At 41.8% G+C, this 270,496-nt stretch overlaps 2 protein-coding genes, 1 long non-coding RNA gene and 1 pseudogene across 82 annotated transcripts; 2 read left to right on the top strand and 2 right to left on the bottom strand.

The window, feature by feature from the left end:
• The first annotated feature begins 29,277 nt into the window (after positions 1-29,277).
• DHX30 (DExH-box helicase 30) lies at positions 29,278-60,890 on the top strand. Of its 29 annotated transcripts, XM_070575559.1 has the most exons (26): positions 29,729-29,960; positions 31,798-31,892; positions 32,804-32,910; positions 33,814-33,868; positions 39,297-39,392; positions 40,492-40,520; positions 42,656-42,738; positions 43,541-43,718; positions 46,420-46,550; positions 47,163-47,273; positions 52,663-52,964; positions 53,473-53,593; positions 54,350-54,499; positions 56,341-56,493; positions 56,782-57,618; positions 57,893-57,968; positions 58,055-58,159; positions 58,426-58,601; positions 58,849-59,055; positions 59,145-59,226; positions 59,304-59,497; positions 59,593-59,752; positions 59,891-60,048; positions 60,145-60,248; positions 60,327-60,466; positions 60,564-60,890. In XM_070575559.1, exons 8-26 carry the CDS (start codon positions 43,586-43,588, stop codon positions 60,815-60,817), a joined length of 3,594 nt encoding a protein of 1,197 aa, XP_070431660.1. In that variant the 5' UTR covers positions 29,729-29,960; positions 31,798-31,892; positions 32,804-32,910; positions 33,814-33,868; positions 39,297-39,392; positions 40,492-40,520; positions 42,656-42,738; positions 43,541-43,585; the 3' UTR covers positions 60,818-60,890. The 29 variants fall into 29 exon arrangements, with proteins under 29 accessions (XP_070431665.1, XP_070431666.1, XP_070431655.1 ...); XM_070575555.1 differs by lacking the exon at positions 32,804-32,910 and having other exon boundaries at positions 29,734-29,960; XM_070575575.1 differs by lacking the exon at positions 43,541-43,718 and having other exon boundaries at positions 29,739-29,960.
• An 825-nt stretch (positions 60,891-61,715) lies between these two features.
• MAP4 (microtubule associated protein 4) lies at positions 61,716-248,288 on the bottom strand. 50 transcript variants are annotated; one of them, XM_070575479.1, is made up of 21 exons: positions 247,749-247,951; positions 207,719-207,815; positions 174,019-174,261; positions 156,260-156,328; positions 124,466-124,579; positions 118,335-118,448; positions 115,637-115,771; positions 114,015-115,079; positions 113,209-113,331; positions 107,785-111,144; positions 83,634-83,740; positions 82,601-82,819; positions 79,128-79,311; positions 78,458-78,532; positions 78,043-78,335; positions 76,452-76,565; positions 74,393-74,485; positions 68,317-68,398; positions 66,411-66,523; positions 64,223-64,412; positions 61,716-64,098 (listed from the first exon to the last, which is right to left on the bottom strand). In XM_070575479.1, the coding sequence occupies exons 3-21, from the start codon at positions 174,239-174,241 to the stop codon at positions 64,091-64,093; spliced, it is 6,681 nt and encodes a 2,226-aa protein (XP_070431580.1). In that variant the 5' UTR covers positions 174,242-174,261; positions 207,719-207,815; positions 247,749-247,951; the 3' UTR covers positions 61,716-64,090. The 50 variants fall into 50 exon arrangements, with proteins under 50 accessions (XP_070431580.1, XP_070431581.1, XP_070431579.1 ...); XM_070575480.1 differs by having other exon boundaries at positions 207,707-207,815; positions 247,749-247,882; XM_070575478.1 differs by lacking the exon at positions 207,719-207,815 and having other exon boundaries at positions 247,749-248,262.
• On the top strand, positions 206,262-209,129 carry LOC103561483 (arylsulfatase K pseudogene; annotated as a pseudogene).
• A 3,571-nt stretch (positions 248,289-251,859) lies between the features above and the next one.
• LOC139075949 (uncharacterized) lies at positions 251,860-267,265 on the bottom strand. Of its 3 annotated transcripts, XR_011527003.1 has the most exons (3): positions 266,869-267,265; positions 254,658-254,944; positions 251,860-253,440 (listed from the first exon to the last, which is right to left on the bottom strand). It is a non-coding gene; the product is annotated as an uncharacterized lncRNA (long non-coding RNA). The 3 variants fall into 3 exon arrangements; XR_011527001.1 differs by having other exon boundaries at positions 251,860-254,944; XR_011527002.1 differs by lacking the exon at positions 266,869-267,265 and adding an exon at positions 260,070-260,788 and having other exon boundaries at positions 251,860-254,944.
• Between the last annotated feature and the right edge of the window lie 3,231 nt (positions 267,266-270,496).

Below are 270,496 nucleotides of genomic sequence, written 5' to 3'. Positions count from 1 at the left end.
CTTGGATATGACACCACAGGCACAGGCAACAAAAGCAAAAAATAGACAAATTGGACTTCATGAAAGTTAAAAAATTTTTGCATCAAAAGAATATTAACAGAGTAAAAAGGCAACCCAAAGAAAGGGAGAAAATATTTTCAAGTCAAGAGATTAATATCCAGAATATAGAGAGAACTTTTAAACTCGACAACAGTGGCCAGCCCCATGGTCGAATGGTTAGGTTCGTGCGCTCTGCTTCAGCAGCCCAGGGTTTGGCAGGTTCAGATCCTGGGCACAGACCTAGCACCGCTCATCAAGCCATGCTGAGGTGGCGTCCCACATGCCACAACTAGAAGGACCCACAACTAAAATATACAACTATGTACTGGGGGATTTGGGGAGAAAAAGCGAAAAAAAAGATTGGCAACAGTTGTTAGCTCAGGTGCCAATTTAAAAAAAATAATTTTAAATATATATATACAATTTGTACTGAGGGCCTTGGGGAGAAGAAGGAAAATTAAAGTCTTTAAAAAATAAAAATAAAAATAAAATAAAACTCAACAACAAAAAAACCAATTCAAAAATGGGCAAAGGACTTGAATAGACATTTCTCCAAAGAAGATACACAAATGGGTGATAAGCACATGAGAAGATGCTCAACATCACTAATAATTAGAGAAACGCAAATAAAACCTATAATGGGGTACCACCTCACACCCATTAAGATGGCTACTATTAAAAAAACAGAAAATAATAAGTATTGGCAAGGATGTGGAGAATGGAACCCTTGTGCATTGCTGGTGAGAATGTAAAATGATACAACCACTATGGAAAACAGTATGGTGATGCCTCAAAAAATTAAGACTAGAGTTACCATATGATCCAGCAATTCCATTTCTGGGTATATACCCAAAAGGATTGAAAGCAGAGTTTTAAAGAAATATTTGTACACCCATGTTCATAGCAGCACTATTCACAGTAGCCAAAGGGTGGAAACAACCCAAGTATCTGTCAATGGACGGAAGGATGAGCAGAATGTGATGTATACAAAGGAATATTATTCAGCTTCAAAACGGAAGGTGATTCTGACAGATGCTACAACATGGATGAACCTTGAGGATATTATGCTAAGTGAAATAAACTAGTTACAAAAAAAAATAGTGTATGATTCCACTTATATGATGCACTTAGAGTAGTCAAAATCATAGAGACAGACAGTAGAATGGTGGCTGTCAGGGGCTAAGGGGAGGGGAAAAGGGGAGTTATTGTTTAATGGCCATAGAGTTTCAGTTTTACAAGATGAAAAGAGATATAGAGATGGATGGTGGTAATGGTTGTACAACATGATGAATGTATTTAATACCACTGAACTGTACACTTAAAAATGGGTAAGAGGGCTAAGTGAAATAAGTCAGAGAAAGGCAAATACCATATGATCTCACTAATACTTGGAATCTAAAAAAGAAAAACAAAAATCCTGGGGCTGGTCTGGTGGCACAGTGGTTAAGTGCACATGTTGCGCTTCGGCAGCCCGGGGTTTGCCGGTTCAGATCCCAGGTATGGACATGGCAACATTTGGCAAGCCATGCTGTGGTAGGTGTCCCACATATACAGTGGAGGAAGATGGGCATGGATGTTAGCTCAGGGCCAGTCTTCCTCAGCAAAAAGAGGAGGATTGGCAGCAGCTGTTAGCTCAAGGCTAATCTTCCTCAAACAAAAACAAAAACAAAAACAAAAAACACGAAGCTTGTAGATACAGAGAAGAGATTGGTGGTTGCCAGAGATAGGTGTTGGAGAAATGGATGAAGGAGGTCAAAAGGTACAAACTTCCAGTTATGAAATAAATAAGTCACGGGGATGTAATGTACAGCATGGCGACTATAGTTAAAAATACCCTATTGCATATCTGAAAATTGCTAAGAGAGTAGATCTTAAAAGTTCTCATGACAAGAAAAAAAATTTTTGTAACTAGGTAAGGTGACAGATGTTAACTAGACTTATTGTGGTGATCATTTCACAATGTATACCAATATTGAATCATTATGTTGTACACCCAAAACTAATATAATGTTATATGTCAATTGTACCTCAATTAAAAACTAAAAAATTTTTAAAATGGTTAAGATCGTAAATTTTATGTTATGAGTATTTTACCATGATAAAGAATTTGAAAAAAAAGAGATAATAGACCAACAGGGGCTTCAATTATTGAACTTATTAGATATAAATCATAAAACTGCTATGCTTATTTTTTTCTCTTTTCCCCCCAGTTTTATTGAGATACAATTGATGTATATTTATTAGTTTAAGGTGCACTATGCTTATTTTTAAGAAGTGAAATACAAGTTTGAAAGTTTCGTCTAGAAATTGGAAAACTATTAGAAATGACAGCAGATTTGAAAAAGAGCCAAATAGAAAATATAATAATTGATATTAAAAGCTCAGTGGATGTATTGGACAGTAGGTTGGATACAGCAAAAGAATCAGTGCACTAGGGAGATAAGTCAGAAGAAATGTCTTAAAGTTTTGAGAGACAAAAAAATGGAAGGGAGGGACAAGAGGGGGAGAAAGGGTACAAAATAAGATACAGTGAGGGGCTGGCCCAGTGGTGCAGCAGTTAAGTGCGCACGTTCCACTTCTGCAGCCCAGGGTTCACTGGTTCGGATCCCAGGTACGGACATGGCACTGCTTGTCAAGCCATGCTGTGGTAGGCATCCGCATATAAAGTGGAGGAAGATGGGCACGGATGTTAGCTCAGGGCCAGTCTTCCTCAGCAAAAAAAAGAGGAGGATTGCCGGCAGACGTTAGCTCAGGGCTAATCTTCCTCAAAAGAAAAAAAGAAGATACAGTGAGAAGTGCTAGGGTACGGGTAACTGGAGTTTCAAAGGATGAGAGAGAGTAGAGGCAACAACTGAGTAATGATTGAGACTTACTGAAAAATGACTACAGATATTCAGAGATTCAAGAAGCCTAGCAAATCCCAAGCATGACAAATAAAAAGAAATTCTCTTTTAGACTCATTATATTAAAATGGCAGAAACTCTGAGGGATGTATTAGACAGAGGAAAAATGATCCCTGATTTGCAAGAAGGAATGAAGGGCAAAGAAAGTGGCAAATAGTAGGTAACTCTCAACATGAACTGTATAAAATGAGAAGAAGAATGTCTTGCGGAGTTTAAATTATAGAATTTAAATATTTAACAAGAATAGTCTGTGAGTTGTGAGTGGAGAAATGGTAGTATTTTAAGAAGGAAGGTAAAGATATTAGCATTAATATTTGACGAATTAATGATGCATGTTTACCTTCTGGTGAACCACTAGCAGAGTAGAGACACTGCATATCATCCATAATAGTAGAGTTAAAAAATTATAGGGAAAAAAGAATGGAACTGACTTTAGGGACAAATGAAAAATAGAAAATTGGATGATAGCTTCAGACCAAAATATTATCAGCAATTGCATCAAATTTATTAGAACCAAAAAACTTCACTTAAAAGACAAACACTTCAGGGGCTGGACCAGTGGCGCAGCAGTTAAGTGCGCATGTTCCCCTTTGGCAGCCCGGGGTTTGCCGGTTCAGATCCCAGGTGTGGACATGGCACCGCTTGGCATGCTCTGGTAGGCGTCCCACATATAAAGTGGGGGAAGATGGGCATGGATGTTAGCTCAGGGCCAGTCTTCCTCAGCAAAAAGAGGAGGATTGGCAGCGGATGTTAGCTCAGGGCTAATCTTCCTCAAAAAAAAAAAAAGACAAACTTCAGATTGGATTTTATTATTTTTTACTAAATGTTTTTCTCTCTCTTTTACCCCCTCCCTTCCTATCCTGAACAGTTTGTTCCAAAAACTATCAGGTGAGGCATCTGTCTGCACAGGGAAAGGGACTATGGTAGCTTGGAGTGGGGTGTCACAGTCTGAGCCTGGTGAGAATGGCATGCACATGGTGGTTGACCGGCTGTACCTCATCGGGTGTCACAGCCCAAGAACAGTTAGAAGGGCATCCATGTGGGGGCAACCCAGCCCAGGATGTCAGGTCCCAGATGTGGCGCGGAGGGTGCTCAGGGTGTAGAGGGGCAACCTGGCCTGGGGTATCAGACCCTAGGGGGAGTGAGAGGGGTTTTCTCAGGGCAGAGCTGCCTGGCGTGTTTTATCAGAGCCTGAGCAAGGTGAGGAAAGCCTCTAGACGCGTGAGAGGACAGGCTGACGTGAGCGTCGGAGCTGAGGGGCTTTTGAGCAGACCTCCAGGGGCTGTAGATAATATGACTATCAAACACAGACTGAAATTAACTATATAACTAGTTTAAAGAGATAAAAAACAAGATTTAAAATTTCGGGAAAGAACTAGAAACTGTTAAACCAAAAAAGAGCATAACAGATTTGAAAAGAAGCAAATAGAAATTCTAAAATTGAAAACACAATACTCGAAATTGATAACTCAATGGATAGGGTTTGTCTTTGTTTTTGCTGAGGAAGAATAACCCTGAGCTAATGTCTGTTGCCAGTTGTCAGCCTTCCTCTATTTTTGTGTATGTGGATGTATGTGGATCGCTGCCACAACATGGCTGCTGATGAGTGGTGTAGGTCCGCGCTTGGGACGAACCCCAGCCACCGAATTGGAGCTTGCCAAACTTAACCACTAGGCTACAGGCCAGCCCCTCAATGGAAGTTTTTGTGTGTAGGGGAAGGGGGGATTCTTTTTGGTGAGGAAGACTGGCCATGAGCTAACATCTGTCGCCAATCTTCCTCTTTTTGCTTGAGGAAGACAGTCCCTGAGCTAACATTCATGCCAATCTTCCTTTATTTTGTATGTGGTATGCCACCACAGCATGGCTGGACGAGAAGTGTGTAGGTCCGCACCTGGGATCCCAACCTGTGAAGCCCAGGCCACTGAAGCAGGGCATGTGAACTTAACCACTACACCACTGGGCCGGCCCCTCAATGGATGGTTTTAATAGCAAATTAGACACAGCTGGGTGAACGGGAAAATCAGAAGAACTATCCAGAAAGAAGCATGGAGAAATAAAAGAAAAGAAAAGATAAAGAGTACAGGGTAAGACATAGAGGATAGCTGGGTCCTAACATATGTTTAATTAGATTCCCAGAAAAAGAGAAGAAAGAGAATGTAGCAGAGGTAATATTTGAAGAAAAGATGGCTGATAATTTTCAGTCATTTTATTTCCAACAATAATTCTCAGAGTTAAGAAATAAAGAGCTCCAAAAAGAGAAAGAAAAAAAAAGCCATACCTAAATGTATCATAGTGAAACCTTTAGGTGACTCCATTTCCTCTGAGGTGATGGCCATGACATTATTTTTTATGACATTTAGGAACAGTTGTTCCTAATGTTTAGGAACAGTAATCCACGTGGAAATGACCACCCTCCAACCTTCCTGCCAACAAGCAGGGCTTTTGGCACTACACTAAACAGGAATGACATTCATGATATACTATATCCTGCTGTATACTCGTGAAATTCATGCCTCCAATAAGTGCAGGAAGTGGCTCTGACAAGTATCTTGAGGTTGCCATTCCTACATGGCTTTTTGAAAAGTGCTCTGCTTAACATAGATGGACAAAGAGGGACTAATGCACGCTGATTACGTGAGTGTTGAAGACAGCAAGTTCAAAGTTGCTCATCACTCTTAACCATAGTTTCAAATGTCTGCTTTACGGATTAGCCACAGCAAATTGGACTTTCTTCTCCTGTAACAAATTATTAACAGAATATCTAGGACCTCTTGAGGGCTTAGTATGTCCTGCACACTGTTCTAGGTGATAGGAATAAAGCAGTGAATAAAACAGATCAAAATCCCTGCCCTTTGGAGCAAGCCAGTGTGTGGTAGTGAAATACGTACACAGGTTGTTAAATGGTGATAAGTTTAAGGGAGAGAACATAGCACGGAAGATGCATAGGAGATGTTGGGGTGGGGTACAAACATTACACAAAGACTTTGAAGAAAATCTTGGAGAAGGTCGGGAAGCAAGCTGATGCTCTGGAGAAGACCAATCCACACCAACTGCAAATCAAGTGCAAAGGCAATGAGAGGAGAACACAGCTACGTGTTCAAGGAAGAGAATGGAGGCCAGTATGCCGGAGCAGCAAGCATGAGAAGGAGTGGAAGACAGCGAAGTGACAGGCCCCAATTTATGGAGGACTGGTAGATCAGGGTAACAACTAGGCTGTTCACTCTGTGTGACATGGTAAGCCACCTGCGGATTATAGAATCATAGGCTGACTGACTGCTGAACTGTGAACTGACTTCAAGTGGACTGAAGCAGGAATCCCCTTTAGGAGAGATGATAGGACCAAAATAGTGGTAGGTTGGGAAGATTGGTTGAGAAAGGGTTAAATTCAGGGAATTGTTGGTGTTGCTGACAGAGTTCCTAACAAGTTGTCTGTGAAGTTTGAAAGGGTGAGCTCTGTATGGCACCAAAATTTTTAGCTTGAGGAGTTGGAGGAGTTGCTTGTGAAGGGAGAATATCAGGAGCTGGATACAGACTACGTAAGCTTGAGATGCCTGTTAAGGATCCAAGTGTAAATGTCAATTAGTTGGATAGATGAGTCTAGAGTTGAAGAGAAGTCTAGACTTGAGAAAAATGTGGGAGTCACCAATGTTTCTGAGTGTCCTCACCATCCCAACTCTTGATACCCAAACACAGGAACTGAAGAGATTCCCATAAACGTCCTCCTACTTATTTTTCAAAACTCAGGAACCAAAATGATGTTGGATGATATGGTGCACCTCACTATCTGAAATTTCAGTATTCAAATTAGGTATTGAAGAGATTTGGATATTGAAGGATACTTATTGCTTGAGGACAAGATGTTTAAAGCCATTAGACTATATGAATGAATGCAGATAGAAAAGAAATTAAGTCCCTGGGACTCTCCAACATTTCATGGTCATGGAGATGAAGATATGCTTAAAAAAAAAAAGGATAGAGGAGGAATGGCCAGAAAAAAATCAGATTAATATGATCCTTGGATTTAGCAACATGGAGATAATTGGTGACCTTGAGAATGGCAGTTCTGGTGGTTTAGTGGAAAGAAGACATACTTGGTTAATCTCATGAAAACTACGAATCTTCTTCCCCCCAGAATGCCTGTGTATATATATATCCACAATTTCACATATAATTTCACAGGGGTTTCATGGACTCCAGAAGCCTATTCACAGCCCCATAAAGGATCCATTAATCTCAGTTTAAAAGTCCCTGGAGAGGCCGGCTGGTGGTGCAGCGGTTAAGGGCACACGTTCTGCTTTGGCAGCCTGGGGTTCGACAGTTTGGATCCCAGGTGCAGACATGGCACCACTCGTCAAGCCATGCTGTGGTAGGCATCCCACACCTAAAGTAGAGGAAGATGGGCACGGATGTTAGCTCAGGGCCAGTCTTCCTCAGCAAAAAGAGGAGGATTGGCGGCAGATGTTAGCTCGGAGTTAATCTTCCTGAAAAAAAAAAAATCCCTGGAAATAGTTGATTGTGGGGAGTGAGGGGATTAGAAAACTGAGTGGGGAGGGTAGGTCAAAGGCAGGAAAGAAATAATTTGTACCTTTTACTTTTATGTTATTCAAATATCTTGAACATCTGCATATCGTCCCTTTTCAATAAAAAAGTTAATTAGGGGCCGGCCCATGGCCGAGTGGTTAAGTTTGCACACTCCGCTTTGGCGGCCCTGGGTTTCTCCAGTACAGATCCTGGGCGGGGACATGGCACCGCTCATCAGGCCATGCTGAGGCGGCGTCCCACATGCCACAACTAGAAGGACTCACAACTAAAAGTATACAACCATGTGCTGGGGGTCTTGGGGGAGAAAAAGGAAAAATAAAATCTTTAAAAAAAACACGTTAATTAAAACTTCATTGAAGTTTCTATCAACACACCCTTTAATACTTAATTAACTCTGTGTGTGTGTATGTGTTTGTGTGAGAAAGAGAGAGAGAGAGTTTATATTTTATTTCCTCTAACACACAAAGCTCTTTAGTGCCTTAGAATCTTTGCACATTTTTTTTCTGTCTGCCTGGAATGCTTCTCTCCACTCTGCCTTTGCATTGAATGCTAATTCTTTCTCCTTTAAGTCTCAATTCAGGTGTCACCAATTTAGAAAGGTTTTCCTGTCAGACACCGTTACCCACCTCCCTGCCCCCGACAGCCATTCTCTGCTGCTTGCCCACTAACGAAACCCTAACTTTGTTGGGCAGACAGCTCAGGAAGTGCTTCTTGCTCCCCAGTTCCAGGGGATGAGCCTTCATTGTTTTAAGACTGTCATGGGATTGGGTAAGGGACAGCCACGTGACCAAGTTCTGGTTAGTGAAAAATTGGGGAAGTATGTTGGGATTTCTGGGGAAAATTCTCCCTGATAGAAAAGGAGCAGCAAGGGGAAGAGTCCCAGGTGGTTGGGTCAATGTAGGACGTCTGGAGTTGTAGCAGCCATCTGGGAACCAAGTGGGGAAAGCCAAGGGGATTGCAGAGAAGCCAAACCAGGGTTCGGACATCCTCTTGTTACTTAAATGATCCAACCCTGCTACCACCTATGTCGAGGCTTCTTTTAGGTGAGTGAATAAGTGTCTTTCCTTTTTATGCCATCTTTGGTTGGTGTTCTGTTACTTCCAGCTGAAAGTTCCTACTGATCCACTCTCCCTCACTACTTAATCTAAAGGAATAGATTGTCTTGTCCCCTGCCCTGCCTGCAGCTCGTACTCTCTCTGCTCCTTATCTGTTTCTTTCATAACCCATATCACAACTTGCAATTTATATATATAGACACATATATATTTATACACAAATGCAGTATGTACCTATTCATATATGTATAAGTGTGTGTGTGTATATATATATATATGTACATATATAGTATTTGTTATTCTCTTGTCTCTTGTCACCATTGTACTCCAGCAGCTAGCATCCTGCCTGGTACAATAAATATCTGTTGAATAAGTTGAGCAATCAGTTGAATCTGTTGAGCAATTGAGGGAATGATGGAATGGATGAGCAAACACATCAGTCTCCCTGTGCTAACCGAACACTCCTTGAGGATGGTGTACATGTTCTATATCCTCAAAATGTAAAATGCAGTACCTGGCCCTTAACCTATACATAGTAAACAGTTGTTAAATAGTTCTGTCCACCTGAGTCTCAGACTGCCAACAGTATCTCTGTGTTGTGAAGGATTCTGGTTTAACCAAAGAGTAGGAAGGAAGCTTTAAAAACAGGAAAACCAAAAATGCACAATTTCTAGACCAAGGTTTGTTCCACTGCAGCTATTTTCCTTTATTCTCTTGGGTGTACATATTTGTGAACCTGTACTAATTCATACAACTTTAGGTAATTGGAGTATAATATACTACTATGTCCAAGAAAAAAATTATTTGTACTTGTGCATAATCTCTTATTCTTCATTTCAGTACCTCCCTCATTTTATATAAGAATTTTTAGCTGTATGTATATACGCACTATATTTTTTAAAAATATAAGAAAGAGCTACAAAGGAAGTAGAAGAAACCTATATATCTCTCCCAGGATTTTAAGATTCATAAAATGGTCTGTCAGCTCTATTTGTGTGTGTGTGTGAGGAAGATTGGCCCTGAGCTAATATCTCTTGCCTCTTTTTGCTTGAGGAAGACTGTCGCTGAGCTAACGTCTGTGCCAATCTTCCTCTATTTTATGTGGGATGCCGCCACAGCATAGCTTGAGGAACAATGCTATGTCCACACCTGGGATCCAAACCTGCGAACCCCAGGCTGCCGAAGTGGAGTATGCGAACTTAAACACTAGGCCACTGGGCTGGCCCCTGTCAGCTCTATTTTTAATTTCAAACGCACAAAACCAACTCAGGTCTAATGGCAAACCATCTATTGGGTAACAGTACAAGCTTTGGGGATGGACTGACTCGATTAAAAGGCTCCACCACTAAAAATCTCAGCAGCCTTCAGCAAGTTACTTAACTCTGCATTGAGCCTCAGTTTCCTCATTTGTAAAACAGAGACACTAATAGTGGATACAACCAGAATTACAGGGAAGATACATGACATAACAAATGTACAGTACTTGGTGACAGACCCATAGTGAGAGCTCAAAAATGTGAAGTGTATTATTTTAATTCAAATGTAAATTTTTAATCTTACTCAAATTTCTCCTCAAACCTAGTATATGTTTTTCTTTATATTTACCTGGAACTCTACTTAACTAAGAAATTATTCATATTTATGAGAGAAATTATCTGTGATTAACCACAATCTAATTACATCTTTATGATATAATCACTCAAAAATATCTTCAATAGTTCACCACTTACTGACCTTGTTAAAAAAATTTCAATAAACCTTAGATGATTTTTTTCTCTTTCCCCAATATTTATGGGAGGCAGCCAGCTTCATCAGGGTCCAGCGTAGTCAAAGTTAAGGAAGAGGTCAGCATGCCTGACGACTGGTTACCAGGAGTATTGAGCAAATAAGTAAATACATTGAGCTTAATGAGAACTAGATTTCTTACTGTTAGAGAAGGAAGCTACAACCGTGGAAAGGGGAAGGCCAGAATGAGCTTTGTAGTGTTTGACAGGAATTGGAGGTACTGGTGTGAACACATTGTTTTCAATAGATAAATAAGTAGAGAAATAGAGGCGTATGTACATTTATATGTTTGTGTGTAAGTATATAGTGATAGTTCATTAGCAACGAAGACACCTAGTGTCCAGATCTTTGTTTCTAAACACCATACTGCACTAAAAGGAACCGGAGCTCCTTGGAGAAATGGCTGGTTCCAGGGGTAGGGAATGGAAAGTACAAGGTGAGTATGGTACATCTTGCTATGGTACAAAGTAAGGAAGTATTCCAAGAATCATGGGAACAGGTCAAAAGGACAGAGAACCCAGTTTGAAGGGGGTCCCACTGGATAAATCTGGGATAATTTGAGCATCAAATAAATAATGATGGTAATAGATCATTACCTATTGAATAAAATAGGAATCTATGGATGCATTATGATGTAAATAAATGAATTAATGGATAAATGGAGAGAAGAGAAAGTGCTTCCCTATGATAGAATGCCACTATAAACATAGAAAGAATGATGGGACTAGAAAAATCACCATTTGGCAACCATCAGAGCAACAATTGATTCACACAAAAATCATCAATAGATGCTAAAAATGGTGAAATTTTGTAGAGGATTGAGACATTTACCTGGTTTCATAAGACACTTACCAATTACAAAAGGAAAAATATTATAACTTCACAGTGAAGGAAACTGGCAGACACCACCTGAACCAAGTGATCAAAGTCAACAATGCCAGTAATGGGACAGATCAACAATGCATGCCACACGATAAGAACATAGTTCACTTCTGTGACATTCCTGTCAAAAACACTTGACTTAAATCTGATCATGAGGAAACATCAGACAAATCCAAACTGAGAAGCAGTCTACAAAAGAGCTGGCCTGTGCTTTCGAAACCCGTCGAGGTTGTGACAGATAAGGAAAATTTTAGGAACTGTTCTAGATTGAAGGAGACTAAAGGGACATGACAAATATATGCAACACATGATCCTGTACGTTATTGGGGCAATTGGCAAAATTTGAATAGGGTTTTTGGATTAGATGGTAGTATTATTCAATATTAAATTATTGATCTGGATGGTTATATGTAGGAGATTGTCCTTATTTTTAGGAAATACATACTAAGGTATTTAGGGGTAATTGGGCATCATGTCTGCAACTTCCTTTCAAAAGAGAAAGAGAACATACAGTACACGTGGTAAAGTGACAACAATAGGGGAAATTGGTAAAAGGTATACAGGAGTTCTTTGCACTATTCTTTAAACTTTTCTGTTAGTGAAATTATTTCAAAATTTTAAAAAACACACAGATATAGTTCACGGCCTATGACAAGTTTTTGATATAACAGTAGAGACAATATCTTTATAAAGATCAAACAGGGTTTACTAATTTATTAATGTGCTGACTAGAGATATGGCTCCATTTCCAATCTCATCTTCTGAGCCTACAAGGCCTGGGAGTCTAATAAAAGCACAGAAGACACTGACATTCAAACATAAAACATACACTACAATACATTCAGAAGAATAGTGGTAACATCACTTCTAGATCCCCTGTGAGTCTTAGTTGGAAGAAACTGGGGAAGACTCATTGCTCAGTAAGACTCCTGGAGCACAAAGGAACCAAAGTCTTAAAAAGACAGAGTGAAGACCAGAGATGCTAGAAAATTTTCATTTATCTTGGAGAATTTTAGGATACAGTTTGGATTAGGGTAAAATTCAATAAAGAACCATTTCTAAAAATTTTACTGGAGTATGATGTACTTACAGAAATGCATAGGGGCCAGCCCGGTGGCGCAGCGTTAAGTGCGCACGTTTCGCTCTAGCGGCCCGGGTTCGCTGGCCCGGATCTCGGGTGCCGACATGGCACTGCTTGGCACGCGATGCTGTGGTAGGCGTCCCACATGTAAAGTGGAGGAAGATGGGCACAGATGTTAGCTCAGGGCCAGTCTTCCTCAGCAAGAAGAGGAGGCTTGGCAGCATATGTTAGCTCAGGGCCAATCTTCCTCAAAAAAAGAAAGAAAGAAACGCATGTAAATCATGTGTAGAGCTTGACAGATTATGACAAAGTGGATACACCTGTGTAACCACCACCCAGCTCATGAACCGGAACCTTGAAAGCAGCCCAGAAGCTCTTCTCCATTCAGTCTCCAATCGCCACCATTTCCTAATCCCACAGATGACCATTCTCTTGACTTCCTGCACCAGAGCTTAGTTTTACCATTTCTTGTAATACTTTAAATTGCTCAGGGGTTTTAAGTTTTAACATTGAATTTTACTTCTAAAATTAGACTTCACTTTTTCTTTTGTTTTTCTGAATACAAATAATTCATACCCAAGGTAGAAATTCTGAGAGTTCACTACTGGTTTTAAAACTTTGACAAGTGGCATAGTCCAGTTCTGGAAAAGCCATTTAACAAATGGTGAATTTCACAGCTCAGCTTTAAAAGTTCTATCCTTTGGTTTCCATTAGCCAATTTACACTGATTCCATAAAGTTATTAAACATCTATGATGAGCCATAGCAATATGCTAATAATGTCTTAGTAGCACAATGAAATTATGTTCCCACATGACAACATCAGATAAATGAAGTTAAAATGAGCCATTGTCTACTTAAACACAAGTTAAACGTAATTACTGGTTTCAAACTCAGCCTGAGTAAGCAAATATTACTTGCAGTCAGTGACTCGAGAATTAACTTAGTAAAGATGAAAGTAAAGAGGTAGTAAAGATGAAAACGGCAACATGGGACAACTGGTCAGAGCAGAAGGGTGCTCCCATTTATGGATCTCTGCTCATTCTCTGCTTCTTCTACCGGGGGATGAGACAAAGTCCAATAAGCTTTTGAGAAAATAAAAAGGCAGAGGTCAGAAGAAGAATTCTATCTGATAGTATACCTCCAAAAGTGTGAACAAGCCATGTGATTTTCCAAGGTTAACTGTTAGCCAGAAAGAATCAGAACAGTCTTTCAACAACAGTGAAAACATTAACTTGTATAAATTTAGGTGTTCTTAGATCCCATGAAGGCTCTCTAGCTGCGTACATCCTGCTTGAATCTCCATTCTGTAGCTATAGCAGCTATATTCATGGAACATCTAACCAATTTCCATCAGTTAAGAAGTGCAATCCGTAAACAATCCAGCCTCCAAGTCGGCTTTCTAGATCTACCAGGCAGTTAAATATAACCTTGGCAACTGTTTTGAGTAGCTGAAATTCTAAGTGCCATAAACTGTTTTTTAAAATCTGGGAATGAGCGTTAGATCAAAGACTGTAAGTCAAATCTAAAAGAAACTCATTCCTTGCATAAAGATATATGCACAACTATGTTTGTTGCGGCATTATTCACAACAGCCAAGACTTGGAAACAACCTAAGTGCCCATCAAGGGATGAATGGATGAAGAAGATGTGGAATATATACACAATGGAATACTACTACGCTTTAAACAAACATGAAATCTTGCTATTTGTGACAACATAGATGGACCTTGAGGGGATTATGCTAAGCAAAATCAGTCAGAGGGAGAAAGTCAAATATCATGTGATCTCACTCATAAATAGAAGACAAAGACAACAACAACAATAACATACACATAGATACAATGATTAGATTGCTGGTTATCAGAGGCAAGAGGAAGAGGGAGGAGAGCGAAAGCGATGACTTTCACGTGTGTTTGGGGATGGATAGTAATTAGTCTCTGGGTGATGAACGTGATATAATCTACATAGAAATCGAAATATAATGATGTACACCTGAAATTTATATAATGCTATAAACCAATGTTATCTCAATGTAAAAAAAAAAAGAAAAGAAACGCATTCCTGATTCGTGAGAATCTTGACCTAAGTACAGAAAGTCCTGTAGGGAAAGGAATAAAGAAATGAATGTTGCTGACCTCTAGTGCTTCACAGGAGAACTACATTTCCCACTCAACAAACCCCAAGCAGAGAGGACCGGTACCAAAAACCACTGGCTTGCTAGTCACCTATGCCCCTGGTATGAGGAGAATAAGGAGGCAAGTTTGACTCTTTTAAATTCATTATAATCATTGGGCTGGCCCCGTGGCCGAGTGGTTAAGTCCGCGCGCTCCGCTGCAGGCGGCCCAGTGTTTCATTGGTTCGAATCCTGGGCGTGGGCATGGTACTACTCATCAAACCACGCTGAGGCAGCGTCCCACAGGCCACAACTAGAAAGACCCACAACAAAGGATATGCAACTATGTATCGGGGGGCTTTGGGGAGAAAAAGCGAAAAAAAAGAATCTTTAACTTCATTGTGATCATTGATATGTTTTGATGTATTGCTGTCATCTTATATGTTTATTTTCTGTTCACCATGATTTTTCTTTGCTTCTCTTTTCTCCTCTCCTGTCTTCTGTTCAATTAATATTATTTTCTTTATTTCCTCTTGACTGTCTTGGAAGCTATGAATTACATTTCTATTTGTTTAGTAGTTATACGTACACTGCTTTTATACATTCCAAATAAAATTTTCTAACAAAATCCTAAGCTATTTACAGTCTTAATCTTTGTCCTAAGTGAGACCTGACTCCTCCTCCTGAATTGGAGGTGGGCATGATTGCCCTGAGGGTTGATTCTTTTCCCATTGCCAGGGATAAAGTCACAAAATGGGGTCCAGTTGTGGTCAGTAAAACATGAAAAGGAATCTTTTGAGACTTTATGCGAATTGCTAAAGCCATCTTGCTAGAAACCTGGGGATAAGGCCTACTCTGAAGATGGAAAACAGGGAATTATTAAGAACCTGGGTCCTTGTTGACAGTTTTGAGCCCCTGAATCAATAAACTATGAGCTCTGCCCTACTTGAGGCCTTCCTGTTATGAGACAAAACACTTTCACATACTTTACGCCAGTTTTGAGTCATCCCAAATGACATACCTTTATATTCCCTTTTATTTTTGCCTAAAATTTTAGTTTCATCTTTTATTTCTGCACAAAAAGCTGTTTTAATAGTCAGTAGCAAGTAGCCATTGGTAAATGAAGATTTACCGATATATTTTTCTAATATTAGTGCATGTCATTGTTGATTATATTCCACTCCTTTCCACTGGGTTAATTTTTTTTTTTGGCCAAGTATATTCTTTAGTTAGTTCTTTCAGTAAGGGTCCCTGGGTGGGACCATCTCTTATTCATTACATAAATAAAAATCTCTTTATCTTTTCCTCCTTCTAGAAAGACAGTTTAGCTGGATATAGAATTCTAAGTTGACAGTTATTTCTTAGCAAATTGAACCTTACTCCATTGTCTTTTGCTATCTGTTATTGTTCAGAAGAATGTTGTCAAATTGCTTTCCATTGTAGGTTTTGTGTCTTTTCTCTCTAGTAGCTTATATAATTTCTTTATCCTTGATGTCCTACAGTTTCACTGCACTGTGTCCAAGTGACTGTTTATTTTTATTTATCCTGTATGGCATTCAGTGTGCACGTTTGTTCTAAGGATTTGCATCTTTCTTCAATTCTAGAACATGTTCAAACATCATGTTGAATGCAGTATTACTTCCTTACAGTTCCTCTGCTCTAAACGTTTGTAACTCCTATTACACACTTATGTTGAAGCCCTTCAATCTATTCTCCATGTTTTTCAATTGTTCATTTTTTCTGCTTTTCTCTTACTAATGAGTTATTCACCCAGAATACAACATAACATTCCAATTCACTAAATCTCTTTCCACTGAGACTTGCCTAGGATTCATGACATCTATGGAGTGTTTATTCAATAATTGTATTTTTAATTTCTAGGACTTCTAACTTGTTCTTTAAATACTTACCTATTACCATTTCATTTCTGACTACTTTTATTTCATAATTTCTTATTCTTTGAAAATAGATATCTTTCCTTAATGTCTTTGAATATTCTAAACATACTTATTTTTAAGTTATTATCAGGTCATCCCGTTATTTTCATTTCAGTTGCAGTGAATTCATCTCTTGATGCTGATTTTGTCAGTTGTCTTTCTTTTGGTTAGGATTTCCTGTATGTTTTGGAAGCTTAACTTACAAGTTCCTCATGGACATTTTTTCCCCACACACGTACTTCTCCCTCCCTGATGGTTTTGTGGCAGCCTCTACTCAATCCTCCAGGAACTCAAAGCAGAAACAAGTCTTGAAAGTTAACATGAGAGTCTGTTTCCACAGTTAAATTTGGGAGACAGGAAATCCAGGTGCCAACTGAAAGGGTAGCTGGATTTAGGTCTGGATTCAATGTTGTGTCTGTTCCCTAAGTATATGGCATTCATGGATGGGTGGTTGGGTTTTTTTGGTGGTTACAAACTCCAGACTGCCTCTGTCTGTTTCTGGATCCATAGCCCAGCAAGGTTACAGCTCTCTGTTTCTAGTCAACATAAATATTTATCTTATCTTGGAATGTGGATATGTAATTTTAATCTTTTCTTATTAATTCTACCAAACAAAGGGAGTGGCATCAAAGTGTGTACAATGCTATCTTGACCAGAAATCAGTTTCATTCACATTTTTTTAAAAGCCTATATATTGGTCCTTTGGCAGTAGTACCATGGTTAATAGTGATGGCTAAAAAGCAGCCTGGGAGCTATACATTCTCTTTCCAGTTTTACCAATAAATATTTTGTAAGATTGAAGATAACTGGCTTGTACAATTTGGCCAACGACATTAACTAGAGCTTCTGTCAGAAATAACTGATTGTATAACAGTGTTTAAGGCATATCAAAACACGTGATAATCCATTACCCAAATTCCCCTATTTCTGCAGTTTGAAGTAAAAAAATTAACCCATAGGGCCAGCCCGGGGCAGCGGTTAAGTTTGCACATTCTGCTTCTCAGCAGCCTGGAGTTTGCCGGTTCAGATCCCAGGTGCGGATATGGCACCGTTTGGCAAGCCATGCTCTGGTAGGCATCCCACGCATAAAAGCAGAGGAAGATAAGCATGGATGTTAGCTCAGGGCCAGTCTTCCTCAGCAAAAAGAGGAGGAGTGGCTAATCTTCCTCAAAAAAAAAAAAAATTAACCTAACGCTCTGGAAGAAATCTACATGTAAATGAAACATATTCATGTTTTGATGTTGCAATGATACCAAACTTAAAATACTGGTGCAAAAGACAGGGATAAGATTCAAATTCGCCTAAAAGAATTTATCTATAGTTAAGAATTATGAAAAAGAGATTAAAGATTTACTGGATTTTTAAGGTATAGTATTGGTTTTGTGGCTGTGCTGAATAAAAGGAATCTTACAGAGATACACCCTGATATATTTACAGACAAAATGGTATGATTTGATTTTTAAAAACTGGGGTGGTGGACATGGGGTTGGGCACCTACAGATGAAGCAAGACTGGCCTTGAGTTGAAAATTGTTGAAGCTAGGTGATGGGTACTATGGGTGTTCATTATACTGTTAGAAACTATGCAGGTGCAGGTCTGGAATTTTAGCCTACTTGCAAGCTCAACAGGTAACTAACCTGTTACTGTTTCATAGATGCTGGCAGAAGACACAAGACTCACAGGTCAGACATAAAGGAGTTTAATCACAGCAAAAGCAGTAGCCAGAGCTTCATGTTGGTTTGCAACAGTTCCCCATGCCCCATGAGTTCCCTGGGTGTGGTACAAAGGGTTTATCATAGTTATCTGCTCACACAGTGGGCTTCATTACCAGAGAGGAGCACTGAACTTGGGAGATTCAGTTTCTATAACAAGTGGAAGCTAAGTCAGCCCTTTGTCCTGGGGGAGATCATATTTCATCCCTCAAGGTTGCCTGTTGAAACACAGCCTTGAGAAATAGCCCAGGTGAAGAGCAGTAAAGGTCTTGCATTCTTGGTATTCCCAAGAAGAACTGGCAGGGAAGCTCCAGGTCCATGGAAGACTGCCTCTCCTAACATATACTATCTCTTTACTTTGTGTATGTTTGAAATTATTCACAATAAGAAAGTAAATTTTTTTTACATTTTTTTATTGAGGTCATAATAGTTTACAAAATTGTGAAATTTCAGTTGTACATTATTATTTGTCTGTCACCATTTAAGTGCACCCCTTCACCCTTTGTGCTATTCCCTAATCCCCTTCCCCCTGATAACCACTAAACTGTTCTCTTTGTCCGTGTGTTTGTTTATCTTCCACATATGAGTGAGATGATATGATGTTTGCCTTTTTCTGTCTGGCTTATTTCACTTAACATAATACCCTCAAGGTCATCCATGTTGTTGCAAATGAGATGATTTTGTCATTTTTTATGACTGAGTAGTAATCCATTGTGTGTGTGTGTGTGTGTATACCACATCTTTACTCAATCATCAGTTGTTGGGCACTTGGGTTGCTTCCACGTCTTGGCTATTGTGAATAATGCTGCAATGAACAGAGGGGTGCATAAGTCTCTTTGAATTTTTGATTTCAAGTTCTTTGGATAAATACCCAGTAGGGGGATAGCTAGGTCATATAGTACCTCTATTTTTAACTTTTTGAGAAACTTCCATACTGTTTTCCATAGTGGCTGCACCAGTTTGCATTCCCACCAGCAGTGTATGAGGGTTCCCTTTTTCTCCACACCCTCTCCAATATTTGTTATTTTTAGTCTTGGTGATTATAGCCATTCTAATAGCTGTAAGGTGATATCTTAGTGTAGCCTTTTTTTTTTTTAAAGATTTTTTTTTCTTTTTTCCTTTTTCTCCCCAAAGCCCCCTGGTACATAGTTGTATATTCTTCGTTGTGGGTCCTTCTAGTTGTGGTATGTGGGACGCTGCCTCAGCGTTGTTTGATGAGTGGTGCCATGTCCGCGCCCAGGATTCGAACCAATGAAACACTGGGCCGCCTGCAGCGGAGTGTGCAAACTTAACCACTCGGCCACGGGGCCAGCCCCCTTAGTGCAGTCTTGATTTGCATTTTTTTGGTGATTTGTGATTGAACATCTTTTCACGTGTCTATTGGCCATCTGTATATCTTCTTTGGAGAAATATCTGTTCATATTCTCTATCCATTTTTTTTATCAGGTTGTTTGTTTTTTTGTTGTTCAGTTGTGTGAGTTCTTTATATATTATGGAGATTAACTCCTTGTCGGATATATGATTTGCAAATATTTTTCCCCAAAACATCCTTGAGAATGTTCCATGTGCACTTTAGAAGAATGTGTGTTCTGCTGTTTTCGGATGGAGTGTTCTCTATGTATCTATTAAGTCCATCTGTTCTAGTTTTTCATTTAATTCTACCATTTCCTTGTTGATTTTCTGTCTGGATGATTTATCCATTGACCTAAGTGGGGTGTTGGGCTCCCCTACTATTATTGTGGTGTTGTTGATATCTCCCTTAGGTTTGTTAATAGTTTATGAACTTTGGTGCTCCTGTGTTGGGTGTATAAACATTTATAAGTGTTATGTCTTCTTGGTGGAGTGTCCCTTTGATCATTATATACTGCCCCTGTCTCTCTTTACCTGTTTTATCTTGAAGTCTGCTTTGTATGATATAAGTATGGCAACACCTGCTTTCTTTTGTTTACCATTAGCTTGGAGTGTCATCTTCCACCCCTTCACTCAGAGCCTGTGTTTGTCTTTGGGGCTGAGATGTGTTTCCTGGAGGAAGCATATTGTTGTATCATATTTTTTAATCCATCCCACCACTCTGTGTCTTTTGATTGGAGAATTCAACCTATTTACATATAGAGTGATTATTGATATATGAGAGCTTAATGCTGCCATTTTACCACTTGTTTTCCACTTCTTCTGCATTGCCTTTGTTTCTTGTCCCATGTATTTTGGATTACCAATTCAGTTAGGTAGTTTTCTATGATGGTCTTCTTAGTTTTCTCCTTACTTATCATTTGTGTCTCTAGTCTTTGTTTAGTGGTTACCAGGAATTTTGTATAAAAAATCTCATAGATGAGATAGTCCATTTTCTGATAGCCTCTTATTTCCTCAGACTAAGCCAATTCCAGTGCTTTCCACTTCCCTTTCTAAGTTGTTATTCTCACATCTTATTCCATCTTGTGTTGTGAGTTTGTGGTTAAAATGACAAGATTATAGTTATTTTTGGTGTTTTCCTTCCCTTTATCTTTAATGTTATAATTAAGTGTTTGCTAACCTGTTCTAATGGAGAGCTGCAATTTTCTGATTTTGTCTACCTATTTATATCCTTGCTTAGGGCTTTGTAACTCCTTTACTTTTTTTTTTTCCAGGTGTGAGGTCCTTCTTGAGGATTTCTTGTGGGAGGGACGCATCTTATGGCAATGAACTCCCTTAGCTTTTGTTTATCTGGGAAAGTTTTTATTTCTCCATCATATCTGAAGGATATTTTCACTGGATAGAGTATTCTTGGCTATAAGCTTTTTTCTTTCAGAACTTTGAATGTATCATTCCACTCTCTCCTAGCGAGTAAGGTTTCTGCTGAGAAATCCACTGAAAACCTGATAGGGGTTCCTTTGTAAGTTATTTTCTTCTGCCTTGCTTCCCTTACTATTTTTTCTTTGTCATTGACTTTTGCCAGCTTTACCACTATATGCCGTGGAGAAGGTCTTTTTATATTGATATAGTTAAGAGATCTATTGCCTTCTTTCACTTGTATTTCCAGCTGCTTGCCCAGGTTTGGGAAGTTCTCAGCCATTATTTCTTTGAACAAGCTTTCTGCTCCATTCTCTCTCTCTTCTTCCTCTGGAATGCCTATAATCCTTATGTTGCCTTTTCTAATTGAGTCAGATATTTCTCAGATAATTTCTTCATTTCTTTTTAGTCTTAGTTCTCTCTCCTCCTCCATCTAAAGTGTTTCTATATTTATGTCCTCAAGATTGCTGATTCATTCATCCATGATATCAGCCCTATTGTTCAGGGAATCCACATTTTTCTTAATCTCATCCATTGTGTTTTTCATCTCCAATATTTCTAATTGGTTCTTCTTTATGGTTTCAATCTCTTGTAAAGAAGTCCCTGATTTCATTGAACTCTCTATCTGTATTTTCTTGTAGCTCAAGTTCTTTTTAGTGATAGCTAGTTTATTTTATTTTATTTTATATATTTATTTCGAGGAGGATTAGCCCTGAGCTAACTACTACCAATCCTCCTCTTTTTGCTGAGGAAGAGTGGCCCTGAGCTAACATCCATGCCCATCTTCCTCCACCTCATATGTGGGATGCCTACCACAGCATGGCATGTGAAGTGGTGCCATGTCCGCACCCGGGATCCGAACCAGCAAACCCCAGGCTGCTGCACTGGGCTGGCCCTTAATGATAGCTATTTTAAATTGTCCATCACTTAGATTATAGATTTCTGTGGCTTTGGGATTGATTTCTGGCTACTTGTCATTTTTCTTCTGGTCTGGAGATTTAATATATTTTTTCTTATTGCTGTATGTCATGTGTTTGTGCCTCCGCGTAGTGGAAATATGTGGTTGCCACTTCCACCTGCTGCCACTGGGTGGGGGTCAAGAGCTGTGTATTCTGAGCCCACCACTGTCTGTGGTTCAGCTCACAGCCACTCCTTTTCTGAATGGGCTGAATTGGGGCACATGGTGGAGGGAGGGGTGCTTTCTTTTGCCTGGGTGATCCCAGGGGCTTCTCACTCTGCCCTTGCTATCTGCTATTCTGGGGTGCTAGCTTGCTGAAGACACCCCTGTGATAGCTAGTTACCTCTGTGTAGGCCTTTCCTTTGGGTTGTGGGACCCTGGAGAGCGATGGTGTTCCTGCAGAGGGCTGACCCCTCCCCCCTTTCCTTTCTGAGCCACATGCAGTCCTGGGGTCACTGCTATTCAGGATGTAGAGGAGATTTCACTACCTCCTTCCACTTTTTCTACGGGGTGCAGCACCTCCACCTTCAGATGTATGGCTGTGTGGGTCTCTCATATGTCTTTTTTGTTGTGTGGCTGTCCTTTGTTGGTCTATGAATGTCCTTTTCATTGTATCTTAGAGGGGAGTATTTAAGGGGAGATCTCACTCTGCCATGATGCTGATGTCACTCCGCCAAGAAAGTAAATTTTAAAAAGAAATATATGCAGCATTATTTACAAATAACCAAGACATGAATACAACCTCATTGTACATCAATGGCTAAGTGGATAAAGAAAATGTGATATATATCTACAGTGGGATATTATTCAGCCATAAAAGAGAAGGAAATCTTGCCATTCGTGGCAAGGGATGGACCTTGAGGGCATTATGTTAAGTGAAATAAGTCAAACAAAGAAAGACAAATACCATATGATTGCACTCAATATGTGGAATCTGAAAAACCCCAAAACTGAATTCATAGATACAGAGACAGATTGGTGGCATAGGTGGGGGGATGAGGGTGGGCAAAATGGGTGAAGGTGGTCCAAAGGTTCTAACTTCCAGTTATAGAATAAAATAAATAAGTCCTGGTGGATGTAATGTACGTCATGGTGACTATAGTTAACAATACTGTACTGTATATTTGAAAGTTGCTAAGAGAGCAGATTTTAAAAGTTCTCATCACAAGGAAAAAGAATTGTAACTATGTGTGGTGATGGATGTTAACTAGATTTATTGTGGTGATCATTTTGCAATATATACAAATTTTTTTTTTTTAAGATTTTATTTTTTCCTTTTTCTCCCCAAAGCCCCCCGGTACATAGTTGTATATTCTTAGTTGTGGGTCCTTCTAGTTGTGGCATGTGGGACGCCACCTCAGCATGGCTTGATGAGTGGTGCCATGTCCGCACCCAGGATCTGAACTGGCGAAACCCCAGGCCGCTGCAGCGGAGCGCGTGAACTCAACCACTCGGCCATGGGACTGGCCCCGCAATATATACAAATTTTATGTTGTTATGTTGTACACCTAAAACTAATATAATGTTATGTGTCAATTATTAAACATTTTTTTCTCAATTAAAAAAAAGGAATGTACATCTGAGTTTAATATATTTGAAAATGTATGCATAGTGAGGTAGCATAGGTATGTTAATGGCTACCATTATAACCAAATCTCCTTCTCAGGAGCCCTACATATTCCAAATGCTTCATTTTAATTCTTTTATTATCAAAAAAAGGAATCCATACTTTTGGTCATCCCCAATCCAACAATGTAGGAAGGCGTGAAGTGAGAATTCAGTGACTTTCACCTAGCTGCACAGCTAACAGTTGTGATGCCTTCTTTCAGAAATGTTCTGTGCTTACATAAGCATATGTATAAACATATGGTCTTTTTAAAAAAAAAAACGCAGTTGGAATAAAAAATATACTGGGTATAGAACATGCTTTTTTTACTCAACATTTCCTGGATAGTTTTCCATGTCTGCACACTAGGCAGAATTTATTCTTTTTAATTGTTGCATACCACTTCATTTGATTGACGTTGTTAGGGACTGAATTGTGTCCCCTCCAAATTCACATGTTGAAGCCTGAAGCCCCAATGTGACTGAGAGGTAATTAAGGTTAAGTGAGGTCATAAGGGTGAGGCCGTAATCTGAGAGGACTCATTCTTTAAAAGAGGAAGAGATACCTTCTACAAGCCAGGAATAGAGACCTCAACAGAAAGCAACTCTGATCGCACCTTGATCTTGGACTTCCAGCCTCCAGAACTGTGAGAAAATATCTGTTGTTTAAGCCACCCAGTCTGTGGCATTTTGTTATGACACTCCAAGCAGACCAATATAGACATATTCTATTTAATTCAATTAGTCCCCTGAGAAGAGATATGTAGGCTTTTTTTTAAACATTACAAATAATGCTGCAATGCATTTTCTCACTCATATGGGGTATGGTTGGATAAACTCCTAGAACTGAAATGAGTCAAAGGGCATGCACATCTTAAATTTGATACCACCAAACCATCCTCTAAAAAAGTACTGCCAATATATGTATAGTCCATTAATAGTGAATGAGTGCTTGTTTCCTTAAACTGGAGCCAGTCTCCCAAGTGAAAGTGTTCAGTACCTAGTATTTATTCAGTAGCTACCAAGAGACAGCACCAGGCACTGGGCAAGGTGCTTAGGATAACAAGGGATTAAGCGGTGAACAAAGGATGAACAAAGGATTAAGTCCGTCTCCTCAAGGATCTTTATTCTGGAGAGAAGCAAGTGAAAAGTAAGGATACACAACTAAATAAAGAAGATGGCCTGGGAAGCTGTTTCTGAGATGACATCTGAGCAGAGGGCCAGGTGGAGAGAGAAAACAAGTCTTACCAACACTTGAGGAAAGAATCCTAAGTGTGTTTCATAGCTTTGTCTTTCAAAAACAAGCCAAGTTGCAATTCTACTCCTAGGTATATACCCAAAAGAATTGAAAACAGGTGTCCAAACAAAAACTTGTACACCAAAGTTCACAACAGCAATATTCCTAATAGCCAAAAGTTGGAAACAACCCAAATGCAAATCAACATATGAATGGATAAAGAAAATGTGATATATGCAAAAATGGAATATTATTCAGCCATAAAAAAAATGAAGTAGATATATGCTATAACAGGGATAAATCTTGAAAACATTATAAGTGAAAAATGCCAGATTTAAAAGGCCACATTCTATATGGTTTCACTTACATGAAGTATCTGGAGTAGGAAAAGGCATGGAAAAGGAAAGCAGATTAGTAGTTGTGAGGGGCTGTTGCTGGAGGGAGGAGGGGAAGACGATGAGGAGTGACTGCTTAATGGATATCCATGGGCTTTCCTTCTGCGGCGATGGAAATGTTCTGGAACTAGATAGTAGTGATGGTTGTACTACACGTACATGTACCAAATGCCACTGAATTGTGTACTTTAAAATGGTTAAAATGGTGAATTTTATGTTGTGCATTTTGCCACAATAGAAGACAGCATGTTAAAAGAAAAAAAGCAAGTTTGAATTTCTTTTTGTTTTCTTAAACTTAATGGCCATATATAATACTTTTTTTGCCAGCTGCCTCTTCATCATGCCCAGTGCCAATGTTTCTAGTGGATTATAGATTTATTTTTTATTTTATTTATTTATTTTTGAGGAAGATTAGCCCTGAGCTAACATCTGCTGCCAATCCTCCTCTTTTTGCTGAGGAAGCCCGGCCCTGAGCTAACATCCGTGCCCATCTTCCTCTACTTTATATGTGGGATGCCTACCACAGCATGGCTTGCCAAGCCATGCCATGTCTGCACCTGGGATCTGAAACAGAGAACCCCGGGCCACCGAAGTGGAACATGTGCACTTAACTGCTGCACCACTGGGCCGGCCCTGGCTTATAGATTTAAAAAAATTAATCTGTAAACTGTCTTTGCATATTAAGGAAATTAATTCCTCATCTTAATTAAAACCAAAGAGTTGAGGGAATTTTCCATATTTATACAGAGATCCAAAAAAGCACCATTTGATTCTAAGTGGAATTCTATCTAGAGTAATGAAATTTCAGAACTGAAATGGCCTTAAAAGTCATTTGGTTCAACTTTGTTCTGATTTAAGAATCCTCCTTCTCTACAGTATCTTTTTTTAAAATTTTTAAATTGAGATTCATAATAGTTTACATCATTGTGAAATTTCAGTTGTATGTTATTTCTTGTCTGTCACCACACATGTGCTCCCCTTCACCCCCTGTGCCCACCTCCCACCCCTCTCCCCCTAGTAACCACTGAACTGTTTTCTTTGCCCATGTGTTTGTTTATATTCCACATATGAATGAAATCATACGGTGTTTGTCTTTCTCAGACTGGCTTATTTCACTTAGCATTATACCCTCCAGGTCCATGCATGTTCTTGCAAATGAGATGATTTTGTTTTTTTTATGTCTGAGTAGTATTCCATTGTATATATATACCACATCTTCTTTATCCAATCATCGGTTGATGGGTACTTGGATTGTTTCCACGTCTTGGCTATTGTCAAAAGTGCTGCAATGAACATAGGGGTGCATATGTTACTTTGGATTGTTGATACAGCATCTCTTGCCAAGTGGTCCACTTTGATTTCAAGAAAGCACAGAAAGGGAGTATTTAACCTTTTTTTGAAAACTTACTTTGAAGCATCCACAAAATCTCCTTAGTCTGGGATAGTAAACATAAGGGTAAAAAAATGACATACTCACACTAGGCAAGTGAATTGAGTTCACTAATGGGACTATTTACAGAAAGTATGGGCAGGTTTACTGGAATCCGAGAAATACTGTGGGGCCAGCAATAGTGGGGGTCAGAATCTCCTCCAGGCACACGGAGACAGTAGCTTGGAAGTGTAAGAGAGGTCCTAGATCCCAATTCTCATGCCTGTAGATGCCATGACAGAAAATTATGTTCTCTTCTGCCCTATTTTCTGTGGCTTGATGGCCTTGGTGATGAGTTCTACTATAATATGGGAAATAAAATTGGTTCCACCAACACTTCAACCCTAAGAAATTGAAGAAAAATAACCTAAGTGGCATGAGTCCACAGGACAAGTATCTGATGGAGGGAAGGCAGTATCCACGCACCCCCTGGAGCACTCACATGGCACTGGGGACACACATATAACTCCAAGAGGCTGGGGTTCTGGGTGGGGGAGACAGATCAAAGAAGATACCTTAAGCACTACCACACAGGGAAGAATAAACTGCTAGAGAAGCTCAAAGTAGGGCCCTGAAGAATGAGTAGGAAAGTGTTTGAAGAAGTTTCTAGACAGAGATGTTTGCAAAGAATGAAGTCTAGGGACTGGACAAAGGAAAATATGGCAGTGATAAAGAAAGAACCAGGAAACAAGAGGTGAGATATATGGGAGGGAAGGAAAAAGATACACTAACTAGCACTCACCTTAATACAAAATGGATCATCTTATCAGCTCCACCAGATACAACCATTCACTAAAAACAGCTCAAGGCTCAAGAATAAGGAAAATTATACAGTGATGTATGTCAACTATTTCTCAATAAAACTGGAAAAAAAAATAAGGAAAAGACCTTCGGAGAGAAAACTAGAAACATTAAATGCGCAACAAGGAAAAGTATTTAGAATGCTTCACTTGCGCCTCTTTTGCACTGCTTACTTGAGGTTTTAAGACTTACTTGCATGCCTTTCTCATCCTCTCTACCAGATCAAAATTTTCTTTGGAGCAGGGACCATGTCTTTACCACTTAACATTCACAACGGTATTTCAAACATAATCTGTATGAAGCTGAATCCATCATCTCCAACTCCTGTGTCCCTTTATTTTGTTAACAGTGCAGGATCCTCCTAGTCACTGGTACAAAATATCAGTCCTCTCTCCACACACCAGTGGCCAGGGATCAGCCTGGTGCTCTGCAATCACTGTCACCGCTGATTGTAGCTCAATCCCTCATTACCTTTCATCAAAGTAGTATCCTGGCTTTTATTTTTTTGTTTTTTGGTTTTTTTTGAGGAAGATTAGCCCTGAGCTAACATCTGCTGCCAATCCTCCTCTTTTTTTTGCTGAGGAAGACGGGCCCTGAGCTAACATCCATGCCCATCTTCTTCTACTTTAGATGTGGGATGCCTACCACAGCATGGCGTGCCAAGCGGTGCCATGTCCACACCCATGATCCGAACCGGCAAACCCCGGCCGCCGAAGCGGAACGTGGAAACTTAACTGCTGTGCCATCGGGCCGGCCCCCCCTAGCTTCTATTTTTCTGGCCAATTCTACCCTCACACTTGCAAAATAACCTTCCTAAAATACAGTAATTTTACTCTCCTTAGAACTGTAAAAATAATGTCTTACAAAAAACAACTGCTTACAAATAATGTCAAAATCCCTTAGTGTAGCATTCCCACCTCTACTTTTTCTGCTCTGTCTCCTCTAAAGCCCCTACACATATCCAGCTCTCTGGCCATACCCAACTACTGTATATTCTTAGGATTTGCCCCTTGTTCCACCTGGATGTCTTTCTCACATGGTTCTTTCTCCTTGATGTTGCCATTCTGGAGTAACTACTGCTTTCTCTGAACCCCCGGAAACACTTCCTCTCCAGCATTTACCACTTTCTCTTTACTTGGGACAACGTTTTCACCTTCTCTACCAGGCCCTAAGCCCCTTGAGGGCAGGGTCTTTGTATCCTCCACACCTGCTTAGCAACTGCTACACAGCTCACTCAAATGTCTGTGCGGGGGGGATCACCCCCCACGAAAGGACCACGCCCTGTTAAGAATAGGTGATGATTATTTGAATGAATGATGTATGTTCCACACCCACCTCCCCTACCCTTCTGTCCAATGCAGAAATACTTGTTGAGGGGCCCGCCTGAGGCCCAGTGGTTAAGTTGTGAGCTCCAATTCCGTGCCCTGGGGTTAGCTGGTTCGCATCCTGGGCAGGCCATGCTGCGGCGGCATGCCACGTAGAACTAGAAGGACTTACAACTAGGATATACAGCTATGTACTAGGGCTTCCAGGAGGAAAACAAAGGGTAAGATTGGGAACACATGTTAGCTCAGGGCCAATCTTCCTCCAAAAAAAAAAAAAAAAAAAAAGGAAAAAAATACTTGTTGAATTTGTTTGGACAAAAATGACGGGATATTGAACGGATTATTCATATATTCTGAATGACCACATTTTAAAAGCATACTCCAGGTCTTTCCAACTGTAAAATCCTGAGCCAGCTTCAGAGCTACCCATACTGAGGTCTCTCCTTTTTAAGTTGGATCCCACTGAACTCACACAGGAGTCTCATCTAGACGACTGCAGGTCACAGGGACAATGTCTTTTCTCGCTTCTGAGGGCATGGGGCGGGACCTCCAGACCCACCTAGCAGCACTCTGACCTGCGGTCTCCCCGCAACCCGCAAGTGCCACCTTGTTCTCTCCCTAGCATTGTACAGTTCACAAGGCACCATCACATTGATTTCATCTTCCTAACATTCTCGTAAGGCAGAAATTCTCACCTCCCTAAAGAAACAGAAGATCGAGGGGAGATGGAGAAGAGAAGAGGCGTGGCAAGGAGCTCTGGCGGGGAAGGCGCGTGGGAGCCGGGAGCCCGAGCTGGAATTCGTTCCCTGCTCAGCCCTGACCCGCCTGTGTCCCAACTCGCGCTCGGAGGCACGGGGGAGGGGGCGCGCAGAAGACACCAAAGCTCTCCCGCTCGCACACTCCGGACGCTAAGGCACTGCGAGAGGGGCAGCGTGCGCCGCTCCGACCGAGCCCGCCTTGGCCAGCTCCCTCCGCGACCCCAGAGCCGCCCGCGCGCCCACTCCCTTCGCGACTCTGCCGGAAGTCCCGCCTGCGCCCTCCGCGGCCGCCCCACATTGGGCCAGGTGCCGGGGTCTCGCCGCGGGTTGGCGGCCCGGCGGCCCGAGCCCTGGGTGGGGGGGGGGGGGGGCACTGCGAGCCGTGGTGGGGGGGGGGGTGGGCACTGCGAGCCGTAGCTGGGGGCCCGCTGGAGACCAGCTGAGACGCGGGGTCCACACGGCAGGCGGGGCTGGGGGCTTGAGGCGGGGAGCCCCGGGGCGGACGGGGGGACTTCCGCCACGGAACCCGGAAGGGGCCGCGCCGCCGCTGGTGGGAGTTGTAGTCCCGCCGTGGTGGGGGGGGGCCGCGGCTCATGCGCGGTGCACCGAGGCTTGTTTCACATCTGTAACAACAGGTGAATTGGGCTTTTTATTCTCCCCTTTCGTGCCCCCTCGAGGAGCTTCCCGCGGCCGGGGGTGGTCGGCGCAAGGAGGGGCTCGGGTCCGACCGCCGGCTTGGCGGAGAGTCGGGCGGAGAAGCGGGCGGGCCCGAGGAGCAGGCCGGGCATCCTAGGCCTGCCCGGGAAGCCGGCCGGGCCGAGCCTTGAGCAGCCAGGCCTCGGCCTGCCGTTGCCATGGAGCCAGGGCGGGGGCGGGGGCCAGACTGGTCCGCCGGGGCGGGCCTGGTAGCCAGGGGCTCCGCGGGTCCGCGGGAGAGGCCGCTTCATTGGCGCAACAACGCCTCCGCCTCAGGGGATGCTCCGTTTCCCGAAGCAGGGCCTGGAGGAAGCCTCCGGAGTGCCCTGGGACCTTTGTTTGCCCCCCTGCCGTCTGGACCGTTTGTCCAAAGGGAGGCCTGGTGCATTCTGGCCCCCCTGGTTTGTCCCCTTTCGCACCGACCTTGTCACTGGGGGAGGCCAAGGGGTGAGGTGTTCTTTGTTTCCTGGTGGTGACTTGCCCCATTTCGCAGGGGAAGACCTAATGCATGTTGGGTCCTTTGTTTGCGGTGAACTGGAGTCCCAGGGGTCCTCAGAATCCCCAAGCCGGGAGTATCGCGTCAGCATGCTGTCTAGCTAGTCCTCGTGTAGCAACATTGGTCACCTTAATTGTGATTTTGCAAGGCAAAGGTTGTCCCACTTTGCAGCCCCAATCCACAGGGGATTGCCATACACTGTAGCAGGTGGACTGCAGATGGCCAGTTGCAGACTCTTTGGTTGCAACTTACTGGCCAGAGGGAAATGAGACATTGTCTGGTGGTTTCCCTCACAGTTTCTTTGGAGGCAGTAATCCCACTGTCATTGTGGGTCTTGACTACATCTTATAATTTACACTTAAATCTTGGAATATTGGAGTTTCCAGAAGAGAGAACTCTTTTCCTAATATAGCATTTGGGATTTGTGATAGTGCTCTTTATTTGTGTATCTGTTTTAAGTGCAGTAAATACATCCTTTGCTGCATTTTCTACCTGTGTAGGTTGTCCCTTTACCTCCAAAAGATATTTACTTTCCAAGTGTTTTAATTTATGTAGCTGTAGTCCCAGGTTTATCAGTTGGACCCTTCTTGCCCCTTTCAACCTTTGAAGATGTCAGTATAAAGTGTTCTTTTGAAGACTGAACCATGGGACATCTAGGCAATAGCATGATATCATGGAAATAAAAAAGTAATGTAGTACAAGCATGCAAAGCTTTGGAGCCCAATACCTAACTGCAGATTTCCATTCTACCCTGAGGCAGCTATGGGATCTTGGGCAAGTTGTGTAGCCTTTTCTGGGAAAGATAATTCCTACCTCGATGGGTAGCTGCATAGATTAAGTGAGATAAAGTCTGTGGAAGTACTTTGTAGACTCCAAAAATGGTATTCAACATTTAGTTGTTATTTTCCCAATCTGGAAGAGCTTCTTTATCTACCGTAGGTTCATATTATAGTCTTGAGAGTAGAACTCAAAACTGAAGCAGCTTTTGCTGAGTCCTTGGAGAAGGTGCTTTTGGGATTACAAGTCCCTCTTTAACATGAACGACATCTCTTTCTTGGTATCTTACAGGTGCTGATGTAGGGGCAGCTCACAATTTGATGGGTCTAGAGTGGGTCTAGAGCAGGTCCTGAAGTGAGGCCAATGTGTCCAGTGTGTGTGTTTCATGCCACTAACAAAACTTGTCCTTGTTGTTAGAGTAGTAAATGAATTTCAATGATTCGGAGCAACTTTCTTTCTCTGCGGGGGCCATCATTTTAGTGACCCAGCATTGTACTTCCCAGGAGGAGGCCCAGCCTCGTGATGAGGAATAGCAAGGAGAGAATTCAGCTGCAGTTCAGAAGTCTTCAAGATCTGAGACTGTCACTGCTCTCGTAAGGTAAGTTGATGTAGCCGTGCACACAAAGCAGTGGTGGATCTCATGCTCAGCCACACTGTAAAGGAAAAGGCATGTAGTAAATCCATTTGTGACTATGTTGGAAGAAGGGTGTCATTTTTAATTAGCTGTTATAGAATCTCTCTGTCCTTGAATCATCCCATAGTGACTCTTCCTGGAATTAAGTGGTCTTTCATTATGCAAGAAATCTTGATACAATATTATTTTACTTACCTCTAAGTTATTTAAGAGACTCTGAACCATAAACGTTTCCAACATTATACTGTTTTACAATGAAGACAGCTTTCTTTTAGATCTCTAGGAAATGTTCTAGAGCTCTAAAATATCTCTGAAACATCTTCTCTTGAACCTCATACTATATTTTTTAGGCTGATACAGGAAAATATAGTGTTATATGAGCCTTGGTTGATATGAAGAGGATCGGGACTTTTTTTTAAAGATTTTGTTTTTCCTTTTTCTCCCCAAAGCCCCCCGGTACATAGTTGTGTATCTTTAGTTGTGGGTCCTTCTAGTTGTGGCATGTGGGATGCCGCCTCAGCATGGCTTGTTGAGCGGTGCCATGTCTGCGCCCAGGATTCGAACCAGTGAAACCCTGGGCCGCTGAAGCAGAGCACGCAAACTTAACCACTCGGCCACGGGGCCAGCCCCTCATCAGGACTTTTTATAAGCTAAACCAAGACTCTGTTTACAAGCAAATTAACTTACAATTTCTTAGCAAGAAAGTATTGTTTCTTACATAATAATCACTTAGATGTTTTAGATTTTGTAATATTCAGGTTTTCTTTAAAATTAGAATCTCAAATTACACCCTTTTTCCTTTAATTGGGATAGAAGGAGTCTATAGAATGTAACTTCTTAAAGTAAATTGTATCATTGTTGATATTGTATTGAAGTTTTCTCTCTGAGCTACCATATCCTATCGGCTGAAATTTCCGGCATCTCTGGGGGAGAGGAGGCCATCAGGGCAGACCTGCTATGGACCTGAAAGATTCGGCCCCAGGTCAGCCCTCCACCCCCCGCCGCCCCACAATTTGAGAATGAGAGGGAATAGCAGTCAGGAGCAGGAGTGTAGGCCCCATTAGACTCCTAGTAATGAGGGACATTATCCTGATTTGCTAAAGCATTATGTAGATGTTTTTAAACTAAGGCCACACAAGGTTGTTGCACCAACCAGGGAGTAGTACATTATTTAAAACATCTCTAAGTCTAAGTTTGAGTGTTTTTTAAAACAAAATTGTTAAACCAGAGGTATCACTTATTTGTGTATGTGTGATACAAAGTCTCTAGGTAGATCCCTCCGTTAAGGATGCTAATGAGCTAAATGAACCAAATTTTTGGCCAATAGTTGAACTTTAACTTAATATTTATTATTTCATAGAGACTCCTCTATGAAAATCTTGTTATTTTGAATCACTGTATAGTTATTCTTTGGTACTATCAGTCAAACCCCATTCCTAGGGGCTTGGCTAGGTTTTGTGAAAGCCCAGTAAACTTGTCCATAAGGCAGTCATCAGTCCCATTTCCTGATGCCACATGAGAAAAGGAGTCTATGTAGAATTTCATTTCTCCCTAGAAGTCCCAGGAAAATTGCAAGTATTGTGATGAGGTGGAAATATACATCTCTCATGGTGAAATGCATGCCCTTCTGTTTAGCAGCGTTCAGGGAGTTTAGGACAGAGAAAAGAAGAAAGCTCTCACTTAGAAACAAAGACATGTAATTACTTTAGAGTGGAGATGGCCCTTCCATTCTTGAGACTGGGAGCAGCAGTTGGGGCTCATTAGTGAAGAGCTTCATTTTTCTCATCTTCTGGACAGTGCTCTTTATTGAAGTTATTGAAGTCTTCTCTGTGGGTTCCTGGACCAGGAATATTAACCATTGTCTCTTGGCCCTCCTTCTTCTTAGGATTCCAGCTTTTCCTCCTGGCCAGAAATGTTCAGCCTGGACTCATTCAGAAAAGGTAAGAATGTAACTGTGCTTGTGACCTCATGCCCCTTCTCCCTGTGGTGGAGAGCTGTGAAGCCTGTGAAAATCTTTTTCCCTCACCAATGTGTAGTGCTTAGATTCCTTCTTTGAGTGACTTTCAAAAGTCCTTTCTTAGCCTTCCTCTTGCATGGTGCTTATAACCTGTGCCTTCCCTTGTCTGGGTCTTTATATACATTTGCCACCCCTCCCCAAGTGCCCTCTCACACGTATGCCCTGCTTGTTGAAATCCTACCTATTTTTCTAGGCCAGCGTTTTACACCATTTCCTCCATAAACCTTTCTTAACTCTATCAACCAAATGGAATCTTTGCTCTCTTGGATTTTCCTTTGCACCGTATCTGTACTTTCTTGTGCTGAGTCTATTCTGAATTAATCATTGTATCACTAGATTAGAAGCTCCCTGCAGCCAGGGCCTGTTGTGCTCTTTTATCATCCGTAGTACCTGGCATAGCATTTTGCCCATGGTAGGCCTCAGTAAACACTGGTGGAAGTGGATTGAGTCATTGTTATATTCATGGTCATAGAAATTGTGGCAGGTCTTGAAATCATGCTCTAGCAGATGGGGTGAGAGGATCGCATAAGCAATGGCAGAATTGAGCCATGGCAGGGCCATAGGGTAGCATTCCAGGGCTGCTTAGAGGAAGTGATATAGCTGGTGAAGACTTCAAGGGTCAGATCCTGGAGGGCTTTGTGACTTCTCCTTTAAGAGAATGACTTCTCCTTTAAGAGAATAAAGAGTAAAAGGCCTGTCACCTGTATCAAACTGACCATGAGGCTCCTGTCTGAGAATATTTTACAAGTAAATGAGAAGCATAACAGGCCTTCCATAACTGCTGATTAAGAAGAATCTTCCAATTGTGTCTCCTCTACAACTTGTGTTCCTAGAGGCTTGAAAAGCCTTGGCCAAGTGGTGCCCTGTGTAATCCATTGAATGGGACCAGAAGGACGGCTGGGTGTACAATGGCTCAGAGCAGCCTCTTCCTGCCTCCTTGTTTGTCTTGAGCCACTCCATCTGTTTTCATATTGCATGAAAAAATTAATCTGTCTCATCCTGGTTTTGTTGGTTAACTGTGTCTGAAAAGGGAAATGTTGAACTTGAGATTAGTGTGGACAGTACATTTTGAGCTGAAAATCAAGTACACTTAATTGCTTTGTGTTTACCTACTAATCAGTGGGCTTTGTGCCCACCTGCTTGTAAAAAGTTGGATGAAAATAGGTTCTCTTATGATGGGAGTGTCTCTGAATTAACAGCACTGATTTCCTAAAGAGATGGAGAGCCCAATAAAATCACAATCCGCCTTTTTCCTGTGTTATTTAACTCTGACGTGATAGGGAGATCGTGCCAAGTGAGAGTTTTGGGGCAAAATTCCTTTATAGCATTTTTGAATTTGCTTTCTAGGCTGAGGTTGATCTGAGAGGCTTTCCATCAGGGGTGACATCGTTAGCACTCGGTTAGGGGGAGGCAGTATAGCCTCACTGAGCAGAAACTCTGGACCCAGATGCTTGGTTCGCATCATACTTCTGCACCTCGCTGGCCAAAGAGGCTTGAGTGGGTGACTGAGCCTCTCTGTGCGTCCATGCCTTCATGATTTAAGTGGGACAGATCATAGTACCTGCCTCATAAGGTTTTTCAAGGATCAGATGAGTTAATATGTGTAAAGAGCTTAATATAGGGCCTGACACCTGGTAAACTCACAATCCACAGTATTAAGTAACTTCAGGACTTAATAATCAGACATAGTCTGATTTTGAGCCTTGCTTTCGACACAGGTAAAGGTTGTATTTTTACTAACAACCGTTTTATGCTTGAAGGTCTCAGGGAAAGCCATTAATCAGAAAGAGTCACTGCATTGAATAATTTCCTTCAGGCAAACCTGTCTTTTCACAGTTTCCTGACTATAAGGGTGAATGCCCTCTCCTGTCTTCTGAATGCTGGTATCACTTGTGGTTTGCATCATGACCTTGGCAATTGGTCATGTGTGGCTTTGCAATACTTTTATTGTTGATTAGGACTGTTCTTTATCTCTTATGGAGTTTTTATATGTTTCTTTGTTCTTTTTTTTTTTTGAGGAAGATTAGCCCTGAGCTAACTACTGCCAATCCTCCTCATTTTGCTGAGGAAGACTGGCCCTGAGCTAACATCGTGCCCGTCTTCCTCTACTTTATATGTGGGACGCCTGCCACAGCATGGCTTTTGCCAGCGGTGCCATGTCGGCACCTGTGATCCGAACTGGAGAACACTGGGCCGCAGAAGCGGACGTGTGCACTTAACCACTGCGCCACTGGGCTGGCCCCTGTTTCTTTGTTCTTCATGATGAGATTATGAGCTCCCTAGGGTGTCATGAATCTTGAGAGGAAGTGTAACACGGTATAAAGCTTGAGTCAGCTGGCTGAGGTTCAAATCTGGTCCCCACTAACACTAGCAAGATGTTAACTTACTTGATCCTGTTTCCCAGCCCCTATCCTCAGGCGTATAGTGAAGATGAGGGACGATGTAGGGAGAGTGCTTGGCTGTGATCTCTCCCCGGCCCTTAGTCTTTGGTTGGCAGGCCCTTGATAAATGTGAGCAGGTTGACCTATTTGGAGTGCATCGCTGTAGCCAATGTTTTGCTGGAGAGTGGCAGGCTGGCCTCAGCATGTGGTGTGCCGGGTGGCTGCATGGTTGAGCACCTGTTGTGTATGAGATATGAGGGTGGAGACAGCTATGTTTCAGAGATGCTTTCTGGTGCTCAGGGGCTTATAATCAAATGGGATGGGCCATTTGATGGTTCTGAAGGTAATGGCCACAGCAGTTCCCTGCAGCATTGTGGATGGTGGCTCACTGGGTATTGTGGCTACCATCTTTCCTTTTATTTAATTTAACAGAGTTGCCAACACCTCCCAATTAGAATGCTTCTGTGCCTGGTAAGTGACCAGTTATTGCCTTTGCCAGCATCTTAACAGAGGTTTCTTGTCTCTGAGCTGTAATGCCATCACAATCAGGTGACAATGAGCAAGCTGAGTCTTTTACAGTCAGCACAAAACTTTGAAAAATGCTAGATTGGGGCTGGCCCTATGACCAAGTGGTTAAGTTCGCACGCTCTGCTTTGGCGGCCCAGGGTTTCGCCGGTTCAAATCCTCGGCAAGGACATGGCACCACTTGTCAAGCCATGCTGAGGTGGCATCCCACATGCCACAACTAGAAGGACCCACAACTAAAAAATACACAACTATGTACCGGGGGGCTTGGGAGAAAAAGGAAAAATAATATCTTAAGACAAAAACAAAAACAAAAAAACACTAGATCAACAGCAAGAATGTGCAGTTTTTCTCCAGCTCCATGGTCACAAGAGGGCTCAGTGATATTTTGTGGGATTGTAACAGCTTTCCCCCAATTACTGAAATGCTTAATGAAATAATGAATAATTGTCAAATCATTTATTCTTTTTTTTTCACTCCAGCATTCCTGGATATGAATGAGGACCCTCCTCAAACAAGAACAGAGAGATTGAGCTGATCATTTCCAACCTTAGCTTCAAGGCATAGCTGGAATTAGTTCCAAGATAAATCTTGATCCTAGGCACTTTGTTCCGGAAGACCCTACAGGCGTTTCTGCTGTAACACTATATATGTTTTCTGCAAAATTACACACCTATAATATTACAAGAAGGCTTATGGGAAAAGTAGCGTTGAGGCATTACAACTGCAACTTTATGACCAGAGTAGGACAAAAACAGTCATTGGTGCCTGGGAAGATGCTTTGGACCACCAAGGCAGGCAGCACAGTGTGATGCTAAGACTGTACAAAGAGTGTTCTGATGAGAACAGAGTTGGCGGTTGCTGAGGCAATACAGGTGGAAGTGGAGCTCTGAGCCACTGGGGCTGCCATTAAGCAGTGTGTGCAGCTAGGAGTGTCGGGGAGGAGGACCTAAGTACAAGTACTTGCTCCGCCCCCCCAACATTTTATTATGAAAATTATCAAAAATACTGAAATGTGAAGAAATTATATAGTGAACACTCATGTATCCACCACCTTGATTCTTATAGTCAATTTTAGTTTTTTAAAAATATAACTGAAAGGGCTTTTCCTTTTCCTGCTGAAAATTACAATTCTACTTTTTAAAAAAAGTTTTTTTAATGTTTTCTTTTTCTCCCAAAGCCCCCCAGTACATAGTTGTATATTTTTAGTTGTGGGTCCTTCTAGCTGTGGCATGTGGGATGCCGCCTCAGCATGGCTTGATGAGCAGTGCCATGTCCGTGCCCAGGATCCGAACCTGTGAAACCCTGGGCCACTGAAGCGGGGCGCACAAACTGCACCACTCGGCCACGGGTCCAGCCCCTATAATTCCACTCTTGCTTTTTCAATTTCCTTGTCTTAGAAAAATTACATTTGAACCAAGGGTGCTTTCTTTTTACTGATATCATTACCCTGTTTACCAAATCTATATGAGCTCATTTGCATTATAGAAATGGGCAGCACTGTAGCAGAGCAGGCTGTTTCTCAAGTGTGTAGTGTGTGTGGTTGTCTCTCCCTGCTCCTCTCCTGCCCCATTTATTATACCAAAACCAGTGGGGCAGAGAGAGAGAAGAGCTTATGCACCTTTTTCTCCAGACAGTGAGTCTCTGACATTTTCACCATTTAGGTGGTTTTAAAGATTTTGAACATCCCTTATCCATAGATTTCCACCTTTCCATGGAATAATCAGTGAGTGTCTTAATTTTAGTTAATGTCTATCAAAGTTTTGGAACTTAATAAAAATGTATTTTATGGGTCACTGATAAGTAGTATTTAGTCTCCAAATGAGTGGAAATATTTGGGATGGCAAATCATTAAGCTTTAGAAAGATGGAGAAGGCTGGTAGTGTGGATCTGGTCTTGGTTCTCAGGGAGGACCCTGACTGTTAATTAGTCCCTCTCTTGCCCAGTTCTTAGAGGGAAAGAATAATTTGAGATCTGGTGGCTGAAGTGGCTGTCTGGGGAACCCATAGCAGAGATAGAGATAGCTACCATAAGTGGAAAACAGAGAAGTGGAAGAACCCAGGGTCTTTACATGATGTCTTGACTTTTCAGTTTTCAACTGTTGCACTGTCTCATCCTCACAACTCCAGTCTCTGGTGAAGCACGTGGGATGGGTGTTCAACCCATAGAGGGTGGCCAAGGGAACGAGGAGAGTTTGAGGACTTTTTTGAGAGCCAAGAAAAGTTCTCTACAAGGCTACCATGTATCACACCTATATAAGACAACTGCCTTCTTTCTGTGTGGCATTATCAGCACTGTTTCTTAGAACTGTGTCTGGCTCCAGATGCCATCCATCAGCCCTGCTGCTCAGGGTCCTTCACGGATCCTCTGGGGCGAGCCATTCCAGGGGTCTGTAACTATGAGGGGTGAAAACACGTCACCTTGATGCCCTCTCTCTTTCCCCAGATCGGACCCAGCACAGGCAGCGTCAGTGCAAACTTCCCCCGCCCCGCCTTCCACCCATGTGTGTCAACCCTGCCCCTGGAGGGACCATCTCTCGAGGTAAGGGAGGAGCCTTGCCTCCAGCACCAGCTTGGTCTAGGGTCTGTGGGAAGGTGGGTGGCAGCAGGAGCCCGGGTGCCAGGGCCATGGGCCTCTGGAAAGTGAGTGAGGAGGAGTGGGGTAACAGAGTTGTTGGAGCTCTCAGGGAGAGATCATTGGGAAAGGTCTGGGTTATTTTATGATCCTTGGCCACATGGCTGAGACCCTCTGATCTCCTTGTGTGACCAGGAATAAAGCCTAGGCTCAGTCTGGGTGTTTGGCACTAGCATGGAGAATCTGCAGGATCTTCTAGGCAGTCCCTGGCCCAATGTGGCTTAGAAAGTGCAGGGCACTTGTAGTAGAGTAACAATAGAGAGCCTCGACTCAGCCCACTGCCCTCCCTCTTGGAGGCTTTGGGGATGTCTGGCAAATCACTTCCCTATCTCCCCCTGGCACCTCAAAGCACTTTACTGACATTAAAATGTGCCTCTCAGTTCATTTGGCAAGGTAGGCTCTCCTTTTGATTGGAGAAAATGTCAGAGCACCCAGATAGGTAGGAGCTCACCTTAGGTCCCTCTGGTACTCAGGGACAGGGCCAGTAATAGGACCTAGGGAAGCACCTCTGTCCTAACTCCTCTCTTCCCTCCGAGTTAGGTCTTTTCCAGGTCTGCTAAGACCAGTGCTCTTGGTGGCCTCTTCCTTATCCTGACAGCTGCCCTTCTCCACCCCACTGGCTGCCTGTTCACACCCCTCCCCCAGTTGCCTGGCACAAGAACACTATTTTAGGTCATAGAGTCTTTGCCTCAAGTAGAGACAGCATGTCCACTTTAGGCTCTGTCTGTAAAGTGCTTTGAAGGTCGAGAGCTCAGGAAGGGTGCGGGGAGCACAGAGCACCTCAGTTTCTGCAGCACATGCTGCTGCCATATGTCCATGCAGTTTCCACATACACCACCCTGCTACAGTGGCCCTGACTACGGACAGCAGCATAGAAATAAGTACTTTTGGCCCCTCTGACCATTTGACTTAGGTATTAAAGAAATGCCACCCCCCTCCCGTTGCCAAAACAAGAGTTGATTGCCCTTTTTTTTTTCTTTCTTAAAATGCCCTGTAACTCGAAAAGGCTGAACGTTAACATTTCCAACATGGCAGGTGAGTGGCTCTGAGAGTGTCAGATGTGCTTTGGCTAAGCTTGAAGATGGTTAGTTGGGATTAACCAGGCAGCACGGCTAGGCAGTGCCTCCTTGAGCACATGCAGAGGAGAAGGCTGCTGCACTTGGGAGGGGCAGCTGGTCCCTGTGGGGCAGCCCAACAGGCCCCGCCCTGTCTTCCCCAGGAGCACAGACTCCTTGAGCCTGATTGTTGCCTTATAGCTGCGCCTGCAAAAGGCATCCATGGGTTTATGTGTCTTTGCCTTCTCTCTCTCTCTCTTTTTTTTAGCTAGAAAGTGTTCTTGTCTCCATTTCTTCATCACAGAAGCAACAGACCTCTTAGTCCACATATGACTGTTGGACCTTTCTGCCATGCTTTCTGATTCCCTCGAGGCTTTGCTGGTGCCTCTGCCCTTAAGAAGAAAGCGTCTGGCAGAAACAGTCTTTCTGGTGTTCAGATAGGAAAACAGGGCTCAGAAAATGGTGGCCACTTGAATAGGTTATAGCACCCATCAAAGTCAGATTTGGGATTGGAAGAAACTATCACCTCCTTTCCCAATCTACCCCAAATTCTACTGCCAACCTCTTACCAAGGCCTCCTTCCAAGGTAAAGGGTGAATAAATTAAGAAACTCACCTCTAAGCCTCACCTGCAAATCTTTCCCACCCACGCAGATCTGAGATGTAGAGCACTGGAAAGCAACATGGGATAACACTCCTTCTCTCAGGATCCTGGGGGCCACAGGACTGGTCTTTCCTGTCCATCCCCTCATGCAGATGTGTTCCCTCTTCTTGATGCGGTGATTTACCTCATGGGACCTTGTGACTTCACATGTGTGGACAGGAAGGCCATGAGGATGGGTAGGGTGGGCAGGGTGGCCACTCGGCCCCTGTCGTTCTCCTTACCTTTCTCATTGCAACCAAGTGGACTATTTCTTGCCATTTTGACCATCCATACAATATCTAACTATGGTTGAATTGACAGAAAGTTGGCCAAGACCACTGGTTTCTTCAGGTATCGGTGGTCCCTCTCATTTTCCCTCCAGAAGTTCTGTGGTCTGCCCAAAGTCTGGACTATCTTAGGCTTCCTCCTATTTCTTTTTCCCATGGCCTTCAAAGTTTAGAATCCTAAAATCCTCCGGTGTATTCAGCAGATCCTTTACACTTTGATTCCGTGCTGCTAGGTGTCATTTAGTACCGGATGTCGTGCTTGAGCTAGAAGTGAATGGAGAGATCTCTGAGCCAGTAAACCCTTTCTTTTTTCAGAATTTTCCTCCTTTTTCACAGGCAAAGGAGTCAACTTTCTCTCTCCAAAGGATGGAGAGTGGAGGAGAAGGCTTAATGCTGGAGGAAAGGAAGGGGAGCATGCCTGAGCCCCCTGACTTCCCTCAAGGTCCTCTACGGCAGGAGTCAGCAAACTTTCTTTAAGGCCGGAGAGTGAATATTCTAGGCTATGCAGGCCATATGGTTTCTCTGCCATTATAGTGTGAAAATAGATAATACATAAACAAATGAGCATGGCTATGTTCCAATAAAAGTTTATTTATAAAAATAGGCAGTGGGCGGATTTGGTCTGCAGGCTATAGTTTGGCAACCCCTGCTCTAGACCAGTGGGGAGACGATTACAGAACCAGAAGGGTTTCAAGAGCTGCTATAGGAACTGCCCTCATTTTAAAGAGGCAATGAGGTTTGCAGAGGTGAAATATTTGCTCAAGGTGATACCAGCTGTTAGAGCCCAGATGAAGTAAATGAAATAGGAAAAGGGGATAGGCTCCCTGAGAACCAACTAGTTTGTTGACATTAGCTGATGGGTTTTTTTTACATAAAATTTTAAACATCTGTTCCAAATATGTTTTCTAAAACAGAGAAAATAGTACAATGAACCTGCAAATATCTGTCACCCAGCTTGAACAGTTAACAACTCATGGCTAATCTTGCTTTGTGTATATCACTCCGCTTTGGCCTTTCTGGAAGCAGATCCATGAAATGATAGCTTTTCAACCTTAGCTTGACTAAGTAGCTAAAACTAAGTAGCTGTCAGAGCAGAGTGCTATACTGAGGGCTTCCTGATGCACCATGACAGGCGCAGGCTGTTTTCCAGGCAGGGTCTTTTCATCTAGGCTGTTGTCTCCTTCAGCTTTCGGACACCACAATTTTCAAAACTTGGCCTCAGCCAGTGCTGCCACTACCAGGCTTGATAAGCTTCTGGATTCTTTTGAGGTAATTTGGGCTGCTAACAATCCTTGAGAACTACTGAAGCTGAATGTATTCCTCAGCTTTTGGCAAATTAAAGTGCTACTTGGCCAAATTCAAAGCCCTTGGAGATTCACGTTCTGCCCCATGGGTCTTGCCATACCAATATGGATGATCTGGGTTGGGGTGTTTGATATAGATGGTGGTATCCCCTTGTGTGAGGTCAGTTCATTGCTGCCAAGGACACCTTCCATTTTGCCCCTTTCCTGGTAAAAACCCACTGAGGAGAAAATCGAGGAGCAGGAGTTGAAGCTGCCCTGCCCTGCCCTGGGTCTTTCTCCCAGTGACCTGTCCCCTGTTGTCTGAGACCTTAGAGGACAGTGGCTTCTCTAACAGAGCACTTTGCAAAGCTGCCTTCCAAACATCCCAGTTTATGCTGACCACAGCCATAACAAATTGGAGGAGCAAGTTTGTCCTGATTTTCCCAATTGATGAAATTGCCCAAGGTTCACAGCTGGCAAGTGGTAGAATTGGGAATAAGCCTAAGTATTAGGACTCAAATCCTGTGTTCTTGCCATAGGCCTGCAGTTCTCAGATGTGGTCCCAGACCAGCAACCTCAGTATCATTTGGGCACTTGTTAAAAATGCAGGTTCTTGAGCCCCACTCCAGACCTAATAAATAAACTCGGGGGTGGCTCCCAGCAATGTTTTCACAAGCTCTCCAAGGGATCATTGGAGTCGGATCTAGAATTATAAAACACACAAAACCCTCCCTCCCAGCTTACCCTCAACTGCACTGCCAACCTCTGACCAAGGCCTCCTTTCAAAGGACTGAGACCTTGAGGCCCCTTGCTGTCGTTGTCACTGCCCCAGCATGCAGATTCATCCTGATTCCCAGCTTACCCAAAGCCGCGCTTCTCAGTGCCATAACAGGCAGAAGAGGAATGGGCCTGGCAAGAATCCAAGCATGGTAGTTTGGAAACAGAATCTACCTGCCTTTCAAACAAGTAAGGAGCATTAGCTTCAGACTCTCACTGCTGGACCAGCACAGTTCTTGGGCACAGTGTCCAAGTCGGGTATTTTTCACCTGTGACTCCAGCCCCGGGGATTAAATCTGGTCTGCTTGTGTTCAAGAAGTCTTCCCTGTCCTGGCTCCAGATTCTTCACTATGTTTACTTTGTAAGCCATTAAATGCGATGGGGGTGCCCCAGTTTAGCAATTATCTTACAACTGTGGGGGCTGGAGTCCAGGCCACTCTGTCAGGGTATGTGACAGGTATTTACCAGCAATCGGTAGGACCTAGAGGGAACTTTATTTCCTTGAATGGATGTTGAGCTAAGGCCTGCACTATTTCCCAAGAAATCCCATTCCCTTTTCCTGCCTCAGATTCAGATGAGGAGTCTGTGGGTTTAGTTTTACTGGGGGAGTGATTTCAGCAGGGTCCCAGCCCGGGGCCCGGCCTGCCCACCGGTTGACTGGAGCCTGGGGTTGCTGGAGGCCTTGGTCTGTGCGAGGCTGGAGCCAGGCAGCCCCGGCCATCTCAGGTCGCCCCCACCCCGGGTCCGCCCATCCGGCAGGGGGCGCGCAGCGCTCGGGCCGCCCGCTCCGCCCTTCTACCATGTGCCTGCCGGCTCCGGGGCTGCTGGGGCCGGCGGGAGCGCGATGGCGGCCGCCAGGAGGCTCATGGCCCTGGCCGCCGGCGTTTCTCCGCGCCTGCGGCCGCCGGGTCCCCACACCACCGGGCGACAGGGACGCTCGCGCGGCCTCTCATTAGGCTGCGCCCGCCCCGACTGCACCAAGGAGGCCGCTGAGACCGAGGCGGGGGCGGCCCCCGGCGGGCCCGGGGAAGGCGACGGAAGCATGGTAAACGGTGAGGGCTGTGGCAGGCGCGGCCAAGCCGCGACGCCCTTGACTCCTGGGGATGGCAGAGCCACGGGCGTGGGCCGGGGCCCTCTCCCCGATAGTGGCCGAGACCGCCGTCCGCTGGCGGGCCGCAGCCCTGCTGTTGTAAAACTGAGTGTGGTACGGGCCCAAATGGACCCCGAGCGTGGAGGTTCTGGGGCTGGAGCGCCTGCACTTGGCAAGAATAGGTGAGAGGTGTGGCACCTCGAGAGAGTGGGGGAAAACAGGTAAAAGTCCAACTCCTGCCAGGATGGGTGGTCAATGGTTAGAGGGTCAAGGGTAAGCACAGCCTCACCAGTGTGGGAAAGAGCCCAAAATACACCTGGGACTTGAGGATCTCAAATAAAGATGGAATGATTGCTCTAGTGGACCCCAGAGCTGTGCGTCTTGAAGGTTGCAGCGAATGAAACTGAGGAGTGCATCCCTGCCCATCAAGGTTGCATAGAACCGGCGCTCCCTGTGCTATAGAGCTGGAGGGAGTACTAGTTCACATTTGTAGTTTTATCTATAGGTCTAATTACTTAAACTTGGGTCGCTCAGTGGGATAAAACCCCTTTGAGTCTACTTAGATACTGTTTCTTAACTGCTTGGTTCTTAGTTGCATTATAAGTTATCATTTAGAGGGAGACAGAGGCAGGCAGAATCCTCCCTCCTAGCCAGTTGATGTAGGAGTCTGCCCCCAAGGAAGCAGTCTCAACCCAGACAGCAGGGTTACATCAGAATTCCTGGAGGAGCTTTTTCAAAATACAGAGCCTTCCCCAACATCACCACCATTCTCAAGTGCCCTGTGATGAACAGTGTGTCCAGTGCTGTGCAAAAGCTCCCTAGGTGATTTATGATTGATGCATGCAGGTTCACGTGTGCATATATGTACTCCCTACAGATTCCTTTTGGGAGCTGGTTTAAAGTTGAGTATAATGCCAGAGAGTGTGAGTGGAGAATGAAAAGGCTTCCCATCTCTTTCTCTAGTCTCTGACCCTGCATCTCTTGAAGGGCCACTCTGGTGCTGTGGGACCCTTCCTTCTGTTTTTAGCTGCTCCCAGCAGGCTTCTTCATGGTCTGGCTAAGCCCTGTGTCTGGCACAAGCTGCCTCTGGGTGGACATTTCACCCATTTCTGCTCTAGGATTGATCCAAAGCACAAGTGAAAAAAAGTGAGATGCCTCTCATGGTGTCTGATGCATCCTGCCTCCACTTGACTCCAGCAGACTTGGGTGAGGAATAGCTCATGCCTGTGTCTCAGCTGTGGAGGTCTCCATTCAGTGTTCCTACACATAACCAGGCTCTCGGGAGGCCTTTTGCAGGGTGCTGAGGTACACCTGAGAACTGGGGCCTGGTGTTCAGACTCTGGAACCAGTCCTCCCTTTTGTGTGTCTTTTATTTTAGAGAGACCTTGCGTTGTCTTGATCTCCAGTTTGTGTGTGTGGTAGATTTTTGGTGTTTTTTGTTGTTGTTGTTGTTAGTGCCTTCTTTCAGACATCAAACTGGGGGAGTTTGTTGTCATCTGGGCTTCTGTAGCTGATGTATTAAATTAGGTGCTCGGGTGGGGGAGAGGATGCTGTCTGGTTCCTTCTGTGGTGTGTAGGTCATTGGCCCTTCTTCAGGAGATGGTCGTGCAGGTGGGTCTACCTCACTGTCCCCTGTAAGCCCTGAAGCCATTCCTCTATCCTTTGCTAAGATGCTCCTGGGTTGTTTGGGGTCATGAGCCAACATCCTCAGTATCTAGTCCAGGGTTGCCTTGATTCATACCCCATGGAGTTTTTAAAAGAAAGAGAACAACTATAATGCTTTTCTTCTTATTTTCTTAGCTTCTAGGGACCTATTAAAAGAGTTTCCACAGCCCAAAAACCTTCTCAACAGTGTGATTGGAAGGGCCCTTGGCATCTCACATGCAAAAGACAAACTGGTCTACGTACACACAAATGGGCCGAAGAAAAAGGTAACTGCTGGTGGCAGGGAGCCGTGTTTGTCTGACTCTCAGGAAGGAAACTGGGTGCCCTTTTCTCCTTCAGATTTCTTTGTCAAAGAGGCCATAGAGTGGATTTTCTGAACTGAAAATGGTCAACAGAGAATCTCAGAGCAAGGCTAGGTTTGAAGGAGAGCCTGGGTTAAGGAAAGGGAACACAGGGCAGGTGAAATGAGGAGTTGTCATCTTGTGTAAGACAGGTCTCTGCACTGATCCCTAGTTTTGGTCCCGTGTTGACTAACTGGAACTGCGGAAGGTTAGAATTGACAATGTGAATTCCTGCTCCTAGAGTCTTGTAGGTCCTGGGACTCACAGAAGCTTGCAGGCAAACCATTTCGAAGGAAGATTTTTAACTTTAAAGATGGGTCCCACCTTGCCCTCTGGCTAGAACATGGCACTCTGAAGAAGCAAAATGACTTGAGTTGGGACAAATGGCTGAGTTAGAGCCTTACACGTTGTTAACGATGGGGTTGGGGTTCTGTCCTGCAGTCAGCTCCACAGCTTTGCTGTTGATTGTCCATGTGATTTGCAACAACTTTGCAGTCTGGAGAGGCAAGGGCCCTGATTCTCTCTTCTCCTCCCCAGAAAGTCACCCTCCACATAAAGTGGCCCAAGAGCGTGGAGGTAGAAGGCTATGGCAGCAAGAAGATCGACGCTGAGCGGCAGGCTGCAGCTGCGGCCTGCCAGCTGTTCAAGGTGACCCTCCCCTGCCCTTCTGCGTAGTGGAAGCCGTACAGACCTCCCTCTTGGGAAACTCCTTGCCTCTTGCACTGATGGTCTCTCTGGTGCTAGGTGCATCTAGGTAGAGGTTGACAGGGTGTTCAACCCCCACCTGTCCTGAGCCCTTCCCACCTTGTGGTTTCTTTCTTGTTTTTCAGCCAGTGAGGGAATAGATTTTTTTTTCCTACTGTAGTTATCTACTTTCTGCAGTTTAAAAACCACAGAGAAGAACCCCTTTATGAAAAATACTCTCTCTGTATAGCACCAAAGATATACTTCTGTTTTGATTTTTGTTTTTCTTTCCTCATTGTTTCATGTGAGTTTTTCTCTATAGCCACATGGTCATTTTACTTGTGATGGAAGCATGATACTCATTTCTCTCACTTCCCAGTGGTTAGGCATGAGTTGCCTTCAAGTTTTTGTTTACCCAGCGTTTACTAGACCTTCAGTGTTGCTCCTTGACCTTTCTCTCTATCCCTAATTGACTCCCTTCGTGGCTGTGCCAACCTTGAATTTTCCTCAGGTCCCTAGGTCTTCATCTCTGCTCTGATAAGGACAAAGCTATAAGAAGTATATTCGTTCAGCTTCTCTCCCACTCATGGTCTCCAGGCCTTCACTGCCCCTGCCTCCTTCCTGCGTCTGAGGAGGAAGGTCCTTCCTATCTTGGGCCCCTGCACCGCTCTTCTCTTTTCTCTGTCCCTTTTCTGTGTCTTTTCTCTATCCCCTCTTCCACACTTTAATTTAATTTTCAGATCCTTCCTCTTCTGATTCTTTTCTGTAGGCTTCAGAAATAGTTCAGGGCCTCGCCTGGTGGCGTGGTGGTTAAGTTTGCACACTCTGCTTTGGCAGCCTGGGGTTTGTGGTTTTGGATCCCAGGTGTGGACCTACACACCGCTTGTCAAGCTGTGCTGTGGTGGCATCCCACATACAAAATAGAGGAGGATTAGTACGGATCTTAGTTCAGAGCCAATCTTCCTCATAAAAAATAAGTAAATAAATAAAAATTTTAAAGAAATTAAGAAAAAACCTTCAGTGTTCTGATCCCTCCCCTCATTTCTTCTGCAAACAGCTCTCTGTGCTTTGGGTTTGCATTTTCTCTACCCCAGTGTCGTGGCTGCTGCCTTGATTACTGGTTAATTTCACATTGTGCAGTGCCTGACAGGTAGCTGTGGTCCCCAGATGATTGTTGACTGAATGGAGCAATGCTTTGCCAGGCTTATCAGCCTCTTCTTGGGCCTTGTTCTGCTCAGATGTTCTGTGGCTTTGGCACTGCCAGGTATCTCTTCCTCAGCCCCTGGGTTACCTCTCCTTCTCCTTCTCTTTGGGTCACTCCAAGCTTCTCTTCCTCTCCCAACATCTAAAAACATCTCTTTTTTCTCTACCCTTTCCCTCTGGGGAAATCTCTCTTAAAGTTCAACCATCCTTTCTGTGTGTGTTTTTTTTTTTTTTTGATGAAGATTAACCCTGAGCTAATTACTGCCAGTCCTCCTCTTTTTGCTGAGGAAGCCTGGCCCTGAGCTAACATCGTGCCCATCTTCCTCTACTTTTTATGTGGAACGCCTACCACAGCATGGCATGCCAGGCGGTGCCATGTCTGTACCCAGGATCCAAACCGGCAAACCCCAGGCCGCCGAGAAGCAGAATGTGCAAACTTAACCACTGTGCCACTGGGCCCGCCCTCCTTTCTGTGTTTAATGCCTTTAGAAATCTCCATCTCCCATTGAGTAGCTCTACTTCAGGGGTTCTCTACTGGGGGGGATTTTGCCCCCTCCCCCCCCCCCGGGAATATTTGGCAATGCCTAGAGACATTTTTGGTGGCCACAGCTGGAGGAGTGCTGCTGGCATGAAGCCAAGGATGCTTATAAACATCCTACAACGCACAGGACAGCCCCCCCACAACAAAGAATTACCTGGCTCCAAATGTCAGTAGTGCCGAGGGTGAGAAATTCTCCTCCACTTGGGAATTTGAAGGCACTTTAAACCCAGCCTGTGTGCAGTGCATCAGGATCATATTCCTGTCTAGCCATTTCTCTGTTTCCTGTCTATGCTCAGCCTTTTTTGTTTTTTGTGGTTAATTGTAAAATACACAAAATATAAAATTTACCATATTAACCTTTTTTTTTTAAGATTTTTAAATTTTTCCCTTTTCTCCCCAAAGCCCCCCCGGTACACAGTTGTATATTTTTAGTTGTGGGTCCTTCTCGCTGTGGCAAGTGGGACGCCACCTCCGCATGGCTCGATGAGCGGTGCCGTGTCCGTGCCCAGGATCTGAACTGACGAAATCCTAGGCCGCCAAAGTAGAGTGTATGATCTTAACCATTCAGCCATGGGGCCGGCCCCTTAACCATTTTTAGGTGTCTAGTTCAGTAGTATTAAGCATGGTCACATTATTGTACACCTGATTTCCAGAACTTTTCCATATTGCAAACTGAAACTGTAACCAACTCCCCATTTTCTTCCCTTCCCTTGGTAACCATGGTTCTACTTTCTGTCTCTGATTTTGGCTACTCTAAGTACTTCGTATGAGTGGAATCATACAGTATTTGTCTTTTTGTGACTGGCTTATTTCACTTAGCATAATGTCATCAAAGTTCATCCATATTGTAGCACATGTCAGAATTTATCTCCTTTTTAAAGGCTGAATAATATTCCATTGTATGTGTATACCACATTTTGCCTATCCATTTGTCCATCGATGGATGCTTGGATTGCTTCCACCTTTTAGTTGTTGTAGATAATGCTGCTGTGAACATGGGTTTACAGATATGTCTTTGAGACCCTGCTTTCAATTCCCAGAAGTAGAATTGCTGGATCATATGGTAATTTCTATTCTTAATTTTTTGAGGAACTGCCCTACTGTTTTCCACAGTGGCTGCACCATTTTATATTCCTACCAACAGTGCACAAGGGTTCCACTTTCTCCATATCCTCACCAACACTTGTTTTCTGGGTTTTTTTCCTTTTTTTTGATAGTAACTATCCTAATGGGTATGAGGTGGCATCTCATTGTAATTTTGATTTGCATTTTCTTAATGACTAGTGGTGTTTAGCATCTTTTCATCTGTTTATTGACCACATATCTTCTTTGGAAAAATGTCTATTCAAGTTCTTTGTCCATTGTTTAATCAGGTCTTTTTGTTGTTGAGTTATAAGAGTTCTTTATATATTCTGGAGCTGATAGCCTTTTCATTCCCCAATATCTGTACACATGGTTCTTCAGCTCTTCCCTTTCCCCCTAAAACCAGATGTGGTTCTTAAGCATTGCCCTCGTGCTTACAAAGGTAACTGGAAGTGCTCTTAGAGCAGCCACAGCCTAGGGGGAGGCGCCCACATGTGGAAGCTTCCTTCTTCTTGAGGAATGAGTAGAAGTTTACCAGGGCCCAGGGATGGAGCAGGGCGCTCCAGACACAGGGCACAGAGGCATGGAACCCGGCTGTATGTGAGCAACTGCAAGGAGTGTGAGCATGGGTCTGAGTGCTTGGTGATGGTAGGGACAGGTAGGGAGGGGCCAGCACACCAAGGCCTTAGATGTCACAGGGAGGAATTTTTATTTGATCCGGTGGATGCTGGGTCTACTGACTGGTGGTAATTGTTAGAATGACACAGCCAAATTTTCTTTTAAGAGTAGTCACCAACAGGAGTGGGATTGGGCAAGATCAGAGATGGGGACACTGGATAGGTGAGAACGCCAGTATCGGCAGTGGAGGAGGTGACTTCAGGATGTATTAAAGAGATTTTGAAAAGACAGTGACTGGTCAGATGGAGGAGGAGAGAGGAAGAGTGGGTTAGTGGAGAAGCATGAGCCAGCACGGGGGGCTCTGAAGGGAAGTGGGTTAGGGTGGGCTTTGTATGGAGGGAACAGTAGTAGCCAGCAGGTCAGGTATTCAGGGGTATTCGTCAGGAACAGCATGAGCCGGGGGGGTGAGTGAGTGTAAGGCAGGAGGGAAAATCATGCTGTCCTGCTGGGACAGGGGAAAGATGCTGTGTTTGTTTTCTATATAATCACATACATCCTTGTAAACAGTGAGGCAGTGATGGCAGAAGCACCAGGCACCCGTTCTGCCCTGTCCTGAGTGGCTGTGGCTCTGTGTGTGTGGATGTTTGTGGGTGTGCCCTCCTCCCCTCTCTCTGTCACAGAATCCTGCTGTTCTCATGCATCTGTTCTTCCACGTGAACTTTAGAATCAGTTTGTCAAATGCCCAAGAAGCCTATCCAGACTTTAGAATTATGTTAATTCATGGATTAATTTAGGACTCTTTTGTCTTCTCACACATAAAAGTTTTATCATTTAGGAACATATGTCTCTCTGAATTTATCTCCTTTGCCAAGTTTTGTATTAAAAAAAATTACAAATCTGTACCTTTCTTAAGTTCATGTTAGGTAGGTTATGATTTCTGTTGCTGTTGTGAATAGAATTTTTTTAAATTACGTTTTTAAATTATAGTTGGTTATTTCAGAAACCTGAGAAGAGAGTTGTAAGAAGGAAGGGCATGGTCGCTCCTCAGCTTGTCACAAGTCAGGTGGGGCTCAAGCCTCACTAGAGAGGTGCCTGGACTCTAGCACCTGTCGTCCGCTGTCATGTGGCCATAACGTCAGAAACCCAGTTAACGCGTCCGTGTCTTTCCTGTGTCACTTTTACCTCTCCCAACTTGAATTCCAGTAGCGTGTGCCTTATTCATACTCTGCTCCTTGTTCTAGCTTTTCACTTACTTTCTTGGTCCTTAGACCCTAGTCGTCTGCGTTTCTGTTCTGCCTCTTGGATTCGGAGCTTCTTGAGGGCAGGGACCAGGTCTCATCTCTAAAGATGGTGCTCAGGGTGGTCAGCTTGTGGTTTTGTATGTGCTAGAGACTCAGCATATGTTTGGATATTTTCTCTAGAAAAGAATGAAGTTATAACACATCTTAAAATAACATTTTTGTATAAATGGCTTTAAAAGTGTTTTAAGTTACTTCTAGAACGTGTTCCCAGCGTAAGATTCTTAGGTCAGAAGGTATATCTGTTTTATGGTGTAGGCTTCATATTTTCTAATTGCTGTATTCACTGAAGCTTCCTAGATCGTTTTGTAAATGTATCTGCTTCCCTCTTACTCTGGGGTGGGTTTGTGTGTGTGTGTGTGTGTGTGTGTGTGTGTGTGTGTTTTGTCTAATAGGTGTAAGAATTTACCTTGTCATTTTCATCTGTCAAAGCTAGACATGTGAAGTGCTGTCTCTGTGCCCAGTCCCTGCCTAGTGGCTGAGGTGGGTAGACAGGTGAAAAAGTGTGGCTCCTGCATATGAGGGACTTATGGTGTAACTGAGCAGGTTCCAGGCAAACTGAGATGTGAGGATGTTATGGACCCTCACAATGGCCCTTTCCTCCCCCCAGGGTTGGGGGCTCCTGGGCCCCCGGAACGAGCTATTTGATGCAGCCAAATATCGTGTGCTAGCCGATCGCTTTGGCTCTCCGGCTGATAGCTGGTGGCGTCCAGAACCCACCATGCCACCCACTTCCTGGAGGCAGCTGAATCCTGAGAGCATCCGGCCAGGGGGACCTGGGGGCCTCTCCCGCTCCTTGGGCCGGGAGGAAGAGGAGGATGAGGAAGAAGAGCTAGAAGAGGGGACCATTGATGTCACTGACTTCCTGTCCATGACCCAGCAGGACTCCCACACCCCACTCAGGGACTCGAGGTACAGCTGGAGGCAGAGGATGCAGGAGAAGCTGCTTGCATCTTTACATGGGGATGGGGGGATGTTCCCTGGGAGCCGTCTCTGAGAGGGGAAGGCCCTGCCCCACATCTCATCCTGCAGGTCCCATTGTTTATTGGTATATCTGCCTATTCTTGGGGAGAGCCAGCTGTGGTCTTGTACTGTGTAGCTGGGCTTTTGCAAAACAGCAGCATGGACCCTCCCTCCAGCTCACACTCAGGTCCCTCAGAGGCCCAGCAACTGCTTTGCCAGCCCCCTGCCCCTGCCCTCTGCTCTCTTGTCTGTTGGGGGAACTGAGGGAGCATTAGCTATGCTGTGTGTCTGTGACAGGATCACAGACAAGCAAAGATGCCCAGCCTGCTGTCTCTTTTATGCTTCCTGGCTGCCTGCTGCAACAACGCAGCGTCCTAGCCCCTGGGTCTCAGAGCCTGAGGTGGAATTGTCCCAGGAAGAAATAGAGCTTTTTCACCTAAGCTTTTGGTCCTCCCAGGGGGGGTTCCTTTGAAATGACAGACGACGACAGTGCTATTAGGGCTCTGACCCAGTTTCCGCTTCCTAAGAACCTTCTGGCCAAGGTGATTCAGATAGCGACATCATCCTCCACAGCTAAGGTGAGTTGGGTCTCCTAGAAGTGTGTGGGTGGGGAGCTGGCTTGGTCATGTCTGGTTTTCCCCAAGACCAGCTGGAAGGGAAACTACAGGTGTGTGGAGGGGCTGAGGATACCTGTTCCCCCCGCCCACACCTAGGCCAGTTGGGGGAGCTCAGGGTCCTTGGAAGGTGAAGAGGGTGAAGCAGCAGGGACAGAATGGAAATCAAAACACAGGAGGACAGGGAGCGGGCTGGGGACTGTAGGAGTGGAAGACCCATATCTGTTCAAGGATGGTGGGCAGGAATGGAGGGGGTCGGGATGTGGGCAGCTGTCTTGCTGGGCTGTGAGTTCATCTTTGCTGCCAGGCTGAGGGGCTTTGGTTAGGCAGGGCTTCTCTCCAGGTGCAAGCCTTTTTGCTCCCCCAGGATGTACCTGGTTTTTAGCTCATGCTGACAGCTTCAGCCCACAGCTGCTACCACACCTGTTTGCCTTGAAGGTGCTGAGAGGACAGTGGGCTAAGAGGGGAGGTAGTGGCATTGCCCACCGGCTGTCTTCTGCTGTGAAATTGTAGTAGAGCAAAAGCCAGCCCAGGACTGAGGAGCTGCAGTCCCATAGGGGCTTGCTTCTGCCTCTACAGGGCTACTTCTTGTGTGGCTGTTGTTTGGCACCTGCTGAGATGGGGGTTAATGCCATCTCTGGGTTCCTTGGCATTCTGAGAATGCCACAGATGTTTTCAATCCCAGCAATTTTATAGCTGTCTCTCTTGCCTTCTTTGTAGAACCTCATGCAGTTCCATACTGTGGGTACCAAGACCAAGCTGTCTACTCTCACCCTGCTCTGGCCTTGTCCCATGACCTTTGTTGCCAAAGGGCGCCGCAAAGCAGAGGCTGAGAATAAGGCAGCAGCCTTGGCCTGCAAGAAACTAAAGGTGAGTCCAGGAAGGTCCCTGGTATGATACGTTAGATCTAGTCTTGGAGCTCCCTGCTACCTTTGGCAAATTGATCCACTTTTCCAGGAAATGAAATCCACCACACCAGGCCCTGGCCTGGACGCAAAAGTAACTGGTGCCAACCCTTGCTCGTGAGGCTGTGTGGCTGCTGTTTCCAGGACTTCCTCACGGTCCCTCTGGCGGTGCTTTGCCTGTGAGGTCAGCCTTTTCAGCACTGTTGGCCAGAACCTGGGTGAGGCCGGGAGGAGACTTGTTCATCACTCTGAATGGCATAAAGCTGGAGGAATGGTGCCCGTGTTGAGTGGCAGACTCAGTGTGTCTGGAAAAATCTTCATAACCTGGGCTTTGTGGCCAAAACTAATAATACGATGTTTATCTGGGATGAAGGTTGAAGAAGCACTCAACCCCAGGGTGAAAGCAATCTGGCCTACAGCTGACAGCTCCCTCAGAGAGGCTTGGCGGTCACCTGATTCCCCAGCGGTGGGAGTCAGCATTGTGGTGAGACTCTCTGAGAAGTTAGTAATCTCAACCCATGTCAGTAGAGGTTTAGTTTGCAGAACAAGAGAAGAGAGAGGCCCTGCTTTACTCTGAACAGTCAAGTATACCTTTGGTGTGTGTGGCTCTGGGAACTGCATTTTAGATACAGCTGATGGTGAGAGGTGACGAGAGCCTGGAGAGTAGACAAGGGCTGGGGACAGGTAAGTGGCGAGATACAAGAGGGAGTGGATGTGTTACCTGGGGCTCAAGAGGGCAGAGCTAGCGCTAATTGGGAGAACTTTGAGGAAGTTTGAGTTTTAGCTTGATAGACACAAGCACTGATGATCACAAGCCCCTCAGCATGGCAGAGGCCTATCTCAGGAAAGAGCGAGCATCTGGTTGGTGGCAGTGTTCAGAGAACAGCTGGCTGGCCACTTGTCAGAGAGACTGCAGGTGCATTCTCACAGTCCTGCGAAAGGGTGGAAGCTTCTGCTGCAGCAAGGTGGCTGTGTCAGCACCTCCTGTGCTCCAGGGACTAACTTGAGGTCTGCCAGGAAGCCAGAGGAAGGGGAGGCTGGTCCCTGCAGCAGTCGACTTCTTGAAGGAGGGAATGTTTGATCTGGGTGTGTAGAGAGAGCGGAATCCAGACATTATAGGTGACGGGAACCCAAGAAGGGAAGAATGACTGGTTTTACACACCTGTCTGAGGTGTGTAAAAAAACAAAACATTGTTTTCTTGCCTTGTTTTCTCTCTGGTGAGGTGGCTTTGGGCACGTGGGGAAATAAGATGCAGCGTTTCCCTTCCAGTGGCTTATTTTATCAAGTTGCAGAAATGGATACTTAGAGGAATTCCGTGCATATGTGTATGGTGGGGTCACCGATAGAATGGTTGCCGGGATGGGCTTTGGTGAGGCAGTGAAGGCAGAGGGAGCCTGTGAGGCATATTCTGGGGTCGTTAAGGGCCTGGCCCACCTATCTTAGAGGTCCATGCTGGGAATTCGTGGAGATCAGATTAGGCTGTTGTGGGGGCTGCAGCTGCTCAGGGAGCGGTTTCTCAGGTACACCCCCCACCCCCGACCCCCCAGGCAGGTATGGTGCTGTTCTACTTGAACATGTCGGGTCTTGCTTTTCTTTAATTAAACTACTATATTTTTTTTCTTTTTGGTGGAGATTTACATTTTCCTGGTTCCTAATTTCTCCCTCATGTGCCATGTCAGTCAAAAACCAAAATCTCTTAGAACAGAGCTTGCCCTGCAGGACTTCTCTCTGGAGCTCCTGAGCCTGTCTGGGCCAGTTCTGGGGAAGCGGAGCTATAGACTGAGCTGTACGTGTTCCCTCTGCAGAGCCTGGGCCTGGTGGACCGGAACAACGAGCCGCTTACCCACGCCATGTATAACCTGGCCTCCTTGCGCGAACTGGGTGAGACCCAGCGCCGGCCATGTACCATCCAGGTGCCCGAGCCCATCCTCCGCAAGATAGAGACCTTCCTGAACCATGTAAGAGAATCCCCCCACCTGCTTCCCTCTTCTCCAGACTGAAAGCCTCCCCCTGTAACAGTCAGCAGTAACTCCCCTTTTTCCCCACTGAGGATGGAGCCTGGGTGCACCCTTGCCCTGAGCAGCCCAGTCTTGCCCGCAGAGGTCCCAGGGCAGTCATAGACTGAGTCCTGCCCAGCGGCTTGGCCCATAGCACCTGGCCCAAGTGATCATGTGGCAGGGCTGGTTGTGAGTTAATGAGAAGGTTATTTCTCTTTCACTATTTTGCTTGCCTCTCCTGTCTTTTAGTACCCTGTGGACAGTTCGTGGATCTCCCCAGAGCTGCGGCTGCAGAGTGATGACATCTTGCCCTTGGGCAAGGACTCAGGGCCCTTGAGTGACCCTATCACAGGCAAGCCCTACATGCCCCTATCAGAAGCAGAGGAGGTGCGTCTGAGCCAGAGCCTGCTGGAGCTGTGGCGGCGGCGAGGGCCAGTCTGGCAGGAGGCCCCCCAGCTCCCTGTTGACCCACATCGGGACACCATCCTCAATGCCATTGAGCAGCACCCGGTGGTGGTCATCTCTGGGGACACAGGCTGTGGGAAGACCACACGGATCCCCCAGCTACTGCTGGAGCGCTATGTGACAGAGGGCCGCGGGGCCCGCTGCAATGTGATCATCACCCAGCCACGCCGCATCTCGGCTGTGTCCGTGGCACAGCGGGTCAGCCATGAACTGGGACCCTCCCTGCGCCGGAACGTGGGCTTCCAGGTGCGGTTGGAAAGCAAGCCCCCAGCCCGAGGCGGGGCTCTGCTTTTCTGCACTGTGGGGATCTTGCTGCGGAAGCTGCAAAGCAACCCTAGCCTGGAGGGCGTGAGCCACGTCATTGTGGACGAGGTACATGAGCGGGACGTGAACACAGACTTCCTGCTGATTCTGCTCAAGGGCCTGCAGCGGCTCAACCCAGCCCTGCGGCTGGTGCTTATGAGTGCCACAGGCGATAATGAGCGTTTCTCCCGCTACTTTGGTGGGTGCCCTGTCATCAAGGTGCCAGGCTTCATGTATCCTGTCAAGGAGCACTACCTGGAGGACATCCTGGCCAAGCTAGGCAAGCACCAGTATCCGCACCGGCACCGGCACCATGAGGTGAGGGGACGCGCCTGCCCCCTCCTGCCCAGGGCTCCTGGCCTTTCCTCCATGGATTCCCATCCTCCCTATACTTGTGGCTTGGTGCCTTCCCCAAGCCTCAGTTTCCTTGATAGAAATGGGAACGATCAGGTTGGCTTGACAAGGGTGTGGTGAGGGTTGGAGGTGACGTGATGTGCTGAGTACCTCGGTCTCACTGAGTCATGGTGGCTGTGTCTTGTGCACGACCCTTTGCCCTGGGGCTGTGACTGTGGCCTCTCTTCCCCCACCCCAGTCTGAGGATGAATGCGCACTTGACTTGGACCTCGTGACTGATCTGGTTCTGCACATTGATGCCCGTGGGGAACCAGGTGGGTGCTTTCCCCTCTGCCCTGTGCCCACCCTGACTTCCATCTGCCGGGAGCGAGCAGCTCATGTCTGCAGGGCCCCTTTACAGGTGGGATCCTCTGCTTCCTGCCCGGCTGGCAGGAGATCAAAGGAGTGCAGCAACGCCTCCAGGAGGCCCTGGGCATGCACGAGAGCAAGTACCTAATCCTGCCAGGTGAGAGTGTATATGCAAGGGTGGTGGCCCCCCCAGACACCAGTCTTGTCCTCTGTTCAGGGGACTCACCCAACTGGGACTCAAGGGACCTGGGTTTCTGATCAGACTGCACTGCTTTTTGTTGGCTTTGCGAGCTTTACTGTGCATATTACTGATCTGGGCCTCATTTTCATCAAAATAGGGTCAAAATCTTTGCCCTGCCCTCATCACAGGGAGGTTTTGACAGGAGCAGTGCCCATAACCAGTGTGTTCTTGCTGCCCACCAGTACACTCCAACATCCCCATGATGGACCAGAAGGCCATATTCCAGCAGCCTCCAGTTGGGGTGCGCAAGATTGTCTTGGCCACCAATATTGCTGAGACCTCCATCACAGTCAACGACATTGTGCACGTGGTGGACAGCGGTCTGCACAAGGAGGAACGCTATGACCTGAAGACCAAGGTGGCACCCATCTCCTGGGCCCAGGCAGCCCCCAGGGGAAGAGCTCCAAGTTCCGAGGTGGCCCCCAGCCCAGATGTGCCTTGGACCTGCCCTGTGTGTCTGGAGAAGGCCACACTTGTTGGGTCTCAGAGTCCCTGTTGGGGGAGGAGGGGTTGTTGAGGGGTTAAATGAGGTGAAGGCCAGGTGTGGGGAGCACTGAGGAAGGCCTGTGGCATCTGTGTTGCTACTCACCTGCCCCCTCCCCCAGGTGTCCTGCCTGGAGACTGTGTGGGTGTCACGAGCCAATGTGATCCAGCGCCGGGGCCGGGCGGGCCGCTGCCAGTCAGGCTTTGCCTACCACCTATTCCCACGGAGCCGGCTAGAGAAAATGGTCCCTTTCCAAGTGCCGGAGATCCTGCGCACGCCCCTTGAGAACCTGGTGCTGCAAGCCAAAATCCACATGCCTGAGAAGACGGTGAGGCAGGGGCGGGGCAGGGCAGGGCTGGCCTTGGGAATGGGCAGGCAGGATGCAGGCTCATGGGCTGTGGCTTGTTCTTGCTGCAGGCAGTGGAGTTCCTCTCCAAGGCTGTGGACAGTCCAAACATTAAGGCGGTAGATGAGGCTGTGATCTTGCTCCAAGAGATCGGTGAGTGGGGCAGGGCCAGGCCGGGTTGGGCTGTGGAGTGGCTCTCAAGGGCGGGACTGACAGCTGAGCTGTTGCAGGGGTGCTGGACCAGCGGGAGTACCTGACCACCCTAGGGCAGCGCCTGGCCCACATCTCCACTGACCCCCGGCTGGCCAAGGCCATAGTGCTGGCCGCCATCTTCCGTTGCCTGCACCCACTGCTAGTGGTCGTTTCCTGCCTCACCCGGGACCCCTTCAGCAGCAGCCTGCAGAACCGGGCGGAGGTGGACAAGGTCAGACCAGTCCCTTCCTGTGGCCCTCTCGCTCTCCCTTCCAGCCCTCCTCCACCCCTTGCCCTGTGACTCGGGTACCCTCCTCGCCCTCCCAGGTGAAGGCACTGTTGAGCCACGACAGCGGCAGTGACCACCTGGCCTTCGTGCGGGCTGTGGCCGGCTGGGAGGAGGTGCTGCGATGGCAGGACCGCAGTTCCCGTGAGAACTACCTAGAGGAAAACCTGCTCTACGCACCCAGCCTGCGCTTCATCCACGGTCAGCGGGGTCCCACCCCTAGTCTCTCAAGTCCTTCACCCCCTTCCCACTCGCACTGGACAGTGTGCATGATGAGCTTGTCATTGCCCAGCCTTGTGGCGGGGGGGCGCTGGGTTCACCCTGACTTTGTCTCCCCAGGACTCATCAAGCAGTTCTCAGAGAACATTTATGAGGCTTTCCTAGTGGGGAAGCCCTCGGACTGCACCCTGGCCTCTGCCCAGTGCAACGAGTACAGTGAAGAGGAGGAGCTGGTGAAGGGTGTGCTGATGGCGGGTCTCTACCCCAACCTCATCCAGGTGCTGCTTCGGGCAGGGGCGGTGACCGGGCCCCAGTCTCCTTTCCCATCCCCTGCTCCTTGCTCAGCCCATTCATCTTTTCCTTCATCCCTACAGGTGAGGCAGGGCAAGGTGACCCGGCAGGGCAAGTTCAAGCCCAACAGCGTCACATACAGGACCAAATCAGGCAACATCTTGCTGCACAAGTCGACCATTAACAGGTTGGGGGGCCATCAGGGTGGAGCAGGACAGCTGGGATGGTCCAGAAGGGTAGTTTCACCCAGCCCTATATTCCCTAGGGAGGCCACACGGCTACGGAGCCGATGGCTGACGTATTTCATGGCTGTCAAGTCCAACGGCAGCGTCTTCGTCCGGGACTCCTCCCAGGTGCACCCACTAGCTGTGCTGCTACTGACCGACGGGGATGTCCACATCCGTGGTGGGTACCTGCAGACCTCCCACTCCACTCCTCAGGCTGGTCTGTCTCCTCAGGGGCCTGGCCTCACCTTGGGTTCCCATCTTTTCCATTCCCCCAGATGATGGGCGTCGGGCCACCATCTCACTGAGTGACAGTGACCTGTTAAGGCTGGAGGGTGACTCACGCACCGTGCGGCTGCTGAGGGAGCTGCGCCGGGCCCTGGGCCGCATGGTGGAGCGGAGCCTACGCAGCGAGCTGGCTGCACTACCCCCTGTTGTGCAGCAGGAGCACGGGCAGCTGCTTGCACTGCTGGCCGAGCTGCTGCGTGGGCCCTGTGGCAGCTTTGACGTGCGCAAGACAGCTGATGACTGAGCCCCATGTCTGCTGGGGCTGTGTACAGAGTGCAAATGTTTATTTAAAATAAAGTTCTATTTATCCCTTGTGAGCATTGCTAGCCGATGGAGGCTCCTCTCTCAGGGCCTCAGCACCCCGGCCACAGTTCCCCAAACCAAGAGAAGACTGAAGGTGGAGAGGAGGGGCTGATGCTTGTGTTGCTGTGGAAGGGGCTGTGGGCTGAAGTCTTAAGGGATGGAGGAGCTTAGAACCATCAGTGCTGCTGACTGACTGGGCCAGGCCAGTCTTTGTCACAGCTGTTCCTATAGTGCCCACACCATGGGTAGCCTGTCACAACTGTCTCTGTCCTTGCAGGTTTGGACAGGAAGTACTGAGCACCCTCTTCCCCAGGTTCTCCTCCCTGGGGCAGTGGTCCACAGTGTGTCTGCTCATTCAGGCTGGCTGCCACCTAGCCCCAGGCACTATTGGGGAGAAGTTCCATAGGCAGCCAAGGCCCACTTGGACCTTAAGCCTCAAGGGGCCTTGGGTTGTGTGGCAGCCCTACTGTGAGCTGTGACTTTCCTTTGGTCATATCCACAAATTCACAGATGAGGGGCTGAGGTCAAGGCTGCACAGTGGGGTCAGCCCTGGTGGCCTAGTGCTTAAGTTCGGTGTGCTCCACTTTGGCTGCCTGGGTTTGTTCCCAGGCAGGGACCTACACCAGTTGTCTGAGAGTGGCCATGTTGTGGTGGCAGATCACGTACAAAAAAGGAAGACTGGCAGCAGACGTTAGCTCAGGGCAAATCTTCCTCAGCAAAACCCCCCAAAAACAAAAAACTGCACACCAGTCCCTTGATGCAAGGGGATAAGCTAGGGGTGGGGTCACAGGTGCTGGAGGTAGACAAACCAGGACATACAGAAGACAGGGACTGCATGGTGGGACATCACAACCTTTATTTACTTTTGAAATCGTTACAACAGAACCACAGATTGACAAAGGTAATGGCTGAGCCAAAAGCAAATCAGGAAGTACAGAAATGTCCCACCCCCGAATGGCTGCAGAGGTACACGGCACACAGGGGCCACTGGTCCTCACCTGTCAGAGCAGCCTTCTCAGCTTCTCTGGCTTGTGAGGCCCTTCAAGGGAACTGCAACCAGACCACCTCTCAGAACACTGACCACTCCAGCCCACCTAGAGAGTGCTCTACTTGGGTCGCCTCTCCCACCCTTACCCTTAGCCAAAGGACTGAAAGGACCCAAGCCTGTTGTCATCTTCAGCATCCTTGTGGCCCCAGGATCAACAAAGGGAGGGTGCAGGGACCCATAGGCCCTGCACTGTCACCTCTACCTTGTTTCCTCATGCTCCCCACCCCCCTACTTCCTTCTCCCAGCTTCATCTTGCTGACAAAACATGGATGCCCTGATATCCCTGGCATAGTTGAAGCGTTCTGTAGTCTCAGGCTCTGGGAGCACTTTTTCCACAAGACCCCTGCAATTTCTTGGTAGGTACTTGGGGAGCTGTGGATATGGTGTCAAACCTCCCCAGGAAAACACTACCTCAGAAATGGGGAGAACCTGCCCAGCCCAGATGCTGCTCCCCCTGCCTACAGGGAGATCTGATCTGAACCTATGTCAAGAGACCCTCCCTTCTCCAAGGGACACTAGGAGTGGAGGGAGAGCGAAGGGCCACGTCTGCGGCAGCCTCCTCAGGGGCAAGTCTGCATGGCAGAAAATGCTCTTCCAGAAGGAAAGCCCTTGGAGACCCCGAGGCCATTCCACTACAAACTGTTATGTTTTAATCCTTTATTAGAAACCATGCAAACTTTAATACAAAAAAATACAAGTGCAATAAGAATCTTCGTGTCAATACAATTCCCGGGATTTCTCATCATTGCAGACATCCGAAGACTGGGCCTAGCTGGGACACCCCTCTGCAGGCCAGCCTCAACTCACTTCTCTTCCCTCTTGTCTCCTCTCCAGTCAGGCCATAAGGGAAGCCTGTCTCATGCCTTTATTTTTAAATTTCCAGACCTGATTCCCCACTATCCACACGAATTCTGGACATCTCAGGCTCCCCACTAACTGAGGGCTTGAGTGTCCTAGGCCTGCAGGCCTGGAGGAATTTTACCTCCACAGCCCTTCCCTGTTTCTCCAGCCCTGACCTTGATCTCCTACTAGATCCCAGGAAATGAGACAGACAGAGATGCCAAAACCAGCCTCTTGGTTAGAAAAGCAGCATACACACAAAATGTCAGAACAACCAGTCCACACTCTGACCAGCCCCTAGTGTGCCCTAGGTGCTCACCAGGCACAGCCCCCCGCACCTCACCTGCCCTGCCCACATCATCTCTAGGGCCCGAGCTGCCCAGCCCAGGGCAGCTCCCAATGCCTGACCTCCTGGCTGGAGGCTTAAGGATCTCCTCTCCCTGTTTCCTTTAACACCTACTGAGGACTTTCATTTAGACATGGCTTCAACCTGCAAAACTACTCCACCAGTTTTTAGGTTATTTAAAAAAAAAAAGATACAACAAGAAAAAGACAAGTGTGACAGGAGCTAGGCAGGTATGGGAAGCAGGGGGGACAGGCAGCACCGTCCCCTAGCTAACTTGGGGCAGGGCAGCAAGAGGCACCTGGCACCACCTGTGTGGTGGGCGGCACTGCAGGGTCAAAGGGAGAGGCAGTGGCTTAGCAGGCTCCAGGGGGCGCAGGTAGCGCCCAGCCATCATGTGGATATCCACTTCTACTCCTCCCTCCGGCGGACTCAGGAAGGAGGGAGGGTATGTCAGTTTCTCTTGGGTTTGGTCCAAAAAACCCAAACAAAGAGGAGGTTGGAATCAGGTTCCCCCCGCTCCCAGCTCCCACAAGGTCACGAGTTAGCCGTCCCCACCCCACTCCCCTCCCAACCTTCTCCATGGAGCAGTGGCGCAATGATGGGACAGGAGCAAAGGAAGGAGCTGGGCCTGGGCCTGGAGTGGAAGGAGGTCTGGGGGCAGGACTGCTGCTGCCCTGGGCAAGCGGGGCAGGAGGGGGAAAGGGGCCTAGAGGGCTGCCCAGCACCGAAGCGGTCATGGGTCTAGAGGGCAGCCTGGGAGAGGAAGCCAAGGGCCCGGGTGCCTGAACCAGGGCCACCAGGGAAGTGGGGGGGGCGGGAGACAATGTCGGCCCCGTGGTCGGTGCGGGCCCTGGCGTTTGCCCGGAACGTCAGCCTGTAGGTCTCAATCTGCAGTGACACGGGAGGAGGGAAAGGAGAGGGTAACAAGGGAGACAAGAAGGGGAACAAAGGGGACGGAAGACGAGACCAGAATGTCATCATTAGATGCCTGGAAAATAAAAGGTTGCTTCGTTAAAATTTAGGCCACACACTAGTCAAAACACAAAGGAGTTTCAATTTGCAGCCAGTGGCAGGGCCCCTGGCTGGCCCTCAGGCCAAGCCCAGCCACTTACTTGTCTCCTGGATCTGGCTGTCCAAGGTCTGGGCCTCCCTTTGGTCACCACCCCCTGACAGGATGGTGTGGCCACTGAGGCCACTGGCTGAAGTTGGGGCGCCAGCTTCGGGCGCTGCCTCAGGGATGGCCAGCTCCTCCCCAGCCGGGGGGCCCGGACACGGAGGGGCCTCGCTGCCACCGCCCTCAGTCTACAATGAAACAGTGAGGGAGACAGTGCAGGGTCAGTTGGGGAGGGAGTGGGATGGGGTGAAGGCGGGTTTACACACAGCCCCCACTCCCGCCGCCCCGACTCCCAGTGGATTAAGGTACAATCATGTGGCACCTAGACCAGGCACTCTCCACCCCTACCCCCGCCCGTGAGACCGACTCCTGGCTCGGAGGGCCTGATGCAGAGCAAGAACACAGGCTCTGGAGCAGGAGACTGCAGCCCCAGGCCCTGGGGGGCAGCCTGGCTAGTGACACACTCTGAGGACTCCTCTGTGAAATGCAAGGCTTCCTGAAGCCTCTCTGAGGTGACAGGTGCCAGGCTTCTCACAAGGCTGAAACCAAATAAAAACAGCTATGACAGCAGATCATTAGCAACGAGCCTGAGGAACCATCTCAAGACAGTAGGTCTGGACTTGGCTGGGAAGCAGGGGTGCTGCAGACTGGTTAGGGAGCTCCGGAGCTTGAAGTCAGTTCCCCAGGGGTGCAGCCTGCCTCCTCTGACCCAGCGTGTCCCAGAGCACCCCCACGCTGTGTGCTCCAAGAGGGTTCTCAGTAGCTCACGGGGCAGCCCTGCCTGCTCATCTATCTGTCCACGTACCCCAGGCACTGAGGCCTCTTCTGTGCTGGGCACCCTTCTGGGGCCTGGGGGCACAGGAGAGGGAGGAAGGTGTCCAAGGAGGTGTGATCCAGGCAGACTTTGGGGGCCTGGAGGGCTTCACGGGAGAAGGACATGTTGGGGACAGTGAACATCCTGTAAAGCAGAAGAGGGAAGGCCAGCAGGAGGCCACTGGTGACGTAGAATGCCTGTACCATGGAATGCCCAAAAGGTGAAAATGGAAGATTCCACATGGTTTTCAGTCAGAACAGTGAAAGAAACAGGCCTCTGTATTAGAAAAATAATTCCAGAAATAATAAAGAAAGGGAGATAATGTAAATAAAGAAAAGAACACAAGACTTGGGGTCAGAAAGGCCTAGCTGAGCCCTGGTCTACCAACACTTGCTGCGTGGCCGCGGGCAAGTGACTCCACCCAAATTAGCACCCCAGGAGACAAATTCCAGAGTGCTCCTCATAAGGTGTTGGGCACAAACTGAGAGCCTGTGACAGAGCAGGACCACAAAATGTTCACCGAAGCCAGTGAGGGTTTGGATCAGAGCACTGAGGGAGGACAGGACAAAGGATGGGCTGGGAGGGCCCAGCGCGGGGCAGTCACGTCGGAGGGAAGGCCCAGAGCAGCGGTTCCTGCCCTTCTCCCTCGCTCACCTTTCCCTGAGCAGCTGCAGCTATCCTCCTCACGCTCAGAAGATGCCGCCCCATGAGTCCCCTCTACCCGCCAACAACACGGAACAAAGAATAGACAGTATCTTGGCACACAAAGGGTCTCACAGTACTGTGGAAGGAGGGTGGGAGGGAAGAAGAGAGGGAGGGAAGGGAGAGGCCCAGCCAGACCCGAGGATGGGAAGCCCAGCCACTCAAGCGCTCTCCCAGAGCCCTGGGCGGTCCCTCCAGAGGCAGGCAGATGCCAGGCCTGACGTCACTGGCAGTGGAAAATGTGCTCTCCTTCTCCCAGGCCTGGAATAGAGCCTGACATGGAGTGCGTACACATACTCCCCTCTTTCTTGAGGAAGCTGGGGGAGAACTGTGCCGTGCAGACCACCCCGTCGTGGTAATCTGTGCCTCAGGCCACAGTCCCTCTGAAAATGGCTGAGATGGGCTCAGAAAGTAAGGAAGGTCATGGCTCTTAGGAGAAGGTTCTGTCTCCAGCCGGACAGGTGAGAGGTGGCTGGCCAGGGGCCTCTTCACTTCTCCTGCCTGCTCAGGGCTGATGATGGACGATGGGAAAACAGCAATGGTGTGGGGGAAACACGACGCCTGAAGAGACTGAGGGGCGGTGACAAGCGCACATCTACTGGGAACCCAGACTCCAGCCGCACAGCCCCACCCCTCCCCAGCTGTGTCCCCTTGGTGGCCCATTCACTACCTTCACGGCACCTCCTGCAGGCAGGTGGCCCACATTATCAAGGGATCCCACCTTCGCCTGGGCCTTCTCCTTGAAGTTCAACTTCTGACTTTCAATCTTGACATCTCCTCCCCCTGGAACCACAAAGAAACTGGTCACTAATGGGGAGCAGAGAAACACCCCTGCAGGCAAAGCCAGGAGGCTGGGACAGAAGACTGGCTATGCGCCAACACAAAAATGGGGAAAACGTGACCAGCTCCAGTTTGGTGGCTCTGAGGACAAAGAGGTACAGTGAACACACTTTGTCAAACAACGGTATTCTTCTCAAAGTCAGGTTGACAATCTCTCCCCCGAGTCGGTGGGAGTCCCTCCACAGACAAGAGTCATCCTCACCGCCACCCCAGCCCGCAGCCTGCGCAGCTGTGATCAGACTTGGGCAGGCCCAGGTGAGCCTCCAGGGCGAGCCTCCAAAGCTGCCAACATGCACTCGGGCTTTGGTTTTCTCAGCAGCATGCGACTCCCTCTAAGCCCGGTCTCCTCCCATGAACACCCTGTCCATCGGGGCTGTGATCCTTGTTTTACAGCTGCTAGAACTGATGCTGGAAGAGAAGTGACTTGCCTGAAGTCACCACCAACCTAGTGATGGATAGAGACAGGACAGAAGTGTGCTGTCTGAGCTGTTTAACTGAATCACCCTGTAGTGAAAAGATGGCAGGCAGGAGGCAGCAGCAGCTCTGACTGTGAGCTGAGCCAGGGCAGACACGGACTGGGCTGGCCATGCACTCAGGCCCATGGGCAGGAGTGTGGAGGAAAGGCAGCTCATACACAGGGCAAAGTTCAGAGCTCACAGGCAAGAGTGTGGCTGTGGGATCAAGGACCAGCCGGCCACCCCTGGCCACCAGCCCCTCATGAGGCCCAGGCGCTTGGCTTCCCTGTGAGCCCTTCTCTCACGCTTCTATCTCCTCTCAGCTTACATCACAAACCTCAAAGCCCAGCTTCCTGCCAAATTCTGCAGGTGTCCTACACACTAGAGTTCTGGCCTCCTTGCTAAAACTGGACTTCAAATCACCGGGTCTTCCTACGGAAGGAGGTATCTCACAAGAGTGGATTTTCCAGATAAAAGCGGGAAAATGAAGGTTAGTTAGGGCTAAACTGTTCTGATCCTTTTAAAGGGAACACATTCTGAAAGGGATGACACCTTTTGCTGTGAAGCAAAGGAGTTTGCTTAGCCTTCATCTTGCGTGGCCCCTGAGGACTGAGACACCAGTGTCCCTGTTGCTGCAGAGCTGGTTCCCCACCCCAGATCTGCTAGAGACCTGGAACCGCGACACATGAGGCTGTCAGGGTGATTGCTGAGGCAAGAGCGCAGGCTCTGCCCAGAGGCCTCTGGGGAGCACCGGGCCAACTGCACTGTGGAAGTCAACCCTGCGCCGCTGCAGTCACAAGACCCACGCCTGCGGGCAGAGGCGGCATTACTGATGGCCCACTATCTCCTGCCAGAGCTGGTGGGTGATGCTTCACTGCTTGAGAACATCCTTTGCTCCTGAATCTGCCAGGTGAGTCCTGGCCACTGCTCTCTAGAGCTCCTTCAGCATTACCTCCTGATTCGAAAGCTCCCTGGGAGGCCCAGCCAGGTTCTCAGCCCAGAGCGCACCTCCCTCGGGGCCCCAGGCCAACAGGTCCTCCAGATGATGCCTGTGCACATGGCAGCCTTGACAAACCCTTCCTCCTCCAGCTAAGAGATTAGCTCCCCAACGCCCCCTCCCTAACAGGGACTGAGGACTGTGTTGTTTCCACTGCTGTGTCCTGGGTGAGGGTGGCTCCAGGAATCTCTACAGAATGACAAAGGCATAAGGGATGACACCTAGCCGGCCTACGGCAGGACGACCCACCCCAGGCGTCCCGGGACAAGGGAGGCCCTACTCACCAGGCTTGTGCTTGATGTTAGTCTTGGACCCACACTTGGAGGAGACCTTAGAGATATCGACCTTCTTATTCTGAATCTGAACCTGAGGAGAAAACACACAAAAAATTGCCTCAGAGAGAGGGTATACTGTCAGGGTCAAAGGTATGCTCCCTCTATGATCTTCTCTGTGTTTAAGTTTTCTCTCTCCCACTGTAAGCCCCTGTGTCAGTCTGCTCAAGGTCAGGGTCACCTCCCAAAGTGCTTAAAAGAGCCCTGGCCCTGCTTGTAGCTTCTGACCCCACCACCAGCTGGACCAAACCAATGTGTCCACACGTGCCAAGCCCTTTCCATCCTGACTCTATCCATGCATCCACCAAACAGCTCTTCTTTCTGGAACCAAATGTCTTGAAATGTCCCTTTCGTTCCACCCACCTCAAATCTTACGCATCAACTCCCTGCCCAGAGATAATCTGGAATAACATTTAATCTTATTCCCTTCCAATTCTTTTCAATGCATTTTTCCCTCGTGGCTGACAACACACATATACATATATCTATACCTGTATCTATATATATGATTTTGTATTGCTGCTTAATTCATGTTACAAGCATTTTCCCATGAAAGTTGGGAAATGCAAAGAAAGGACCACATAATAATCTATCCTATGCAATCCAATATAAGCTTAAGTATATTCCTGATATTGAACATTTAGAGGTTTTTTCCTATTTTAAACTATTATCACCATGGCAGCAATGAATATCTTTGTGAACAGAAGTGTTGGCAGCTCTGATGACCCTTTAAGCAAGATGCCCAGAATTCACTCAGTCAAAGGCTCAGATTGTTTTAAGGTTCTTTCTTTTTTTTTCTTTTTTAAGATTTTTTCCCCCCTTTTTCTCCCCAAAGCCCCCCGGAACACAGCTGTATATTCTTAGTTGTGGGTCCTTCTGGTTGTGGCATGTGGGACGCCACTTCAGCATGGTTTGATGAGCAGTGCCATGTCCGCGCCCAGGATCCGAACCGGCGAAACCCTGGGCCACCAAAGCAGAGCGCGCAAACTTAACCACTTGGCCACAGGGCCAGCCCCTGTTTCAAGGTTCTTGAAGCATGATGCCTAACTGTTTTCCAGAAATGCAACGACAAGTGACACCTCCACTACAGAGATTATATGTTTCTGTCTCGCTGTATCCTCCCAGCACTGGATACTCTCATTAAAAAGAAAAAACAAAACTTTGCTAATTTACAGATGGAAAATGCTTCACTTTGGTTGCTCTACTTATTATTAAGGTCACTATCCATTTGCATGCTGTGCCACCTCACGCTCCTGTGGAGCACTCCCCCTCCTGCATCAGCCAAGGGAATGCTGCCTGGCCCTGCTGTGCGCGGCCGCAGGTGCACTCCAGCACGCTGAAGTTCTACATCTGCAGGGACTGAGCACCGACTGAGGCGTCGCTACCTACAGGCTCCCCAAGGTCTTTCCCTAAGCTCAGACTCTGTCCATGTTTGGTGGGTAATCAGAAGGATGAATGGCCTTGCAAGACTATTTATCCAAAATGGATCACGATACAGCTACGCCTTGCGGTTGGAGACTGGTTTGGGTGTCCTCTATACTTGGTCTGGCTTTCAAGATGGCCAACAGACTTTCATCAATGTCTTGCAGGAGCTTTGGCAAAACATCTTGGTACCAGGACTGACGGCATGTCTTTAAATCAGCAAGGACATCTGAGACAGGGGTTCCCAGTGGGTTCTTGGATAGTGGCTCCAGGGTTCCTGTGAGCGGTCCAGCTGTTCCCTGATACTGTGGAAGAGCCTGGCCTCCCACTATTATCAACCCCTTCATGCAGGGCCCACAGAGCCCTGCCAGCAGGTGTCACACTCTTCTGGTGGGGTTTCATCACAAGGCCATTAAATGGCTACCTTCTTAGGATTCTGTTTTCCTTTCTTCAGTGTCAGGAAATATGGCCTCCACCACATTTCAAGAGAACAGATGTGGTATCCACTGTATTTTTAATTCCCACCCACAGCCCAGCGCCTGGCACAGAGTAACTTTCCATGGCTGTCAGCTTGCCTGAGCCATCATTCTTGCTTCTAGAACTCTACTCATGCTGTTCCCCAGCAAGCTCATTGCAGTCTCCTTCTCATCCTTCAAAAGCCTAGCTCAAAGGCCACATTCTCCAAAGCCTTACTTGGCTCCAGCTTCACTTCATCTCTTCTTCCCAACACCTCTTAAAGGAACGTCAGCATCAGCAGGACACTACCTGTTTCACGCGTTCAATAATCACTTACCGAGTACCTATCACCATCAAAACAACAGCCTCAACATAACCTCACCTTCCCAACAATGCTGGAATTCTTCCTAAACAGGAATATAGGGAAGGCTCACCACAGTGCACCCCTACCAAACTCATAGCTCCAGGCACAGGGCATCACAGCTGCCAGCATCACAAAGAGGGAGACGACCAGAAGAGTGGAACACAATGTGCTTCCTGATAGAAATCAACAGAATCCAGATTCCAGGACAAACTACTTGGTTTACTCATGCACAAAATTACTACCCTCAAAAAAAAGTGGACAGGGGCAGGCCTAGTGGCGTAGCAGTTAAATTCACACATTCTGCTCCAGCGGTCTGGGGTTCACCAGTTCAGATCCCGGGTGTAGACATGGCACAGCCTGGCAAGCCATGCTGTGGTAGGCGTCCCACATATAAAGTAGAGGAAGATGGGCACGGATGTTAGCTCAGGGCCAGTCTTCCTCAGTAAAAAGAGGAGGATTGGCGGCAGATGCTAGCTCAGGGCTAATCTTCCTCAAGAAAAAAAATTGGACAAGGAACTTGTAGAGTAAAAGAAAGTAAGACTTTAAGAGACAAGAGACATATCAACTAATCACAATTTATGGACCTTACTTGTATCCTGATTCAAATAAGCAAATCTGTTTAACATATTTTTGGGATTTTTAAATATATATACACATGTATATTAAAGAGTTCTTATCTTTTAAAATTTTATACTAGAATATTTACAGATGAATGACATATCTAGGATTTGCTTTAAAATAATTAGGGTGGGCATATATAGAGAAGACTGGCCATAGAGGTAAAAGAAGCTCGGTAGAGGGTACATCTGGTTCATTTTACTATGTTTTCCTACTTTTGCATATGTTTGAAAATTTCTATAATTAAATGTTTTAAAAGCTTAACTGCGCCACTCACTTAACAAGGCCCAATACCTCTGAGACGCAGCTCTGCCTCCTCAGGCTGGGATGCAGAGGGTCCATAATCCCCTTCCAAGCGATCCCCCTCTTCTTTCCTCCCCTGGCCACTCGCCTCCACTCAATGCTCTCTCTCTTTATGGAGCCACGTGCTGCTTCTCTGGCGTAGAGCGTGTGTTTCTCATGCTTCGAGGACCGGCCCAAGTGTCCCCTGCCCAGTGAAGCCTGACAGCCAGCAGAAGCCATACCCCTCCCTCTCTGTGGTCCTCCTGGTACACAATCAACCCCAGCACCCACCATACGTCGCTCTAGTTGTATGTTTACATGATCTGCCCCACTGGTCTGGGATGACCCTCAGGCCTACTCCAGATATCAACATATGCTATTGAAACGACACTGCCAACAGGTCTCAGAACCCATCACACATACATATCTCCCCCACTGAGGAGGTGAAATGGAACTAAAACTGCCACAGAATGTTAAATTGGGACTAGCCATGAAATCAGCTACTGTGTTCCCTTCCCTGATATCTTCCTGGCTCTCCACAAGGGGGATGTCTGTGTGTACATGGGGGTGTTTTGAGTGTGTGTGTGTGTGTGAGGAAGATTCACCCTGAGCTAATGTCCATTGCCAATCCTCCTCTTTTTCTGCTTGAGGCAGATTAGCTCTGAGCTAACATCTGTGCCAGTCTTCCTCTACTTTGTATGTGGGATGCCTCCACAGCATGGCTGACGAGTAGAGTAAGTCTACAACATGGGGGCATTTTTGGAGCACCAGTAATTGAGATCCTGCTCCAAGCCTCTCATCCCAGTGGTATGTCCAGAATTTCCACATTGGGGGCGGGGGGGCACCCTGGGGTTCAGATGTGTAACGCACAGTGGGCCCACTCTTTCTAAACTTCATGTTTGTTTGTGGTGGCTTTATGGTGGGGCTGACGCAACCACACTGCCTCAGTCCAGGCTATCTACCCTCATCTTCCCACCTGGAAACACTGCTCTCAGGTGGTTTCCTAATGCTCTGATGTTTAAGGAAGCCTCCAAAAATTAAAATGCTTTAAAAAAGTACATTCCCCTACAAAAAAAATCTTGTTTGAAGTCATGTGTAGGCAGCGTAGGAAGACCATAGTAGGTGATAGATAAATGATGACTATTTTCAGAGCTCTTACCAACACCACACAACATATTTAAACGCATTTCTGTGTGTCTCTCTCTCACACACACATAAGCAACCCAATTCCCTCAGAATCCCTGTTTACCTTCTGTTTTCATCCAGGCCAAATGCCTGAGAGGAAATGCTAGGGCTAGTGCCTACTTGGGCCCCTCATAGGCTAGATCTTTATCACCTTAACCAGATGCTGCCTTTAAAAGCTTCACCCACTTTGGCTAATCCCACACCAGGTGGACAACTACCAAGCTGGCCAAGCACACTTCACCCGAGTGCAAAGGATGCAGTTTCTGCCCACGCCAGGAAGAGCGACTGGTGGGAAAATGACTGGGAAGGAGGTGCAGTGAGGGAGTGTGGGGCAAGAAAGGGATGACCTGTGGTTGCACTTTTCACAATGGAACTGCTCGGTCGGGGGTGTTGGTAGGCCATGGGCAGGATGGCATGACCAAGGGGGTAGGGGGGACAGAGCCTGAAAATGACAAGGGTGAGCAGAGCAGGACTTAGTACAGTTCAAGACGGTAAGGAGAAGGAACTGAATGAAACCAAGAGAGACCAAGATAGGACAGGCTCTCTGACACTGGGGGTGGGAGAGAAGCAGGTGGAGAAGCAGTGAAGGGCAGGGGGTGCATGTGGATGGCTCCATGACACGCCCCTGGCACACACTGCAGAGTCCTGCTTGCTGGGCAGTGTCACAGGAACACGTGGAAAATATACAGGGTGTTCTTTACATGCTCAGTGACAACGATACTTTGCCTTGTCTCTCCCTAGGCCAGGACCTCCCTGCGAGCTGGAGTCACTTGTGACCCCAACACAGATCTTAGGGCTGGCACAGAATAGCATGATAAAAAGTATGTATGTTTGGGGGCCGGCCCGGTGGCATAGCAGTTAAGTTCGCACGTTCCGCTTCGCCAGCCCGGGGTTCACCAGTTCGGATCCCGGGTGTGCACATGGCACTGCTTGGAACGCCATGCTCTGGCAGCCATCCCATATATAAAGTAGAGGAAGATGGGCACGGATGTTAGCTCAGGGCTGATCTTCCTCAAACAACAAAAAAAAATGTTGGGATTGAAGAGGGAAGGGGGCAAAAGGAAAAGGAGGGAAAAGCGGATAGGAGGAATGGATTAGAAAAGGGAAAAAGTGGGAGAAAGAGAAAAGAAAGGAAAGAGGGAGAAGGTAGGGAGAGAAGAGGAGAAGGAGCAGAAGAGGAAAAGAGAGCAGGAGAGTAACAAAGATGAAGGGCAAGGCAGAGGAACGATAGGAGGAAGTGTTCATGAATCCCCTGGTTCTACAATACAAGGGTTCAAGGATGGGCTTTAGAGAAATCCAGACACCTGTCTCAGAGTCACGACCACTGCCATGCTAAGTGGGACAGCAGACAGAGGTGTGTATCCCCAGGAGCAGACTCAAGACAGGCAACGGGCCTGCTACTGACAACTGCCCTCAGACCAGGTCTCTGACACAGCGGGAGGAAGACCTAAGGCCTCTCACCCATAAGGGTGAAAAGATGCCAAGTGGGCATCCCTGGGTTGTTGTTCAGGGGTTTGCCAGAAACACTCGGGCTAAGCACATTTGAGCATCGGGGCTTCCCCTCACTTCACTAGCCTGCTTCTTGAGGAAAGCCCTGGGCCAGCCTGCCATGGTCCTTTCAGCATGGGCAGGTGGTCCTCTCCCCAGTGTGCCCACAGTGGGCTATGCCTTAGATGCCAGCCATCCAGAGCTCATACTTACATTACCACCTCCAGGGACATGCTTAATATTGTCCTTGGAACCACACTTGGACTGAATATGGCTGTAGCTCACTTTTTTGGAGACTATCTGGACCTGGATTTTTAGAGAACAGAAAAAACAACACAAAGGGAGAGGGCTGGTTAGAACCGACAGAGGGCAGGCAGTGAGTCCACATGTGATGACACTGACCAACAGGGTGTTGTTAAAACTCCGCCCCCACCTTCAGCAGAACAGCTGTGGAAAAGCACAAGGGAAGGAATTTGGAGGAGCAGGAAAAGGAGTGAAAATACGAACAAACAACACAAGGTCAGAAGTTGCAAAAGTGATACATGGCCGTCATCACCGCTCCTTGGGGGCTAGGCTGTGGTACACAGGCCCAGACAGCAGCAGGTCCTGGATGCCCACGAAGGCATGGCTCTGCCCCCTTGCTCCTCTCTCCACAAGAGCTGGGGCACAGTGTCCTATGGCAACTCTCTGCAGGTGGCCTGCACAGAGCGGCCCTCACCCAAGGATGGCACTCCCGTTAAATCTGAGGCCTAGAACTACTACAGTCAGACCCACTCTGGGAGGCAAAGGCTGCTTAGCAAAGCATCAGGCGGCTGGTGCACAGGGCACAGATCTGATACTAACAGGAAGGAAGGGACATTGTTCAGCTATAAATGCAAATGGACCAGAGGCTACTAGATTTGTTGTGCAGAATCTTGGACTGCAGAGGGAGCGCAGGCCACAGGCTCAGCAGCCTCCACACTTCCACAGATAGCCCATTTCTCTCAGGGCTTGAGAGAGCAGGGTACAAGTGAGGTTTAGGTCTAGACTTCCTTTTGACTCAAGGGTAAAACACCTTCTTCAATCCTCCAAATGCCCGATCCTGTGCCCTGTGAGTTTCCTGTGCAAAGAGAACAGGCTCTCCACAGGGCTGCAACGATGCACAATCTGAGGGGCACAGCACACCGTGCTGTGTATGAATGGCTTCCCCAGGAATGGAGCCACACAAAGGCCCAGGCTCTAAGGGCTGAACAAAGAATTCTTTTTGAGCCCTCTCAAGAGGGAACAGTTAGTTGCCAGCTTCCTTCTTTCCTTTACTTCAGAGCCCTTTGCAAATGATGCAGCCCCCAAACTGCAGATTTCTTCAGAGTAGAGAATTCCACCCTGAGACACGTTAACCCAAACACCTCACCGTTTCTTGCCTTCTTTAAAACTTCAATGAGGAATAACTGGTTAGCCAAGCACTTCCTAATGAACCCTGGTCTGAACCAGAGACTGCAGGACCTCTAGGCATCACCCAGGAGCCACGGTGCAGCCTTCTTCACCCTGCCGGACTGTACACAATCCTTGGCCTGAGACCTCCCATTCTGGTCCCTAGGGACTGGAGCTCAGGCTTCCCTGGCAGCCCTGGTCAGAGAGACCACCTACCTGCCACAGCTAAGGGAAAGTTCCCACAGCAAGCAGGAGGGGCCTGGTTCCAGGGTGCGGAGGCAAGGGGCAAGAACCTAGAGTTTTAGTTACCTCTGCCCTTCAGCCAATGTTATGATCCCTATGCCGCGTGGGTTTCCATTGGGAATGAGCACCCTAACTTTTGTTAAGAGGTGACTTGGGGAACCAGGACAAATGAAGCTATCTCCATACCCAGCAGTGTTATGAGACGGGCTTTCTAGTTCAACTTAAAGCACAGGTCTCCAGGGTTCCAGATGTGGGAAGGTTACCAATGCCACGTCTGACTGAGGAAGAACCTGGGTGCTCTGTGTGTTGGTGTGCATAACTGGTAGGTTTCAGATGAAGGTCAGTGTGAAGGAAGTGACTGAATGTTTTCGGATACATTTTATCCAGCTGAATAAATATTCCCCAAAGGGCTAATAGGCTCCCAACTCTGTTAATTTTCAGGGTTAATAAAAAAAATTTTGGATTGGCTGAGTCATCAAACACAAAGGAGGAAGATGGGGAGAAGTAGAAACTAGTTGAGGACAGGAAAAAAGTGCAATAGAAGGGAAAGTGACTCAGGCTAGAGGAGACAGTTTATCATCTTTTACCTTCAAGAGGTAATAGTCTAAAGAAAACTCACTTTCCCAGCAGGCGGTTTCTGTGCACTCGCAATTGGGCCGGCTGTTTTAGTGACTGCGTTAGGTTCAGGCTTTCGAGCTGTAGCAACTGCCTCTGTTTTTTTCTCTACTTTGGCCTGGATGGAGATAAAGGGAGGGCAAATTTCAAACCAAGAGGATAAGAGCCCAAATGCCAACAAGGAAGAAGACTGTAAGGGACTCGACTTCAGGCCAGGCCACCAGGCAGAAGCAGGTCATCCTTGCTCCTAGGAAAAAATACCCATTTCCCAGGGTACACCAAGCCAGAGCGAGGAGCTACAGACCAAAGTCTTGCAACATGAGGAAGAGATCGAGACGACATTCACGGAGAAAAGGTAGGAAGAAGGGCAAAATTCATGATTCTCTTCTGAGTGTGTGGTGGGGTTATCAATTTTCAAATCACAATGCCCTCCCACTCAAATGCTCTGATATGCCCCAAGCAACCTGCCATCGTCACAGAGAGCCACTACTGATCATGGGAAGTGTTACACCCTTCAGTACAGTGAAACAGAAAATAATTTAATCAAGTTACTCAACTCCCCACCAAGACCCCCAGCAACTTTTGCACCATGAAAGAATAAGAGCATAGAAAGGGGGAGATGGGCCATCAGCACCACAGCCCCAGAGGCCTGGTTGGGTACACCTGAGCCACAATCTCTTAGCAAAAGCAACTTTCAGGCCCTTATCCTAGACTAATCCAGTTTGCCATCAGTGTTTTCCAACAGTACCAGGATTCTGCCTCATTTTGGATCCTCTTCAATTTTTTAACAGCTCTGGATTGCAGCAATTTAAGTATCCTATCCTGAGGAGGGGGTGGGGAGTGGCGGTTTAAGTGCTAGAGAAAGATGTAGGAAATGAGAAGGTTACTGCTCCAGGGACTTGAACTTGGATTTCTGCCATTGCCTTTTTCACATACCAAGTGCCCACAGTTGCTAAGAGTTAACAAATAATTCCAGGATGGATGCAACCAGAAAATCCTTAAAGGGCAGCACTGTGGCCTGCCATGCCTTTCTCCATTACTACACTCTGTCAAGTCCTTTTATTTAGAAAAGCTGGAGGCTCACAGCAAGTCATCTTGGCCAGAAGAGGACACCCTGGTCCTCTTTCAGACAGAATCTCCACCCAAGTCATGGCTCGGGGACGGAAAACGCATTCTGCCTTCTGCCTATCCTGACGCCTACAGTGCAGGGGTAAGAAACATGAAAAACCAGGTTCATGTCCAGTCTCTCTCACCTCTGCAGAGTCTCAGAGGTTCCCCTCTATTTGTCTTGTAAAGTAGAAGAACCCTTTTGCCTCCAGACAAAAATGTATGCCTAAACTCCAGAACACAGAACACAAGCCCCTCTGACTGAGATGGGAGGAAAAAGCCCAGAGCTCTGTCCACCCCTTCCCTGCTGCTGGGACACAGAGCCCAGGCTGAAATTCCGTGACACCGAATTCAATGTCCTGACTGCCCTTCTTCTTTGGTGGGCCTCTTGGGTTGATGTGAGGACATGCCTGGGGAAAAATAGTTCGATGCGGCAGCGGAAGAAGCAGGGGCCAGCATGCCAAGGACCTCAAGCTCCCTGGACTCACCCGGCCTCCTCCGGGCTGATGCTTGATGTTTTCCGTGGAGCCAACCTTGGAGCGGACATTCTTCAGATCAGGGGCAGAAGCATTGGTAGCCGGGCGGCTCAGCCTGGGGGCAGAGGAGCTGGGCTTGGCTGATGTGGGCTTCTTGTCCAATGAAGGAGTCCCAGAGGGCCGGGAAGGCGTAGGTGTGGGCTTGACTCTACTGGGAGCCACCCCTGCTGGGGGTGCTGCCCCAGGGACAGTGGTGTTTTTCTTCATGGAACTGGTGGAGGTGCTCTTTGAGCGACTCAAGTCAGCTGCAAAGGCAGGAGTGAGAGATAACAAGGGTTCATGGGGAGAGAGCAAAAGGGAGCCTTACAGCCACAGAAGAGGTAGGGGTTTAAATCAGGGTTCCTCAATGTGGGGGATGGGGTATTACCTGGTGCAGACTTTGTAGCCATCTTCTTGATGTCTGCAGGTTTTCCCTCAGTCTTGATGGCTGCACATACATACGCTTTTTAACATTTAACATAATGTTTAACAAATTAATCTACTGAACAGCTCATATAATACTGAGATTAATTCATTCACTCAACAACTACCGAATGTCCCTTTTGAACCAGAGGCTGTGCTAGTCTCTGAGAATAGAGTAGTTAGACAGCCACGTAAAGACCGTGCCCTATGGAACGTACAAGGCCAGGCACTGCATCTAATTCTTTTCTACATCTTGATGCTGCCTTCCAAATGACCTTAGAAGTAAGTTATAAATACATGCCTATGGAATCGAATGGCCTATTTCTTATCACGTAAGCCCATAACCACAATATGCTAGGGGCTGTGGAGTTACTAAGAAAGGAATAGTAAAATTCTACCTGGGAATTCATGAGAGTCTCCTTCAATCAAGATTTTCCTGAATATATACACACTTGCTAACCTCACACAGAGAGAGAACAAGGCTGCCGCTTTTCAACATACTCCATTAAGGACTGGTGCACAAGCAGGTCTACACAGCTCTCTGCGATGCTGCCTGGAGCTACAGCTGGGGCAAAGCCCAGGCCTCACCCTTCTCCCCACTGGTTCCCATGGGAAGGAAGGGTGACAATACTCACCAGTGGGCTTCTTGGGCAGGGGTGCCGGGGGACTCCTACTGCTTGGCCCAGCTGAGGCAACAGTGGCAGCTGCTGTGGCTTTTGGAACAGTTTGGGTGCTCTTAGAGCCAGGCCTGGAAGCTGGGGCAGAGGCTGGCTTGGACGGTGAGGCTCGCTTCTCAGGAATCTTTGCCTCTGCAACAGGCTGGTGACAGGGAAGTGGGAACAGAGCTGCAGGTCAGCAATAGCCCCAGGAAGTCATGCCAAAGGATGGTTCTACATAAGCCTACGGCAGGAAACAGGGGTACTGTGTGTTTGGCAGCTACTGACAAGAAAATATATACGGCTGAAAGATCAAAGTCCTCCAGACAACATGAGAAACGGGCCATATAGAGTGCTGTGTGATCTGGGGTCAGGAAACAGGGAGTCAAACTACCTCAATCCAACCTAAACCAGTGAGAATGAACAGCCCTGAAAAGTATTCCACACCACAAACTATGTTTGCTTCAGGATCTACTGCATTAAACACTGAGGAATTTAATGTATTAAATACTTGGCCAAAGATTAAATATATAAAACAAAAAATTAAAAATTATGATGTTCAGTCAAATTCAGCTATTCTTTTGGCTAAGATGCACCCAGTGAATGCTGAACAGAATAGGGCTGCACATGGAGAGAACACTGGCTGAATCAGTCAGGTCAGAAGCCTGAGCTCCAGCCCCAGTTGAGTCTTCCACTCACAATGTGTTCTTGGGAGATCACTGAGCCTCTCTGGCCTTTATTTTTTCATTTGGATAAAGGAGGGTGGAACAGAGGATCTCTAAGTACCAGCTTTGATAATACACGACGTTAGGGACTAGAGAATGGGAAGTCTCTGAGAGGCAGAGATGATGAAAAGGGGCAGGCGGAGGGTGCAGGCCTGACCAACAGAAGGAATGAAAAGCACTGATATCACAGCTATGGCTGAAAGCCAAAGGGAGAAGTTTCTCATGTAGATGCACAGCATCCGGGCTGCTCTAGTTCCCCTCCCATGGAGGCTGGGCACATCGTCACTAGTGAGGAAGGGAAGGAATCAATTTGGCCTGGTTTCTACAGGAACAGGGGATGAACACTATTTTGATAAGCAAACGTACCATGTTACTCAAGAGAATAAGCCAAACCACAGTCACAGTGCACGCAGCCCTTTTAGTCCAAAAGAAACAGCAACATGGAGGGCAGTGTGTTGGTGGAGATAAGTAAGACATTGCTTAAATGGAAAATCAGCTGAGGAGATGCTCAGAAATTAAGGGCTGACATCCAATTAAATAAACTCTAACCCTGCAAACGCAGGGAATGAACATTTCTACAAATGAAGTCCCTAAGTATGGTATGAAGCAGCCTAAGGTTGGAATCAGAGGAACTGGTTCAGTTGGCAGTTCTCTGGAACATGTTGTAGGATTTTGTGCAAAAGAATTCTCTTTCTGTCTGCTCTAAAATTTGAGGACTAAGGGCCGGCCTAGTGGTGCAGCAGTTAAGTACACGTTCTGCTTCGGCAGCCCGGGGTTCGCTGGTTTGGATCCCGGGTACGGGCATGGCACCGCTTGGCACACCATGCTATGGCAGGCGTCCCACATATCAAGTAGAGGACAATGGGCATGGATATTAGCTCAGGGCCAGTCTTCCTCAGCAAAAAGAGGAGGATTGGCAGCAGATGTTAGCTCAGCGCTAAACTTCCTCAAAAAAGAAAAGAAGAGAAAAAATAAAATTTGAGGGCTAACTCAGATACCCTGTGGAGTCTCCTCCAGATTTTCAATGCTATGACTATGATTCAGAATAATCTACTGGGATCTTATTATTTTGCCAGTAAGACCAATAATGAAAAAATAAGTTAGAAAAAAGTCACTTGGAATAGAAATCTCTAAAGGATGTGACATTCTTCACACATCAGGCTCTTGGCCTCAGCAAGGTGCAAAACCAGCCTGTTTTCATAACTGGAGTTACCCTGTTTTTGAATTAATATTTTCTCTTCTGCCAGAATCATAGATCTACTTATTTTTCTGATAAGCTTTTTTCCCTTTGTTTTGCTTCTATAAATCTTTCTATCAAAATAAAGATAAAAAGAAATTTCATTAGACTTTAGTTTCTCTCTCAAAATGTTTCCATCTGTTTCTTATCTAAAGGACAAACGACAGTAGTAACTGTAATGCAGATCATCTCTTCAGCTCAGCTGTATCTTGAAACGCTGTCTAAAAGGAGCATGGCAAAGAGCCATGGAAGAACAGTGTTGACAGAGGCCATGGGCACCAGCACTGGAGTTAGACGCAAGTTCAAATACTGGCTCTGCCACTTACTGGCACTGGAGCTTATGAAGATTATTTAAAAGGAGGATATTAATACACATCATGGATCATTGACAGAAAATTAAAGGAGTTAACGTACATAAAGAAACTGCTACAGTACATGTCACTTTTATTATTATTACAGAGTGAAATTTCACTAGACAAGCCCCTCCTCCCTACACCCTCCTCTGTCTCCCCCAGGATTTGCTGCTGAATAAGTGTGAAGTAGGAGCTGAGCTATCACTCCAGTCATCTTCTCTCTGGCCTCTTATTCAGATAAATTGTTGTCTAACAATCAGGAAAAATAGTCAACTGGGTAAATAAGGATCAGAAAGCTTTATGAGATTTCATCACTCCTTGTCTATGACAGGATTTCTCAGTTTCTTGGCCAGGGTTTCAACCTGGACTACAATTCCTAGATTCCACCAGTTTTCTTCACAAGATTAGATTAAAACACTGATATTCTAACATAGGAAACTATTTCCCACCATAAATTTAAAGAATGACATCAGGCTGACCTAAAGGCTCTTCTTAAATAAAACAAAATGTTAAGGAAGGCAGCCACAGACTCCACCTACCCTCTCATAGAACCCTGTGAAGCTAATCCTGCTCCAAATTGACCAGTTTCTAGGCAATAATGTGTGGGTGACCTGGAAAACTGAAAAGTTCAGAAGGAGCCCAGTGAGAGGTGGCCTAATGCCAAAAGCAAAGTAAGTTACCACATGATGCTGGAACCTGCTGAGTTCAGCTCGAAGAACTTACCACAAAAGTAATGGGTAAAATTCACTTCTGCAGGATGATTAAAGAGAAAGACAAAGAACTGAATTTGACTGAGAATTCAATGTGGGAATCATACTAGAAATAGATATCTGATTAGTAGGTGGAGTAGAGGAAACTGGTTAACAAGTATTTACACAGATGAAGCGTAAGGAGGAACCAAAGTAGATGCCATACTGTCTCCAACCAGTGCAGGGAAAGGGACAAAGCATAAAAGGCCTTCAAATGTTATGGCTGCAACATGGGCCCCCAAATTGATTTCCAAGTCGCCCTTCTCACTTTTCCCTTGTCTTTCCCCCATTCTACCAGCCCAATTCCACTGTCTGGCAGCAACAAGAGTCTATCTGACCCTCAGAGGGGAAAACTTTTCCCTGACACAGTGGTTAGATGACAACTTACCTTGGGCTTCGCGTCTTTTGAAGGTAAGATGGAAGAAGGCCTGGTAGTGGCGGCAGCAGGGCGTTTGGGTGGGGCAGCTGCTACTAAGCCTGAAGCAAGGCTCATGGGTTTTTTATTCGACCCACCAAAAGTGGTGGGAGCTGGCTGCTTAGGGAGAGAAGTGGGCTGTGTTTTGGCTTTCGATGTTGAAGTCTTTGCAGGTTGAGTGGTGGCCAAAGGCTTTTAAGTTGATTTGTTGTTTTTTGGGGTTTTTTTTAAAGGCCAACATCAAACACACAGACAAGAATACAAACAAATGAAAAAAAAGTATAAATTGCACAATTCAAAGTAAAATTATAAGCAGTGAGGATATACGCAACTTAAAATTAGCATTCCTTTCTTCTGAGCTCAGTGAAGAGTGGAAAGACACCAGATTAGAGAGAAAGAAAACTGAGAATTGTTTCTTAATGACAGTGGCACAAATTCTAGCAGTTTGGCACCTGAAGACTTAAATTCAGGAATAGCTTTAAACAATTAACTAACTTTTGGTGGCAGCAATAAATCTATGAAGAAAGCCACCAGCAGATGATTAAGCTATTACTATCTGGACCTTGATAAGGCAACATCAGCATCCTCTTTTAAAACCACACTAATGTGTGGCATTTGTAAGTTTCAGTAAATACCAATAAGTTTCTGAAGCTACGATCCACCTTAAAAATCTGTGTTCTCTTTTCATGAATGTAGATTTCAGAATCTATTTCTGAGTAGCTCTGTAATTCCGTTTATTGTTGTTAGGGGAAGCAGAAACAACCTCTACAGGACATTTCTACAGATATTGAAGATCATAAGGTCCATGGCACAGATTTTAAGGTTTGAATTAGGCCACTATGGTAAAATGGGAATATAAAATCTTTTCCAAGCATATTCAAACTTAAGGAAGGACTCATAATAGCTCAGCAAAAAGAAATTTCATTCATTATTCAAGCAACAATACCAGAAGCTACTGTTTAAAAAACTACAGCAGGAGAAGATAACCCACCATTCTGGCACCTACCTTTGTTTTCTTCTCTGGGCTTGGTGGGAGCTCCTTGTTTGGAGGGGCGGTGATGTCATTTCCGGTCACACTCACAGTGGGCCTTACTTCTTCTGGCTTGGCTATTCCTACAGGCCAGAAAGTTATGCTAAGCAAATGTTTTTCATACCCATTCTGAAAATGCAAGTCTTAGGAGAGACAGACTACTAACTAGCCCTTCATTCTGAAAAAAATCCAGAGCTTTGCTGCTGAAATGTGGACTAGACTCCCAAGTTCTCCTTATTGTGATGGAGGACAGTTTTAGATTCCAGAGATTCAGGCAGCCTGTCCCTGTGGAGAAGTAACCTAAGTGGGATCAATGGAAGGAAATGGCCCTTAAAGTTTGGTTTCCCTTCCCTAGAGACCGGCGAAGGGGTTCTGTCACCCAACCACTAACTCCCGGAGCACACTGGGGACAAAAACCTCTTCTACTAGAGTTTATCTCTTGGAATAAAGGTTGCTGGGAGATGGGATAAGAGCCAGAAGATCATCTAATGTCCTCCCCTTACTTCCTTTCCCTCTAAAGCACCACTTTATGGAGGATGTGAGATTAACTTGATCTAGTTTTAGCAGTGACCCAGATTTCCAACAAGGGTGAGGACACCCATGAAATCAGACCCAGGGCCAGAAATAGTCTACTCCTAAAGCTATGCCCAGCAACATCACTGTGGGGCAGTTACTCCGGATTTCAATAGGGCTACACCTGAAAGCATTAAAATACCATAAAGTTTATAACCTGGGTGTGGGGAAGAACTTTCTAACTGACACAAAATCCACAAGTCACCAAAGAGAAGTTTGGCTAAAGAAAAATAAAAAATTTCAACGTGGCCAAAAGAACAATAATAAAAGTCAAGAGACAAGTGATAAACAGGAAAAAAATATTGAACCTCACATCAAAGACAAAGAGCTTATTATGTAAATTACTCCTTCAAATCAGTAACTCCTATAAAGGCCAATAATCCACTAGAAAAATGGCCAAAAGAACAGTTTACAGAAATACAAATCACTTCTGAAAATATGAAAAGATGTCCAATCCTTCAGAGAAATGAAAATTAAAACTATATTGAAACGCCCTTTTTAACCTAACACACTGTCAAAAGTCCTAAAATTTGAAAATAGCTGTTGTGGACAACATGAAGATATACACTGCTGGTAAGTGTGTGAAACAGTACAATTCATGCGGGGTAGTCTAGTGGCTGAAAATTACAAGTGTAGATATATTCTAATCCAGAAATCCAATTTCTAGAAATTTCTCTTAGAGACAGTTACACACTTGCAAAATAGCAAATGCGTAAGGTCTTTCACCAGAGCATCATTTCTAAAAGCAAGACTTAAACAACCTGGAAGACTGCTAATAGGAAAGCGGTTAAAGCATCATGGCAGAATATCAATGCAATCTCTGAATCTGAAAAGTAAAGCACGACTGATATGGAATAAGCTCTACTAAGTGAAAAAAAAAAGCAAGGGGCACAATAGTATGTAGAACATGAAACCATTTGTCTACAAAAGGGATGGGTGAAAATACGTTACTATTGAAAATACTCTTGTATGTGCATTTTAAAAAAGTCTCTGGATGTATCATGATGAAACAAAACAAGACTAACAATTTTGATAGGGGAAAATGGGGCACAAAACTAGGGAGGATAGGAGGCTTTATTTTAAAACTTTTCGTTTTGAAACAAGTATAGATTTACAGGAAATTGCAATGAAATGTACAGAGAGGTCCCATGTAACCTTTCAGCCAGCCTCCCCAGTGTCAATATCTTGCATAACTATAGTACGCCATCAAAACCAGGGTACCAATATTGGTAAAATCCACAGAGCTTGTTTAGATAGTTCCAGTTTTACAGGCACTCATTTGTGTGTGTGTGTGCAAGTACGCAAATACGCAGTTCTGTGCAATTTTATCATGTGTAGCTTTATGTAACCACTACTAATAATCAAAGCACAAAAATGTTCCATCACCACAGGGCTCTCTCATGTTACCCTTTTATAGCCACTCCACCTCCCTTCCCTTTCCAATCCCTAAATCTCTGGCAACTACTAATCTGCTCTCCATCTCTATAATATTATTTCAAGAATATTACATAAACAGAAGCATACAGTATGTTACCTTTTGAGCCTGGCTTCTTTCACCTAGCATCACGCTTTTGAGAGGCATCGTGTTGCTGCATGTATCATTAGTTAGTTCCTTTTAGTTGTGGAGAAGTATTCCATGGTTTGGCTGTGCCAGTTTAATCTTTCACCTACTGTAGGACATTTTGGTTGTTTCCAGTTGTTCACTACTATGAATAAAGGTGATATGAACATGTATTTACAGGATTTTGAGTAAAATAGTTTCACTGTTAGCATATGGAAATGCAATTGATTCTTATTTGTTGATAGTATATCCTATGACCTTGCTGACCTCACTTATTCTAGGATTTTTTGGGGGTAGATTCCTTGGAATTTTCTATATAGACAATCACGTCACCTACAAACAACAGATTTATTTCTTCCTAAGCTGTATTCCTTTCTTTTCCTTTTCTTGCTTTATTTTGTCAACTAGAACTTTCAGTACTACGTTAAATAAGAGCAATGGCAGCAGGCATAATTCCTTGTTCCTGATTTAGGGTGAAAGCATTTAGTCTTTCACTATTAACTATGATTTTAGCTGTAAGATTTTTTGTAGATGCTCGTTATCCAGCTGAGGAAATTCTCTCTATTCTTTGATGAGAGTTTTATCATGAATGGGTGGTGGATTTTGTTAAATGCGTTTTCTGTGTTTATGATTCTTCTTCTTTAGACTGTTCATACGGATTACACTGATTTTTGATTACTGAACCAGCCTTGCATATCTGGAATAAATTTCACTTGGCTGTTGTGTAGAATTATTTTCATATATTGCTGGATGTGATTTGTTAATATTTTGTTAAGAATTTTTGCATCTAAGTTCATGAGAGAGATTAGTCTGTAGTTTGTTTTGTACTGTCTGTCTGGTTTTGGTATCAGAATAATACTGACTTTCTAAAATGAGCAAGGAAGTGTTCCCTCCTCGTTTCCGAAAAAGAATGTGTAAAATTGATGTTATTCTTTAAATGTATGGTAAAATTCTCCAGTGAAACCATCAGAAGCTTTTTAATTAAAAATTCAATTTTGTTAATGGTTATTCAGGTTTGTTATTTCATCTTGGCTGAGTTTCGGTAATCTGTGGTTTTTAAGGAATTGGTCCATTTCTTCCAAATTGTCGAATTTGTGAGTGAAAAGGTGCTCCTAGTATTACCTTATTTTTGTTTTAATGGCTGTAGTGATAGCCCCTGTTCCTGCATTGGTGGTTTGTGTCTTGTCTCTTTTTATCTTTTTCAGTTTTGTTAAAGGTTTATCAATCCTATCTTTTTTTTTAAGAACGCGCTTTTGGTTTAGTACATTTTCTTTGTTGTTTTCCTGTTCATAACTTAACTGATTTCTGCTTGCTTTGGATTTATCTCGTTGTTCTTTTTCTAGCTTCTTGATGTAGCAACTTCGATTATTAATTTGAGACATTTTCTCTTTTCTAATATAAGCACTCAATGCCATAAATCTAAGAATGTCATTATTTTCCCTTTATTTCTGAAGGAATATTTACCAGACAAAGCATTTGTAGTTGACTGTTTTCTTTTCTTTTTTTTTTTTGAGGAAGATTAGTCCATCTGCCACTAATCCTCCTCTTTTTGCTGAGGAAGACTGGCCCTGAGCTAACATCCATGTCCATTTTCCTCTACTTTACATGTGGGACACCTGCCACAGCATGGCTTGACAAGGGGTGTGTAGGTCTGCACCCAGGATCCAAATCGGTGAACCTTGGGCCACTGAAGTGGACCATGCACACTTAACTACTGCACGACTGGGCTGGTCCTGTTCTTATTTTTTAGCCCACAAAAAAAAATGTGCCACTTCCTTCTGCCCTCCCTGGTTTCTGATAAGAATCACACTATCATTTGAATTGCTGTTCCCCAATAGATAATGCATAATTTCTCCCCGGCTGTTTTTAAGATTTTTTGTCTTTAGTTTACAGAAGTTTAATTATGATATATCTTAGCATAGATTTCCTTGGGTTTTCCTATTTGAAGTTCGTTCAGTTCATGAATCTGTAGGTTTATGTCTTTTGATAAATTTGGGAAGTTTTCAGTTATTATTTCTTCAAATAGTTTTTCAGTCTCACATTCTTTCTCATCTTCTGGGATTCCAATATATAAATCTTTTGTAATTGACACAGAAGCCTCTGAGGAGCTGTAATTTTTTTTTCTGTCTTTCTCTCTGTTGTTCAGACTGAATAAATTCTATTGATTTGTTCCCAAGTTCACTGATTCTCTTCTTTGACATCCCCAAACTACTACTGAGCCCATTGGACACTTTTTTTTTTGAGGAAGATTAGCCCTGAGCTAACATCTGCCACCAATCCTCCTCTTTTTGCTGAGGAAGACTGGCCCTGAGCTGACATCCATGCTCAGCTTCCTCTATTTTATATGTGGGACACCTGCCACAGCATGGCTTGACAAGCGGTGCATAGGTCTGCAGCTGAGAGCTGAACAAGTGAACCAGTGCCACCGACGTGGAGCGCACAAACTTAACCACTGCACCATCAGGCTGGCCCCAGACACATTTTTTATTTTGATTATTGTATCTTTCCTATCTATAATTTTTTTTATATAACTTCTACTTTGCTGAGATTTTCTAATTTTTCACTTGTTTCAAGAGAATTCGTGGGCCAGCCCCATGGCCAAGTGGTTAAGTTCATGCACTCTACTTTGGCGGTCCACGATTTCACCGGTTCGGATCCTGGGTGCGGACATGGCACTGCTTGTCAGGCCACGCTGAGGTGGCATCCCACATGCCACACCTCGAAGGACCCACAACTAAAATATACAACTATGTACTAGGGGGCTTTGGGGAGAAAAAGCAGGACAAAAAAAAAGATTGGCAACAGTTGTTAGCTCACGTGCCAATCTTACAAAAAAAAAAGAGAGAGAATTCATAATTTCTTGTTCAAGCAATTTTATGATGGCTGCTTTAAAATCCTAATTTCGTATTTTACTAGGTAATCACTGTTTAAATTTAGTGTGAAGGTTCTGGCTGTAGTTTCAATGACAATTTAGTTTCCAGAGCCCTTGCAATGCAATTCTGGCCTGCTATGTTCTTCTGGCTCCATGAGGCTGTCACTCAATTCCTGCTGGTAGTGCCTGCAAGGGCTGAAGGCACTTCCCTGGGCCAGGTGGTTTTACTAGGTGGGGGTTGACTGACGCTGGACCCATGAAATGCAGACAGTTTCTCTTGGCCTGTTTTCTGGCTGCCCAGTGCTGGTTCCTGTTCAATCTCTGTTGATACTGCTGGGAGCAGGAAGCACCTACCTGGCCTTCTGCTACTGGAGAGAAGGGTGTAGGAGGAAATCTACCTCAGTCCCCTTCTGCTACTGGGTAGAAGACTGGACGACTTCAGGCCTATAGATGCCAGCGGTGCTATCACCTGGTGGGGGACAGAGGATGGGTTTCCCTGCCAGCGTGGGTGGCTCATACTGCGTTGGTGCCATTGTGGGTGGATCACGCCTGCAGCTGCTGCTAGGTGTGAAATGGGCAACGGGTGGGCTCTCGTGAGCTCTGCTGACACTGTACCAGCACGAGAATCCAGTCCTGTACCGCTACTACTGATTATGGGTAGAAAAACAGGGCTTACTAGTAGGTCTTTACTGGGCTTCCCTTTTCGTGGTCTTTTAGCACGAGAGAATTGGCTTTTCTTTCTTTTTTCTTTTCCTTTTGTTTCCCGATCTATGCCTGTTGGTGACTCCAGCTTGCAGGTACTCTCCAGTGCCCAGATTGGGATACAATGGGAGATTAAAAAGAAAACCCAGGGAACTCACTACACTGTCCTGCTTCAAGTCCTAACATTCCTACACAGTCTGCCCTCTCCTTTCCACACTTCAGATTCTTTTTATGATCGCTGAATTCCTTCCAGAGTATTTAGCTGTATTTATAGGAGAGAAGCAGGAAAACTGAATCATCATCATCTTGTCTTGGTAGGAAAATTTCTAATGCACATAGCATTTTTGTACTTTTTAAATTTAATTATTATTATTTTTTTTTAGGAAGATTAGCCCTGAGCTAACTACTGTCAATCCTCCTCTTTTTGCTGAGGAAGACTGGCCCTGAGCTAACATCCATGCCCATCTCCCTCCACTTTATACGTGGGATGCCTACCACAGCATGGCTTGCCAAGCGGTGCCATGTCCGCACCCGAGATTCGAAATAGCGAACCCTGGGCCACCAAGAAGTGGGACATGTGAACTTAACTGCTGTGCCACCAGGCTGGCCCCACATTTTTGTACTTTTTGATGTTTGAAACCATATGTATTTTTAGTCAAAAGTTGGATTTTTTTTAGTTTTAAAAATATAAAGAAATAAAAAAGCCCACCACACAAGGTTGGTAATGTCTTTGTTCTATAGCAAGCTGAAAGAATACCTTACCAAATGTGTGACTTACTGCCACTGGCCCCAGACCACTATGAACCTTCTTCAACAGGCACAGGATTTGTCAATAAACAACATGAACACTTCACTAAGTCTTACTGCCTCTGACAAAGGCATGCAACATTTCAACCTGCACAAGTAAGTGTGACTCACCTGACCCATGCATAAGCAGAAACTGCTGTCTCCCTCCCAGATAGTGCTTCTCACCAAGACCCTCCTCCTTTGCCTCAGAGGTATACCAACCAATTGCTAATGACCATCACCAAAATGTCCCCACAGTTTCGCAAAAGACCGTTCAAAACAGAATTCATAACTGCTCCACAAAACTGCTCCCTCCTGCTGGATCTTTCCATTATTTGTACTACTATGTGTTGTGAAACTCAGGCTCAAAAATCACAGCATCACCTTCAACTCCCCTCTCTCTTGCAGCTTCAACATCCAGTTTTCAAATACAGTTGATTTCGCCTCTGTTATATTTCCCCTATCATGTCCTCGATATTTCACCTGCTACGACTTCCTGAATCAAACTATCATCACAGGATGTTCTGCATTCAATCCTCTGTCTTCTAGTTCATCTTAGCTACTCAGAACAGGTAAGTCTTCCCAAAGCCGACTTTGGGCCACTTCATTTATTGTCATAGGAAGTCACCACAATTTTTTGAATAAGGGAGTAAGGTTTAAACATCTTAAGGGGGTATTTGAAGCTAGGGTTCCAAACAACTTTCTAGATTTGTTCTTCCGTTATTTCTTGCCACATATGTACAGACGGCAATCCAATGTCCTGTGCAGACCAGAGTCACAAAGGAAGCAGAAAGTAAGAGATGGCAGAGAAAAAAGTCTCCAGAAGGGAAAGGAATGGAGACACATGTTTAAGGAGGAGCCGAGGTCCTGAGACACACAATCGCTGCAGCACTTCCTGCAACTGGATTCCTAGTCAATAAATACCTTTTTTAAAATTTGAGTTCCTGCATTTCCATTCTTTGAAATTAAATGATCTTTAACAGAGTGTTCTATAAACACTCGCCATTGTTCTTCTAACTAATGTGAGATGTCTAGGATTCACCTTTTTTTTTTTTGCATCCCTTTGCCTGGAAGCCTTTCCCTCTGCATTGTTAGGCATCCTAGGCTTCCAAGACCACCCCCTCTAAAAAGTTGCCGTGATTCACAACCCTCTCACCCCCTCTCCACCCTAACTGAGGCATAAGTTGCTTGAGGATAACGACAATATCCAGTGCCTAAATAGGGACTGGCGTATGGTAGGCATATTGAATAAATGAATCTTCATATAATTTTATCTACATAGCATTTAGCAGAGTCAGTATTCAAACATTTATTAGGTGAATGGATCAGTGAGGCTTGCCAGTCATTTGAAATTTTTTTCTACCAGCATAAACGTGTTAGTGTGCACTAGGATAAACTTTTTCTGAAATAAACAAAAGTCTTCACTCCTTAGCACCTCCAAGGTGTATGGCACTGATTGGGCACCTGAAGGTCAGTAAAAAGGTGACACAATCTTATCCATGAGGAGCTTACAGTTCTGCCACAGCTAGAAACAAGCAACAGCATAGAATACCTGAGTTCTTGTCATCTTGGAGTCATAAGAAATCATAGAGGAAACACGAAGCTTCTTTGCCGATCTCCATTAAAAAAAAAACCTGTCAGTCTTCAAGGGTCCTTTCCACTTACACTTCCCTTAGAAAATACCCATTTCTAACTTTAAGAGAAAATGAGTGGAAAAATTTCATTAAAATGTACTGAGAGGAATAAATAATTCCTCTCAGGAAAAGAGGTTATTTTGTTACAAACAACACATGATTTAAATTCCCATTGATTAGCTTGTGAATCATGGTCCTTTGTGCTCAAACTGGACTCACCACCAACAATAAGATCCATGGGGGGATGGGGGATGGGGAGGAGAAGAAAGGGCTGGGAAGAAAGACACAGAAGGCAGCCACAAAGACTGCAACATTTAGCTGTTTATTAAGTACAAGTCTCTCCTTCTCTCTCCTCTTTCCCTTTCTTCCCCTTCTCCCCACAAATCCTCCCAACACACGTACAGAAAGAGAAAACTAGAAGCGAGATTTGGTCAAACATGAAGAACAGAAAAGAATATTAAATAGTCAGCTTTAAAAGGCGCTTTTTCAGCTTAAACAAAAGTAAAACGTTCTCAAGAGCAAAATGGAAAACAGAGCTTGCATCCAGACCGTGCAACTTAATGAGTGGAGGTTAGTGCTGATAAACCTATTGTAAATCTACACAGTGACAGATTTTCAAGCAGGGAAATCAATCAGTTGTGATTGGATGATTTAGGGCTCAGGAATCATCTGGCTCAAACCAACAGGGAGCCGAGGGTTGGGAGGATGGGGGATGGGGTGGGCAGGGTGACATGAGGTCATGAAAGGGGTTCTATTTCTTATGTCCACCACCCTCCGACCCCATCCCACCCCCAACTCAATCAGCCACATCCTCAGTCTACACTGTCTGCCACGCTAGCAGACGTTCAGGTTGACCCAGCCAGATTCACTTTGTTCACTTTCTTGCCTCCCTCCCAGCAACCTTCTGATGCAAGGGAATTAAGCTTTCCTCAGGCAGGCAGACTCCAGCAGTAACAAGCGGCCTAACACTCGTGCCGCTAATCTGTCACTTTGGTTCCTTCCTTGCTGTCTGCTTGTTCCCCATGGAGGCAAAATTTAGAAACATACCATCACGTGGGGTCTCTTCACACAGGAACGATGGAGTGTTCTGGGTTGCAATGACCTCAATTTCTTTCTTCCCTGCTAGAGCTGTCTGTCCTGGCTGTTTCTCACCTCCCTGGCAGACTTGGGAGCACAAATCTGTTCTTGTTTCACGAATATCTTCTTGTCCTTTTCCCTTGCTACTTACTTCAGGAGGCTGCTCCAGCTTACCATGGAGATGTGCCTTAGCAGTGCCCAGCTCCTTCTTCCCAGAGCTGCTGCTGCTGCTGCTGCTGTTGCTGAAGTGGGTCAATTCGTCTCTCTTCTTGGCCACTGGTTCCTCGCAGATAAAAGGAGGTACCTCTTCAGCAGACAGGATGGGCAGTTCCCCAGGGTTCAATACGAAGCTAGCTGTCTGTTCCTCAGCCACTGTCACGGAGCGCTTCATGGCAGGAGCCCCCAATTTCCTGGGCATGGGACTGGGCACTGGGCTACTGGTAAGAGGCAGCAGGCCAGAAGAAATCTCTTCTCGGGCAGGGAGCTGAGGATACTTATCTGCAAGGTTGACAGCTGGGGGAACTGAGAGGTGAGAACATTCAGACAGAGCCCGGCGCATTGCCTTTTTCTGCTGGGGGCCTTGGTCAAGCGAAGCCCCCTCCTCAGCAGAACTCAACTTCTCCAACTCCTTATCATGGTCTCTGATATGAGAGCTGGCATTCAAATATTCCTGGGTGAACTCCACCATAGTGATTGGTGGAATGGTAGTGGGTGAATGCTCAATAGTAGGGGCTGGGTGGGCTACAGCCACTGGCGGTGAGGACTCACATTCAAGCTGCCCAAAGTTATCACTTACCACCCCAATCACCTGGCAGCCAGGGGTGATGCCATTCTCCTTTCCTGGAATTGCTTCCCTTGAGCCCTGAGAGCCTTGAACCACTGGATGAAAGTTGGGGTTCCAAACACTGGTTTCCTGCTCCTTCACATAACAAGTAGAGATGTCAGCAGCCCCAGGGAAATCCAGATCTGGCTGGCTCTTCGTCTCTGGCCCATTCTTCCCTGCCACCATCCCCTGAACTACAGTGGCTTTGTTTTCGTCTGGCCCCTCTCTGGGTCCCAAATGGAACTCAGCTGTCTTCTGGTGTACTGAGTTCCCCTCTGAGGGATGGCAGGTTTCTGAAATCACATACCTGCTCTCAAGGTGACCCGAGGTTGCTTGATAGTCCTTGTCCTGCACTTCAATGCTGAGCTCTTTGTCTAGCTTCCCCTCAAAGCGGCAGAGCTTATTCTGCTCCAGGAAGCTGGCATTCTTCACGAGCCTGTCTTTTAGCTGCCCGTCCATGCTGACATTCAGCCCGATTTCATTCAGTTTGCCCTCTGTTCTCTGCCACTCAAATCCAGCTTGACTGATTTCTTTTGGGGAGTCCATTCGGCACTCTTCAGGCTTGCCCTTACAGAGCTGCCCGTAAGCGGCAGTGCGAGAGGCTGGCTGCCTGTCTGAGAGCGACATCGTCTCTCCCACTGCTCTCCCCCCTCTAGCTCCTGGAGCTCTAACACCACCTACGATCACACAGAGCTGGCAGTGACATCACACCAAGTCCCCAGTATTCACAACAAAACCCATCTTTCCCCCAATGTTCCTCTCTCCTCACGTGGTTAGGTGCTTAATTTATTTACTAGCATGAAAGAAAGAAAGAATGAACGAAACAGAAAGAGAAAGGAAGGAACCTGCTACTCTGCACAATCAAATGCCACTGTTAAACTGGAAACATAATTTCCTGTTAACTAGCACTCTGTTTAGATCTGCACATTAAAACATGGTTTGGTGCCAATCTGGGTACTGAGGATAGTAATTATTCTGGCTTTCACTGATATAGATACACGTTATACCCACACATTCACTTATCTGACACTATGCCCACACTTCCACACTCACCCACTCAAAAAACTGTTTTAAAAATAAGCAAGACTCATTTGCCAATCCTCAGCCATAAAAAGAATAACGATTCCAGAAAATTGCTCAAAATTTCACTTTAAAAAAAAGACCCTAATGTATTATCAAAATTGGAGGCATTCATTTCTCAAAGGATGAGTGCGTCTGCTGTCATAGCAACTTATCAAATTCACTTGAAAACTGACTTGAGTGGAGTCCCCCAAGCCCAGTGAGAGCTTCGTCTGTAGCTCTGCATTGTGGAAGAGTTTAATAAAGGGTTCATTTAAAGATTTCAGCGATCAGGGCTTTGGGGACAGGGACCCCAGGTATAAGACATTTGTGTGACAACACATCCCTCGTACTTTTACTCCTGCCCTGCTTTCTCTTGGTTCCTCGAACAAACTGGGTCTCTCCCTCCCGCACCAGCCCTGCTCTTTCCAGCCTACTGATCGCTTAGTTGCCATGTGAACACACTGGGGCAGCTTTCTTCCTCTGACCTCTGAAACTTTGGGAATCCATCAATCTGTGACTTGAGGTCTTATCTACCCATCAGAGCTCACTGCCCCTACTTAATTCAGCATGGTCCTTTCCTGCACTGGACTTTGAGCTTACAAACTGTACATTCAGGACTGAAGGATCTATAGAAGAAAATTCTCCAAAAAAAAAAAAGTTACACTGAAAAGTTAGGCTATACTTGACCTTGAACAAGCTGATTTTTATTGCCTCACCTGTAAGTCACCATCATGTACTAATATAGAATACTGTGAAATATTCTATCAAGATTACATGGGGGGCCGGCCCATTGGTACAGTGGTTACGTGCGCACGTTCCGCTTCGGCAGCCTGGGGTTCACCAGTTCAGATCCTTGGTGCGGACATGGCACTGCTTGGCAAGCCATGCTGTGTAGGTGTCCCACATATAAAGTAGAGGAAGATGGGCAGATGTTAGCTCAGGGCTGATCTTCCTCAAAAAAAAAAAAAGACTACATGAGATGTCTTTGTCCAAGATGAGGAATAGTCAGGTTGGAGTTTTTTAAAGCCATTTGCCATCAACTGCAATGATTTGATTATAGTTTTCAAATAAAGCTTTTAGAAACAAAGGGCAAGTTAAGATTGTTCCACCTTTGGTCTATAAAGTGTGACGAGATTACCAAGGCCCAGCTCAGGAAAGTTTCCTTAACTGGAACCTCTGTCCCCAAGCACTCACCTTTTCTACTATACATACCACTCACATAATTTACTCAAGTCCCCAACTAGAGTGCAGGAACCAACCTTGTATGTCTTTTCATTAACTTCAATACGTAATACGGTGCTACATTCATGGTCAAGAGTGGCAGTGTTACACTGCTGAAAAAAAAGTGAATTTCCATTTAAACTCTGTCCTGAACACAAACTGAGTCTCTCCTTCCTCTTGATCTTAAGTAGTTTAGTAGCAATACATGTCAAAGCACAATAATAGGTTCATTGGCAAGGAATCAGGGTCACCTTACTCTATGGCAAAGCTCTCACCAATGGGGGAAAAAAAAGAGGTTCGTGGGTTCAGAAAGTCTTGGTGATGAAATATGGTCAAATTTTGGCTTTCTTACCTTTTTTAAATACATATATTATAACTGAATAACATAATTAAATATGTACAATATATGTGAAAGTTATGAAAGTCTGATGGGGAGGGTGTTGTTGCAATGTAGTCACAAGGTGCCAGAGGCAAACTGTTAGAACACACCTTAGAAATCATACATGCCTCAACAACCCCACTCAAGCAAAACTAGTCACACTCCCCCAAAACACACACACACACACCCCCCACACCCTCAATTTACTGACATCTTCTATCTTTGGTTTGTGGGAAAAACAATTTGGCTTGGAGTCAGAAGACCAGGTTGTAAAATCTCTGCCACTTAATAGTTACGATTCTGAGCAATCATTTAACTGCTCCTAGCTTCAGTTTCTTCATCCATAAAATGAGGGGAATCTTTACGGCGCCTTCCAGTTTCACAGTTTAACATTCTTACGTCTCAATAAAAAGGTTGAAATGCACATTCAAGGAATCATGGGTCTACAGCCAAGTCCAACTCCAAGAGTGATTTTAACTTGGGGCTCCAGTAGCCAGGATGTTCAGTACACCCCAGCCCTCGCCATGCAAGGGTGCCACCTGTCGGCAGAGGCATGACTGAGGATGAAGTAGCATGTGTGAAGAAATCAGCAGTCTGAGTTGGCTGCCACATTCTGAAGGGGGAGAGAAAATCCTAGGTAAAGAACAAGCATGGACACTTGTTCCTCAGAGTCAAATGATTTTCAGTTCTAGCAAGCCTACCCAGACCCTCCCCACCAGTACCCAAAAAAACCTAAGGCAATGACTAAAATTGTAAGTTCCTGCTACCTTCAAATCTCACAGACCCTGCCCCAACGAGTCTATCCATAAATAGAAAACTGCAAAATGGGAGTCAGCCAAAAGACCAGGAGCAGAAGCAGGAACCAGTAGAACTCAGGTGGCCAGTCAAAAAGGAGTACAAATTCTGGACCATAGTTCATACTGTGGATCAGAAATGTGGTTAGCCTGAAGGAAGATAAAGATGAGGTCAGCATCTGGCTACTTCACCAAGCAGGAGTTACAAGGCTCGAGAGTTGGAGAGTTAGAAGAGGCAATCTGGGTGGGGGGTCAGCGGCCATGAAGTACAAGCCCAGATTAGAGGCAAGTGCCCAAGACACCATGTCAACTAGATGCTCGGGCATGCACATAAGCTTGGAGTCACCCAGGGGTCTGAGAACAAAAGGCATAGTAAGGGGACACCCACAGAATCCTTCCCTCAGGTAGGCGTGAAGTAATACACATAAAAAGCATTTAAAAAGGTAGCTAAAACACAGAATAGCTTGATTGATGACTGGATAAAGAAGATAGGGTGTGTGTGTGTGTGTATATACACAATGGAATACTACTCAGCTGTAAACAGGATAAAACCATCCCATTCACAACAACATGGATGGACCTTGAGGATATTATGTTAAGCAAAATAAGCCAGATAGAGAAAGACAAACTCTGTATGACTCCACTCATACGTGGAAGATAAACAAACACATAGACAAAGAGAACAGATTAGTGGTTACCAGGGGAAAGGGCGGTGGGGAGTGAGCACAAAGGGTGAAGTGGTGCACCTATAAGATGACTGACAAACAATAACATACAACTGAAATTTCACAAGGTTGTAAACTACCATAACTTCAATAAAAAAAAAAAGGTAGGTAAAAACAAACTACCAACTATAAGAAATACCATAAAAACCCTAATTTCAATAACTAATTAATGAACAAGAGCAAAAGAAAAGGTAGCTCTCAAAATTGGAGGAATTGCCTAAAAAAATAATATCCCGTTCTCCAAATCTCTTTTAGGACAAGGATCATTCCATAAAAACAGTACTGTAAGGACTCTGAAGTATGTAGTACTACAGTACAGAATCAGAATGCTAGACCTCCTCTGGGGCCGGCCCGTGGCGGGTGGTTGAGTTCGTGTGCTCTGCTTCGGCAGCCCAGGGTTTCGCGGGTTCAGATCCTGGATGCGGACATGGCACCGCTCATCAGGCCATGCTGAGGCGGCATCCCACATGCCACAACTAGAAGGACCCACAACTAAAAAAATATATGTAACTATGTACCAGGGGGCTTTGGGGAGAAAAGGGAAAAATAAAAATCTTTAAGAATGCTAGAGCTCCTCTAACTTAATCCTCTCATTTTACAGAAGAGCAAACGGGATCCAGAGGGCAAAAAATGAAATGGTTTGTCCAAGATCAAATGGTAAGTTAATGGAAAAGTCACACAGAAGATGCCTGGTCTCTGAATGCCAGTTTTCCCACACCACTGAGCAAAAATTAATCTTAGTCACTGGATGCCTCTCCTTTTAAATGTTTCTTTTTTTGCTCAGTTAAAAAAAGTACTTCAGGGGCCGGCCTGGTGGCACAGTGGTTAAGTTCGCACGTTCCACTCTCAGCAGCCCAGGGTTCACTGGTTCGGATCCCGGGTACGCACACGGCACCGCTTGGCAAAAAGCCATGCTGTGGTAGGCGTCCCATGTATAAAGTAGAGGAAGACAAGCATGGATGTTAGCTCAGGGCCAGTCTTCCTCAGCAAAAAGAGGAGGATTGGCAGCAGATGTTAGCTCAGGGCTAATCTTCCTCAAAACAAACAAACAAAAGTCCTTCAAGTTTTCATTGCAATTTTAATTTACCTTTTTGTGATCAATTCAAAACTCCCAAATTAATGAACAGTGTGTACGCACATGTGTATATGTGTATGTGTTTGGGGGGACAAAAGCAAGTTTGAAATAAAGGAGAAAAAGAAGCAATGCATTTAGTTTTAGTGTCTATCTTAACCATGGTCTTATTTTGTTCTAATTATGCAAAGAATGAGGAAGGTGTGAGTAATTTATTCCTTAGAAATCTTCTGTTACTACTGTCCACTCTCAAGAGAACTTCGATTTACGTTAATGTCTTTTTACAGTGCCTCAGCCCTGTGAGCTTCCCTTCATGCTGCTTTTGAGTAGGCAGGCAGGTCCTCCTGCTTCACTAAGAAAAGGTGGAGATCCAGAGGTTTTTACAGAGGGGAGGGGACAGAATGGCTTATAGTATGATTACACTATTGCTTTGCAACACATACCAAGGAAGAGATCACATGGAACAGGAATTAATAGGTTTCTTCTTCTCCAAATGAGGTGAATGCTACCTGGATGGCAAACAATGGGGAAAACCTAGCACAGAATAATTAGTAAAATCTGAGGATAGCTCTGTCAGTGCTCTCTAGTCTAATTCAGAATTAGAGGCATAATCTCACTCAGCAATGCACATTCTGAGAGACAGCTGCAGCAAGGAACTCAAACTTGCCCAGCCACAGCAATATTTTATCAAGTTGATGGATGACAAACTTACATGAAGTCTTAAAGGCTGAGAATGCCTAGGTAAAAAGAAATGTACTTAAGAACCAGAAGACTTAAATTCTAGACAGTTGCCACTGGAATTCCTTGCCTCTAGGCTCTACTCTTATTCATTCAGAACTCACTTAAATGTTACCTCAGTGAAGTCTCCTAGGCCCCACTCCCAAAGTGACTTCTTCGTCTTTTTGCACTATACTTGCTCTAACTCTTCTTAGGACTCAGAAAGTGCACCATAATCTTTTATTCACATGCCTTTCCTGGGAGCTTCTACAAGGCAGGAATATGACCTGTCCATCTCTGCCACGCTGGTGCCCAGCATGGTATTTGACACACATTGAGTAGGCTCTCAAAAAAGTTCTGCTCAATGGAAGGATGGAGAGATTCCTTTTACACTGATTCTATATCATTTGACCTGATCCTTTCCATTATCAAACTTATCCAAAGAGGCACAATTTGGAACGTCCTTTGGGCTAAAGATTTTTAAGTTCCATTCTGTCTTGAGTCTGAGCAAAGTGCATGGATTCCCGTGTGTCTGGTCAGAAGGCAGTTTCTAAAGCTTTTTTATCAGACCACATAACGACATGTCAAGCCTCCAAGGGTGTTGGCACAGCCTGCAGGTCTCTCATCTCAGCAGATGTTTCTATATTGCCTTGTGCCTTGAGCTAGTACTCAACCTCTTCAGGGCCTTGGTTTTGATACGCTCTATAACTGGTTTCTCTGCATTCTTATCAGTTACCAAGGCAACCAAGAATCTTTCCAGATTGACCAAATGTTCCCTGCTATTGTCTCCAGGAAACAACTTCTAATAAATTATCATTAGAATGGCAGTCAATAATTCTGGTTATAATGATTGATGACATTCTTCACTAACAAATGCTGAAGGTTGGGAAGTTGCAATCCAGTTTCTTACCTGGAAGTAAACGATGTTTGTGTTTATATACCCATACATGTATGCAAAAACATTTCAAAACCATATTTTACTAAATTTCAGAAACATTTCTTAGTACATGTTTAACTCAAAATCATGCTTCTCCCTGATTAACTTTCACAAGTTGGGAAGCAAACAGATGAAAAAATTGAAGCTAACAATCTCATTTATGTGACCCTTGATAAAGATAATTTGTATACTATGCCCTACAAAATGGAGGCTGCCCCAGTAGGAGAACCCACACTACAAATCTAAACCTAAGTCAGCCTGTACTTTTAGGAAACATCTGTTAAGCAAACCTAATATACACCAGTCACAACCCTCCAACTCAGCTTTAGCTAGCTGACCTGACCCTAGAAAACAGGACCCGCTGGCCTTACAGGGAAATCCCTGCCCTCCTAGCCAACGATGCCCTGTGATGGTGCTGCCTCTTCGAACACTCTTTTTTTTAAAAAAGATTTAATTTTTCCTTTTTCTGCCCAAAGCCCTCCAGTACATAGTTGTGTATTTTTAGTTGTGGGTCCTTCTAGTTGTGGCATGTGGGATGCCACCTCAGCATGGCTTGACAAGTAGTGCCATGTCCGCACCCAGGATCCGAACCGGGGAAACCCTGGGCCACCGAAGTGGAGCGCGTGAACTTAACCACTTGGCCGTGGGGCCGGCCCCTCAAATGCTCTTTAAAACTCTCTCTTGCCTAAAATCCCTCAGGAAGAGTGCACCCTGCTTGCGAGGCGCTGGACTCCCCCAATCCATGGATTATTTTCCCTTGAATAAAGGACACCAAACTAGTTACTAAACTGTATTATTTTTGTCATTTGACAACTTAAAGCATTAAAATGCTTATAGATGAAAAGCCCTTCAAAAAGTACATCTTGAAAATTCCAAGGCTTTGCTCATTTAAGCATGTATTGACCCTCCCATGGCCTCCGTGTAACAGAAAAGAGAATCATCAATATAAACTAAGTAAAAACACAATCTCCTCCCCGAATCACCTCCAGCATAAAGTCTAAGATCCTCTGCTTATGGAGGCACACATGACTTCCGGGACCCAGTAAGAGCTTACCTTCTTTTCCTCAAGCTCATCTCAAAATGTTTCACAGAACTTCTTGCTTCCCAAACTTGACTCATACACTAGTCATACCAAACTGTTTGCTACTCAAACATTCCATGCACTTGTAACTTCACGATGCCTTTACACAATCTACCCCTAGAATGCTTTACTCTGCTTTGCTCTACAAACTCTTAGCCATGTTTCCAGACCCACTCAAATGTTACCTCCTCCATGAAGCCTTCTCTTGCTCTCCTAAGAGGACTGAAGTCACTTTCTGCTCTGTATTCCCATAGCATATAGCTCACATTTTTATTACAGAACTTCTCTCACTAGAGTAAAATTATCTGTGTATCTCCCCACTCTAGAATCCTTAAGTAGAGAATGTGCCTTATTAATCTACCCTTAGAATGTGGGAGTAGGGGCCGGCCCTGTGGCCGAGTGGTCAAGTTCGCGCACACTGCTTCAGCGGCCCAGGGTTTTGCCGGTTCAAATCCTGGGTGTGGACATGGCAACGCTCATCAGGCCATGCTGAGGCAGCGTCCTACATGCCACAACTAGAAGGACCCACAACTAAAAAAACACACAACCATGTACTGGGGGGATTTGGGGAGAAAAAGCAAGGGAAAAAAAGTGAGAATGGGGAGAAGAGAAAATGTAAATAAAATGGAAACCAGTTAAAAAAAAAAGAATGAGGGAGTAATGTTACCCGGTGTCTGTTGAACGAATGAATGAATGAACTAAATATTAAAAACGCCAAGTCATGTTGAAAGTCCACTATTTGCAGAGCAAGAGGCAATGTTTATATGACAATTAGATCTTTGTCTAAACTTATACAAATTGCCATCATTTTAAAAACTAAATAATTTCAGAGCCAGCCCTGGTGGTCCAGTGGCTAAGATTTGGCACTCTTACGACTATGGCCCAGGTTCGTTTCCCAGTCGTGGAAAGGATACACAAGCATGCAGTGAAGCTTTAAAAAGAAAAAAAACCAACAAATTCAATCTGCTCACAGCTGAGATGATCTGCTTCAACGTCACAGGTGAAAATAGGAGTGGAAGGCCTCTTTACTGTCCATTTTAAAGAAGCAAATATACCTGCAACACCAAAACTCAGAAGCTAAGTTGTTTATATTCGTTTTGTGAATCCTCCAATGCTATTGTCAGTCAGAGGGTAAAAGTGACTGGTGAGGGAGTGTGAGGCAAAGAACTTCCTTTTAAAGCAGAATAACCAATATTTGCTGGATTCATTTCAAAGAATATTTAGATGAGCTGGCTCAAATAAGAGGATTAGCAGCACAGGACTGTTTGAGAGTTAAAAGAGTTTAAGACAGTACTGAGCCTATAGTAAGTTTTAATAAATGGTAGCCATTTTTAGTTGCATGACATATAGAATTTCCCAATAAACTTCATTAATATACAGCTAGTAAGAAGAAGAAAAATAAAAAGTCAGCCTGGGTGGTCCAGTGGTTAAGATTCGGCGCTCTTACTACCACTAATGGGGTTCATTTCCCAGTCAGGGAACCACACCACCCATCTGTCTGTTATTAGACTGTGGTCGCTGCGTATTGTTGTAATGCTGAAAGCTATGCCACCAGTGTTTCAAATACCAGCAGGGTCACCTGTGGTAGACAGATTTCAGCAGAGCTTCCAACTAAGATAGCGTAGGAAGAAGGACCTGGCCACGCACTGCCGAAAAAATTGGCCATGAAAACCCTGTGAATAGCAATGGAGCACTCTGTCTCATAGAGCACTGGAAGATGAGAGGATGGTGCAAAAAGACCATGCAGGGTTCAGCTCTGCTGTACACAGGGTCACTAGGAGCCAGAATCAACTCAACGGCACTAGCAACAAAAACAAAGAGGAAAAAAAGCCAGAGGATGAGAAGGTAAGTGGGAAGAAAGCAATAAGGAAAGGAGCGTCACAAATAGCACTACAGTTAAGAAAAGACATTACCAAAAGGATATTTCTCCCATTGTAAAATCATAGCAAGTTCTAAGATTACAAACGGGTTTTTCATCTGCTGAGCATATTTTATTTATGTGCAAGGGCCTTGAAACTGTTAGGATTTTGGGTTTACAAATTACTTAAAGTTTCACACCAAGAGAATTTCCCACTATAAACTGACATTCCCAGCTGTTAGAAGACAGTTGATGGGCTCAAGCAAACTAAAGAAAGAAATGAAGCCAAATAAAAATGAGACCAGGCTCTTGTTATGGCAAAGGGAAGGGCCTATCTATAGGAATCTGTGATAACTGTCCCACTCACAGAAAAACACGCCAAGTGCACTGACACTTACAAGGAACCAATGTGGAGCAGTGACACAGACTAGCATCCAATACGGAGCACCCTTTCAAACTTGCTCTTCCCTTCACAAAAAACACAGTCCCACAATAAGTCCTTTTCTAACAAGTTGAGCTCACATTTCCTGAAGTATCTTCCCTGCCTAGAATAATACATAATATGTGAAGAAACTTTCTGCTAAAATTCCCCTAAACTTGAGAGTGGAATGAAAAAATAACAGGAGAGGAAACCTTAAGCTGGAAGAGACTTAAGCAGTATACTTCCTTTTCCTACTTCCAAAGAGGGAGACTAGCAAAAGATAATTCATTCATAATTCAAAAAAATGTCATGAGGCATTATATATATGTAAAGCTCTATAATGGGTGTTAGGAAGTACATATGAATAAATCAAACACAGTCTCTGCCTGGAGAAGAAAACGCTAGACAGAGTCAAAATATGTTGTTGGACAAAAATACTCAACACAGAAGACATCAACTCACTCTAGGATAATCTATACATTTAATGAAATGTATGGTATACATTTTTGTATATGATTTCTTGTATACATGTATTTCTTGACATACATGATTTCAAGAAAAAGACTGACTGGATTTTTCCCCCCAAAACTATACAAGCCAATTCTCAAGTTTATATGTAATAATGAACAAGCAAGAATAGTCAGGAAACTTTGAAAAAATGTAACAGGGTGAGAGGTGGGGCTAGACCTATTAGATACTAAAGTATATAATTAAGCCACATTGTGTTACTGAAGCCTGAATGGAAAGACCAATGGATCAGAAAAGAAAGTCCAGAAATAGATTGAATACATACAGGAATTCAGAACATGACAAAGGTGGTGATTCAGTGGGAGGTAGATTATCTAAATAACAGAGGGAAGACTAAGTAATCTTACCTCACACACACACAGAGAAACAAATAAGCAAATTCTAGATTGACTGAAGATTCAAAATGTGAAAAATTAAAAATAGAAGAAAAAATATACTTTTTTTGCTGAGGAAGATTTGCTCTGAGCAAACATCTGTTGCCAATCTTCCTCTATATAGTATGTGGGTCACTGCCACAGCATGGCCACCGACAAGTGGTGTAGGTCTGCACCCAGGAACCAAACCTGGGCTGCTGGAGTGGAGCATGCTGAACTTAACCCCTAGGCCATGGGGTCAGCCCCGAAAAAATATTTTTATGAACTCAGAGTAGGGATGGCTTTTATAAACTTGATAATATACAAGGAAGTCATTAAATAAGTAAAACACAAAATAAATCTATGCCAAGAAATAATTTTTCACCTATTATATTAGCACACCTAACAAAAAACAAATATCACACCTGTGGAGAAAGTTCAGGGGAACAGGTATGGTCTATGCTGAGGGTGAGAGTATAGCTCTGGTACATCTCTGTGGCCCTATGGGGAACAATCTGGCAACACCTATCAAAATTACAAATACATGTTCTTCAAACCAGAGATTCTACCCTAGAGCCCCTTTTTATTATACAGATGTACTTGTTCAAGTATGACATTCTATATATCTTATGCACCTTGTTTCTAATAGAGAAAAACTGGAAAACACCTAAATGTCCATTAATAAAGAAGTGGTAAACTACATTAGGGTATATCCTTACAATGAAATACCATATAACCATTAAAAAGACTGAAGCCGCTTTCTTTGTACTGATTTGTAAAGATCTCTAAAATAATTAAGTTTACAAAGCAAGACACACATCAGTATGCATGATATGTCTCATTTATATAAAATCAGGAAATATATATGTTGTTACTTCCTTTTTGGGGGGAGGGGGGGTGAGAGAGCTTGGCCCTGAGCTAACATCTATTGCCAATCTTCTTTTTTCTTGAGGAAGATTGTTGCTGAGCTAACATCTGTGCCAATCTTCCTCTATTTTGTATGTGGGATGCTACCACAGCATGGCTTGATGAGCAGTATGTAGGTCTGCACCCAGGGTCTGAACTGGTAAACCCCAAGCCACCAAAGCAGAGCATGCGAACTTAACCACTATGCCACCGAGCCAGGCCCCACGTCATTACTCCTTTATACATAAATTGTCTGCAAGGATGCATAAGACACTGTTAACACTGGTTGCCTCTCGAGAGGGAAACTTCGATGGGGGTTAAGGGAGGGAGGCAGACTTACATTTTACTATGTACTCCTTTGTACCATGTGAATGTACTGACCGATTAAAAAATTAGTTAAAAAAAAAAAGTTTAAAAAAAACTATTAAAGTATAGATTGTCCTTGGGGGGAAAGATGCGACGGAATTTAGAGAAGAAACAATAAATTTTGCCCAAAACCTATCATCCTCCCCTTAGCCACTCTGCCAAGACCACTCCTAATACACAGTCTGAGTGTGGCCTGGCCAAGGCAGGGGCCCGAAAGTTCTGTAGCATCTGCCTTGTTTCCTCAAGAATCAGAATAAACTCTCTTTTTACATTTCTTCAGAAATACTGAGCAAAAAGAGATGGCTAGATTTCAGAAAATTTACATGTTACCCTTTGTACCACTGCTGAAACTGAAGAACCGGTCTAGAAACTAAAACTAAAGAACTGCATAGAATGCTGGAAGTCTTAACGAAAGCTGGAAAGCCCTCTCCATATGACTCCATTTCTGCCTTGGCAATATGGTAGCTAATAGAAGGATGATAAAAACAGAAAAGATGACAATATCTTATGCAAATAACAACCTTTAGCATTCTCTACTCACATAGCACATATTCCTTACTGGGTACAAATTCATGCACAGCACAAGCTTTACCCAAAACAACAAGTCCACATCATGCAGAACAGCATCCCATGATGAAGCCTCTCCAAAAGCCTAACTGGCCACTAAGGCCAACTGGTGTTTTTTTATTTCTGGAGTTAGTAGCTGCATCATGCAAGCCGGGAAATAGTGATTAAGGAATAGCATCATTTGTAGGCTGTGAAAAGGCTCAAAGGCCAGAAAACATTTTCTGAAGGTTAGGCTCAGGGAAGCCATAATTAGATGTATACTTTTCAGGGGAAAAAAAAAAGCTAACATCTCTAAATCTTAAAGGAATCATCTTGTCAATCTCATTCTAATTACTTGACTGATTAGAGCCAAACAGGGTAAAATTATGAGGAATCCTACATAGGCAAGTTTTATAGACTTGCCCATGGATATAGACTATGTTTCATGGATACAGACTATGCCTAAAACTCTAACACACGTAAGTAACACCAGTCTGTAAGCAGCAGACTGGTCAAAGATGTGGCTGCATCACTGAGAGATCATTTCCCACTACTAGAAACACAAATAAGGTCTGTGCCTACCAATACTGGTCAGAGGCTACCGTTTCCTCATAAAGGGTAGACCATTTCTATTTGTAATCCAAAAGCAATTTGGGTATTTAGGCCCACCAGCACAAGCTATTCATATGTACTGACCAAAAAAATCCCCCATGCACACAGCTAGACACGATATGTTTCCTTCCTTCTGTGAATCTTTATACAAAATAATGATTCAAATTTGGCTATAAACTTTACAAATAAGAGGTACACTTCTTAAAAAAAATTAAGAATAGTGGATGGTGACAGGCCTTCTGCTAAAGGATTGTTGTTTGAAATTCAATTTCCCCTGAAACTCAAGGTTCAGTGCTAGGTAAAAAGGCATGCAACCAAGTCACCAGCCTCCTCAAGCTGGACACAAGGCATGCCTTGGCTGCAGAAAACACATAATTAGCAGTTATAAGTTTTCATGCCAACAAACCAACTGATTAACAAGGATGATTAGAGTCTGGATGGAACCAAAGCACAAGCTCTTTGCCTTTTTGATGCTGACTCAAAAGCCACAAGCACACACTTTCCCCATGGCAGGTTCCTACCGCGGGACTTCAGTGGCTTGGCTCTCTCTCGTTCCTGGATTACAGACTTTGGCAGCAGTGGACTAAGTCCTCGGGACTTGGTAGGTCTCATGTAGCCTTTCATTGGTTCTGCCATTCTGCTCTTATCTTCCTTCTTCCCTTCTCCTTTCATTGGTTCAGATTTTTCTGTCATTTTCTCAGGTGCCTCCAAGATCTTATCTTTGGGTTCTGGGAGTCGAAGACCCTTAGAAGCAGTCACAACTAAGTTATCTGCCACACTTGCAGGAGTGGCTTCAGCTGTGCCATCTATGAAATCTGACTGGAGTTCTGGTGTTGCCAAGGAAGCATAATCCAATTCTGCAATTTCAGAAGCCAGACTAATTCCTTCTGATTTATCCTTTTTACTTTTTGGAGGCAAAAGAGTCATATCTCCCTCCTTCTTTAAACTATCTGGGCCCTTGGAATCTCTGTCTTCAACATTTTGGTCCTCACAGAAACTGGGCTTTTGTGCTTTGTCTCCCAGTAAGTCAGGCATTTGAACCGGAGCAGAACCTGCCTCAGACTCTTTCTTTTCATTTACCGAATATGTGGGAAAATTACTCCTATCTGCACACGCTTCTAGGACTCTGACCACACCTGGTAGGCTTTGGTCATCTATAGGCACTCCAGAACGAAGGTGCCCCTCTGCTAGCTCTGTGATTTTCTCTATTGAATGCTCAGATGCACCACCAAGCACTGACTCAGATTCTCCTATCACATGCCCTCCATCTAACCCCGCTTCATTTTTCATGGGATCAGGAAGCTCACCTTTATTCTTAAGACGGTTATCACCATGACTGTTAACTGTTTCTATGGCTGCTGTAAAAGTTGGGGTAATTCCTCCTGTGCTTGTAGAGGGCATAATAGCAGAAGGAGCCTTGGGTCCTTCTTGATCTGGGACTCCATCTTTGCTGCAATTATCTACCACTAATAATTTGGAAATCTGGGCTGGAATTGTCTCCTGCCCACTTTTGGCCAAAGCGTCTGGAAAGGAATCACTCTCCTTCACTACTTGAGGAGTAGGAATGGACAGTTTTTCACAGGCTGCTGATTCCTGAGTCTCTAGAGGAGGTGACTTATTCATCAATCCTGATGGTGTTCTGGGGCAGGTAAATGTAATATTTCTATTTTCGTCCACATAGCCCATTCCTTCAATTCTGTGGTCCCCTGTGGTTTCCATGGGAACATGTATTTTTGTTGCATCTATCTTATTCTCCAGAATGTGCTTCTCGGGAAAACTATTTTTAACTTTTTTACTTTTTTCATCATTATTCAGTTTATTTGGTTTGTCAGCCACTGCAGTATGTCCCTTGGCTGGATCTGTCTTATTCTCCTCAGACAGTACTGAAGGAACAAATCCTGCCCCCTGGATTTGGTCTTGGCAGCTCATCTCTGTCACTTTGGCAGCTGGTTCAATAACAGCAGAATCCTTGACTGTGTTTATTTTGTCCCCACCAACAGCCTCAAGCTCAAAAGAATTAACCCCAACATTTTCACCTTTTCGGTTAACTACTTCCACTGTGGGTGTATCTGATGTATGTGAGAACAAAGGGTCATGATTTACAGGGAAAGTGAGTCCCAATTCTTTGTTTTGATGGGAAGTACTACCAGCAACTCTATCCTTCCCTTCAAAAGGTGGGTTGAGGATTTCTTCCTTACTCTCAATGCTAGCAGGCTGTGTGGAATAATTATTTTTAACCTTTTTGTTTTTGCCTTCACTGCTTTTTTTTTCAGGCTTTTCAGAAATCCAGGGAGCTGCCTCATGATCCATCCAAGGACACTTTCCTTCCTTGCTCTGGTTACTAACACCTGTATCTATGGCTATGTCTCCTCTTTCTGTTCTAGCACTAGAAGTCTGAGTCATGCCTGACCCACTTCCCAAAGGAATCAGTGTCTGCAAGGTGCCTGCCACCTTAGAGTCAGTTGTTTCCCTAGGCTCCTCCATCACCACTGCCTCAGTGACATCAGCCATGGCTCCTGGTTGCTTTGAAGCTTCTAGTCCCAACTCCTCACTCTTATCCCCAGTAGTCATTCTTTCAGTTTTAGGGGCTGGCTCACTTGGCACAAGAACAGCTCTGCTGTCCTTCTGGCTGTCTAGAGGAAACGGCAATTCAGATCTCGCTCTTACCTTCCCAGAACTCATTCTCACTTTTCCAGAACTTCCCCTTCCCTTCCTGCTTTTGCTGTCACCTGCTGTTCTCTTAAAGGGTTCATTCCCTAGCCCAGGAACCTGAGCTAACACCTTGTCCTGCAGCTGCTCGGAAGCAAAGATGCCGATCTCTTGTCTTTGCTTGGGAAAAGCTTCTTTTTTCAGTTCTTTCACCTCTTCAGCTCCTTCAGAAAACTCTTTCTGTTTGTCATTATGTAGTTTAGTCATTTTACTTTCATCATTCCCTTCTTTTAGATTATTTTCTAATGGATTACTAGCTGTTAAAGTGGGTATCAAATTAAGCAGTTCTTTTGCTGCTGTGGGTTTTGAAACTCTACCTGTAGCCTCTTGGTTCAAGATAGGAAAGCAACACTCTTTGGATCTGATCTCCAAAGGAATTTCTACTCTGTGTGCAGAAATTTCTGTCAGGGGTCCTTGCAGATTGAGAGAGCTTATTGTCTGGCTTTTATCTACAGAAGTCTTCAGGTTGGGTGCAGGCTGTGGTCTGCATTCATCTTGCTGCATCGGTTGCTGGTTTTGGCTCTGTGGTACTGACTTGTTACCTTTGACCTCTCCCTCTCCTTTCAGCTTCGGCTGAGAATTTACTGCATTTTTGGGGGGTTCTTCCAAAGGACACAAAGGAACACTGAGACTCTCTGAGACAAAGTGTTCAGCTACCAGTTTGGATGCTCTGAAGTCAATTTCTGATTCCTTTTTCAAGTTTGCTCTGGATAGCAGTCCATACTCCATGCCCACAGTGGTAGACTGGTTAGGGAGAACACCTGATTTTTGTGGGTCAGCTGCAAAGAGATGACCTTTAGGCTTGTCTGCATTGTCATCATCCCAAGGTCCCCCAGCCCGAGGTTGAGAGTATCTCTTTTGCTTTGGTTTCTTCTTTTTTTTCTTCGTCATCATGGGTGCGCTTTCTATATCCCAGGCCTCCCTGCCAAGATCCCTCTGGGGTTCAAGGAAGTCAACAGGAATAGTTTTCCTTTGGTTCCCAGGCTCACCACAGGAAGAAGAACCAGAGACCCAAGTGGACTGAGACAAAGGGCAGGGGCCCAGCCTGGGATCAAGAGTCTTCCGTGGAGAAGAGACTCCTAGCAGCTCAGGAGGGACCCTGGCAGGCCTGGGCCGGGTGGGCCTGTGGTCACTGGGTCTGCACACTTGTTTGGCTTGTGTGGGAGGGGTACCTGCAATACATGAAGTTGGCTAAAATTCCAAACAAAAAACTCCTTATTATTGTTTCTTTTTAAAAAGTCCATTCAGTGACTTATTTAACTAGTCTATTTTCACCAACCACATACTCATTCCTTCAGAATGTTTTCTGAAACATTTCTTACCTTTAACTGGGATTAACAAATATTTAACAAAGATCATCATCTCAGGTAAAGTTTTTTTCAAACATACTTACAAAATATTTGAAACGAGAACAGAAATTCAAATAGGGATCTTCTAACCTCTATAATAAGCACTTACTGTCCATAAATCTCATCTGGTATTTATATTTGTCAGTATTTTTAATAGGTACATAATTCCCAAGTATGCAACAAGATGGTAAGCTCTTGGCTCTTTTTGGTGACATTTATTAATTAACTGAATGAAATATACATGATTTTGGATAGAATTTACAATTCTAAGAGTCTGTCACCAATATTATTCTCATTACTTGTCAAACTAACCAGATCGATTTTCAGAAACAGACCAGAAGGCCAGACTTACGCTACTTTAAAAAAAAAAAAAGAGAGAGAAAAGAAAAGAAAAGGAAAAAAGATACTGAATTAGTATCTTGGCCAGGGAAAAATTCTCATCATTGCAGAACAAGAACCTCCTACTTGAAAGACAAATGTCTTAGATTTCAATGTTCTGTTCCTAAATGTACTTCCTAAAAGACAAAGAAATAGACATTATGCCAAGTGGTGTAATGAATTAAAACAATTAGGATGAGCACCCTTGGAAAGATTTCAGGAAGTCAACCGGTCCGACCTTTGCCTCCAAGTCAGTGCAGTGTGGATCCAGGATTCTGGAAAGAGTCCTATTAAGAGCAGGTCTAGAACAGCTCTTGTCAAGCCTGACTTAATGAAATGACTTCAAAGAATATTCAAATACTTACATAGTACTTTTTTGTTCTCATCTTTACCCCTCCCATGGCCACCAAATCCTACCCTTCATTAAACACCTCAGGTCACTTATTGCTTCTCTCCAAAACTTGCTAGGCTTTAGCACTCCACAACACTTGTAACATTTAATCTGGCAACTAATCAGCAGCTATTTGGTGCCATCTCATACTATTTTATTCAACTATTATATAAATCTTTGGTTTCAGAGTTCTTGCCTGGGAAATTCTCTCACCACCCAGGCTATAACATAATAACACAAGGGCAAGACCTGGACTTAAATATCTATGTGCCTTAGGATGGTGTATTTCATACACAATAAGGATTTAATAAATGTTTACTGTATTTGATTATGTTATATCAACATAATTGATATAAATTGAGTCACTAAAACAAGATTTAAACAAAATCAAATGTTTATTTAGCTCCTTCTTGGTGTTAAACAGTGTGCAAAGCACTAGAGATTCAAAGCGAAATAAGTCATGGTCCCTGCCCTCAAGTTCACATTCTAATCAGTCACAGAAAAGTAAGCAGAGAATCATTAAATTGATAATCACATACACACAGTTCTGGCTTACTGTCAAAAACCTGTGATCTTAAAGTTCATTGAATAAGTGAACTGTAAGTTAGAAAGTATCTTAGAGCAGTGCCTCTCAAAGTCTAACGTATGTAAAAATTATCTGGGGAACTTGTTAAAACGCGCATTATGATTCTGAAGGTCTGAGGGGGAACCCAAGACACTGCATTTCTAACAAGCTCCCAGGCAATGCAGATGCTGTTGGGCCATAGAATGCACTGTAAGCAACAAGGGTTTACAGAACATTTGACCAGTTTATTCCTCTTACAACTGAGTAAGTGAGATATATGAAAGTTAAACAACCTGCCTAAGATCACACAGGATAGAATAGTGAACAGATGAACTGGATTAAAATTCAGGTGTCCTACGTTGATGTAATGATAATTTTTAAATATGTAACAAGCTGACTTTCTAAACAAGACAAAATCTGTCTAAGAAAGAAAACGGACTTCATAAACAATACTGCTAATTAACACCATATAACCAGGGACAATGTCTATCACCACCACCCCAGCACTCCCAGTTTCAGTGGTTTCAGAGCCCACTTTGTTTTCCTAATTTACCTGAGGTCTCTGAAGACAGTTCAGAAGGCTGACTACTGACTGGTTTCTTTTGGTCTAGTTTCTCTGACAGTGAATCCTCATCTGCTGGCAAGCTGTACTTTTGGCCCGTGGCTGTGACTGGTTCTAAAGGTAACAGTGAAAAATACACACGTTTCAGAGAAGCACTATTTCAGCTATTTCTCCACCTTTCAGAAATTGGAAACAGAAACAGTTTTTGAGGAAGGAGAGATGCTCCTATGAGGGAAAAATAGAACTGGAGTAGTAGTTGGAAGGTGGAGGAAAGGCTGAGTTTGGAGGTTTTTGTTTTGTTTTTTTAAGATGGGAAAAATAACTGTTCATACGTTGGTGGGAATGATCCAATGGAAAGGGGAAAAACAGTGAGAGACAAGAAAGAGGAGAATGGCTAGGGCAATGCACTTCAGTAGGCAGGAGGAGAGAGGAGCTAGTATAAAACGGAGAGGCTGGACTTAATTAGGAGCAGGGACAATTTCCTGATAGTTACAGGAGGGAAAGCAGAGTTTATGGATACAGATACAAGTAGTTAATTAGATGAGGTAATGGAAGTTTGTGAATGTTCTCTTTTATTGCTTCAATTATATGAAAAACAGGAAGATCAGGAGAGAACAAGGATAGAGAACGTGTTGCAGGAGAGTGAAGGTAAGAAAGAGTTGTCTAAGAGAGTAGGAGTGTGTATAAACTTGCAAAGTATAGTTGACTGTCTTTTATTTGGTATGACTTTGTCCCTTACCCTTCTGGAGACTACACTCTGGTAGAGAGAAATACCAAGAGTAAGTGTAAGTCCATACCTGGTGAAATCATGGAAGCAGGAGCAGCTGACTGCCCCTCATCCTGGAGAGATTCTAACTGGGAATTCTCACTTATTTCTTCCTGTGTCCGTGCAATTTCCATGTCCTTGACTGGAACTGGTGCCACCTCTGAGGGTGGTGCAACATCCTTGGCTGGAGTCACATTGTTGGTCAGGGTCACCTCTGGACCAGGGGGCACAGCCACATCCTTAGCCAGGGCTACCTCTGTTTCTGGAGGCAGAAGCACATCCTTGACCCGGGCTACTTCTGTTTCTGGGGACAGAGCCACATCCTTGCCCAGGGCCATCTCTGTTTCTGCGGGTGGAGCCACGTCCTTGACCAGGGCCACTTCTGTTTCTGGAGGTTGGGCCATGTCCTTGACTGGGGCCACCTCTGTTTCTGGGGGCAGTGCCACATCCTTGCTTAAGACCACCTTAGTTTCTAGAGGCAGTGTTATGTCCCTGGTCAGAGCCACCTCTGTTTCTGAGGACAAGCCCACCTCCTCAGCTGAGGATTTTTCTGTGGATGATGCAATGTCCTTAGCCAGTGCCATTTGTATTTCTGAGAGTGATTCTACAACATTGGCTTGGGCCATCTCTCTGTCTGTGGGTGGTACTATGCCCTCAGCTGGGGCCAAATCCATTTTAATAGGTGATGCTCTCTCTGTTTCTTTGAATACTACTACATCCTTGGCTAGGGCTACCTCTGTTTCTGTAGGCAGTACCATGTCCTTGGTAAAAGACACACCTGTTTCTGTGGGCGACAGGACATTCTTAACAGGGGCTTCTTCTGTCTCTTTAGGTGGTACCATGTCCTTGACCAGGGCCATATCTGATTCAGTGGATGATTCCATGTCCTTGGCTAGTGACGCATGTGATTTGGTAGGTGATTCCATGTTTTTAGCCAATGCCACCTCTGTTTCTGCAGCTGGTGCCTCGTCCTTAGCTGAGGTCATCTCTTTTTCTCTAGATGATGCCATGTCAGCAGTCTTCAGTCCCATCATTTCCAATGCTTTCATTGGTGCCCTCTCTTCTGCTGATGCCATTTCTACGTCCTTGGCCGGCTCTAAGGAAAATAAGTTGGAAATTTAGGACCCATCATGGTCTGCCTGTAGCTCTGCATTCAAAACTTACTTTCTTAGAGCATAGGAGTAGCTGGTTTCTGCGACCATAACACTCTAAACATAACTAAAAACTGTCCAGTTAATGCATTTGTGCCTAGTCTTTGACACTCTCAATACTTAGAAGACTAGCATATCAGGAGAATATACAGTGGAGGAGGAAAGGCAAAGGAGAGAAAAAAAAAATCAGGTTTAAAAAAAACAACACAGGTACACAATGTCAGAAAGGGAACCTGAGGGACGTCAAGAGAAAAACTCAGAGTTCTAAAACTAACTGAATTAAAAAAAGGGATTTTCTTTGCCCATTAACTCCAAGTGTTGTATTTCAATTATAACTTGAATCCTCTAGCTGTGAAATCAGTAATTTAACTTTAAAAACACTTGAGATGGTTCTGAATCTTTATCTATACTGCTGCACGCTGCTAAAAAAGAAATCTGATGATTGATATTGACTATTGGTACTGCAACCCTTAACTGATACAGAGGGGTTCTAACAACTTACCTGCTGTGGGCTGCGTAGGTTGTGTAATGGCCTCTGCGGAAATGAAAGATTCCAACTGTGGAGAGTTTGGGGCTTCCACAGACCACCCCTGAGGCACAACAGCTGTAGGAGCAAATGTGTCACAGGGAAACAGACCTAATATTGAAACACAAACACATCAAACAAACACATTTTTGAAACTTAGTCAACACTAGGAAAAAAAAGGCATTTGATATTTAAAACCAGTTTTACATAGACCCAATGACCAATGAAGAACAAAGCAAGAAAGTTTTAAAGTAAAAACTGCTGACATTCTTCAGGTTTTAGCTAATTGTTAATAGGTGTATAGTATCACTTTATCCCTGTAGTGACATTAATCAACACTGATTGGCTACCTTCTACAGTGTATTACAAAGATTCAAAATACCAAAGACTGAGCTCTAGCTCCAACATCACAACCAGTATAATATAATGTATAGTAAGGAATTGTGAGTCTTAATTTCCCCATCTGTAAAATGAGATTAACACCTCCCTTTCCAATACCAGAAATTTATTTTATGAAAACAGTCTGTAAATTATTAAGAACTAGACAAAGATAAAAGGATCATTATTTTGCTGTCCTCTGATAGATACAACAGGGGATTTAATATCACATGGTCCTTGCCATCAAGATTATTACAATTTAGCTAGATAGGCAAGATAGACATACATCAGATAATGCAAGTTGTACAATAAGGACTAAGTGCTGTAAGAGTTTAAAAACAACGAGGACCAGAATAGTCACAGAAGGATTCTGAGGAGAAGCAAGAGCAGGAAGAGAAGAGAGAGGGGTCAATTTTAAGGATGGAGAACACTGAGAAGAGAAAAGTATAAAGATGCCAACAGGACAAGAATATTTCTGGGACTACAAGATTAGTCTGATTCAAACAGATCTTGCAGACCAGACAGGGAAAATAGGATTAGAACAAACAATGGAAGAAGGATCTGGAAAGCAGAGAAATTTAGTCTTGACAGAAAAAAATAGGGTATCTTAAGGTCTTAATCATGAAAATGAGATGAATACAGAACAGGACTCAGGGCGATCCACACAGTAGGTATATCCAGAATAAATTTAAAAGGGAGCAGGAAGTCTGCTAGGAGACAACTGAGGTAGCCTAGGTATGACATGATAGAGGTGTACACTGGGGAAAAGCAGAGGGAGTATAAAGGAACATAAGAAAGATGCTGTAAAGAAAGAAGTCAATGCAACCAAATAACTCACTAGCTAGTGAGCGGAAAAGACAGAAGTCAAAGCCAAAATAAAAATATCAGGAGACTAGACACACAACTCAAAGTCAATTCACCTAACATTCTTCTCCCAAGAGATCTTCGGTCCAAAGAAAAGCATAAATGAAAAGCATTATTAGCTAGGATCTTTACAAATACAAAATTATAAGCATTGTTTGAAGTGAGATTTACTGATGATAGGTACTAAAGGAAACCAGAATATGTCACCCCAAAATATGCCTCTTTGACACAAAAATTATTTTGAGGGGCCAGCCCTGTGGCCCAGTGGCTAAGTTTGCGCACTCCGCTTCAGCCGTCCAGGGTTTCGCCGGTTCAGATCCTGAGTGTGGACATGGCACTGCTCATCAGGCCAAGATGAGGCGGCATCCCACATGCCACAGCTAGAATGACCCACAACTAAAAATATACAACTACATACCAGGGGGCTTTGGGGAGAAAAAGGAAAAATAAAATCTAAAAAATAAAAATAAAAAAAATAAAAATTATTTTGAGCTGCAGGCCATGAAGAAGCAGGAAATCCAGAGAAAGCACCTCACTTTCTGCCAAAAGGCAGAATATAAATTCTCCTTTTACTAGAGACAGACTCTCATCAGCCCAGAAAAAGGGCACCAGAGGAACCTACAAGCAAATCTTACTCCATTAGTTCCCCCCCCATATAATTACCTTCCCACAGTACGTTACTCTTGGAAGCCTAAAATTGCTTTCCTTGGTCCTGTCATTTCTCTACAAATGTATTGTTCTTTATTGAAGATGCTATATAAACTGAAATTCTGAGCTACCAGTTTGAGTTACTTTTCTCCTGTGTGATGTACACTGCATGCATTAATAACTGGGGGCAGTTAAAACCCCCAGTTAATAAAAACACTGGGGTTTTTTTCTCTTGTTAATCTGTCTTTTTGTTAAAGAGTACCAACTGAAAACCTAAGATGGACAGAAGTAAAGTGTTGCCTCCCCTATAGTACTCTGGCCACATTCATGTTAAAAGTTATACAAAACCAGGAATGAGAATACTACTAATTGATAACTAAGATCTGTTTAATGTTTACTATGTATTGGACACTATGTGAAGTGCTTTTACATAATTTTATTTAATCATCACCACATCTTTAAGGTAGGGACAAGTGTTGGCCCCATTTTACAGATAAAGAAACCAAAATTTAGGGAGGACGTAACTTGCTCGAGACCATTAGCTAGTAAAATGTGAAGACAGAATCTGGCTCTAGGATATAAGATTCAAAATCCCATGAGAGGAGGTAAGTAGCCCCTGAGTAGCCTAACTGTGAATTCTCTCCTGTGACTCATCTAAAAAGAGCCTTCTCACAGCCAAAGCCCCCAAAGCTGACTTTGCCTAGTGGTTTACTTCAAAGGTGATGAGTGAAAGCTACATTAATTGTCTGGAATTAAGAAATAAATCCAGTAGGAGAAGTCATACCATAACTGTCTTCCAAGGGATTATTTTGTTCTACAAATGCTGAAGCACTGGTTGTTCCACTGGGGAGAAAGAGCAATTCTTCCAGGCCATCATCATGGTGCATCTTAAAGGGATCTGGAATAAAGAAGGAATTTAAAACACATTCCCAGTGAATACAACTAGAAAGATTAGCACTCCTTTTATCCTAAGATAAATATTGATTAGTTACCTGTATGTTGTCAATAGTAAGTTAAATAAGTTGAGATAATATGTGACTGAGCATGGCAGGGAATCAATAAATATTCACTAATTCATTTGTTATGAGTTAAAAATATGTAATCTCCTATTCTCTAAGATTTGATTATCTAAATCAGTCAACAAATATATAAAACTAAAAGCACACCTAATGCTTAATTCTGTGATATACTAAGATGTGAAAGTATAGGTATAATTAAACTTTCAATATATATTTACATAGTAGATATTCATTTTAGGTTATTAAAAAAAAATACAGCCAGAACAAGTAAAAAAGACATTTTCACCTCATGTGGACATCATGAAGAAAACGGCATTTCAAAAGCTGTCTGAATGAGACAGGGTGAACAGCTGGCATCTTGAAAGGAGAAATAAGCTCTAGACTCAGGATTGGCATGAGTAAAGCCACTCAAAACATCAAGTAAACTCTGTGCCTTCTTACACAGAAAAAGAGCAAAACTAGTCAGGCCAAGCAAGAAGCTGGCTCTCCAGAAAGGCCTTCTCAAAATCTAGCACACATCTGTATTACCCTGAAGGCTTATAAGAAAACAGATTACTGGGCCCTAAGTATCTGCATTTCTAACTAGTTCCTTGGGAAATGCTAATGACTCATTCCCTTTAGGCACTTCAACTGTCAGAGGCAACTGCATAAAAAGCCCATTCTTGAGGCTCTGAGGCAGCTACACCACCCTCTTCTAGTAAGATTTCAGGATTAGGAGCGACCACGGCATTGGGGAGCATGAACAAGGAGATGGTAAACTGAAAAACTATTGGGGATAGAGGAGGCCCCAGTGCTGCTTCTTCAGAACAGCAGGAGAGCTGGAACATGAGCGAGATTACAAACATTCATTCTCCCTGTTCTTACTTGGTTTGGGGTAGCTGCTGCTTGCTCCACCTCTCACACTTCCACTGAAGGAAAACAGGATGCTTAAACCATCAACGAGAATAACTGCTGAATGGTTTGCATTAGGATGGTAGATTGCTAAATCACATTACTTTTTTACTGGGTGCTTACAACATGGCAGACCCTGTGTGCTCTAAAAACCCAAAGATGTATAAGGTCAGGGTTGAGAATATTTAGCAGAGGGATACATTTTAGTTCAAGTCAAGAAAGATCTTCACTTGATAAATATTTAAGCTGAGAATTAAAGAACTGAGTGGTCAGGGGGAGAGAGGAAGACCTTTTCTGTATCTGCATTCCCTCCCTTAGTGATCTCATCCAATCTCACAGTTTAAAATTCCTTCTATAAGTTAACGACACTTAAATTTGTATCTCCAACCATTTAAACCTCTCCTCTTATTTCTTGACTTTTATATCAAATTGCCAACTCTTAATGTATAAAATAAAGCCAAAATGTAACGTTTCCCAAATGACTCCTCACACAGTCTTCTCATCTCTAATGGCATTCTATTTTTTTGGTCAGAAACCTTGGAGTCACCCTTGACTTCTCTCTTTCATACACCATATCCAATTAATCAGAAAATCCAGCTGACTTCACCTTCAAAATGTCCCCCAGAATCTATTTCTTCTGCATCTCCACTGATTAGAGTGTCTCACAAGGGTGCAATCAAGGCATTGGCTGGGGCTGTGATCATCTGAAGATCTGACTGTGGCTGGAGAACCTGTCTATACAATGGCTTACTCACGTGGCTGCTGACTAGAGACTCTGTTCCTCCCCTAAGTGTGCCTCTCCATAGCAGCTTGCTGTCCCCAGGGTAGGTAAACCCAGAGTAATCAAGATGGAAGCCACAATGTCTTTTGTAACCTAATCTTAGAAATGACATACCATTATTTCTGCCATCTATTCTATTGGTCACATAGACCAAGCCTGGTACAATGTAGGAGGTGACAACACAAGGCTATGAATACCAGGAGGTGGGGATCATTGGAGCCATCTTGGAGGCTGGCTACCACACCTGACTTGCAGAACATTATACTCTTCTGAGTTTTCTCTAACCTCAAAACTGACCATTCCTTTGAAGGTAACTTCCTGACTTGAATTAGTAATTAAAAACTACTCACAAAGAAAAGCCCTGGCCATGATGGCTTCACTTATGAACTCCACCAAACATTTAAAGAAGAATTAAAACCAATTCTTCATAAACACTTCCAAAATAATTGAAAAGGGGAGAACACTTCCCAACTCATTCTTTGAAACCAGTATTACCCTGATACCAAAACTAGACAAAGACATCACAAGAAAACTACAAATCAATATCCCCTCTGAATATAGATGCAAAAATCCTCAACAAATATGTTTATATAAGTACAAGCATATAAAACAAATTATGCACCATGACCAAATGGGAAGCATCCCAAGAATGCAAGGTTGGTTTAATACCCAGAAATCAAGTAACATAATATGTACATATCACTAGAATGAAAAATAAAACCACATGATCATCTCAATAGATGCAGAAAAACCACTTGACAAAATCCAACACCCTTTCATGATAAATCACTCAACAAATTAGGAATAGAAGGCATTTTCCTTAATCTGATAAATGTCATTCACAAAAAACTCACAGCTAACACGATACTTAAAGGTGAAAGACTGGATGCTTTCCTGCTAAGACCAAGGACAAAACAAGGATGTCTGCTCTCACCAATTCTATATAACACTATACTGAAGGTTCTAGCCAGGACAATTAGGCAAGAAAAAGAAACAGTGGTATCCAGATTGGAAAGGAAGAAGTGAATTACATTTGTAGATGAGATAATCTTACAGTTAGAAAATCCTAAGGAATCCATTAAAAAACAACTAGAAGATAAAAGATCAACATACAAAAATCAACTGTATGTCTATACCTTGCAATAAACAACATGAAAATGCAATTAAGAAAACAACTCCACTCACTCATAGCATCAAAAGAATATTAGAAATAAGTTGTACAAAAGGGAGTATAAAATTTATACTCTGGGGGATAGCCTGGTGGTGTAGTGGTTAATTTCGTGTGCTCCACTTCAGTGGCCCAGGGTTTGTGGGTTCAGATCTCAGATGCAGATCTACACACTGCTCATCAAGCCATGCTGTGGTGGCATCCCACATACAAAAAATAGAGGAAGACTGCCACAGACGCTAGCTCAGTGACAATCTTCCTCAAGTGAAAAAAGGGAAGATTGGCAACAGATGTTAATTCAGGGCCAGTCTTTCTCACCAAAAAAAGGCAAAAAAATTATACTCTGAAAACTACAAAAATATAGTAGAAAGACATAAGATATAAACAAATGGAAAAACATTCCATGTTTATAGCTTGGAAGATAACATTGCTAAAATGGCAAAACTCCCCAAATTGATCTACAGATTCAACATAATTCCTATCAGAATCCCAGCTGACTTCTTTATAGATATTGACAAGCTGGTTCTAAAATTCACATGAAATTGCAAAGGACTTGGAATAGCCAAAACAATCATCAAAAGGAACAAAGTAGGAAGACTCATACTTTGCAACTGCAAAACTTACCACAAAGCAACAGTAATCGTGACAGTATAGTAACAGCATAAGGACAGATATATAGATCAATGGAAAGGAACTAAGAGTTGAGAAACAAAACCATGTGTCTATGGTCAATAGATTTTCAACAAGGGAGCCAAGACCATTCAATGGGGAAAAATAGTCTTCAAAACAAGGAGTTGGGACAACTGGATATCTACATGCAAAAGAAGGCATCTGGACCTCTATCTCTCACCATATACAAAAATTAAGTCACAGTGGATCAAAGACCTCAAAACAAGAGCCAAAACTATAAAATTTTTAGAAGAAAACATAACAATACATCTTCATGACCTCTGATTTGGCAATAGATTCTTAGATATGATACCAAAGCATGAGCAACAAAAGAAAAACTAGATAAATCGGATTTCATCAAAATTAAAAACTTTTGTGTACCAAAGGACATCAAGAAAATTAGAAGACAACCTACAAAATGGGAAAAAAATATTTGCAAATCATAAATCTGGTAAGGGTCTAGTATGCAGAATATATAAAGAACTCTTACAGCACAACAGAAAGAAAAACCAATTAAAAAATGGGCAAACGGGTCCGGCCTGGTGGTGTAGTGATTAAGTCTGCATGCTCTACTTTGGTGGCCAGGGGTTCACAGGTTCGGATCCTGGGTGCAGACCTACACACTGCTCATCAAGCCATGCTATGGCAGCGTCCCACATTTGAGATAGAGGAAGATTGGCATAGATGTTAGCTCAGTGACAATCTTCCTCATGCAAAAAGAGAAAGATTGGCAACAGATGTTAGCTCAGGGCCAATCTTCCTCATCAAAAACAAAAGGGGAGGTGGGGGGGAAGGGATCTGAATACACATTTCTCCAAGGAAGATATACAAATGGCCAATAAGCACATAAAAAGATAAAAAGATAACCAACATCACTAGTCACTAGGAAAACGCAAATCAAAATGACAGTAAGATACCATTTCACATCCACTAGGTTAGCTATAATTTTTTTTAAAGGCAAGTGTTTTCAAGGATATGGAAGAATTGCAAACCTCATACATTACTGGTGGGAATATACAATGGTACAGTTGCTTTAGAAAACAGCTTGGCAATTCCTCAAATGATTAAACATATAGTTAGCATCTGATCAGCAATTCCAATCTAGGTATATACCCAGGAGAAATGAAAATAAATGTCTACACAAAAACTTGTATATGAATGTTCAAAACATCCTTATTCACAACAGTAAAAAATGGAAACCAAAATGTCCAGCAACTGATGAACAGATAAACAAAATACAGTATATCCAGAGAATGGAATATTATGCATCCGTATAAAAGAACAAAGTACTGATCCATGCCACAAAATGTATGAACCTTGAAAACACTGTGCTAAATGAAAAAAGCCAGTTGCAAAAGACCACATATTAAATGATTCCATTTATACAAAATGTCCACAATAGGTAAATTTATGGAGACAGAAAGTAGATTAGTGGTTGCTCACGGCTAGAGTGGATAAACAGAAAGGGGGTGATATTTAAAGAGAACAGGGTTTCTTTTTGAGGTGATAAAAATGTTCTAAAATTAACTCTGGTGATGGCTGTACATACGTATGAATATAACAAAATAAACTGAATTGTACACTTTAAATGGACAAATTGTATGGTATGTGAATTATATCTCAATAAAGCTGTTTTTAAAAATTACCATATATGTAGGATAGCAAATAACTGGAGAATGATATAGAAAATCAAGTACTAGATCATTTGGAAGCAGCTGTGAGCACCTTCTAAGTTAGACAGCAAAAAAAGAAGCCACACATAGGTGGAAACAAATAACTCGGACTCTCAATCTAGTTAACTTTGACATGGAGGTATCAATGCTATTGCTTTGAGGCTCTTTTTCACTCCATTCCTCTCACCACTTCTAGCTCGAGTCAACTACAGATAGGCTTTTTGTCTCTATAGATTAGTTTGAATTTTAAGGAAATTGGGTATGACTCTTCATTTTCTCTTCTGTCAAATAAAGATAACACATACTTGGCAGAGTTAGATATGAAAAATAGATAATATGTATATAAAGGCTCTAGCACTATGTCTGGCACAAAACAGGCACTCAACAAATGGTGCTGTTATTACTGTAATAATTCCTTTTGGAAGAATTAGAATTCTAAATTACTGCTGATCATTTAGTCTTCAATGAATATGAATTTCAGTTAATTTACTCAAAACAGTTTTTGAAGGGGAGACAACTAGAGGGACATGTGTCTCAGAACAGATAAACAGAGAGGAGAAAGGGTCAACTAAATGTTCACGGGAACTAATTATACCTTGGTTGTGCTTTATGAGCTTTATTTAGGCTATAACATTTTATCTGAGTGGCATTTGTGGCTTTTTCACGTTTATGTCATAGTTCACATTCAGCAGTCACAGCTAAGCCTGCACTTACCAGTCTGGATAGGATTCACCACTTGCTCGGGTTGGAAGCAAAAGTTTGTATTTTCTGGCCAGTTCTGATATCCCTGGTAGGCCATGTTCTCTTCAAGGAATTCAGTTGGAGATCCTTCAAATAGAAACATGAAACAAAAGTTACACGGTATCACCTTTCTCCTACACTAGAGTTGAGTTTCTACGAGTACTACAGCTAGTACAGTAAACAGTCATACCCAGCTAGTGCCTTTGAAGAAAAATTTTTTAAATTTTAAGATAGAAGGAAATAAAGAACTGGAAAACATAAGTTATTATACGGTTAAAAATACTGTAGGAGGACTTCTCATTATGGACATGTAAGAAGGTTAGTGATTTTTATCCACAAAAGAACAAGTATAAAATTGGACAAAATTGTGAAAAGCGATCATTTCAAGTCATTGGAATTAAAAACAAAAAGTCTGATCTGGTGCCGGCCCAGTAGCACAGCAGTTGAGTTCACACGCTCTGCTTCAGCAGCCCGGGGTTCATGGGTTCAGATCCCAGGTGCAGACCTACACACCGCTCATCAATCCAAGCTGTGGCAGCATCCCACATAAAAAATAGAGGAAGACTGGCAAAGACGTTTACTCAGGGACAATCTTCCTCAAAAAAAAAAAAAAACCCAACCCAGATCTAATTAAAGGGAAAGATAGATAAACCATGTTCATGAATGGAAGATTCAATATTGTTAAGATGGTAATTCTCAAACTGTCCAATAAATTCTCAAACTGACAATTAAAAATCCCAGCAGAACGTTTTGAAGATACCAACAAGTTCATTCCACAATTTATATGGAAATGGAAAAAACAATAGAATAGCCCAAACAATTTTCAATAAAAACAAACTGGAGGATTTATATTACCTGATTTCAAAAGTTACTACAAATGTACAGAAACAGAGTCAATGTGTATAGAACGTACATAAGATAAATGGAACAGAACAGAGTTTAGAAAGAAATCAACACACTGTTTTGGTCAATTGGTTTATAACAAAGGTGCCAATATAATTCAATGGGGAAAGGATACCTTTTCCAACAAATGGTACAAAAACAGCTGGACACTTACCTCACACCATATGCAAAAACTAACTCCAAATAGATTAAAGACCTAAATACAAAGAGCTAAAATTAAAAAAAACTTGGGGAAGAAGAGGAGAAAACTCTCTGTGACCTTGGAGGATTAGACACAGATTTCTTAGGCATGTCACCAAAAGCACAATCCACAAAAGACAAGACTGATAAATTGGACAGCATCAAAATTTAAAATGTTTGCTTTTCAAAGATACCATTAAGAAAATGAAAAGAGAAGCCAAAGACTGGGAGAAAATATTTGCAAATCATAAATCTGATAAAGACCTGTATGCAGAAGAGATTAAAATCTTTTTTTTTTTTTTTTTTGAGGAAGATTAGCCCTAAGCTAACTACTGCCAGTCCTCCTCTTTTTTGCTGAGGAAGCCTGGCCCTGAGCTAACATCGTGCCCATCTTCCTCTACTTTATACGTGGGACGCCTACCACAGCATGGTGTGCCAAGCGGTGCCACGTCCGCACCCAGGATGCGAACCAGAGAACCCCAGGCCGCCCAGAAGCGGAACGTGCGAATTTAACCACTGCGCCACCGGGCCGGTCCCTAAAATCTCTTATAACACAACTATAATTACATTCTACGTTAGGTCAGTTTTAACGAGAGAAACAAGTTCATTTATCATGTTAAAAACAATATTTATACGAATTTAAATATTGGTACATATTTGTAGCAAATATTTGGTACAAAACTTAACTACTGGTAATATAGTGATTGTTCAAAACTGTGTTTAGGTATTTAACATGGGGAAATAGCTATTTCACTCTAACTTTTTGTTTAGTTTTGCTTATACTTGTAATGAACAATGTGTACAGTTTTTGTTTCCCTACCGTTTGTTCTGATTATATTTATTAAAATGTTATTGTTTGTTGAATCTAATGATAAAAAATTGAGACATAAAAAGGCAATCTCTTACAACACAATTACAAAATAAACAATTTTAAAATGGGCAAAGATTTCAAAAGATATTTTCACCAAAGGAAATATACAAACGGGCGATATGCACATGAAAAGAAGCTCATCGTCATCAATCGTTAGGGAAATGCAAATTAAAACCAGCACAAGATACCACTGCACAACCACTAAAATGGCAAAAATCAAAAAGACTTACAATACCAGGTATTTGAGAAGATGTGGACAAACGGAAAGCCTCTTTCATTCTTGGAGGAAATGTAAAATGGTACAGCTACTTTGGAAAATAGTTTGATGGTTTCCTTTTCTTTTTTTTAATAACAACTTAATTGAGATATAAATTCATGCTTTTCATGTGTAGAACCCAGTGGTTTTTGGTATATTCAGAAAGTTATACAACTATCACCACTGCCTAACTTGAGAACATTTTCATTACTCTAAAAAAAAAAAATCCTATACCCATTTTCCTTTCGCTCTTTCTCCTAGCCTCTAGCAATCACTAATCTATTTTCTGTTTCTATAGATTTGCCTATTCTAGATATTTCATATAATCATAATCATACAATATACAGCCTTTTGTGAATGGCTTCTTTCATTTAGCACAACGTTTCCAAGGTTTATCCATGTTGTAGCATGTATTAGAACTTCATTCCCTTTTTATAGCCAAATAATATTCTGCTATATGGATATACCACACTTTGTTTACCCATTCATCTGTTGACATTTGGTTGTTTCTATTTTTGGTTATTGTAAACAATGCTGCTATGAACATTCAAGAATATTTCAAGAACATTTCAAAGTGGCTCCATCATTTTACAATCCCATCAGCAATGCATCAGGGCTTCAATTTCTCTACATCTTCACCAACACCTGCAATTATGCGTCTTTTTATTTTAGCCATTCTAGATGTGAGTATGAAGTGGTATCTCATTTTGGTTTTGATTTGCATTTCCCTAACTACTAATGATATTATGCATCTTTTCATGTGCTAATTGGTCATTTGTATGTTTTATTTTTTAAAGAAATGTCTATTCAAATCACCCATTTTTAAAATAAGCCTTTTATATTATTATTGAGATGTAAGATTCACTTTCTTGACGACATCCTTGGAACGTAAGTTTTTAATCTTCTTTTTTTTTGAGGAAGATTAGCCCTGAGCTAACATCTGCCAATCCTCCTCGTTTTTGCTGAGGAAGACTGGCCTTGAGCTAACATCATGCCCATCTTCCTCTATTTTATATGAGGGACACCTGCCACAGCATGGCTTCATAAGCAGTACATAGGTCCACACCTGGGATCCAAACTGGCGAACCCCAGGCCACCAAAGCAGAACCACTGTGCTACTGGGCTCACCCCCAAGTTTTTAATTTTGATTAAGTTCAATTTATCTACTTTTCTTTTGTCACATACTTTTGGTATCAAATCTAAGAAACCACTGACTAATTCAAGGTTATAAAGATTTATGCCTACGTTTTCTTCTAGAGTTTTATAGTTTTACCCCTTACATTTAGGTCTAGATCCATTTTGAGTTAATTTTTTATACAGTGTTAGGGAAGGATCCCAACTTCATTCTTTTGCATACAGATATCCAGTTTTCCTAGCACCATTTACTGAAAAGAGTATTCTTCCGTCAGTGATTTATCTTGACACCTCTGTTGAAAAATGTAAGAGTTTATTTCTAGACATTGACAGTTTCTTAAAATGTTAAAACACAGACTTTCTACACGGCCCAACAGTTTTATTCCTAGGTATCTACCCAAGAGAAATGAAAGTATCTGTCTATACAAAGACTAATATATGAATGTTTACAGCCACATTACTCAAATAGCTAAAAATTGGAAACACCCAATACTCAACAACTGGTGAACAGATAAACAAAATATGGTACATACATATAGAAATACTACTCAGCTGTAAATGGAAATGAACTGCTGATAAACACTTCAACATGGATGAACCTAAAAAGCATTATGTTAAATGAGAAAAGCAAGACACAAAAGACCATATATTGTATGATTCCATTTAGATGAACTTTCTAGAAAAGACACAACTAAAAAAGACAGGCGGTAGATCAGTGGTTGCCTAGACTGTACGCAGGAATGGGGATTGAGTGTAAATGGGCTCAGGAGAACTTTTAGGGTGGTAAAAACATTTGAAAAATAAATTATGGTGATAACTGCACAACTCTATAAATTTACTAAAAGTCATTGACTTGAACACTTTAATGGGTGAATTTTATGGTATGTAAATTATACCTCAATAAAGCTGTTTAAAAAAAAGGCTAGCACTTCCAAGTCGCCTTTAGTACATACCTCCTTGTTAGGGGCGAAGAACTTTTGTTCAGAAGTGTGTGGGAGTGAGGAAAGGAGTTTTGAAAGGCTGAATAGCTACAGTAACGTTTGAAGTTTCCCTACTGCCTTGCTTCTGGAAAACAGACTAAGACTCAAAGAAGATGTACCTGGGAGAAGGAGAAGGCCCAGCCACCGGGTACTTATAAAAAGATCCACGGTTAATACATCTATCGCTAATCTTAAGGCAAACTGTGAGGGTAAGTGGCAGGACTGTCCCTCTTTTATTACTAACCAACTCATCAGGCTGCCTGTAGGTGTAAATTTTCCCTTTCAGGGTTGCCCTGTTTCACAGAATCATTCAAATCTGATTTCATCTACATGAACTGGTTTGGGGAAAGAGGAGGGAAGAGGAACGAAACACAATTATTTATCCTAGATTTGCATTTCCTGCAATGTACCTTCAGGAATATCTCCTGAGAGGAGGTTAGATATCTGAGGATTTTCTTTTTCTATAAACTTTTTTATTTAAGCATAATAAACATGTGGATTTTAAGTTATTTTTCATGCCTGCAAGAATGGAAAGGGGATAATATATTTTTAATTATTTGAATTATCGTTTTATAACTAACACTCTTCTTACATAAACAAAACACCTAATCCCTAAGAAATTCATCTGTTGAAGGGAGAGTTAACTTTGTAAATGACACAGGCCTCCCGTGTCGTCTGTCAACCAGAGCCACTAGCAGGAATTGTTTCTCCCTGGAGAGTATGTGTACTGACCTGCACACAACAAAGAAACTTCTGCTGCTATAAGTTATAAAAGAAGGAAGTACATCAGTTCTTCAGAAGAAAGAGACTTTTCCAAATTTTACGCAGTATTTGTCACAAGTGTCTTTTTAAGATGGAAACTGATCATCACAATTGTCTTTCATCAGTAACAGTCTACAACAGATATAGAGATGTTCCACACATAGCTATTCCCTAGGGGAACTCTCAATAAATGACAAAAGTACAAAAGTAAACACACGTCCTATTGTGGTACCACCTGGGGCCAAGGAGAAGAGAAAAACTTAGTAATACAGTTCAGATATGGAGTATACTACCAGAAGGAACTGAAACATCCTGCCATGTGGTCCTGTAAAATTCACGTCTCAGCTCCTCCAGAGGTTTAAGCGCGCCCCCTCCTTTTGATCTCTCCCCAGTATTCTGTCCCTCCTCTAGCTTTAAGAGAACCAACTTTAAATGGCATTTCAACACAATGAAGTTCTTGAGAGCTGACTGAGGTCAAACTGGGTTAATTGTGTGGTTTAATTTTCTGTAATACCTTGTATGTATTCACCACTATTTCAGCAGATATATAGGGTCAACTTTGTATAGGCTACATATTTGCTTGTAGACTGTGCTGGAGAAGAAGTCTAAAGGCTGACTGAAACAATAAGACTCAGGCACTAAGTAAAATTCTCAGGAGAGAGACAAGACAGCAAGAACTAATCCACTGGTGACTAGGCAGCTCTGAAATAACAGCACCAAGAAATACGAAATAATAAAAAAAACAGAGACTGAGGTTCTTCATCTCAATTTTCCCCAGGCAAACTTCACCCTTTCAATACTTTTTGGTCTCTTTTTCTATCTGCTATATACTGCTGGTGTATATGATTTTAGTTATTTACAGGGAGTCCAAGAAAAGAAATAGAAAAATAAGAGGCATCAAAAAAGAGTTACCTTATTTACTCTTAATTATTAATTGATAGGTACTTTTCTTACAAGCAATATTAGTGCTGCTCACAATTTGTATATTACTAACAAAAACCCAAGTTTGTGACCCCTACTATTCATATCCTTGGCTCTTTCCTTATCTGTTTTTTTTCCCTCTAGTGGCAACCTAAGAACTTTAGAGTAGAAGGCACTTAGAGATCATCCAGTGCAAACCCCTGAAGTTTAAACCATACCACATTTGTCCAGGTCATTTATTTATCTATTTAAGCACCCACTATGTGCTAGCCACTATTCCAGGTATTAGTGATAGAGCAGCAAACCAAATGGTGAAAGGTCTTGCTCTCATGGAGCTTTGATCACTCTCATCCCCAATACACTGTGCTTGGGCACTACGAAAACAAAGCAGCAAGTACTAGGTTAGTGGAAGGTTTAAGATACGCCCAAAGATGCAAATCTCTGCAAGCCTCAGTTTTCATGTCTAATACCTGCCTTACTTACTTCATAAGGTTGAGGCAGGATATGTGAAAGTGCTTAGAAAACCATGAGAAATATACTTAATTATTGCTAATCCTACAACAACTACTACGTGTTATGCAGGATAAGTGTCTACAATAGCAAGCACTAAGTATTGCTATCAGAATTTAAAGAAAGGTTACATGATACGGCTGTGGGATGATCTGGAATACTTCCTGTAGAAGATTAGACTTTAATTGGACTCGGAAGGATAGTTAGGAGGATATAATTAAGTGGAGTTGGGAGACTGAGAAAGAGACAAAGTTGGGAAGATATCGAGCAGAGCAAAATATGAGGTAAGACCATAGGCAAGAATGGGAAAATAAAGACCACACTAATTTGGCTGGAACACACTTGTGGAGGGCAGTAGTTCTTCACAGAAGGCAGCTAGAGAATAGCTAGAGTGCCAAAGGCCAAAGAGAGAAGACCTCAAGATTTGTTTGCCTGCCTCCCTTCTAAAGCAGAACCACTCTATTCCCTTCCAGATGGTCCTGGTATGGCTGTTGACCATAGCGTTTTGCCTTCCTGACCAAAAGGGTAGACTTGTGATTCAAGCAGGTCCAAAGTCCTTTGGAGAAATTTGATACATAAACATTTTGGATCTTGAGCCAGCCATAAGGATACACCTGGGCTACCAGTGGCCCTCTTTCCCTCCCTGAAAGAATGTGCCTGAGAAGGACACCAAAGGGGGGCCTGGGGAGGACAGAGGGAAGAATGGAAGAGTGGGAGTAAGGTGGCGTAAGAGAGAGAAGCAGAGAAAGAGAAAAAAAGGGGAGGAGAGAAAGCAAGAAAGAAGAGAGATTTATGAGCCAAATACTATTCTAAAAGCTTTACATATTTAAAAAAAAATCTAGCTGTAGGCAGCCAACAAAGATATAAATGTACACTGCCTAGTTATAATTGTAAGTAAACTGAGGAAATATAAAATGTAAAAAGTAAAAAATACACATTTTGCCTAGATCTGTCTGAGGGTTTCTTCATAGGACAGAAAAGAAATCTAAACTAAATCCAAAAAGTAATCTAATATGATATTAAAGAAAGAAAACTGGACTGCAAATCAAGAGATCAAGGTTCCAATCCTGGCTCTGCCACTTAACTATTGGTGTGATCTCAAGACTTTTTAGAGCCACAGACTATTCATCTAGAGTAAGAAAAATAATAATAGGGTATTTTTAAAAAAGTATTTTAATTCTGAAATTAAATTTTGAGGCTTTTGATTTATCCATTCATCTTTATATCCCTCAAAAACCTGGTAAAATATAACTTACACATAAGTACTCAGTAGTTTGGGTCGTTTTTTAGAGATACAGACTGAGGGCCGGTCCCGTGGCCGAGTGGTTAAGTTCATGCGCTCCGCTTTGGTGGCCCAGGGTTTTGCTGGTTCAGATCCTGGGCACGGACATGGCACCACTCATCGAGCCATGCTGAGGCAGCATCCCACATGCCACAACTAGAAGGACCCACAACTAAAAACACACAAGTATGTACCGGGGGACTTTCGGGAGAAAAAGGAAAAATAAAATCTTTGAAAAAGAAGAGATACAGACTGATACAAAGATAGAATGATAACGATGTCATAAAACCATCCAGGGTTCAGTGGAGGGAGTAAGTGGGTGTTGGATGAAATCAGACTGCCCATGGAAAGATCAAATAACCTACTAAAGAGTCTGCCTCTAGTCTGACTCTCCTCTTCTTAACATAAAACATGTTCCTATTATTTCCTGGTTTACAACTCTTCAACGTCTCCTAACCCATGGATTACAGGGAAAATTTATACCCCACAGGATTCTATACAAGCCAGGCTTAAATAATGAGTCAACATGATTAATCATCCAGTCCACCTCATGCATCCCACTTCCCAGCTACCCATACTATTCCTTACCCACAGCCCTCTATTCTATTATATAAGCTGTTCTATCCATCTAGAATACCTTACTTAGCTCCCTCCACGCTGTTTGCCTGCCCAAGGCTTACTCATCCTTTCAGGGTCACTCCTCTAGGAAATATTTGCAGGTACAACCCTTCTTAAACACAGGGACTTCTGCCCTCAGTGTTCTCATGGCAGCCTGTGCATACACTTAAACACCTGACTATAAGATCTGGCTTATCCACTCTATGGTTAGCCACTTGAGAACAAGAACTATGCCTTCCCATTCAGTATTCCCAGAATGATATACTGTGCCTGACACCTAGATGGTACCCAATAAATGGTTGTTGAATGAACAAATGATTGCAATTTGGAGGGAAAAAAATTCATCTGGAGATAAAAATACTGGTACTCTGGTGGATTTTTCTTAAAGATACAACCTATAAATTAAGATTCTACTTTTTGCAACACCTTTGTTCCATTTAATTTTATTCACATTATATTTTTGCTGAATATTAAAATATTATAATCAGTGTATAATTTACTTCTTCTAAATGTTCAGGGCTATTAAACAATAGAAATTTACATTAATTTAGATCAGCTCATTCAGACTTAAGTCTGCCTGGTCAGAGTAGGCCAAGACACTTAAGAGTAAAAGGAGCAACTATTAATAATTAGGTTAGGACAACAGATACAATAAACCATGACTGTCAAGTACCTATGACCTGATATACGGCTAGCCTAATTATAGGGATATAAGGAGGCGGCTCTTTCTTCAGACAAAATAGGAATTAAAAGATTCCCTCAAAATGTCAATAACTCATAATGAATCTCATCTCTATGTTCACATTCTCTTAAACAGATTATATATATGAAAGTATTTAAATTATGGTAGATTTTAAGAAGATTTAGATTTAAAGCCAGAAGAAATGATTTACAAGTAGCCATAATCAAAATTCAACTGTGATAGAAACCACATGTGAACGTTAAAATGAATTCATGTCCACGCCCATATTTCAATGACTTCTACTCATTCTACCAATTTATTCCAGACAACTATGGATAACTGACATTCTAGTTCTAAACTGAAGATGAAAAACCACTTTCCCAAGTAGTGCAAATTAGTCATGTATAGTTAATATTCTCACTATAGAATATTATTTGGAACACTAAAACACACACAAATCAAGAAGGAAAATAATGTCCAAACATTTTATTCTCTTCCTGTTTCTGGTTCCCTCAGATTCTGAAGGATTTCTTAACATACTGTTAAGAACTCTATCAGCAGAGTGGGTCCTTGGAAGGCTTGGGTTTCCCATTTTTTCTGTATTCCTCTCCACCTCCTGGCACAGAATTGGACATGGGGAGAGATCCTCCACCTCGAGGCACTGCAGAAGCCTTCAGCCAGGAAGAGGTTTAAGTTTCAATCCTCAGTCCTCTCACTGAACACACACCTTAGGCACATTTCCCTCCTCCTTCGCCTTACATCCTGTTACCAAGCAAGGAGGGAGGCGAGACCAAATAATCTGCCAGAATCACAGACCTGACAAACTTTTGCTTCTTTGGTTTTATTAGGCGCTAGCCTAATAAAGGATATCACTGCAGGTAATTGATGCAGTAGCATTTTCTCTGCTCTGAAAAATGTAATAAAAACACAAGTGTTCTATCTTTTGCATGCATTGGTCATAACTGTGGCCCATCCTTTAGAAGGGTGTGTTATAAAAGTCTTCAGAAGAGGGCTCCATCGGTGCCCTAGCAGGTGATCAATTTTCTTTAAACTATATAAAGTAAGGTTTCCTTTAACTCAACCATTCAGAATTTCACATTTATCCATTTCATCAGTTTGAGCAGGTAAAACTGCAGTTTTTCTTTAATTAAGTTGGATGAATCATACATGATAAAGATTTAACCAACAATGTAATGCTATCTTGAACTGCACTCACTTACTCATTCAACAATCATTTGAAAGTACCTACACTATGCACCAGGTTCCAGGGATAAAGCAGTGAATAAAATGTGCCTGGTTCTTCTCTTCGTGCACCTGTGGTACTCTGCTGGTGTGTGGGACACCTAATGGTGCTCACCCCACAAGTTTCAGTGGCACCACACAGGTGGTTTTATGTGAGTTCCGCTGTCACCTCAGCCAGCTTCCTAGTGAGTTTCATTAGCACTGCCCAGGGCAGCTTCCTAGAAAGTGTGTTGGTACCCCAGCAAGTGGTACTTCTCCTTGTCAGCTTTAGCCTGTAGCATCTCAGGAACTTCTCCACACTCCAGTGGACTACGGCTTTACCTTTTTCAAAGAAGTCTGAATCTCAACTGTGGGTGGGCTGTCTTCCAAATTTGTCCCTTTCTTACACAGTCTGCCTCAGGTATAGAAGTAATCACTGTCCCTATATCTGCTCTTCCTATATTCTTCAGAGTTCTCTTTACCCCTTAGCAGCTAATCTCTTATTATTAGTTAGTAATTCTTTATATTCTCTTGTTCAAATTACTTTATTTTTGTTTCCTGACCAGACCCTGACACAGAATAGTTACCAAAAGTAGGGTGATCCCAGAAGATAGACTTACAAACATGGGATGTGGGATTGGTTTGGTCAGGCCATTGGGTTTAAGTACAAGGCTAATAAGCACATTGCTAATGGGAAATAGGATGCTAGTAATCCATGGTGTGAGGTGGTAACACAATTAACTGAATTGTCATCTGTGACTGTGTTGAAGTGCAAGAGTGAATCAAGTACTCTGAGAGCCCAAGTAGCTGCTGCACTTGAATGTTAGGGCAGTAACGATGATCCAATAACCGCAGTATGGATAGATTCTACTCAATACACTGAGTACTTACAGAAAGAAAAGGACAAACTGAGGTCTCTCAAGCTCTGAGAATTAGTCTGAGAACCAGAGAGTTTAGGTCACAGCTGCAAAGAATCTATTTCCTATAACCATAGGGCTAATATCGTTGAAAAAAATCAAACAAAAAATTTTATTACACAGTCTGTTGAACTCACAGTCCCACCAAATTTCTCATGTGAAGTTAGGACGTTGACTGGGAAAGAATGGAATAATGGCACTTGGAATGGAGACAGCTGGTTACATCCAGATGAAACCGACAAACTTGAACCCTCAAGTCACTGTGAGCCTCACTTACCAGTGACAGAGCTTGCCCTTTGGGGCCTGAGGATGCTAGCCTTTCTGACTGAAAATCCTGAGAAAATTTGACCTGGGGCAGATGCCTTGAAAAGGGATGCTTATTTTCCTCAGGGCCTAACACAACTACCCTCTGTTGCCCCTAGCCCCATAACTAGGGTCAAATCTCAGCATGCTCTAGGGCAAGGGTTTGGTAAGCTACAGTCCTTGGGCCAAATCTGCCCTGCCACCTGTTTTTGTACAGCTCACAACCTGAGAATGGTTTTTACATTTTTAAAAAATAGAACTTTATTTTTTAGAGTAGTTCTAGGTTCATAGCAAAACTGAACAGAAGGTACAGAGACTCCTCATAAACCCTGCCCCCTCCCCATAGCCTCCCTCATCATCAATATCCCCCACTTGCGTGGTACATTTCTTACAATCAATGAACCCACACTGACACATCATTATCGCACAAAGTCCACAGGGTTTTACAATTTTAAATAGTTTTTTAAAAAAAAAGGGAGAAAATTTTGTGACATGAAAGTTATGTGAAAGTCACATTTCAGTGTCCCTAAATAAAGTTTTATTGGAAAACAGTCGTGTTCATTTGTTTTATGTATTGTCTATGCTGCTTTTGTGCTACAACGCCAGACTATTTGTGACAGAATGTAGGGCCTTGCAAAGCCTAAAATATTTACATCTGGTCCTTTACAGATAATTGTTTGCCAATCCAGGTCTAGGGGGACAGGCACACGCTATAACCCCAAAGGAAATACTTTGCACACCAAAAAAAATTGTAAGACTCTGATAATATATTGGCAGAAACCTGGAGAACATGTGTAGTAGTTTCTAAGGATATTCAACCAAGGAGGGTAGAAGATAATTCTATATTGGGCCTAATTTATTGATACAGGTTCACTTACTAGAAATTCCAAAGTTAATGTGTTAGCTTATGTAGCTGGAAGTGGCTCTAACAGCTCACTCAGTTGTCTGAATGAAATTTGGACTCAACAGTGACCTACATTTATTGAGGCAGAGATGTCAAAGCTTCCCTGGCAAGATGGAAAGGAGGGAATCTATAGGCTTAGGGAGACAGAAATGTTGGAATAGGTTTTTCATGTGTGCCCTAAGTTGCACAAGAAGACCCAGAAGAGGCTCCTTTAACTAAGGCACTGAGAAATATATTAGTGAAGGCAGCACCTGCATCCTTGAAAAACTCTGTGGGTGTTCTCCTTCATAGTATGTACCTGTCTCCCTAGACCTGGGTTGGCCAACTTTATCTGTAAAGGCCAGATATAAGTATTTTATGCTTTGCAAGCCATAAAGTCTCTGTCACAAACTCCAGGTATGACCACAGGGGATGTCATCACTGAAGTGGGTTCCCTGATTTCAATAGGGATGACAGGACCCTAGAATAGCAGAGGCCAGTGGCAGCACTTACTCACCAAAGATAAGGGGGTATCTGCCAGAAAAGGCAGCAGGGTTGTATTAGTAATCAGAATGCCTTGGTCCACCAGGATCTTTAGAGGTAGTTAATTGATCACAGTGTTCCACAGGCAGCCTACTAAAACATGGATTGACCTATATAATAGGAAAAAACTCTATCTCTGGTAGTAAAAACCATTCCTGAAGACCTCTCATCCAGTTTCCAGACCCAAGGTCAATTTACAAACCCAGAATCCCTTGAGGAAGGATCCTGCATTGTTTCCACAAGCACATACTGTGACTCTTCCTCCAAGCTTCCCCAAAGGCCATTTACTAAAGTGACTGTGGGTTAAAGAAAAGAAAATACCCGGACCATTCAGGGATTCCTGAAGACCCAAAATGCCACTGTGGCTTACCAGTCAAGGTGAGGGCTTATGGTAGTCAGATAATAGATGGAGTGCTTAGCTCAAGTCCAATTCAATGGACCCAGTTGTTCCACAGACCCATTTTGTGGTTATTTCTTTAGTTCCTGGATGAATAATTGAGGACAGACATACTTGGCAACTGGTAGAACTCCCACATTGGCTCCCCCCACCCCCACATTACCAATTGGCTAAACCAATTGACAAAGGTCATTATAATAGGAAGGGCAAAGGGGGAATCCCCTAGAACTTCCCTCCACTACCAAGATATTAAACCAGAAGCAACACTCCAAGGAGAATTAAAGAGATTAATGACACTATCAAAGACTTGAAAAGAAACAAAGGTGGTGATATCTATCACATCCACATTTAACTCAACAGCTTGGCCTTGCAGAAGTTGGATGAATCTTGGAGAATGGCTGTAACCTATCCTACACTTAATCAGGAGATTATTACATCTGGCAGCTGATGCCCCAGATGTAGCATCTTTACTGAGCAAATCAATACAGTCCCAGCACTTGGTATACTGATACTGACCAGGCTAATGTCTTCTTTTCTGTACCAATTTGCAAGGACCGCCAGAAGCACTTTGCTTTTACCTGCCTTTTACATGTCTATGAGTTTTGCCTCAGTGCTACATCAATTCTACCATAATATAGCCCAGAGATGCTGATCATCATGACATTCCAAAAAAATATCACACTAGCCCACTATATTGACATTACGCTAACTGAGTGTGATGAGTAGGAAGTAGCAAATACAGATGCTTTAGTAAGATATATGCAAACTAGAGGAAAGGAGACAAACCACAAAAATTCAAGGGCCCTTCATATCAATTAAGCGTTTGGAACCAATGGCCCCAAGCACATCAAGATTTCACTTTCAACGTGAATGGTAAGTTGCTATAACTCACATCACTAACAATGACAAAGAGATAAAATGCTTAGTAGACCTTTTAGATTTTGTAGGCAACATATACCAGATTTGACTGTACTTCTTTAATCCATCTACAAAGTTACCTATAAGGCAGATAGTTTAGAGTGGGGACCAGAGCAAGAGAAGGCTCTGCAGTAAGTTTAGATTGCAGTTCAAGCTGCTTTGCCACTTGGGCCTTATGATCCAGCAGGTCCAATGATACTTGAAGGGTCCGTGGCAAACAGAGATGCTGAATGGGACCTCTAGCAAGAAAGGATATGAGAATCACAGCCTAAACTTACAGAATTTTGGAGAAAATCTATACTGTCTTCTGAAGACAACCATTCACCTTTTGAGAAATAGCTTCAGGCTTGCTATGGGGCATTGGTAGAGACTAAATGCCTAAACATGGGGCATTATGTGATCATGTGGCCTGAGCTGCTCATCATGAACCGAATGTTGTCTAACTTGTCTAGACATAAAGTTGGGCAGGCGCAGCATAAATCTATCATCGAGTGGAAATGATACGTAAGAAACCAAACTCAAGCAGGTCCAAAGATAGGAGTAAACAACATGAGCAGTGGCTCAGACTCCTTCAACACTGACTCCTGTTGCACTGCCTCCTTTCCCTCAACCCATGCCAACAGCCTCCAGAGAGTTCTATATGACCAATGGAATGAGGAAGAAAAATACCCAGGTCTGGGTTATACATATGTCTACACAATAAAGCTGGTACAGACGCAGGACTATGGCCCCATATAAAGGTAATCTTGAAGGACAATGGTGAAGGAAAATACTTCCAGTGGGAGGAACTTCGAGCAGTACATTTGGTTTCCCCCCTTGCCTGGACTGAGATTGTCAGAGCAGAGATTTACTCTGATTATGAACAATTACTAAAGATTTTGCTGGTTGGTTAGGGACCTGAAGGAAATGGTGACAAGGAAATGTAGGGGAAATATATGTGGGTAAACTCTCACAATGGGTCCAGACTAAGATATGTGTGTCCGATGAGAAGAATCATTAAAGGGCAGTCACTATAGAGAAGGCTCTTAATAACCAGATTAACAAAATGATGTATCTATGGATATCAGTCAGCCTCTGTCCCCAGCCACTAGGCTGCTTCCTCAATGGACCCATGAAAAAGTGGCCATAGTGGCAAGGATGGAAGCTATTCATGGGTTCAACAACACAGACTTGCCCTAAACAAGGGTGACCTGGCTAAAGCTACTGCCAACTGTCTAGTATGTCAATGGCACAGACCAACACTGAGCCCTCCAGTATGGCACCACTCCCAGAGAGCCTAGCTACCCACCTGGTGGTGACGTGATTACAGTGAACTTCTTCCTTCATGGGGAAGTGGGCCAGGGCCAGGAGGCAGAGATTTGTCCTTACTGGAACAGGCATGTATTCTGGATATAGATTTCCCTTCTCTGCCTGTAATGCTTCTGCCAGCACCACCACCCACGGACTTACAAAATGACTGGTCTACCATCATGACATTCCATACCACATTGCTTCTGATCAAGAAAGACATTTCACAGCAAAGTGAAAAAATGGGTTCATGTCCAGGGAATTAACTGGTACTATCCCACTCCATCACCCAGAATGGCTGGCCTAATTAAAAGATGGAATTGCTTACTGAAGACTCAAGTTACATTTTCAGTTGGAAGACAACATTCTAAAAGAATAGGGTAATATTTTGAATCAGAGACCCTTACAGGGTGCTGTTTCCCCCACAGCCGAAATATATGTGGGTCTGGGGAATCAAGGGGAATCACTACTATATCCAATAACCCACTCATAGAATTTTTGCTTCCACTCCTAATGACTTTGAGTTCTGCTAGTTTAGAGGTCTTGGTCCCCAAGGAGGGAATACATCTACCAGCATACACAACAATGGTTCAACTGAATTAGAAAATGAGACTCCCACATGACCATTTGGGACTTCTTACTCCACTGAACTAACAGGCAGAAAAGGCGGTTTTCTCTACTCTAATGATTAATCCTGATTATCAAAGGGAAATTGGGTTGCTGCTACACAATGAAAGTAAGAAGGACTATGTCTGGAACCCAGGGCATTCTCTGAGGTAACTCTTAATACTTCCACACTAATAATGAAGGTTAATGGAAAACCAGAACTACCCCAAAAAAGCCAGACAACTGAGGAAATGAACGTTTGGGTCATTTCACCAGGTAAAGAACTTCAATCAGCTGAGGTTCTGGCTGAGGACCAGGGAAATATGAAATGGGTACCTGAAGAAAGAAGTCATAGATATCAATTATGGTCTCTTGACGAATTACAGAAAGAGGAACTGTGACTGCTTTGTATCTTTTCTTTTTGTTATATTTAATGTTTATTTGTACATGTTAAACATTTTCTCCATCTCTTTCTTCTTCCGGTTACTATAAATTGTCAAAGGTTAACTTTACAATCAGTCTCTTGTTAACAAAATATTCAGTGGAACTGTGATTTGAGGAGTGATTAATATATCCAGCAATGGATACGCCAACTATAGGGACTAAGTGTCTCCTCATTCAGGGAAAAGGATGAGAGCTTCCTCACCATATGAGAGAGAGCTTTATCTTGTTAGATGGAAACACAAGAGTTGTTCTGTTGATATACGAAAGCTCAAATGTATGCAGAAAGAATATATGAAGCTAAGTAGCCAAAGGGGTAGATTGTGCCAGTTATCAATTTATTGTCTCTCAGCTCCAAATATTCCCTTCATTGCCTTGCTTGTGATAATGGAGTTGGACCCTGCAAACGTTTCTCCTTTGTCAGTCGGCATGATATTAAGCTTAGTAAAGGGTGCTGAAGGAAGCCTGCTTCCTGTGTGTTTTTCCATCTTCCTGCTCCCGTGGTGCTCTGCTGGTATGCAGAACATCCAATGGCACTCACCCCAACATGTTCAGTGGGCACTCCCATGAGCATCTTTCCAGGCAAGTTCTGCCAGTGCCCCAAGCTGGCTTCCTGGTGATTCAGCAGCATCTCCATAGACAGCTCCCTGTCTGCCAACCTTAGCCTATATCATCTCAGCAAACATCTTCACCATCCAGTGAAGGAAGACATTCAAGAAAAGAACCTAGGCTTTGGCGGAAGGGGTATTCTTCCAAATTTTTCTTTCCTTGTGTACCCTGCCTGAGTCCTAGGGGTAGTAGCTGCTCCCTAAGTCTGCCATTCCTATATCCTTTCAAGTTCTCTTTACCCCTCATTAATTACTACATGGTTTCTATCTCCTGACTAGACTCTGACTGATACAGATACTAAGAATTAAAAACTGTGAGATGGCTTACACCTACACAGTAGAAGAAAATGGAAAAAACTCTGAGATGTTGAAACCAAAGAAAATAAATCAGCAGGCACATGTTAATTTCTAATTAAAAGGCTATCATGTGCATGACAGAAAGTACTATATCTTTGCTGCTCAGCACTGAAAATAGCAGCAGCAGCAGAATATCTCTATCTTACACAGAAAAACTGAAGACCAGAAATATTAACTTTTACTAATCAGAAAGCAAAACTCTTCAACAAAGAGATTTAAGCAGTCTACATCAAAACTCCAAATTACAATTTACACAGCTTTGCATCTTCTCATTTTAAACTGTTGAAAACCTACTGGAGTACCAACCGTGCCAGGTTTTTGCAGTGACAAAGTCCTAAATTAATCTTCTCACAAGAAACAAAACAAAAGCTCTTCCTTCAGTCTGCCTGGAGTTCTTTTCAGTTTCACCTTGGGGCTGGCCCGGTGGTACACGGTTAGGTGCGCATGTTCTGCTTCGGATCCCAGGTGCGAATATGGCACCCCTTGGCACACTATGCTGTGGTAGGCATCCCACATACAGGGTGGAGGAAGATGAGCATGGATGTTAGCTCAGGGCCAGTCTTCCTCAACAAAAAAAGAGGAGGATTGGGAGCAGTTAGCTCAGGGCTAATCTTCCTTGGAAAAAAAAAGAGAGAGAGAGAGAAAAAAGTTTCACCTTCAGTTTTGTCCTGGAGAAATAAAGCATCTCCAAAGACACAATGGACACCAGACATCCTCTAATTACACCCAATTAAAATACTGTTATACAATCATTTAAATAGGAATAGGGACTGATGGCCAAACAAAGAATGATTTATTGGCAAAAGCATTTACTGGGTTGAACCTGTAAGTACTTTCTATGTGGACATTAATCATCATCCTAATATCATTTTATATTTATTAACCCCTTTAACCAGGTTACAAAGCTCTGAAGGTATTTTCGGTACCTTAACTCACAATTCTTTTATTTCTGGTTCTCCTTTTAGAGAGGAGGAACCTTTGCCTCAAAGAGGGCAATAACTTGCCTAAGAGACCAAAGCTAGCAGGTGGTAGATCTAGGCCTGCTCTTTCCACAGCTTTCTCAAATTTAAACAAATCACTAAGGGGGATTTATTTCCAGAAAGACATGTACCAATACCTGGCAAAAATTACTGCGATTATCTTTGGCCTTGCTCATAACTTTCTCTTCCCAGGTGAGGCCTTAAACAGAAAGAACCATCTACTCAGAGAAAAATGCTGGTGAAGAGAAATTAATATTGAAATATTAATATTCAATAATATTTGAATATTATTTGAAGCATAATCAAACTGCTTAGGCATCTTCACAATATACAAACATTTAAGTCAGATAATCATTCTGTTTATACACAAACTAGCAAGGTGGCCCACCGCGCTTTTCAACATTAAACACAACAGGTATAGACAGAAGTTTGCAATTTTTTCAATAGCATAGAAAGATGCTTTAAAAGCCTTTATTACTAAAAAAAAATTTCTTTTTCCAAACTTAGTGACAATGTTTTAGCCATGAAACGTGTTAAGGTAAACAGGGCGATGGAAAATCACTGTAAACTTCACATTGTCAGGGATATGGGAGTAACACCAGAACAAATGGACTAAATGGCATATGCAGGCTTTGCCATGGAAGAGAGGCGAGGATAAATTAAAAACTGCCTGCCACATCTCTTACATGATACAGAAATATAGCAAGGAATCTATGGGCAAAAGTCCTGATGTGCTGTAGAATGAGCAGGAAATCTGCAAAGGCAGAAATACCCCTCCACTGCAGAGGGCATGTGCTGCTGCTTCTTCCGCACAGCTCTTCTCTCTGCTTCAGTCAGTGCCTCATCAGTGCATCCTCTCAGCCTCCACCCAGTCACCTACTTAACTTCCTTTCAACCCTTCCATCCTAGCACAGGTATCACTGACAATTAGGACACGCTCCTTTCTTAGAACCACATTTCTTTCCTTCAGAGTTTGGTTTTGTTTTTTTTTTACTTACACACTCAACAAGATTATTCATTCAACAGCTACTGGGCAGCTACTATATGTGACACTGTTCTAGGTGCTGGGCCACAGCAGTGAACAAAACAGAAACCCTGTCCCTCTCACGATATTTATCTTCCAGTGGGGAAAGTCAGACAATAAACAAGATAATTAAACCATACAAATTATAAAGTGACAAGTACCATAGATAAAATTAAAGCAGAAATGAAGGAGAAAAAAATGGAAGGGGTGCAATTTTAGATAAGACAGAGAAGGCCTCACTGAGAAGGTAGAGAGCCAACTGCTGGTATATCTGAGGGAAGAGCACTCCAGAGAAAACAGCTGGTGCTCAGAGCCCACAGCAGGGCCACACAGCTTGCTCAGGAACAGTAGTGAAGCAAATACCAGGGAAGCAAAGTTAGTGAAGGGGAGAATCAGGAGAAGATGTGGTCAGAGAGATGACGGGTATCATACGGTCTTGTGGTGTCTGGTAAAGACTTTGGCTTTCACTCTGAGATGGGAAACCACTGGAGCATTTTAAGCAAAAGAATAACATGATCTATGTACAGAACCACTCTGGATGCTTTTGGGAATATACTGTAGGGGGCAAACAAACAGGAGGAGGGAGACTAATTTGGGAAGTTATTGCAGAAGCCACGGTGAGAGACGATGGCTCCAATCAGGGAGAAAGCAGTGGGGGTGGTGAGAAGTAGTCAGGTTCCAGATATATTTTTCTGACAAATTGGATGTGGGGTATGAGAGAAAGAGAGGACAGAGGAAGCCAAACATTTAGCCTGAGCAAATAAAAGGACATTCTATTTCCACTTAATGAGAAGGGAGAACCAGGTTTGATTTTGTTTTGGTTTGTTTGGGGTTGGGGTGGGAGACCAGGAGCTCAGTTTAGGACATTTCAAGCTCTAATTTCAAATTTCCTTAGCTCTCATCCAATCTCCTCGTGGAATTTAACCAATATTACATCTGTTCTTACAATATGTTCCTTATAACTCTATTTAGCATTTAAGTAATGTTTACATATTTAAGTATTTCTCTCTGCAACTGAGCAAACTAGAACAAATCCACAAGACAGTTAATATATAGAGCATTACTTTAATTCTGCAGAGGTCTGTAGCGTACGAGACGGTTAATTTGAAAATCACCTCTTTTTTTAATGAGATAGCTTTTATTTATTTTTACCATTTTTGAGTGTACGGTTCAGTGGCGTTAGGTACATTCACACTTTTATGCAAATATCACCACCATCCATCTCCAGAAATTTTTTTCATCTTGCAAAACTGAAACTCTGTACCCACTGAAAAATAACTCCCCATTCCCCCTTACTCTAAACTTTTGGCAACCACTACTCTAATTTCTGTCTCTAAGAATTTGACTACTTATATACAGCACTCTCATAAAAGTGGCATCACTATTTGTCCTTTGCGACTGGCTTATTTCACTTATTATAATGTCCTCAAGGTTTATCCATATTGGACCACGTGTTAGAATTTTCTTCCTTTTTAAGGCGGAATAACACTCCACTGTATGTAAACACCACATCTTGTTTATCCATCCATTTGTCTATGGGCACATGGGTTGCTTCCACCTTTTGTTTTTTGTGAATAATGCTGCTATGAACATGGGTGCACAAATATGTTCAAGCCTCTGCTTTCAATTCTTTTTTTTTTTTTTTTTAAGATTGTTATTTTTTCTTTTTCTCTCCAAAGCCCCCTGGTACATACTTGTGTATTTTTAGTTGTGGGTCCTTCTAGTTGTGGCATGTGGGACGCCACCTCAGCATGGCTTGAAGAGCGGTGCCATGTCCTCGCCCAGGATCTGAACTGACCAAACCCTGGGCTGCTGAAGCAGAGCGCACGAACTTAACCACTCGGCCATGGGGCCGGCCCCCCTGCTTTCAATTCTTTGTAGTATATACCCAGAAGTGGGATTACTGGATCATACAGTAATTCCATTTTTAGTTTTCTGTGGAACTGCCATACTGTTTCCCATAGCACTTATACCATTTTATATTCCCACCGACAGTGCAGAAAGGTTCTAATTTCTCTATGTCCTCACCAACACTTGTTATTTCCTATTTGTTTGTTGTGTTTGGCTTTTTTTGGTGAGGAAGATTGGCTCTGAGCTAACATCTGTTGACAATCTTCCTCTTTTTGCATGAGGAAGATTGTTGCTAAGCTAACACCTCTGCCAATCTTCCTCTATTGTGTATGTGGGAAGTCATCACAACATGCCTTGATGAGGCAGTATGTAGGTCCACACCTGGGACCCAAACCTGTGAACCCTAGGCCACCAAAGTGGAGCGCTCAAACTTAACCACTGTACCACCTGGCCAGCCCCTATTTGATTGTTTTTTATAACAGACATCCTAATGGGTGTGAAGTGGTATCTCACTGTGGTTTTGATGTTAAGCATCTTTTCATGTCCTTATTTGCTATTTGTATATCTTCTCTGGAGAAATGTCTAAGTCCCCTGCCCACTTTTGATGGAATTGTTTGTTTTTATGTCACTGAGTTGTAGGAGTGCTGTATATATTCTGGATATTAATCCTTTATCAGATATATGTTTTTTGAATATTTTTTCCCATTCCATGGGTTGCCTTTTTGGTCTATTGATAGTGTCCTTTGATGCACTTTTAATTTTTATGTAGTCCTTTTAATTTTTATGTAGTCCAATTTAGCTATTTTTACTTTTGTTGCCTGTCCTTTTGGTGTCATATCCAAGAAACCATTGCCAACTCCAATGTCATGAAGTTTTTGCCTTATGTTTTCTTCTAAGAGTTTTATAGTTTTAGCTCTCATGCTTAGGTCTTTGATCCACTTTGAGTTAATTTTTGTAAATGGGATAAAAAGGGGTCCAACTTCATTCTTGTGCATGTGAAAATCCAGTTTTCCTAACACTGTTGAAAAGACTGTCTTTCCCCATTGAATAGGCTTGGCACTTTTGGCTAAAATCATTTGACTTATATGCAAAGGTTTATTTCTGGGCTCCTTATTCTATTCCTTGGTCTATATGTCTGTCTTTATGCCAGGATCACATTATTTCAATTACTATAGTATTGTAGATTGTTTTGGCTATTTGGGGTCCTTTGAGATTCCATATGAGTTTTAGGATAGATTTTTCTATTTCTACAAAAAAAGGTGGTTGGGATTCTGAGGAGGAAAAATGTCATCTTTTGAAAAAGCACTTTAAAGATTGGCACCTGAGCTAACAATTGTTGCCAATCTTTTTTTTCTTTTTGCTTTTTTTCTCCCCAAATCTCCCCAGAACATAGTTGTGTATTTTTTCAGTTGTGGGTCCTTCTAGTAGTGGCATGTGGGATGCCGCCTCAACATGGTCTGATGAGCGGTGCCATGTCCACACCCAGGATCCGAATCAGCAAAACCCTGGGCCGCCAAAGCAGAGTGTGCAAACTTAACCACTCAGCTATGGGGCCGGCCCCTGAAAAAGCACTTTAAATCTCCCTACCAGTGATTGACATTTCACCGTTTTTTTGGAAGCTCCTGGAAACTCATATTTGTAGTAATCATTTGTGTACATCCTCTTATCCACACCCTAGAATTTCTCACAAGGAATTAATCCTTGAACAATGTTAAAAGCATATAAAAGTTAGTTATATTATTCAAATTTCTCCCTTAAAACATTAGGATGAGGGCTCTAAAATATATGAAGCGAAAACTAAACTGAGAAACAGATAATTCAACAATGATTAGTGAAGACTTCAATACCCTACTTTCAATAATAGATAGAACAACTATCAACAAGGAATAGAAAACCTGAACAATACTATAAACCAACTCAACCTAGCAGACATTTTATAGAACACTCCACCCAAAAACAACAGAATATACATTCTTCTCAAGTCACATGGAACATTCTCCAGGACAGACTGTATGTTAGGCCACAAAATAAGCCTGAATATATTTAAAAGGAATGAAATCATACAAAGCATGCTCTCCAACCACAATGGAATGAAATTAGGAAATGACAACATGAAGTAGTTTGGGAACTTCAGAAATATGTGGAAATTAACAACATCCTAAATTACCAATAGGTCAAAGAAATCACAAAGGAAATTAGAAAATACTTTGAGATGAATGAAAACAAAAATGTAACACACCAAAACTTGTGAGATGCAGCTAAAGCAGTGCTTAGAGGGAAATTTATAGCACCTACATGAAAAAGGGGCAGGGGATTACCAATCAGTAACATCACCTACCACCTTAAGAAACTGGGGGGGGAAGAGAACAAACTAAACTCAAAGCAAATAGAAGGAAGGAAATAATACAGATTAGAGCACACATAAATAAAATAAAGAAAACTTAAAACCAAAAGTTGATTCCTTGAAAAGAGCCACAAAATAGGCAAGTTACTGACTGACTCAAATTACTAAATTCAGGAATGAAAGAGGAGACATCAACACTAATCTTACAGAAACAAAAAGGTTTCTATGGGAATACTAAGAAAAACAGTCAACAAATTATATAACCTAGATGAAATGGACAAATTCCTAGAAAGATAGAAACTACTGAAACTGATTCAAGAAAAAAACATTAGGATGGAAAATTCCCAAACTAATTTTTATGGTTAGTTCTATGGTTTCCAAAAATTAGGCTTGGGAATTAATTAGTTCCATGATAGATGGAATTCCTTCATATATCCTTGTATAGAATTCAAGGATCTCATTCCTTATAATAAGGCATCAATCTTTTGTTGAATTAACCTCTTGATTAATTGGACAGCTCTTGTGCCCAATCCTCCTTTAAAGTCCATCTTTTACTTTAGCTACAGCTGCAGCAGCCAGCTCCACGCAGGTGTGATTTGCCAGCACTTTATTTCAACCAAGCCAAAGTTTTCTGCCCCATACCATCTCTGATGCCAAAGACAAGACATCTGCAGAGTTAACCAATGAGAGATGGCAAATAATGAATAAATGCTACCCAGTTCTGTAACTCAGGCAGAAAATTCTGAGATGCATTCTACACAGCTCTTCAAAAGATCCCAATAGGATTAAGCTCCCTTTGTCCATAGCAGTGATTAAGTTAATCGTATTGGCTTTTCCTCTTTCCAATTTCACTTTTTCCAGTCTCCCACTCTGGTTTCCCAGGATCACTTCTCAAAATAAACTAGCTGCATGCAAAGCCCTTGCCTCAGCCTGCATTTTCTCCCAGAAAGCAGTGCCTAAGAAAGGCAGCTCCTTCTAACTGCCTTTCTGATGTTTAGTTAGCGCTTAAGAAGATCTAATGTGATATGACATATTGTGATAGAAAGAGAAACTCTAATGTGTTATACAAATGATAGTCATCCTTATTACTAATGAGATGTATTAGAAAAATCTGTTCAAGTCTAGATTCAGGTAAAAATACAAGATCAATTTACAGTAGCCGTGTGAATGTTAGCAGTTCTGTGAATAAAAATCCTCTGGTCTCTAATAGAGTGTACTGTATCTATAATGCTTTATTTTTTCTTAGAAAGGAGAATGTATTTATATATTACTTATGGAATTACAAATAAAAGAAAAAATAAAATATTCTATATCTACATACGCCTTTTGCTATAGTGTGGTGTTTCACTCCACAAAGAGAAACAAATCATATAAACAAAGTTATGGACTCACTCAAAGCTCAGGAAGAAGTTATTTTGTCTTTTTCAATACAAAACTCCAGTAGAAATTGAAATCAAATGGCTCACAGTATAATTAAAGTCAGTCCATGAGCTGGTTTCAAGGGAGTCCTAAACACCCTAAAAGTAAATGTAACATGCTGTGTTAATGGGTACACGTGGATTTTTCTAAGAAGTTCCGCATTTTTACCAGAAAACCATGAACCAAAAGAAACTTTAAGAAACATTAGGTGTGATATTTTACCAATGCGTCTCCAACACACAACTTATATCTGGAAAACGAAAGAAAAAAACTCAAGCTTGCTGTTTCCAACATTTGGGGAGGAGGCAGGGGGTCGCGGGCATGTCTTGCCGTATCTACATCTGGGAACACAGTGCGCAGCTTTATGCTTGGAATTCATTCATGAGTTATAATGCCAACTTATGGGTTGGTTGTAATAGCTGCTCAGAAACTCTAACGTTACAGATTTGTTTTGCTGTTAAGATTTCACATTTATGGTGCCTTAGAATTTTTCTAGCGCTAAATCCTTTGCATTCTCTCTGATGACACAAGAGTCAGTGATGAAACACCTAGGATATCTTCTGTGTCATGACATTCTAACAAAGCAGTTTTACTGTTTCACTGCTGGTACGACCAGAGGGACTGATATCACATCACATTTGGAACAGCTATCACAATAATAAGCCACCTACTCCAAACATAATGGAAATCACTAGTAACGCTGCCGTTCGTGGAGCACTTAGTGTACTGCATCCAGCCCCAAACAGCGTAAATAACAGTAATTTGCCTCCAAGGTAGCACAAAGGTTTAGTCCACAAATAATTTGTGGTTAAGTCTTGTTAAGTCTTCACTGTAATGGAAACAGCATTAATATAAAATCAAAGATAATCCACTTTTACACGACTTAGAAATGAAACTAACACTGTGCCTGCCCCACCAATCCTGTGTCTTTGCCCGGAACCCTCTCTAGCCTCCCAGCTCTACCATATTATCAGGTCAACAAGGGGGAAGAATTCAACATAGCCAGGTTTCATCTCACTTTCATCAAAATGAATATACTAATGAGATCCAAGAATTGTCCCCAACACCAAAAGCTTTAATCTTAGGGTACTTACAAGAAAGTTAGTAAGGATTGTGAACTATTATTTAAATTATTGTGCTTTATACCTGAGAAGAGATTATTAAGCTCTCTTAATAAAAGGAAACCTAAGAACATTAAATTGAGCTTTCTTAATAGAAGACATGTCTACCAAGCTAAAAAAAAGTCCTGTATGCTGTGCAAATTACCTTAGGCATAGAATGTTTTCAATATCTTAACTCAGCCAACATATTGCATTTGCACATCTATCTATTGTAAAGAAACACTCCTCAGAATGACTAGGCAACTGGGCATTCTGTTGAATGCTTCCCAGATACAGCATACTAGAGTATTAAAAAAATAATAAAGTTACAAAATTAAAATGTTATTGAATGTAACAGTGTTATCTGAGAATTCAGAAGGCATTTTAGGAAGACTGTGAACATGAATTTTAACTGGATTAAACTAAGCATATATGTAGTATTAGAAGGTATCTAACAATAATTGCCATGCCATGAAACTGTCTTTTGGAATAACAGCATATTGCCACTCTGCCAACTGTCTTACTCACCAGATGCTATAAAATATCAAATAGTCATTGGGATTTCTTAACTCTTACAGATTCTGGATAAAAGGGAGTTACTCTGAGAATAAAAAATGACAATGTAAGTGAAAGTGCCTGGCAAAAGGTAAAAAGCCCATACAAGTACAGAATGACTATGAGTGGGATTAGAAGCTTTGTTAGACTGAGAACTCATGCCTCAAGAGTCTTATTTACAAATCTCATGTCTTATTCACCTTATACTTCAATAATTAAGACCCCAACCAAAATCCAGTCCGTAAGGTGTTAAAGATGTTTATTAAATTTATTTAGTACAATGATCACATTAAAATGTCCCAATATACAAACTGTTGAAGTCTAAAGTCACAAAAAATATAAACTTAGGTGCACGAACCAAGTTATAAAAATATTATTTAAAAATAAAATTCTTCTTCAACATTGGGCCAAGAAAGAAAAGAAAAAAAAGAGACAGAAAGAGAGATTACACATAAGAAACATAACATTTCAACAGAGCAACCCTGACCAGTCTGGTCACCTCCCAAGTGAGATACTGGGCAACTCAGGTGTGACCATCATGGCAACACAGCATTTCATTACAGGAGTGCCTACTTCATATGAAACTGTATGAGAAAGTTATTTCTTTCAAAATGAAATATCCAAGTGAAACAGAGAGAGCTAACAATATATACCAAATTTCAGATGGCTGCTAGTAGAAAATTTCAATTCCATAAAATCAAAAAGAAAATGTACTTAGAAAAAACAAATTTCAAACAAAAATATAACAAAATGGAAATAAAAGTGGAACAAATCAACGTCAATAATGAAGTGTGAGTGTTTGCCTTTGACCTCTGCCATAGCAGAATCACACCCAAGCTTCTCTGCCCACCTGTCACTTAGACAAGCTGCAGAGACTGGTTAGAAGTGAGAGAAAAACGTCAAACATAATTTTTAAAAGTTAGCACTACCAGTTTTGAAAAATTCCCTGGCAAAAAAAAAAAAAAAAAGAAAGAGAAGAGAAGAGAAAAAAACCCACAGAAAACCAAAAAGCATTAAATGACTGCACACCAAAGGGAAAGAGCTCTGTTTTACGTGATGGTGTGCTCTCCTATGGTAAGTTTTCATATTTTATCAATTGCTTAGAAGGTAAACATAAGCTCTTCCCTCTAAAATGTGTCTCCTTTATGGGTCTTCTCTCCAGAATCCATAGAAGGAATTCTTGGCAGAGAAACACCCCCTTATGACCAGATCCTTGTGACCAGAAGAGGGAAATGCTTCCTAAATTCCAGAAGTCATTGCAGGGACTCATTTCAAACTTTCATAATATTCTGATTTTTCCATCTCAAAAGTAGTTTTGTATCAGAAGATCTAAAACAACGTACATCTCAAAATCTTCCTCAGAACATAGTGCCATTTATTTAATTTAATCTGAAATAATTAGTAACTTGCCAATTATAAAAACCTGCATAATCAGTAAGAGGATAAAAAATTAAAAAGAATATTTCACATTTCAGATCTTAAACCAGAACTCCTCTAAGATTTCACAAAGTAGTCCATGGTTTATATTTTATTTCTAAAAATCCAATTAAAGCTTATCATTTCAAAAGTTCCATGGTACTTATCCCAAATGGTTGTAGATGTTTTAGCTATTAGTTTGGAAAAATGAGGAACGAGAATAAGACAGTTCCATTGAGACAATCCTCGGAATGTCTGGGTATAAACGCAAATGTCCATGGTAAAGGACTTGACACATGGGTCGTCATGTGTGATCCACCAATCCCACTGGCAGCCTGCAGAAAGGCATCTCCAGAGATCAAAGGAATACTAGATATTAATCCTGAACAGAGTTTTAGTTCAATCAGATAATCATTTCATTATAAATCTGATACGTTGGTTGTGGTTCTTCAATGTGTTGCAATTTACTTTCATTCTCATGTTGTTACATAAAAAGTTACTTTCTATCTGTATCAACGTCTCAGGCATTCTAACAATAAAGGATTCCATTTTCTTTAACATCTAGATTCTTATTTTCGTAATTCATGATTATGTTACGAAAGTAATTTTGGTTATAAAATTCCATACACAATAATAAGGTCAAATTTTCAGGAGAAAATAAGTGTAGACAAATAGATCATAATTTCATAACAGAAAGTTCCAGCCCAACTTGCAAATAACAAGGAATGATTTAATTTGAGGAAATACTTTTCAAAGTTTAATCAGAGCTATGCTTAATTAGAAAACTTTAAACTAAAATAGCTATCATTATTCAGATTTTAGTAAGGTGGAGAGAAACACCACCTTAGCATGAAAAGGTAGCATGAAAAATTACCCTTCCCTAAAAGCAAGCTCAGAGGAGGAAAGGGGAGGGAGAGGAAAAGGAGGTGCCCTGCAGTACTGGTGGACTCAATCCCTTTATGAAAGCACACATTCTCATTTGGTGTTACAACGTCCTGATTCATGTTGAAAATCTGAAAATCAAATGAAAAAAGGCCAACTAAAAATGTTTAAAGGAAAGAAAAATGTGAGATTGAATTAAATGATAAAATGAGTTTTAAAAAATAAGAAATAAAAGACATTGGATGATCTTCATAAAATATTAAAGTTAAAAAGAATTCATCTTTACTTTGTGCTCACAAAGGGAAAGGAGATTCCATCAAGCCCTGCAGAGCCCAAGAGGAAGCAGGTGGTTTGCTCAGACATCAGCAGAAATAGGCCCCGAAGAACTACACTCAGCTTCTTCTATATGGTGTCCAGGAAGGAAAAGCAAAGCTCTGCAAAATGCTGAAGGTTTTAGAAGTGTAACGGTGCTTAGGAAAGATCACTGGTCTGGTGTTGCCGCAGCCCCAGTGTTGAGAGACACGCTAGGCTTCTAGGAGGAGAAAAATAGAAAAGGAGGAAGAAGTAGGAAGGGGGGAAAGGGCGGGAAAGCACAGGTCATTAGTAATTAGCACAAATTCAACATAGCAAGATGCTCATAAACTCTTTATATGCTATCAGTGGAGCTGCTCTGTTCTTAGGACTATAGATAACATTCTGAAGGAAAGAGAAATGAGAATTTTCAAAATGGCACTGAGCTACATACTCCAGTTAGTGATAGCCAAACGTGAAGTCACAGCATGCTCCAAAAACATGCACTCTTTGCCCCCTCCCTACTACCTTCCACTCCCAAGGAAACATGCACATTTTCAGTAAAGCATCTGCTTTATTATAGTCAGGAAGTCAAATTCAGAGTGCAAACATCTTCCTAAGTGTGCAAACTATATTCTACCCAAGGATAAAGACGTGTCCAAGAGCAGCAAGATCTGCTCTCATGTCGTCACTGGGCAGTATATCAACAGCTGGGCTCTTTTTTGCCACCAGGAAACTAGAATCTTGAAACAGTAAGAGCCAAGCTGCAGATTTTTCCCTTTCTTTTTTCCTGCACTATTAAGATATGGCAGTGGGAAGCAACTGCTACATAAAGTTTGAGTCTCTTCTGGTCATACTTGATATCCTGCTGGAGAAGAAACCTTCCTGGATGAAAATGTGGTCATCCACTCTTTTCAACTGGCTAATCAAATTAATCCCCTCCAAGCCCTTCCTTCCCCTGGCACTGCCTCCTGGTGAAAGAAAGTCGAATTTACTCATTTTTTAAAGTTCATGTTCAATCTTCTTCTCCTTTAATCATGGGGATATTTCTATAAATGTTTTCTTAAAACCAAATTACACAGACAACTTTGCTTTCAAAGCACGCACAGAAACAGTCACTACCACAAACGATTATCAAAAAAATTTCAGTTCATAAAAGTGGAAGATAAGGTGGCACTTCCGGTTGTTTCTAGCTTTTAAAGCAAACAGTTCCTAATTTATAAGTTGTTAATAAGGATGTTGACGCCACTGAGTAAAACTAACATTCATAACAAACTGAACCTAGTCATCAATAAATCTGAGGTACAAAGGTCATAGAAGAAAGAATAAATCCTGGAGTAATTTGCTATTACTAACAGAAGGCTTTTTGAAAGCCTTAGAAACAAGAAATCCTATGGTGGCTCAAGGAAAGGCTTCTCAAAGCTGAGGTTTGCATACAAGGAGAGAATAGAGCCACTGTACGTGTCGAATGCTTGCTTCCACTGCGGCGATATGAACCAAATGCTATGCCCCAGTTAAAATCACACTTGGCTGCAGAGAACAATGTGCTTGATCATCAGAAGTCTATTCATTTGGGTCAACAGTGTCAGCCTGACAACAACTGCAAATTAAGTGCAGTTATTTATAAAAATTCAGTATGATTCTCATATCAGTTACCTAAGAAAAGATTTACAAAGTACATCCCTGTGGACCCTGCTACTGCTTTGAGAATTTTGCTCACCACAGAACTGCTCACTGGGGACAGGGGGTTGGTGCCAGCCATGAGGTGGAACTCAGTGCTCGTTGATAGAATATCAAAGCCCTAGTAATGGACTAAGTTCAAGTTAGAGACAGATTTCAAGAGTAACAGTTAAGGAACAAATAAAGGAAAAACAGACTGAGGGCAAAAGAGAAAGGGAAGAACTTTTAACTTGTAGCTCACAGGTTTCCTAACATTAAGCCATGGAAAATAAACTAGGTAAAGTGTGCATTCTGAGATAAGACCTACCTAAAGAATTGTAGTAGACAAAGCCCTCCAATACATCATATTTTGATGATGATTATTCTGCATCTATAAGCATATTTTTTAGCTTGATCTAGCTCTTGTGTGGTACAACTACAACAAATATTCAAAGAACATCAAAGGAAATTCATTCTTCTATTTCCACTGTTGGAGACGTTATGAGGCAGATGCCCCGAGTTTAAATAGTACATCCAACAAGAACAACCAATATCCTTAGAAATAATCCATATGCTTCTACTAACAATCCTCTTCAAAGGAGCTTATCAAGGTGTTTGCTGTGACTGCTTCACCCACACTTTTGGGGAATCCTGGGAACCACTTACCTATAGTATCATTCCCTTCTATTCCGTGATCACCATTGGCTAGCACTGCTGGTTTAGAAGATGGAGTACCTGCAACAACCACAAAGAATAATTACTCATTTTGACACATAGAAAAATGAAAAACAGACCTAACTACTGTCTAACTTAGTAAAATTTTTGTCACTCTTTACAGCATTAGCTTAAAACAGATAAAAATCTGTCGAGAATTTAAAGATCCAATAAAAGGAAACCCAGAAACATAGAACAGAACTAACGTCATTAATTTCTACGGTGCCCAAGCTCTGTTAAGCACCACAACTATAGGAGAGGCCTTCCTAACAGCAAGCCAAACTCTTTTCTGTCCTGTAAATTGTCAAAGATTACCATTATATTCAATAAAACCATCATGAAGCACCACAAGTACGGTATCTTATTCAAATCAAATGCTCCAAGGACACAGGGCCATTTAAAACAACCTCCACATAAAAAGTCCAGGGCACCATCATTGCTCCCACACTTGAGGATTACATGGAGATCACCAGCAACACTTCTGGGAACAGATGACCTTTTTAAAAAAATTTTATGCTATTCTAATAGAGTATAGTTGTGTCTCATTCCTTAATAACTAAGGATGTTGAGCATCTTTTCATGTGTTTATTTGCCATCCCTTTATTTTCTTTGGTGAACTGAATAGTCAAATTTTTTTTACTACTTTTTAATTGGGTTGCTTATTTTCTCATTATTGAGTTTTGATAATTCTTTATATATTTTGAATACCAACTCTTTATCAGATGGGTTTTGCAAATATTTTCTCTCAGTCTATAACTTGTACTTTCATTTTTTTAACTGGGTCTTTTGAAAAGCAAAAGTTTTAAACTTTGATCATTTCTTCTTTCATGCTTTCGGTGAGGCATCTAAGAAATCTTTGCCTAACCCAAGGTCACAGGATTTTCTCCTATGTTTTCCTCTAGAAGTTTTATAGTTTTCAAATTTAGGTTTCACGTTGAGGCCTATGATACATTTGGAGTTAAATTTTGTATATGGTGTAAAACATGGATCTAGGTTCATATTTTTGCATATGGACATCTAACTGTTCCTGTATCATTTGTTGAGAAGACTATCCTTATTCCATTGAATTGCCTTTGCACTTTTGTTGAAAATCAACTGACCATATTACATGTGAATCTATTTCAGGACTCTCTTCTGTTCCACTGACCTATAAATCTACCCGTTTTGCCAATAACACACTGTCCAGATTACCGAATTTCCATAGTCTTGAAATGAGCGTCATGTAAGTCCTCCAAATTGGGTCCATTCCAAAATTGTTCTTACTATTCTAGCTTCTTATAAATTTTAGAATCATTGATTTACACAAAAATCCAGATGGACTCTTGACTGCAACTGCATTGACTATGTTGATCAATTTGAGGATGTACAACATTTTCTGAAAGGCTCTGACTATATCTAACATTTCAGCAAACTGTCCAGCTCTGCAGTCAGCCTGCCAAGCTAAGAGTGTCCTACAAATCACTCTCAAGAACCTCACAGAGATATTTTTCATAAGACAAGTGAAAATCTAGAATGTATGCCACAAAAATATAAAATGTAAGATTTTACTCTGGAAGACAAGAAACTACACTGTCCAACCTCCTGGCTCTCACAAATACAAGGCAGAAATCTTTCACACAAACTCATCGAAAAGATCATTCATTCTGTTATCTCAGATAACAGAGGAACAGCTAAAGAGGATAACCTAAAAGAACAAGGCAGACCAAAAAGAAAATATCAATTAACTGGAAGAAGAGAGAAATAAAGGAGTGAAAGACAACAGACTTTCATTACATACCCACTATGCACCATACACCATGGCAGGGCTTCACATATTATGTTTTACTTATCCAGAGGGCTGCCAAATATGGGATACAACATATTTGATACAAATAAATTCCCTTTTACCCTCACACATAAGTTTATAAAATTTATTCTTCCTTGCTCAAGAAAGAATGCATATTTTAAAAAATCTGCCTCATCTTAAAATGCAGATTGCAAATAAATAAAATAAAATGCAAATTACAAAAAATGATACCATCTTATGACCATGAGAGTGATAAATCTTTTTAAATTTTGATAATAGCCAGTTTTGGCAAAAGTGTAGGAAAATAGGTAATCTGATACACCACTGGGGGAATCTAAATTGGAATGACGTTTTTATGAGACAATTTGGCAGTCTATCAAATTTCAAATACCTGTTTAACTCAACAAACCATTTTAGGTATGTAGTTCAAAGAAAGACAGAAAAGCACACAAAAATGAATGTAAAAAGGATGTTTACTATGGCATTTTTTAAAAGTAACAAATGCCCACCAACAGATTCACTAACCTGTGAAATAACATGCAACTATTAAAAGAAATAGGTAGCTCTTCATGTATTGATAGGGGAAGATGTCAAGAAACCTTAAGAAAAATTAAAAGCAAATATGGCTTAATAGCATTATAAAAAACAACACACACACAAATAATCAGAAAAAATATGAAAGAATATAGACCAAACACCACAGGTAACTGCTCAAGAATGGAGTGTGGGGAAGCAGAGACAGAGATAAAAACAAAGACTTTCACAGATATATAGTCTTGTTTTAATTGAGTACTTTAAAGAATTTAAAGAGTGGATAAAGACAGCCGACTGAAGCACATAGGTCAGCCTCACTATACTATCACAAAGACTTAAAAAACAGCAGAAAAGACTGCTTATTCTATCCTCAGTGGACCAGAAATTACAAGAAATATCCAAGAAAGTGAAAGCAAATATGACCACACTGAAGGAGAAATCACAGTCCAAAGGCAGCACAGGAAAGCAGAACTCCAAGGGTACTGTAAGCTTAGAGACAGCAGAGATGATGGGACTCCGTTAAAAGCTGCCAGGCCAGGCCCAACTTCCTCCACACTTTCCTTCCCCTGCCCCACAACAGTCAGTTTTGTGCCAACTACCAGATGGGAGCAGAGAATGAACGCTCTGACACAAGAGGAAGCCAACTCATTGGGTGCCCAGTGATACCCAGAGGAGCAGGGAGCCCCACATTCCACCTGGCAGCACTGCTGCATTTCTGCCACAGGCAGGTGGTAGAAAACAGTCATGCATCATAGGGAATCTCAAATAGACAGTATTGCCAAATAGCTGAAGAAAACTACTACCAAAAGATAAAGGCACCACATTCAAAGAGAATAAGCATCACCCAGGGAAACAATGTTGATATAGCAAATAGGAGACTTTTAAAAAGGGATATGTCATTTCCCTCAGAAAGATAAAAGAAAATATCACACATCCATGAAACAAGAGCAAGCCCCTAAACAAAGTGAATTATCTAATGATTCAATAACAAATCCTTTCCCAGGTTAGACAGTTTCTAATTCTTTGCTTTCATCACAATTTAAAAAAAGTCATAATGAAGTTGTCACCTGACAGAACATTGAAAATGATTTTTAGTAATAATGAACTATAGAATTCTTGGCATATTACTCAAAGAATTGATGACATTGCCATAATAAAGCTTCTATTCCCACATATTTACCTACGTGTATAAGGTTTTGGGTCATTATGTCTATAAAAACAATAGAATAAAAATTGATAAATCCTGTTTCATCCTACCAAAAAAACATTTACCCACAAATTCATGATCTAATCAAGACAAATAACAGATCTTTGACACCCGCAAATCAATGTGACACATCACATTAACAAAACGAGGAATAAAAATCATGTGATCTCAACAGATGCTGAGAAAGCATTTGACAAGATCCAACATCCATTTATGATAAAAACTTGCAATAAAATGGGTATAGAAGGAAAGTATCCCAACATAATAAAGGTCATATATGACAAACCCACAGCCAACATCATATTTAATGGTGAAAAACTAAAAGCCATTCCCCTGAGAACAAGAACAAGACAAGGGTGCTCATTCTCACCATTCCTATTCAACATAGTACTGGAGGTTCTGGTCAGAGAGATAGGGCAAGAAAAAGAAGTAAGAGGTATCCAAACTGGACAGGAAGAAGTGAAACTCTCATATGTGGACAACATGATTCTATACATAGAAAACCCTAAAGAATCCACCAAAAAACTATTAGAAATAATCAACAACTACATCAAAATGGCAGGGTACAAAATCAACTTTAAAAATCAGTTGCATTACTATACACTAACAATGAACTAGCAGAAAGAGAAGTCAAGAATACAATCCCATTTATAATGGCAAAAAAAGAATAAAATATCTAGGAATAAATTTAACCAAGGAGGTGAAAGATCTATACACTGAAAGCTATAACACATTATTGAAAGAAATCGAAGATGACATAAAGAAATGGAAAGACATCTTCTGCTCATGGATTGGAAGAACAAACATAGTTAAACTGTCCATACTATCTAAAGTAATCTACAAATTCAATGCAATCCCAATCAGAATCCCAATGACACTCTACATGGAAATATAGCAGAGAATCCCAAAATTTATACGGAACAACAAAAGACTCCGAATAGCCAAAGCAATTCTGAGAAAGAAGAAATCACAATCCCTAACTTCAAAATATACTACAAAACTACAGTAATCAAACAGCATGGTACTGGCATAAAAAAAGACACACAGATCAAGAGAACAGAATTGAAAGCCCAAAAACAAAACTACACATCTATGGATGGTGAATCTTCAACAAAGGAGCCGAGAACATACAATGGAGAAAGGAAAGTCTCTCCAATAAATGTTGTTGGGAAAACCGGACAGCCACATGCAAATGAATCAAAGTAGACTATTATCTTACACCATATACAAAAATTAACTCACAATGGATTAAAGACTTGAATGTAACACCTGAAACCATAAAACTCCTAGAAGAAAATATAAGCAGTACAATCTTTGACACTGGCCTTAGCAGTATCTTTTCAAACACCATGTCTACTCAGGCAAGGGAGACAAAAGAAAAAATAAATGGGACTACATCAGACCAAGGAAAGGCAAAGGAAATGACGAACAAAATGAAAAGACAACCCACAAATATTTCTCAATATTGAGAAAACATCTGCAAATCATATATCTGACAAGAGGTTAATTTTCAAATATATAAAGAACTCATATAACTCAACAACAAAAAACAAACAACCCATCAAAAAATGGGCAGAGGATATGAACAGGCATTTTTTCAAATACAGATATACAGATGGCCAACAGGCACATGAAAAGATATTCAACATCATTAATTATTGGGGAAATACAAACAAAAACTACAAAGAGATATTACCTTACACCTGTCTGAATGGCTATAATGAACAAGACAAAAAATAACAAATGTTGGAGAAGATATGGAGGAAACAGAACCCTCATACACTGCTGGTAGGAATGCAAACTGGTGCAGCCACTAGGGAAAACAGTATGGAGATTTCTCAAAAAATTAAAAATAGAAATAGCATACAATCCAGCTATCCCACTACTGGGTATTTATCCAAAGAACTTGAAATCAACAATTCAAAGAGATTTATGCACCCCTATGTTCCCTGCAGCATTATTCACAAGAGCCAAAACGTGGAAGCAACCCAAATGCCCACCTACTGATGACTGGATAAAGAAGATGTAGTATATATACCCAATGGAATACTACTCAGCCATAAAAAAAGACAAAATCGTCCCATTTGGAACAACATAGATGGACATTGAGGGTATAAGGTTAAGCAAAATAAGCCAGACAGAGAAAGACAAACATTGCATGATTTCACTCATTTGTGGAAGATAAACTAACACATGGACAAAGAGAACAGATTAGTGGTTACCAGAGGGGAAGGGGGTTAGAGGATGGGTGAAAGGGGTAAAAGGGCACATACGTACGGTGACACATAAAAATTAGACTATTAGTGGTGAGCATGATGTAGTCCATACAGAAACTGATAAATAATAATGTGCACCTGAAATTACACAATGTTGTAAACTATTATGACCTCAATAAAATAAGTGAAAAAAAAATAACACTCTATTACCACATTAAAAAAAACTTTCAATCAAATTCAACTTTTATGGTTAGTGATAATTTATCAAAAATTGTAATATATGTGATCAACTATGTACTACTAGTAACTGTGGTAATAAAGTTCTTCTGAACCAAGTTAATACTTAAGAGTCTTAGGGTTACAGAAACTTTTTAAGTTAAAATTTACATACATATTTTGTTATAGAAACATGAAAACAATCAAGAAAAAACCTTTCAAGTATAAAAATATATTACATTAGGATAAAAGTCTATGAGAGACATAGAATACAAGTAAGAGTTCAAGGAATCCAAAGGAGGATTTACATTTCCAATGATAAAGAACAGCTTGTTCATGCATTTTTAAAATAGATGATGGGAATAAAAATGCTATATATTTAAAAGCATTTGGATCTGTTTTAAAAGAGCGATATTAACTCATTTTTATGGAGCAAAAGTAAAACATTCTGAAAATTACAGGCTTTTCAGCTATTTAAGCCTTTGCTAAAAAAACTTAGATGCCAACTTAAAAATGTACAAAGGGGACAAAAATTTTCAGAATTCTCATATAGGTATGTGACTAAAGTTTCAAGACTGTCACTTTAGACCAATGCCGAAGTTACAAAGAATAATTTACACATACTGATAGAAAATTTTCCAAGACATAAAGTAAAAAGAATAAGTTATAAAAAAACAATGCATATGATTTGATCCTATTTGTTTAAAACTAAAGGTCATAAATTTCTGAATTTATGTATGTAAATACATAGTACATAATCTTAAAGCACTCCTCTTGAGAAATAAATAGGATTAAGTGAGAGTCAAGGGAGATTTTCACTTATCTGAATTTTAAATTTTTAAATAAAATTTTCATTTTAGAATAGTTTTAAATTTACAGAAAAATTGTGATGATAGTACAGAGAGTCCTATGTACCTATACCCAGTTTCCCCTATTAAGAAAAACTGGCTGGCTGTTTCTAAAACAAAGGCAGATTGATATACCACTATAAATTCATCATTACCAACCTTTACTTGGCCTAAATGTTTCTTGTCAACTCATTCTTCCACATTCTGCAATGTCTATTCTAAACCACCCCTGTTCTCCTCAAACCTCCAACCCCTTCCACCCCCATTTCTCAGCATATGACCTCGCCTCTTTCAAAGAAAATATGAACTCCCGTCAGAAGAGACTTCCTCCACTCTCTACCACCACATACAGAAACCTAAAGCATCTGCACTGAAGCTCTCCTCATCTCTATACCTGTGCTTTGGATCTCCATTCCTTCTTCCCAAAGACAAGATTCTTGTTCTCCATCTAGTGTTGAAATCAGATAAGCATCTCACTCCTCTCAAATCTCACAACTCTTTATTTGCTCTTTTCTTCTGGCATTTGACTATCTTCTCTATCGAACTGTTTGGGTTCATTTTTTTTTTCCTTAATAACATAGTGGTCTCGATAAATATTTGCTTATAGAATGAATGAATGATTGGAATAAATGTGATTGCCAATGTGTGTGTGGAATGGCAGATGGGACATAAGGAGGGAGAGTGCAAACGAAAGAACTCCAAAGTTAACCTAAAATTTCTAAAAACAAAGCAAAGTATCAGAGTTTGTACTTTTTTTTTTTTTTTGAGGAAGATAAGCCCTGAGCTAACTACTGCCAGTCCTCCTCTTTTTGCTGAGGAAGTCTGGCCCTGAACTAACATCTGTGCCCATCTTCCTCTACTTTATATGTGGGACGCCTACCACAGCATGGCTTGCCAAGCGGTGCCATGTCCACACTCAGGATCTGAACCGGCAAACCCCAGGCCACCGAGAAGCAGAACGTGTGAACTTAACCGCTGCGCCAACAGGCCGGCCCCAGAGGTTGTACTTTTAAAACACTTTAATTTTCTAATTTTCTTCACAAACAGGGAAGTTTTGTTTTCATAATCAGGGGTATAAAGCTACTAACAGAAGATTTCAAACAAGATCAATACCAGGAGACCCTGAGTCATGTGCTATTTCCTTGTTTTCACTACCAGAGATGCAATCTACACGAGGGAGGGAGGAATACTGCTGTGGTTTCACTGAGAGATCATAAACAAAGATGTCTGCACCATTTCCAGAGTAAGCAATTTGACTGTAAGAAACAAACGTTCCTCCCAACTCACTTGGAGCCTGTGCCTAAGAACAACAGAACTTTCCTATCTGAGGGAAAACGGTTTGAAAAAACAAAAAAGGACACAGAAGATAGCTGGGTTAGGATGATGGTTTATGGGTAGAATGTTGTTTCTTTCTTTATCTGTGCCCTATTCAGCTCTCAGAATTTCTCAGCTACAAAAAGAACCTAACAAATTGACCTCTTCTCAAGGGGTGACTGCTTTTCTTTTACACTAGGGTATCATTATTATGAACTACCACTGTTAGAACTATTTTTCTCTTCTTTTCCAAAAAGAAATTTAGTTAAGAGTATATTTTCTTTTTTTTTTTCCTGCTTTATCTCCCCAAACGCCCCCTGTACATAGTTGTATATCTTAGTTGCAGGTCCTTCTAGTTGTGGGATGTGGGATGCCGCCTCAACGTGGCCTGACGAGCAGTGCCATGTCCGCGCCCAGGATCCAAACCCTGGGCCGCCGCAGCGGAGTGCCACGGAGCCGGCCCCAAGAGTATATTTTCAAATCAAAGTCAGAAAACAATCTTTGCAAAAATGTCATGAGACTATTTTTGTGTGTGTGTGTGAAAAAGATTGTCCCTGAGCTAACATCTCTGCCAATCTTTCTTTATTTTGTATACAGGAAGCTGCCACAGCATGGCTTGATGAGCAGTGTACAGGTCCGCGCCAAGAATCCAAACTTGCAAACCCAGGGCGGCCGAAGCAGAGCACGCAAACTTAACCACTACGCCACCAGGCGGCCCCTCATATGACTTTTTTATGCATAGATACAAACTTCCCCAAATATAACAAGACAATTAACAGGGTGTTAAGGCTTGGATATTTACGCCTGCCTAAATAAACACCTACCACTTTGGTTTGTAGACATAATTGCTTGTTAGTCTGCACATTAACATAACCTAAGCCTGAACAAAATGATTTCAGTTCAGTTTAACAACAAACAAAACTATTTCAATTCAGTTTAACAAGCAAAAGATTGTACATCTGCCACAGACTAAGAGCAGTGATCTCTCTTTAATGTAGATCTGACCATGTTTCTCAGTCCCCTCAGAGTTCCCCATAGAGAGACTGCATGATCTCACTCAGTGTGCTTCTCCATGGTTCTCTCTTGTCACTTGTCACTTTAATCTTTCGTTTCTTACCACTGAGCAACCTGAGGTTGCTGGTACACTTTGACCTATTCTATATCTCTCTGCTTTTGCTAAATGTGTCATTCTGCATGGAATATAAAAAGAAACAAAATATTATTCCTACTCTATAGTAGCTTAAGTGTGAGACAACAAACAGTTTCATTATGACCTTACAAGTGCTATGAGAAAGGAAGGCCCAGGGAAGAAAGGCACTTACCAAGGGGAAGATGAAAACAGAGAGGCTTGTGGTGAGGGGGCAGAAGGGAGTCGGGATGAAAGTCAGAGAATGTTTTTGGAAGGTTACATCTATATTCAATCTTAAAGAATTGCAGAAGATCATCTTTAGTCAAAGCTTTAAATATCATCAACCTCCAGATTCGTATCTCCCACCCAGAACTCTCCTTTGAACTCCAGACTCTTTCATCTAGCTGCCTACTGCTCTTCTCCACTTGGCTATCTTCTCCACTAACAGATAACTCACACTCAACATATCCCAAGCTGAATTTCTTATCTTCCCTTCAAAATCTACTCCTTTTACAGCCTTCCCAATCTCAGATGATGGCAATTCCTTCCCTTTCAGTTGCTCAGGCCAAAACCCTTAGAGTCATCCTGGATGCATCCTTGGCAATGTAAAGGTCTTGTACTGTAAAAGGAGCAGTTTGGGTGGCATGGCATGGCTTAAAGTCCGATAGGACTGGGCTCAAGAGAGAATGAGAGGAAAGGAATTGGAGAAAGGTAGTAGATACATCTTTTTCAAAGAAGGAGCAGAATAAAAAAAAGTAGATGAGATGGACATGGGGTTGAAACAGGATGTTTTTTAAGTGAAGGAAAAAAATGAGGGTATGTTTGATGCTGATGAATGACCTAGCTGAAAGAGAGGAACTGATGATGCAGGAGACAGAAAAAACAATTGCTATGGTAGTGCCCTTGAGTGAGAGAATGAGCAGTTCACCTACAACAAGAGTAACAGCAGAGCAGGGGGGAGGGCGACAGGGGTAAAGGGGCACAAATGTATGGTGACGGATAAAAACTACACTATTGGTGGTGCATATGATGCAGTCTACACAGAAACTGATAAATAATAATGTACACCTGAAATTACACAATGTTATAAGCCAATAAAATAATTTTAAGAAGATACATTAAAATAAAATTTTATTTTTCCTTCAATAGAAGGAGTTTGTTTAAATTGTTTACTTTTTAAATGTTAGCAAACCTTGCAGAAAAGCAGGTCATCTGAAAATTTTATAGGACTGTTTATTTTGTTCTGGCTAGCAGAAACCTAAAATACACAAAGAGCAAGATGTTGAGGAAAATGATTCTTAATATGGACATCTATTTCACTTATCAATTAATTACTTCAACTTTTCCTGCCTTTAATAAATGTTTATGGAGGCATGATGGATTTTTCATTATCTACACTGTGGTGATGTTTCATAGTATACACATAAGTCATAACTTACCACGATGCATATTTTAAATATGTGCACTTTATTGTATATCTAAATAAAGATGTAAAAATATACATACTAACAAAAAAACAGTAGCAGAGTAAAGGGCATAGACAAGGCAGGTTAGAAGGAGATGTGTGGGGGGACTATGGAGAAGTTCTCTTCTGATTGAGTCTATTGATTCTCTGTTCTAAAGGACATCAACTGAGAATATGAACAGGAGAGCAAGTGCTAGAGGTCTGATCAGAGAAGGGAAAATGTGAAAACAGTTGTCTAGGAAAGCGAAGACTTTACAAATTCATATGAATTAGCAGCAGAGCCCTCAAGTTCATGTTCTTTATGCAAATGACTCATTCATATTCCTGAACATAATATTTATATGTCTAATATTTCTGACTTTTGAGTTACATAAGTGAATATTTAATTATGAAAAATACTATCTAGGAGATATTAAATCAAAAAGAAAGTATGCATTCATGAAGATGGTATGGTTTCATAGAAAGAACATGGGGTTTAAAATCAGAAGATCTGGGTTCATGCTGTGAACATGCAACTTCCTTGTGCTTTCTAAGCCTTAATAGCCTCACCTAGAAAATGGGAAAATATCTACCTTCCATGGTTACCATGAGGACTAAATGCAATATTGGAGGCAGTACTGTGTCAACTGTACTGTGTTAAGTAAATGTTAACAACTGTTATTATTCTTATTGTTATTAACTGTAGATCGATCAACTATAGATTGATTAATCTATAAACCAATTATAGATAACTATAAATTGATCACTAAACTACAAAGTAACCTTGTTAAGAACACTGACATTAATTTACTCTTGCTGGGGCTGACCCAGTGGCCAAGTGGTTAAGTTCGTGAGCTCCGCTGCAGGCGGCCCAGTGTTTCTTTGGTTTGAATCCTGGGCGCGGACATGGCACTGCTCATCAAACCACGCTGAGGCAGCGTCCCACATGCCACAACTAGAAGGACCCACAACGAAGAATATACAACTATGTACTGGGGGGCTTTGGGGAGAAAAAGGAAAAAAATAAAATCTTTAAAAAAAATTTACTTTTGCCTTACATAAAAAGCTTAAATGACATTACCAGAATAGGTAATAATTGTGAGACTAAGAAATAAGCAATTTACCAGAAGAAAAGTAAGACAAGGAGGATAGAAGAGAATGGAAGAGAGACTGAGATTCTACCATACACATAACACCTAATGATCTGAAAATCTAAGCCCAGGAGAGAAGAATAAAAACAACATTACAACATAAGAACAATTAGGTTTTAGAGTATGAAAAAGGTTTGCATACTGCCCTGCAGGTAAGACTTGTCGGACTCTAATCATTGGAGCACTGCACATTACTGGATAAGTCCTAATTCAAAAGATGCTATACTGCTTTCTTTCGCTGACTGGCTAACCCAGAGGGACTCCCATTTCATGAAATGAAAGCTTTCTCAGCTAAGTACATATAGCATTATAAACAACACAAGGGTTTTTTTTTTTCTTTTTCTTTTTTTTTGAGGAAGATTAGCCCTGAGCTAACATCTGCTGCCAATCCTCCTCCTTTTGCTGAGGAAGGCTGGCCCTGAGCTAACATCTGTGCCCATCTTCCTCTACTTTATTTGCGGGACACCTACAAGAGCATGGCTTGCCAAGCAATGCCATGTCTGCATCCAGGATCTGAACTGGCAAATCCAGGGCCGCCGAAGCAGAACATGCACACTTAACCACTGCGCCACCAGGCTGGCCCTACAACACAAGTTTTTTAAACTAATCACATGCTCTGAGATATAAGTATATTCAAATTTATTTATTTTATTTATTTTTTAAAGATTTCATATTTTTCCTTTTTCTCCCCAAATCCCCCCAGTACATAGTTGTATATTCTTAGTTGTGGGTCCTTCGAGTAGTGGCATATGGGATGCTGCCTCAGCGTGGTCTGATGAGCAGTGCCATGTCCGCGCCAAGGATTCAAATCAGTGAAATCCCAGGCTGCCAAAGTGGAGCACATGAACTTAACCACTCAGCCACGGGGCTGGTCCCTCAAATTTATTTTTTTACTCTCCTCTCCCACAAGAGATTTCAGAGTCCCAGAGCTGGCAAGTCGGTCTGGCAGAGAAGGGAAGTAGCAAGAAGCTGAGGGCGTGTGTGCTTTGAGGAAGAATGTCATAGTGAGCCTGCTTTGGGAAAATGGGGAGGATTCAGCAGGGTCTCAATGCCAGGGCATCTTATGCAAAAGTCAGGCCTGTGCCACCATCGCCCTCTGGTGGTCAATTAAGCTGGTTGCGATGCTCCACAATAGAAGGGTCCAGTCAGTGGAACAAGAAGAAATTCTGCAGTATCTAGTTATTATCCTTTCCAGGACCTGCTTAGGCCCTTTCTGCTGGATCAATGTTTCTCATCTTGGACATGCACCCAATTCACCTTCAAGGGCTTGTTAAAACACAGATTGCTGAACCCCATCCCCAGAGTTTCTGATTCCATGTGGTCTAAGAATATTATTTATTTATTTTGCTGAAGAAGATTCGCCCTGAGCTCACATCTGTTGCCAGTCTTCCTCTTTTTGCTTGAGGAAGATCAGCCCTGAGCTAACATCTGTGCCAGTCTCCCCCTATTTTGTATGTGGATTGCTGCCACAGCATAGGTGACGAGTGGTGCAAGTCTGCGCCTGGGATCCAAACCTGCAAACCTGGGCCACTGAAGCGGAATGTGCCAAACTTAACCACTACACCACAGGGCCGGCCCCCCTAAGAACTGCATTTTGAACAAGCTCCCCAGTGATACTGATACTGCTGGTCCAAGGACCACACTTTGAAAACCACTGTCTTACGTTAGAATGTTCTATAAAAGTTCTTAGCCTCAGAAACCTCCAGGAATGTTGGGGAGAAAGTTTTCTCTCAATCTCATGAGTAGAAGTATTTAAGCACACAGAGTACAGAAAAACTGAGTGACTTGTCCACATATTTGCTAATTATTTGTGTCTAAGGATCAACAACATGCCAGATGTTTATTCAAACATCTATGACAATGTTTTGAGTGAACAAGTGTCAAAGAAGTATTATTCCTTTGTTACTCATATCTAAGAGTAAGCTTCTGTCTTTTGTTTTCCCTAGCTAGAAAACAGAGCCAAATAGAGCTGATAATCAACAGTTACTATGAAGATAACGTTTCTGAAGAAGAAAATATCTAGTACATACACTCTGAAAAAGTATTTTGAGAATTGTTTCCCAAGATGACAGGCATTTTAGAACTAAGAGTTTGACATCAGTTTTATTTCAAGGTATTTGGCTATTTGGATGTTGAAATGAAGGAATGCTAAGATCATAAAAAAATATTAAATTAATCCAAAAGCAGAAAAATAAAAATAGAATAAAGAACAGATGGCAGAAATAGACAGCAACTGGCAAAATGACAGCTTTAAATCCAACCATATCATAATCACATTAAATATAAACAGTCTGAACACACCAATTAAAAGACAGAGATCTTGGGGCCGGCCCTGTGGCCAGATGGATCAGTTCGCACGCTCCACTTCAGCGGCCCAGGGTTTCGCCGGTTCAAATCGTGGGCGTGGACATGGTGCTGCTCTTCAAGCCACACTGAGGCAGCGTCCCACATGCCACAACTAGAAGGACCCACAACTAAAAATGCACAACTATGTACCAGGGGGCTTTGGGGAGAAAAAGAGGAAAAAAAAAAAGACAGAGATCTTGAGATTGGATAAAAAAGCAGACCCGCCCATATTGTCTATAAGAAACCCACTTTTATTAAATATTAAAAAAGAAATGCATTGAAAGTTAAAGGATGAAGACAGATATACCATGCAAACGCTAATCAAAAGGAAGCTGAGGGGCCGGCCACGTGGCCGAGTGGTTGGACTTGCACGTTCCGCTTCAGCAGCCCAGGGTTTCGCTGGTTCAGATCCTGGGCGTGGACATGGCACTGCTCGTTGGGCCACGCTGAGGCGGCATCCCTCATGCCATAACTAGAAGGACCCACAACTAAAATATGCAACTATGTACCGGCAGGCTTTGGGGAGAAAGAAAAAAGAAAAAAAAAAAGGAAGTTGAGGTAGCCATGCTAATATAAGACAACTTAGACTTCAGAACAAACAATACTACCAGGAATACAGAGGCACAATTACATAATGATAAGAGAGTCGATTCATCAAGAAGGCGTAACAATCTAGATGTAAATGCAAATGACAACAGATCTTCAAAATATATGAGAAAAGCTGATAAAACTGAAGGGAGAAGGAAACACATCCACAAAATTACAAGGAGACTTCAAGAACTCTCTCTCAGAAATCAATAGAACAAGCAGACATAAAGTCAGTAAGGATACAGAAAACCTAAATAACACTATCAACCGACTAGACTTAACTGACATTAGTAAGGGGAGACTCTACACAAAACAGCATCATACACATTATTTCCAGTGCTCACAGAACACTGACTAGGACAGGCCATATTCTGGACCATAAAACAAACCCTGACAAATTGAAATGAATCGAAATTTCAAAGGATGTCTTCTGATCACAACAGAATTAAACTAAAAATTGATTACAGAAAGATAAAGCTGGAAAATCCCCAAATATGAGAAATTAACATACTTCTAAATAACCCATGGGTCAAAGAGAATTCACAAAGGAAATCAGAAAATATTTTGAACTGAATGAAAATAAAAAACATAACTTATCAAACTCTATAGGACACATCTAAAACCATGATTAGAGGGAAATTTATAGCATTAAAACCTTATTTTAGGGGCCAGGCCCATGGCTGAATGGTTAAGTCCGGCGGCCCAGGGTTTCTCGGGTTTGAATCCAGGGGTGAACCTAGCATCGCTCATCAGGCCATGCTGAGGCGGCATCCCACAGAGCACAACCAGAGGCATTCACAACCAGAATATACAACTATGTACTGGAGGGCCTTTGGGGAGAAGAAGGAGGAAAAAAAGGAAAAAAAGATTGGCAACAGATGTTAGCTCAGGTGCCAATCTTTAAAAAAAAAAAAAAAAAAAACACCTTATTTTAGGTGGTTGCCAGAGGCAGGAGGTAGGGTGTGGGGGAAATGAGTGAAGGTGATCAAAAGATACAAATATCCAGTTATAAAATAAATAAGTCCTGGGGATATAATGTACAGCATGTTCACTACAGTTAATAATACTGTATTGTATATTTGAAAGTTGCTAAGAGAGTAGATCTTAAAAGTTCTCATCAAAAGGAAAAAATTGGGGGGCTGGTCTGATGGCATAGCAATTAGGCTCATGCACTCCACTTTGGCAGCCCAGGGTTCGCCGGTTTGCTTCCCGGGCACAGACCTATGCACCACTTATCAAGCCATGCTCTGGCAGGTGTCCCACATATAAAGTAGAGGAAGATGGGCATGGATGTTAGCTCAGGGCCAGGCTTCCTCAACAAAAAGAGGAGGATTGGCAGCAGATGTTAGCTCAGAGCTCATCTTCTTCTTCAAAAAAAAAAGTCAAAAAGAAAGGAAAAAGGTTTGTAACTACGTGTGGTGACAGATGTTAACTAGACTTACTGTAATCATTTTGCAATACATACAAATATCAAATCATTATGTTTTACACATAAAACTAAAATGTTATGTGAATTATATCTCAATTTTTAAAAAGTGCTTATTTTACTAAAGAAAAAATGTTTCAAATAAATGATCTAAGCCGCCATCCTAAGAAACGAGAAAAAGAGCAAATCAACTCAAAGTAAGCAGAAAGAAGGAAATATTAAAGATATGAGCAGAAATCGAAAAACAGAAAAAAGTTTACGAAGCCAAAAGCTGGAGCTTTAAAAAGATCAATAATTGGTAAACCTCCATCCAGACTAAGCAAGAAAAAAGAGAGAACACAAATTACCAATATAATGAATGAAAGAGGGGACATGACAGCAGATCCTATATACATTCAAAGAATAAGGTAATATTACAATTTTATCTCCATTAATTTGACAATTAGAGGAAACAGACCAATTCCTAGAAAGATACAAACTACCAAAGCTCATTTGAGAAGAAATAGACAACCTGAATAATTCTATATCTCTTAAAAAAACTGAATTCCTACTTAAAAACCTGACAAAGAAAACTCCAAGCCCAGACGGCTTCACTAACAAATTCTATCAAACATTAAAGAAGGAAAAACACCACTTCTACACAAGCCATTCTAGAAAACAGAATAGGAAGGAACACTACTCAACTCATTTTATGATGTCAGCATGACCTCAATTCTAAAATTAGACAAAGGCATCAGAATAAAACTATAAACCAATATCCCACATGAACATAGTTGCAAAAATATTAGCAAATCTGATCTAGCAATGCATAAAAGCAGCAAATCTCTTTTAAAGGGTTTAATCCATGTTTTAATCCTGACCTGGGATTACTCCCAAAGACAACAAAAGGCGTCTGATTCCATTCTAAATTAAGTCTTGACATAAACACAGAATTTATGTATCTAACTTTACAAAGCTACTTTCAGAGAAAAGACACAGCAGACAGTCTAATTCAGGAAATTATGAGGCAGATTATATAGTAGTTGGGACATTACAGAAGAAATCTTAGGGTTAAAAGTAAAATACAGGGGCCGGCCCCATGACCGAGTGGTTAAGTTCACACGCTCTGCTTTGGCGGCCCAGGGTTCTGCCAGTTCGGATCCTGGGCGCAGACATGCACCCTTCATCAACCCATGCTGAGGTGGCATCCGACGTGCCACAACCAGAAGGACCCACAACTAAAACTACACAACTATGTACCGTGGGGCTTTGGGAGAAAAAGGAAAAATAAAAAAATCTTAAAAAAAAAAAAAGTAAAATACAGCTTCATGAACACACACTTAAATAAAGGGTAATTGACCTCCTTGGTGTCTATCAAAAAAATATAGATAAAGAAAAAAATTACTAGCCTATAACAAAAATCTGTTCCGTTTCCTCAAGGTTTCCAAGATTATGACAAAGCATATCAAAGCATAATCCCTAATCTACTTCCCAAACATATATATCCAGTCTGGATTAACTACTTACCTTCAACCTGGCTAGCATCTGAGCAAGGTTTCTTCTTTGACTCTGAATTCCCAGTTTTCTCATCAACATCCAGGAGAGGAATATAGTCTGTTTTTCCAACAGTTTCTCCCACAACATCATCAAAGGCCTCTGCCTCCAGCGTGGCAATAAAGTCTCGTTTTATCTCTTCCTCAATTTCTGGAGGTGGGTCTGTTAATGCATCTGCAAGACTGAGGTCAGCCATTCTGCACCACTGCAACTACCCTGCAGGGGAAAAAAAATGTTTCGTGTGAAGAGCACTGCAAAGTGAAAAACATTCCTAGAAACACTTGTCAGTTGTTTTACAGAAAAAAAGAATCAAAATCTAAAATTTTAGTGTGAGAAGAGCCTCCCTCATTTTCCAGATTAGAAAATTAAAATTTAGGGGCCAGCCCCGTGGCCAAGTGGTTAAGTTCGCGCACTCTACCTCGGTGGCCCAGGGTTTCACCGGTTCAGATCCTGGGCACGGACATGACACTGCTCATCAGGCCATGCTGAGGCAGCGTCCCACATAGCACAACCAGTAGGACCACAACTACAATGTACAACTATGTACTGGGGGGCTTTGAGGAGAAGGAAAAAAAGAAAAAGGAAGACTGGCAACAGATGTTAGCTCAGGTATCAATCTTTAAAAAAAGAAAATTAAAGCTTAATAACAGACAGTCTTACGCAAGGTAAACAATTTTTTTCTCACATCTCTAGGAGGTAAACAGATCAAGAGTCATTTTGTCCTTTTCATTAACAGGAAAAACGAAGTATAAAAAATAGTCAATTTAGGGGCTGGCCTGGTGGTGCAGCGGTTAAGTGCGCATGTTCCGCTTCTCAACGGCCCGGGGTTCACCGGTTCAGATCCCGGGTGTGGACATGGCACTGCTGGCACGCCATGCTGTGGTAGACGTCCCACACGTAAAGTGGAGGAAGATGGGCACAGATGTTAGCTCAGGGCCAGGCTTCCTCAGCAAAAAGAGGAGGACTGGCAGTAGTTAGCTCAGGGCTAATCCTCCTCCTCAAAAAAAACAAAAAAAAAGTCAATTTATCCAAGGTTACAGCCAGTAACACTCAAATTAGGTTTTCTGAGTTCAATCTTATAACTCTTTCAACTAACTATTCCATATATCTTCATTTCCAAATCATATCCCAGAGAAATTTTTTAAACAATATACAAAAAGAGGTCATATTAGATTATATTCCCATAATAAAGGTTGCATTACTATTAGGTAAATGAAGTCACCTTTTTTGACCAAAGACTGTGTGTGGGCCTTATCTTGTTGGGGTAAGTACTGCTTCTTCATGAATTACTTGTGGATAGCTCCATCAACCAAACCACAACACTAGCCCCGCTCACATGAAAGAATACAGACAAGTTCTCTGATTTAGCTAGGGGAAGTGGTCCCTCCCTGTGGTCATGTACATTACCATTTTAAAGAACACTAGGCTCTCAATTTTTAAAAATAACCTATTTAAGAAGTATAATCTACTATAGGCAAAAGTGTAGATGAATAGCTGAGAAAATACAGAAATAAGGTAGTAAAAAGAGCCAAAGGCGGGCTGGCCCGGTGGCATAGTGGTTAAGTTTGCGCACTCCACTTTGGCAGCCTAGGGTCTACCAGTTCCGATCCTGGGCGTGGACCTACGCACCACCTATCAAGCCATCCTGTGGCAGGCGTCCCACATATAAAATAGAGGAAGATAGGCAGGAATGTTAGCTCAGGGCCAATCTTCCTCAGCAAAAAGAGAAGGACTGGCAATGGATGTTGGCTCAGAGCTTATCTTCCTCCCCCCAAAATAAGGAGCCAAAGGGCCTGAAATAAACTGAGCTCTTGGCACATACACAACACAGTAGGAAATAAAAAAGCGCTTTCAAAGAGTCTAATTTAATAGAGACTCCAAGCAACTCAAATGGACAAATGAGCCATATTCTTGACTGGGTAAAATGCAAATCAAATAGCAATCCTTAGTCACACAGTGTGATGCTACTGCTTCTGTCTGCCCAGAAATTTACTCTTTCTTATCTTCCGCATACACACCAATGCCCACCACTATAGGGTTAAGCACATGACTAGAGTTTAACCAATCAGAAACAGGAAGAGAATGGTTGGGAAAGGATCATTTCATGACTACATCCTGGAAGGAAAAGCCACAAGTGGCAGCTGTTCAGTTGGCCTGGTTGTCTTCCTTCTCAAGTCTGAGTGAATGACCTTCCAATACATCTTTCTTTAGCCTAATTTAGTCAATCCATTTCTGTTGCTTGCAACCAAAGAATCTCAACTAATACACACAGTCTTTCCCCAACCCAAACTTTAAAAAGCCAAAATTTACTATGGTCACTTAATGGTCAGGCTCTCCTTTCAAACTCTCCTCCACTGTCCACCTTTCACCAACAAATTTACTGAGGAAAAACAAATACACAGCAAGGAATACAGTTATTCTGTCTTCATCTCTGTCCCCATACACTCTCCTCCTCTCACTTAGACTATCCTGTGCTACAAATATGAAAGTCACAGACCTTTTTCAACCATTATTTCTTTTTAGTTTCCCCCACAGGATCAAACTGTGAAGCAACCACAATTACGAAACATGCACAAAACAAATATTTCTACCTTTTTTGAAAAATCAGAAGCCAGCCCATCCCCAATTCCCAAATCCAATACCTAAAAGACTTTGCTGTATGTTTCAATATTGTAGAAAGTATAAGAGTGGTAGTATAGAGGCTTAAAGCAAGTTAAGATAAAAAAATATACTAGTCTGGTTTATTATTTTTATTTTTTTATTATTTTCGGATGTACATCATATTTCGAATTCTGTGTACATTACATCATGTTCACCACCCGAAAACTAATTATAGTCCATCCCCTCACATGTGACCCTAATAGCCCTTTTGCCCTCTCCCCTAGACTAGTACAGATTTTAAACTTAGTTCTACTAAACAAAAGTACAGAGGGGATAATCCCAAAAGCAGGACCTACTTCTTCTAGGAAACTGCCTAGAAAAAAAGAAAAAAGATAACATTTGTCCAGCACAGGGAATGCTGGAGGGGTTTGTTCATATCTATATGAGGCTTGGTGAAAACAGCCACTACACTACATATACTTTATATTATGTAAGTTAAAATAAAATATCAAGATTTGGTGGTGCCGGCCCCGTGGCCAAGCAGCTAAATTCACGCGCTCTGCTTCAGTGGCCCAGGGTTTCCTGGTTTGGATCCTGGGTGCAGACATGGCACCGCTTGTCAGGCCACGCTGAGGTGGCATTGCACATGGCCACAACTAGAATATACAACTATGTACTGGAGGACTTTGGGGAGAAGAAAGTAAATATAAATAATTAATCTTTTAAAAAATATCAAGATTTGGAAAGATATTAAGTACTGAATTTGTATAGACTTCCAAATAAAATGTTTTCCAAAATTTTAATGATAAATGTGAGCCTGCTTCCATGCGCTTAACCTTTTTATATCAGGTTTCCTATTTGAAACGGCTACCACAATTCCTGATCAAGATTTTTAAATGATGATCTTTTCAAATTCTAGATGGTCCCATCATACAAAAGAGATTTTTCTCTGATTCCTTTTCCTAAAACATGTGTTTAAATTTCCCATGATTATGCTACTGAGTTCCTAAATAATATCTTTCTTAATATCTAGTATTTCAAAATAATGAAGTTTGCTTCAAGCATACATAGATATCACACTAGTAATTTTAATAAAATTCGACTCCTGAAGAATAAGAAGGTCTACGTATCACTAGCGATTCATTTACAACCTCACTTTTTCAGAAGAGAATTTCTGCTTTGAAGCCATAACTTTGCCACTGTAGTCCCAGTAATTTGATTAAGTTCATTTATGTCTTAAAAATGTCAATTAAGACCATCTTTTAGGGGCCAGCCCCGTGGCGGAGTGGTGAGGTTCATGCACTCCGCTTCGGTGGCCCAGGGTTTTGCCGGTTCAAATCCTGGGCACAGACATGGCACCTCTCGTCAGGCCACGCTGAGGCGGCGTCCCACAGGCCACAACTAGAAGGACCCACAACTAAAAATACAGAACTATGTACCGGGGGGCTTTGGGGAGAAAAAGGAAAAATAAAATCTTAAAAAAAAAAAAAAAAAAAAAGACCATCTTTTAAAGTCAATAATTATCTTTCAATAAACATATCAAGAAAAAAATCATTCCTATACAAACTTTCAACTCTCTTTTTAAATTAATAAACTATTAAAATTCTGCTCTGGACAACCAATGCACTTCAGTTTCAAAGAACAGAATAGTATTCTGCTCCCACTGTGTCACATATAAAGTTGAAAGCAAACGGACCACAGTGGCTTTGATTCGATGGATTTATCATTTTGATAGCATCATTTAATGTGGAGTACAGATCTATGATCCAACTTTTACATGAGAGGTTCTCTGTGAATAAAACAAAGGATTACAGAACGCTGATGCTTATGTTTTTATACCTTCTTGTCACAGTAGTCATCACAAGCCCACCTACACACAAACTTAACCAATGTGTCTGTAATATCTTATTTTGAATTATTCATTATCACTTGAAATTTTTTTTTTTTGCTTTTTCTCCCCAAATCCCCCCAGTACATAGTTGTTTATTTTAGTTGTGAGTCCTTTTAGTTGTGGCATGTGGGATGCTGCCTCAGTGTGGCCTGACGAGCAGTGCCATGTCAGCGCCCAGGAGCTGAACCAGTGAAACTCTAGGCTGCCAAAGCGGAGAGTGTGAACTTAACCACTTGGCCATGGGGCTGGCCCCATATCATAACCTGAAATATTTTACCCCCAGTATTTTGTTTAGAAACTAAACACAGTTACTAAAGTGAACAGATTCAGCAATTTGTAATTAAAATTTATATCAACTAAAGTCATCTATCATGTGACAGACTGTTACATGTGCACACTTAATAGCATTATTCAGGCTGGCCCAGTGGCGCAGAAGTGCCCACATTCTGCTTCAGCGGCCCGGGATTTGCTGGTTTGGATCCTGGGTGCGGACATGGCACTGGTTGGCACGCCATACTGTGGTAGGCATCCCACATCTAAAGTAGAGGAAGATGGGCACGGATGATAGCTCAGGGTCAGTCTTCCTCAGCAAAAAGAGGACGACTGGCAGCAGTTACCTCAGAGCTAATCTTCCTCAAAAAAAAAAAATAAATAAATAAAATAATTAAGTATCCTGCACATTGACACTTAAAAAAAAATAGTGTTATTCAGAGTGGTAACTCTTCTATTTTCTTTGCTTCAATATTAGTCTCAAATGAGGTGCAAGTTTTCATGCAAGCTAAATAATAAGTAATTCTGCAATTGTGTGAAGCATTTTGGTTTTAGGTATAAATAGCATGACCTTGTAACTAGTTTCTTGAACTTGATCTCATACTGATGTAACCAATGCCACAGAAGAATTTTGTATCTTATTTTGAAATTGCAGAGACTCAGAAAAGGAAGAATCTCATGTTACTTCAGCTGGGTTACTTGCAGTGAGGTTCAGGCATGGTTTATTTGTCACTGTTGTTTTATTTGATAATTTTGCCATATCAGTAAGACAATTAGGCTAAGACAGTTCAAGACTATCAGGGCATATGAATCCAAATGAGAAAACCCTCCTTATACTCTCTCATTAAAAACTTACATATTTTAAAAAGAGATATAAATAATAAGCTAATACTGGAGATAAAATAGAATCATAAAAAATATTTAATTAATCCAAAAGCAGACAGAAAAACAGAATAAAGAACATTTAGAGCAAACAGAAAGCAACTAGCAAGATGACAGATTTAAATTCAACCATATCAAGAATCACATTAAATATAAATAGTCTAAATACAACAGTTAAAAGATAGAGATCTTCAAATTGGATTAAAAAAAAAAAAGGGAAAACCCACCTATATGATGTTTACAAGAAACCCACTTTTATTAAAAATTAAAAAAAGTAATGGTGAGGATGTGGACAAATTAGAACCCTGTGTACTACTGGAGGAAGGGAAAATGATACAGCTGCTATGGAAAATAGTACGGTGGTTCCTCAAAACATTAACAATAGAACTACCATATGATCCAACAATTCTACATCTGGGTATATACTTAAAAGAACTGAAAGCAGGGTCTGAAAGAGATATTTGTATATCCACGCTCACAGTATTATTATTCACAATAGATAAAATGTAGAAGCAATCCAAGTGTCCATGGACAAAGGGATAAACAAAATATGGTATATACAGACAATGGAATATTATTCAGCCTTAAAAAGGAAGGAAATTGTGGCACATGTGTGGGGGCCTGGAATTGGCCACCCCAAGATATGACTCTTTGACCTTATCTCTAGAAACTCTTAATCAATGCGGAAGGCAAGGACTTAAATCTGCATTTGTTTATTGTGCTTGTCTGCTAACCTCCTGTAACTGATTCCCCCCACCCCCAACATCCTCCTTTGTCTTCAGCTGGATATGATATTTCAGCTGTAGGGGTTTCGGCCATTTTGGCGAGTTCCTCAGCTTGCCTGAGCAGCTCCCATGTCTACACTGACAAATAGAAATGGCAAGCAATAGGATATATCGGAGTACATGAGGAAACCACTTGGTGTAAACCTAATTCGGCCTGATTTTTTTTTTTTTTTCCCCAAAAGGGCCTGACTGTGGCCATTGAGCACGCATTGTATATCTGCTTTAAAACATTTACTATGGCAAGAACAAATGGCCTTAAGATAAAGGTGCAACTTCCCCCCACCACTGGCATTTCCTTAAGGATAAGCATCTTTCCTTAGGCTAGGAACTGACTGCTGCACTCACCTTTGACCACCCAGCTCACCTGTGACCACCCAGCTCGAGACAATAGACCTGCCACCCTGCTGTGTTCACCGAGACAGCAGACCTATCTGCTGTTTCCATCAATTACTGTGCCGACAGAGCAGTCTCACGACTATTGTTAAAGGGACATTTCAATCCTATGTGAAACAGCCTCTCTGGGGGCATATAACCACTCTGTGCACCCCACTTCTTCAGTGCCCTTTCTTCCTTCAGGAAGAAAGGCCCCAGGCCATGGTCCTCATAAAGCTTTGTTTAATTTTCTCCTGCTCTTCTGTCTCATGTGAATTTAATCCGCTCTCTGGCCAGACGAACCCAGAGAAGGTAGAGGAAATGTCTTCCTCCCCTACACACGCCAGAACATGGATAAACCTTGACGACATTATGCTAAGTGAAATAAGCCAGTCACAAAAAGACAAATACTGTATGATTCCACTCATATAAGATACTAAGAGAAGTCAAAATCATAGAGACAGAAAACAGAATGGTGGTTCCCAGGGGCTGGGGAGAGAGGGTAATGGGGGTTATTGTTTAATGGGGACAGAGTTTCAGCTTCGCAATATGAAAAGAGTTCTCAGAATGGATGGTCATGATGGTTACACAACAATACGAATGTACTTAATGCCAATGAACTGGACACTGAAAAATGGTTAAGATAAAAGAAAAAGGGGGGTGAAAATAAAAGGACAGAGAAAGATATACCATGCAAACACTAATCAAAAGGAAGCTGAGGTGGCCATATTAACATAAGACAAATTAGACACCACAACAAACAATACTACCAGGAATACAGAGGGACATTACATAAAAGGGTCCATTCATCAAGAAGAGATAACAATCTATATGTACATGCAAATGACAACAGATCTGCAAAATATATGAAACAAAAGCCGACAAAACTGAAGGGAGATAGAAACAAATTCACAAATATACGTGGAGACTTCAATCTCTTCTCTCAGTAATCATCAGAACAACCTTTTTTTCTTAGTATTAATGTTTGTCTTGTGCAAGTAGGCCATTAAGGTGGGAAAACGCAAAACTATAAAAATTAAATGCCCTGTAGGTTTTTACAGCTTTGTAAAAGCAATCTTTCAAAAGAGAAGCTTAGGGGCAGCCTGGTGGTGTAGTGGTTAAGTTCACGCACTCCACTTTGGTGGCCCGAGATTTAGGGGTCCAGATCCCAGGCATGGACCTACACACCACTCATCAAGCCACGCTGTGGCGGTGTCCCACGTACAAAAAAGAGGAAGCCTGGCACAGATGTTAGCTCAAGGACAATCTTCCTCAAACAAAAAGAGGAAGATTGGCAACAGAGGTTAGCTCAGGGCCAATCTGCCTCACAGAAAAAAAAGAGAGCAAGAAACTCAGATTTAGCTACGTTCTTAGGAATTTACTACAAATTACATGGATTGAAGCACACAGTAAGAAAAATAGGATGCCATGAAATACTGATTCATTTAATTCAATTAAGTTTTATTAAAAACTCAATGTATTATTTATGTATTCATGTACAAACAAAATTTTGAAAGGTTGACTTTCTGACATTGTAAAGCTTACAATACCCTTTAATAAAAAGATTAAATTATAGGGGTTTTTTGGAAATAAACTTTTTTAATTTCCCAAAACAGTCTTATAAAATTCTATCAAAAATCACACTTTGGGGCGCCCAGCCAGGTGATGCATTGATTCGGGTCGCACATTCTGCTTCTGTGGCCCAGGGTTCGCCGGTTTGGATCCTGGGTGCAGACCTACACACCCCTTGTCAAGCCATGCTGTGGCAGGCGTCCCACATACAAAGCAGAGGAAGATGGGCACGGAATTTAGCTCAGGGCCAGTCTTCCTCAGCAAAAAGAGGAAGATTGGCTGCAGATATTAGCTCAGGGCTAATCTTCCTCAAAAAAAATAAAAAGAAAATAAAATCACACTTTGGCTAATTGTTCACATTAAGGCCAAAAATAAATATATAAATAAATAAAAACAATAGTGGAAAAAATTTAAATTAATTCTATTTAGCAATACCTAATAACTATAACAAATTCAAATCTAATTTAGTCTATTAGAAGAAAAATAATGAAAAGAGCAAATTAAGTTACAAAAACACACACACACAGAGGCACTTTAGTTATAACATCAAGAAGAAATCCTCTCCATAAAAAATAAGTATAAGATTGGACAAAATTTTCAAGATCAGCCATTTCAAGACACTGGAAATCAATGAATTGCAGAAAACAAATTGAGAAGCTTTTACTTCTTTTTTTTTGAGGAAGATTAGCCCTGAGCTAACATCTGCTGCCAATCCTCCTCTTTTTGTTGAGGAAGACTGGCCCTGAGCTAACATCCATGCCCATCTTCCTCTACTTTATATGTGGGGCACCTACCACAGCATGGCGTGCCAAGCGGTGCCATGTCCGCACCTGGGATCCAAACCTGCAAACCCTGGGCCGCTGAAGCGGAACTTGAGAATTTAACTGCTGCACCACTGGGCCAGCCCCAGAAGCTTTTAATTCTTGAAATCTGCTTGAGCTTTGGGTAAGAGTGACAGTCTATGGCCCTCTTGTCCAGAGCTGCTCTACTCCCTGTCCCACTCCAAGCCCAGCTTGGTCAGCAAGAATTACAGTTTTGCCAGTGTTGGGCTGATGATAAAAACTGGCAACTCTGCTGCCAAATGGGGGTAAACTTGATTTGGGGTGGGGGTAGAAATCCTGTAGCACGACAGAACTGTTATATAGCAGCAAATGCCATCTCACACACCAAAATAACCTCTACTGAATTCAGAAGTCAGCGGCTTTCCTGAGGGAACCATGCAAATAGGAATTAAAATACAATTTCAACTGTTATAAATATCTGAATGGTTGTTTAAATGTTCCTATCACAGTCATCAGTACTGAGTGGCACAACTATAACCCAGGTACAACACATACTTATAGGTGGGAAGACCTATTCTATGCACCACCCAGACTACGTTACATACAAAGTATTACTCTTAATCCAGATCTTGCCAGGGAAAATGCTGAAAAATGACTCATTAAAGAAACTTTTTAAAAGCCTGGAAAATTCTAATGTCAAATGTTTCCATAAAAATTAATTGCTTTTCTCTTTTCTATCTATGATAACTACTATTACAAGTTAGCCTTTGAAAGCTGTTTTGAACCAAAAACAATAAGGGATGTCTAGAATTAAACAGCGTCATGGTCAAAGAGAACATGAAAGGACATTTGTACCATCCTTAACAACGTATAAGAGTCCAATATATTTATTTTTCCCAGAAATATATAATTATGATATTTATTTCATGCAATCTACTCAAACTTTTCCTAATTTAGGACACAGGTGAAAATGCAGACAAAACCAGCAATACATTTTAAACCTCATTTATCTAAGTACAGATTCTCAAAGAGCAGCTTTTTATGTACTGTAATCTCCACCCCACCCCAACCTCATAAATCACTTCTTGGGATGTTCATGGAATATGAACAGCAGCTTAAATTCAGCCTAAAAAGGTAAAACTGATAGAAAATTAGACAATTGGAAAGTGGAAAGGTCACTTGGCTCTGAGTGCATCCAGCCAACCAACCACCAAATATTTGCATCGCAATAGTTTAGCTATTTTTTCTTGTCACCAAATATAAATAGGAGTATGACTTAAAAACACACACACACACAAAATCTACTTACGGAAAATGACACTGTGAAGGCAATGCCAGTGTTGTGTTGGAAGTGAAAGTACTGGTTTTTAGCCAAAAAGCCCCAGTTTTCAACAGATCAAAGAGGAGATTACCCAATTTTATAGTTATTTTATTCTAAAACATGTACAAGTATAATAAATTTCCTAAGTACTCTACAGATTTGTTAAACTAGTTCTGCAGTGTTTCAGAATTGATTTTAATAAATTCATGAACGAATTTCATCCCACACTTACAGAATCATTTAATGTCACATCACTCAGTTATGCCTTAAAATAGTTACGTACTTTATGGTCAAAAGGATGTGACACAGTGTTATTCTCAAATCTGGATATTCAAGAAGCTACAAAAATGTACCCTTGTGAATGAGAAATATCTATGATGTAAAAACAATTCTCGTTGACTATTTATACTATTCCTCTTCTATTCGTATAGATAGCAAAGTTAACTTTAAATGCATGTGTTAACAGGAGTCAAGAAAAGAAAGCTGGGTAGAGAAGTTTCTATGCTTCGCTGGAGCACTAGTTTAATCTGACTCTCACTGTGGCTTTGAGTGAGTCACCTTCCGGGGCTGAGTTCCCTAATCTGTAAAATGAGAACAGTATGTTAAATGATTCCTAGGTTGATTACTCTATAAACCACATACTTATAATTCAGTTTCAGCACTTAAGTTAGAAATAAACAAACTTCATATAGATCCTCTGTGAGTGTGTGACTATTATTTTACATAGCAAGTTCTCTCAATTATAACTGGGTTCAGGTTTATTAAAAGGCAAAAGCTTTCTGGCAAAGGGAGAGGCTAAAAACAAACTCACCAGTGCACAGTGTCCTGCTTGAGCAAATCTGACTGGAACTTAAGAAAATCTGCCCAGTTCTGGCTAATATCAAAGGAGGCTTGACACCACCTTCCCACAAAATAAGCCCCATATTATTTAGCCAGGCACCAAGAGAACACACAGTTTTCAATCACAGCACTTGAGAGATCTGATCTTTCATTCTGACTACATACCTGAAGTGAAACTATCTAGTGAGAAGGGTTTTGAAAATAAGTAAACCTAGGCAAGAGAAAATGACATGACACGATGATGAAGCATAGAACAGAAGTTCGGTCTCTTGACTACTCTCTTACTATTAATAGCTATGTGCTCATAAAGAGTAAATACGAATATATGATGAGGTCACAGGCACCTTCTCTGTTGTACGGTTTACTTTAGGTCTGGAATTAATTACCAAACTAAAAATATTTTCTAGGTCTATAAAGACTAAATAGTGTTCATATCTAATTTAAATACACAGAAGTACAGGCAACTTTTTAAGCTCCCTGAAGTCCTCTTGAAAATTTCAGGTCAGTTTTACCTCTAGTCACTCACTTGGGATTTGTGCTCATTTTCTGATAAGAAATTAGCAATCTAGTTTGCAAATACCCTGTTGTTTCCTCTGTCCTCCCTCATCTGCCTCCCAACCCCCAAATCAAAGATGCTGCTTTGGAGCTAAAGTGGAAGAAGAAAACTCATGAAAAGGAAGAACAAAAGTCTAATTCCCACCAACATACTCAGACACTGTTCATACCCATTGTAATATTTTCATTTCACTCTGTCACATTAGCCAAACTTCTACCTAGATTCATTTGAAGTAGCTAGTATTCTCTTAAAAAAAAAAAGTATAGAATTCTATTTTACAATTTAAAAGGCTGCAGGAAGACATACAACCCTAGAAAGACCATCATTCTACCTTAGCATGAATTTAGTTCTTATCCAGTACCTTTCCTTCTAATCCCAGAGATAAATTCCATTGAAAGTGTCCAAATTTTTGGTTTTAGCGTGAAAATGGAGAAAAGTAATTTAGCAATATGGACTGCAATATGAAACAAATATCACTTATAACATTGTTTATCTAAAGGAAATGCATTCTGAGTTCCAAATAAGCAATTTAATAAAGAAACATTTAATAATAATTCTTAAAGGTAAGAGACTGCTCATAATGCTCACTTAAATTTTTTCCATGATTGGTATTCTGTCCTGTTTTCTTGGGGACTGGGGGGTGGATCACAGAAGTCTAAAGATATGTAGGCTAATATTTTCTTCTAAACTTTTTTTTGCATGACTGACTTAAATGACAGAGAATTCTGAAGCCAACACTAAGTTGCTGTCCCAGGACATTAGTAAGAGTGCTGAGGCCAAAATGCAGTGTCCAGCATCCCAGACAGTCCCAGAGACCATTTATAATCTGACATGGTTCAAGGTATAGCCTGCATCATAAAGATTTCATACTCAACATGGGATTTTTTGAATTTGCCTAGCAAGCTTTCAGTCACTAAATTGGTTCTTTATTCCTCAAATTTGTTTTAATGAACTTCTTTCAGAGGCCTATTACATATGAAACTAAACCTTGTTTGGTGACCGTGTTCTTTTAAATTTATTTAACTAGAACACCTTGATTTATACGTTCAGGCAAAACATATTTCATTCAAAGTAAATTCAAATCTTTAATGAGGACCTCTAGCGGAATCAGCTACCATCTTACACAGTCCATAGGCACATACAATCCCTGGGGCTAACACGAATTTCTCCTGCTCCTCCCCAAAACCAGACTGGCAAATGGCAACAAACAACTCAGCAGCATCTAGACTATCCTGAGCAATAAACTCCAAATCCCCTGGAGAATATATTAACTTTCCACCCCCAGGTGCCTCCTACACACTTCAAGGACAACAGCTGTACTATTACAAACTGATGGAATTTCCAGGCTTGGCAGTGTTCTGTTGACAACCACCATTTGTCCTGTTCATCACAGGATTAGCAACAGGAGGGAGCCCTTGATTACTAGAATAGCCGAGGCCATCTCCCAGCGACATTCCTATATGAAAGGGCACAGTGACACACTTTACTTCCATGTAATCCCCAAAACAAAGAGTTCCTTTTCCCACTGCTGTTTTAGGGAACTCTGTCCTTTAAATATAAAAACATTGCATACACATGCACACATATATTCACATACATAAAATCTTGCAGCACAAGCCTGAAAGCCTAGTTTACTTACAGGAACTATCCAGGCAGCTTGTGTTCAGTTCTGACTGCATGCATTTTGGATCTCTAAACAGGCACCTACCTGCCTGACACGTTTCTGTCCAAACGAACGTAAATTTATTTCTCCAAGAAGAATACACTAGATACCTCCCACTGTTAGCCATGTGATACAGACAGCATGTCTGCTGAAGTCTGGTTATGTGTGCCAAAACAAGAGACGACAATGACACAGCACTTAGATTTCTGCTATAACCATTCCTGAGTTTTACCTCAATTTTTTTAAAAAAAGCAAATCTTACGATGATTCTCAATACCTAACGCCCCCATATTTTGAAAAAGAGAAAAGTATTTTTTTAAACTTTACTATTCATCCCACTTATCTAAGTCTAATTAAGACAAGAAAAACATTCAGAGTTTGTTTACACCTATGCAAAAATTATTTCTAACCACTTAACGATCTCTAAAGGCTTTTTTAAAAACACCAGTTCAAATAATCTAGGATCCAATTTCCTCACTTTAACAGATTACAAAAAAGAGAACCAAAGAAAACAAGTCACTTATAAAAGAAGCTAGGACTAAAGATCAGGCTAGGAGGAGAGCCAGGGAACATGAGAAACAAAAGCAAGGGTGTAAGAAAATTGGCAAAATCTTGGAATTTTATAATTTCCACTACTATCCGACATAAAGACATCACTATACTTCAAAATCAATTTTTTTGCCCTACCTTTTCTTCTTAAAGGATGAAGGCAGTTGGGAAGAGTCCTGAACAGCAAAACATTCCATCTAATTTAAAAGGACTCCAACACCTTTTTTTTTAAAATCCAAACTCCTCAGTGTGATATCAAGGCCACACAATCCTAAAAGATCCAGTCCTATCTCCCACACAACCATCAGCAGTCTTCCATGTAGGGTCTCCTATATTTTAGTCACATGGGACCAGCTTCTACTTTACAAGCATACCACTGACATTATCACTGTATATAACCTTGCTCACATTGCTCTCCCCACTTCTAATTCTTTTCACTCCCTCCTCGTTTGTCTGTCTTGAATCACAGTCCACATCAAGTATCTGTCACCTCTGCTGTGATTCCTTTTTAGCATCTGTTCCCCCAGTGTCATTTAGAACTAACACATCACCTGTACTTCTATTGTAACAGTACAGTCTGATCCATACTGTAGTTAGTTGTACATACCAGCAGCTCCTGTAAACTACTAGGTCCGAAAGGGGAAGGACCATGTCTAAGCGATCTGTATATCTCCTCTTAGTGGATCACTTTACACAAACGACGGGCCAAAACAATAAAACAATGGGACTAACAGTTCTAAAATGGTATCACGCAAGTTAATAAAAACTGTGTCTAATTTGAAATTAACCAGTGGTGCCAAAACTACAAAAACTCTTCAGAATTAGAAAAAAAAAAAAAAATTCAAGGTTGAAAAGTCATTGCTAAATAAGAATATTCACCTCATTTCTTCTACTTTCCAAACATAGCTTGTGCCAGAGCAATCACAGAAAGAAAGCCAAAAGCGAGTAATTGTACAAGCCAGCTCTCCATGCTGGTCATCTTATCATTATGAGGCAGAGCAATAAAAATAGCCCTCTGCTTTTAGAAAAGCACAACATGATGCAATGTGGCAAAAAAAGTTTTTTGTTCAAGACATCAGCTACCACCATCATGTTAATATCGCTGTATAAATGTTAAAACTTTTGTAATTATTAAAATGTTAAATCTCTCTAGTATTAGCTCACATGCCTCTGTCAAGGAGTAATAAATATATTATGTAATTTTAAGATTACTCAGTGCTGGGGAAATCGGATGAAGGGAAGAGTATTCACACCTCATCAGCTCTTAGCTTTTGAGAACCATTTTAAGAAAAACCTCTCCATCAAGCAAAGTGAAGTTTCTCTCTGAAAAGTTCAGAGTCACAGGATGCCATATTTTATTGTATAAAATATCAATGAAAGTGAAGGAAAATGGAAGGTAGAACTAAGAAGAGATGGGATTTGTGTTGATAATTCTACAATTATTTATTTATAATGTGTGTGCCTTCCAGAGCCCCCCTTAAACTCTGAGTTCTGGGTGGCAAGGACAGCATCTTTTTCCCCTTTTATCCCGGGCATCTAATATAACAGTAATACCTCGTAGGCTCTCATTAAATGCATATTCATCTTGCTGGGTGTGTCCTATTCTATATCATGACACCAGCCTTCTCTTGCTGGGGTTGACATCTGCCCAACTGGAAGGACCCTCGTGGCTCTTTGGCTCTTCCACTCTTGGTTCTAGGCACAGAATCAGCACTCAAGTACAGCAGCTCCGCTCTTCTGAGCAGGAAAGAGGAAGGCACAAACCCTACAGGAGTACTTAGCAGTCATTTTGTAGAATGACCTTAGTGACCTTTTAACATAAAAGTACCTTACAGACGCTTTCAAATAGAGATGGAATAAAGCCAAGAAGTAAAAATAATACTATTAAGTGAAAACTGAACAAGCAAAGTGAAAAGTCAAAGGAAACTTTCAAGTTATTATTAACATAACTTTTAACATTTTACCTGAAATAGAGGTAAAGATCTGAGTTAAAAGTGAAAAACCACTGAATCAGAATCGTTCAAGGACAGAGTTGAGCAATTTCACTTTTTAAGAGCTGATTCTGAAGGGCACACAGAATTGAGAGCTACTGAATTAATCAACAATCTACCTAATACCTTAAAGATTAAGTTCACTGAAATGAAACATAAGACAGGATTTGCAAAACTTAGCACTAGAAAGAGATCAAATTCTCCCTTGTAGGGAGGGTAGGTGTTTTAGATCCAGTTTACAAGTAGAACCTGAGACAGAGATTCTCATGCACGTGATTTACTGAGGAAGCACCCTCAGGAGAACCCCGTAAGGGAGAGAGGGAGGAGCAGAACTGTGGTTTCAGCTGAAGTCTAGCCTCCGCCTCCTCTCTGGGAAGCTACAGAAGCACAACTGCACCATTAAGTTAGTCCCACCAGGAGGTAAGGGAGCCGGGTTTTTGTAACCCTCACCAGGCAGTCATTGGCTGAGGACTATGTGAAGGGGAGGGGCATAACTTCCCGGGCATCTCTGGGAAAGGTGGCTTCTATCTGCTGCAGCCCTTGGCAGCTAACACTCACAGCAGCTGGGAGTGGGGGGTGCACTCGCTGGTAAAGGGGATCTACACAGGACAGCAGCAGCATTTACTACAGAGGGTTCAATTGCATAACAAAAAGGCATACCAGATTGGTGTAGGTATACAAATATTGAGCAAAAAGACTCTAAGCAAAACACTATTAGTAGAAATAAAACTACAAAAAGTTTAATTCACAAAGATTTACCACTATTAAATATTAAACCTAACAACACAGCTATTCAAAAATACATAACACTAACAGTAATGACAAATAGATGAGTCCTCTTTCATAGGCGGATATTGTTAATACACCTCTCAGTAACTGACATATCATGTAGACAGAAATCAGTAAGTATATATAAGCTTCGAACAATTCAGTATGTAAGCTTCCACTAATGAAATATAGAGCACACCAGAGAAGATACTGTCTTTTCCAGGACACACAGAACATTTCTAAAATAACTGTATACTAGGGGGCTGGCCCTGTGGCCGAGTGGGTAAGTTCGCGCACTCCGCTGCAGGTGGCCCAGTGTTTCGTTGGTTCGAATCCTGGGTGCGGACATGGCACTGTCATCAAACCACGCTGAGGCAGCATCCCACATGCCACAACTAGAAGGACCCACAACTAAAACTACACAACTATGTACCGGGGGGCTTTGGGGAGAAAAAGAAAAAAAGAAAAATCTAAAAAAAAAACAACAAAAAAAACACTGTATACTAGAACATAAAGCAAATCTCAAATTTTTAAAATCACTATTGCACAATCAACATTATGAAAGATACCATAAATAGAAATAAAAACATCAAAGAATTTTTTAAATGTATTAGGAAATTTTAAAACACACTAAAAATAACCTATGAGTTAAAACCATAATCGAAACAAAAAAAAAACACTTAGAACTGAATAATAACAAAAATACTACATACCAAAGCTCGTGGAATATACCTAAAGAGTGAACTTACGGAAAGTCTCCAGCATTAAGTGCTTACATTAGAAAAGAAAGGATGGAGGGCTGGCCCCGTGGTGTAGTGGTTAAGTTTAGCATGCTCCACTTCAGCAGCCCGGCTTCATGGGTTCAGATCCCAGGCGCAGACCTATACCACTCATCAGCCATGCTGTGGTGGCAGCCCACATACAAAATAAAGGAAGACTGGCACAGATGTTAGTTCAGGGCTATCTTCCGTAAGCAAAAAAAAAGAGGAAGACTGGCAAGAGATGTTAGCCCAGGGTGAATCTTCCTCAGCAAAAAAAATATATTTTTTTTTTTAGAAAGTAAAGGATGAAATTAATTAGTTAAGCATCTACCTTAAAAGTTAGATAAAAATAAACTTGAAGAAAACAAAAGGAAAATCATGAACAAATATGAAGCACAAAGAAAAAAAAAAGATTAACAAAGCAAAAGTCCTCTTTAAGGACTAATAAAGTTAACAAACCTCTGGCAAGACTGACAAAAAGAAGAGAAGGCACAAATGAACAATTTTAGGAAGGAAAAAGAGAATAACGCTACAACGCAACACAGGGGAAAAAGAGATTATGAACAACAATGCCAAAAAATTGGAAAATCAGACAAAAAAGACCAATTCCTAAAAGAGTATACACTACAAAAATGGATCCAAAATATAATAGAAAACCTAAATAGTTCTAAATCAATTAAAGAAATCGAAACAACATTTTTAAATCTTCCAAACACACACACACAAACATCTGCCCGCTGAAGGCAAGGATTTTACAGGTGTTCTACCAAACATTCAAGAGGCAGACAACTCTGATTTAACACAAACTCTAAAAAAATAGAAACATAATTCTCCCCAAATCATTTTATGAGGCTAATGTAAGTACAATGTAGATAGAGGCCCAGAATCACACCAGACTGTCAGAGGTTCAAATTTGAGTCCTACTACTTAGTATCTATGTGACCTTGGGCAAGTTTCTTAAGCTCTTTGCTTTCGTTTTCTCATATGTAAGTTGGGGATAACAATATCATCTACTTCTGGATCTGTTAATATATAAAATGTTTAAAACAGTACCTGGAACATTGCATGTGCTTTAGGTATTTGCTATGGGTTACATGATCATTGATAAAATACCCCTGATACTAGACAAGAAGATACAATACAACAGATACAATAATGGAAAGATACAATAATGGAAAATTATATGCAAAAATAAACTCATGAACTTAGATCAGGGGTCAGCAAACATTTTCTGTGAAGAGCCAGACAGTAAACTGTTTAAACTTTATGGCCCATATAATCTCTGTCAAAAATGTAGACAGTCCTTGCTTTGCAAGGTTCTAATATGCATGAATTTCAGTGACCATGATTTAGTTAAACAACACCAGTCCCCCAACAACACAGTTCAAGTTTCAGTTACCATGGTATATTAACTATGAGTAATTGCATAAAGTATAAAATTTGCTGCTAACTCTTCAGTCCACAAATCACTACAGAAATAACAGGTGTTGGGGGCAGGCCCTGTGGCCAAGTGGTTAAGTTCATGTACTCTGTTTCAGCGGCCCAGGGTTTCGCCGGTTTGGATCCTGGGTGCGGACATGGCAACGCTCAACAAGCCGTGCTGAGGCGGCATCCCACATGCCACAACTAGGAAAACCCACAACTACAAATATACAACCATGTACCGGGGGAAGAAAAAGGAAAAATAAAATCTTTAAAAAAAAGGAAAAAAAAAAAAAGAAAGAACAGGTATGCATTGACATCAATGACCTACCGCGACACTTCTTTCAAAGCCTGTTGGTGACTGATCACCGCGCATCTGTTATTCAGTTCATGCACTAACAGTTGTGTTGCCTCCTCATCTCACTGATAAAGCCATGCAACATTTTACAAAACTGGATAACTAAAAGAGCGAACTGTCCAACAAAAATGAAAGTCCGGTAAAGAACCAAAAAGTAATAACACTGGAAGTGAAATTCAAATCAAACATAAATGGAGTTACCAAAGAAGTAGCTCACAGTGGGAATGGTGACACTACCAGCATTCAAAAGACTGGATATGCAGCCAAGGGCACTTAGTGAAGTGAGCTTATCTTCATAAATAAGGAAAATGGTCTGGTGAAAAAGATGAAGATGTCCCAGAGGAAGTGATGCTGGCAAGAAATTTCACATTAAAAGAAAAGAAAAAGAACAGAAAGCACAAAAGATAAAATGTTGGAAGCTAATCCAAACTTACAAAGGAGTATGAGAATTTGCCAAGGCATAGAAAGGATGCCCATTCCATGTCATAAGTTATATGATGAGAAGAAGGTTGGCACTGTTCAAACTACTCTTGATAAAATTTTTACAAGTAAAACATTTTAATTCTCAATGTTTCTAATGTTTTAAATTACAGTGTAGTAAATAATAGTTTTCCTATTTTTTCATTTCCCTATACATTTATAACAGACGAGGGAGCTTTTAAAGTTTTTAAAGGTTACAGAACAATCATAATTTTTCCTACTGATTATTAACATTGCTTTGCAGCTTCACCCTGCATGGCCATTTCTACAGTCTCAAACTACTGTTCAAAGCAAAAACTGCCTTTACTGAACACTGCCGTTACAGTGTGAAAACTTCCATAGATGACACATAAACAAATGAATGTGTCTGTGTAAAACTGTATTTATGGATGCTGAAATCTGAATTTCACATGTCCACCTGTCATGAAATATTTCTTTTGATTTTGTCAATTATCGTTTTTTATTTTTATTTTTTCAATTACTTTAAAATGTGGAAACCACTCAGCTCATAGATTATACCAAAGTAGGCAGCAAGCTGAATTTGACCTGTGAGTCATAATTTGCTGAACCCTTAGATGAAAAAAATCCTAAAATAAATATTAGCAAACAAAATCTAGTAATATATAAAAGACACATTATTTTTTTATTAATGTTATGATAGATTACAACCTTGTGAGATTTCAGTTCTACATTTTTGTTAGTCATGTTGTGGGTACACCTCTTCCCCCTTTGTGCCCTCCCCCCACCCCCCCTTTTCCCTGGTAACCACCGATCAGATCTCCTTATCAATATACTAACTTCCACCTATGAGTGGAGTCATATAGAGTTCGTCTTTCTCTGACTGGCTTATTTTGCTTAACATAATACCCTCGAGGTCCATCCACGTTGCTGTGAATGGGCCAATTTTGTCTTTTTTTATGGCTGAGTAGTATTCCATTGTGTATATATACCACATCTTCTTTATCCAATCATCAGTTTCTGGGCATGTAGGTTGGTTCCACGTCTTGGCTATTGTAAATAATGCTGCGATGAACATAGGGGTGCAAGGGACTCTTGGGATTTCTGATTTCAGGTTCTTAGGATAGATACCCAGTAATGGGATGGCTGGGTCATAGGGTATTTCTATTTTTAACTTTTTGAGAAATCTCCATACTGTTTTCCATAGTGGCTGTACCAGTTTGCATTCCCACCAACAGTGTATGAGGGTTCCTTTTTCTCCACAACCTCTCCAACATTTGTCGCTCTTGATTTTGGATGTTTTTGCCAATCTAATGGGTGTAAGGTGATATTAAAAGATACATTTTGAACCAAGTTGGCTAATTAAACACTAGAAAAATCTATTAATGTAATTCATAACATCAACAGATTAAGAAAGAAAACTAAAAGCTCCTCTCTCAACACAATCAAAAAAGGCTCTGGAAAAAAGACTCTCAGCAAAGTAGGATGGGAACATCCTTTATCCAACAAAGAGTATCTACCAAAAAACCCTACCACAAACATCATTCTCTTAAGATAGGGTAGAAATGAGAATGTCCGCCATTGCCATTTCTAACCAATATTGTGCAATGAGCCAAGAAGAAAAACTAAGAGCATAAGGATTTTAAAGAAAAGAAAAATAACACTACCATCATTTGCAGGAAACATAACTATATAGAGAGAAAGTCAAATAAACTATTAGAATTAGTAAATGAGTTTAGCAAGGTTGTTGAACTCCAGGTAACTTTTTAAAACTCAATTGTATTTCCACATACTAGCGAAAACAATTGAAAAATATAATTGTTTTTAAGATCACTTACAAGTGTATTTTTAAAAATACCGAGGAATAATTTTAATGAAACATATCCACGACCACTACATGGAAAACAAACCAAGAAAACTGGGAAAAATTAAAGACTTAAATAAACAGCAGCATTGTATCACGATCATGTACTATGTACTAGAAGACTCAATATTTTAAAGATGTCAATTATCCCCAAAATGATCTACAGAGTGAATGTTTCCAAGCAAATCCCAGTAGGTTTTTCTAATTCAACTGAAAAGCCGATCCTAAATTTTACATGAAAATGCAAAGAGCTGAGAACAGCCAAGACAATCTTAGAGAACAAACATAGAGGAACTACTGGATATCAAAATTCACTACTCGGGGCCAGCCCAGTGATGTTCGTGCACTCTGCTTTGGCAGCCCAGGGTTTGCAGGTTCGGATCCCAGGCATAGACCTAGCACTGCTCACCAAGCCGCGCTGTGGGGGCATCCCACATAAAGTGGAGGAAGATTGGCACAGATGTTAGTTCAGGACCAATTTTGCTCATCCAAAAAAAGGGGGGAAAATATATAAATAAATAGTATAACCAAATCATTAAAACAAAAAACTTGCTACTAGGTTAAACCATATGAAATTGCCAAAAACAGATGACCTACAAATATGGCAATTTCATATGTTTCAACCTAATATATATAAGTACAATAATGAAGACATTGTGGTACTGGCATGGCCACCAAGAAAGAGGCTAACACAAGAGACCAGTTTCAAAAAAAGAATCACTACAATATGGACACAATTTATGACAAATATGACACTGCAGAGCAGTAGGGAAAGAACTATCTTTTTTCTTCTTTTTTTTGTCCCCAAATCCCCCAAGTACATAGTTGTATATTTTAGTTGTGGGTCCTTCTAGTTGTGGTATGTGGGACGCTGCCTCAATGCGGCCTAATGAGCAGTGCCATGTCCACGCCCAGGATCCGAACTGACGAAACCCTAGGCGGCCAAAGCAGAGTGCGTGAACCTAACCACTCAGCCACAGGGCTGGCCCCCAAGAACTATCTTTTCAATAAATGGTGCTGGTCAACTAAATATTCAATTATAGAGGAAAACGTATCTGAGTTTCACCTCACACTAAACACAAAAATCAATTCCAGGTGGATGGAAGGCCTAAATGTGAAAGATAAAACAATAATAAAGCTTCTAGAATATGAAAAATATCTTCATTATCATGGGGTAAACAAAGATCTCTTAAACAGGTCACATGGATCACTAACCATAAAGGGCTAAAATGATCAACTGGACTACATTAAAGGTAAGAATTTGTGTCCATCCAAATATACCACTAAAAGAGTAAAAGACAAACCACAGGGTTGAAGAAGATACCTGCAATATATAAAACCAAAGAACTCACATATGGGATATACAAAAAATTCCTACAAATAAAAAACAAAACAGCCACCTCTCATAAGAGACTATCCAAATAGCCAATAAACATATGAAAAAGTGTTTACTTTTACTAATCATCAGGGAAAGGTAATTTAACACTACTTTGAGATCCAATAAATACCTGCCAGAATTGCTAAAATGAAAAAGAAAATAACAGATGAGCAGTCATTTTAGACAGCAGTGTGTCATTATTTATAAGGTAGAATTTGCACATATCCTTAGACCTAGGCTTTCCATTTCTAGATATATATCTTAGATAAACTCTTGCATCCATGTACAAGAATGTCAGAGCAGCATTATTCATAAGAACAAGAATTTGGAAACAACTCAAATGCATATCACCAGAAAATAGGTTAAATTTTATATCACTATAATGAAATCAATACAGCATTGAAAATGAGTTAACTACAGATAAACACATGTTAAAGTTTCTATTAATTCAAGATAGTGATACTCTCTATGAGGAATAAAGAATTTCAATAGGGAAGGGATAAACAAGGGGCTTAGGAAAGTCCAATTTTGTAAGCTGGGTATTAGACTTGCGGATATTTATCTTTTCATTCTTTAAATTTTGCATATATATTTTACGTACAAAAAGGTACATACAACATATCACAGCAAAAGGAAGGTGGGGGAATGGGGAGACGGGGTGGGAGGGAGAAAAGAAACAAACAAAAAGAAAATCCTCCAAGCAATACCAACTAAGTTATGAGAAACAGATTGGCTTTTGATTTCTAAAAGCAACACTGCATGCTAGAAAGCAATGGAGTGATGCCTTTACAACTGAGAGAAACTATTTTGAACCTAGAGTTTTATATCCAACCCATCTATCAAGTGAGGACCAAAGTGGTAAATTCTAACAAACAATAAATCCAAAAAGTTTATTTTCCAGACACCATTTCTAAAAATGAACTTTCAGCACAGACTCCAGGAAAATGACAAAGGAACATGGTATCCGAGGAAAGCCACAGTATCCAAGTAATAGTAAGAGAAATTTCTACAAGAGAAATGAAAAGAAATCCCCCCAGTGATGATAAAGATCTAGAAACAACTCTGTCCAAAATTAACCTTTCAACAAACAGTATAATTTTAAAAAGCTGAATGACCTTAGACATGTGGTGCAGACAGCATATATTTTTCTGCCAACAAGAAAACAAAAAAAGACGAAAGGGAGGGAGAGTCTACTGGAGGGGTTACTACACAAGAAAGTTTTGATTCAGGGGCCAGCCTGGTGGCACAGCCGTTAAGTGCACATGTTCCACTTTGGCGGCCCAGGGTTCGCCAGTTTGGATCCTGGGTGCAGACATGGCACTGCGTGGCAAGCCATGCTGTGGTAGGCGTCCCACATATAAAAGGAGAGGAAGATGGGCACAGATGTGAGCTCAGGGTCAGTTTTCCTCAGCAAAAAGAGAAGGATTGGCAGCAGATGTTAGCTCAGGGCTAATCTTCCTCGAAAAAAAAAGAAAGTTTTGATTCAAATACAATACAAACTGAACTATGGCATTAACTATGGCATTATTTTGAGCTAATTATATATTTTAAGAAAAGAATGCATTTAATACTTAGGCTTAGAACATTCTCATCCAATTTACTAACATAGGATGGAACCATGAGAAGTATGTGTTGTACTTAGGTACAAAAGGGTATATATAACGTATTACAGAAAGAAAAAAAAAAAAAGGAAGAAGGGGAAGGAAGGGAGGGCATGGGGATAACTCCAAAACGGCAGCTGAAATCAACTGAAAGGCTTTTGCTGACTCTTCAAGCTTAATCTTAGGTGGGCAGAAGGCAAAGAGAACTCTGCCTCCTTGCTGGAATGTGCTTCCCTACTGGTCTGCAAGTCTGCATGAGCTGACCTTTAAGAGACAGTATAAGGTTTGTCTGTTCTCCCTTCTGCCAGTGGGCTGACAGACTGAACATGGGTGGACAATGACTTGGTGGCTCTGATGTTGGCTATATTCAATATTCTACTGTATTTCTTGTACAAGCACTGGGAGATTTTTTTCCATAGATGCATTTTTAATCCTTCAAAAATAAGCAAGACATAATGAAATAAAGGAGAAGTTTGAACCACAAATGAAATTACAAATAAAAATAACAAGATATAACCATTCTGCAGGGGAAAAAATTCTCCTAATATAGCAAGCACCAAAGAACTTACAAAATAATATTACAAAGACTTCCAAACTAAATTTCTTCCAAAAAATTTGAAAGTAAATTCTGAGTAATCAAAGGTACAAAAAGTGACATGCAACAGGGAAGATTTTGGTGTTGACCATAGAATCAAAGAATGTACAAACTGAATGGAAGCGTGGCTGAGACATATGCAATACTGTTCCTTCTTCCTGCATATCAGAAAGACACTTCCTACCTCTCTTGCAGCTACAAATTGAGACCATATGACTGGTTCTAGTCAATGGAATGCAAGCTGAAGTAATATATTTCACCAGAAAACATTTTATGGGATCCTCCTTGCTGGTGCTCTTTGCTGTCAAACAATGAATACAAAGGATGCAGTGGAAGCCTTCAAGACACCAGGGGGGAAGGAGCTGGAATTCTTCAGTCATCACATGAAGGCCATAGGCCAAACACCCAGACTATGGTGTGGGCAAGAAATAAACATTTATTGTACTAAGCGATTGAAATGCTAGATATGTTAAAGCAGACAGCATTAATTACCCAACTAATACAGGGATTTCACATAGCTAACATCCTCATTTTATAAAGAAAGAAACTGACAAACAAAGAGACTGTCTAAAAATTATACTAGTTGGTAGAAGAACCAGGTCTCCTGACTTTCTCTTCAGGGACTTCTACCCAGTAAAAGATTTCCATGATAAATTTAGAATTAAAATTACAATCTCAACATTTGTTACAAGACCTCAACAAGGCAGCCAGATATTTTCTCATATAAACACAATGGACCTTAAATTTCTACAAAAATGCTCATGAAAACCTCTGAAGCATCTATCCCAATACTGTGACTGATACTGGCTCTCACATTCTGACTTGTATCAGTAAAATATGGCTGAAATTGTTAAAAACTTTGCATACCACAATAGACTAATAAATTACATAAAATTTCATAATTTGTTACTCTATTATCCTCCTTTTTTCTAAGAAGTATTTTAAAAGTATTATATTACGTAAGTATATCATGTGAAAATGGTATTTGTGATCATTTCTATGAAGCGTATCACGGACATTAGGCTCATGATCAAATACATGGTTTCTGATTATGCCTTTATTTTTACAGGAAAAGAAATAAAACCCAAGCTTTTAACAACAGTTCAAGTCAGATTTAAAATAATTCATCATTGGCAGATCCTCTGGCCTCTCTTTATCTCTGCCATAAACTGGATATGAAATCTTGGGCAAGTCACCTCACTTTATTTATAAAAAGAAGAGTTTTCCACAAAGTCCTTTTTAAGCCTACCATTTTAACTATGATTTGCCTCTGCTCAGGTCAACAAAATGTACTGACCATTATTAGGTGGAAAATATAAAATTGCTGATATTTTATCATTTTTGACCTATAAAGACTGCATTTTTGTATGGCTTGATCTAAAACTGAGTGCCACCCACTGTATTCAAAAAGTACTAACATTTTTTTAGAAGAAAAACTAGAATGCTGATTTAGGGGTTCCTGAACTCTTGTGAGTAGAACTAAAGAGCTAAGTCTATACATCTGAAGAGAAAAATCTTTTACACATTCTCTTCTTCTGAGAACTTAGAGCTATGTGTTATTTACAAAGAAACTAGACAATTTCAGTTAATTAATATATTGGATCAGAACTGGTGACTATTTGGCCAAACATTTTGGCCAAAATTGCTGCAGTTACTGTGTATTATTCCATCATCTATTATTCTATCAGTTTAGACTTCTACTTAATTAAAGATTTAGGATTAAGTTTGCCTTGTCAGGCTCACAGAGGGTTAAGTTACTTGTAAAAAGCCTTTTCCATGAAAGACTACATCACAAATGCTCACATTACATCCCAATCAAATACAAAGGTTTCTCTTTGTTAATCCATACAAAACAGGAATTTAGACCGGCCCTCAGGATGGAGGTATGTTTCTTACCAAAGCATTTTATATCAAGATACTTTATTTGAAAAACAGCACCAAGAACCAAATCAACATATTTTTACAAAAATGCTACAGCTGATCTAAGTATGGCAAATGAATATCATTAACTTGTCTTCCTAGAATATATAAAAAATTTATTTCCCTTGTCTTTAACATTTCTCTACAAGAATCTTAATCTTCCTACAAAACCACTTTCTTGATAAAAACCAGTCTAAAGTCAAATGAGGAGGTAAGAGTCTTCTTATCTCTGTGGACTAAATTCCAAACGTAGTTTTTCAGATTTTAGTTTTGCCGTTGGAATAATTAGTATAAGTCATCCTGCAATCTTATGCAGCTGATTTTAAGCAATGAACACCAAATATATCATTACTCCCACACACAACTGCCACCGACTGATTAGCTTAAACTAAAAAAAATTAAAGTCAAACTATAAAAATAATGTTCTCCATAACTAAGAAAACATTATCCATTGTCAGCTTTACTGTTTCTACCCATCATGCATACCTCCAAAAAACCTCACCTAGCAATACACCTATCATTACAGCTTTGATCACATTAAAATCAATTGACCATTTACTTGAAGAAACAAAAATATAAAAATGCATCACCAATTAATAAGCGCACATCTACCAGATACTTACTGAAGGCAGCAAGTATGCCAAGAGTTCAGGAAAGCAGGCACAAATCCTTTGTAGCCTACAAGAAGGGATATTTGGAAAAAACATAACGGTCTCCTCCACTACTAAAGAACTTAGATTGTTAAAATTTTCTGATGTCCTCGAGTCATAAATGGTCACTGTTTCACAGCTCAAGATAAATACACTGTAAAAATATAAAATAGTAAATAGTAAGGGGGAACCGTAAATTATCCAGTTTACTCTCATATTTTACAACTAAGTCAAGTGAGATCCAAAGAGGTTTCCCCTTGCCCAAAGGCATGCAGCTAATTAGTGGCAAAGCTACAATCAGAACCAAGGTCTTCCAACTCCCAACCAGCCCAAAGTTCCCTCCCCAGGGTGAGTACTGCTGAACATACAAGAGAAGCGCTAGTTCAGAGGTCATAAAGCGGCGATCTTAGGTCAAACAGGGCCCTTGGTGTAGTGGCCTGTTTGGACAGAGTGTTTTGGAAAAATTATGCCAATATCTCAAAAATTAGGAATGCTTGCATGAAAATACAGATTTACAGCTTCTTTCAAAAAATAAGACGATGAAATAACTAGCATGCTTTCCCACGCAGCAATAATATACTAAAGCTGAGAAGTAACTGCCTTCTGTAGACACCCACTCAGACAGCGTATGCAGCATAATCTTATTACAAACCAGCTTTTTCATTCACTTGAACTGCCAGGATGCCGTAGGAGTTTAAGAGCCTTCTGCACTAGAGCTATTTAAATCATCAACTCTAAACAATTCCTAATGGTAGTAGAATTTTGGCTGTGTTTTAGTGGCTGGGTTTAACTAAATCACAAAGTCACTAGACAGGAAAGGCAGGAGAGAAAAAGAAAAAAAAAAAATAGTATGAAACCAGTGGTAATTCCTTTAGAGCATAATCAGAACTTGATTCATGCACTCAAAAGGTCTTACTTCCGTAGGAAGCAATAACTGCTAAGTCCTCTTTCAAGAGTTTTAGTTAATAACAGGAAAAGCTCCATCCTTAAACCTCCACTTTAAGGAACGAGTAAGAACACATACTCATATTTCCTAAGGTAGTAATCTCAGTGGTTTAAAATTCTATATACTATTGCTACAGATCACAAGCGTAATGACATTTTTACATGATATTTTAAGATTTAGTACTATGCTACAACAAAAGGAGGTAGAAAGAAGAGAGACAAGAATGGGGGAAAGAAGTCTACATTAGGAACATGCCTAAACTTTTTCCCTTAAATATGGCACTTCCATTTCTTTAAAACATAGATAAAGTTTAACTAAAATCTTTAGGGGACAGTCCAGTAAGCAATGAGCACCTCTAGCATTCAGGTCTTGGTTTCTAATACTATTCTCTGATAAAAGAACCAGGACTCCTTGGAGAAATGACCAATTCTAGGACTGGGGACGAAAATATACAAGTGGAGCCTGGAGCATCTTGTAATGTCAGAAAGTTAGGAAATGCTTAAAAAATAATAAATTAATTAATAGAGGTATGTCAAAGGAACAAAGGAGTCAACTAAAAGAGCTTCCAATGACCAAAGCTGGAATAACTTGAGCAAGAAAATATAGTAGTATTGGATTGTAACCGAAAATGTAAAATATTCATGAATCCATACTGATATAAATAAAGGATTGAATAAACAAATTAGTGAGAGGGGCTGGCTGAGTGGCATAATGGTTAAGTTCACCTGCTCCCGTTTGGCAGCCTGGGGTCACAGGTTCAAATTCCAGGCGTGGACCTATACACCACTCATCAAGCCATGCTGTGGCAGGCATCCCACATACAAAATAGAGGACTGGCATAGATGTTAGCTCAGGGTCAATCTTCCTCACCAAAAAAAACAGAAAGAAGGAAAGGCCTAAAACTAGCTTTCAACCTTAAGTGTGTCCTGAGCCCCTTTATCAATCTTATCTCTTTCTACACGTGTCCAGCCACAGTGCAAGGAACTGTGCCAAGTACCTTTCACCTTCTTCTACATATCAGTAGTATTCTATCACACAGAAAACCCACACTCCTGCCCCTGAACATAACCACAAAGTGTGGCTTATTGTGTGGTCAGCCTACCCAGCACGGTTTTGTTTCAACAAATACTTCAGAGACTGCAAACTACTTAGGAAGGAATGATCTCATCCCACCAACCCAACAGCCAATTTTATCAAAAAGCTTTTTGTTACAAGCTGTGATAACCCAGGAAACCAGATCTATTTTTACTGTTCAGGCAAGAAAAAGGAAGAAAGAAGAAAACATAGGGGGGAAAACTCAGATATTTACCATTTTAAAAAATGACTTATTCTACTGAATTTTCCCCTTTCTTTGATGTCTGGCTACGAGTGAACAAAAAGAAAGATTTCCAGAATTTTTTAACGCCAAGAAAAAAATGATTTATTGTGACAACTAAAAATCAAACTTCATATTCTAGTCCAAATATTGAATCTACCTTGGGTCTGATTTGTATCAAAAATAAGAATTCTTCTCCAAAATCACCTCAACATTTATTAAGTGCTCATATTCCAGATACTAGTTTAATCACTTTAGATATATTAATTCAATTAATATACTGAACACTTCTAGTGTGCAGGTTTATTATTTCTTGCATTTAAAATGAGGACACCAAGGCACGCACTTAGAGGTTAAATAACTTGCCTGAGGGTACTCAGCTAGTAAAGTGGTAGAACCCAACTCTTAATTACTACCCAAAACTGCCACTCACAGCAGTTTTTATAGCAAGCTCTAGGCAGAGCTAAAAAAATCATTAAATACACTGAAAAGTCAGAGGCAATATAAACATTCTCTCCCACCACCTCTACATGCAACTCCCTACCCCAACTCCCAGCTCCTGAAACAGATAAAGACATCTCCAACACGGAGAGACAGAGGGTAACAGGAATGGGAAAATGAGCAGGCGAGTATACAGGCAAATATAAGGACTTCTCTTGTTCTATGACATCAGATGTGCCAGATGGAAATGGTTAGCATAAAAAAATATGCAGGGGAAAGGGGGTGCTTAGAAAAGCAAAATTTCCCAAGAGTCTGGGGAGCATAAGCAATCCAGTCATCTAAAAAGTGTTCTCTTCTGGGGGAAAGATGCACTTTTTAAATACCTTACAATATACCCGTCTTTTTGTCCCCTCGGCAACTGTGTGGAAGCATGAACAATACACTCTGTCTGACTCTCCTAGAGCTTAGATGAAACAGCCCCAAACTATATTCCTTTGTTCTAAATCCATGCTTATCCAGCATCCTCCTCATTTAGAATAAGCCAAGATGGGGGTAAGAAGAGGGGCAGGAAAGCAAGAAGGAAAAGTGACACTAACCACTGAAAGTTAGTTTCATCTGAAAAGTCAGTATCCTAAGTCAAAAATTGTAACCTAGATCCTGGAGGCTGGTAACCAGTTAGCGTCCCTCACCAAGACCACCTGACTCCTAAATGTAATCTCTTTGAATGTCTGGTAAAAAAATAAAACTGCCATGCATTTGCATTCATCACCTATTAACCTTACTCCCCTATTTTTTTAATTCTTAAAAAAAGTTGTTATTCATCATTTACTACACATCTAGGTACTCAAAGCACATGGATGTACCTTCTCTTTGCTTGGCTCCAAGCAGGCATACTGTCATGTATGGAGCTATGGCCAAATGCTTTGACAAAGGGTGTGCACATCCAGACCCTTGCCCAGGCAGTTCCTTCTGCTTAGGTGGTCAGTAATTATCTCTGCTCTAAAACACTTAGGAAACACAAAATAGATCAGGAGAACTACTTAGAGTGAGTCTTCCTAATTTGTGTGTATCAGTATGCATGTGAGAATCAAATGACTGAAGGTGGCTGATGCAACAAAGGAATCTACAGCAGACAGCATAAGGAACAAAAGCTAACATAATCTCTTCTAGTTTGTGGAGCAGCTGTCTGAGATTCTAAAGGTGAATGTTGTCCCCCAGTAAGATAAAACAAAAAGATGGTTATAAGGCCTACTGAGAGATAAAGACTAAACTTAGATTACCAGCCTAGGGCCTGAAAATATTCAGTGAGGACAGTAATACAAGCATCAACATGAAATAAAATCTGAAAAGGAAACAAGCAAACTCCAGCAAACAAAGTTCTGAGGAAAGGAAAGAAAGAGTGCCTCCAGAAAGAGGAAAAGCTGTTATAAGAGCTATAGAACCTCCCTTCATCTCCTGGTGCTCTGAAGTGATCCCCATGCACTCAGGAGCTACATGAGAATGAGTGTAGGTAACATGAGTGAGAGTGGCTAAGTACATTAGTACACTGAATCAGAAATAATGATATCAATTCTTCCTCTTCAATCCTAAAATAATTCTCTCTTGCTTAGTAACCAAAATGCCATTCTTCTTTCCCATCTTTTCAAAACCTACCTCAACTATCTCCATCTCAATGAAAGCCTCCATGACTTCCAGAACACTCTATACGGTATGTGCTTCTAGTACAGCGCTGACAAACTTTATTATTTATGTGCCTATTACCCCTTATAAACTGTGAGCTCAAGAGCAAGGATTTTCAGTGATCTTTGAATGTTCCTATCCCAGTTCCAGGAACATGCCAGACACAAAACAATGTAAAGTGAAATGTTTCATATTTTTCTAATTCTGAACTTTTAATTTTTCTCTTTTGATCACAACCCATGGGGAAAAAACTCATTTTATATAATGACCCATATTCACACACATACACTTACATACATCCACACACATATAAATGAAACAAAGTTTCATAAATCAATACTAATCTTCACTATGTAAAATGTATTGATATCTTCTGTTCCTTTTTTTTAAGGGCTGCCTGTGATCCACAATTTGATTCTGGTAAAATCAATCACTTAAGAGAAGGCCATACACAATTAAAAACAGTTTTCAAAGTTTAATGTGGACATCCCCTGGGAAGATGATTTAATATAGATTTAATATAGATAGTCCTATGCTGGGAATCTGATTTGGTAAGTCTGAGTAGAGGTCCAGGAGTCTGCATTTCAAACTATGCTAAATGATTCTGATGTGGACGACAAAACTACACTTATCAGAAACATGCCTACATAATTTAAGATTTAATCTCAAAAGTCATAGCTTCAACTCATCTTACACTAAGTTACAGGTTAACCAAAGCATCTGCAAGAGGTTCCTGTCTTGCTAATAGATTGGTTTTTAAATCTGAAAGCTGTTTGGCTCAACAATCCTTTTATACACTTCCTCTAATGCAACTTGGTAAACCACTAAGATCTAACTGTTCCTCTTAACTACAGCTCTTCGCACCAAGAAAACAAAAGAATGATATGAATGAAAGGCATTTTTGTTGCCAAGTCATTTGCTTTATAACTGAAAGGGCTTTTGAAAACTAGTCACATTGACCATACAAGTGGCATATGTAGTCATCAGTTTGGAACTCCTAAGTACAAGTGGCCTATAGATCTAAGGCGATCACTAATAGCTCAAAAGTCTGACCACAAACTGCTTGAGAGCCAACACTGAAATAAAGCTTGCGTAAGAAGACCCTACAATGCAAGCCTCTACTTTTTGTAATTACAAGCCAGTAAGACAACCCTGATTACTGAGAGTTTTAAATTCAACAATCAACATTAAAAGAGTACCAAACACTTGCAGTGAACAATCCAAAAGTTAAATTAAGAAAACAATTCCACTTACAACAGCATCAAAAAGAATACTTAGAAATAAGTTTGGAATCACTCTGTTGATAAGAGATGAGGTCAGCTGAACTGGTCCTGGAGGGCCCAGGATTACATAGTTAGTCTGAACATTTATGTGACTGAGTCTAAACACTGTTTTTCACAGCGCCTTCTTCTGTTTATACTTAGTCAGTTTTTAAAACTTTTTAAATACCTTACAATATACCTGTCTTTTTGTCCCCTCAGCAATCATGTGGAAGCATGGACCAGAGATGTTGCCTTCTTACTCAGACGAGAAGGCAGGCCTATGGTTAATCTTTACCCTAAAAAGATGAAAGTAACAGTTATGGAAAGGGACTGAAGGAATACAAACAGAGCAGAAAATTGGTTAAGAAAAGAAGCAATTAATTATACTCAACCATTTGTTCTGTACTAGATTAAATTTACCACACTCTTATCCTTCACCATCTTCAGGAGAAAATTTGGAGCGTCAACATTTCTCACATCTCTTTATTGGTTTAAAAAAGTGTCTCATTGGGACCAGCCCAATGGCTGAGCGGTTAAGTTCACACACTCTGCTTCAGCCACCCGGGATTCACCGGTTCAGATCCTGGGCACAGACCTACATACCGCCCATCAAATCATGCTGTGATGGCATCCCATATAGAAGAACTGGAATGACTTGCAACTACAAGATACAACTATGTACTGGGGCTTTAGGTAGGGAAAAAAGGGGCTTATGATGCCATCAAAATCTCAAAGTGGTTGCCTCTGTCAGAAATGCACCCTATAGATTATGACTCTTCTTACACAAAAAACTGCAATGGGAAGTTTACAGAAAAAGAAATTAAAAATATTAGAGCATTTTATTATGCTATATGTGCTGAGACAGATGCCATACTTGGTGAAATTATTTTGGCTCTTCACCAGTTAGATCTTCTTCAGAAAACTAATGTCATATACACTCAGACCACAAAGAGCTAGCCACGGAACACTGTCAGTTTTATAAAATGAGTATGTGTGAAGCTAGTGCCCATGTTCCACTCTTGATAATGGGACCAGGAATTAAGGCCGACCTATAAATATCAAACACGGTTTTTCTTGTGGATATTTATGCTTGATATTGCTGGAATTCCTCTGCCTCAGAACCTGAGTGGATACTCTTTACTGCCATTATCATCAGAAATACTTAAGAATGAACATAAATGCAAAAACCTAACACATATCCTAGATTCTGAGCGAATTCCCTGGATGCAATGTGAATGCTTCCCCTACATGCTTTGAACTAACCAGTGGAAGCACAGCCTACTCTGAGGGTGCTTCAGTATTGCCTCAACTCTCATCTTTCCTCAGATCCAGATGAACTAACAAACACTGCTATAAAATTTCCAGAAATTACTTACTCTTCGGATCAAAAGCTTCCTTCCATTATAAATTACCCTAAAGTTTCTGCTTCTCTCCACCAATACAATAAAGGGCAGTTTCTCAAGTGGAAACAAACTGTAGGGCACGTCTATTCAAATATGTTAGCAATCTTTAGGTGCCATCAGGACTGGCAGAAAGAACCAAGGAAGTATGAAAGCACAATCGATTAGTGGCTTAAAACCCACGTTAATCCAAAAAAAATTGAAAAATAAGAAAATAATGTTCTAGAGCTATGCAGAAATATATTAAAAGATCATGATTAGCTGTATATTTTAAATGTTAATTTGAATAATTACTGATTTTAGTTACTTTTAAAGAATGCACTATATTTTAAAATAAAATACACTATAAAATTATATATTCAAAAACGATTACTATTAAGACCTCATTCTTACCAACTTCTAACAACTTAAAGAAGTATTAAAAGGATAGAAGAAGCAAATGGTATAATACTATGTTCCTTTGAATAATATGGAATACAGAATATTTTAACAATTATTGATTACTTATGAATTATAAAATAGCTTTTGTGAGTAAAAAGAAAAAAAATTTAATAAAAGTATAAAACATACTCTGAAAAATACAAAACATTGGTGAAAAAATTAAAGGTCTAAACAAATAGAAAGACACCCCAAGTTCTTAGATGGGAAGACTTAACATTGTTAAGACGGCAATACTCCCCAAACTCATCTGCAGACTCAAGGCAATCTCTATCAAAATCCCAGATGGCCTCTTTCAGGAAATTGACAAGCTAATTCTAAAATTCATACAGAAATTCAAAGGACCCAGAATAGACAAAACAATCTTAAAATAAGAACACAGTCAGAGGACTCACACTTCCTCATTTCAAAACACACCACAAAAAGCCACAGTAACTAAGACAATCTTGTACTATACCAAGCATAGACATAAAGATCAATAGAACAGAATAGAAAGTTCAAAAATAAATCTTCACATTTACAGTCAATTAATTATCAACAAAGGTGCTAAAGCTCCCCAAAAGAGAAAGAATGGTCTTTTTGACAAATGGTACTGGGACAACTGGATATGTACACACAAAATAGTGAAGTTGAACCCCCCACTCACACCATATACAAAAATTAACTCAAAATGGAACAAAGACGGAAACGTAACTGCTAAAATCATAAAACTCTTAGAGGAAAATACAGGGATAAATTTCATGACCTTGGATTTAGCAATGGTTTTTTTAAATATGGCACCAAAAGTGCAAGTAACAAAAGAAAAATAGATACACTGGACTTCATCGAAATTGAAAACTTTTCTGCTTTAAGAGGCACCATCAAAAAAGCGAAAAGGCAATACACAGAATGGGAGAAAATACTTACAAATCACACATCTGATAAGAGACTTGTATCTAAAATATACCAAAACTCTTACCACTCAGTAATAAAAAGACAAAATAACCTAATTTTAAAATGTGCAAATGATCTGAACAGACATTTTTCCAAAGATGCTATACAAATAGCCAATAAGCAGATTAGTCATCAGGAAAATGAAAGTCAAAACCTCAATGAGATACCACTTCATACCTACCAGAATGACTATAATCAAAATGACAGATAATAACTAGTGTTTGCAAGGATGTGGAGAAACTGGAAGCCTCATATACTGCTAATGGGAATATAAAATGATGTGGCCACTTTGGAAAACAGTCTGGCAATTCCTCAATAGGTTAAACATAGAGTTACCATATGACCCAGTAATTTCACTAGGTATAAACCCAAGAGAAATGAGAACATATGGCTGTACAAAAACTTGAACACAAGAGTTTGTAGCATCATCATTCATAATAGCTAAAAAGTGGAAACAACTCAAATGTCCATCAACAGATGAATGAATAAACAAAATGTGGTATATCCATACAATAGATTATGTGTCCATGAAAAGGAATGAAGTACTAATGCAAGCTACAAGATGGATGAACCTTGAAAACATTATGCTAAGTGAAATAAGCCAGTAATGAAAGACCACATCCATTATCATACCATTTATATGAAATGTCCAGAACAGGCAAACCTTAAGAGATAGAAAGATTAGTGGTTGCCTAGGGCTGGGGGTTTGGGCGGGGGGAGTGAAAGGCTTAGGGGGTGATAGCTAAAGAGTATGGAGTTTCTTTTGGGAGCGAAGAAAATGTTATAAAATTGACTGTGGTAATGGTTACACATATCTGTGAACATACTAAAAGCCACTGAATTCTACACTTTAAATGATTGAACTGTATGGTATGCAAATAATATCTCAACAAAACTGTTACCAAAAAAAGAGAAAGAGACAGAGAGACAGGGCACCATATACATGAAACTAACATCTTCCTTCCTGAGATTACCCATAACACCAACTTCAAGGATATTTCTTTTCCTGTTATTATCAGCAGATATTTTATTTCTTTTTCAGTAATTATGATTTTTTTTCAAAAAGCAAAGCTTGCTGAAAGAAACATGCTTTGTTGTCAGATGCATATACAAACTTCTGTAAGAAAATGCCAGAGGGTGCCACTAGAAGCTGAAGAGAAAAATTAAACTTTCAACAATGAAGTATAGACATCTTTGTTTTGCTCAGTAGTGCAAGACCAGAAAAATAACAATGCAGGCTGAAACCATGCAAAATGATCATAATAATCAATGGGAAAAATTACAATTGGTCTGTGATCTTTAAAAATTTTTTGTCACAGCATTAAAAATTCTGTTAGTTATAACTGTATAAGAAAATGAAAAAGTGGGAAAATCTTTATTTAGCAAACTGGAAAATATTAGAAACACTGAAAACTATAGCATATAATTTCTTTGAAAAAACTCATCAAGAGCAGTCTGAACAGTGCCAGCCTTCTTCTCATCATTTAACTTATGATATGGAATGGGCATCTTTTCTACACCTTGGCAAATCGTCGTACTCCTCAGTTTGAATCAGCTTCCAGTATTTTATCCTTTGTCCCTTCGATGTCACAAAGCAATTTCAAGAGGTCCTTTAATGTGAAATTTCTTACCAGCATCAGTTCCACTGAGACATCTTCATCTTTTTCACCAACCATTGTCATCATTTACACAGATAAGCTCACCTTCACTAAGTTCCTCTGGCTGCAGATCCAGTCTTTTGAATGGCAGTAGTGTCAACACTACCACAGTGAGCTATTTCTTCTAGAGCTCCATTTATGTTCAATTTGAATTTCGCTTCCAGTTTTATTACTTTTTGGTTCTTTGCTGCACTTTCATCTTTGTTGCCAGTTCCCTCTTTCAATTATTCATTTTTGTAAAATGTCACATGGATTTATTACTGGGAAACAAGGAAGCAACATAACTTCATGCTTTGCTGTCTGTGCATGAAGTGAACAAGAGATGTGCAATGACCAACAGGCTTTGAAAGAAATGAGATGATAGATCGCTGATACTGATGCACACCTGTTATTTATGCAGTAATTTGTAGATAGAAGAGCTGGCAGTAAATGTTGTAGTCTATGCAATTACAGCTAATATACTGTGCATAATTCGTTATTAGGAGACAGGTGTCATTTAACCAAATTATGGTAAGTGAAATTTGTACATATCAGAACTACACAAAACAAGGACTCTCAGTACATCAAGTCACAGAATCGTGGCACTTTTAGAAAGCTCCTTCAGGGTAATCTAATCTAACTACGGAGCATACGTGGATCCTTCATGTAGATGATTGGTGACCATCAAGTGCTACACATTACATCACAAGGTAGCTCTTCACAGGAGAGAAGCTCTAATGATTAAAAAAATAAATTCCCAAACTAGCATAATGGTCAAGAGCACAGGTTCTAGAATCAGACTGCCTGACTTCCCATCCTGGCTTTTGCTCTAGGTAAACTTGGGCAAGTTATGTAATCTCTCCATGACTCAATTTCCTGATCTGTAAAATAAAAATGTTAAGACCTGTCAGCATGGAGTTATTACAAGAGTTAAATCCATAGAGAGTACTTATTATTTCTACCTCATAGTAAATGTTCAGTAAATGATAACCTCTATAATTAATCATATCACTATCATGAACTGTAGAGAGCTTGGTTTTCCTTATCAACCCCCACCAGCCTTGGTTCAAACTCTCTCCCTCACCTGGACTCTGCATCAGGCCCTTAACAGAGCTCTCTGACACCGTCTCTCAATCAACTCACCATATGGTCACCAGAATTATCCTCCTAAAAATCAAATCTGACCCTCTTCCCCTTGCCAAACAATTCAGCCTAAAGGCATTAGGTAGGGCAGGGTACAGTTAGAGTCCTTGCTTTGGGGCAGAGAGGAAGCCATGGCGGCCCAGAGCAGGGTGTCAAAGATAAGTAGGGTGAGGTAGGAATTCATGGTGAGGTAGCCTGGCCCTCAGCAGTCAGAAGATAGCTACCATTTTAAAAGATCAAACAAATTTTACAAACTGAGAAGACATAACTAATAGTCCAAAAAGGAGGAATTAAGCTTAAATTTTAAAAGGAAACTGAACTTATTGCAAGCAGACACAATGACAATACACAACACTTAATCGTGATTCCTTGGAAATAGGTTGGTGTTCCAATGTTTGTTCATTTCGTCATTTTCTCAGTGCCAATTTTTACTGCATTCACTTTCAAAATAAAATATCATTTGAGAGTGACGTCAGCATTATGGCAGAGTAAGCTTTGCGAGGAATCTCTCTCCTCCACCATACAATGAGAAAGACATTCATACTCCAACAGAGGATATCCAAACACAACACAAAAGATGCCTGAGAGACCCATGCAGCCATATGATGGAGGGCGGAGACACTGGAGCCCCCCTTGGAGGAGGTGGAATGGGGTAAAAGAAAACTTCACTCCCTCCCCAAAAGACTGGGATCTGGGACTGCAGGTAGCCTCCAAGAGGAGAGGAACAGGGGAGGGAACATTCGTTCATAAGAACATCAAAGATCCCCAAGGGCCCTCGCAGCCGAGGGGAAACCCCTACCAACGTGAAAGCTAACATGGGGGTGACCTCATCAAGCCAACACCTCAGGAGAGCAAATAGCGAGGGCAGAGTGAGAAAACCCCCAGAGGATGCAAGGAGAAAGCACCCCTCCCCCTCACCCACCTGGTGCTGGCTCCAGTGCCTGGGATCTCAGCAGAACCCAGAGGGCTCAGAATATGCAGCTCTTCACCCCCACCCAGTGGTGATAGGCAGTAACTGCGACCAAATAATACCATGATGCACAAAAACAGAGCCAATCCCTCTAGCAGTATCAAAAATTATATTAAATCTCCAGACCAGAGAGAAAATGACAAGTACCAAAACATCAGTCCTGAGGACACAGAAATATGTAATCTAAATGACAGACAACTCAAAATAGCTATCATCAAAAAACTCGTTTTGTATTGTTTTGTTTAAAATTTTTATTTTTCCTTTTTCTCCCCAAAGCACCTCGGTACACAGTTGTATATTTTTAGTCGTGGTTCCTTCTAGTTGTGGCATGTGGGATGCCACTTCCGCATGGCATGATGAGCGGTGCCATGTCTGTGCCCAGGATTTGAACCGGCGAAACCCTTGGCCGCCGAAGCAGAGCGCGCGAACTTAACCTCTTGGTCATGGGGCCAGCCCCTCAATGAGTTAGAAGAGAATGTAGAGAAATAATTCAACAAGTTCAGGAGCTACTTCACAAAACAGACTGAAACTAAAGAAGAATCAATCAGAAATGCTGGAGATGAAAGACACAACGGAAGAGATAAAATATGGATTCCCTGAACACTCAAGCTGACATCATAGAGGAGCAAATCAGCATAACTGAAGATAGACTTGTTGAAATGCTCCAGATAGATGAGGAGAGAGAACTAAGAGTAAAAAGGAATGAAGAAAATCTCCAAGAAATAGCCAACTGGACTAGGAAATTCAACATAAAAATTACAGGTATCCCAGAGAGAGAAGAGTAGAACAGAGCAGAAAGCTTGCTCAAAGAAATAATAGCAGAGAACTTCCGAAACCTAGAGAAGGAGATGGAAATCCATGTGGAAGAGACTATCAGATCTCCTAAATATGTCAATGTAAAAAGACCTACAGCAAGGTATATAGTAGTCAAACTGGTAACAGTGAATGACAAAGAAAAAACACTAAGGGCAGCAAGGAAGAAGAAAATAACCTACAAACGAACCCTAACAGGCTTTCAGAGGATTCCTCTGCAGAAACCTTACAGACTAGAAGAGACTGGAATAACATATTCAAATCTTTGAAGGACAAAAACTTTCAGCCAAGAATACTCTACCCAGTGAAAATATCCTTCAGATATGACGGAGAAAAAAATTTTCCCACATAAACAAAAGCTAAGGGAGTTTGTAGCCACAAGACCCCCCCTCCCCCCACACACAAGAAATCCTCAAGGTCCTCATACCTGGGGAAAAAAAAGGGGGGGGGAGAAAGGGGTTACAAAGCATGGAGTAAGGAGATAAATAGGTAGACCAAATCAGAAAATTGTAGCTATACATCAGAACAGGTTAGCAAATACTCAAGAACAGCATTAAAGACAAAGGGAAGTAGAACACCAAAAACAAAGATAATCTTGTCATTTTAACCACAAATTCACAACACAAGATGGAATAAGATGTGACGAAAACAACTTAGGAAGGGAAAAGGAAAGGGACTGAATCAGTTTAGTCTAAAGAAATAAGAGGCTATCAGAAAATGGACTATCTTATCTATGCAATTTTGAATACAAACCTCATGGTAACCACTAAACAAAAAAGCAGAACAGAGACACAAATAATAAATAAGGAGAAAACAAAGAGGTACAACACAAAAAACTACATAACTCAACTGGTAGATCAAAATACACAGGACGAGAAACATAAGAAATGAAAGAGAACTGGAAAACAAGTGATAAAATGGCAGCGTTAAGCCCTCACATATTGATAATGACTCTGAACATAAATAAACTGAATTCTCCAATAAAAAGACACAGACTGGCGAGATGGATTAAAGAACAAGACACAACAATATGCCGCCTCCAGGAAACACATCTCAGCTCCAATGACAAACACAGGCTCAGAGTGAAAGGATGGAAGACGATAGTCCAAGCTAATGGAGAACAAAAGAAAGCACGTGTTGCAACACTTATATCAGACAAAGTAGACTTCAAGATAAGACAGGTAAAGAGAGACAAACAGGGGCGGTATATAATGATAAAAGGGACACTCCACCAAGAAGGCACAACACTTATAAATATCTATGCACCCAAAACAGGAGCACCAAAGTACAGAAATCAACTATTAACAAACCTAAAAGATGATATTAACAATAACACAATAATAGCAGGGGACCTCAAGACTCCACTCACATCAATGGATAGATCATCTAGATAATCAACAAGGAAACAGTGGAATTAAATTAAAACTAGACCAGTTGGACTTAATAGACATATATAGAACACACCGTCCAAAAACAGTAGGATGCACATTCTTCTCAAGTATGCATGGAACATTCTCAAGGACAGACAATATGTTGGGAAACAAGGCAAGCCTCAATAAATTTAAGAAGATTGAAATAATAACAAGCATCTTCTCCGATCACAATGCTATGAAGACAGAAATTAATTACGAGAAAAAAGCTGAGAAAGGGACAAAGATGTGGAGACTAAACAACAGGCTATTGAACAACCAATGGATCACTGAAGAAATTAAAGGAGAAATCAAAAGACATCTGGAGACAAATGAAAATGAAAACATACCATACCAACTCATATGGGATGCAGCAAAAGCTGTATTAAGAGGAGAATTCATCGCAATACAGGCTCACCTTAACAAGAAAGAGAAAAATCTCAAATAAGCAATCTCAAACTACACCTAACTGAATTAGAAAAAGAAGAACAAAGCCCAAAGTCAGCAGAAGGAGAGAAATAATAAAAATCAGAGCAGAAATAAATGCTATTGAAACAAAAAAGGCAGTAGAAAGGATCAGTGAAACAAAGAGCTGGTTCTCTGAGAAGATAAACAAAACTGACAAACCTCCAGCCAGACTTCCAAAGGAAAAAAGACGGAAAGCTTAGCTAAACAAAATTAGAGATGAAAGAGGAGAAATAACAATGGATACCATAGAAATACAACAGATTATAAGAGAATACTACGAAAAGCTATATGCCAACAAAATGGACAATCTAGAGGAAATGAATAAATTCTTAGACTCTTACAACCTCCCAAAGCTGAAAAAAGAAGAAACAGATAATCTGAACAGACCAATCAGAAGGAAGGAGATTGAAACAGTAATCGAAAGCACATCCCAAAAAATAAAAGCCCAGGACCAGACAGCTTCCCTGGAGAAGTCTACCAAACTTTCAAAGAGGATTTAATATCTATCCTTCTCAAGCTATTCCAAAAAATTAGGGAAGATGGAATGCTTCCTAACACATTCTACAAGGCCAACATCACTCTGATACCAAAACCTGACAAGGACAAAACCAAGCAGCAAAACTTCAGGCCAATATCACTGATGAACATAGATGAAAAAATCCTCAACAAAATATTGGCAACCTGAATACAGCAACACATCAAAATGATCATACATCGTGATCAAGTGGGATTTATACCAGGGACACAGGGATGGTTCAACATCTGCAAATCGATCAATGTGATACACTACACTAACAAAACGAGGAATAAAAACCACATGATCATCTCAATAGATGCAGAGAAAGCATTTGACAAGATCCAACAGCCATTTATGATAAAAACTCTTAACAAAATGGGGATACTAGGAAATTACCTTAACATAATAGAGGCCATATATGACAAACCCACAGCCAACATCATACTCAATGGGGAAAAACTAACGCCATCCCTCTGAGAACAGGAACAAGACAAGGATGCCCACTATCACCACCCTTATTCAACACAGTACTGGAAGTTTTGGCCAGAGCAATTATGCAAGAGAAAGGAATAAAAGGAATCCAAACAGGGAGTGAAGAAGTGAAACTCTCACTGTTTGCAGATGACATGATCTTACATATAGAAAACTCCAAAGAATCCATCAGAAAACTATTAGAAATAATTAACAACTACAGTAAAATTGAAGGGTACAAAATCAACTTACAAAAATCAGTTGCATTTCTATACTCTAATAACGAACTTACAGAAAGAGAACTCAAGAACACAACTGCGTTTACAATCACAACAAAAAGAATAAGCATCTAGGAATAAATTTAACTAAGAAGGTGAAGGACTTTTACAATGAAAACTATAAGACATTATTGAAAGCAACAGATGATGACACAAAGAGATGGAAAGAGATTCCACACACATGGACTGAAGAATAAACATAGTTAAAATGTCCATACTACCCAAAGTAATCTACAGATTCAATACAATTCCCATCAGAATAACGATGACATTCCTCACAGAAACAGAACAAAGACTCCTAAAATTTATATGGGGCAACCAAAGACCCTGAATTGCTAAAGTAATACTGAAAACAAAGAACAAAGCTGGAGGCATCACAATCCCTGACTTCAAAATGTACTACAAAGCCATAGTGATTAAAACAGCATGGTACTGGTACAAAAGCAGGCACACAGATCAATGGAACAGAAGAGAAAGCCCAGAAATAAAACCATACGTCTATGGACAGCTAATCTTCGACAAAGGTGCCAAGAATGTATGATGGAGAAAGATAGTCTCTTCAATAAATGGTATTGGGAAAACTGAACAGTCACATGCAAAAGAATGAAAGTAGACCATTATCTCACACCATATACAAAAATAAACTCAAAATGGATCACAGACTTGAAGATAAGTCCTGAAACCATAAAACTTTTGGAAGATAATATCAGTAGTACACTCTTTGACATCAAACTTAAAAGAATCTTTTCGAATACCGTGTCTTCTCAGACAAGGGAAACAAAAGAAAAAATAAACAAGTGGGAATTCATCAGACTAAAGAGCTTCTGCAAGGCAAAAGAAACTAGGGTCAAAACAAAAAGACAATCCACCAATTGGGAGAAAATATTTGCAAATCATATATCTGACAAGGGGTTAATCTCCATAATATATAAGGAACTCACATAGCTGAACAACAAAAGAAACAAACAGCCCAATCAAAAAATGGGCAGAGGATATGAACAGACATTTTTCCAAAGAAGATATATAGATGGCCAAGAAGCACATGAAAAGATGTTCAACATCACTAATCATCAGAAAAATGCAAATCAAAACTATACTGAGCTATCACCTTACACCTGGTAAAATGACTATAATCACTAAGCCTACAAATAACAAATGTTGGAGAGGGTGTGGAGAAAAGGGAACCCTCACACACTGCTGGTAGGAACGCAAACTGATGCAGCCATTATGGAAAACAGTATGGAGATTCCTCAAAAAACTAAAAATAGAAATACCATATGACCCAGCTAACCCACTACTGGATATCTACCCAAACAACTTGAAATCAACAATCCAAAGTAACACATGTACCCCTGTGTTCATTGCAGCACTATTCACAATAGCCAAGACATGGAAACAATCCAAGTGTCCATCGACTGATGATTGGATAAAGAAGATGTGGTGTATATATACAAAATGGACTACTACTCAGCCATAAAAAAGACAAAATCATCTCATTTGCAACATGGATGGACCTGGAGGGAATTATGCTAAGCGAAATAAGCTAGACTGAGAAAGACAAACACCATATGATTTCACTCATATGTGGAATATAAATAAACACACAGACAAAAAAAACAGCTCAGTGGTTACCAGGGGAAGGGGAGAACTTATGTGGTAACAGACAAGAAATACTGTACAACTGAAATTTCACAATGATGTAAAACTATTATGAACTCAATAAAAAAAAAAAGTTAAAAAAAATTTCATTTGGAATGCTGGTCTCTCTTGAACTTGTTAACAAAAGAAAATTCCTGCTGAAGCCTAATCATCAGTTACATAAATATTAGGTATTTGAAAAATTGCTGGTTCTTCAACAAAACATCTCCGGTTTCCCTACCTCTTAAAAACAAAAAGAGGGGCCAGCCCCATGGCCGAGTGGTTATGTTCGCGCCCTCCACTTCGGCGGCCCAGGGTTTCACCAGTTCGAGTCCTGGGTGCGGACATGGCATCGCTCATCAAGCCATGCTGAGGCAGCATCCCACACGCCACAACTAGAAGGACCCACAACTAAAATATACACAGCTATGTACCGTGGGGCTTTGGGGAGAAAAAGGAAAAATAAAATCTTTAAAAAATAAAAATAAATAAAAGAGAGAGGAAGGGAAGGGTAGAATTCAAAAGAAAAGAATGAAAGAGAAAAGAAAAAGGCAGATAATATTAACTCTGAAACTAAAATACGTTGCAGAGGTGCTTCTGCAGCCGTAACCTGATCATGATATAGTGATACTCTCCCATTACATCAACATTTGAAAGCCACAAGACAATGGACCAAGCCACCACCTTCCTTGTATTACAATCTCATACACTTGATTTGGATGCTGTGCCTCCTAACCACACCTAGTTCAAGTAGCATCATATATTTGGCAACCTCTAGTATTTAAGAACCAAGTAAAAGTCTGAAAGGAACTACCAAGCAAGGCTGCATGGCACTGTGCAAAGAACACACACTTTGTGGTCAGATCTAGATTTAAATCCACCTTTTTACTGACTGTGCAACCTCGGGTCCTTATCTTCTCTGACCTCTGTCATCTCCAACTTTATAGATAAGAATAATGCCTACAGAGAAAGATCATTATAAGGATTGAAGGAAACAGTATATGAAACATCCAGTACAAGCCTGTCTCAGATCAGCCAAAAGTATGTCTTAAAACCTCTGCATGAAAAAAACCCTCAAAACCAACTTATATTAAACTCAATTCTAGTATCTGCTTTCCTAAGCCACAGGAGTTTAGGGAAAAAAATAGAAAAGAAAAATAAAGACCTTTTCCCCTCACAGAATAAAGGACAGAAGCAGAAGTAGTACAAAGCAAGCACTCAAAATCATAGCCATGTGAGGAGCTTGGAGGTAAAATCTACACATTTCAACAAGTGTGAAGAATATCATTCTATATTACAGTCTATCGTATTACTGTACAAAATGATGACTACAAGTCACCAGAAAAAAAAATTGGGGGGATATAATAATCACTTCCTAAATATGAATTCCTTTTATGCAAAGTTCAAGTATACACAGATTACATTTTATTTAATAAAATAGGTTCAACTTAAGCATAAGAAATTCTCGAGTCACTCCTACTGGGATACTTAAAAATAGGGAACCGGGCAATTGGGGAAAGAAAAGGGACATAAGATGGATAGTGCAGAAGTCATTACTTGTAACACAGTCTTAGAAGAGACGGAGACAGCTGGCTGTGGAACCGCACTTATACAGGAAGAAGAGGTGAATAAACAGGGTTGACAATGTCTGATCAGTATTCTTACCTTCTTATGATCATGAAATTAGAATGGGTTATATTAGTATAGGTGGGAAAAGTTGAGAAATTATCCCAGAATACATTTGGATTTGCTCAGTAACAGGTTTGTTTTTTTCTTTTTTTTTCTTCTTCTTCTTCCCAAAGCTCCCCAGTACATAGCTGTATATTCTAGTTGTAAGGTTGTGCTATGTGGGACACTGCCTCGGCATGGCTTGATGAGCAGTGCCAGGTCCACGCCCAGGATCCAAACTGAGGAAACCCCAGGCCACCAAAGCAAAGAGCACGAACTTAACCACTCAGACATGAGGCCGGCCCCAGTAACAGGTCTAACTTATGCTTTACCCATCTCAAGAATCCAAGTTATTCTGCACCTTCCTATCAGTTTGATCCAGGATAGAACATAGTGGGTAAGAAACAACAAATTTTAAAAGCAATTTAAGACCATACAGGAAAAAGTCATAGTGTGCACACATGCAGTAAAACAACGAAATTTTAAATATAAGTATAGAAAGTACAAAACTTAACTGAAAGTACAAAATTACGAATTTAAGGTATGCAAAGTTTTTTATTATTCAATGAGCTGTCTGTTCTTTTACTTAGGAACTATAAAAAATAAAGGCACGTCTATTAGAACAGCTAAAATAAAAAAACAGTGACAGTACCAAATGCCGGTGAGGATGCAGAGAAACTGGATCTCTCATACACAGCTGGTGGGTATATAAATGGGACAGCCAATCTAGAAAATAGTCTGGCAGTTTCTTAAAAAATTAAACACACACTTACCATACACCCCAGCAATACTCTTGGGTATTTATCCCAAAGAAAAGAAAACTTATGTTCACTCGAAAACCTACACACAAATGTTCATAGCAGGTTTATTCGTAACAAAAAAATATGAACCAACCCAATATGACTTTCAACAGTGTAAAGTTAAACACACAACATCCATACTATGTAATATCACTTAGCTATAAAAAGGAACACATTACTGATACGCACAACTTGGACGAGCCACAGGGCATTATGTTTAGTGAAAAAAACTAATCTCAAAAGGCTACCTCCTGTATGATTCCAATTTTATGTCACTGTCAAAACGACAAAACTATAAAAGTATAGAACAAATTAGTCATTGCCAGAAGACAGGTGGAGGGAGGGGTCTGCAAAAACTATACACACACACACACACACACACACAAATGAATGCAGGTTAAAAAAAGTGATTAACTGAGTAATGTCCGTAGTCTAGTTAACAGTAATGTACCAATGTCAATTTTCTGGCTTTGATATTATACTATGGCTATTTAAGATATTGCTATTGGGGGAAGCTGGGTGAAGGGTACACAAGACTATTATTTTCAACTTCATATGAGTCCATAATATTTCCATAAAGTTAAAAAATAAAATAAGGGCTTTATGGATTCACTCTTTTTTTTTTTTTTTTTTTTTTTGCTGAGGAAGATAGCCCTGACATCTGTTACCCATCTTCCTGTTTTGGGGTTTTTGTTTTTTGGTTTTTGGTTTTTTCGCTTGAGGAAGATTAGCCCAGAGCTAACATCTTTGCCAATCTTCCTCCACTTTATATGTGAGTCGCTGTCACACCATGGCCAATGAGTGGTATGGGTCCACACCTGGGATCTGAGCCTGCGAACCCAGGCCACTGAAGCAGAGCATGCTGAACTTAACAACTATGCCACAGGGCCAGCCCCATGGATTCACATTTTTATGGATTCACTTTCAAGTTCCACTGAGAAGCATTACACAGTGGTTAAAACCATGAGGTGCCTACCATCTACTCTTTGGTATCACTCTATACCTCGGTTTCCTCATCTGTAAAAAGAGGATAATTATTAAAGTGTTACTAAATTCCTTAACTGCAAACTCTCCTGTCAAGAAGCCTCTCAGGAATAGTTACGTTAGTAGAGGAAGTACTCTGCTCCATTAAAGTTCAAAAGCCCAGAAGTCAAAGTAAAATATTGGAAAATTTGACTAGGTTAAAATAAAAAAAGAACTTCATTTAAAAAAAGTACCATAAGTAAAGTCAAAAGGCAAACAACAAACAAGGGGAAAATAATTGTATTACACATAATACAAGAAGGGCTAATTTTTTTTTTTTTTTTAAAGATTTTATTTTTTCCTTTTTCTCCCCAAAGCCCCCCCGGTACATAGTTGTGTATTCTTCGTTGTGGGTTCTTCCAGTTGTGGCATGTGGGACGCCGCCTCAGCGTGGTCTGATGAGCAGTGCCATGTCCGCGCCCAGGATTCGAACCAACGAAACACTGGGCCGCCTACAGCGGAGCGCGCGAACTTAACCACTCGGCCATGGGGCCAGCCCCCAGGAAGGGCTAATTTTTATAATATACTAAGAGCTCTCACAAACAAATAAGAAAAATATCACAACCTAACAAAAAATTGAGACCAGGACACAAACTCTTCATAAAAATTTAAATGATCAAGAAACTTATGAAAAGATATTCAGCCTCTCATGTTAAAAAAAAAAATACAAATTAAATAAGTATTTTTCACTTAGGAAGAAAGGTTCAGTTTTCATTTAATACTCCTGTACTGCTTTATTTTCTTAGTATTATTTGTCTTAATAATAAACTTTTCTAAAAACACTCAGCTTGTGTCACATTATAGAAAATTTTCTGAAAATTTAGAAAACTTCACCTTTGTGAAGATTTTAACAGGTGAGTTTAACTGGAAAATTCACTTCAATAAATCACTATGTTTTCCCAACCAAAAAAAAAACTTGTTACGGGATCCACAAATTACATGTCTAATTTTTTTCAATAACATTATAACTTTAAAAGATGGGAAGAAGGATGATGACTTTTACCTTTCTTTAATCCCTTGTATCGCCAAACATATGACAAATTGACAAATACGAAGAAAAGAATGGAGGGTTGAGAAGAGGGAAGACAAACAGATCTTGGATTCACATTTAGTCTGATTAAATAGCATCATCTCTGAAAAGCACAAGTTTTCCAAACACACACACACATCCTCTGTCAGTGAGCTACACCACAGCTAGTCTCCAACTTCATTTATAGGGCTGTTGAGACTTTTAAAATAATTTCCATTAGAGGCCAGCCCGGTGGCACAGCGCTTAAGTGCGCACGTTCTGCTTTGGCGGCCCGGGGTTCGCCGGTTTGGATCCCAGGTGTGGACATGGCACCACTTGGCAAGCTATGCTGTGGCAGGCATCCCACGAATAAAGTAGAGGAAGATGGGCATGGATGTTAGCTCAGGGCCAGTCTTCCTCAGCAAAAAGAGGAAGATTGGCAGCAGATGTTAGCTCAGGGCTAATCTTCCTCAAAAATAATAATAATAATTTCTTTGAAATAACCTATAAAATCAGACTCCTGTGCACATTCTTTTATGTGATCATTGATTTTGGCAGGGTAGAGGGAAACTGGGGGTGATGGCTAAGCGGGGCAGGGGTTTTTGGGAGTCTAATGAAAATGTTCTAAAATTGATTGTGGTGATGGATGCACAGCTCAGTGAAAATACTCAAAACCATTTAAATGTACACTTTAAGTGGGTAAATTGTATGGTATGTAAATTATATCTCAATAAAGCTGTTAAAAAAATTCAGTTTCTGGACTCCGCCTCAGCTCTAATGAATCAGAATCAAAGGCAGAAAGCCAAAACTATTTCAAAACACCCTCCAGGGGTCCCAGTGAAGCTGGTCTGGAACATTTGGGGTCTAATGTCTAATGTCAGACAGTGATGACTATCCCAAACCACAAGCTGCAGAGACTGGCAGAGGAAACAGAGCCTGCTGAGCACTTCTCAGTGGTCAACTGCTTATAACAGAATATGAAAACTAGTAATTTGGTAATTTTTCTCCTTCTTTCTAAATTTAAAAATTTTCACTGGCACTACCTTTCACTTTTGCAAAGGAAAAAGTAAATATAATTATTAAGTTTTTTTCTTTAAAGATTTTATTTTTCCTTTTTCTCCCCAAAGCCCCCCAGTACATAGTTGTGTATTTTCAGTTGTGGGTCTTTCTACTTGTGTTATGTGGGATGCCGCCTCAGCATGGCCTGACAAACAATGTCATGTCCTCGGCCAGGATCCGAACCGGCGAAACCCTGGGCTGCCGAAGCGGAGTGCATGAACTTAACCACCTGGCCACGGTGCCAGCCCCTATTAAGTTTTTGAAATATGATCAATAACATATTTCAATCTCATGTCTAATTAATGACTCCACATTAAGTTGAAATGATAGTTCCCTAAACAAATTATGATATATGCACCTTCATGTTTCAAGAAAAAGAAACTAAAACAACTCCAGATACTATATACTTCTATATCTATGCTCATTTGTAAAGTGATTTTATAATTAGTGGATTATTTTTTTTTTTAGATTGGCACCTGAGCTAACGACTGTTACCAATCTTTTTATTTTTTAATGCATTTGCTCCCCAAATCCCCCCAGTACGTAGTTGCCTATTTTTTAGTTGTGGGTCCTTCTAGTTGTGGCATGTGGGACGGCGCCTCAGCATGGCTTGATGAGCAGTGCCATGTCCACGCCCAGGATCCGAACCGGTGAAACCCTGGGCTGCCACAGCAGAGCACGTGAACTTAACCACCCAGACACCGGGCCGGTCCCTGTAATTATTGGATTTGATTTGACTTACATTGCAGCTATTCACAACATACTACAAATAAGATTACACAAAGTGGAAAAAAAATTGAGTAATAATTTTTAATTAGACCTGCCACATGAATCTGGATAGCTAATATTAAAGGTCCCAATCTATGGACTCTCAACAAATCTGAACATCTGGAAGTATACTGCACAGCAATTAGAAAAAGTTGTACTATGGAAAAAGATTTAAGTCATTCTGGCTTACATTTTGCAATCCAGCAGAAAACTAATTCTAGGGTTCATTGAAACAAATACTGCTAGTATCTCCTATTTCCTCCAAGAACAAACAAGAAAGCCATTATTATCTCTGATTTTCTTCTGAAAAGTATAATGACCCCTCTTACAATGTTACGGAAAATATGAACAAGAATTTTAATCAAAATAGCATTTGTAAAGACATGTGGATACGTTTATTTTTAAACTTTAAAATCTAAATACCTACTCAAACACTGAGAGTTTCTGAAAATAACAGCTAAATCCGGTTTACTTCAGACTCCCTTTAGTAAAAAAGCGATGTCTAAACACTGAGATTCATGTGAAAGAGTACATCCTCTTTTTGTGGAGGAACTGTCTCTCAGGCTCTTAACCGAGGGAGGTTAACACATAGCGATGATCTCCTGAACAGACACATTACAACTTAATTGATAGCACAAAAAGTGGTATTAGTATTTATTGACAAGGAATGATGCTTGTAGTTAAGTGGAAAGTTATTAAATAGTACAAAGAGTTCTTATTTTAGCAAGAAAAATATGTATACATATTCACAGAAAATAGCTAGAAGAATATATATCAAAGTGTTATTCTCTTTTATTCTTTTCGTATTTTCTAAATTTTCTACATTGAATATATATTCTTATAAATAGAAAAAATAAATATATTAAAAACAACTATATAAAAACTCTTCTGGGGCTGGCGTGTGGCCGAGTGGTTAAGTTCATGCGCTCGGCTGCAGGCGGCCCAGTGTTGCGTTGGTTCGAATCCTGGGCACGGACATGGCACTGCTCATCAAACCACACTGAGGCAGCGTCCCACATGCCACAACTAGCAGGACCCACAATGAAGAATATACAACTATGTACCGGGGGACTTTGGGGAGAAAAAGGAAAAAAAATCTTTAAAAAAAAACAACTCTTCTGCTTCTGGTAAGATGGAAAAGATCTACTTTTCCCTATTCTTCCAACTAAGTACAACTAAAAACCCTGGACATCATATATAAAATAACCATAAGGGCCAGCCAGGTGGTGCAGCAGTTCAGTGGGAATGTTCCGCTTTGGCAGCCCGGGGTCCGCAGGTTCGGATCCTGGGTATGGACATGGCACCACTTGGCAAGCCATGCTGTGGTAGGCGTCCCACATATAAAGCGGAGGAAGATGGGCACAGATGTTAGCTCAGGGCCAGTCTTCCTCAGCGAAAAGAGGAGGATGAGCAGCAGATGTTAGCTCAGGGCTAATCTTCCTCAAAAATAAATAAATAAATAAATAAAATAAACATTAGACTCTGAAAGGTGGCAAGTGAGTAGAATGGCTAGGGACCTCGGGAACCGAGGAATAATACAGTGATGAGTTCCCTGGGTTTTCTTTTTGCCTTACATAGCTCAGAATTGGAACTGATGAGGCTGGCAACCCAGAAACCTACAAGGGCAGACAAGAAAAACCTCAAGAAAAGCCTGCTCTCTTTACCCAAAAGACCAGGAAAGGGGCAGCCTAGCAAGACAGAAAACTTCAGAAAATACCCACTCTCCTCCAGCCAAACACCATGGAACACACTATGCCCAACACCGCCCATACAGCAAAGGCAGAGTAGGGAGCCAACTTCCTTCCACCTTCTCCAGGCTAGAATGAGGCACCCGACACCCACTCCAGGGTGGAGTCAGAGGAGGCCAAGGAGGAGCACCAGGACTTTCATCCCTGCAGACCAGTAAAACAAGGTAACTTCAGTGCAAGTGAAGATCACTTGCAGAGCCTGGTCTGCCACCATATTATAGCAATATAAAAGACATTTCTTTAAAAACTAAACATGAAACTACCATATGATCCAGCAATTGCACTCCTAGGCAAAGAGCCAAACTGTTTTCCTAAGTGACTGTACCATTTACTATTAACTGTTTCAATATCAATACCTTGGTTGTAACATTGTTTTGCAAAATATTACCACAGGGGGAAACCAGGTAAAGGGTACAAGGGATCTCTCTGTACTGTTTTCTTACAACTGCATGTGAATCTATAATAACCTCAAAATTAAAACTTTAAGAAAACCCAGAATTTTAAAATTATATTAAAAAACTCACAAATATACTAAATATTTGGACTTCTTAAGGCAGGACTATGAGTTACTTATCTTTATATCCTTAGCATTTAGGCTAAAACCTAGAACATATTAGACATTCAACAAACATTTATTGAATAATATAATCACAACTTCAAAAATATAAGCTGCTTAAAAACCTAACAGTTCCATTTCTTTGGCTTTAAATAAAGCAACAACATCTTTAAACTCAAGCACAAAAAAGTTGCCTTCAAGAAAATAAAGTATCCTGGAATTGTTTCTCAAAGAGAACAGTGACTCATTCTTAGACTACAATGAGCTAGAAAGATACTACGTCATCTCTTTAGCCAATTTATTGCTGGCTCATTTAAAAAAAAGAAGAAAGAAAGAAAGAAGGAAAGGAAAGTGTGCAGGGCTTAAAAGTACTATGTATATAATTTGAAAATCAGCATATAACAGAGGTTCTTTAGAAACCAAGAAGTACACGTAAACACTATGTATACCCGCCTACTTCCAAATGCTTTTTAGGCCAAAAATCTTATTCTACTTGCCTAAGTTTTATCAGCATGTCTGATTTTTATTTTCTTTTCTTTAAGACTGGCACTTGAACTAACATCAGTTGCCAATATTCTTTTGTTTTTCTCTTCTCCCCAAAGCTCCCCAGTACATAGTTATACATTCTAGTTGTAGGTCCTTCTAGTTGTGGCATGTGGGATGCCGCCTCAGCATGGTTTGATCAGCGGTGCCAAGTCCGCACCCAGGATCCGAACCAGCGAAACCCTGGGCTGCCGAACAGGAGCACGCGAAACTAAACATTTGGGCACAGGGCCAGCCCCAGCATGTGTTATTTTAACTAGGTCTGGCTGAATGGGATGTGTCTTGAACATAACATCTTTAAGATTAACTGTCATAATTGGTGAGCATCTCCACCATCTATGAACACAGTTCTTTTTACCTGACAAAACTGTCATTCAATAACAAGACAGTCTCTTATTTTACCAGAAAGACTCAAGTAATTCATTAATTAAAGAAAAAAAATGTATAGAGAGACCTGCATCGTCACTTTGTTTAAAACCAATAAAACAAGTCTTTTCTGACAAGTTCCCCTGCATGAACAGCTAAATTGAAAATCTAGCAGTATTACTTTAAGCAGCCTTCATGGTTAGATGAAAGTGAAAGCGGAGTTAACAGCCAATAAACAGACTTCATGATTGAACAATATGAGTAAAAGTACAAAGTTAATAGCCAAAGCTACATGAACTAAGTTGATGATAATAAAAAACACCCAGGATATCAATATTAGAATAATGGCAAGCCATGCTTACTCTGATCCTTTATGGTCCATAAAGCCTACAGACATATTAAGTCTTAATTATTTCAGAATTAAACTACTCTTGAATATCTCTCTCAAACCTCAGGCCTTTAAAATTCCTATCACATAGCTTTTAGATACATAGATTCAAGAATTGTCAGTCTGAAGCAGAACTCTGCAGCAAAGAATAAATAGTTCCATCACCAAAAGGTATCTGGATCACATCTCAACTAGTACAAACTCAGTCACTTATACATTGCTGATACGTTTCCTTTGGACCGTTATATAACACAAGGCAACTCATTATGCTGATAACTCCTGCCTACTCAAAAGTTTTATCATTTATGCTCATGAATGCTACATGGACATGAACTGCTGCAGAGTAAGGTCCTAGAGAACCCACCAAAACTATGGAATTTTAGGGGGCCAACCCCGTAGCCAAGTGGTTAAGTTCGTGTGCTCTGCTTCGACAGGCCAGGATTTGTCAGTTTGGATCCTGAGTGTGAACCTACACACCACTCATCAGGCCATGCTGTGGCGGTATCCCACAAAGAAGAACTAGAATGACTTACAACTAGGATATACAACTATGTTCTGGGGTTTGGGGGAGAAAGAAAAAAAAGAGGAAGACTGGCAACAGGTGTTAGCACAGGGCCAATGTTCCTCATCCAAAAAGAAACATAGGGGCTGGGCCCATGGTCGAGTGATTAAGTTCGTGCGCTCCACTGCAGGTGGCCCAGTGTTTCGTTGGTTCGAATCCTGGGCGCGGACATGACACTGCTCATCAAACCACGCTGAGGCAGTGTCCCACATGCCACAACTAGAAGGACCCACAATGAAGAATATACAACTATGTACTGGGGGGCTTTGGGGAGAAAAAGGAAAAAAATAAAATCTTTAAAAAAAAATAAATATATAGGAAGGATTCTCAGTAAAACCCTGAGGCATTACCGTTCAGGTGAATTGTTAAAAAAAAAAAGAAAGAAAAATTATGAAATATTTAAAAAATGAATCATAAGAAAAATGGACCATAGACCTAAATGTAAAATGCAAAACTATAAAACTCCTAAAAGATAACATAGGAGAAAAGGTAGGTGACCTTGGGTTTGGTGATGACTTCTTCTGAAGAACACTCAAAGCATGATACATGAAAAAGAATTTGTGGGCCGGCCTGGTAGTGCAGCGGTTAAGTTCGCACATTCTGCTTCTTGGCAGCCCGGGGTTCGCCGGTTCCAGTCCCGGGTGCAGGCATGGCACTGCTTGGCAAAAGCCATGCTGTGGTAGGCGTCCCACATATAAAGTAGGGGAAGATGAGCATGGATGTTAGCTCAGGGCCAGTCCTTCCTCAGCAAAAAGAGAAGGACTGGTAGTAGTTAGCTCAGGGCTAATCCTCCTCAAAAAAAAAACAAAAATAAAAATAAATTTGTAAGTTGGACTTTGTTAAAATTAAACCTTCTGATTTGCAAAATACACTGTTAAGAGAATGAAAAGACAAATTACAAAGAGAAAATATTTGCAAAACACATATCTGATAAAGGACTGGTATCCAAAATATATAAAGAACTCTTAAAACTCAACAACAAGAAAATGAACAACTGGATTTTAAAAATGGGCAAAAAAAATATGAACAGACACCTCACCAAAGAGGATATACAGTGGCAAATAAGAGTATGAAAAGATGCTCAACATCACATCATTAGAGAATTGCAAATTAAAACAAGATACTACTACACACGGATTGAAACGCCCAAAATCCAAAACACTGATGACACAAAATGCTGAGAAGGATGTGGACTAACAGGAACTCTTATTCATTGTTAGTGGGAATGGAAAATGGTACAGCCCCTCTGGAAGACGGTTTGGCAGCTTCTTACAAAATTAAACATACTCTTACCATCTAATCCAGCAATCATGCTCTTTTGGTATTTACCCAAATGAGCTGAAAACTTACATCCATGCAAAAACCTGCACATGAATGTTTATAGCAACTTTATTTATATTTGTCAAAACTTGGAAGAAACCAAGATATTCTTCAATAGGTGAATGGATAAATAAATTGTGGTACATCCATATACTGGAATATTATTAAGCAATAAAAAGCAATGAGCTATCAGAGATCTGCTGTACAACACTGTGCCTATATATTTAACAATACTACATTGTACCCTTAAAAATTTGTTAAGACGGTAAATATAATGTTAAGTCTTCTTACCATAATAAAATACAAAATGAGCTATTAGGGGGCCTGCCGAGTGCTTGGTGGTTGAGTTCACACACTCTGCTTCAGCAGCCCAGGGTTCACAGGTTCAGATCCTGGGCTTGGACCTACACACCACTCATCAAGCCATGCTGTAGTGGCATCCCACGTACAAAATAGAGGAAGACTGGCATGGATGCTAGCTCAGGGATAATCTTCCTCAAGCAAAAAGAGGAATATTGGCAACAGATGTTAGCTCAGGACCAATCTTCCCCACCAAAAAAAAAAAAAAAAAAAAAAAGAGCTAGCAAGCCATGAAAAGATGTGGAGAAACCTTAAATGTATATCGCTATGTGAAAGAAGCCAATCTGAAAAGGTTACAAACTGTATGATTCCAATTATATGACACTCTGGAAAAGGCAAAACAAACTATGGACAATGTAAAAAGATCAACAGTTGCCATGGGTCTGGGGGAAGAAAAAAATAGGTGAAGCAGAGGAAACTTTTAGGCCAGGGAAACTATTCTGTATGATACTGTAATGGAGGATACACGTCATTACGCATCATCTGTCAAAACCCAGAGACGGTACACCACCAAGAATGAATGAACCCCAACGTAAACTCGGGACTTTAGTTAATAATAATGTATCAATACTGGCTCATCAATTTTAACAAATATATCCCAGTAATGCAAGGTTTAATAGGGGAAACTAGAAGGGTCAGGGGAGGAGGCAATATTTGGGAACTCTCTGTACTTTCCAATCAATTTTTTAGTAAACCCAAAACTGCTCAAAAAGAAAGGAAAAAAAGAGCCTCTGCACACTGAAACAATCTTTATTATTCTTTATTCACTACTGTACCACCTCACTACCACCACCAGCCTCACTAATACCACTAACACCTCAAACTATAATACATTCTCACCACTTACAGTGTGATCTGTAGACTAACAGGATCAGCATCACCTCACAGATTATCAGAAATGCTAAATTTTGGGCCCCACTCTGAACCTTCAGAACCAGAATCTCTACTGTAACAAGATCCTATGATTTATATGTACACTAAAATCTGAGAAGCCCCAATCTAGAGCGGCAGTTCCAGTGCCAGCGACACAGAGCGAGGGGGAGAGAAATCAGAGGGCTCCCAAGGTGAAGTCTTATAAGGAGACACCCACTGACCTCTCAAGGTGAACCAGATTTAAACCAAGGCCCAAAGTGCCCACAACCCCAGGGGATGATACGGAAGCCTGCCTTAGTGGCAAAAGAACCAAAACTTTCTGAGAAATTATGGCCACAGAATACCCGTCATGTGCATTGGCACCCAGGGTTCTCATAATCTGGATAAGCCAAGGACCCTCAAATTGTGAACATAGTTTGAGATAATCAACAACTGGTAATGTCACAGAATACTTGACAGAAATGAACACCAAGGATAACTTCGCAAAAGCAACAATGTAAGCCAGAAGATAATGGAATGATAAATTAACTATGTGAAAGAAAATAAAAGCAAACATACATTCTACCTCCAGAAAAAGTATTTTTCAAGGATGAGAGAAAAATATACACATATGTATACATACAAGCTTTCTCTGGGGACAATGTCTTTGCCACCGTTTAGATTCTCAAAAGGATCTATACCCAAAAATATTAAGAACCACCTATTTACAAAGATCTTAAGGGTCATTCAACCTAACCACCTTCTTAATATCTCTACAACACTACCCGGGCTCTGCTTTAACATGAAACTCACTATCTTCTAAGAAGTGCCATTCCACTTTTCTCTTTAACTTCTACTTGATGGTTCTAGTTTTGCCAAGGCATCAAAACACAAAATCTAAACCCTCTTCCACTTGCCAGATCTTGTACCTTGAAAATAGCTGCCCCCACCTACTTCTTCTCCAAGTGAAACATCTTTAACTCCTTAAATAGAGCCTCAAATCATTTGATTTCTACTTTTATCACAAACCAGATTGTTTCACTCTGGATAGGCTCTAGATTATTCATGTCTCTGAAAATGTGGTTCTTAAAACTGAACACAATACTTAAGGTATGAAGTATTATGTTCCTCTCTAAGGGTCCTTATAGTTTTAATCCTAAGAATCTATACTCTTTATGCTTCTGACTGCCCGAATAAATCCATTTCCCCATTACTGTCTCAAAGTCAACAAAGAAGCATTCGAAGAACTGTTTTAAAGAATATTGAAATGATAAATATCCAGCTCTACTAATTAAAAATTTATGAAAAAGACTTGAATCCTTGATTATGACTCAATTCAACAAAGCACCTTTGAACTACTTAAGGCATTCATTTGAATCCACTCAGTCATTCAGATCTCTGCACAATTTGTATAGCATTTACAGTCGAGATCATGACAATCATGACACTGTTATTAAAATAGCGTGTGTCATTTCTTCTATTTTACAACTTTTAAAAATCACCTGCAGCATTTATCACAGTGCTATACACCTATAATATACATAAATCTGTAGTATTAAACCGAACTTAGTAAAAAGAATGCTAGAAATTAAAGTTCAAGTCCTACTCAGCTAAAATTTGGTATGTGACCTCACAGAAAACAATTATTCTGGGCCCCAAAGTAGTTCCATGAGCCCATGAATTTCACGTTTCATAGCCAATTTACTATATGGTCCAATGAAACTTAGAGGCGATGCAATTTCCATTGAAAACACCAACAGACCACCAATTCTATATACACCAAAATTATTCTTTGATTTGGATCACTAGGCAATATCTTATTAGCATTTAAAGGGTACCCATCCCAGTCACACACCTTAATTCTCACAAGCTGGAGAGGTAGGTATTATCAGCATTCTGATTTTGTAAACAAAGAAACAGATTCATTGATTTGCCCCAGACTTCATAGCTATTATGTGATAGAGTTGGGACCTGAACCTTGGTCTTTTGACACCTGGTCCAGTGCTGTTACTGCCATAATAGAATTGTCTGCCACTAATAACTGTAGTTTGTTAATTTTGACAAGTCTACCTCAGACTCTTAGACCAACTCACTGTTGAAGGGCATCCCTGTCCCTGACTGATGAACTGAGCTGGCTGGTTTGCCCCTGAGGCATCTCAGTAAGCCTCAGCTACACTAAACATATAAAATTGTTCAGAACATCCTTCAAACATTTCTTTCGTCCCTGTTATTAACGTTACCCCCATTTTAGCTTGCTGAACAACAGCTTGCTTTGATTACTAGGTATACAACTATGCAAAACTGATGTCACTGTTTAAGAAAATCAGATGTGATTAAAATAGTGAGATTTTTCCATTTTTAACCTACTAAATTAGCAATTTTTTAATGGATGTTTTTATGATAATTTTTTAAACGATAATTCTCACTGCTAACAAGGGTATGATGAGATGGGCTTTGATAAGAATGTACAAACTGGGGCCAGCCCTGTGGCCGAGAGGTTAAGTTTGTGCGCTCCGCTTTGGTAGCCCAGGATTTCACCAGTTCGGATCCTGGGCATGGACATGGCACCGCTCATCAAGCCATGCTGAGGTGGCATCCACATGCCACACCTAGAAGGACCCACAACTAAAAATATACAACTATGTACCAGGGGGCTTTGGGGAGAAAAAGGAAAAATGAAATCTTAAAAAAAAAATACTAAAAACCACTGAAAGGGTGAATTTTATGGTATGGAAATTATATCCCAATAACTGTCAAAAAAAAAAAAGAGAATCTGGGTGGTGGGAGGGCAAAAGGGGTAAAGGGGGACATTTGAATGGTGACAGAAGGCAACTAGACTCTTGGTGGTGAAGACAGTGTAGTCCCTACAGAAGTGAAAATATAACAATGTATTCCTGAAATTTACATAGTGCTATAAACCAGTTATCTCAATAAAAAGAGAATCTATCACAATAAAAATCTGAAATGTAAACACAGCCTTATGCACAAAAATAGCCAAAAATGAAAAAAAAGTCTATATGCAATAAGTACATCAAACTCTGTTCATATGATGCAATATTATGTAGTCATTAAAGATTATCTTTACAAACAGCTTTTAATAACATAGGAAATTATGCTATCATAAATTTTTTAAAAGCAACAGAAAAAACTATTTATTAGCAGGAATATCTAAGTAAAAAATGTATACATGTAGAAGAAAAAGACTAAGCGGATGTGCTGAATTATTAAAGTGCTTGTCTCTGGGAGATAAGTTTTCAAATGATTATTTTTGTCTTGACACTTCTCTATATTTTCCAATTTTCCCATGTTCCTCAATGAACAAGTATGTTTTTTACAAAAAAATTGATCATTTAGAAAAAGACGCATGGAGGATTTCTAATGCTGTGTGTTCACTCTCACTTTTTTACAGATCTTCATTCCTATGTCTAGAGACGGCTACTATACAGATCAGCATTCTCCTACAAGCTGGACTGGTTCATCTGTTTTCCCCACCTCCCAATCTGAGTACCACAAAATGCTAAATAAGAGGGTTCAGCAAAGTTCTTCACGTTTACAATGCCAACAAAAGTCTGAAGCTGGTAGAGGCCAGTCTCTTTCAGACCCAAAATGTTGTAATAGATGCGACAGTGTCACTATAAAAAAAGTTGCATGTCTCATTACTCACAAGCTTAAATGAACATTCTCTTATGAACTCCAGGACATTTAATGATTTTTTTAGAACGGAAATTAAGAATGAGGCAGACAACCTGCCAAAAATATCAAATCTCTAGCTCTTAACTAAAAGTTTACAGGAAATACATGGGGGACCAAGAAACAAGTTGAATACCATCACCAAGATGCAAGCAGCAAAATCCAGCATATGAAAAGTTCTACAGGACAAATGACAGTTTTTTCAATATACAAATTGCAAGGAAAAAAAGAGGAAAGGAGATCCTGTTAAAGGAGACTTAAGAGACATATCAACCAAACGAAGACCTTATTTGAATCCTATTCGAACTGACCAGCCACAAAAGACATTTATAAGATAGTAAGGAAAATCTGAACGTTAACTGGGTATTTTTGTCATATTTTGGGGTTCTCTATGATACTGTGATTATATTTAAAAGATAAGTACTATCTTTTAAGATACATCCTAAAATATTTGCAGATGAGCTGATGTCTCGGATTGCCTTCAAAATAATCCAGTAAAGAAGGGTAGGGGAGTAGATATGGATATAGATGAGTCAAAATCAGCCACAGATTGGTAATTACTGAAGAAAATGCTGGACACTTGGGGTTCGTTTCATTATACTAATCTCAACTCCTGTGATGCATCTGAAATTTTTCATAATAAAAAGCTTCAAAGAAAAAAAAGAACGAGGAACACAAAAATGACTATTATGAAATCAAACACAATGATAGGACAATGTAACTGTGAGAAGTTTGGGAAATATGGACTTCAAATAATGACCTAAAAAGTTTCCCTATGAGCAGGCAAACTTATACATGGACACTACCAGATCACATCCTAGAGCTTAATAAGAAAGACTGAATAATACACGTACATCACATACCCCTATATTTCTCTACTAGTGCTGAAAAATGCATTGGAGAAGGCACGATTACTCTTGATTTACTCAACCACAGAACAATGCAGTCTGTGGCTACTTCCACAAGTTCCTAATTTGGCCTAGCCACCACAGTTACCTTGTTGCTGATGGGATTGAATTTTTTATAACAAATATAGAAATTTTCAGAGACCCCAGAATTTACACATATTATTCACCCCCACCTTCAGAATGGCCAATCTACTACACTGAGAATCCATTCTTCAAGAAATCGTTTTATTATCTGATTAAAAGAGAACTGTGAATTCTTTACTCATCCTCTTTTTAAAGAATAGGATGCTTTTTAAAAGTATTTCTTGGGGCCAGCCTTGGTGGCCTAGTGGTTAAATTCAGCACGCTCCACTTCAGTGGTCTGGGTTTTGTTCCCAGGTGCTGACCCATACCACTCACTGGCAGCCATGCTGTGGTGGCGAGCCACATACAAAATAGAGGAAGACTGGCACAGATGTTAGCTCAGAGCAAATCTTCTTCAGCAAAAAAAAAAGAAAAAAGAAAAGTGTTTCTTCATATCTGGTAATGAAACGTAGACAGAAAAATAACAAAAGAACAAGTCCGATCCTGCCCTTTAACAGCAAATGTTTTGTTTCCCCTGTCTGTGATTTAGTAAAGAGAGAAAAAAAAAAATGAGTGAACTTGAGTTTACCCAAGAAAATATGTGAACACAGAATTAAGAGCCAACATGGCCAATCACATTACCATAAGTACTCCTAGATTCATGACAGAACTATTCTGTGAATGAGGACAGAATACATTTCCCTAAAGAAATAATACATAAAATCAAATTAAGGTTCCTATTCGAACACATGGAAGTTTATGATCCAAAGTATTCTGAATTCCAGAAACAAAGGATAATTAGGGACAAGAGGTATAGAGTAGCAGAGGTAGAAGTGAGAAGAATTAACTTTCCCAGACCTCAGGAAACATTTTACAATAGGTAAAAAATAGTCTTACAATACTCCACTTCCCTTCTGCGCCATTTTCTGTGGCATTATGCTACACTTTCGACTACAACGGCATCTTTACCCCAGCATTAACTGAATATACATTTGGCAGTAGGGAAAGAAAAACGAAATAAAAGACACAATCTCTGCCTTCAAGAGGATCTCAGTCCAATGCAAAGGCATATATAATTAAAAAACATGGAAATCTGAAAGAATACACACACACACACACACACACAAGTATTAGAGCTAATAAACAAGTTCAGCAAGGTTGCAGAACACGAGATCAATATACAAAAATCACTTGCATTTCTATGCGGTAGTAATCAACAATCTGAAAACGATATTAAGAAAACAAATCTTTTTTTTTTTTTTAAAGATTAGCACCTGATCTAACATCTGTTGCCAATCTTCTTTTTATTTATTCTTTTTCTTCTTCTTCTTCTCCCCAAAGCACCCAGGTACATAGTTGTATATTCTAGTTGTAGGTCCTTCCGGTTGTGCTATGTGGGACGCTGCCTCAGCATGGCCTGATGAGCAGTGCCATGTCCGTACCTAGGATCCGAACCAGTGAAACCCCGGGCTGTCAAAGTGGAGCGCACAAACTTAACCACTCAGAGAGCACAAACTTAAGCACTCGGCCACAGGGCTGGCCACAGGGCTGGCCCCAAGAAAACGATTCTATTTAAAATAGCACCAAAAAGAATAAAGTGCTTAGGAATAAAACTTAACCAAAAAAGTGCAAGACTTGTATATTGAAAACCATCAAACACTGTTGAAAGAAACTAAAGAAGACACAGATAAATGGAAAGACATTCCATGTTCATGGATTGGAATACTTAACATTGTTAAGATGGCAATACTCTCCAAATTGATCTACAGATTCAATGCAGTCCTTATCAAAATTCCAACTGCCTTTCTGCAGAAATTGACAAGCTGATCCTAAAATTTACACGGAAATGCATGGGATCCAGAATAGTTAAAACAATCTTGCAAAGAAGAACAAAGTTGGAGGACTCACACTTGCCAATTCCAAAACATACTCAAAGCCACAGTAATCAAGACAGTGTGATACTAGCATAAGGATAGACAAGTAGGTCAATGGAATAGAACTGAGAGTTCAGAAGTAAACCCATACATCTAAGATCAATAATTTTCAACATGAGTGCCAAGACAATTCAATGGAAAAAGAAAAGTCTTTTCATCAAATGGTGCACGAAAACTGAATATCCACATGCAAAAAAATAAAATAAATTTGGATTCCTACCTTATACCATATAAGAAAATTAACTCAAAATGGATCAAAAACCTAAACGTAACAAGTAAAACTATAAAACTCTTAAAAGAAAGATAGGTAGAAATCTTTGTGATCTTGGAGTAGGCAACAGTTTCTTAGATGTAACACCTAAAGCACAAGCAACGAAGGAAAAACAGATAAACTGGACCTCATCGAAATCAGAAACTTTTGTGCTTCAAAGGATACTACCAAGAAAGTGAAACGACAAGACAATTCACAGAATGCAGAATATATCTGCAAATCGTATATCTGACAAGAGATCTGTATCTAGAATATATAAAGAACTCTTACAATTCAATAATAAAAACAACCTAATTAAATATGGGCAAAGAATCTGAGTACACAGTCCTCCAAAGAAGATATACAAACAGCCAATAAGCACATCAGTCATCAGGGAAATCAAAATCACAAGGAGATATCACTTCACACCCACTAGGATAGAATCAAAAAAACATATAACAACAAATGTTTATGAAGATGTGGAAAAGTTGGAACTCTCATATACTGCTAATAGGAATATAAAATGGTGTAGCCACTTTTGAAAACATTCTGGCAGTTCCTCAAAAGGTTAAACATACGGGCTGGCCCCATGGCCGAGTGGTTAAGTTCCCACACTCCACCTCGGTAGCCCAGGGTTTCACCAGTTCGGATCCTGGGCGCAGACATGGCACTACTCATCAGGCCATGTTGAGGCGGCATCCCACATGCCACAACTGGAAGGACCCACAACTAAAATATACAACTATGTACTGGGAGGATTTGGGGAGAAAAAGCAATAAAACAAAAAAGAAGAAGACTGGCAACAGTTGTTAGCTCAGGTGCCAATCTTTAAAAAAAAAAAAAAAAAAGGTTATACATAGAGTAACCATATAACCCAGTAACTACACTCCTAGGTATATACCCAAGAGAAATAAAAACATATGTTCACACAAAAACTTGTACACAAATGTTCACAGAAGCATTATTCATAATAGCTAAAAAGTGGAAACAACCTACTGATGACAGAATAAACAAAATGTGGTATACCCATACAATGGTGTATATTATTCAGCCATAGAAAGGAATGAAGTACTAATATATACTACGACATGGGTGAACCTTGAAAACATTATGCAAAGAGAAAAAAGCCAGATACAAAAGGCCATATATTACATGATTCCATTTATATGGTATGTCCAGAATAGGCAAACCCATAGACAGAAAGTAGATTAGTGGTTGCCAGGGGTTGGGGAATGGGAAGTGATTGCCAATGGGTTTGGGATGTCTTTTGAGGATGATGAAAATGTTCTGGAATTAGATAGTGGTGCTGGCTGCACAATGCTGCGAATATACCAAAAATCACAATGACTTGTATGCTTTAAAATGGTGCATTTTATGGTGTGTGAATTATATCTTAATTTTTCTTTAAATAAGGAAAGACATATACCCAAAGATATATATTGGTGAAAACACCAAAGAGTACTTAACCCAGACAGGGTAGAAAGTGGTCAGAAAGGCTTTCCAAAGGTGACACCTGAGCTGATAGTAAGGGAAATAAGTCTGTAAGTCTGCCTTATCCCCTATCCCCTGCCCCTCCCCAGTCCTCCCTAAACTCAGAAATCACTTCTCTGTCACCCAAAGGAACACTTACTTTCCAATACAAATTATTTCAATAAAAATATAGTCTACCTATAAGAAAACGACAGAGAGCTCTCTTGAATCCTCCCAATGAGTTTCTATTCCTAAAAGAGAAAATGGGTTAACCCAAATGAATACCTGATTGAGACTTTCAGACAGTTTAACAAAAATAGAGCTCGGAAAGAAGAGTCACTATAGGAAGTAACCTTTCCTAAGGGTCTCTATCCTCCACTTCCACTCACCATCTATCCCCAATCTCCCCTAAATTTTTCCATTTTCCTTCTCTTAAACTTTAAGTTTTTCCACAGCAGTCTCAACATGAGGGGGAGGGCGGGGTGGGGGCAGGGAGGGTGTGACCAGGATTGTAATAATGAGATAGAAGATATAACTATTTTATCTATGAATCATTTGTAAGTCAGAACCTATACTCTGTCATAATAAAATAGAATCATATAACGTAACTTCAATCAATAATCAGTAACTCTAAAGCAGCACTGATGGAAACTATCGTAAGCTCCCCAAGGGCAGGGATCATTTTGAATTCTTTAATCACTTCACTTTCCAAGGCCTACTACAGTATCCAGATCAGATCCTACCTGACAAACTGACTAACTACAGCATGTCCACAGGATGATGCCCAATATAGAAAAAGGTTTAGAAACACCATTTCATAAGAAGTGGCTGGGAGAAAAAAACTGTTTAGTCTGGAAAAGAAAAAACTTAAGTGGGACAAAATAACTGTTATTGAATAGCTGTAAAGTGGAGACTGAAACTTATAGGAAATAACTGTAGACAGCAAAATTAGAACCAATGAATAAAAACTGCAGGGAGGAAGGTGTGAGATCATCACAAGGGAAATCTGTCTAAAATGACAAATTTGCAAACCAAGACTTGATAGCCACCAGCTTGAAGTTCCTATCTTGGGGAACACCTGCATACAGGGCTGGAGAAATCACTTACATTGTGTGAAAAACTGCACTAGATCATCTCTAAGATCTCTTCCAATTCTACAATTCTACAAGTAGGAAAAATTCCAGAAAAGGAATTATTTTTGCTCTCAACACTGCCAAAAGTTAAAAAAAAAATCTAAAAACCAGGAACTTCTTTAATTAAAAGGAGTAATCCCACCAAGAAAGGACAAAGGTTAGTCAAGACACTTCATATGAAGACTGCTCCGCTTGGGATCAAGCATAGCACTGGGAGTGAGAATAGGTCATCAACTCCAGCTACAGTCACTCACTTCCTGTTTGGCCAGGGGCAAATGACTTCACCTCTCCAACTGAGCTGAAAAATAGTAATTTAAAATACCAATATTAAAGGAGTATCATTTAAATTAACAACTGCAAAATGCTTTGGAAATTTTCTTTATGTGACAATTAAAACTGCATTTTCCTACCTTTACACATATACGAGGGTTGAAGAATTAGGTAAATCTATTATAAATAACAAGAGCTAAGTTTCTCACTATCAGAGAAAGAAGTTACAAATAAGCAAGGAGAGGAATGCTAGAATAAACTTTGTGGTGCTGGATTAGAGTCAGAGAGACCAGTATAAACTCACGTTTATATTTATATACAGATAGATACAGAAATAAACACAGCTGTGAGTGTATGAACATGCGTTTCCTAGCTCTGTCCCCTAAGAGGGCCCAGAAGAAATGATTAACCAGTAGCAATGAGTACACCTAGTTCATTTAGAAACCAGATCTTTGTTTCTAAATATTTTTCTCCAATAAAAGAAACAAGGGCTCCTTAGAGGAATGGAATGGCTGATTCCAGGGCTGGAACAGGGAAAATACAAGATGAGACCGGAGCATCTTGCAGCGCCAGAAAATTAAAAAGTGCTCCAAAAGGGAGGGACGGGGGGGGGGGGGGGGGGGGACAACGACACAACACATGTCAAAGAACATAGGTGCCAAATGGCCAGAGTTGGAAGAATCTGAGCAACAAAATATAGTATTAGATTATACTCTGAAGAATAAAATAAATATCTATGGATCCATACTGATATAAATGACTGAACAAATAAATGAGGGGAAAGGTACAAATCTTCCCTACAGAAGAATTCCGAATAATAAATGTAGAAGGAATGAAGGAAATAGAAAACTACCGCTAGAGTAACACAATAATAATTGCTGCTACAGGCAAATTTCCCCGATGAATGTTTAGCGGATAACATTTTAAGGAAAAATCAGATCTGTGTGCAGCCTCACAGAATCTCCCCTAAAACATTTATTAATTACTGAGGGTGATTTTAACATATGCTCACAAATTCTTTACTACTCATCCCTTCAGGAGGTGGAGCTTAATTCCCTCCCCCTGGAGAGTGGGCTTGACTTGGTGACTCATTTCTAGCTTCTAACAATTAAAGTAAGAAAACGGGAAAATAGTCACTTTAGTGAAACCAGGAAGACACTACCTTAATCAAGTTCTCAAAGTTACCATCAGTAATAAGTCATATTGATATCAGGCACCCCCGGATAAGAGAGAGGAGGTGACCGGAAGAGCATACCATCTCTATGGTATTCCTCCCTAAAATGCATAACCTCAGGCTAATCATGAGGAAACATCAGAAAACCCAAAGTGGGGAACATTCTACAAATAACCGACCACTACTCTTCAAAGGTGTCAAGGAGAGAAAGGTAAGGCAAGACAAGGAAACTGTCACAGATTAGAGGAAACTAAGGAAACAGAACATCTAAATGCAATGTGGTGTCAATCCTGGATTGGAGCCTGTAATAGAAAAAGGGCATCAGTGTGGAAAAACTAAGGAAATCAGAGGAAACTACATAGTTTAGTTAATAACATTAAACTAATACTGATCGTTTAATTTTGATAAATGTATCATGGTTATATGTTAAAGATGAAGGGTATACGGAAATTCTGTACTATCTTTACAACCCATCTGTAAATCTAAAATTACTTCAAAATAAAAGATTTTTTTAAAACTTCACTTTCTTTGCATGGTCAGAAAGAAAGCGAGGAAAAGTTATAAATAAATTTTAAAAGATATTTAAATACATGCAAACTACTAAGATGTGTTTTATGGTGAGAAGATTAACTTTTTTAATCTATCAAGAATCACAAAAGTAAGTTGGGCTGACTTTCAAGCTTAAAATTTCAATGACACACAAAACAGTTCCCATAAGGTCTGCAGTGAGAGATTAGCCCAGAAACCTCTAAGAAAGTATCCCTTGATCCCTCATATATATCCGTTTCCTTTATCCCCTTTCTTGACCCTAACTGTCCTCAACACACTCACTCCTTAGCAATACGTCTACAGTAACCTGGTTCTAACAGTGCCATTTAGAAGGACAAACTGAAATCAGTGATATTTACTCAGTTTCCTTTTTAAACCGACCAAATCAAATGAACCACCAAGATAATGTCCACTGGGTCAAAATGTTCCTTTGATTTTCTTGCATTTTAAAGAAAAATGAAGCCTACTCATGCTTCTTTTAAAAGACTGACACCTGAGCTAACAACTGTTGCCAATCTTCTTTTTTTTTTCCTCCTTCTTCTCCCCAAAGCCCCCACCACATAGTTGTATCTTCTAGTTGTGAGTGCCTCTGGTTGTGACATGTGGGATGCTGCCTCAGCATGACCTGATGAGCAGTGCTGTGTCCACCCTCAGGATCTGAACCAACGAAACCCTGGGCCTCGGAAGCGGAGCGCATGGACGTGACCACTCGGCCACGGGCTCGTGCCCCTACCCGTGCTTAATATTAAAAAAAAGAAAAGCGGGGCTGGCCCCGTGGCCGAGTGGTTAAGTTCGCGCGCTCCGCTGCAGGCGGCCCAGTGTTTCGTTGGTTCGAATCCTGGGCGGGGACATGGCACTGCTCATCAAACCACGCTGAGGCAGCGTCCCATATGCTACAACTAGAAGGACCCACGATGAAGAATATACAACTATGTACTGGGGGGCTTTGGGGAGAAAAATAAAAAAAATAAAATCTTTAAAAAAAAAAAAAAAGAAAAGCGATGCCAAAAATTCTAAGTGTCAACAGCAAAAGTTTACAGAGCCAAAGGATGGATAACCAAATTCAGAAACAAGATTAGGAAAAAGAACAAGACACTGAGATCAGGAAGAACCACCTCTCTGACTAAAGCCAAGCCACCTATCTTGATGCAGGTGAGGGGTTCAAACCACACAAGCCCCTTCACATAACGGAACACTCATTCCCACCCCCATCCTATAACAAAAAGAAAAACCACACGCCAGTATCTCCCTGCTCTCAAGCCATTGTGAGCAAGCCTGAGAAATGTGTCCTACTCTCCCCTGAAAGCCATATTAGGTAATTAATAAAAGTTTTCATACCCTTGAAAAAAATGAAAAAACAAAAACAAAGCTAAGCCACCTAAACATAAGAAAATCCAGGTGATTCCTTCACTGTCAGCAAAAAAAAAAAAAGGAAAAATGACTTTTTATACATAATGTAAACTTATTTGGAAATTTGGAAATTTTAATACAGGTAAACATGCTAGGATGACAAATATATGAAGAGATGACTTAAAAAACAACTGAGACAGAGTGGGAAAATGTGTTAAGAATCTCCCCAGCACTGTCAAACATTAGTATGTGTGTTCGCACAATAGGGAAAGAAGGGAGACTCACAATTCCTGCTTCTGTAACTTGATTAAAACATCCCCTAAGAACATCCAGTGCCCTTAGTTCCAATTCTATAATCAACTGCCTTCTTATTACTGATATGGCTGCCCAGAAACAAAGGAGGCGTCCTGGCCAGTGAATAACTAATTCCAATTGTGTACATGGCACTTAATACTTTCAATGTAAATAAATTGGTATTTGGTCTATCAGCCTCTGGTGAGTTTACTTTGCATGAATAAATTCTCAAGCACTTGAATCACCCTTGTGTGAACCAAAAATTTTTAGTTTCTGAAATACTGTGTGGGTGTCAGAGTGACCTTGGTGTGGATGCCACTTATCTGTGTGACCTCTTATTCCTGTCAGTCTCCATTTCCTCATCTGTAAATAAATACCTACAACTAGTGCCTAGAAGATAGCAAGTACTCAGAAAGTGATAGCTTTATTATTTTTAAGCCAAATTTGAAAGCAAGAGTATAAGTGAGGTAAAAACATTTCATTTGAAAAGAAGTACTATGGACCGTCAAACCACATCAATTTAAGAAACCCTCTGAAAAGAGACTGAAGAAAGCTGAGAAAAGTTAAAAAGTTCCAAGTACCCCCTGCACTCTACAGATGGATGGAGTCTCTTGCTTAGCAACTCTAATGTTGTCTACCAAACACTCAGCCTGTAATAGTTAGAGCATGACAACTGTTCACTCTAAATCCATGTGCTCAGCTTGGATTCAGGACTGATTTATAAAAATAGCTGCTGCTGCTGCTCTTTGAATCCCTTTGAGCCGATGACTGGGCAGTGTTACCCTATAGGCCAAGAGCAGCTGTATTCCCTCACCACACCCATTTCTCTGCCTACCCAGCCGAGCTGACGGCATTCCCCTCCCATCTCTGCAGCACACTATTCTCCCTCTTCCTGGGCTGAGTGAGCAAATTACAAGCACAAATATCCCCTGATGCAATGCCACAACCATCCCTGGGAAAGAGCAGAGGCAGTTGCCAAAAGCGCAGCAGCAGGGAAATAGGCGGGAGGCAAACACAGAGCAAGAAACACTGCAATGCCATGTAGCCAGGGAGAGGGAAACGAGAGGCCCTGGGGAGCAAAACTGTAACTGGACCAGAGGAGGGAAAGGAGAAAAGGGGGTTTCCAGGAGAAAGCTGGGTAACACTAAACTCCCCGAGAAGCACCTTTGACCCTGGGTCTGGATCCTAAAACACAAACTTAAGCGTAATCACTGTCTCCTCCCAAAAGCAGCAAATGAATCTAATTTACACGTTCCCGGATGGAAGCAAAACCCACTACACTCCCCCACCGGCCAATTTCACTAAAGAAGAGCTCAGGCAACACACCAGCGAAGAATCTGGCCCATGTGCTAAATAAACCACAATCTCTGTTCTGGGTAACGTTTCCAACTGCCCCTCCTGGTTCCTGCCCCTTTCCTCCCATCCCCACCCTTACTGAAACCCCTTCGCACTCCCGCAGCCAGACACACGCCTAGTCCCCACACAGCGCCAGGGCCGACGCAGGCAGAGAGCCCGGGCTGGGGCCCGGTTCTCCAGACCACCCCTCAGCCCCTCCCATAACCCGAGTGGGCACCCTCTCTAAGGTTCGCCTCAGCCCCACCTCAACGGAGCCCCCAAAAGCCTCACAGAATGATCTCTGAGTTCTCCCGCTCCCCCGAGCCCCTCCCAGGGCCCCAGACTGCAGCCGACCCTCGCTCCCCGGGCTCAGCCCCATCCCCAGCCCGAGGCATGCCGCTCGGCCCAACGCTCCAGACCCCCGAAGCCGGACCTCTCAGCCCGCCACGCCCCGGCGCGCGGGCCCCCAGATCACGCCTTGAAGACTAGGAAGATCACGCCCCCAGGCCTCCCGCCCGGTCGCCCCCGCGTCCCGCAAGCTGGCGGCCACCGCCCTTCCCCGCCGCAGGCGGGCCCTGTGGGGTCCCGGCGGCCGCGGGGCGAGGCTCGGGCAGCCCCGGGACAGCGGGAAAGCCGCCCCTCCGACTGGGCCCCGCCTGCGGCTGCACCTACCCGCCGCCGCCGCGCCGGAGCCGGAGCCGGAGGGAGCCGGGAGAGGGCCGGGAGGAGCCGGGAGAGGTCGGGAGGAGCCTGGAGCCAGCAAGCAAGCCCGAGGGGCGGGGCGCAGGGAGGCGGCCGCTTCCTCGTCGCCCTCTTGAGGGCCGGCGCGAGGGAGGGGCGCCGCCACCGCCTATCCCGCGGGCGCCGCGGCTCCCGCCAATAAGCGCGGCGACGGGGCGGGCGGAGGGCTGCGGCGGACCAATGAGCGCTGACCCCACCGCCTCGACCTCGCGGTGATAGCGGCGCGAGTGGAGGGCCGTTGGGGGCAAAGTACGCAGGGGGCTGCAGGATCCCGCCTCCCGCCGGCTGACGCCGAAGCGGCCGGGGGCAGGTTGACCGCCCCTGCTGCACTGTGATGGTCGTCCCTTCCTTTTAGAACTTGGGTGCTTGGAGTAGGAAGGATGTGGGCGGCCGGGCACACGCGGCCGGGCCCGGGTCTCCCCGCCGGCGGGCCCTTGGGCTCTGTGATGTAACCTGGGCGGGGCGCGGGGCGGGGCGCGGGGCGGGGCTGGGGCGCGGGCCAGCTGCTCGCTGGAAGGAACCGTAGGGGCACGAGGCCGCGGCCAGGGGGCCTCTCCAGGGCTGCGCTGCCACCAGCCACAAGTGACGTGGCTGATGCAAGTTGAGATGTGCTGTAAGTGTAGAAATTCTGGGTTTCCGAGACTTAAAACAAAAAATATATAAAGTAGCTCATTCATAATTTTTATATTGATTACAAGTTGGATAATTGATTACAGTTTTGGATATATTTGGTTAGATAAAATATATTTAAAATAATTTCATATTTCTTTTTCCATTTTAAAATGTGTCCACTAGAAAACTTAAAATTACTTTTTGGTTCATATATTTCGCCAGATAGCGCTGGTCCAGAACGAAAAGTGATAGCTAACACCTTTTTATTGCTTACTATGATCCAGGCATTCTTGTATGTGACACCTGATAACTCATTTATCATCACAAAAATCCTATATGATTAGTATTAATGTTCTCCTCATTTTACAGATGAGGAAACACACAAGAAGTTTAGTAATTTACCTAATGCCAGCAAGGCAGTAATTGGCTGGGTAGGGCTTTAACTCAGGCAGCCAGGCGTTTGGGCCATAAACTCAAACCTCTAGAGCAGACTGGTTACCAGAATAACTTGGTTCTTCTTGGTAAGAACTGGAGTTGGTTGAAAGCCGGGGTTTGAGGTCCAGCTCTGCTGCTTTCTAGCTGTGTAACTTAGGGAAGTTAGGCTTCAGCTGCTTTATTTATAAAAATGAGATAATACACCACCAGCTTGTCTCATAGTCCCTATTAGGATGACCCAGAAGTAGCATACTGAGGTAGTTAAACATTGACTCTGGACCCGTATTCCCTGTGCAAATCTGAGCACTGCTACTTACAAGTTATGTGCGTTTGTGGAACATATTTAATCTCTCTACACCTCAGTTTCCTCAACTGTAAAATGGATAGTAATGGTACCTAGCTCATTAGGGTTATGTGGATCAAATGTGTTAATATACGTAAAGTGCTTAGATTGGTGCCTAGCACTTAGCAAGCATTTACAGAGTTTACTGTTAATGTCATAATGACTATAAAGGAGTGTTAAGTGTCTTGACAAGGGCCCGGCCCCATGGCCAAGTGGTTAAGTTCACAAGCTCCGCTGTGGCAGCCCAGGGTTTCGCCGGTTTGGATCCTGGGAGCGGACATGGCACCGCTCATCAGGCCACGCTGAGGCGGCGTCCCACATGCCACAACTAGAAGGACCCACAACTAGAATATACAACTATGTACTGGGGGGATTTGGGGAGAGAAAGCAGAAAAGAAAAAAAAAGATTGGCAACAGTTGTTGGCTCAGGTGCCAATCTTTAAAAAAAAAAAAAAGTCTTGAAAAATCTGAAGGGATTAAGAGTAAAAGAATAAGTAGAAAAGGCATAGAAGTATAAATTGGAGCTCTGGAAAGGCCTTTTGGCCAATCACAGAGAACTGAAATGACTGACCTAGGTCATGCACCAATTAATAAGCCAGGTGTCTTGGACCCAAACCCAAAGCTTTCCTCCGCTCTCGTATTTACCCAGGCTCCCAAGAAGGGAAACTACCATTGCAAGCCTGAATTCGTTCATCGAACAGACAATGAGTACCTGCACATCAGGAAGGTCCACACAGTGAGGAGCACTTGTACAAAGATGAATAAAATAGGTTTCCTGTCCTGGTGAAATTAGCATTACTTCACACCAAAGCCCACAGATTTTGTCTAATCGTGAATTTACTGTTGTAGGAAAACACACACGGGAGCTAAAAAGATTACTTTGATTCTTCTTCCTGCTGCCTGGAGTAGGCAGCCCCAGGGCCTGTCCCAGGCTTCATGAATGGAATTGGCTTTGAACTCCTTAGGAGTCAACGCCTAGCTTTTGACTCTCTCACCCTGGAGGAGGCCAAGGTGCAACTCTCTTCAGTCATCCTGAATCCTGGTACATCCAACACCAGCTGCCTCCACCATGCCGCCTAAGTTCGACCCCAACAAAATCAAAGTTGTCTCCAAAAAAGTTGGGCAATCACATCACCAGGGCAACTGGTGATTGGAAGGGTCTGAGAATCACGGTGAAACTGACTATACAGAACCAACAGGCTCAGATTGAGGTGGTACCTTCTGCCTCTGCCCTCATCATCCAAGCCCTCAAAGAACCGCCAAGAGACAGGAAGGAGCAGAGAAACATTAAGCACAACAGGAATATCACCTTTGACAAGATTGTCAACCTTGCCCAACAGATGGGGTACCATCTGTCATTGGCCAGAGAACTCTCTGGAACCATTAAAGAGACCCTGGAGGGGCCGGCCTGTGGCCAAGTGGTTAGGGTCACGTGTTCCGCTTCAGCGGCCCAGGGTTTCGCCGGTTCGAGTCCTGGGCGCAGACATGGTACCACACGTCAAGCCATGCTGGGGCAGCATCCCACATGCCACAACTAGAAGGACCCCCAACTAAAAATACACAACTATGTGCCAGGGGTTTTGGGGAGAAAAAGGAAAAATAAAATCTTTAAAAAAAAGAGATCCTGGAGACTGCCCAGTCTGTGGACTGCAGTGTTGATGGCTACCACCCTCATGACATCAAGAGTGGTGTGGTGGAATGCTGGGCTAGTTAAGACCTGCAGAGGACAATACTTCAATATAGGATCACTTAACAAACAAAATTTTAAAAAAAGAAGTCAATGGCTAGGAAGATTCAAAAGTGTTGGAATCCTTCATTCCTTCTTTAAGGTAATAAAGTGACCATGTTGGGGGCCGGCCCGGTGGTGCAGCTCTTAAGAGTGCACGTTCCGCTTCCGCGGCCCGGGGTTCACTGGTTCGGATCCCGGGTGCAGACATAGCACCACTTGGCACGCCATGCTGTGGCAGGCATCCCACATGTAAAGCAGAGGAAGATGGGCACAGATGTTAGCTCAGGGCCAGTCTTCCTCAGCAAAAAGAGGAGGATTGGCAGTAGTTAGCTCAGGGCTAATTGTCCTCAAAAAAAATAAATAAATAAAATAAAGTGACCGTGTTATGTGTATCCCAAGCTAGACACCCAGGAGTCATTCTCAATTATTCCCTTCCTTCTCCCAGCTCAAGCCTACCAGATGCTCCTTCTGCCTCAGAAACATCAACACTGATGCTGTTCTGGTTCATTCCCTTTTTTCTTTCCACAGCCACTCCAAGCCCTCCCTCTGCCTCTGCTTCAGTCCAAGCTTCGCAACCTTCTGCACCACCCCCTCCAATTCATACACGCCCTCCTGCACCCCTTATATGCCCCTCTATTACAGCACCCACCTATTATATTACTCACATATTATCACGTGTGGTAATTATTTGTGTAAACAAGGATCTTCCCTGGTGGATTATTTCTCAAAGTACAGGTTCATTCTGTTTCCCTACCTCCAATGGGAAAGAATATTCCTTCCAGTTCCAGGGTGCCCAGGATGAAAAACATAGATCTCTAGCATCTCAGAGTTGGAAAAGGTCTCATCAAACATTCAGCCCCATGTCTAAGGATATATTCTTGAGGCTCTACAAGTTCAAAATAAGACATTTTAGAGTTATCCAATATATTTATCATAAAAAGCATGATTTATATTTATTCATCCAAATTTTGATCAAATGTTGGCCAGGACACAAACATGGGCAGAGCCCAATGGCTTAAACCATAGAGTCATCCCTCCAATTTTAACCTGAAAATAGCTTTCAAGACCCTGTGCGATGATGATGCTTTTTCTCTGTCTTACCTCATCATCTGCCTTATTTCTCACTCTGCCCAGCATCATCTGCCTTCTTTGTTTCTTGAACTTTTCCCTCTCAGGACCTTCCTCAGGCTATTACTTCTGCCTATCCTAATTTGTAGGTAATATAATTGTCTGTGTAGAAAATTTGGGAAGAGCCAGCCCTGATGGCCTAGTGGTTAAAGTTCAGCATGCTCTGCTTTGGCGCCCTGGGTTGGCTTCCCAGGTGTGGAACCACACCACTCATCTGCCAGTAGCCATGCTGTGACAGTGGGTCACATAGAAGAACTAGAAGGATTTACAACTAGAATATATAACTATGTACTGGGGCTTTGGGGAGAAAAAAAAAAGAGGAAGATTAGCAGCAGATTTTAGCTCAGGGTGAATCTTTCCCAGCAAAAAAAGAAAATTTAGGAAGGTCTACAAATTACTAGAATTAATAAGAGAATTCAGCAAAGTTCCTGGATATACATAAAGGAATAGTTTTCCTATATACCAGTATCATCAATTAGAAAATGTGATAGAAAAAAATCTATATGTAAGTCTTCTATAGAAAAACATTATAAAACTTCACAACTTTTAGAAGAAAATACAGAGAGAGATCTTGATGCTCTCAAGGTAGAAATCTTGCTGAAATTTTTTGGTAACAACACTTGTCAGAAAAATACGCAATTTTTACATATCAATTTTTATTGTAATTTACAATGTTTATGTTAGAATTCCATGGAGAGAGGAAAATATAACCACAGGGTTCGAATTTGAATAGGATAAAATCAGAATTTAAGAGCCAGAAGCGTCTTTTGGGGTCAGTAGCCCAAACTTTTTTCAGATGAAGTAATTGAGATATGTTGAAAACACAAAAAAGTGGCAGAATCCAAACTTGAACCCATTTTCTGACCCTCAGGCAGGTGTTTGTTGCACCCACCTCTTCTTTCGTTTTTTCTTTTCTTTTTTTTTTGAGGAAGATTAGCCCCGAGCTAACATCTGCTACCAATCCTCCTCTTTTTGCTGAGGAAGACTGGCCCTGAGCTAACATCCATGCCCATCTTCCTCCACTTTATATGCAGGATGCCTGCCACAGCATGGCTTGCCAAGCAGTGCCATGTCCATACCTGGGATCCAAACCGGTGAATGCCGGGCCGCCAAAGCAGAACATATGAATTTGACTGCTTCGCCACCAGGCCAGCCCCTTTCTTTCATTTTTAAAGTGGTGTAGCATAGTGATGTGGCAAACATTATGGACCAATAATTCAAAAGCCCCCTGCTGTGTCCTACTTTAGTGACAGGACACTTAAAACACTCACCTTCCCAGACTCCCTTGCAGTCGGGATGGCTATGTGCCTCACTGGATGGAGCTTTCAGGTAAGCCTTTATAAAAAGGCAAACTCAGCTGCATTTCTTCCACCTGCCTGGAATATGGACACAATGCCTTGAGTTGAAGCAGCCATCTTAAGACAATAAGAACAAAAGCCATGGGCTAAGGGTGAGGAGTAGGAAAATAGGAGGAGACTAGGTCCTTAACCTCTTCAGCAACTACACTAATCTTTGACTGCCCACCTCAGGACTTCCGGTAAAGTGAGAAAAATAACCCCTATCTCTTAAAGCCATCATTAGTCAATAAATCTGAATTGATGTAAGCCGCCATTAGTCTCTGTCACTTGCTGCGAAAGGCAATCCCAATTGGTACATGGAGTAAAAGCCCTGGACTACCAGTTGAGAAACCCCATTACAGTCCCACCACTGCCAGGAACAAGCTATGTGGCCTTGGGCAAGCTATTTCCCATCTCTGGGCCTCGGGTTCCTCATCTCTATCAAGGGGAGTAGAACAAGATGCTCTCTTCACCTCTTGCTTTCTGTGATCTCATTCACTGTGCATGCTGTGTAGTACGCAACGTGGGACTTCCTTTCCCTTGAAAGAAGACTGCTTCTTTCAAGATTCACTAAGGTTTCCTTGTTCCTGTGACTTCAGGACTAGTTACAAGGACCTGTCTCTTTTGAGTGGTTGTAATGAAACACACACCTTGGGGGCATTCCCTGAACAGGAATTCCCCCTAGCTAGGTCCTTGTTCTCTGTTCCTTTGGTTAGTTTCATTTACCTACCTCTAGAGGGAGCACACAGGGGGTTCTACTCTAAAGCTAAGGGAGCATTGTGCCCGTCTCTGCCCTAAACTTGCTACGTGTGTAATTTCTGCTCTTGGGGCCTCAAATCATTGTTTGTGAAATGAGAGGGTTGCAGATCCTCAAAGGGCCCTTAAAGCCCAGGCATTCTAACACTAAATCACAGCTGAATTTCATCTCAACTTGGGATAGTGCTTCCCTGGTTGCTAAGTGCTTTCTCTCGGGTCCTGCAGGTTAGGCCTTCTATAACTGAGATTGGCAGGGCTAGTATTATCATCCCTATTTGAAGTCGAGGAAATTGATTCACGGATGTGGATTAATATGTCCAAGATCACACAACTAGTAAGTGGTAGATCTAGAACTAGAAGCTACATCCTTTGATTCCTTGCTCGATGCTCTTTCCACTACCCCTTGATTTTTTTGTTTTCTTCTTTCTCTTTTCTCTCCAGGATCCACTTCCTGGCTATAAGTCATAACTGCTCTCAGCTCTGCCCCCAAGACTGCTCACCAGTTCCAGGCACTTGGCAGGCTCGGCAGACACCTCGCTTTCCCCCAATTCTTCTTCCATCCTTCGTTCTGAACCCTGAGTCCCAGTAAAACCTCCTAGTTTCTTCCCAACTCTGACTTTAAGCATCACATTCCTTCAGGATCTCCACTGGGTACGTCAACATCTTGAACCAGAATCTGGTCCTTTGTAGGCCAATGTACTTGAGACGATTCTCATCTTGGTTCTATTATTGCTTTTCTTCACCTCACTCTTCACTCCATCAACCTCTTGTTCAGCATCTGAAGTCCCTAAAGAGATGAGACATGGTCAGAGAAGATGTGAACTGGAAGGTCCTTTGAGATCTTCCAGTCCAAAGGCCAAGCAGAATATGAAAGAGTGGGGTGGGGACTTGTGAGGAACAGGAGGGCACATGCCCCAACTCCAGCTGATGCTGCCAGTTGCTGGAAATGTGGGCCCAGAGTGGACAGAGAAGATGGAGCCAAATTTTTATGTGCGGTGTCCTAGTTATTGAGTGCTGGCAACTAATTAAGCGTTTTAAAAAATACTATGTAGGCCAAACACATGTGTGGACTGGTGGCTCTTGGGTTGCTAATTTACAACCTCTGCTCTGGTGCAAACCCTTCACCCCACAGATAAAGAGGGCAACATCATGCAGCAGATCAGCAGGAGAGAGGGAGGCAGGAGCCAGACCTCAGACCTTCTATTCAGAGCTCACCATTGGTTACTCAGAAGCTAGAAAGCAATTCTGGGCCGATTCAACAAGCCTCCAGTGAGAAACTGCTCTAGGAAAGGTGTTTTGAGAGGAGACAAAGACAAAGGGATTCTTTATAAAAGATGCCTGCCTTAGCTCCTTGGCACGTCTTCACTTAGCTTGGAATCAAACATTTGGCAGGTTGGGACAAACTAACTTATATTTAGGACAGAAACTGCACATGTTCTTGGAATTCCTATGGGCATGGTCCACATTGACTGAATTAGGATTCGAGAGACTTCACAGGGGAACATTTTCTAAACTTTTTGTTTGGAAATAATTTCAAACTTACTGAAAATTTGCAAGGATAAAAATAGTGCATAACACTCTCATATACCCTTTTCCAAGATTCACCTCTTCTGGGCTATTTGCTTGATTCTGTTTGCACACACACACCACATGCAAACAATATTTTTGGAGCCACCTGAGTGTAGATCACATACATTAAGACTTTTTAACCCTAAATACTTTAGTGTGTAGTCCTGATAATAAGGATATTTCTTATAATCACAGTACAGATATCAACTGCCGTAAATTTAATTTGACTTTATCTAATCTACCATCCATATTCCAATTTTGTCAATTGACTCAATAATGTCCCTTGGAGTACTTTTCTCTCCTCCAGAACAGGATCCAGTCCAGGATCAAATATCACATTCAGCTGTCATGTCTCTTTAGTTTCTGTTAATGTGGAACATTTTCACAGCCATAGCGCGTGAGTATGTGGGTGTGTTTTATGACATTAACATTTTTGAAGAATACAGCTCCCTGGTTTTTTTATTAGAATGTATCTCACTTGAGGTGTCTGATGTTTTCTCATGGTTAGATTCAGGTTATGCATCCCAGTCCGGAATATTGCATAAGTGATGGCTTATCCTTCTCAGGGCATCATATCAGGAGGCACACTGTATCACTTTGCCCCTCACTGGTCATGTGAATTTTGATCATCAATTCAAGGTGTTTTTTGACTTCTCCAATGTACTGTTACCGTTTTTTTTCTTTGCAACATAATAAGCAATCTATGGAGAGACACTTTGAGACATGCTTATATCCTGCTCCTCCTCGAAATTATTCCCTACACTTAGCATCCATTGATGATTCTTGCCTAAACCAATCTTTTCTGGTTGCACAGTGATGGATTTTCCATCCCACCACTCCCTCCACATTTACTTGTTGGCACTCAGCATTTTGATGTAAACTATATCCCTCCCTTCTGGAGGAGTGCAGTTTTGATCTCTATCAAGGTAGGTGATATCTGGAGGTCCACCAGAAAATAGTCATTCATGTCTAACGGCAATAGAGGGAAAGGAGATAGCCCACCTTGTCTAGTCCTTGAGAGCAGACAAAGGGTGAACTGGGATTGTCACTCCAAGCATTCCAGCTAAAGGAGCTGAGACCCTCGGAGGAGCAAAGCAAGATAGAGAAATATGCAGGGACTTCACGCAAACAATGTCAGTTTAAATTCTCTCTCTTACCCTCACCTGTTTTGTGACCTCCAACAGCTGACTAGCTTCTCTTGGCCTCTGTTTCCTAGCTTGTAATATGAGATAATTCTTACCTTAGAGGCACATTGGGAAGATTAAAGGAAACAACATTCATGTCTTACTGGGCCCATAGTGTGCTAAGTGAGAGGTCTATATTATATAGAATATGGGAAAATTATGTTGTGCTTGAATTATATTTCATTTCGATAAATTGCTACTAAGAACCTACCATGTACCAAGACACTGTGCTTGGAACTAGAGACTGAATAAATCAGCCCTCAAAAGCTCACAAACCAGAGGAAGAAAAAGACAAACTTAATTCCACTCCTAGGTATTTACCCAATAAAATTAAAACATACATCCATACAAAGATTTGTTCAAGAATGTTCATGACAACTATGTTCTTAATAGCCCCAAACTGGAAACAGCCCTGGCGTCCATCAACAGATGAATGGATGAACAAAAATTGTAGTACATCTATACAATGGAATACTATGTGTCAATAAAGAGAAACAAACTACTGATTTTATGTAAAATGTCTGAATCTCAAAAACATGGTGAGTAGAGGGCTGGCCCGGTGGTGCAGCAGTGAAGTTCTCATATTCCCATTTGGTGGCCCAGGGTTCGCCGGTTCGGATCCTGGGTGTGGACCTATACACCACTTGTCAGGCCATGCTGTGGCAGGCGTCCCACATAAAGTAGAGGAAAATGGGCTTGGATGTTAGCTCAGGGCCAGTCTTCCTCAGCAAAAAGAGGAGGATTGGCGACAGATGTTAGCTCAGGGCAAATCTTCCTCAAAAAAAAAACCATGCTGAGTAGAAGAAGCCTAACACAAGAGTAAATAGTATATGATTTCACTTATATGAAATTCTAAAACAGGGAAAACAGGAAAAACCATCAGAAGAGTGGTTGCGTGGGATGAAGGCAGGGAAGAGTTGCTAGGGAAGAGCAGGAGGGAAGTTTCTGAGTGCTGATAATGTTCTGTATGTCAATAAGGGTTGGATTGTATAGGTATATGTGCTTGTCCAAATTCAGCAAATGTACACTTAAGATTTTTATATTTCATTGTATATAAATTTCACATCAAAATAGAAAAAAAACTGTATAAAAGATTGAACTCTGGTAAATGGTATACATCTAGAAATATTTAGGGAGAAGTGCACTGATCTCTAGATTTTACTTTGAAATGTATCAAAAAGAATATGGAGGGGCCAGCCCCGTGGCCGAGCGGTTGTTTGCGCACTCCACTTTGGCAGCCCAGGGTTTCACTGGTTTGGATCCTGGGCACGGACATGGCACTGCTCATCAGGCCTTTGTTTTTTTTTTTAAGATTTTACTTTTTCCTTTTTCTCCCCAAAGCCCCCCAGTACATAGCTGTATAGTCTTCGTTGTGGGTCTTTCTAGTTGTGGCATGTGGGATGCCACCTCAATGTGGCTGGATGAGCAGTGCCATGTCCGCACCCAGGATTCGAACCAACGAAACACTGGGCCGCCTGCAGCAGAGCGCGCGAACTTAACCACTCGGCCACAGGGCCAGTGCCCATCAACAGGCCATTTTGAGGCAGCATCCCACATCCCACAACTAGAGGGACCTACAACCAAAATATACAACTATGCACTGGGGGGATTTGGGGAGAAAAAGCAAAATAATAATAATATAATAATAATAATATGGATTAATAGAGGGACAGTAGCATGGAAAGATGGATGGATATGTGATAAAACAAATATGATAAAGTGTTAATGGTAGAAACAAGGTGCTAGAGAAATGAGTGCTAACTGTAAAATTCTTTCAACTTTGCTTCAAATTTGAAATGTTTCATAATAAAATGTTGGGGCAGAGGAGGACAATGCTGCACAGTTCAAGTGAGACTTTGATAAATGGTGTGGTAGAGAAATAACCAAGTTTTTCTCCTGTGGGAAGAGATGGTGGTAGAGGTCAAGGAGAGTCTCCTAGAGGAGGAGTCCTAGGAAATGGGCCTGAAAGATAAGATTTTAAAGGCAGAGGAGGAAAAGGTGAGGGGGGAGTCATCTCAGTAGAAAAAACAGGGCACCGTGAAAATGAAAGTTCCTTTGGGGAAGCTGCAAGGGAGCAGAGAGAATTTGGGGGCAGAGTGGCAGGAGGGGAGGCCAATGAGCTGAACTGTGCCCAGGCTGGGACGACCTTGAATGACAGACAAGGACATCTGGTTTTGACTGAGTAAACAATGGGCAGCCACTGAGTAGGACGTGTGCATGCGTGTGTGTGTCTGTGTGCGCGCGTGCGCGCGCAGTGCGTGCATGTGTGTATGTGTGTGTGTGTATAAGTCTTTGTCATCTGACAGGCAGGGTAGAAGCTGGTGGAAAGAGGCAGCAGTGGGGAGCCAGCAGGGCTGATGGTCAAAGTTTTCTGTTGCTTTGGTTAGCAAGCTGACAGTGAGGACGATTTTTATAACAGAAAAATGGTCAAGACATGGCCTTCCCAGAGGCGAGAAATTTTTAAGTGAGTCAAGAAGATAATTCGGTTTGTCCTAGTTCCCAGCTCTCTGGGAACTTTGATCTGTCTGAAGACTTCCTGTTCCCTTTGAAGCTCTAGGCTGTCCGCTGACCTCCCCTCTGGCCCTCAGCCGCAGCCCAGAAGATGCAGCTCGCTTTCAGGGCCCTCCAGAGTGATCACACTGGGGGTCGGGAAACCTGGTTTCCAGTCCTGCTTCTGCCACCTTCCCTCTCTGCCCCCCAGATTCCTCGTCTGTAAATTGGTTGTGCGGCCTGATTGTCCTCTCTGCTTTCTTCCAGTTTCAAGACTTCCCTACTCTGGTCTTCTTGCAACCAGCCTCCAAGGTTCTGTCTCAAAAGTTCATTTTCCCTTTGACTTACAGAGGTCTTTCTGATCACATCCCCACTGTCTTACCTCTTTCCTCCCTGGTCAAGGATGTCACTGCAACGTCCAGCTCCAGTTTCTGGCTGATCTGGGCTGGGGCTTGAAAGAGCCCTGCTGGCAGATCAGGGGTCTCTGAGCCTCAAGGGCTGAATGTGTGAAAGGGGTAACAATTCCCACCTCCCTGTGTTGTGGTGAAGAACAAGGAAGCGATGTGTGAAGGCATAGCCTGGGGCCTGCCACGCCACAGGTACTCAGCTTCTCTCCTCCACATCTTCCCTCCATTTCCCAAAGTTCACAGATGACATGTAGTGACTTACCTGAAAAGGATACCAGAATAGTCGCAGCCCTCCTTTGTCTAGCACCCACATTTGTTTCCAGTCCTCACACCAGCCCTGCAAGGAGGGCAGGACAGAAATTCCCCATTTTCCCAACTCTTACTGAGTTCTAAGAAGAGCTCAAAGTTTTACACACATTATCTTTAATTCTCACAGTGAGGTTGGTATCTGTTCCCACTTTGACAGATAAGGAACTGAAGGCTCAGAGAGGCTACACAACTTGCCCAAGGTTACACAGCCAGATCCAAGAAATTCATAGCCAATGTATCAAAATGAACAGTTACACGGTGTTCTATACACCCAGCACTAATTTTTAAGAATATATATTGTAGGGGCTGGCCCCGTGGCCGAGTGGTTAAGTTCGCGCGCTCTGCCGCAGGCGGCCCAGTGTTTCGTTGGTTTGAATCCTGGGCACGGACATGGCACTGCTCATCAAACCACGCTGAGGCAGCGTCCCACATGCCACAACTAGAAGGACCCACAACGAAGAATATACAACTAAGTACTGGGGGGCCTTGGGGAGAAAAAGGAAAAAAATAAAATCTTTAAAAAAAAAAAAAAGAATATATATTGTAGGGGGCAACCCCACAGCCTAGTGGTTAAGTTGGCACACTTGGCTTCAGGAGCCAAGGTTCCTGGGTTCAGATCCCGGGTGTGGACCTGCATGACTTGTCAGCCATGCTATGGCAATGACCCATATACAAAATAGAGGAAGACTGGCAGAGATGTTAGCTCTGGGAGAATCTTCCTCACCAAAAAAAAAAAATATATATATATATATATATATATATATATAAAATAATCCCCATGGCTAGTCTACACGCAGGTCCTGAGGAGCCTGGCCAGGGGTCCTGATATACACATGGCTGGGGCGGGGTGGGGCAGCGGGGCAGGAAGGTAGGGGGACACAGCAGGGGGGAGTGCTCCTTAGTTTGGGGCAGCAAAAGGAGAAGGTCCAGAGGTATTTGCTGCTTCTTGAGGGACAGCAGGCCTTCCCCAGACTCATCCTTTCACTGAGCAAATCCTGACACTTCACCTGAGGGTCAGTCATTGAGGGGAGAGAGAGACAGGCAGGGGAGGGCCTTCCAGGCTCTCTCAAAGACACCGAGTCAAGAAGCTGAGAAATGGCGAGGCACGTGCGGATCAAGCATGTTCAGAGAACTAGGAGCAGAGAAGGAGAGAAGACTCTAACAATGGTGAGGGAACTTTGATGGGGGTAAAATGGGCAAAGGAGTTTAAACAATCTCCAGGGCACTTAAGCTGCACTGAGGAGCTCACAGTTTTCTCATGGGAATATCTGTAGCCACCTAAAAAGCCGTGTTCCAACAGTGAGTGGCATCAAAAGGTCTCACCAAGTGTGGGATGGAGACAGTATCAGTGGCTATGGTCAGAGAGGGTCCCTCCAGGCCTCGGCTCCGATGCTTTTGATGCTCTCTGAGCAGGCAGACCATGCACATTTAACCTTCTGTGGATATTCCACACTTGGGGCCTCAATAAAAGCTTTGGAGGAATGCAGCTCAGATGCCACTATAGGCCTTTCCTCACTCTCCTGGGGGAAGGCGGTTTATGTCCTCAGGTTGATGCTTCACCTGATAGAAAGTGCCTCCTGCCCTGGTCTGAGCCACTTCCAGTTCCTCTGCAGCCTGTGGCGCTGTGTCTTCACTTGGTTCATTTATACTGCCTTGCCTCCTGCCAGGACTCACAGTCCCTTGGATAGATAGCACCCAGGCAGGACTGCTGGATCCCCATGGGAGGCTGAGTCCCTTGGAGTTCCACTTGGCCCTGAGAGCCCATGAGTTCTGAGCAGACAAACCTTCCCAGCCTCATTATCTGTGGTGATTTAAAATATGTCCAAAAATTCTTTGACACTTTTCCCTTTGAAATGTGGAGCCTGATTCCCCTCCCTTTGAATGTGAGCTGGACTTAGTGACTTGCTTCTAATGCATAGAATGTGGCAGAAGTGATGCTATGACTTCAGAGGCCAAGCAGTAAAAAGCTTATAGCTTCCTCCTAGCTCCTTTCTCTCGGATCCCTCACTCTGGGCAAAGTCAGTCCCCGTGACGTTATGACGCTTAAGCAGCCCTGCAGAGGAGCCCCTGTGGGGAGGAAGTGAGGTCTCCCACCAAAGCCAGCGTCAGCTTGCTAGGTGTGTGAGTGAGCTGCATGGAAGGGGATCCCCCAGCCTTACTCAAACCTTCAGATGACTGCAGTCCCAGCCAACACATGGTTGCAATGCTCGAGGCTCCAAGCCAGAACCCAACAGCCAAGCTGTTCTTGAATTGCTGATCTGCAGAAACTGAGAGATAATAAACGTTTCTTGTTGAATTAAGCCACTAAGTTTTGAGGTAATTTGTTGCACAGCAGTGGATAACTAAGACATTATCCTTCTCCCCACTGCCTCTCTCCAAGCTTCCCATGCTCCAGCCAAACTGAACCACTGACTCTTCACAGCAACATATTTTTGCCAAGTACTCTCTGTGTGCCAGCCCAGGCCAGACGCTGGGGACATGGCAGTGAGCTGGTTAGACGAGCATGGCCTCTGTCTTCATGAACTTAAGGGGTCACACAGTCCAATGTTTACAGATCCTGCTTTGGCCCACATTTGCCCTCCATACAGAAAGCTCTGCCCAGCCCACCCCCTGTAACTACATTCTGAACATGTTTGAATTCATCTTTCTCCCTCAATGATGAACTGAAATGTTGTTTCCTCCATGAAGCCTTTTCTGATTCTGATCTTTCTCATCTCTGAACTTAAGAGAAATAGATGCATGTGTCCAAAAAAAGACTTGCACAAAAAAGTCCAGAGCATCTTTATTTATAACAGGCAAAAACTAGAACTAACCTAAAAATCTACAGAGGAATGGATAAACAAACTGTGGTATAGTCATAAAATTAACTGAGCTATATACATATTGTGTTCTGCTATATGTAAATTACATTCTACTTAAACAAAACAAAACTCATTAGTAACTCTGTGCTTAGCCCGGTGCCCATCATAGGAGAGATCCACAGTACACACATGCTGAGTAAATTAATCAAATCACATCAACCAACAGACTTCATCCCATTTTAGTGTTTTGATTCTGACGTCAATTCTGATGTGTGTTTTTTTCCCCACACCATCAAGCAATTCTCTGACACCAGCCGGGTGTCCTACAGTTCAATTCAATTCAGACACTATCTACCTGGAGATAGTGGCAGATCCTATAGGTTAAGGATTCAGCCTTTCAAGATTGCCCCCACCCTCTTCAGACTTCAATCACAAGTCCAGGCTGTCACCTGTGCTTCTGACTGACCAGCTATAGATCTAAATTTCCAATGATCCCCTCCTTGGGTTCAATTAATTTGCTAGTGTCTCACAGAACTCTGAGAAACATTTTACTTCTCAGATTACTGGTTTATTATAAAAGGATGTAACTCAGGAATAACTAGATGAAAGAGATGAATAGGGCAGTGTATGTGAGTAGGGCTTCAGACTTCCATGCCCTCTCTGAATACACCACCCTCCCAGCATCTCCACTTGTTCACCAACCCAGAAGCTCTCTGAACCCCATCCTTTTGGGTTTTTATGGAGGCTTCATTACATAGGCATGACTGACTAAATCACTGGCCATTGTCCATTGATTCAATCTCCAGCCCCATTCTGCCCCCCAGAAGTCAGGAGGTCCGGACTAAAAGTTCCAACCCTCTAATCACATGATTGGTTTCCCTGGCAACCAGCCCCCATTCTTAGGTGGGGGTCCAAAAGTCACTACATTAACATGAACTCAGGGGTGGTTGACTGGGGTTTTGTTATGAATATCAAGACACATTTATCACTCTTGGCACTTAGGAAATTCCAAGGATTTTAGGAGCTCCGTGCCAGGAATGAGACAAAGACCAAATATATATTTATTATAAATCACAATATCACAGCAGAAAGTCTCAATGGCGAGCAGGATTTCAAACAAGTACAGAGCAGCATTTCACTTGCCAAGCTTACCTGCTGAAGCAACAGCTTATCTTCTTGAGCTTCCTTCGTGGCAGAGTTTGGATTCAAGGGCTAAATTCTCTTAACACTTTTTTAAAGTTGTGGTAAAATATATATAACAGAAATTTTATTATTTTACTTATTTTTAATGTAAAATTCAGTCATATTAAGTACATTTACATTCTTGTGCAACCAGCACCACTATCCATCTCCAGAACTTTTCCATCGTCCTGTATTGAAACTCTGTACCCATTGAACACTAACTGCCCATTCTCCCTGCCCCCAAGCCCCTGATAACCATTGTTCTACTTTCTGTCTCTATGAATTTGACTACTCTAGGTGTCTTATATAGGTAGAATCATATAGTATCTGTCCTTTTGCAACTGGCTTATTTCACTTAGACAATGTCTTCAAGGTCCATCCATATTGTGGCATGTGTCAGAATTGCATTCCTTTTTAAGGAATGATGTTCTGTTGTATTTAACACTTTTGATAAAAACGAATGTTTCATGAGCATCCTAGCTTTGAGCATAATTTGAGATTTTCTTGACGCTTCAGCATTGACATTCTGAATCCTTCTGCTTCCATCAGTGCCTCAGTTTCTCTCTACAAGAAAAGGGCTCACTCAGATCTTCTTTACAGCTATGACTGTGGCTTTCACCTTCCTTGAATGCTTGGGCCCTGAGTTCATCACTCCCTTGGGCAAGATTGGGTGGACTGTGTGTTCTCTAGACAGAGAAGTGATACGGCCTTTGGTCAGCACCCTTTCTTGGCATGGAAAATCCATCATAAGGGGCAGGTAGTCAGAGGAGATGAACTCAGGGAGTCTGAGGCCACAGGTAGGAACATACATCTGACTCCAAGCCACTCCCTGCCCTGCTCAAGCCAGCTGAGTGAAAGCCACCTCAAGGCATTTTTCCTGGCGCACATCACCCCAGAACCCAGCCAGAGATGGGCACTGATATCGGTGGGGAATCCCAGGCAGTCAGCACTCATGTCCAGGACCCTGCTTGCAGAGACGGACATGGCAGCCTGGTTTGGCTCTCCAGGGCACCTAGGTCAGAAAAACACTGCCCAGAAGCAGGGTTGATGGTTTATATATGGAAGGAAGCCCCTGCCCCAGAGAACTTGGGTGAGATCTCACAAGGCACCTGCAGCAGCCAGGTTCTGTACCTGCCTGGCCCAGATCTGAGACCCACGGGTGTGTTCAGTGGCCTTCCTTAAAAGCATGGGAGAGAAGTATGATGTTATGCACTCCAAAGTCACCCTGTATCTGGGCTCTAGTCCTGGCTCCTTCATTGTGAGCTGTGAGGCCTTTAGATGATGTATGAAAGGTACTAGAACCCAGTGTGTCCTTGGTAAGTGAAATCGAGGATCATCATCACCATCATTATCATGTTTCAGCTCTGTTGGAGCAGAGAGGAGGTTGACCATGACTGGTTGTAGGTTTTGTCATCTACAACATGCAAAAAACCCAGAAAAGATTGACAGAAAGGATCAGTGGGCAGGAGCAGAGGACTGTTTTCAGGCTGCCCGTGGACCTGGGAGGCAGGTCACACAGTCACCAGTCTCATTCTCAGCAGTAAGAAGCGGCTCTTGCCCAGGTCACTTGCTCAAGCTAGGGACTCACCTGCCCAATTTAGACCGGAAAGTCATCAGAGAGGACTGTGTTCAGCCAATGGGCAAGGAAAACACTCACACTTTGTTCCAAGATAGAACCTGAGGAGTCTGTGTTTAGTTTGATTCCTCTGGCTCCTCCTCAGGCTCTGGGCTCTGGGAATGTTGCTCATATCATCAGGAATGAAGCACTGAGCAAGTAATTTGGGGCCAAAGCATCTGGCCGTGAGCACTGGCTTCGTCACTTACTAGCAGGTGATCTGGAGCAAGTTGGTTAAACTCTATAAACCCCAAGTTGCTCATGTATAAATCAAGCAGTCACAAACCCTCCGTCTCACAGGGTGAGTGAGGGGGTCAAGGGAGAGAACACACGAAAGCACTTTGTAAGTGATGAAACTCTACGCGAATGATGGGGAATATTATTATCAAATAGCTCCATGGCCAGGGGTTCCGGATTCTGGTAGTGGCCCTACCCTTACTGGGGTAAGTCCCTTCCCCTCTCTGCCCATTTGAATAGTTGGGCTAGAAGAGCTTCTCTGTTTGATCAAGTCTGACAGTCAATGGTGATCATGGGGGGAAAAGGAGGGCCACGTAAGGCAAACGGACAGCAGCAACCAGTGTTGAATGACCAAAGGAAGTGGCCCCTACGTGGGGTATGGCATTGAGCCAAGCTTCTGGCAGTGCTAGGTTTAAGCAGGAAGGCCCCAGCAGGTCAGCCTCAGTTTCCTGAGCAGCTCCAGGACAGAGCCTACCCCCTGTGCATCAAGCCAAAGCCTGGGCAAGGCCTATGGCCCTGTGCTTGGAAAGGCCACTCTGAGCAGGACTGATGTCTGCAGGCCAGGCAGACATTATGTCATCCGTGCATCTGGAAACCACAGACCCACCCTCCTGTGTCCCCAGCGGCTCTCATGCTCTCTGGCCAGGATCCCTGAGTTCCGCTCTCTCTGATTCCCCAACCCTTCACATTCCAGGCTCCCAAGGAACTGAGCTAGGCCCTCCTGGGCTTCTGTCCAAGCAGCTAGCTCTAAATTCCCCCACCCCCTTGTCCCTTTGGAGTAAACAATATAACCTTAAACGAAGACCGCTGCTTCAGCCTTGAGGAAAATACTGGGCCATGTTGAGCGCTATGCTTACTGTTTATTTCTTTATACCCACACTTCGTTCCAAGGTAGAACCTGAGAGGGCTGTACTTACTGTAATTCTGCTGTTTCCTCTCGGGGCTTCCAGGCATTGTGAATGCTGCTCACATTCACAGGGTTGGTGGGGTAGTGGAACAGGTGTGTTTCAAGTCAGAAACTTGGGTGTTTGAACCCAGCTCTGCCCCTTTATTAATTGGCAAGTCTCTCAGTATCTCTGAACCTTAGTTTCTTTGTCTACAAAATGGGGCCAATAATACTGACATTACACAGTTGCTGTGAGGATATGACTCAGCGCCTGTCAGGTGGCTGCACACAGCGGGTGCCGAACACAGACAACCTTCCTGTTCTCCCCTCCCCCTTTCCAGTAGACAGGTGCTCAATCCCCTGGAGGGTTGTTCTGATTGGGGACATGGGCATTGACCGCAGATGGGCCCGAGGGAACTTTCTGAGGTGATGGGAATGTTCTAAAACTGGATTGTGGAATTGGTTGCACAATTCTGTAAATTTACCAAAACTCATCAAACTGTGCACTTAAAATGGGTGAATTTTATGGTATGTCAATAATGCATCAATAAATACTTGAAGTTCTTTACCTTTGACAAGTCCATCCCGGAGCTCCCTTGTGTGCCAGGCTGAGAGTAGAGGGTATGGCCCCTCCCCCTCCTCTGCTTGCTGGGCCTCCCCACCAGAGTGTCTGGTTCAGCAGTTCTGAGCTCGGTCCTGAGATGTGAACTTCTAACAAGCCCCCAGGGGCTGCTGCTGTGGGTGGCCCAGAGGCTACACTTCGAGAACTACTGTGTTGGACAAAATGTGCACAGCCCTCATCTCCCTTGTGAGGAGTAGGTGGAGGGGCCGTGCCCTCTACTCTCAGCCTGGCACACAGGGAGCTCCGGGATGGACTTGTCAAAAGTAAAGAACTTCAAGTATTTATTGATGCATAATTGATGTACCATAAAATTCACCCATTTTAAGTGTACAGTTCGATGAGTTTTAGTAAATTTAGGGAATTGTGCAACCAATTCCATAATCCAGTTTTAGAACATTCCCATTATCTCAGAAAGTTCCCTCGGGCCCATCTGCGGTCAATCCTCATGTCCACTCCAAGCTCTAGGCAACCTCTGGTCTACTTTCTGCCTCTAAGTTTTGCCTTTTCTAGAAATTTCATATATATGATCTCATACAATATGTGGTCTTTTGTGTCAGGCTTCTTTCAGTCAGCATAACATTTTGAGGTTCATCTATGTTGTAGCACGTGTCAGGAGTTCATTCCTTTTTACTGCTGAGTAGCAATCCATTTGGTGGTCTAGTGGTTAAGATCTGCCTCTCTCAGGGCAGCCCCATGGCGCAGGGGTTAAGTGTGCACATTCTGCTTTGGCGGCCTGGGGTCCACTGGTTTGGATCCCAGGTGTGGACATGGCACTGCTCATCAAACCATGCTGTGGCAGGCATCCCACATATAAAGTAGAGGAAGATGGGCACAGATGTTAGCTCAGGGCTGATCTTCCTCAAAAAAAAAAAAAAAAAAAGATTTGCCTCTCTCACCACCGAGTCCCCGCTTAATTTCCTGGTAAGGAAACCACATCACCCGTCTGTTAGTTGGTGTGGCAGCTGTGATGCTGAAAGCTATGCCATCAGTATTTCAAATACCAGCAGGGTCACCCACGGTGGACAGGTTTCAGAGGAGCTTCCAGACTAAGACAGACTAGGAAGAAGGACCTGGCCACCCACTTCCAAAAAATTGGCCACGAAAACCCTGTGAATAGCAGTGGAGTATTGTTTGATATAGCACCAGAGAGGATGGTGCAAAAAGACCAGGGAGGGTTTCGCTGTTCATAAGGTCTCTAGGAGTCAGAACCAACTTGATGGCACTAACAACAAAAGTATTCATTGTGTGGGTCCATCACAGGTGGTTTGTCCACTCACCGATGATGGACACTTGACTTGTTTCCTGTTTTTGGTATTATGAATAATGCTGCTATAAACATTCATGTATGAGCCCTTCTGAGGACATGCACCTTCAAATGCTGTTGGTAAAGGTAAACTATAATTTACCAAGTCTCTTCTCCCCGTTCCTCAGGGTGTCTGCAATCAGTGTAGTCAGAGGTGTGAGAAAGTGATCAATGGGGAGGCCCAGCCTCTCCTGCCAGCAGCTGACCAGTTGAGATCAAACTCAGACCCCTCCCCAGGCCCTGCTACCCTGTAACCTCACCTTACCCACTTGTCACTGCCCTCCCCATCATTACCCCAAATATATGCTTTGATTTAGAGCTGGTGATTAAAGGATTTTGCCTTTCAGTTGAATTAAACTGCTCAAAATATCAGAGAAGAGAATAAAAACAGGATTGACCTAGATCGCTTGAAAGTTCTGGGGCCTCTCATCCCTCCTGAGCATCACTAGGCCTGGGATGTCCCCACGGATGAGGCACTGTCTAGTCCAAAAGTAGCCTCCTCTCTATGTGCACAGTAATCAGAACAAACTGAAGCTCCAAAACTGACCTTCTACCCCAAAGGTCCCTGATTCTTTGCTGCTATTTGGCTCCGCTGGCTTGGCAGACTTCAGGTCTAAAACACCTAGACTCCGTTCCTTACATCTCAGGGACATCCCAGCTGCTGTATGGGAAAGTGTTTTTCTTACCCCATGTCCAAGCCTTTCCATCCACCACACGAGAGGGGCACCAAAGCTGTTATCCTATACTCACACGGCCCCTTGCAAGGGCCCCAAAGGAATCAATTGAGCAAAGGCTGACTGTCTAAGACCCTTTGCTCAGAGCCAGTTGCCCTCTCCAGTTCCAGTAAACCTCCCCGTGTGCAGGCGGTTTCTGGGCTCCAGTCTTAGGCCACGCCATTTGGTAGAGGAAGTTCCGGCCTTAGAGTCCAAAGATCTGGATTTGCGTTCTGTGCAGACTTGTGGCAGCAGTGACCTCGGGCTCTCCACCTACGACGGAGGTGATATTTTCCATCCTGTCCACCTCTGGGGACAGCTGAGATAACAGGAAGAGATTGGTGGGGTGTATCTGCTGTGGAAATTCGGAGGGGTCACATAGGCCCCAGGTCAGAGGGCTTCAGAGAGCAGGAAAGACTTCGCTCCTGGCACCAGGGAGGATGGAAACAAGGACCCTTTCAGGGAGACAGCCTCTCCGGAACTGCCATCCTTGACTTGCTCCCCAGATTCACCAAGTCAAACAGTGGCCCTGCACCAGGAGTTAAAGAGGTGCATCAAAGCCATGGATTGGAGTTGAGTTTTTATGTTGTAATGAGTGGTTGGGTGACTTAGACCAAAACTATTGGGAAATGCCTGTGCATTTAGTGAGGAAAGTGGACAAGAACAGAGGCCTGGAGTGTGAATCTCAGTCTTGGCACCCACTAGCTGTGACCTTAGACACATTACTTAACATCTCCGGCCCTCACTTTCCTCATCTATAAAATGGGAGTAATCATCTCACAAGGTTACTGTGAAAATTAAGTGAGAGAATGTATGTGAAGTTTTTCACTCATTAGCTGATAATGTGTGCCAAAAATGGAAATTTTCTTGTTCGTGTTTTATTTTTAATAAAGCATTTCCTCAGGGCCTGCTATGCATTTGATTATCCATTGGTTTGGTCATTCATTTGTTCATTCATCCATTCAACAGAAACTTTCTTTTTTTTTCCCTTTTTCTCCCCAAATCCCCCCAGCACATAGTT

Source organism: Equus przewalskii, chromosome 15 (assembly GCF_037783145.1).
Source record: "Equus przewalskii isolate Varuska chromosome 15, EquPr2, whole genome shotgun sequence".
Lineage (NCBI taxonomy): Eukaryota > Metazoa > Chordata > Mammalia > Perissodactyla > Equidae > Equus > Equus przewalskii.
The sequence above is the reverse complement of the archived record's forward strand: the minus strand, read 5'-3'. Positions and strand labels throughout refer to the sequence as shown.

Bases quoted from the DNA above. Each gene is read 5' to 3' on its own strand.
- DHX30 (XM_070575551.1), top strand. From the start codon at position 44,374: ATGGCGGCCGCCAGGAGGCTCATGGCCCTGGCCGCCGGCGTTTCTCCG. The intron at 57,969-58,054 runs GTGGGTGCTTTC...GCCCCTTTACAG, and splicing joins TGATGCCCGTGGGGAACCAG to GTGGGATCCTCTGCTTCCTG. The intron at 59,498-59,592 runs GTCAGACCAGTC...TCGCCCTCCCAG, and splicing joins ACCGGGCGGAGGTGGACAAG to GTGAAGGCACTGTTGAGCCA.
- MAP4 (XM_070575478.1), bottom strand. From the start codon at position 174,241: ATGGCTGACCTCAGTCTTGCAGATGCATTAACAGACCCACCTCCAGAA. The intron at 118,449-124,465 runs GTAAGTGCAGGC...TCTTTATTCCAG, and splicing joins GGTGAATCCTATCCAGACTG to ATCCCTTTAAGATGCACCAT. The intron at 115,080-115,636 runs GTAAGTTGTTAG...TATTTTCCTTAG, and splicing joins ACCTACGCAGCCCACAGCAG to AGCCGGCCAAGGACGTAGAA.